At 36.2% G+C, this 283,075-nt stretch overlaps 18 protein-coding genes, 5 non-coding genes and 1 pseudogene across 35 annotated transcripts; 17 read left to right on the top strand and 7 right to left on the bottom strand.

Annotated features, from left to right (window-relative positions):
• The first annotated feature begins 6,633 nt into the window (after positions 1–6,633).
• LOC115958677 lies at positions 6,634–6,713 on the top strand. Its single transcript, XR_004084603.1, has one exon. It is a non-coding gene; the product is annotated as a small nucleolar RNA Z199 (small nucleolar RNA).
• A 358-nt stretch (positions 6,714–7,071) lies between these two features.
• On the top strand, positions 7,072–7,163 carry LOC115958685. The gene has a single exon (XR_004084610.1). It is a non-coding gene; the product is annotated as a small nucleolar RNA R64/Z200 family (small nucleolar RNA).
• A 37,016-nt stretch (positions 7,164–44,179) lies between these two features.
• Positions 44,180–44,948, bottom strand: LOC115958584 (ethylene-responsive transcription factor ERF027-like). Its single transcript, XM_031077015.1, has one exon. The coding sequence runs from the start codon at positions 44,907–44,909 to the stop codon at positions 44,229–44,231; it is 681 nt and encodes a 226-aa protein (XP_030932875.1). The 5' UTR covers positions 44,910–44,948; the 3' UTR covers positions 44,180–44,228.
• Positions 44,949–64,032: 19,084 nt separating this feature from the next.
• On the top strand, positions 64,033–64,112 carry LOC115958676. Its single transcript, XR_004084602.1, has one exon. It is a non-coding gene; the product is annotated as a small nucleolar RNA Z199 (small nucleolar RNA).
• Positions 64,113–64,438: 326 nt separating this feature from the next.
• Positions 64,439–64,530, top strand: LOC115958684. Its single transcript, XR_004084609.1, has one exon. It is a non-coding gene; the product is annotated as a small nucleolar RNA R64/Z200 family (small nucleolar RNA).
• A 944-nt stretch (positions 64,531–65,474) lies between these two features.
• On the bottom strand, positions 65,475–72,861 carry LOC115954735. Its single transcript, XM_031072663.1, has 7 exons — positions 72,595–72,861; positions 71,078–71,414; positions 70,898–70,991; positions 70,415–70,536; positions 70,103–70,252; positions 66,621–66,719; positions 65,475–65,841 (listed from the first exon to the last, which is right to left on the bottom strand). The coding sequence occupies exons 2-7, from the start codon at positions 71,396–71,398 to the stop codon at positions 65,800–65,802; spliced, it is 828 nt and encodes a 275-aa protein (XP_030928523.1). The 5' UTR covers positions 71,399–71,414; positions 72,595–72,861; the 3' UTR covers positions 65,475–65,799.
• Positions 72,862–88,164: 15,303 nt separating this feature from the next.
• Positions 88,165–98,117, top strand: LOC115956109 (digalactosyldiacylglycerol synthase 2, chloroplastic). Of its 4 annotated transcripts, none has more exons than XM_031074584.1 (5): positions 88,165–88,427; positions 89,592–90,000; positions 90,483–90,746; positions 95,586–95,935; positions 97,154–98,117. In XM_031074584.1, the coding sequence occupies exons 2-5, from the start codon at positions 89,719–89,721 to the stop codon at positions 97,662–97,664; spliced, it is 1,407 nt and encodes a 468-aa protein (XP_030930444.1). In that variant the 5' UTR covers positions 88,165–88,427; positions 89,592–89,718; the 3' UTR covers positions 97,665–98,117. The 4 variants fall into 4 exon arrangements, with proteins under 4 accessions (XP_030930444.1, XP_030930442.1, XP_030930443.1 ...); XM_031074582.1 differs by having other exon boundaries at positions 89,597–90,000; XM_031074583.1 differs by lacking the exon at positions 88,165–88,427 and adding an exon at positions 88,434–88,602.
• A 2,675-nt stretch (positions 98,118–100,792) lies between these two features.
• LOC115954510 lies at positions 100,793–110,682 on the top strand. Its single transcript, XM_031072377.1, has 4 exons — positions 100,793–101,270; positions 109,915–110,061; positions 110,178–110,282; positions 110,415–110,682. The coding sequence occupies exons 1-4, from the start codon at positions 101,193–101,195 to the stop codon at positions 110,565–110,567; spliced, it is 483 nt and encodes a 160-aa protein (XP_030928237.1). The 5' UTR covers positions 100,793–101,192; the 3' UTR covers positions 110,568–110,682.
• A 10,125-nt stretch (positions 110,683–120,807) lies between these two features.
• LOC115954582 lies at positions 120,808–129,089 on the top strand. 2 transcript variants are annotated; one of them, XR_004083925.1, is made up of 3 exons: positions 120,808–120,990; positions 128,149–128,332; positions 128,683–129,089. XR_004083925.1 is itself a non-coding variant. In XM_031072477.1 (3 exons), the coding sequence occupies exons 1-3, from the start codon at positions 123,489–123,491 to the stop codon at positions 128,835–128,837; spliced, it is 423 nt and encodes a 140-aa protein (XP_030928337.1). In that variant the 5' UTR covers positions 123,367–123,488; the 3' UTR covers positions 128,838–129,089. The 2 variants fall into 2 exon arrangements, 1 of the variants encoding a protein (XP_030928337.1); XM_031072477.1 differs by lacking the exon at positions 120,808–120,990 and adding an exon at positions 123,367–123,572.
• A 1,869-nt stretch (positions 129,090–130,958) lies between these two features.
• LOC115954628 (elicitor-responsive protein 3-like) lies at positions 130,959–135,993 on the bottom strand. The gene is made up of 5 exons (XM_031072539.1): positions 135,876–135,993; positions 132,682–132,747; positions 132,254–132,380; positions 131,754–131,868; positions 130,959–131,287 (listed from the first exon to the last, which is right to left on the bottom strand). The coding sequence occupies exons 1-5, from the start codon at positions 135,940–135,942 to the stop codon at positions 131,054–131,056; spliced, it is 609 nt and encodes a 202-aa protein (XP_030928399.1). The 5' UTR covers positions 135,943–135,993; the 3' UTR covers positions 130,959–131,053.
• Positions 135,994–155,925: 19,932 nt separating this feature from the next.
• LOC115954684 (myb protein) lies at positions 155,926–160,222 on the top strand. The gene is made up of 7 exons (XM_031072603.1): positions 155,926–156,081; positions 156,806–156,860; positions 157,239–157,296; positions 157,513–157,607; positions 157,705–157,808; positions 158,052–158,180; positions 159,016–160,222. The coding sequence occupies exons 1-7, from the start codon at positions 155,981–155,983 to the stop codon at positions 160,103–160,105; spliced, it is 1,632 nt and encodes a 543-aa protein (XP_030928463.1). The 5' UTR covers positions 155,926–155,980; the 3' UTR covers positions 160,106–160,222.
• Positions 160,223–162,371: 2,149 nt separating this feature from the next.
• On the top strand, positions 162,372–163,965 carry LOC115957510. 2 transcript variants are annotated; one of them, XR_004084369.1, is made up of 4 exons: positions 162,372–162,667; positions 163,244–163,390; positions 163,534–163,786; positions 163,879–163,965. XR_004084369.1 is itself a non-coding variant. In XM_031075767.1 (3 exons), the coding sequence occupies exons 1-3, from the start codon at positions 162,449–162,451 to the stop codon at positions 163,675–163,677; spliced, it is 510 nt and encodes a 169-aa protein (XP_030931627.1). In that variant the 5' UTR covers positions 162,372–162,448; the 3' UTR covers positions 163,678–163,965. The 2 variants fall into 2 exon arrangements, 1 of the variants encoding a protein (XP_030931627.1); XM_031075767.1 differs by having other exon boundaries at positions 163,534–163,965.
• Positions 163,966–167,188: 3,223 nt separating this feature from the next.
• Positions 167,189–171,819, top strand: LOC115957014. The gene is made up of 3 exons (XM_031075261.1): positions 167,189–167,455; positions 167,550–167,696; positions 171,676–171,819. The coding sequence occupies exons 1-3, from the start codon at positions 167,189–167,191 to the stop codon at positions 171,817–171,819; spliced, it is 558 nt and encodes a 185-aa protein (XP_030931121.1).
• Positions 171,820–191,724: 19,905 nt separating this feature from the next.
• On the top strand, positions 191,725–193,822 carry LOC115957900 (acyl-coenzyme A thioesterase 13-like). Of its 2 annotated transcripts, XM_031076241.1 has the most exons (4): positions 191,725–192,081; positions 192,184–192,330; positions 193,313–193,484; positions 193,615–193,822. In XM_031076241.1, the coding sequence occupies exons 1-3, from the start codon at positions 191,815–191,817 to the stop codon at positions 193,454–193,456; spliced, it is 558 nt and encodes a 185-aa protein (XP_030932101.1). In that variant the 5' UTR covers positions 191,725–191,814; the 3' UTR covers positions 193,457–193,484; positions 193,615–193,822. The 2 variants fall into 2 exon arrangements, with proteins under 2 accessions (XP_030932101.1, XP_030932100.1); XM_031076240.1 differs by having other exon boundaries at positions 193,313–193,822.
• Positions 193,823–196,285: 2,463 nt separating this feature from the next.
• Positions 196,286–197,696, top strand: LOC115957015 (putative uncharacterized protein DDB_G0290521). Its single transcript, XM_031075262.1, has 2 exons — positions 196,286–196,684; positions 197,466–197,696. The coding sequence occupies exons 1-2, from the start codon at positions 196,286–196,288 to the stop codon at positions 197,694–197,696; spliced, it is 630 nt and encodes a 209-aa protein (XP_030931122.1).
• Positions 197,697–207,071: 9,375 nt separating this feature from the next.
• Positions 207,072–208,493, bottom strand: LOC115957017. The gene is made up of 2 exons (XM_031075263.1): positions 208,173–208,493; positions 207,072–208,073 (listed from the first exon to the last, which is right to left on the bottom strand). Exons 1-2 carry the CDS (start codon positions 208,491–208,493, stop codon positions 207,072–207,074), a joined length of 1,323 nt encoding a protein of 440 aa, XP_030931123.1.
• A 3,240-nt stretch (positions 208,494–211,733) lies between these two features.
• On the top strand, positions 211,734–213,874 carry LOC115957641 (putative esterase F42H10.6). The gene is made up of 3 exons (XM_031075937.1): positions 211,734–212,051; positions 212,144–212,290; positions 213,375–213,874. The coding sequence occupies exons 1-3, from the start codon at positions 211,785–211,787 to the stop codon at positions 213,516–213,518; spliced, it is 558 nt and encodes a 185-aa protein (XP_030931797.1). The 5' UTR covers positions 211,734–211,784; the 3' UTR covers positions 213,519–213,874.
• A 1,757-nt stretch (positions 213,875–215,631) lies between these two features.
• Positions 215,632–218,700, top strand: LOC115957642 (annotated as a pseudogene). The gene is made up of 3 exons (XR_004084386.1): positions 215,632–216,019; positions 216,829–216,975; positions 218,406–218,700. The product of XR_004084386.1 is annotated as an acyl-coenzyme A thioesterase 13-like (transcript).
• A 783-nt stretch (positions 218,701–219,483) lies between these two features.
• On the bottom strand, positions 219,484–224,907 carry LOC115957512 (cell division protein FtsY homolog, chloroplastic). 2 transcript variants are annotated; one of them, XM_031075770.1, is made up of 12 exons: positions 224,501–224,907; positions 224,293–224,397; positions 223,981–224,054; positions 223,812–223,870; positions 223,305–223,342; positions 221,899–222,019; positions 221,702–221,770; positions 221,524–221,606; positions 220,850–220,918; positions 220,592–220,654; positions 220,313–220,454; positions 219,484–219,896 (listed from the first exon to the last, which is right to left on the bottom strand). In XM_031075770.1, exons 1-11 carry the CDS (start codon positions 224,813–224,815, stop codon positions 220,341–220,343), a joined length of 1,110 nt encoding a protein of 369 aa, XP_030931630.1. In that variant the 5' UTR covers positions 224,816–224,907; the 3' UTR covers positions 219,484–219,896; positions 220,313–220,340. The 2 variants fall into 2 exon arrangements, with proteins under 2 accessions (XP_030931630.1, XP_030931631.1); XM_031075771.1 differs by having other exon boundaries at positions 219,525–219,896; positions 220,319–220,454; positions 224,501–224,887.
• An 11,615-nt stretch (positions 224,908–236,522) lies between these two features.
• LOC115957729 (BON1-associated protein 2) lies at positions 236,523–237,325 on the top strand. Its single transcript, XM_031076043.1, has one exon. It carries the CDS (start codon positions 236,703–236,705, stop codon positions 237,228–237,230), a length of 528 nt encoding a protein of 175 aa, XP_030931903.1. The 5' UTR covers positions 236,523–236,702; the 3' UTR covers positions 237,231–237,325.
• A 1,990-nt stretch (positions 237,326–239,315) lies between these two features.
• TRNAG-GCC lies at positions 239,316–239,386 on the top strand. The gene has a single exon. It is a non-coding gene; the product is annotated as a tRNA-Gly (tRNA).
• A 4,056-nt stretch (positions 239,387–243,442) lies between these two features.
• LOC115957431 (E3 ubiquitin-protein ligase At1g63170) lies at positions 243,443–247,398 on the bottom strand. The gene is made up of 5 exons (XM_031075669.1): positions 246,400–247,398; positions 245,452–245,571; positions 245,209–245,341; positions 244,211–244,375; positions 243,443–243,889 (listed from the first exon to the last, which is right to left on the bottom strand). The coding sequence occupies exons 1-5, from the start codon at positions 246,984–246,986 to the stop codon at positions 243,713–243,715; spliced, it is 1,182 nt and encodes a 393-aa protein (XP_030931529.1). The 5' UTR covers positions 246,987–247,398; the 3' UTR covers positions 243,443–243,712.
• Positions 247,399–258,273: 10,875 nt separating this feature from the next.
• Positions 258,274–264,093, top strand: LOC115955417 (pentatricopeptide repeat-containing protein At2g03880, mitochondrial). Of its 5 annotated transcripts, none has more exons than XM_031073537.1 (5): positions 258,274–261,124; positions 261,200–261,282; positions 261,876–262,002; positions 262,091–262,187; positions 263,210–264,093. In XM_031073537.1, the coding sequence occupies exon 1, from the start codon at positions 258,299–258,301 to the stop codon at positions 261,011–261,013; it is 2,715 nt and encodes a 904-aa protein (XP_030929397.1). In that variant the 5' UTR covers positions 258,274–258,298; the 3' UTR covers positions 261,014–261,124; positions 261,200–261,282; positions 261,876–262,002; positions 262,091–262,187; positions 263,210–264,093. The 5 variants fall into 5 exon arrangements, with proteins under 5 accessions (XP_030929397.1, XP_030929395.1, XP_030929396.1 ...); XM_031073535.1 differs by having other exon boundaries at positions 261,219–261,282; XM_031073536.1 differs by having other exon boundaries at positions 261,223–261,282.
• A 1,878-nt stretch (positions 264,094–265,971) lies between these two features.
• On the bottom strand, positions 265,972–272,748 carry LOC115955418 (shaggy-related protein kinase theta-like). The gene is made up of 13 exons (XM_031073541.1): positions 272,405–272,748; positions 270,564–270,818; positions 270,219–270,311; positions 269,645–269,704; positions 269,237–269,509; positions 269,046–269,120; positions 268,449–268,505; positions 268,211–268,351; positions 267,587–267,637; positions 267,389–267,484; positions 267,220–267,303; positions 266,694–266,796; positions 265,972–266,617 (listed from the first exon to the last, which is right to left on the bottom strand). The coding sequence occupies exons 1-13, from the start codon at positions 272,465–272,467 to the stop codon at positions 266,556–266,558; spliced, it is 1,413 nt and encodes a 470-aa protein (XP_030929401.1). The 5' UTR covers positions 272,468–272,748; the 3' UTR covers positions 265,972–266,555.
• Positions 272,749–283,075: the final 10,327 nt, after the last annotated feature.

A 283,075-nucleotide genomic window follows, 5' to 3' on the forward strand; every position in this document is an offset into this window, starting at 1 on the left:
TAAGGCTTGGTGGGTTGGGTTGGGTTACAAAAAAAAAATTTATGGCGGGTTGGGTTGGGTTTGGGTCATAAAATTACCAACCCGCCAAACCCAACCCGACCCACCCATATTTAATATATATTTAAAATATATTTTTATATTTAATAATTTTTTTTAAATCAATTGTAGGACACTTTTATATATATATATATATATATATATATTTAAATATATATTATATATTTAATAATTAAAAAAAAACAGTTGTAGAGCAGCATTTCCTTAGTTTCTCCTACTAATACTAATTTAATATATATATATATATATATATATATATAAAATATATTATATAATTAATAAATTTTTTTAAATAGCCAGTTCTTCCTATCCTATATAAAAGCTAATTAGTTCACACAAATCTTAATAAATTACTATTGTTGTTTAGTCATTAATGTTATTTGCCTTTAAGGAGTTACATTGATACTAATCTTTAGGTTTTTTTAATATTTTAATTTTTTTTTTCTACTCAATTTAATAATAATAAAAAAAAATTTCAAACCCATGGGTTCAACCCGACCCATGTGGGTTGGGTTGGGTTGGGTTAGACTTATATGATGGGTTGGGTTGGGTTGGGTTTTTTTTGACCCACTATGGTGGGTTGGGTCAAAAAATCCCCTCAATCTGACCCAACCCGACCCATGGGTCGGGTTGGGTTGGGTTAGACTTATATGATGGGTTGGGTTGGGTTGGGTTTTTTTTGACTCACTATGGTGGGTTGGGTCAAAACATCCCCTCAATCCGACCCAACCCGACCCATGCATACCCCTAACTAGATGTTACTGCCCAGTGCCCATAGATAGAAATAAAGACAAACATCAGAAGAAAAAGACAAAGCTTAACGTGACTAACAAACAAATGAAGAAAAAGACAAAAAGATTGACGGAAGCAAGAGGAACATTGTAACGTGACTGTAGTTAAAGAATGTGGTTAATTTTGTAAAAGCAATTGGCTGGAGCAATAACCAAGTTTTTTACTGTGTTTTCCTCTCATTTTGTAGAGATTTGCTTTTGGTGGTTAGTTAGAGGAGAAAATGCTTGAGTGTCACCAAAAAATCATCCTATTTTTCTCTCCACTAAACAACTTAAAACTTATTTTCTCTCATTTCTTTTTTATTCTTCTTATTTCACCTCCAACCAAACTTAGAAAACCCTAAGTGGGTTTTAATAAATCAAAAGTGACAATTGTCATAGAAAAAACATATTAAGATCTATCAAGAATTTACAAACCTAATTAGGCCAACCATTTGGTCATCTTGACATGGGTGGAGTGGATCTCAGTCTCTCTTGTCTAAAGAGATCACAGGTGTAATTCCAAAGAGTCATCTTCTACTTTTAGAGTCCTAATTTTCCAAAACTTTGATTTCTCACATATTTCTCAATTCTCATCCAACATATATATATATATATATATATATAAATCATTTGTTGTTTGAATGTTTATGAGATGTAGATTCTAATTTTGTAGCTTCCTTTTTTTATATATGTAGTAAAAAACAAAAAAAAAACTAATTTACTTTACAAAAACGAGTCACAAATTTTCTAGTTATCAAATTCGGGATTCCGCTACAAAAATTTTAAAACAAGATGTTAACATTGTTATCTAAAACATACATAAATTTCCTAACCTAACTAAATCAAATGGGGTGCAATTACTTATTTTTGCAGACAAAATTTTAGAGGTGTTGCCGTGTTGTTGATAACAACATACACTGAAATCTCTCTCTAAAATCAATTTCTATTAATGCATTTAGATTGTAGATATTGTGTGCTTTGTGTTTGTAACAATTATCACCTGGTAAGCTATATCAATATTTTATTTGTGAAAAGGAGTTCAAGACAGTGCAGAACATTTCCAAAGTGACTTCAGCAGGGTAAAATATATGTAAAGAAAAACTATAGTTTTTATGCACTTATTTTGATTTTCAACCCTTCATATCTTTTAAGTATTCATTATTTATAGATATGAAAATAATACTAATAAAAGTTGGGTTTTACTAACGTATACCCTTAAAGTATACATTAATAAATCATTTTAAGAAACTTTTTATAAAAAAATAAAAAATAACTAAAATAAATTATTAATATATACTCTAATGGTATACATTAACCGAATCCATCAAAATTTAAAACATAAAAATCCATATATACAAATAGTAAGAATACATAACAATTAATAGTAATTACGTGGGTTCCAGTCAGCTCAACTGGTAAAATCTTTGATAGTTGTATAAGAGATTTAGGGTTCAATCCCTACTTATTCCAAAAACTGATTGGTCTCTTGGTCTGATAAAAGATCTATTATCAGAAGCGGACGTTATAAGTTGAAATTCTTTAAAAAAAAAAAAAGTAATTACATTATCTACTTTTATTTCCTACAGTAATCACATTTATGTTAGGTGTTAGCAGACAAATCTTTTTACCATTTCAGATTTTCTGAATTCTGCCTAGACCACCAATGGCTAAGATGCGGACCTCCGTATGTGATAACTAAAAGTCGTATTATTTTCAATTCTGAACTTGACAATGTGAAGAAGGAAGATAGCAATTCAGTTATACTACTTTCCTTATTTCCAATAAATTTCTTGTTGCCAAAAAAGAAAAGCGGCATGAATCAATAGAATCCATAAAAAAGACTAAAAGATTCCCAGGTTCAGGCACCTTGAGTTGTTTGTTTCTAGTGCACTTTTAAACGCATAATGTAGCATGCAAAAAATGCCCATAATCTATTACTGTTTTTCTTTTAAACAAATAGATCTCATAGACCACATTATGAACAAAAACACCCACAATCCAAAATAATAAATTTCTCTAGTTTGCAATCCAGCAATCAAAAGTGAACTAACAATAGCGAACATAGTTCTTGTTTCGGGTGAAAACGGAACAGACCTGGCCAAATGAGTGTGATTTGGCATCAAATCCTTCCCCAGTTTTCAAATCAACATGTAAAGGAAGCAAATGAGGAATGGCATCAAGCAGAGGTTGAGGAAGAGGTTAGAGGGGTAGGTGACTGCAAGATCATATAAATATGGGGGGTTGGAATTATATCATAGTATAAACAAGTTTAATACAACAAATATTATCTCAAGTATATTTTATCTAGAAGCAAATTAACAAGAACAAATACATATATATATATATATAGAGAGAGAGAGAGAGAGAGAGAGAGAGGAACAATCTTATAGTGCTATAAAATCATACTGTTAAAGTGTTGTCATTAAAGGTTGATTCGTGCTACCAAAAGTAAAACTTGGTCTGACTGATTCTTTTGGCCAAACAACCTTTTAGAATTAGGCTATAGAGTCAACCTTCGTGATGAACGCACTTCCACTCATGAAGGTTCAAGAATAACCATTTATTTCCTTTTCTTAGACTAAATATAAATTGTAGAAAAATATGTGGGAGAAAAAGATATTAGAAATAAAATATTTTGAAATAGGGTAAAACTTAGGTACAATATTTAAGTATAGTTCCTTAAGTTTCTCATTTTAAGATTCAGCCATGTGATTGTACTTAACTAAAAATACACTTATATCCCATGAAAAAAAAAGCCAAGTGACTGAGTATTAAGAGGAGAACCTATGAAACATCACCTAAGTATTGTACTTAAATTTTATCATTTGAAATATAGAGTAATAAAATAGTCTCATAGGAAATGTGTGATAATGAATATTATATAGGCTATTCATGACAATAATAAGTCTATAATTATTAGTTAGTAATGATTCATAAAAGACCAATGACTATATTATCCATTATTGGCTAACGACTATTTTTTTCATAATTATCCAACGACTATTATACTCATAAATTCTCAACAATTAATAAATAAATAATAATAAAAGTGTTTGAAATACACACTCACGCCAACATGGGTTGTCCCAAATTGCCAGTGCCTCCCAAGGCCAAAACTCTCTTCCTGCTACTCATATCTCTAATAACTCTCACCATGGAAATGTTGGGGCTGTTTTTTAAGCTTTTTTTTTTATGCAATTGGAAGATTATGATTGGTTCTTTGATAATTGGAATGGGACGGGCTTCTTTCTTTTTGCAAATTTTTCTATTTTGGTGTTGTCAGTGTCAGTTAGAGGCCTGTCACTGCCAAAGTTTCTCACATTGCCTGAAAGTAAGGAAATGGCACAATGGGTTTGGGAAAATAGGGAACAGAATTATGGGCGGCAAACTGGCAATTGGCTAAGGAGATACTAAGAGGTTGGGTTAGTTGGGTATCAACTACCAAAGTGGATAAGTGTCAATTCCGATTTTGGATTTGGGTTTTTCTTAATTTTGTGGTTGAAAAAAAAAAAAAAAAGATCAAAAGAAGATACATATATTTAAAGCCCATTTAAAGTTTGGATTTGGGTTGTTCTTAATTTTGTTTTAGAAAAAACATCATATCTATTCGTTTTTTTTTAGCCCAAATATGTTATTTTTTATTTTTTATTTTTTTAAGCCCATATATATTCGGTTTATTATTATTATTATAGAATCTAGCCTATAAAGGGTAAAGTAAATTACTATTTTGGTTCTTAATGTCTACATCATGTATCAATTTGATTTTTAATAGTCCCTAACTTTTCGATATTATATTAAAACAGTCCCTACAATTAATTAGTGGATGAAAAATATGAGCATGACTAACAGTGAATTGCCACATTGCCTTTATTCATATTAAAAAAATTTAAGCCTTTTGTTATTGTATAAAAGATCTAAATTCAATTCCCACCCACACAAAGCACTAATTAGTGTCTCTTGACCTAATAATAAAGTATAATTAATATGGAACAGATGCCATAAGTTTAAAATACTATCGTATCTATTAAAAAAAGTAACAAACAAAAAAATCTTAGTCCATCTAAATCGAAGATACTGAATTTGGATCTCAAATCTCTAAATCATGACACAAACACAAAATAAAGGGGGAGAGATTGTTTAATTATTATCGTAAACATGTTATTAGTTGAATCTAAATTCAATAATACAAATTACTCTTCATTTAACCAGCCACAATAGGAGGCCATGAACAAGCAACAAAAAATCTAAAATAAATAAATAAATTGAACCAAAATTTTAAAGTGTAAGCTACAAGAAATATGTAATACAAATTAACAAAACCACGTGTTTCACAAGTGATCAGGTAATGAAAACTTATAAATATTCTAGTAATAATGGGTAGTAGGGGTGTGCATGGCTTGGGATGGGTGGATGGAAGGCAATATTTATAACCAACCTACCAATGACAGGTTGGAAAAATTCCAATCCATTGCCGACCCACCAATCTATAATCTAGTGGGTTGGTTGAAAATCCTATCAGTTTCAACTTGGTTGGTTGAGCCAGTTGGTAGATTCAATTAACTTGAATTTTTTTTTTTAGAGAGATTAAATGAAATTATTTCAATTAAATTGGATAATAGTTTGCTCCCTTTAATAAAAAAATGAAAGAAAAATTTGTCATTTTTATTAAAAATAATTACAAATAATACATTATTTTTTTTATTAGAATGATTGAAATTTTATTATACAGAAAAGAAAAACTTCTCAAAATTTGAAATTAGACATGTACAAAGAGAAAAAATAATAACAAAATATTAGAGAATGCGGCTAGAGTTTATTAGGGAAGAGAAATGTGAAAATGAAAAAAGAAAAAGAAAAAGAAAGAGATGAGGGAAATAAAGTGGGAGTGTATATGAGGTAGATTTTTGCAACATGACAAAGTGTGTATGTGTGTGTATATGCGGGTGGCTCAGGTTATGGCAGATTAGAAATATCTCATCCCCGTTATTCAACTCGACTTACTAAATTATCTATCTAACTCACCCAAGCCGACTTGCATGAGTTAGGCTGGGTTGGGTCAATGCGGGTTGGTAGGTTAGGAGCCTTTTTTGCATAGCCTTAATGGGTAATGGATTTCTCAACCAAAAACAACATTGGAAGAAAATTTATACTCATCAATGTTGGAGTCATCTCATTAAGATTAGTAAAATACATTCAAACCCACCCAGGACCCAACCTCTCTTCTTTCATCCCGAAGAGAAAGGACAGGGAGGGAAATAAGGACCCATGATCTAACCCCACTCCAATGTCATCTCTACTTAAAAATAAACTTTTATCCCATGAAAAAAAAAAAAAAAAAAAACCAAATGATTGAATTTTAAAAAGAAAATTTAAGAAACAACATCTACAGTATTGTATCTAAGTTTTGTCTTTTGTCTTTTTTTAAAAAAAATAACATAGAGGGCTTTCACCCTATAAAAAGAACTAGATTTAGAGGCTTTTTATGGGCCAGGTCGACCCAAATGGGATGGTCTGAAGTCAAGACGAATGTTGGAAGCCCAAACCTGCACTAATGCAAACTATTAAAGCCCAGTTTAATCCAACGGTGTAAATTTGACTATGACTATAACACTATACCTCGATCTAGGGCAACCCCCTCGCGCTCAGCAGCGCCTATATAAATTAACTCTAAACCTCACCAGTCACCAGTCATCCCCAACATCTCTCTATCTCTCTCTCTCCTCTAGGGATTTGGTAGATATACTGATAATTGTGAATAATTGTGTTATGCTGATTACATTTATTGGGTCATGGGAACGAAGTGAAATCAGATGAGGATAGAAATAACTGCAACAAAATGATCGATCAGTTTCGTGATTACTTGTATTTAAGTCTCTGATGATTTCTTTTCGTTCCACTCTCTTTCTTTTTTTTCTTTTTAATATATATATATATATTTTTTTTTTTGGGTTCAGAATTGGTGGTTCAATGACGAGATATGATGAGAAAAATATTGGTCCGTGTTTCTGATTAACCGTGACCGACAAACCCATTTAGCACACTCTCTGATCTCTCTACAAGAACCTTCTTATTTCTGATATATATTTTTTCGTTTTAGATTTTTAGTGCTTCTATTATTGTTTTAAACCCTAAACTTTGTGAAAAACACATGGTTTTTAAGGAATCAAATTTGGATCTTTATGAAATACTCCAAGACAGATAATTTGGTGTGTTTGATTTTGGTTTGGTTTGGTTTGGTTTTGAGTTGCTGTGATGAATCATGAAACTATCACATGTCAGACTTCAGAGATCTTAAAAGGTCTATGAGATAATATTCATGTTTCTGAGCAGATTTTATATAACTGCTGCCACTGTTGTCCTGTCTATGTGAAGCTGACTACCATAGTTGCAAGTTATTGACTTTTTGTGTTGTTTGATTCAGTTGACAATGGCTTTCTTTCTCTCTTATAACAAGCAACATAAGAACCCAGAAGTCCATGGCCATAATGGCTCGGAACCAATCCTGTTACTTCTGAATTAACGTATATAGAGCATTCAAAAATAAAATAAAATAAAATAGGGAACCTATATTGTTCGCTACCCAGAAGTCCTCATATCCCATGGCCATAATGGCTTGGAACCAATCTTGTCACTTCTGAATTAAGGAATATAGAGCATTCAAAAATAAAATAAAACAGGGAATTAAGGTATCTAAGAAGCACATTTGAGTAAAAGAGTTTCAATCTATATTGTTCACTCTTTAATCAATTTTTAGTGAGCAGAAACTTCAAATCTCTTATAAAATTACCGGTTAAGTTAACTGAAACACAGTTTGATTTAGTTATTTGAAACTTATTGAAAGTTTTGGTCTTGTACCTACTGGAAGAGGCTGAATTAGGAATTACAGTTGCTACCTTTAGTTACGTAGTTGCTTATACCCGTCTTAAAGGGTAATCTCCTCAATAATCAAATCAAGCTTCAATCGTAACACCAACAACATCCCATTCCATATGCCCAAGTAATCAGCCATACGAAGATTTTGTTTACAATCAATCAGTCTGGCATAAAAATTAGTAAATTACCTCATAACCAAAGTTTTTAGAATTTTTTTTTGTTCTAAAAAAATTGTCATATTCTTTCCATTTTGTGTTTGGATTTAGACTTGTAAGTTGTAAGGACTTCAACCTAGAGAAGTCTTAATTTCCTGTCTGGATTTTTCAGACCAGATCCATCATTCCAGCGGCTAGAAAATTGATTGATGCACTTGGAAGTTAAATGGAAAGTTAGATATCAGATGAGAATCATATGAATTATCTCTGCAATATTAAACCCAAATAACAAAACAAAACAATAACCAAAAAAATTGTTCAGGAAAGTAAAAGCTCAATGGCTGAGGTTCAAAACAAAAATCTTGCTTAGAATTCCTATTGTAAATCTATACACATATGGTAAGAATTCATATTTAACAAAACCATGTGTTTCACAAGTGATCAGGTGGTGAGTAATGAAAACTTATAAATATTCTAGTTCTAGGTAGTGGAATTAATTTTCAACCATAAACAACATTGGAAGAAAACTTTGATTTCTAGGTAGTGGAAACAATATTTACAATGTTCACACTTGTTTATCCTTCTTTTTTTTAGTACTCCTGCGGTCTTCATTTCCTTTGTTATTTTATCTTTACGTCATCAATAGGGTTAGTAAAATATCTCCAAATCTGTCCTTCACCCAACCTTCTTACTCTTATTCCGTTATCCCGAAGAAATGACGAGATGGGACGGGGACTAAGAACCCATGATCCAACACTATTCTGTTGTCATCCCTACTTAAAATCGTTGCTCTCACATGTCTTACATCTTTACATAGAGGGTATAAGAGAACAACACAAGTTTAAGGATTAAGATTTTCTAAAATTCTTAGGATATTCTACCAGATAGAATTCGTTTAATTCCCATCTTCTTTTTAAAATAAAAGGCTAAGATTATGTCACCTCATCAGTCACTAAAAAAATAAATATTTTCTTTAAAAAAAAAAAAAAAAAAAAAAAAACTCAAACTAACTCACCGTTAAACCCAAAACTGCCCCACTCTCCCCTCTTGCTACCAATCTACAGTGTCCTACCACACTCCAATCAAACTCCACCACTAACCCATATTCGGGTTATCTTACATTGCAGTCAATAGTCACAAAATCAAAAGATCATCCATATTGCCAATTGAAATAAAAAAGAAAGGTTTGAAACCGGCCTTGTTAGGCATAGCAGGGTCTTTCACACTCAAAGACAATGGCCTTGGTCAGTTGTAAAAAATGTAATTGATTAATACACTTAATGGCAAATGCAACACCTGCAAAATGTTTGTTTATGGTTGTAATGGGTGATCACATTATAATATATTGCACTATTACACGTACAATCAGTGAATAGTATTGCTTCAAATACGCAATATTTGTTTTTGTAAAGAATAATCAGTATTTGGGTAAGGCTGTATCTCTGGGGGGTTGATGTATCTGTTCATACATGTGTGTAATCAGTATTTGGGTAAGGCTGTATCTCTGGGGGTTGATGTATCTGTTCATACATTTATCTATTCCCAAGAGGTGCAACTTTTCTTATAAATACCAACCCTCATTTGCATTCATATACAATTCATTATCAATAGACACGAGGTTGTAGTATGTGATCACTACTCATTATCGTGCACATTTAGGACCAACACAAAATGAGGAGATGCCTACTTACTGTACCTCAGAGGTTGAGACCAACTTGCGGAGTTGATGAAAAGTACTTTGATACAACTTCGGACATAAAACAGTAGAGAAGGGAGATACATTTTTTGTTATACTTTGAGGGATAACTGTGACCTTCTTGATGAGCAAAAGCTTGATTTTTACTCAAATATTTTGATCATGTTCTATTATTGTAGGGATAAGGACCCAAAATCATATATTGGACCTTGGGCTTTGTCCAAGGACGTTGAATGGTCTGAGGAGAGACACATATTTAGTAGATGTTCCAATTTAAAATCTCATGAGTAAGAAACGGGTGGAAGGTGGTTCGAGGAGAAACTTCTCCTCGAATATGATGAATGTAGCTCAAGTATGTATTCCAGCAATTAGAGTGACCCTTCAAGAAGCTCCAATGATAGGAACGTACCTCATGAACATACGAGAAAGAAGGAAACCCAAAAATATCTAAGGGAAAGCTATTACCACCGCATTAAATGCACTGCAACTACTTTTCTAGCCGCATTTATGTGGAGAAGACCTCTAAACAGTGCTGCCTTGACTACCACAACTCACAGAAAACTAGAGAGCGTGTCTGATGGGACGGGTACTCAAGTAGAAACTCAGATGATCAACAAATGTAGGATCAAGATGGCCCAAATGGAACTATATAATGTAAGAGATCCTCCATGAGAAAGGGATTGGAAAAATAGAGAGAGAACACTGTAGCAATCTAAATTGTTCTTGTATTCAATTGTGATCAATTTATATAAGTGTGTCCTTCTCGGACAGTGAAGTGATTCAGTTTTATTTTCTTTGTTCTTGCTCGATCATCTTCCAAATCCATACTAGCTGTTGTCAAATTCATTAGGACCTAGTTCTTTGACCCACTCTCTATAAATTTATTGTACTGGGCTCATTGGGCCAAGGTCACATATATCTTGGGCTTGGGCTGCAAACAGAATCCTTACAATTGGTGCTGTCTGTAGGAAGAACTTGTGTGATAGTGAAAACAACGGTCAATTATAGTAGGTTCAGGTCCACACCAAGCAGAATCCATAGCATCCTAACGTGAAAATCCTTTCGCCAACCTTGAGCGTAGGAGAGATCAAGAGGGCAGCGTGCACACTACGCATACAAGCAAAAGCCACTCTTGAGTTGAGAGTCACGTCTCTCAAGAGCAACATAATAAAGTCATGCAAAGGGAGATCGACCATCTAAAGAGGAAGTTACGCCATGCACAACGAAGATGAACTCCTTCCCCATCTGATTCCTCTTCCGACGATGAGAAGGATAGCAGTTATCGACGTAGATCAAGGACTCCTCCTAGTGAATCCTTCTCATATGAAGATGAGCACCACCATAAACGCAAATGTAATAGCCCAACTCACAGAGGGCTAGAAAATGATGCTATGAGCAAAGCTTTGAACCAGATTTCCAAATCGCCCTTCACGCATAGGATTGAAGGGGAAACTCTTCCTCGGTGTTTCCATTAGCCAATATTCACCATCTACAATGGGCGAACGGACCCGGTGGAGCATGTGAGCCATTTCAGTCAGAGAATGGCTGTCCATTCTAAGGACGAAACCTTGATGTGCAAGGTGTTCCCATCTAGTCTGGGACCCGTAGCAATGAGATGGTTCGATGGCCTAAGGGAAAATTCCATAGGTTCCTTCAAGGAGTTCACTCGGGTATTTGGCTCTTATTTTATTACATGTACCAAGGTCCCTCGGCCCTTAGACTCCCTACTGTCTTTGTCCATGCGAGAAGGGGAAACCCTGAAAGTATACTCGAATAGGTACTAAGAGATGTATAATGAGATAGATGGTGACTTTGATGATGTCGCCATCAGTATTTTTAAGAGTGGCCTCCTAATTAAGCATGGTTTAAGGAAGTCCCTAACAGGAAAGCCTGTCACCAGCTTGCGTCAACTCATGGACCAGATTGACAAGTATAAAATGGTTGAGGAAGACTAGCAACTAGGTAAAGGAAAAGCTAAGGTTATCCCTTAGGAGAGGAGGGATTTCAAGTCAAACCCATTCAATAACAACTGACCTCGGAGAGATTTTGCTGGTTAATCAGGGTTTACCAACACCTAAACGGTTAATGCAATATTCCGAGAATCGATGCATCAAGTTCCAGAGAAGATTAAGAATGAGCCGTTCTTTAAATGGCCGAACAAGATGGTTGGAAACCCCATAAGACGCAACCAGAGCCTTCATTGCCAATACCATCAGGACCAGGGGCACACTACAGAAGATTGCAGGAATTTGTGGGACTATCTAGACCAGTTGGTCCGAGAAGGGAAGTTGAAGCAACTACTGCACCATTCTAGTGGCCAAGCAGGACAAACAAGTTCGGATCCCCTGAGAGATGCTTCTTCAAGACCTCCTCTGGGAACGATCAATGTCATCTTTGCTGCCCCTGGTAGGATCGATTCTTGCCCCTCTAGAGTGATGTCTGTGGCTAGGCTAGCCACCGAGTACAACAATTCAGAGCCAAAAAGAGCTAGAATAGAGATCCCACTGGTTCTGGGCTTCTCTGCTGAGGATAAGATTAAAACTATTCAACCCCATGATGATACTTTGGTGGTCACACTCAGGATAGGGGGTATGATGTGAAAAGAGTGTTGGTAGACTAGGGAAGTGCTGTTGAGATAATGTACTCTGACCTGTATAAGGGGCTAAATTTGAAACCCGAGGACCTAACGGCGTATGATTCCCCTCTAGTAAGTTTTGAGGGGAAGACTGTTACTCCAAGGGTTAGATTGGACTGCCCATATAGACCGGTTCGGACATGGTGGAAGTGGATTTCATTGTGGTGGATCCTTACTCACCTTACACAGTTATTGTGGCTAGACCTTGGCTTCATGCCTTAGAAGCTGTCTCTTCTATCTTGCACTAGAAGGTGAAATATCCGTCAGATGGCCAGATTAAAGAGATTATGGGGAATCAGTCCGTGGCTAGGCAGTGCATGGTGGCTGCCATCTTACATCGGCCCAATGCTGAGTCCTCGGCCTCTGTTGAAAGGGGCTTATAGTAATCAAAAACTCCGGTATTGCCTGATAAGAAGCGAAATACAAAGATCTAGAAAAGATTATTGTTGGCAATGATCCGGAGAAGTTCTTTCAGGTCGGCTCCCAGCTACCTCCCCAAGAGAGGGAAGAGCTGATTGAGTTCCTTAGAAAAAATGTGGATGTATTTGCGTGGAGTGCCTATGAAGCTTCGGGGGTGGACCCAAACTTCATTTGCCACCATCTAAATCTCAATCCATCCGTTACCCCCAAAAAGTAACCTCCTCGACGCTCATCTAGAGATCATTTTGATTCTGTTAATGATAAGGTGACAAAGCTTAAGCAGGCAAGGGCTATTAAGGAAGTTTTCTACCCTGAGTAGCTAGCCAATACTGTGGTAGTGAAAAAGAAGAATGGGAAATTGCGAGTATGTGTAGATTTCACGGACTTAAACAAAACTTGCCCAAAAGATCCCTTCCCTATGCCTTGAATAGACCAGCTAGTAGATGCTACTGTAGGCCATCCTCGGATGAGCTTTTTAGATGCCTTTCAAGGATACCATCAAATACCACTAGCTCTGGACGATCAAAAGAAGACAGTTTTGGTCACTCCCACTAGAAATCACCTTACAAGATGATGCCCTTTGGCTTGAAAAATGCAGGATCCACGTATCAAAGGATGATGACTAAAATGTTTGAACCCCAGTTGGACAAGAATATTGAGGTCTACATAGATGACATAGTAGTGAAGAGTAAGGTGGTGCTTGAGCATGTGGGAGATCTCAGAAACATTTTTGAAATTCTAAGAAAGCACAAGTTACGCCTTAATGCTTCCAAGTGCTCTTTTGGTGTGGGATCAGTCAAATTTTTGGGCTATATGGTGACTCACTGGGGAATCGAGGTCAATCTCGATCAAATTAAAGCGGCAAACAGTTTACAACCACCTCAGAATCCCAAAAAAGTTCAAAAGCTAACTGGAATGATTGCTACTTTGAACCGGTTTATCTCTTGGTCCGCAGATAGATGCTGACCCTTCTTCTTATTGATGAATAAATGGAAGAGATTTGAGTGGACCAAGGAGTGTGCTTTGGCATTTTAGCAACTTAAAGAATACCTATCTCAGCCACCTATCATGTCCAGTCCTAAGGCAGATGAGGTCCTGTTTGCTTATATCACGGTGGCCCCTCATGCTGTAAGTTTGGTGTTGATACGGGTTGATAGTGGCATACAACGACCAGTTTATTATGTGAGCAAATCACTGCATGAGGCCGAGGTTCGTTATTTACCACTAGAGAATGCCATCTTAGCGGTAGTGCATGGCACACGAAAGCTCCCCCATTACTTTCAAGCATATACAGTTGTCATCCTGACTCAGCTTCCACTTAGAACTATACTTCGAAATGCTAATTACATGGGCAGGATCGCTAAATGGGGCACAGTCCTATGGGCTTTTGACATCAAATACATGCCTCGTACCTCTATCAAGGGCCAGGTCCTCGTCGACCTAGTAGCCGAGTTCGTTGAACCCTCATTAGAAGAAGTAACAGAAGCACGACACATGGATGAAAAATCAGTTAGCACAATCTCCCTACAAGAACCTCCATTCTGGAAGGTATATGTTAATGGAGCAGTAAACCAAAGGGGATCTGGAGTAGGGCTAATTCTGGTCTCACCTGAAAAGCTCACCATCGAGAAATCATTAAGATCGGGCTTTTCGGTCACAAATAATGAGGCTGAATATGAAGTTTTGCTGGAGGGAATGTCCATGGTTCAAAGAATAAGAGGAAAATCAGTAAAGATGTTCTCGGACTCAAGACTAGTTGTTGGCCAGGTGAAGGGCGAACTAGAGGCAAGAAATGAGAGGATACAAAGGTAATTAAGTCAAGTTAGGCATTTGCAATCAGGATTTGAATCCTTCAGCCTACTACACGTCCCTAGAAGTGGAAACACACATGTCGATTCCTTAGCCACGCTTTCAACCTCCTCAGTGCAGAGCCTACCTCGGGTTATCCTTATAGAAGACTTGTGCAAACCCACAAAGGTAAAGGGAAAGATGGTCCATGTTCACCGAGTCAAGCAGGGCCTAGTTGGATGGATCACATAGTACTATTTCTAAAAGAGGACATCTTATCCGAGGATAAAAAAGAAGCTGAAAAAATACGGAGAAAGGCACCTCATTTCTAGCTACTTGAGGACCAAAACTATACAAGTGCTCTTTTTCTGGGCTGTATCTACTCTGCGTTCACCCTGAGATATCAGAGTCGCTCCTTGAGGAATTACATGAAGGGATTTGTGGAAGCCACACAAGAAGCAGATCTTTATCTCATAGAGCCATCACCCAGGGCTATTGGTGACCGAATATGCAGAAAGAAGCGCAAGAATATGTGAGGAAGTGTGATCAATGCCAAAAATTTGCACCAAATATGCATAAACCAGGAGGAAGCCTTAACCCCCTATCCAGCCCCTGACCTTTTGCTCAATAGGTCTTAGATATCGTCGGTCCATTCCCCAAGGTCACAGGGAACAAGAGGTATTTGCTAGTCGGCACAGATTACTTTACTACATGGGTTGAAGTTGAGCCTTTGGCGAATATCAAAGACCTGGACGCCAAGAAATTTGTCTGGAAAAACATTGTTACTCAATTCAAGATCCCTCGCACCCTCATCTTAAACAATGGCCTTTAGTTTGATAGCAAATCTTTCAGAAGATACTGCTATGATTTGGGAATTACAAAAAGATATCCCCAATAGGAATGGACAAGCCGAAACTGTTAACAAAGTCATAGTGAATGGACTCAAGAAGAGGTTGGATGATGCGAAGGGAAAATGGGTGGAAGAACTGCCACATGTCTTGTGGATATATCGAACCACACCTTGGAGGTCAACAGGGGAGACTCCTTTTTCAATGACTTATGGAGTAGAGGCTGTCATTCCTTTAGAAACTGGTTTTCCAATGCTAAAGACCAACTCATTCAGTTCGACCAATAACAATGAGTTGCTAGAAAATAGCTTAAACTTTATTAAAGGAAGAAGAGAAAGTGCAATGGTTCAGTTGGCATACTACCAACATAAACTCAAGCAAGGTTATGAAGCCAACATAAAGCTGAGGCCATTAGTGCCTGGTGACTTGGTATTGAGAAAAGTTCTGGGTACCGCAAAGAACCCAGTATGGGGAAAGCTAGGGCCCAACTGAGAAGAACCATATCGCATCACCTCGGTGGCTGGTATAGAAGCATATTTTCTAGAAGACTTAGATGAACATGTAATACCGCGCCCTTGGAATGTAAACAACTTGAGAAAGTATTATTATTAATGAAAGTTTCCTTTATCAATATGTCCATTTGTTAGAACAGATCATAAATTATGTTAGGTCTCTCGAACCACATACTTGAGTGAAATTAACACTCAAAGGCATCTTTATAAGTGATTAAACAGAACCTTAGTCATGCCTGAGTCCTCGGACCAGATGCTTTGGGGAAATTAACACTCAACGGCATCTTTATAAGTGATTAAACAAAACCTTAGTCATGCCTGAGTCCTTGGACCAGATGTTTTGGGAAAATTAACACTCAACGATATCTTTATAAGTGATTAAACAGAACCTTAGTCATACCTGAGTCCTCGGACCAGATGTTTTGGGGAAATTAACACTTAACGGCATCTTTATAAGTGATTAAACAAAACCTTAGTCATGCCTGAGTCTTTGGACTAGATATTTTGGGGAAATTAACACTCAACGGTATCTTTATAAGTGATTAAACAAAACCTTAGTCATGCTTGAGTCCTTGGATCAGATGTTTCGGGCAAATTAACACTCAACGGTATCTTTATAAGTGATTAAACAGAACCTTAGTCATGCCTGAGTCCTCGGACCAGATGCTTTAGGGAAATTAACACTCTATGACATTTTTTATAAGTGATTAAACAGAACCTTAGTCATGCTCGAATCAGATGCTTTGGGAAATTAACACTCTATGGCATCTTTATAAGTGATTAAATAGAACCTGAGTTCTCAGACCAGATACTTTAGGGAAATTAACACTCTATGACATCTTTATAAGTTATTTAACAGAACCTTAGTCATGCCTGAGTTCTCGGACCAAATGCTTTAGGGAAATTAACACTCTATGGCATCTTTATAAGTGTTAAACAGATCCTAAAACATGTCTCTTGGACCACATACACGGGTGAAATTAACATTCAATATCTTATTTGTCCTTCACTAATTGATGAAACAAGTCCAGGATTACGCCCAAACTCCTCGGATTGTTGGTTTTGAATGGGCTAAGAATCCTCAGTTGTTTGTTTTAAGTGTGGGGCAGAGTGTAGGATGTTTGCCCCTTCTATTTATTTTTATTTTTTTTACGAAGAAAGATACTTACCTATATTAGATTCGATCTTCATTACAAGAGGATCAATTCATAGTGCAGGTATGTGGCAAATCTTTTTATTGCTGATATTTAGTCAAATTATTTAAGTTAATGATAAGTTGCTGTTATTAGATTCTATTAGAGAAATTGTTATAATAGTTTGAGTTTGCTAGCAATGGTCATAATCTTAAAGGCATAAAAAAATAAAAACACATGGAATAAAAAGAGAAGTCTTTCCATTGATTAAAAGGAAGACATATGTTACAAATAATGGCAACGAAAACAAAAACAAATCCTACATCTAGGCCTTGGAAGGGTGAGAATCCCCTTTGGAGCCAGCTGCTTGGAGGTTAGCTTCTTCATCATCCTTGGCTTTAGAGACCACATCCTTGATTGTGAGCTGATCTTCTGATTGGTTGGCTTGAGCTGGTGATGGCACCTCCTTGCCCTTCTCGGTCTCAATTGCAACCTTAGCATCAAAAGAAGAGTCTTGAATGACGAGAGGCTGCTTAGGAGAAGGCAAAGGAAGGGCACTGGGTGGAGGAAGTTCTGTTGGAATCTCTCGGATATCCCCCGAGAAAAAGATGCTCTCGGACCTCCTCAGCTCAGAGTCTACAGGGACTCTCGCCCGGTCCATTGCTACTCCCCAGGACTCGGTACAGTAGTCCCTACACACTATAGCCACCTCCTCTGCTAGCTGAGCCTCAGTATCCATCACCCTATGTTCATAGGACGTTTTCTTCACAACCTTGGTGGCTTCTTTGGCCGCACAAACGGCCCTTTCAACTGCATCTTTGGCCTTTTCCAGTTCGGACTTGAGATCCGTAACAAATTACTTTTGGGTGGCCAATTTGAGCTCTGTTGTGTAAAGCTTTTTAGCTAGTCCTCGGCTTAGGCTTCAACAGTTTTTAAACCTGCCTCAGCACTCAAGCGTGCGCTCTCAACTTCCTTCAGCTTCTTGATCAATTTAGCGTGCTCCTCTTTAAGTGCTCCAAGGGCCCTCTCAACATTAGCTCGGGAGTGGGCCTCAGCAATAACCTCATCTCGAGCATTCCTTACCCACTCCTCGGCCATGAAAACTTGTTGAATGACCTACATAATAATAGCAAAGTGATCAGGTACATATGTATATGAATAAACATACGTTCTAGTGTTGAAATCAGAAGGGTGTTGACTGACTTACCATGGCGAAATCTCTCTTCAAAGACATAAACATGTTTTGTTGCCTGGTGTGCCTACGCCCCTCCATGTCTCTAGGAAGAAGGAGGGGCTGCTCTAGGGCCTCGGCGAGTTGGGTGGTGTGTCCCCTTTGAGACTCCCAAATGGTGGGGTCCTAGGGAATTAGAGCACCCCCCACTTCTAACTTAGGAGCCCATGCGCGCACCCCTCGGCGTGTATCAACGCCGATCTCCTCCCTACTCTCTACGGAGGAAGCCCATTTATCCTTGGCGTTCTTGGGCTGTTTTGCGCCCTTCAGAGGAACCATCTCCCCCTTCTTCACTTCCGGCACCTTTCTCTTCTTTTTTAAATCAGGATTGGGGAGCAACCCGATTATGGTGACAAGTGGAGGAGGAGGTGGAAGAAGATTTGCAAGGACTTGAGTTTTGGGGACGTCCTTTGAAGAAGACCCCTTACTCCTATTGGCTATCAAACCCTTTAAGCCCGGCCTTTGCCTCAAATCCATTCCTTCTCCTTCCTCGGAACTAGTGTCTGGCCAAGCGACTATTAACCTCGGATGATGAATTGCAAAAAATATGTCAGACTTAGCCTCGGAGTCTGAAAGCTCTACAAGCCCTTCCGAAGCCCTTTCCTCTTCTTCGAAGTGGAACTGGTCGATCTCAGCGTCTAAGGAATGTCGAGACGAGGCTGACTCCTCTCTCGGAGCAGCTACTAGTTAAGGAACATGTTGGGGTGGCAACACAACAGGGGGAAGGTCTCTCCGAGCCAAGAACCCTTGCTTAGAGACGTCTATATGCGCCAATCTAGAGTTACCAGCTCTTATTGCTTGGCCAACGTTCTAGAATATGCGAGATAGGGGTTCGTAGTCCAAAATTAGGTAAGCAGCCCATAACTATCCATCTTCGTTGATGAATATCTCGAACCTCAGTAATTTGTTAAGACCCGGTACATTAACATGGCTAAGCCTTGGAGCAACATGGTTTTTATCTGCAAAAATGTCCGAGGAGGAAATAGTGGTTAGAAAAATAAAAACTATTATCCAAGAAGGCGAAATATTAAGACAGTTATAAAAACTATATAGTATTTAAGAGGACTAAAATCCTTTCTAAGGGACCTAATCCTAGGGTACCCCAGCTGGCTCTCTCGCCCGAGTTGGGCAGTGAAGACCATCACTCCACTTCCCGGAAATAATAAGAAAGTCGTCCTTCCTGCCCTTGTTTGACTTAGGAAGGCATGATATCATTCTGATGACGTCGGACCAGGACTTGAGATAATATCCCGTGCTGGCGAGCTTGTGGCACTCGTATATGTGAACCACATCATTCTATGTGAGCCCCAAACCCATCTGCTCGTTGAAAGCATCTACACAACCCAAGACCCTAAATAGGTTGGGGGCGTACTGATGGGGAGTTAGTTTGTGGTTAATCAGGTAATCCCTGGTTATCCTACCCATGAGAAGCGTCATTCCTTCCTCTATGAAAGTAATCATGGGAATGACGACTTGACTCACGTTTCTGTCAATAAGTATTCGGTTCGGGGGACAATACTCTAAAACCACCCCCTGTGGGATATGATATTTGGCCCTAAAACCCTCCATACCGGCCGGTGAGTCTACTAAGTGCTTGAATCTACCCATCTAAATAAACAGAAATGACGCGGAGAAAGGCTTCTAAAAAAGAAAGGCCGAGGAGGAAGGCTGAGAAGAAAAAGAAGAATATAAAGAAATAAAGACTTACGAGAATAAGTATGTTGATCTTTGGAACTTTTAGGAAGATTTTCAAAGATTTCTTACAAGAAAGAGTTATGGAGGCTCAGGAGTTTAGAGTATTTTGTGAGATGGGGCGCTGGAATTCTTTAGAGCACTTGAAGATTTGTGAAGTAAAGAAGAAAACGAGTCCCCTTAGGGCTTTATATAGAGGGAGAAAATAAGTGGGAATAATCCCGCTCAAAATTCTAGAAGAAATGTTAACCGTTGGATCTATGTGCCACCGTTGGATGCGGGGGACAGGACGTCGCTTGGAACAATTAATAATGTTTTGCGGGTTTTGAAACATCAGTAACAATTATGAGGCGCGTAAAACGGCACTCCCCCACGTGTGAATCAAGAAATCAATTGGCCTTATCTTTTAAAAATCAAAACCCCACTTTTTCTCCTCAGATGAGAGGGAAAAACTAGAGTTTTGAGAGGTTATTGTAAGGATAAGAGCCCAAAATCATATATTGGGCCTTAGGCTTTGTCCGAGGACGTTGAATGGTCTAAGGAGAGACACATATTTAGTAGATGTTCCAATTTAAAATCTCATGAGTAAAAAACGGGTGGAAGGTGATCCGAGGAGAAACTCCTCATTGGATATGATGAATGGAACTCAAGTATGTATTCCAGCAATTAGAGTGACCCTTCAAGAAACTCCAATGATAAGAATGTGCCTCATGAACATACGAGAAAGATGGAAACTCAAAAATATCTAAGGGAAAGCTGCTACCACTGCATTAAATGCACTGCAGCTACTTTTCTGACCGCATTTATGTGGAGAAGACCTCTGAACAATGCTGCATTGGCTACCACAACTTACAAAAAACCAAAGAGGGTATCTGATGGGACGAGTACTCAAGTAAGGGATCAGATGATCAACAAGTGTAAGATCAAGATGACCCAAAAGGAGCTATATAATGTAAGAGATCCTCCATGAGAAAGGGATCGGAAAAATAGAGAGAGTACACTATAGCAATCTAAATTGTTCTTGTATTCAATTGTAATCAATTTATATAAGTGTGTCCTTCTCGGACAGTGAAGTAATTTAGTTTTATTTTCTTTGTTCTTACTCGATCATCCTCCAAATCCATACTAGCTGTTGTCAAATTCATTAGGACCTAATTTTTCGACCCATTCTCTACAAATTTATTGTTCTGGGCTCATTGGGTCAAGGTCACATGTATCATGGGCTTGTGCTGCAAACAAGGTCCTTACAATTACTATTCGTGGGTCTCATATAGGACCTTTGCACGATAGAAATTCCAACGTAACAATGAGAAAGAGATGGGCTTCAGCTATCCTAAAACAATGGGATAAAATAACACCTATCCTAGACCAATGCTCTATTTGAAAATACAAAACAGAGACAATTCTAATCTTATGCAACTGTTGCCACTTTGGATTGTCCCATCCCATGCAATGCCATGTCAGCCCGTAACATTCTCCAATGGCAAAGTCAGGATAGAACTCTTGAGTAGATAATTGAGCAGAGTAAGCTTAGGAGCATTGAAAATACATGCTTCCAAAAATATATTAGTAAATCACATTAATAGAAATCTATTTATTTTTTAAAAACAAACTATTTTTCATTTTGGGTACGGAGAATTAGGAATAGGGATATAAGAATCCATAGATGGCTCTTTCCCATTAGAAGAAAAGATACAAAAAGAAAAGAAAAAAAAATTGAAAGCAAAAAGAAAAATTATTGAGTGTGTGTTTTATTTTGTTTATTAAAAATTATTGATATATTTAACGTTGATCTTGAAAAAAAATTATAATATTTTATAGCTCCACTATTGCTTCTTAGGATGATTGATTTAGGTCGGATGGGTGACACGTTATTTATCATTCATCGGCCCAAGCTAATGGGCTTGGAGGCGCAGGAGATCTCATTCTTTAATGTACAACCATATTTTAGAACATATTAAGCAAAAAAAAATTAAAAAATCTGTTCACAAACGAACATTTTTAAAGTCTTTATCTTGCACTCTTTTTTTTTAGAATACTCTATCTTGCACTCGAAACAAAGTAGAAGAGACAAAAAAATGATGGACCCTCCACCAAAAGAGAGAGAGTTATATAATACAATAATTACAGCAAGAATTTTTACCCAAAAAAAAAAAAAAATTACAGCAAGAATCGAATACGGAACAGATACACCTCACCGGCCGAAAAGCATGACCTTGATAATAATAAGTCTTTGGAATAAAAGAATCTGAGTCCAAATATCCAAAGGAACAAAAACCCACAAGAATAGAAATGAATCCTCAACACACATGATTTGAATCTCAATTGTTGAGATTTGAGAATATATATATATATATATATATATATGAGTTGGATTCAAGTTATACCTAGTATAACTCAAAGTAATATTACACCACACAATAATTTGTTATAGAATTCATATTTTCGAAATTCCACCGTTGAATTACATATTTTAGGGTGTGTTTGGATTGAACTTATTGTTGCTGAAACTGAAAACTGAAAACTGAAAACTGAAAATTGAAAACACTGTAGCAAAATCATTTTTAAATGTATAAATAGTATCGTGGAACCCATTTTTAATATTTTTTAATGAATAAAGTGGTTGTGGGTCCCATAAACAGTACTGCTATAGTACCACTACAGTACCGCTACAATGTTGTTTGTCCCCCTTTTCTGCAAAACGCGTGAAATGTAAAAAAAAAAAAAAAAAAAAAAAAGAGTGAAACGCAGACGCAGCAAAGTTCAATGCTATCCAAACGAGCACTTATATGTTTTTAACATTCTTACTAATTTTCATTTCAATTGGATGTAAGTTTACTATTCGATCTATAAACTCATATTTTATACATTATTTTAAACTATAGAAATTTGAATTTAAATAATTAATTGATGATATGACTATTAATCTTTGATCACCATGAAAATTTGCAAGTATTGAGAATATACGAAGATAATGTAATCTAACGGTGAATTTGTCAAAATTCGCATCTAATTAAAAAAATATTGAGTGGTAAAATATTGTTTAGAATTACATCATGTGTAACTTGAACTCAACCCAATATATATACCCTATGTGAAATGAATTTGCAAGTAATAAATGAAATAATAAATCTGGGACCTCTAGTTCTCTTGTCAAAATCTTCAACAAAATCCTTGGTCAGTGGATAGCTATCCATCAACAGTCTCTAGATTAAATCGTATATTTCTCCTCTCTTATGTAAACTAATTAATATATATGTTTATGAATTCACTGTTACACGGATGATGCATGATTGATATGAGGACTATACTTTACCTATAATAAAACTAAGTAAAAGCAGTAAAAGGCACTTCGTTCGGTGGGGCTGTGTGGAATGAGGAGACAACCTTTACTTTACTTTTGTCCTTTTCTGATTAGGTGCTCTATTTTTTATAAACATTTTAATAGGATATTCGCTATATAATTATTAATTTTGTTATCTAACTAAAACACCAATCAATTTTTAGTGTAGGCTTAAATTAACTAGAATTTACAAAGATTAGACAATTTTGTAGTTGTACTCTAGTTATATAATATATTATAAACCTAAATAAAATACTACTATTACTATTTTCGTATGTGTTTTAATAAGTGTGGGGCCCAATGATCCGTGGGCCAGGTCCATTTACTTGTTAGGGTCCAAAGGCCCAAGCCGAGGAAGGTGATGACCCAGGCTCGGTAATACAAATACGAAGTAGCCTTGGGACACAGCCGATGACGATTCAGTCCTCGGCATAACCGAGATCTCACAAAAGGAAAGGGCAAAAATGGTATAGAAATAATTTTGGAAAAAAAAATCTAAAATATCTATGACATTTAGAAAAGGGTACGCTGGGGAATATAACGACCAGGGAAAGCTACCCTTACTGCCATTCAATACTCTGCGCCTGATAGAGCCGTACACTCCAGCTTTTTCAACCACCCCCAACCACTCCGGGTATGGACAGATGGGACAAGTATCAGTCTTGGAATGTCGATCCTATACGTGGACGAAGGATAAAAAAACACGGGCTAGTATAAAAAGAAAAGTAAGTAATACATAGGAGCGGCTGGAAAAAATGGCCAAAAACCAGAGCCTCCCAGCCCGCCTCCAGGAGAAAGACTCCTAAGGCGAAGACGACTTAACCATTTATGCATATCACGTAAAACCCACCGTTTAGCGACCAAGACCTTGCCTTTCAAACCCACGCTCTACAAATGATATTGTTTGGACCTTTTTACGTGCGAACCCAACACTGTTACGGTCCGTCACGAATCGTGTCCCTACAATTGGCGCCGTCTGTGGGAAAGGCTTGTGTGTTGGCATAGGCGGTAGGTCGAGAGAGTTCTCTTATCATTTCTAACAGTTGGTTATAGAGTTCTAGTGTAAAGTTCCGCTAGGGGCTATGGGTCTTGATTAGGGGCTACGCTTAGTAGCGTCAATCGCATGGATGGTTCTAGGGGCTTGGCCGAGGAGATAATTCCCCTAAGGCCAAGATCCCACTCCAAAAAACTGAGTTTTGGACAGAACCAAAGTATTGTATGGTCCTCGGACTCAAACCTATGGGGAAACCAACTACTTGGATGAGAAAACTGAGTTTTGGACAGAACCAAGGTATTGCATGGTCCTCGGACTCAAACCTATGGGGAAACCAACTACTTGGATGAGAAAACTGAGTTTTGGATAGAACTAAGGTATTGGATGGTCTTCGGACTCAAACCTATGGGGAAACCAACTACTTGGATGAGAAAACTGAGTTTTGGACAGAACCAGGGTATTGGATGGTCCTCGGACTCAAACCTATAGGGAAACCAACTACTTGGATAAGAAAACTGAGTTTTGGACAGAACCAAGGTATTGTATGGTCCTCGGACTCAAACCTATAGGGAAACCAACTACTTGGATGAGAAAACTGAGTTTTGGACAGAACCAAGGTATTATATGGTCCTCGGACTCAAACCTATGGGAAAACCAACTACTTGGATGAGAAAACTGAGTTTTGGACAGAACCAAGGTATTGTGACTCAAACTTATGGGGAAACCAACTACTTGGATGAGAAAACTGGGTTTTGGACAGAACTAAGGTATTGTATGGTCCTCGGACTCAAACCAATGGGGAAACCAACTACTTGGATGAGAAAACTGAGTTTTGGACAAAACCAAGGTATTGCATGGTCCTCGGACTCAAACCTACTTGGATGAGAAAACTGAATTTTGGACAGAACCAAGGTATTGCATGGTCCTCGGACTCAAACTTATGGGGAAACCAACTACTTGGATGAGAAAACTGAGTTTTGGACAGAACCAAGGCATTGCATGGTCCTCGGACTCAAACTTATGGGGAAACCAACTACTTGGATGAGAAAACTGAGTTTTGAACAGAACCAAGGTATTGCATGGTCCTCGGACTCAAACCTATGGGGAAACCAACTACTTGGATGAGAAAACTGAGTTTTGGACAGAACCAAGGTATTGCATGGTCCTCGGACTCAAACCTATGGGGAAACCAACTACTTAGTAAAAATTCTAAGTTACTCAGTCCTCGGCTCAAATACTATAAAAGGTTAAAACTATTAAAAGTGTTAAGAAGATGGTAAAACGCCCCACTATTCAGCAACCTACAGGGGCTGTTCATTTTGCAGGTGGTATGTCTTCGGATGGTTACTTCCTACACCCTATCGAGCATTCAGTTGTCGTCTCGGCTATTTTTGGGGTAAGTGTTGTTTTCGCAGGTTGGCGTTGTTGTGCCAAACAATTCTATTGAAATTATGATAATATCTTTTTCTTAGCAAATATTTTGACTCTAGGTGTCATTAATTCAATGTTATATTATTGTGCCGAACAGCACTTACAAGTTCATAATAGCGCATTTCTCTTTGATAAGGGATTACGGCCCCAAGTATTGTACTCTAAGGTCGGCGGTATTGTGCCGGGTTGACTCAGTAAGCTCATCATAATGTCCTTTCTTTTTCTGCCTAATAGGAGTTTCAGCTCTAAGTATCACTTGTTCGATTCAGTATTATTAAGCCGGATTGTTTCTATAAACACAGAATAAGATCTTTTTATTAATTAGGACTTTGACCCTTGACGTCGGTCAAAGTTTAAAGATAAAAAGAATTCACAAGATTGTACGTCTATTCATCACGTTATCATTTCGGAAATATAGAGATAGAACATGCGAAGTAGAGCAGTAACAATTTTTATTAATATAAAGATGTATTACAACGTACAAAGAGGGGTTTAAACAAGCCTATACAAAAGGTGGATCACCAAAACAATAAAAAAAAAAACCAACAAAAACAAACGACAACAATGCAGACAAATAAACAGTCAGATGCCTTTTTAAACTCGTCTCCGAAGTCCTTCCAAACTCTGCCTCGGTAGCGTCCATATTGAGAGGAGGACCTTCTTCAGAAGAAGATGGAGGAGATGAATGAGAAGATGGAGGAGATGAATGAAAAGAAGGAGGAGAAAAAGAGGGAGGAGATGAAAAGAAAGAAAGAGGAGTAAAAGAGGGAGAAGGAAAAGCACCAGGATGGATCTGGTGGTGGAAAGAATAAGAAAGAGAGGTAAAATGAGACACCAGTTAACGAAGAGATGAAGAAGTAGGGGCACTTAGTCCCTGCCTCAGTCCTGACTCCTAACACACTGGTGCCATGTTAGTTATGCTCATGAGAGAGCGGCTGGTACTGATAATGGGTGACCCCAGCTCAGTCACGCCGAATGTTTGACGTGACGAGCCCCTGTTTCGGATTTTGGCTGAGAGGAGGGTAAAAAGGATTTTGAGTCTCCGCCATCCTTGCCCTGACCGAGCCATTTTAAGCTTTGTGAGAATGTGGAGTTTCTGGGAGGGACATGGTTCTTTCATTATTTGCTCTTATCTCGAGTGCATCACGAGTTAGGATACAACTAGTGAATAAAGTGAACTCTGGAGGAAGCTAAAGGTTTCAGACTTTAGAAGGGTTAAAAGGGACTCTGTACGAAAGAAATAAACTCTTGCCTTCTTTCTTATATGAAGGGTGGAGCGGAAGGTATTTAATTCGTCCAGATTTCCAAAAAAGCTGTAAACGAGAATATACCCGTTCCGCTACCCCACATCGTCAGCAAAACCGTCGAATTTAAGTAGTCTCGTAACGGTAAGTCATTAAAAGCACATTTTTTGGATAACCAAACGGCAGGAACGCCTGGTGAATGAGTGCAGAAGAATGTCTCATAGACCGGTACATTTCCCAGGCAGATAAAGAAACGCCAGCATTAAATGAAAAGCTGAGTTAGACGAGCCGTAATAAAGGCTTGGTATTACCAAAACCCTCCTCTCCAACCAAGAGGTCGGACAGCAGAGTTTTGAGGGGCTATTGTGGGGCCCAATGATCTGTGGGCCAGGTCCATTTATTTGTTGGGGTCCAAAGGCCCAAGCCGAGGAAGGTGATGGCCCAGGCTCGGCAATACAAATACGAAGTAGTCTTGGGATACAGCCGAGGACGATTCAGTCTTCAGCATAACCGAGATCTCACAAGAGGAAAGGGCAAAAATGGTATAGAAATAACTTTGGAAAAAAAATCTAAAATATCTATGACATTTAGAAAAGGGTACGCTGGGGAATATAACGACCAGGGAAAGCTGCCCTTATTGCCATTCAATACTCTACGCCTGATAGAGCCGTACACTCCAGCTTTTTCAACCACCCCCAACCACTCCGGGTATGGGCAGATGGGACAAGTATCAGTCTTGGAATGTCGATCCTACACGTGGACGAAGGATAAAAAAACACGGGCTAGTATAAAAGGAAAAGTAAGTAATACATAGGAGGGGCTGGGAAAAATGGCCAAAAACCAGAGCCTCCCAGCCCGCCTCCAGGAGAAAGACTCTTAAGGCGAAGACGACTTAACCATGTATGCATATCACGTAAAACCCACCGTTTAGCAACCAAGGCCTAGCCTTTCAAACCCACGCTCTACAAATGATATTGTTTGGGTCTTTTTACGTGCGAACCCAACACTGTTACGGTCCGTCATGAATCGCGTCCCTACAATAAGTATTACTGTTTACTTAAAAAAAAAAAAGAATTCACAATGAATTAAATCTTTTCATGTTTGCAATGATACAATTAAAAAAAAGTATATAATTTATTAGTGTAACATATTAAACCATATGGTTTCAAAATTGACAAATAAAACTCCAGAGTTTTTTCATTTTTATTTTTATAAGTCCAAACACAATTCCATTATACTTAAAATAAATTGCAATTTAATTTATTAATCTTTGAAATCTTAAGATTTAAATTGTTTCTTTAAAAGTACATGTTTCTAAATTATAAGTTTAAAATATAATTTTTTTTCCATATATATATATATATAATTTCATTATGAGAATTTATCTAATTAAAACCTTCAACCCCACCATGGTTGAAATTGGAAAGCGCCAATGGTTCCCAGACTCCCAACAATTCAATTCACTTACAAAACTCAATGGATGGTGATGATTGTGATTGAGATAATCTACTCTCACGGTTTAGCTATGGTGAGATGGAAGAGTGTAGAAAATTGATGGTGTTTGGCTCTCTTAATAATGGATACAATTATCTCACCTATCAAGTGGGTGCTTAGGGTTTAATTCGTGGGAAATGATAGGTATTTATAGTGGGAAGGGGTTGGTAGTAAATGATCTAAATATCTTCTTCTTTTTTTTCTTTTCTTTTCTCTGATGATCGAAAAATTTTGCAAGTGCGAACGGGTAATTGTCTTACAAATCTAAAATTAGAACGAATTTTTAAAAGTGTCATGTTTCTATTTTGCAAGTTTCAATGTCTTGCAATTCTAACAACACTACATTAGATACTCAAACCCAGCCGGATTATAAAAGTAGCCCATAAATACAAAGAATTAAGTATGAAATTATAATTAAATTGACACGGAATAAATCTAACAAATATACAAAATTAAAATTAAAATTAAAAAAAAATAACATAACACATTCTTAAAAGTTGATCGTAGGAATCTTAAAGTAACACATTCTTAATGTGTAAAATCCACATTGAAAAGAAAAGGTTGGTATGCTTTCTCTTTCAGTTATCCATTGTCAAGTGCTATCATCAACACGACAGTTGACGTGGCAGTATTTTTAAAACATTTTTGACTTTTGCTAATCATCCCACCCATACTTTAAAAGAATTATCTATAATATAATGATGATCTCGTCTACATATGGATATATTTAAATATATTTTTTAGAATAGCTCTTTTTTGTCTTTCTAAAAATAGATTACAACTAATTTTTTTCGTTATCTTTCTTTAACATTTCGTCATCTTTCGCACCTAGAACAGTTAATTTTCTATATATTTTCAATTTTGTCCTAAAATATCTTCAGCAGTTGTCCTGTTTGGTGAGAAGACAGTCAATTGTCCTGCTAAAGATTCATCATTACTTCCATCAGTCTTCTTTTACTATTCTCATAATGTGTTTTGTGCATGAAGAGCTAAGCAAAGCACAACATTCATTGCTTGCTTCACACGCATAAAAGTTAAAACATCATAAACACTGGCTTGCGTTGGGTAGCTTATATGGGTAGTTTTTTTTTTTTTTGTTTTTTTGTTTTTTTATAAATGTTATTGTATTTTTTTAGTATTATTCATGAGCCCCATTGTACTATTTTAGTTTTATCTATAGTATTTTTAGTAAAAAGTTCTTAGTTTCAATTAAATAAGTTGTTCTTAAACGGACCTTTAGTTTGCGTTTGAAATTAAAGTTTAAAGTCAACTCATTTTACTATTTAGTTTATTTTTGTTACTATTCAATTTATTTTTGCTATTATTTATAAGTTTTATTATACTTTTTAATACTATTTATAGGTTTCAATATATTATATCAGCTAGATTTTACTCTTATTTATAATACTTTTAACAAAAAAATTTCAATATTGACTAAATAAGTTGTTATCAAAGTACTCTTTTTTTTTTTTTTTTTTTTTTTTTTTGAGAAAGTGTTATCAAAGTACTCTTAATTACCAAAATGTCTTTATAATTTATTTTTGTGTCATCATCGTCAAATATCCTACGTACTGCAGCGTGTAGTACCTTTCATTTTGTGGCCAGTGGATATGCACAACGACCATAAGTTCGAATTTTTCAGCCAAAAAATAATAATAACAATAATATTTTCATTATTAATTAACAAGTCTAAACTTCATCCAAAAAAAAAAACAAGTCTAAACAATTCGAACAGTTAACTTTGTCCGACTTTGTTGTTCCACTCAGGTTATTGGCCGAGAGGATTTTGGATCGATGAACCTGAAGTTCAGTTTACATAATACCAATTCAATCTACTCAATAGGACTCTAAAGATTGAAAGTCAAGTTGAGGTTTTTATTTATTTCTTTAATAATTCAGAAGTTACTACAATGGAAAGGAGATTTCAACCATGATTTTTCTGGTAAAGAAGAACAAACAATGCTTATGAGATACAAACCTCCTGTTAATTAAGTCGAGTTTTTTGAAAGTTCAATATTAATTCATTTTATTTTATTTAGAATATTAGTTGAGTTCGAGTTTATCGTTAAGCTAGATTAAGTGTAAGCGTATACATGAGTTGGGTTGGAGAGTTTTTTCAATCTAATCTTCCTAATCCAATCCACATGTGTCGAGTCGGGTTGTTAAGTTGTACTTACATGTTTCATGCCAATAAAAAGTTGGGTTTTAATAAGTTATTCAAAGACTCAATTTCACTAAATAATTACAGTTCACATGCTTCTCAAAAAAAAAAAAAAAAAAATTACAGTTCACATATAATGTTTAAATTGTATTTAAATTTTGTATATTGCCAAACTATTTCTCACGAGTTTGTTCACTAACATGTTATTATGTTTTAGCTTAACTTTTTAATAATCAAACATAAAAGATCAAACATATACATATTTTAAATTAAAAAATATATAAGGTTCAGCCTAGCTCTCTCGGCGCATGATAGAAGGTGCCTACTATTGTACGCTCGAGTGATTTACTGTCGCATTCGTGAGTTGTGCTTTGAAGTGTGGCCTTATTTGCCTCTTTGGTGGGCCGGACTACTCCTTTGAGTGGGTCACGCGTCGCCCGTGTGCTCTGCCCAGTAATGGGTCTCCCTTCGCCATTATGGGCTTGCTCTGCCCTGTCAGTGGGCCTTTTCTTGGCCGGTGTGGGTCATTTTTCTACCCCGAGTGGGTCTAGTAGCTGCATTGTTTGTGGTGCTATCATCATCATCTTTGAAGTCATAGTTGTTGGGTGTTCTATTTCAGTCCGGTAGCCAAAGATACTTACAAGATAAATCGCTGTCTACTAGCCTCCGTGCTATTTTGTTGTGATTATTTTGGTTTTCAGTTGTTTGGCTGTGTTTTGGGTTACTGTAAAAGAAGTGTTGGGTTGTTTGCTTTCAATATGAGAGCTTTAGGATGGAATTGTAGAGGCATTTGCAATGCCTAGACGGTGAGAGCCCTCAAAGCTCAAAAAAAGACCATAAGCCAGATATAATTTTTTTGTGTGAAACGAAAGCAAATGAAGAATGTATGGAATATGTAAAGAGAAGGGTTGGTTTTAATGAAAAGGTGGTAATTGAGGCAAAGGGTAGAGCAGGGGGATTATGTTTAATGTGGAAGAACAACGTGCAAATTGAAGTGGTGGAGTTTAATAAGTATATGATTGCAGTTAAAATTATGGAGCCTAGTGGAGACTGGTATTTGGTTGGCTTTTATGGACCACCCTGTGAGCCAAGAAGAGAAAGGCTTGGGAGAACCTTTGTGCTATATTTGAGTCATTTCAAGAGCCTTGGATTTACTTTGGAGATTTCAACATTGTCTTGGACTGTGAAGAAAAGGATGGGGGAAGAGCTGAGAGCTCAATGTCCCCAAATTTTTTGAAGGACATTCTTTTCGAATTGGGAGCTATTGATTTGGGGTACTCTAGAAGTAGATTCACCTGGAGGAAAAAAAGATGGGGAAAGAATGTCATAAGGGAGAGGCTGTACAGGGGTATATCTAGCATGTCCTGGAGATTAGCTTTTCCAAAGGCAACCATTCACCATTTGGGTGCCATAAATTTTGATCATTGTCCTATCCTCTTGGACACATAGCCAGCTGATCATTACTTTCCTAGACTATTTAGATTTGAGGCTACTTGGACAAGGGATACAAAGTGCCACGGAGTTATTGATGAAGCTTGGAAAGAAGAGGTGGAGGGCTCAGAATTCTTAAAACTATGAATGAAACAACAAAACACCCAAATGGCTTTAAAGAAATGGAACAAAGAAGTGTTTGGTCACTGCCAAAGGAGAATAGACGTGCTGCTAACCAAAATCCAAGATATACAAAAAGCGGATTGCACGAAGGAGAACTGTAGAAAGAAAGCTCATCTCCAAGCTGAACTTAATGAGTGGCTCCTGAAAAATGAAATACTTTGGAAAAAAAATCCAAAGAATTTTGGCTCAAGGAGGGGGACAAGAACTCAAAATTTTACCATCTATCTACCATCATAAGGAGAAGAAGAAACTCAATAGATGCTGTAAAGAATGATTCTGGGAAATGGATCACAGACAGAAGGGAGATAGTGGTGGTGCCACGTTCAGTCCAGGGTATTCCCAGGAACACCCTGACATGAAAAAATATATATATATATATATATATATATATTGTGGGGCCCAATAATCTGTGGGCCAGGCCCATTTACTTGTTGGGGTCCAAAGGCCCAAGCCGAGGAGGGTGATGACCCAAGCTCGGCAATACAAATACGACGTAGCCTTGGGACACAGCCGAGGACGACTCAGTCCTCGGCATAAACGAGATCTCACAAGAGGAAAGGGCAAAAATGGTATAGAAATAACTTTGGAAAAAATCTAAAATATCTATGACATTTAGAAAAGGGTACGCTGGGAAATATAACGACCTAGGAAAGCTGCTCTTACTGCCATTCAATACTTTGCACCTGATAGAGCCGTACGCTCCAGCTTTTTCAACCACCCCCAACCACTCCGGGTATGGGCTGATGGGACAAGTATCAGTCTTGGAATGTCGATCCTACACGTGGACGAAGGATAAAAAACACAGGCGAGTATAAAAGGAAAGTTAAGTAATTCATAGAGGGGGCTGGGAAAAATGGCCAAAAATCAGAGCCTCCCAGCCCGCCTCCAGGAGAAAGACTCCTAAGGCGAAGACGACTTAACCATGTATGCATATCACGCAAACCCACCGTTTGGCGACCAAGGCCTAGCCTTTCAAACCCACGCTCTACAAATGATATTGTTTGGGCCTTTTTACGTGCGAACCCAACACCGTTACGGTCCGCCACGAATCGTGTCCTTACAATTGGCGCCGTCTGTGGGAAGGCTTGTGTCTTGGCACTGGTGGTGAGTTGATACCATCCTTCACATCATTTTCAGTAGTTGGATATAGTGTTTTAAAGTAAAGTCCCACTAGGGGCTACGTTTCTTCACTAGGGGCTGCATTTTGTAGCGTCAATAGCACGGATGGTTCCAGGGGCTTGGCCGAGGGGTTGGCCCCTTTAAACCAAGATCCTATGCCATAGCCGAGGGGATAACTCCCCCAACTACTTATCAAAACTGAGTTTTGGACAGAACCAAGGTATTGTATGGTCCTCGGACTCAAACCTATGGGGAAACCAACTACTTGGATGAGAAAACTAAGTTTTGGACAGAACCAAGGTATTGGATGGTCCTCGGACTCAAACCTATGGGGAAACCAACTACTTGGATGAGAAAACTGAGTTTTGGACAGAACTAAGGTATTGTATGGTCCTCAGACTCAAACCTATGGGGAAACCAACTACTTGGATGAGAAAACTAAGTTTTGGACAGAACCAAGGTATTGGATGGTCCTCGGACTCAAACCTATAGGGAAACCAACTACTTGGATGAGAAAACTGAGTTTTGGACAGAACCAAGGTATTGGGTGGTCTTCGAACTCAAACCTATGGGGAAACCAACTACTTGGATGAGAAAACTGAGTTTTGGACAGAACCAGGGTATTGGATGGTCCTCGGACTCAAACCTATAGGGAAACCAACTACTTGGATGAGAAAACTATGTTTTGGACAGAATTAAGGTATTGGATGTTCCTCGAACTCAAACCTATGGGGAAACCAAATACTTGGATGAGAAAACTGAGTTTTGGACAGAACCAAGGTATTGGATGGTCCTCGGACTCAAACCTATGGGGAAATCAACTACTTGGATGAGAAAACTGAGTTTTGGACAGAACCAAGGTATTGGATGGTCCTCGGACTCAAACCTATGGGGAAACCAACTACTTGGATGAGAAAACTGAGTTTTGGATAGAACTAAGGTATTAGATGGTCCTCGGACTCAAGCCTATGGGGAAACCAACTAGGTATTGGATGGTCCTCGGACTCAAACCTATAGGGAAACCAACTACTTGGATGAGAAAACTGAGTTTTGGACAGAACCAAGGTATTGGATGGTCCTCGGACTCAAGCCTATGGGGAAACCAACTACTTGGATGAGAAAACTGAGTTTTAGACAGAACCAAGGTATTGTATGGTCCTCGGACTCAAACCTATGGGGAAACCAACTACTCGGATGAGAAAAAGATTGAGTTTCGTAAGGTCGGCTACTTAATAAAAATTCTAATTTACTCAATCCTCAGCTCAAATACTGTAAAAGGTTAAAGCCAATAAGAGTGTTAAGAAGATGGTGAAACGCCCCACTATTCAGCAACCTAAGGGGGCTGTTCATTTTGCGGGAGATATGTCTTCGGATGGTTACTTCCTACACCACATCGAGCATTCAGTTATCATCTCGGCTAGTTTTGGGGTAAGTATCGTTTTTCACAGGTCGGCATTGTTGTGCCAAACAACTCTATTAAAGTTATGGTGATATCTTTTTCTTAGCAAGTATTTTTGACCCTAGGTGTCATTGACTCAAATGCTATATTATTGTGCCGAACAGCACTCGCAAATTCATAATAGCGCCTTTCTCTTTGATAAGGGATTATGGCCCCAAGTATTGTACTCTAAGGTCGGCGGTATTGTGCCAGGCCGACTCAGTAAGCTCATCATAATGTCTTTTCTTTTCTTGCCTAATGGGAGTTTCAGCCCTAAGTATCACTTATTCGATTCAGTATTATTAAGCCGGATTTTTTTTATAAACACAGAGCAAGATCTTTTTATTAACTGGGACTTTGGTCCTAGACGTCGGTCACGGTTTAAAAATAAAAGAGAAATTCGCAAGATTGTATGTTCATTCATTGCGTTATCATTTCGGAAATATAGAGATAGAACATGTGAAGTAAAGTGATAACAATTTTTATTAATATAAAGATGTATTACAACGTACAAAGAGGGGCTTAAACAAGCCTATACAAAAGGTGGATTGCCGAAACAATAAAAAAAAAAAAAAAACAATACAGATAAGTAAACAGTCAGATGTCTTTTTAAACTCGTTTTCGAAGTCCTTCTAAACTCTGCCTCAGTAGCGCCCATATTGAGAGAAGGACCTTCTTCAGAAGAAGATGGAGGAGATGAATGAAGAAGATGGTGGAGATGAATGAAAAGAAGGAGGAGAAGAAGAGGGAAGAGATGAAAAGAAAGAAAAAGGAGTAAAAGAGGGAGAAGGAAAAGCACCAGGATGGATCTGGTGGTGGAAAGAAGAAGAAAGAGAGGTAAAAGGAGGCACCAGTGAACGAAGAGAGGAAGAAGTAAGGGCACTTAGTCCCTACCTCAATCCTGACTCCTAACACACTGGTGCCATGTTAGCTATGCTCATCAGAGAGTGGCTGGTACTGATAATGGGTGTCCTCGGCTCGGTCACGCCGAAGGTTTGACGTGACGAGCCCCTGCTTCGGATTTTGGCTGAAAGGAAGGTGAGACAGATTTTGAGTCTTCGCCATCCCTGCCCTGACCGAGCCATTACGAGCTTTATTGGAACATGGTGTTTACGGGGAGGGTATGGTTCCTTCATTACTCGTTGTTGTGGTGAGCGTATCACGATTTAGTGTATAACTAGTGGGTAAAGTAAACTCTAGGGGAGGCTAAGGATTTTAGATCTCAGAAGGATAAAAAAGGGTCTCTGTATGAGAGTGATAGCCTCCTAACTTGTCTTCTTATAGGAAGGGCAAAACAGAAGGTATTAAATTTGTCCAGATTTCCAAGAGAATCTTTAAACAAAGATGTACCCGTTTCACTTCCCCACCTCATCAAACAAACCGTCGAATTTAAATAGTCTCGTAAATAGAAGTCATTAAAAGCACGTTTTGGATAGTCAAACGGCATGAGCGCGTCGTGAATAAACTCAAGAGGAATGTCTCGTAGACCGGTACATTTCCTGGGAGACGAAGAAACGTCAACATTGATGAAGGACTGAGTTGAACGAGCTATAATAAAGGCTTGGTATTATCAAAACCCTCATCTCCAACCAATTGGTTGGGCAGCAGGGTTTTGAGGGGCTATTGTGGGGCCCAATAATCCGTGGGCCAGGCCCATTTACTTGTTGGGGTCCAAAGGCCCAAGTCGAGGAGGGTGATGGCCCAAGCTCGGCAATACAAATACGAAATAGCTTTGGGACACAGCTGAGGACGACTCAGTCCTCGGCATAATCGAGATCTCACAAGAGGAAAGGGCAAAAATGGTATAGAAATAACTTTGGAAAAAATCTAAAATATCTATGATATTTAGAAAAGGGTACGCTGGGAAATATAACGACCTGGGAAAGCTGCTCTTACAGCCATTCAATACTCTGCACCTGACAGAGCCATACTCTTCAGATTTTACAACCACCCCCAACCACTTTGGGTATGGGCTGATGGGACAAGTATCAGTCTGGGAAAAGTCGATCCTACACGTGGACGAAGGATAAAAAACACAGGCGAGTATAAAAGGAAAGTTAAGTAATTCATAGAGGGGGCTGGGAAAAATGGCCAAAAACCAGAGCCTCCCAGCCCGTCTTCAGGAGAAAGACTCCTAAGGCGAAGACGACTTAACCATGTATGCATACCACGCAAACCCACCGTTTGGCGACCAAGGCCTAGCCTTTCAAACCCACGCTCTACAAATGATATTGTTTGGGCTTTTTTACGTGCGAACCCAATACCGTTACGGTCCGCCATGAATCGTGTCCTTACATATATATATTTATATAATAATAATAATAATAATAATAATAATAATAATAATAATTAAAATTTTTTATTTGTTTACCCTTTAAAAAAATTAGGAACACCCTCAAACAAAAATAAAAAAAAAAAAAATTATTTGTTCTACTTTCATGCAAAAAAAAAAAAAAAAGCCAAAAAAAAATTTTGAAGTAAAAATATGAAAAAAAAAAAAAAAAAAAAAGAAACCAAACAAACCAAAACCCAATATACTGAAATCAGAAACCAACAGACGACGCAAGTACCAAACACTAATAGATGTTGAAGGAAAGAAAGAAACCTAACCTAAAGAAAAAAACCTAACCCAATGGACGGAGAAAGAGATCGCCACCACTGAATGGATGAAAAAAACCAACAGATGGACAAGGAGATCTTCAGATCAGGCCTCAAACTCAAGCTCCAGTATGGCAGAACACATCAGATCGGAGATCAGTCTTCCTCGCCTTGACGTGCTGCCCGACGGTGCCGCCCCTCAACCTTAGGCCTCCCTGCTCCCTCAACCTCAAGCCCAAGGTATTTCATCTCTGTCTCAATCTGTCTCTCTTTATCTGAAGAATCAAGTATGAAAGTGAAATGAAATTAGGAAATGAGACTCTCTCACTCTCTCTTTCTTTAAGACTTTATCTGTGATTGTCTGTTGCTTTTGCTTAGCTTTAGTTTATAAATTTATTAATATTTGCCCTTTTTTTTCTCTATTCGTTGGTGTTGGTGATGGTGTTGGTGAGATACAATTAATTGTCTTTTAGTGTTAGTGTTGGTGTCTTTTGGTGAGATACAATTAATTGGCTTTATCTTATTAGCTCTAGTCTTGTGATTGGGGGCCATGGGGCATTAGGGGAGAATGGGGCTGGGCTAAATGCACATGGGGTGTGTGGTTGTGTGCTAATGCAGCAATGCAACTAATAATTAATAAACAATCATTTAATTAACCAATAATTAATTGGGGGAAGCAACTAATAAAAAATAATTAATAATTTAATTAACTAATACATTAAAAAAGATAAAAAAAAAAATTAAATTATGTTACTATGTTAGGCTAAACAATAATTAATAATTTTATAATTAATGAAACAACAATATAACAAATTATAGTTTATAAAAGACAAACAAATTAATGAAACAACTAAATAATAATAATTAATAATTTTATTAATATTTCAAATGAACTTATAGTTTATTGTTTATTCTTTTGCTAGAATTATTCTTTTGCGTGTTATCTTATTGTTGTTGTTGTCAATATATGAATTTATCTTTGTATTAGATTGCGTAATTTATGCTTTTTAAGGAACACACTGGGAAAAATATCTGGAGCTGCCACTGAAGGGAGATCCAAAAGCACTTTGTGGAAAAATTCAAGACCTTATTTAATGAAAAGGAAGTAGACTTTCCAAAAAATTTGGATAATCTAATCACTCTATGCATCACTGAAGAAGAAAATATTAAATTATGCGGAGTACCAACTCAATCCGAGATCAAGAAGAAGCTATTCCAGATGCAAGCTCTAAAAGCCCCAAGACCAAATGGCTTTCTTGTACTATTCTACAAAAAATATTGGGCAATTGTGGGAGAGTTTGCTATAAGAGCTGTCACATCATTTTTTCAAGCAAGAAGAATGCCAGCTAAGGTAAATAACTCTTTTATTGTTCTTATTCCAAAATCACAAAGCCCTACATCATTTAATCATTATAGGCCTATAAGTTTATGTAATGTTATGTATAAAATAATTACTAAACTATTAATGTCTAGATTGAGGAAAATTTTGCATAAGCTTATCTCACCCACACAAGCTGCATTTATTCCGGGAAGGTGGATTGCCGAAAACCAAATTATTGTTCAAGAAATGCTGCATAGTTTTAAGAGAAGAAAAGTTAAATTTGGGTTAATGGTTGTCAAAATTGATCTTGAAAAGGCTTATGATAGAGTGAATTGGAATTTCCTCCAAGTAGTACTCAAGAACTTTGGGTTTGATGAAAAATTTGTGAAATGGATCCTTGAATGTGTATCAACAGTGTCCTTTGAGTTACTAATAAATGGAGGAAAGACAGGGAAATTTAGACCTAAAATAGGGTTAAGGCAAGGGGACCCGCTATCCCCTTACCTATTCATATTATGCCAAGAAGTTCTTTCATGAATTTTAGAGAATGAATTTATGGAGAAGAATATTAGTGGGTGTAAGGCTAGTATTGGCAACACTCCCATCATACATGTAATGTACGCGGATGATATTGTTCTATTCTCAAAAGCATGTAGGAGGGAAGCTAATGCCATTAATGACTACTTGGAAAAATATTGTAGGTGGTCTGAACAACTGCTTAACAGAGCAAAATTAGGGGTTATATTCTCTAAACTCACCCACCAGCAGACTTGCTGAGGCATAAGGCATATTCTACAAACGAAAAGTCTTAAAACAGACTCAATTTACTTGAGGGCTCCTTTATTCCTTACCAGGGCTCCAGCAAAGGACTTTAAGTTCTTACAAGAGAGGTTGGAAGCCAAAGTGAAAGGGTGGAGAAGTAAGACTTTATCATGCGCAAGAATAACCACTCTAATTAAAATGGTGGCTCAAGCTTAACCTACATACACAATGTCTACTTTTGACATCCCTACTAAGGCATGTGATAAGTTAGATGCTATGACTAGAAAATTTTGGTGGAATCCAAAAAACCTAAATGGAAGATATTTGGCTTGGGAAAAACTATGTCTACCTAAAGGAATTGGAGGGATGGGATTCTAAAAGAGCAAGGATTTTAATAAAGCTCTCTTAGCTAAACTTGCTCAAATGATTGCCTCAAAAAGGGATAGCTTGTGTATGAACTTACTAAGAAGCAAATACAAGGTCAGAGAGAATTGGCTTCAAAGTGAACCTTCCAAAAATGCTTCTCCAATTTGGAAAGCAATTGAGAAAACCAAACCCCTTATTGCTAAGGGAGCTTGTTACCTTGTTGGAAATGGTGCTTCCATTAATGTGTGGGTGGACCCTTGGATTCCTTGGCTAGTTGGGTTTAAACCAACTCTAAAGGATGACTCAATTCAATGAAATCCTTTGACGGTGTCTAACTTGATATCGACCGAGGATCATTGCTGGAATCTACCTATGCTAAATGAGCTACTTAATTCTGAGTCAGTTGAAGCCATCCAAAAAAATACATATTCCTTTAAGAGGCAGAGTTGATAAGCTAATCTAGGTTCCAAACAACAAAGGGGCATTTTTTGTAAAATCTGCATATAAAGCTAACCAAGATCCTCCTTGTGGAAGTTCCATAATGTAATGGCAAAAAATATGGAAGATCAAAGCTCAGGACAGAATCAAAATGTTACTATGGAGAATTAGGCCCAATGTGTTACCAACCAAAAACAACTTGGCGAAAAGAATAGGGACTTCTAATCCAAATTGTGTGTTTTATGATAGAGAACCTGAAATAGCAACTCATCTATTTTTTCATTGCCAAGTAGCAAGGGCCATCTAGTTTGGTTGTAGTTAGGGCATAAGAATTGACAAAATGAATATTGCATCAAACGAGGACATCCTCAAAGTGGTCTTGAACTTGGATGAGTTGAGTACTCTTCAAATGGCAGTCACTTTGGAGGTGATCTGGCATCTCAAGAATCAAGTATGGCATTATGGTAGTGAGGTGAACATCATTTCTACCAGATGCATTGTAGAAAACAGAGTAAAGGAATATCTTAATACTTTGGACCATAAGCAAGACAAAGATAGGAGAGAGGAATTGACTTCATGGATTTCCCCTCCTAAAAACTATATAAAACTAAATGTGGATGCTGCTGTCTCATAGGCTTTCACCTCCTTAGTCGTGGTAGCAAGAAATGAGTTTGGAAAGGTGTTAAAGATATGGGTTAAAATTCATGATTTATGCACTCCTACTCAAGCTGAAGCAGTTGTAATTCTGTGGGTACTAAACTTGGCTATCGCTGAAAATTGGTGCAACATCATTGTGGAGGGGGATTCAAAAATATGTTTTAATGCCCTGTCCAAAGCAGAAGAACCAACTGATTAATCCATCTCCTCCATCATTCGTGATGCTGCTGACATGAGTGTATCTTTTGATAATTGTGAGTTTTGCTAGGTCAAGAGATCTCTATCTCAGCAGCTTATTTTGCTGCTAAATATGCTATTGCTCTTAAAGTGAGTTTCTTGTGAAATAATTGTGTTTGCCTCCCCTTATCTTGAAAGCTTGTAGGCAAGATTTTTGCACCTCCTGTTGTTCTGCTTAATCTAATGAAATGGCAGATTATCAATATATATATATATATATGTGTGTGTGTGTGTGTTTAATCTTTGTAATTTGATCAATGTCTTATTTTAATCTTTAATCTTTAAAGAGGAAAGAAGAATAGAGACAAAGATGGTGAGAATATAGGCAAGAGCACTACAACTGTTGACATATTAATAAATTAAAAAAAAAATCAAATCAAATCAACCATTCCATTATTGTCCCATTAATTTGCTTGAACTATGTGGTCACAAAAAGCTAAAGCGGACATATTTTATTTAATTTGATTTTATAATTTTACATGGCTCTAAACTTAGAGAGGCTGGCAGCTTTTTAACATTACAAAGAAAAAGAAAAAAGTTGCAAATAATCCCAACCAAGTAAAACCCAAACCCAGATCCACTCACAAAGTACTCCCCAATTAATAACCACCCTGACACTCCACTGGCCACCACACCAACCCACCTCCCTCGTCGGTACCACCGCAAAATTGAGTCATTATCCACGGCGGACCGACTTCCTCCACCTCAATATTCCTATCTCCATTAAAATACTATATATAGATGATAAGGATAATTCTATGGTCTTGATGAAGTCATCCATATTAGGTTGGGGCGACGGTCCTAATGAACTCGTCAGCCTCGCTTGCACATTCACGGCCAAACCATGATAGAGTGAAGGTCGACGATTCCACCTCAAAGCTGACGACTGCCCCCTGAAGACAACAACCATTTGGATGAGATGACTATAGTATATTGACGGGATATGAAGTTGACGGGGGGAAGTTGAAGAGGATAAGCTGACGGGGCTGACATGACTTGACCTCCACGCATAAGCATATATATGGAAATATCTTGTGCCTCACGTTTAACTCTAATCAAGAGAGTCCTATAAGGAATAGAACTCGTAAGATACACAAATTAAAGAAGATCTCTCTCACAAGAAAAGATCTTCTAAACCAAGAAATGAATATCAACCCCATGCTACTATAAAAACTCCAAGACCCTCACAAACCAAGATACACATAATTCCTCTAATTCTAGCATTCTAGAGTTGTGAAAATTTTCTAATTTAACCTTCAGAGGGTCTTTGACCGATATTACACCAGTACTCTCCTAGGGCTTTCTTTGTTTTTGTTTTGCAGGCATGGTCTCGAGTACATAAACACTGTATTACTTATTGTCAATTTTCGGTTTCATAAAAAACATGTGACCAAATTAAAAATAATATATAAAAAATAGTACTTTTTTACTAATTTCTATAGAGATTACCGCTGTGTAACATAAAAAATAATCTTACTTTAATCCAAAAAACACTTAAAATAATCTGCACTTACAAAATATCTTTAATAGATAGTCATATTTAAATCCCCAGGCATAAAGTAACTTGGAAAAATCATTCTTGTTCTAAAAGAAGAAGAAGAAGAAGAAGAAGAAGAAGAAGATAAGTCAACTCAGATTTGGCACAATTTTTGCTCAAAATGATGGAAGTTGATATTTGGCACAATTTTTGCCTTGTGTCTGGGAATTTTGATCATTGAAGGCCGAAAAGTTCAGGTATTTAACTATTCACAGATAAGAAGTTAAGATTTTTTTTTTTTTTTGGATAAGAAGTTAAGAACTTTTTAAGGGAAAAAAAAAATGTGTTTTTGTTTTTGTATTTTTTTTTTAACTACTCCCCCAACCTCCTTCTTTTATGTGGGGTAGATGTGAACACTGGATTTTTTTTTTTTGGACCCATATGCTTGAATAACTACAAGAAAGTCCGCTGGTTTTTTATTTTTTGGGCCCGGGGTGGTGTGAAGTGTATGATAGGATATACGCATGAGTAATCCTAGTTACATATATGTTTCATACTTAGCAATTAGTACTTTTCATAAAACGAGCTCACTTATTTCTTCTACAATGGAGTTCTTTATATTTTGCAGTTTTACACTATTACTCTGTTGGTTTAGCTTAAAGAAGCAAACTTTTCCTGTTTAGCACAGTTCTAACTTCTAATAGATCTATAAGGTCCAATGAAATAATTAATTTGGCAAGGCTATATAGGAGGTGTCTACAATGGAGAGATGTTAATGAATCAGACCTTGGTGCTAAAAAATAAATTAAGAAAAAAAAAAAAAAAAAAACCCTCTTATTGCATGAAATTTTCAATTAATGCATCTATGCACTACTTTTTCTTCTGACGTAAGATAGGCCCCACGTCTCTTGGAACATTCTTACGTAAGAAAAAGGTGTAATAAACAGAATAATTTCTCCCGCATTTTTTCTGATTCAAATTTTATCTTATAAAAATAAGTTTTGCATGTTTCTTTCCTTTTCCCATTTTTTTTCCTCTTCTCTCCCACAATCTACAACAAAAACACTCTTGATCATAATAACCCAAAGATTCAGACGCTCAAGTGTTTCAGTTAACTAGGCCCTTTTGAGTATCTTTATGTTCTTGCTAAAATATTTAGGCCTTTTGAGTGCAAGGCTTGGCTTACTGCCAATATATGATCAGAAGAAGACAAAGAAAACGCCGACGTACAGATCTCAAGACAAGTCTTTGAGAATCCATGGCCTCAAAAAAGACAATCATGAAAACTACTAATAAATTATGTTTCATAACGAAAATTCTTTGTAGTGCTATACCCTCCTATAAAGAAAATATACCTCTTGAAGAAAAGAAAAAAAAAGGTCAAAATAAACCAAAGTCTCTTTGGACTTCACCAAAACATAGAATCAAAGAAGTGCCTTAACATATAATACAAGGTATATAGTATATACACAAACAGAACCAGCCACCAAAAAAGATCCTAATTAGCAGCACAAGCAATCTAATTAATTCTTCAAGCTACAGCTAAAACGACGAACAATGTTGTACTGGTTCATATTTACATACCCAGCACATAGAGGAAGTTCGTCCGATAGCTAGTTTAAAAAAACAAAAAACAAGAACAAGAACAAGAACAAACAAATCAAAACACACATATACATTAATACTCAGTAAAGCGATTTTTCACACACTATAAGGTTTAGTTAATAGGAGTAACTCCATAACCCATCTCCATCTCCATCACCTTCAGATTCATCAGAAGACGACTTTGACTGAATTCTAGGCGGAGTTAAGAGCATCCCTTCTGCCATATTCACCAGCAAACTCGGCATATTCAACAACTCTTCTTCGTCAATGAAGTACTCTTCCTCAGTGCTTCTAAGATGTGTCGCTTCGTGACTGCTCTCCGAGGATCTTTCCATTATCGCCTCAGCAGCACTCGCCGCAGCGGCGCGTATGTCAACAGGTGACGTCGAAAGCGGTATTGGGTACCAAAGAATCAGGTCCGGGAAGTTTAACACCGTATCGGGCCCCTTCAGAGCCAAAGCCGCCACGTCGTACGCCGTCGCCGCCATGTCCCGCGTCGGGTACGTGCCGAGCCAAATGCGGGTGGCTTTACGGGGCTGGCGTATCTCGGATACCCATTTGCCACTCCGACACCGAGCGCCCCGAAACTTCTTTTGCTTAGCAGTAGTACTACTGGACGACGACCCGGGTTGACCCGAAAACCCTTCCGATACAGATATCGGTGACGTGGCGGTGGTGATTGTAGAACTTGAAGTAGAAATTGTGGCTGTGGTATTACCGTTCAGGGTTGTCTCCTCCCGGCGCACATTAGAGGTTCTAAATGGGTTATTTCGGCGCACGTTAGGATTCTTGGCCATTTTTCCTTGTACTGTTGACCACCCCCTTTGTTTTTTGGTTTTTTTTGTTTTTGTTTTTTTGGGTTCAATTGGGATACATATAATTTTTTGGGTTTAGTACGGATTTAAGAATAATTACCCAAAAAAAAAAAAGAATAATTACCAAAAAAAAAAAAGGTTAATAATGTCTTTTTAAAGTTTTATTCTAGAGAAAAGTGAGTAAAATGTGTGAAAGGTTATACCGCAAAATTTTCTTATATAGAGTTCATTAACTACTGTGCAATCAACGTTGATAAATAATTCAAATATTTACCTATTAAGTTAAACTAGCGTGCAATCAACGGCAAAAAAATAGTTCAAATATCTACTTAGAGTTTACCAAATCAAAATATCTACAAATAATAATAATAATAATAATTTCACCGATTACAATTAATAACACCTTAATTTGTAAATTTTATATAATAAAATTTGTATGTTGATCATGATAATCTAATACTTAATAGAGTGATTTTATACCATAAATGTCTCAGTATAAAATACCAAAACATATCAACCGATTAAGTTATATAAAAATCTTGACATATATGTAATTTTTTAAATATTCTTCACCTATCGATTTCATTATTATGCATTTTATATTAATTTATTGGGGTTTTATAAATTATAAGAGTATAAAGTTTTTTTTTTTTTTTTTTTTTTTGGGTTAAAGAGAGTATCAAGTTTTTGTGAGAGTAGAGGTTTCCGGGCTCAAATCTTCGAGGGAGAAGTTTCACAAAAGATATCCACTTATATTGAGTCAGTGTAGGATTTGGATAAGGTAAATATATATATATATATATATATATATATTAAAAAAAATAGAGGAAGTGAAACGGTGGGACAGAAGGGTAGGAAACTTTTGGCTGAAGCTATTGGTCCGACATCAATTTTGGCTGAAAGTGGGTACACGTATTAGACTCAATGACGGGGATTAGCTGTGATTGTGATCTGCATCATATCAATTCCTGAATTCCTCTCTAGTGCACTAGTGCTCTACTTTCTTTTCTTTTTCTTTTTTTCTTTTTGTTTTTTTGAATGGAAAAGGACGAGCTCTACTTTTTAATTTTGATTGATACTGGTACGAGGCAGACCGATCCTGTTTCTGTGTTAGGAACAGCGATTGCAAAATGCTGGAATTATAAAAATTTTCACAATTTTTTTGTTATAATTGTAATGTGACCGTATATGATTGGTAAAAAAAAAATAGTAAGTTCATGTATAAATATAGAGAGCTAATAAGGAAGCTGTCCTAGTAAAATAGAGTTTGTGTCGGCATAGAGTCCTTTTTGAAAACAAGTGTGACAACTCTAAATAATCTTTAGAAGATGTTTTACATTCTATTTGGTCTTGCCCAGACCTCACACCTATTTGGAACATACATATCAAAACCGTACCGGCCGGAGGTTGACTTGGCTAAATAATTGGTTCCATGGTTCAACCAATAGTTCATTGGTTGAATGGTAAGTTTATTAATTAATCAAATAATATATTTTATAATTATGAAAATGAGCAAAAATTAAATAAAAATATTTCATTTGGGTAAATTAATAAATTATAACAATAAAAAAATTACATCATATAACAAAGTTAGAGAATATAAAAAAAATAAACACACCATTGACATAAATCATCCAATAATCAAGTTGTATAATTCAAAAGTCTTGAAACAACATACCCCATTATCTCATAGAAATTCAAAATAAATATTTAGCTTAATCATTAAACTCTACAGAATAACAAAATTATTTAAATCTCCAAATACAACCGATAACTTCAAACTTTAGTGACATTAGTAGTTTAGTTCAATCTTTTTGAGTTTTTTCACATATATACAAGGTTTTTTTTATTATTGCAAGTTAAAAATAGTAACCCTTGCAATCCATCGGTTTACACGGTTTGATAATGGGTGAATGTGTATCTGGTATTTTATACTAAACCATTCCAAATAGTGCTTTGGTTCATGAGTTTTATGGTTTAACTAGTGGTTTGGATTTAGTAACTATGATTTGAAATTCTTCTCCGACATGGTTGTTTCGGCAAAATAAAACTTTCACTAGCATCTTGGTTTGCTGTGCTAGTTTGGTCTATCCAATACTGTAGAAACCAACTTAGAACAAGCTCAAAGGATTAACCCATATCTCAAATTATTCCCTCTGCAACCCAGATTCTGTAAATTTTATTAGCGTTACTCCCACATGCTTCTGCCCAATCTCCTAATCAAACTCGGTACGTTCCTCCTCCTTCATGATGTTCTTGTAGTCGTTTATGACTAATTTTTCTTTCAATAACGTTTTGAGGTCATTCTTCTAGAAAAAAAAAATCATTTTTCATTTCTTTCTTGACTGTAAAGATAGAAAGTATACTGATACGAGGAAAAAAGTATATAAAGAAAAGGACTGGGTCTAAACACAGTGGCCAACTCAGTGGCTGCCAAACAACATAAACCAAAAGAAAAGAAAGAGTACAAAACAAAAACAACTATAAATTCAATCTTATGTCAGAAACGAGAAGAAAGAAACAAAAGAGCACACTTAGACATAGTTGTTATAATCATACAATACGTATATCGTAATGTGTACAAAAAAATTATGTTTGTAAGGTGTATCGTAAGTGCCTACGAATCATTCAATATATTTAAGTGCATATCATATGAATTATATCGTGTTGTTGAATCCTACCTATAGTATGATATATAGACATGCAAGTTTAAAATAATTTTAAAAAAAAAATTATTAAAATTTGTGTTTTTATTTGATTTAAAAAGTTGTTGGACTCTTTTTTAACGCAAATTATTAGGATACTTAATTGAGTCCAATAAAATAACATGTACATGAGATTTTTCCCCCTATTCTCTTTCTCCTACAAAATTTGGACTACACACTTGATGATTCACTTTCAAATTTGCAAATTTATTTTCTATGTTATGAATAATGTATTAAATGAAAGTATAAATTTTTTTTTTTAATATTTTGTTATAAGTCTAAGAAGCTTTAGTGCCAATAAAAAATTATTGGAATAAAAGAACAAGAAAAGAGATAGTAAATGTTGATGATGATGAAAAAATGTCAATGAATAAATAATTTTGCAAGATTATGATCAGCATGATGATAAAATTGATTAGGCAAAACAATGAAAAGAATTTATTATTTTGGCTTATATAGCATGTATTATTATTTCCGAGTTTAATCAATTTCAATTTGTATGTTATAAACATATGTTAACTTGATTTGTTTAGTTAGTTTTGTTAAATATTTTGAAATAAGTAATGATTAAATTGATCATTAGTTAAATATATTCCAAATTTATATTGAATATACTTTTTATATATGTATATTTATAACTTTTTTTTAATAGGTATTTGTATATATTATAATACACGATACCCAAAAAAATCATAAATCGATCCACGATCTAATTCAAGAAGTTTTGACAACTCTGCACTGCGGTGCTTAGCAACGAGGTAAGCTTCAAGCTAGCCTTTAGTAGTCCTCCCATAATGTCGTAGCATCTCAGTGGGGGTGAGTTTGAGTTGCTTCAAAGTGAAACCAGTTTCTAGCATTCCAAATAGACCATGCCCACCGTTGCCCGTAACTTCAGATCAAGTATTTCCACCATTTTCGAGGTAAGAGATAGAAACTTTGTACAACCGCCCCACACTTTTGCAGCTTTCCATGTACGACTGCCCAAACATTACGTGCCAATGGACATTCCCACATAATATGTCCAACCGTTTCACTGTCCTATCCACATACTATGCATTTCGGATCAAGCGGGACCTTTTGACGAAAAAGGTTGGCTCAGGTAGGCAGAATATCTGAGCACGCCCGCCACACAAAATTACGGACTTTCGGAGGAATGTGCAGCTTCTATATATAGTTTATTCCATGAACTCTTGTCCTCCCTAGCTGTGGAGTGCGCCACCGTTTGAGGCTGGTACATCCGAAGAGCCACATGATACACTATTTTGACTGAGAGAGTCTAGGACTTACTTTCATTCTAGAAAAGTGTATCTCTTGACCACATGTCGGCCAATTTGGATGTGGAGGATTGATATCATCCCTCGTTGACTGCGTAAACATGGCTTGTGTTGTAGCATATAAACCAGGCACCGGCGTACAATATTTCAAATCCTAAGAGTGCGAAGTTGTTGATAGGGGTGAAAAAGTAATTTCAGTTTTCTGTCTAATCTGAACCAGTACCGACACGCTTCCAGGTATGATTCATTGTGAAATTATGGCGGAGGAAGCATTATTTTGTTTGTGAATCAATCTTCAAATATAGAGAAATTTTCTATATTTAAAATATAAAATTTAAATGATAATTCTAAGCGGGTTCTTAGTGATAAATTTAAATAAATTTTAAATAGCAGATATAAAAAAGTTATTTATTTGATTGAGAACAAAAATAAAATTAGTACTATAAATTAACTCATTTGTTTTTATTAAAAAAATTTGTATTGGATTAAAAAATAAACAAATAATCAATAAAAAATCTCATCAAGTTTAATAAAACAAAAATCATGCCAAATTAAAAATTAAAAAATAAAGACAAACATCCGAAGAAAAAGACAAAGCTTATCGTGACTAACAAACAAATGAAGAAAAAGACAAAAAGATTGACGGAAGCAAGAGGAAGATTGTAACGTGACTATTTTGTAAAAGCAATTGGCTGGAGCAATAACCGAGTTTTTTTTATCGTGTTTTCCTTTCATTTTGCAGAGATTTGCTTTTGGTGGTGAGTTAGAGAAGAAAATGCTTGGGTGTCACAAAAAAATCATCCTATTTTTCTTTTCTTACTAAACAACTTAAAAACTTATTTTCTCTCATTTCTTTTTTATTCTTCCTATTTCACCTCCAACTAAACTTAGAAAACTCTAAGTGGGTTTTAATAAACCAAAAGTGACAATTATCGTGAAAAAAACTTATTAAAATCTATCAAAAATTTACAAACCTAATTAGGTCAACCATTTGGTCATTTTGACATGGTGGAGTGGATCCCAGTCTCTCTTGTCCAAGAAATCACGGGTGTAATTTTAAAGGGTCGTCTTCTACTTTTAGAGTCCTAATTTTCCAAAACTTTGATTTTTCACATCTCTCACAATTCTCATCCAACATATAGCAATAAATTAATCATTTGTTATTCGAAAGTTCATGAGATGTAGATTCTAATTTTATAGCTTCCTTTTTTTTCTTTTTTCTTTTTTCTTTTTTTATATTAAAAAAAAATTACTTTACAAAAACGAGTCACAAATTTTCTAGTTACCAAATTAGGGCTTCCGCTACAAAAATTTTAAACATGATGTTAACATTGTTATCTAAAACATACATAAATTTCCCAACCTAACTAAATCAAATGGGGTGCAATTACTCATTTTTGCAGACAAAGTTTTAGAGGTGTACGTTGCCGTGTTGTTGATGACAACATACACTGAAATCTCTCTGTCCAATCAATTTCTATTAATGCATTTAGATTGTAGATATTGTGTGTTTTGTGTTTGTAACAATTATCATCACCTTGTAAGCTATATCAATATTTTATTTTTGAAAAGTAGTTCAAGACAGTGCAGAACATTTCCAAAGTGACTTCAGCAGGGTAAAATGTATGTAAAGAAAAACTCACGTACTTATTTTGATTTTCATCACTTCATATATTTTAAGTGTAGGGCGTAAATGATTTATGGGTCAAGCCGAGGAGGATTATGGCCCAAGTTCAACAAAATAGACTTTGGGTACCGCCGAGGGTAGTTCAGTCCTCGGCAGACCCAAAGTTCCCCCTCGTAAAGAAGGGTAAAAATGGTATAAAACTAAAACTCAGAAAAAAGATCTAAAATATCCGGGGAAAGCTGCTGTTATTATCATTTAATGTTCTGAACCCGACAGGGCCGCATTCTTTGGCTTTTACAACCACCCCCAATGACTTTGGGGGATAGACTGATGGGACAAGTATCAGCCTTGGAAAGATTGACCCTACACGTGGATGAAGGATAAATGGATACAGGCGAGTATAAAAGGAAAACTAAGTAATCTTGGGAAGGGGCTGGGAAAAAATGGCCAAGAAACGAGAGCCTCCCAGCCCACCTCCATGAGAAGTACTCTAGGGGTGACGATCATTTAACCTTGTATGAACCCCCTGAAAAACCCACCGCCTATCGATCAAGGCCTAGCCTTTCAAACCCACGCTCTACAAATGATATTGTTAGGGCCGTTTTACGTGCGAACCCGACACTGTTATGGTCCGCCACGAATCGTGACCCTACAATTGGCGCCGTCTGTGGGAAAGGCTTGCGTGTTGGCGCAGGTGGTAGGTTGAAACACTTCCTCTGTTATTTCTAACCGTTGGTTATAGAGTTCAAGTATAAAATCTCACTAGGGGCTACGTTTCTTGACGAGGGGCTTAGCTGAAGAGCTAACTCCCCTAAAAGCTAAAGCTCCTCGTACAGAACAAACTAGGCGCTTGGTAACGTTAACCGTATAGATAAACTCAAGGGGCTTGGCTGAAGAGCTAGCTCCCCTAGAGCTAAAGGCAAGCCAAGGCCCCATACAAAGAGAAAACTAGGTTTTGGACAGAACCAAGGCATTGCATAGTCCTCGGACTCAAGCCTGTGGGAAAACCAACTACCTGGATGTGGAAAACTAGGTTTTGGACAGAACCAAGGCATTGCATAGTCCTCGGACTCAAGCCTGTGGGAAAACCAACTACCTGGATGTGGAAAACTAGGTTTTGGACAGAACCAAGGCATTGCATAGTCCTCGGACTCAAGCCTGTGGGAAAACCAACTACCTGGATGTGGAAAACTAGGTTTTGGACAGAACCAAGGCATTGCATAGTCCTCGGACTCAAGCCTGTGGGAAAACCAACTACCTGGATGTGGAAAACTAGGTTTTGGACAGAACCAAGGCATTGCATAGTCCTCGGACTCAAGCCTGTGGGGAAACCAACTACCTGGATGTGGAAAACTAGGTTTTGGACAGAACCAAGGCATTGCATAGTCCTCGGACTCAAGCCTGTGGGGAAACCAACTACCTGGATGTGGAAAACTAGGTTTTGGACAGAACAAGGCATTGCTCTCGGACTCAAAAACCAACTACCTGGATGTGGAAAACTAGGTTTTGGACAGAACCAAGGCATTGCATGGTCCTCGGACTCAAGCCTGTGGGAAAACCAACTACCTGGATGTGGAAAACTAGGTTTTGGACAGAACCAAGGCATTGCATAGTCCTCGGACTCAAGCCTGTGGGAAAACCAACTACCTGGATGTGGAAAACTAGGTTTTGGACAGAACCAAGGCATTGCATAGTCCTCGGACTCAAGCCTGTGGGAAAACCAACTACCTGGATGTGGAAAACTAGGTTTTGGACAGAACCAAGGCATTGCATAGTCCTCGGACTCAAGCCTGTGGGAAAACCAACTACCTGGATGTGGAAAACTAGGTTTTGGACAGAACCAAGGCATTGCATAGTCCTCGGACTCAAGCCTGTGGGAAAACCAACTACCGGATGTGGAAAACTAGGTTTTGGACAGAACCAAGGCATTGCATAGTCCTCGGACTCAAGCCTGTGGGAAAACCAACTACCTGGATGTGGAAAACTAGGTTTTGGACAGAACCAAGGCATTGCATAGTCCTCGGACTCAAGCCTGTGGGAAAACCAACTACCTGGATGTGGAAAACTAGGTTTTGGACAGAACCAAGGCATTGCATAGTCCTCGGACTCAAGCCTATGGGAAAACCAACTACCTGGATGTGGAACCAACTATGGCACGTAAACCTCAAAATCCATCCGAGGAGGACTCCTAGTTCACAAATGGGTTAATACCTTGAATGCATAGATTCCACAATCTGCCCTCGGGTCCCTAGTGTCAAAGGGGTTGATCCGGTACGACGCAATTCATTACCCAAAAACACAATCAAAGTCCCTCGCTACTTAGCTACCCTTTCAGACGAATTATTTAGAGATTATCGTTCTCGGACATTGGTCTAGCATGCATCGCGTAGTACCCAGCGCTTATCCCGGTTAGTTCCAAGAATTTAATTTATTGAAAGTTATCATTGTTATACTTGATAATATTTGTGAGTTTGAATTAGTAGGAACCTGTATGAAAGCATTTTTTCTGCTCGGAATGTCCTTAAGAGCAAGCTTGCATTTAATATTCATGCATAAAGTAGTTGTTACGGAGAAGAAAGATATGTATAGAGAAATGGACTCATGTTCTATTAAGACAAAGGAACAGTACAGTGTACAATGAAAAGCTGAAACAAGCTTACACTAAAGCTGACTACATAAGTAAAGGGAAATACAAGCGAGTGGAGAGAAAGTCGTGGGGACAGCTCAGAGGAGAGGTTGGCTACTGCGCCAAGTTGTTGTCTAAGGAAACTATTCCTCGACACTTCTGCATGCCCATAACTCAGGCAGCCAAAGAACCTGACCTCAGGCTAACACCATCTACAGAAAAGGCGCAGGGAGCCGGAAGTTGGGAAGCCCCCGCAAGAATTTGCCGGTTACAAGGTAGACAGTGTTGATGGTGGAAATTCCTTCTTCGGACATACCAAAAATCTGGCATGACCAGAACCTGTTTCGGATTTTGACTGAAAGGGGGGGAGACACCCTCCCCCCTCCGTAGAAGTGTAAATTTCTCTTAAGTTTATGCTTTCTTGGCCCGTGCATCACTCCTTCGAGTCTCGGGAGGACACAGCGCCTCCGCGGTGGAGAAAGTTCTTTTTCCCTAACCCTCGCCTCAAACATGATTTCCTAAAGGAGGAAGCTGAAGGATTTGTGCGTAGGAAAAGTAACTTTCTCTCCTATTTTATATCAAAAGATAAAATAGTAGCATTTAATTCACGCAGCGTCCCAAGGAACGCTACAGACAAAATGTCTCTGGCTCGATTTCCAACGTCGTCTGCAACCCTGAAGTTAGAGGAGTCTCGAGAAGGCGCACCTCGAATACTGGGACGCCCAAAAAGTATCGCGTGGCCTGAGAATACGGAAATACCCCCTAATTTTGGGCCCAGTCAACTCACGGCCCAGGCCCGATTCAGCACAAGGGCCCGGGGACAGAACCTAGGTCTTGAATGGTCCTCGGACTCAAGCCTATGGGAAACCAAGTACAAAAGATGAAAATTACAAGTGTTGGACAGAACCTAGGTCTTGCATGGTCCTCGGACTCAAGCCTATGGGGAAACCAAATACTTGGGTAAGTAAAGGTTTGAATTTCGTAAGATGGGCTACTTGATAAAAACGTCAAGTCACTTCGTCTACGGCTTAAACACCATAGAAGGTTAAAGCCAATAAGGGGGTAAGGAAGGTGGTGGGACGCCCCAGCATTTAGTCGTATAAGAGGGCTATTCATTTGGCAGGGGATATGTCCTCGGACGGTTATTTCTCACACGGCATCAAGCCTTCGGTTCTCTCCTCAGCTAGTTCCGGGTAAGTACTATTTTCTACGGGTCGACCTTATTGTGCCAAGCACTTCTATTAAAGCTATGGCGACATCATTTTATTACCAAATATTTTGGTCTTAGTCGTCATTGATTTAGATGCTATATTATTGTGCCGAGCAGCGCTTGCAAATTTATGAAAACATAGAGACATAACATGCGAAATAAGGTAGACAACAATTTTTATTAATATAAAAAATCATTACAACATACAAAAAGGGGCTCAAACGAGCCTATACAAAATGTAAACTGCCTAAGCAACCATTACATCTGTAGTACAGAAAAGTAAACTGTCAAGCGTCTTTTAAACTCGTCTTCAAAGTTTCTCCAATCTCTGCCTCATTGCTGCTCATACTAAGAGAGGGACTCACTTTAAAAAAGAAAATGAATGAAGAAGAAGGAAATAGTAAGGAAGAAATCAATGATGAAGATGAAGGGGATGAATAAAGAAAATGGAGGACATGAGTAAAGAAGGAGGAGAAGAGGAGAGAGAGATGAAGAGACAAAGAGAGGAACAAAAGATAGAAAAGAAACAGCACCAGGGCGGAACTGGTGCTGGGAAGACAATAAGAAGAGGGAGGGGGAGGGCACCAAGGAGCAAAAGAGGGAGAAGCAGAAGCACTTAGCCCCTGCCTCAGCCCTGACTCCTAACACGCCGGTGCCATATTAGGTACGCTCGTGAGGAGCCGGATGGTAACGATCTTGGGTGTTCTCGACTCAGTCACGTCGAAAGTTTGACGTGACGAGTCCCTGCTTCGAATTTTGACTGAAAGAAGGATGAGGTTGATTTTGAGTCTTCGCCATCCTTGTCCCGATCGAGCCATGATAAGCTTTATCGGAACGTGGCGTTTTTGGGAGGGGTGGGGCTTTTGCATCCCTTGTTGTTATGGTAAAGTATTTTACGATTAAGTGTATAAACCAGCGAGTAAACCGAATCCTAAGGGAGGCTAAGTATTCCAGAGTCGCAGGGGGATGAAAAGGGATTTTTGGTAAAAACAATAACCTCCTCCTGTCCTACTTATACAGAGGGCGGAGCGGGGGGCATTTAATAGGTTCAGATCTCCAAAGAAATCAGCAAACCCAAACACGCCGGTTCCACTTCTCCACCCCATCAAAATAAACCGTCGAATTAAAGTAGTCTCGTAAATAGTGATTATTCAAAGCGCGTTTTGGATACCCCAAGCGATAAGAACGCCTCAAGCGCGAAATTAAAAACTATCTCGTAGACCGGTGAATCTCTTGGGCATATGAGGAATCGCCAGCATGTTTAATAGGCCGAATGGATTGGGCCACAGGAAGAAGTTTGGCGTCACCAAAACCCCCCTGTCCAGCCCAGAGGTTGGACAGCCGGGTTTTGAGGGGCTAATGTAGGGCGTAAATGATTTATGGGCCAAGCCGAGGAGGATTATGGCCCAAGTTCAACAAAATAGACTTTGGGTACCGCCGAGGGTAGTTCAGTCCTCGGCAGACCCAAAGTTCCCCCTCGTAAAGAAGGGTAAAAATGGTATAAAACTGAAACTCGGAAAAAAGATCTAAAATATCCGGGGAAAGCTGCTGTTATTATCATTTAATGTTCTGAACCCGACAGGGCCGCATTCTTTGGCTTTTACAACCACCCCCAATGACTTTGGGGGATAGACTGATGGGACAAGTATCAGCCTTGGAAAGATTGACCCTACACGTGGATGAAGGATAAATGGATACAGGCGAGTATAAAAGGAAAACTAAGTAATCTTGGGAAGGGGCTGGGAAAAAATGGCCAAGAAACGAGAGCCTCCCAGCCCACCTCCATGAGAAGTACTCTAGGGGTGACGATCATTTAACCTTGTATGAACCCCCTGAAAAACCCACCGCCTATCGATCAAGGCCTAGCCTTTCAAACCCACGCTCTACAAATGATATTGTTAGGGCCGTTTTACGTGCGAACCCGACACTATTACGGTCCGCCACGAATCGTGACCCTACATTAAGTATTCATTATTTATAGATATGAAAATAATATTAATAAAAGTTAGGTTTTACTAACGTATGCCCTTAGAGTATACATTAATAAACCATTTTAAGAAACTTTTTTATGGAAAAATAAAAAATAACTAAAATTGATTATTAATATATACTCTAATGGTATAAATTAACCGAATCCATCAAAATTTAAAACATAAAAATCCATATATACAAACAATAAGAATACATAACAATTAATAGTAATTACATTATCTACTTTTATTTCCTACAATAATTTCGGTAGTACTTACCTTGATGAGTTGACAAGTGAATCGAGCTTGTCAATAAGTCATACTTGTCAGCACTTGAAACACAGATAGAAGTTCGTCTGTATTTAAAATTTAAAAATCTATTCTTCTTCTTCTTCTTCTTCTTCTTTTTAACCAGAAACAGTAAATTAGATTCATATCACATTTATGTTAAGTATCAGTAGACAAAACTTTTTACTATTTCAGATTTTCTGAATTCTGCCTAGACCACTAATGGCAATGACAATGTGAAAAAGGAAGATAGCAATTCAGTTATACTACTTTCCTTATTTCCAATAAATTTCTTGGTACCAAAAAAGAAAAGCGGCATGAATCAATAGAATCCATAAAAAAGACTAAAAGATTCCCAGGTACAGGCACCTTGAGTTGTTTGTTTCTAGTGCACTTTTAAACGCATAATGCAGCATGCAGAAAATGCCCATAATCTATTACTATTTTTCTTTTAAACAAATAGATCTCCTAGATCACATTATGAACAAAACACCCAGCAATCAAAAGTGAACTAACAATAGCGAACATAATTGTTGTTTTGGGTGAAAACGGAACAGACCTGGCCAAATGAGTGTGATTTGGCATCAAATCCTTGCCCAGTTTTCAAATCAACATGGAAAGCAAGCAAATGAGGAATGGCATCAACCAGAGGTTGAGGAAGAGGTTAGAGTGGTAGGTGAATGCAAGATCATACACATATAGGGGTTGGAATTATATCATAGAACAAACAAGTTTAATACAACAAATATTATCTCAAGTATATTTTATCTAGAATGCAAATTAACAAGAACACATATATATATATATATATATATAAAGAAACAATCTTACAGTGCTATAAAATCACGCTATGAAAGTGTTATTCTTAAATATTGATTCGTGTCACCAACAGTAAAACTCGGTCTGATTGGTTCTCCTGACCAAACAATCCTTTAGAATTAGGCTATAGAGTCAACCTTCGTGATGGATGCACTTCCACTAACGAAGGTTCAAGAATAACTCTTTATTTCCTTTTCTTAGGACAAATATAAATTATAGAAAAATATGTAAGAGAAAAAGATATTAGAAATAATATATTTTGATAGGGCAAAACTTAAGTATAATACTTAAGTGTTATTCCTTAAATTTCTCATTTTAAGATTCAGCCATATGGTTGTACTTAACTAAAAATACACTTCTATCCCATGAGAAAAAAGCTACATGACTGAGTATAAAGAGGAGAACCTAAGAAATATCACCTAAGTATTGTACTTAAATTTTATCATTTGAAATATAGAGTAATAAAATAGTCTTATAGGAAATGATGTGATAATGAATATTATATAGGCTATTCATGACAATAATAAGTCTATAATTATTAGTTAATAATGATCCATAAAAGACTAACAACTATATTATCCATTATTGGCCAACGGCTATTTTTTTATAATTGTCCAACGACTATTATACTCATAAATTCTCAACAACTAATAAATAAATAAATAATAAAAAAAATGTTTGGAACACACACTCACGCCAACATGGGTTGCCTTAGTTCTCTGAAAAGCATTGCAATGGGTGTTGTCCCAAATTACCAGTGCCTCCCATGGCCAAAACTCTCTTCCTACTACTCATATCTCTATTAACTCTCTCCAGGGAAATGTTCGGGCTGTTTTTTAAGCTTTTTTTTTTTTTTATGCAATTGGAAGATTATGATTGGTTCTTTGATAATTGGAATGGGACGGGCTTCTTTCTTTTTGCAAATTTTTCTATTTTGGTTTGGGAAACTTCTGTTGCCAGTGTCAGTTAGAGGCCTGTCACTGCCAGAATTTCTCACATTGACTGAAAGTAAGGAAATGGCAAAGTGGGTTTGGGAAAATAGGGAACAGAATTATAGGCGGCAAACTGGCAATTGGCTAAGGAGAAACTGAGAGGCCGGGTTAGTTGGGTATCAACTACCAAAGTGGATAACTGTCAATTCCAATTTTGGATTTGGGTTTTTCTTAATTTTGTGGTTGAAAAAAAAAAAAAGATTAAAAGAAGATACATATATTTAAAGCCCATTTCAAGTTTGGATTTGGGCTTTTTTGAATTTTGTTTTAGAAAAAACAACAACATATCTATTCGGTTTTTTTTTTTTTTTAAGCCCAAATATGTTTATTTTTATTTTATTTTTTTAAGCCCATATATATTCGGTTTATTATTATTATTATTTTAGAATCTAGCCCATAAAGGGTAAAGTAAATTACTATTTTGGTTCTTAATGTCTACATCATGTATCAAATTTTTTATTTTTTTTAGTAAAGAGTATTACTTATTAGAACACACATGAAAATAATAATAGTGTTTTAAGCCGAGTTTATAATATATTACATAATCAAAGTACAACTACAACTACATCATGTATCAATTTGATATTTAATAGTCCATAACCTTTTGATATTATATTAAAACAGTCCTTACAGTTAATTAGTAGATGAAAAATATGAGCATGACTAATAGTGAATTACCACATTGCCTTTATTTTTATTAAAAAAAAGTTAAGTCTTTTGTTATTGTATAAAAGATCTAAATTCAATTCCCACCCACACAAAACACTAATTGGTGCCTCTTAACCTAATAATAAAAAGTAATTGATATGGAACAGATGCCATAAATTTAAAATACACCACTTAAAGTTTATTTAAAAAACTTTCTCCCCTCTTCCTGTGTGTGTGTTAATACTTAGTATTCTCAAAAAAAAAAAAAAAAAAAATCTAAGATACTAAATTTGGATCTCAAATCCCTAAATCATGACACACACAAAATAAAGGGGGAGAGATTGTTTAATTATTATCGTAAACATGTTATCAGTTGAATCTAAATTCAATAATACAAATTACTCTTCATTTAACCTGCCACAATAGGAGACAATGAACAAGCAACAAAAAATTTAAAATAAATAAATAAATTGAACCAAAATTTTAAAGTGTAAGCTACAAGAAATATGTAATACAAATTAACAAAACCACGTGTTTCACAAGTGATCAAGAAATGAAAACTTATAAATATTCTAGTATGGGTAGTAGGGGTGTGCATGGGTTGGGATGGGTGGGTGGAGGGCAATATTTATTGATGGTGTCACAAAAAACATCAACTCCTGAACTCGTCCATATGGCTCGTCCAATGAAAGACCAGCTAGGGCGAACCAGACAAGCGAAGTGATCGTCCCAAGCGTCCTTGCTAACATCGTCAGTCTTTGGATGAACGAGATCCCATGGGAATCTTATCCATCCTTAATCATTTGGACAAGGACAAGTCGTCCTAGATAGTCTCCGTCCTTAATGAAAGATGGACGAGTTCACTGGATTAAACTACTAAATACCAAATTCTCCATTAACCACTATGGAACGAGCCGTCCAACTGAGGTAACTTCCGTAGCGGTTATGGAAGTTACCCACAATTCTCTGGACTCCTCGACATTAGGAACGGTTATTAAACAGATAACCGTTCCACACGTACTATATAAGGATTCTTCGATGAGAAAGGTAATTCATTCAGACATTTCTATTCAAGAAATTACTCCCTTCTTATAGAGAATTCCAAGTTCACTAACTTCACCATTGGAGGACTTTTGGCCGGTCCCCACCAGTCTCCTCTGATTCAGTGTTCTTGTTTACAGGATACAGCCCAAAGATCATCAGCGCTCGAGACTTATCAACCTACTGATATCCAAGGAACTATCATTTATAACCAACCTACCAATGACAAGTTGGAAAAATTCCAATCCATCACCAACCCACCAATCTATAAATCTAGTGGGTCGTTTGAAATAATTTCAACTTGGCTGGTTGAGCCGGTTGGCAAATTCAATTGACTTGAATTTTTTTTAGAGAGACTAAATGAAATTATTTCAATTAAACTGGATAATAGTTTGCTCCCTCTAATAAAAAAAGGAAAGAAAAATTTGTCATTTTTATTAAAAATAATTACAAATACTACATTATTTTTTTATTAGAATGATTGAAATTTTATTATACAGAAAAGAAAAACTTCTCAAAATTTGAAATTAGACATGTACAAAGAGAAAAAATAATAACAAAATATTAGAGAATGCGGCTAGAGTTTATTAGGGAAGAGAAATGTGAAAATGAAAAAATAAAAAGAAAGAGAAAGAGATGAGAGAAATAAAGTGGGAGCATATATGAGGTAGATTTTTGCAACATGACAAAGTGTGTGTGTGCGCAGGGGTTGGGTTATGGCAGATTAGAAATATCTCATCCTGTTATTCAACTCAACTTGCTAAATTAGCTATCTAACTCACCCAAGCCAACCCGCATAAGTTGGGTTGGGTTGGGTTAGGTTAGTGCGGGTTGGTAGGTTAGGCGCCTTTTTTACATAGCCCTAATGGGTAATGGATTTCTCAACCAAAAACAATATTGGAAGAAAATTTATACTCATCAATGTTGGAGCCATCTCATTAAGATTAGTAAAATACATTCAAACCCACCCAGGACCCAACCTCTCTTCTTTCATCCCGAAGAGAGAGGACGAGGAGGGAAATAAGGACCTATGATCCAACTCCACTCCATTGTCATATTTACTTTAAAATAAACTTTTATTCCATGAGAAAAAAATCACATAACTGAATTTCAAGAGGAAAATTTAAGAGACAGTGTCTAAGGTACTGTACTTAAGTTCTGTCATTTTTTTTTTAATTTTTTTTTTTATAACATAGAGGGCTTTCACCCTATAAGAGAACTAGATTTAGAGGCTTTTTATGGGCCAGGTTGACCCAAATGGGATGGTCTGAACACAAAACGAAAAGTTGGAAGTCCAAACCTGCACTAAGTGCTCGTTTGTTTCCACGTTTTGAGCCCAAAAAGGGCTTTTTGAAAAAAGCCAGGCCTAAAATTGTATTTGGTTAAGCCCAAAAACGCGGACTAAACGCGGAAAATTTATGGACCTCTGAGGGTCCATATATGAAAACGCGCACTACATGTTTGATGGGTTACCGTTGCTGATGATGGAATTACGAAAATACTCATGAAATTAATCAGTTCTCTCAATGCCTAACCTCATGCCTCCCATCTCTTCTCTCTGCTCTGCCCTCTCCGTGAGAAATCAACCCAAAGAATAGAGAAATCATAACCAACCCATACCCATGAGAAATCAACCCAAAGAACACACAGAAAAATCATTACCCAAAACACAAACCACAATCCAAAACTACAGAAATCAAATAGCACAAACCCATGGCCAAACCCACGGCCAAACAACCATAAACACGCAAAAAGACAGAAAGAAAGAAGAAGAAGAGGAAGACGAAGAAAGACAGAGCAGAGAGACTTACCATGAGTTTTCTCAAGCTCACCGGCTCTCTCAATTCCACCAGTTTTCTCATGGGTATGGGTTGTTTTGATTTCTCTGTTCTTTAGTTTATTCAAGTAATTGAGAGAGCTGGAGAGCTTTTGGAATCAAGTGGAAAAAAAAAAAAAAAAATTTGAGAGAGCCAAGAACTTCTGGAATCATCAAGTGGAAGTAAAGGAAAAATAAAAGAGGAAAGAATGAAAGAATGAGGAGCTTCTGGAAAGTGGAGCTGTGGAAGTAAAGAAAAAGAAAAAGGAGAGGATGTGGACAAAATAATGTATACGGGTGTGGTGGACAAAATACAAGGGGAAAAAAAAAAAAAAAAGGAAAAGGAAATGTATGGAGGAAAAAAGGCAAAGAATTAGAAATCACAATTTAAAAATATTATCACAATATTTTCACAATAAATTTTAAGTAATTAGCTAATATTGATGAGTAAAAATATAATTTCAGTAATGGGTTCAAATTAGAACTAGTAACAACTTTTCATATAAGATTTTGTTATGATGCACTTTTTGAAAATTCCACTTTTTCATTACGCACTTTTACAAAAAGCTGAACCAAACTCACCCTAATGCCAACTATTAAAGTCCAGTTTAATCCAACGGTGTAAATTTAACTATGACTATAATACTATAGGGTAAATTTCATTAACTACCCCTGAGGTTTGGGGTAATGCCAAGTAGATCCACAACTTCTCAAAACTAACCAATTTGATCCAAAGTACAACTTAATCTCTAAAGAGACTTAACAGACGTTATTTTTTAACTCTCCTTTCTCTCTCTTGTCCTCTCTGACCCAAACTTCTCCTCTCTCTTCTCCTCTTTGCCTCAAAGCTCTTCTCTCTCAAATCACCACTATAACCACCGAGACATAATCGGCGAGACCTACAGCAGAAGGTTGCGGAATGGGCTTTTTCTTCTTGATTTTTTTTTCCGGTATGCCGCTCCGTGAGCAAGGAGTGCCACGCATGAGCTGCCTTTGACTCGCCGATCCGATCAGTGATGTCACTTTTTGCCAGGGATGTGGGCACAGGCAGGTGATCTGACTTTCTTTTGCAACTTCATCGGAGTTCGAATCTCAGCAGTGAATCTTGGTTGCAAGGTTTGATTTGGTATTTTCTGTGTGGGTTGGATTTTTTTTGAATTGGTGGTGGTGGTTTTTTGTTTGTGGGTCTCATTGATTATGGGTTTGGGTTTGAGAAGAGGTGGGTTTTGTTGAATTTTCTGGTGTTTCGAGGGTGGGTTTTGTGAACCTTGAGTTTGGGTTTGTGGGTATTTTCTGTGGTTTGTGGGTATTTTTTGTGTATGTGAACCTTGAGTTGTTTAGGCAAGCATTCTTCAAGGGACAAGGACACCGATCTTGTGGTGGGGCCATCTCATGGTGTCGATAATGACAAATTTGGTTTCAACGGTGGTGGTGCGTGGGTTTAGTGGTTTGGGTGGCTGAAATTGGTTTGGTTTGGCCGTGGGTTTTTGAATTGGTTTGATTTGGGTGGCTGTGACTATAAATCTGTGGTGGTTGGGCTCCTATATATGGTTTTGGTTTGTAGTGGTGGGCTTTGTGACGATGGTGGCGAGGCGATGGTTTTGGTCTCAACGAGTGGTGGTTAGGTCTATACACCAATCGATTTTTGGTGGTTGGGTGTCTTACCGTCTGAGTTTTGGTGGTGCTCACGGTGGTGGTTTGAGATAGAGTGAGAAGAGAGAGGAGAAGTTTGGGTCAGAGTCAGAGAGGAGAAGAGAGAGAAGGGAGAGTTAAAAAATAACGTCTGTTAAGTCTGTTTAGAAATTAAGTTGTACTTTGGATCAAATTGGTTAGTTTTGAGAAGTTATGGACCTGCTTGGCATAACTCCAAACCTCAGGAGTAGTTAGTGAAATTTACCCAATACTATATCTCGATCTAGGGCAACCCCCTCGCTCTCAGCAGCGCCTATATATAAATTAGCTCTAAACCTCAACAGTCCTCTCCAACATCTCTCTCGCTCTCTCACATTTAGGGTTTTGGTAGATATACTGATAATTGTGAATAATAGTGTTATACTGATTACGTTTATTGGGTCATGGGAATGAAGTGAAATCAGATGAGGATAGAAATAACTGCAACAAAATGATCGATTAATTTCGTGATTACTTGTATTTAAGTCTCTGATGATTTCTTTTCGTTCCACTCTCTTTCTCTTTTCTTTTTAATATTTTTTTTTTTTTTTTTGGGTTCAATATTCGTGGATCAATTACGAGATATGATGAGAAAAATATTGGTCCGTGTTTTTGATTAACCGTGACCGACAAACCCATTTAGCACACTCTGATCTCTCTACAAGAACCTTCTTATTTTTTATATTTGTTTTTATGTTTTAGATTTTTAGTGCTTCTATTATTGTTTTATTGTGATAAGCACATGGTTTTTAAGGAATCAAATTGGGACCTTTATGAAATACTTCAAGACAGATAATTTGGTGTGTTTGGTTTGTTTTGGTTTTGAGTTGCTGTGATGAATCATGAAACTATCACATGTCAGACTTCAGAGATCTTAAAAGATCTATGAGATTATATTTATGTTTCTGAGCAGATTATATATAACTGCTGGCACTGTTGTCCTGGCTGTCTATAAGTGAAGCTGACTACCATAGTTGCAACTTATTGACTTTTTGTATTGTCTGATTCAGTTGACAATGGCTTTCTTTCTCTCTTATAACAAGCAACATAAGAACCCAGAAGTCCATGGCCATAATGGCTCGGAACCAATCCCCTTCTGAATTAAGGTATATAGAGCATTCAAAAATAAAATAAAATAGGGAACCTATATTGTTCGCTACCCAGAAGTCCTCATATCCCATGGCCATAATGGCTTGGAACCAATCTTGTCACTTCTGAATTAAGGAATATTGAGCATTCAAAAATAAAATAAAATAGGGAATTAAGGTATCTAAGAAGCACATTTGAGTAAAAGAGTTTCAATTTATATTGTTCACTCTTTAATCAATTTTTAGTGGGCGGAAATTAAACTTCAAATCTCTTATATAATTACCGGTTATGCTAACTGTAACTGAAACCTACCGTTAGAGTTAGATTTAGTTATTCGAAACTTATTGAAAGTTTTGGTCTTGTACCTACTGGAAGAGGCTGAATTAGGAATTACGTAGTTTCTTATACCACTCTCAAAGGGTAATCTCCTCAATGATCAAATCAAGCTTCAATCCTAACACCAACATCCCATTCCATATGCCCAAGTAATCAGCCATACGAAGATTTTGTTTACAATCAATCAGTCTGGCATGAAAATAAGTAAATTACCTCATAAGCAAGTTTTAGATTTTTTTTTTTTTTTTTGGTTCTAAAAGAATTGTCATATTCTTTCCATTTTGTGTTTGGATTTAGACTTGTAAGTTGTAAGGACTTCAACCTAGCGCAGTCTTAACTTAATTTCCTGTTGGGATTTTTCAGACCAGATCCATCATTCCAGCGGCTAGAGAATTGATTGATGCACTTGGAAGTTGGAAGGGAAAGTTAGATATCAGATGAGAATCATATGAATTATCTCTGCAATATTAAACCCAAATAACAAAACAAAACAATAACCCAAAAAATTGTTCAGGAAAGTAAAAGCTCAATGGCTGAGGTTCAAAACAAAAATCTTGCTTAGAATTCCCATTGTAAATCTATACACATATGGTAAGAAATGACACAACTGGATTGGTGATTATCTGATTATAATATACCATATCCCTAAGCTTGTAGTTACAGATGGAGTAACAGCTAACGAGATTCACTTCCTTCTCCAGTTTGCTGATTGCCAAAATTTGGGATTTGCAAAGTAACGATACTTGACAATTCAACGGCCTTAAGGGGAGGCATGAGACTTCTCAATAAGCAACTCGATTTTCTGGTCATGGAGTTAAGAAAGATGATGTAAGTATCTGCTTGGAATTATGTAAACCAACAAAGAATTATTCAAAGTGGAAAAGAAAAAAAAGTGTGTGTATATATATATATATATATATAGAGAGAGAGAGAGAGAGAGAGTGACTTTTAAGACCCCCAGTGTATATATATATATATATATATATCTAAACAGTTACTGAACTTGGACAAATTAGAGAGATTGCTTGTGCACAATGTTCCAAAAGATGGAAGTTTATGTCTGAAAACAAGATGAAATGGTGACATTTTTCTTCTGTATGGGATTTAAAATGGGGATAACATATAGTTGAGCACCGTGCATTCAAGATTAATAATTTATTATGAGGTAGCATCCCATCATAGATTATCCCTTTGGAATGCATCTTAATGTAAGTTCACATTTGATTTAAGGCGTTTTTCTGAGTTCCAAAAACTGGTCCCCATTATGCAGAAAGAAATAGCAAAGTGCCTTGAACGGAGAAAGGGGGGTTGGACGATTTTTTGTCATAAATAAAAAGGTTCCAGTCGGGTGCCCTTAGGGCATTTGGTAATGGACCATTTTAAGCAAGTTTTAATACTATTTTCATGGGAAATATAAAAAGTTGTCACAAAATTTAGTTACTTTTTTCTATTCTCATAAAAAATTTCTAAAAATTTCCTAAACCAATGCCGTTAGAACATCTGTTAACTTTTACCATAAAAAAATCCATTTGTTTTTATAAACTCCATACACCATGAAGAAAACAGGGAAAGATATTTTACCTTTACTGATTTATTGACTTCTTCAAGTTTATTTAGCAGCAGTTCCCCAGTAAGTATGCCTCTGCGTTCCATTGAGGCATGGCGTGGTGAAGCTGTCATCTGAAAAAGTGTATTTTTTTTTGGTTAGTGGCATAAAGTGTAGTTTTCTAGAATGCATGAATCTGCATAAAAACAAAAAACTCAGTGGATAGAAAATAGTATCTTCAATATAGCATTCTTGACAGAAAAATTACAAGAAATAAAAGAATGAAAACACCCACAAACAAGCAACAGTATGGCGAAGTGATATTAGTGTGCTTCTATTTTAATTGATGACTGATAGAGAAGAAAGATAAAAAACAAGGTAATTTAACCTTTATCTTGCAGATTCAGCTGAATAGTGGCAGAACCATTTTGATGCTTAGGGTTAGGCCAACAAATCTAAGAGTTGGCTCCTCAAAAATTTGAGCTAGTCCATCCCTCTCCTCCCACTCAAAAGAAAGAGTTTTTAGATTTTATAGATTTATAGCTATAATGGACTTTCAGGCTGTCCTAGTGGCCCCCAAAAAATAAAAGAGTTTTCAGATTTTATATATTTATTATAGCTGCAATTGACTTTCAATTGCAAGAATTGACTTTTATGTGCATGTGTGTGTGTTCCAACTCCTTCAAGTAAAAAATATCTAGCTTCAACCCGTAGATTATTATTATTATTTTTTTGATAACTAATAATATGCTTTTATAAAAAAAGACCACTCCATGAACAAGATGAACATGGAGAAGCCAAAAGAATTACAAAGAATCAAAAATTATGTACACAAGCTTAGAGACTCTTTGAATTCAGCTATGGCACGGGACCAATCCAGCAAAGATCCACTAAACAAATCTAGCACTTGGGTACCAGTATGCTTCACATCCTCAAAAATATACCAATCACATTCTCTCCATAATATCCACATCAAATATAAGGGGACGATATTCCAGATATTTGAAGACTGCTTACAGACCTAATTCCTCTAGCCAGATAGAAGATCAATGACCTTTCCTAGTAATACCCAATCAATTCCAAAAGAATTGAAAACAAAACTCAACAACTCCCACGCAACAGAACAATGAAAAAAGAAAGAAAGATAAACTCTCTCCACTACAACGGCACAGACAACACCAGCATACCAACGAATAACCTCTCTTGTTTTGTTTTATCATTTTTTTTTCTTTAGACAAAACCTGTTTGAAAAATCACTCAAGCTACCAAGAAGTCACAAATTTGACAAGTTACTGAGAAACTAGAATAAGGTACTGATATGATTCTTGTTTTACATTTTCTGTTATTTGGTCTCCAAGCAATTTAATAATATATATTAAATGCCAACCAAATATATGAGCATAGCTACACTCAATATATTCATTTCTCAGGAACCAAAGATAGGGGAAAATTTTCTACTTTCAAAACTGCCAGTCTTATCTTTTCTTTGATTCAGCGACTACAAACTAAGTCCACATCTATAGACCAAATGAAACACAAACTCAGCCCAGAAACAAACATTCCAAAAGCTTGCATGAAATTTTCTTTTAAACCCATTCTTACCACACCCCTTTTCTCATGCGCAGCATTTCTGATTTGAAACTAACCTTCCCTAGTTCAGAAGGTTAGTTCTAATCTCCTGGACTCAAACCGATCACTCCCTATTCATTACTATTGAGACTTCAGACATGTCTCAGAAGTCAGATATGGAACAGGATGTTTATGGGACACCCCAACCAGCATGCATACTACGATTCAAAGAATCCAAGAGGGAATAAGCCAAGAACTCTCACCCATCACCACTGAAATTTCTATGAAGTTGATAAAAGAGTGAAACACCTCAATATGATCATATAATGTAGAATAAACAGATCCTGTGCTACTAAATCTTTAGAACATAATAGCTGACTAGAAACAAAATTTTGAAATGTCCACCATATGAGCAAGGAAATTGCATGAAAACCCTCATATAGGATTAAAGACTGTTTCCTCAGATCCTCAAGCACTAAATACCAGACTCTTTTACCATAAACATCGGTTCTGCTTCTGCACCAATCTTGATGTAACCATGGAAAATTAATTTGTGACTACTTTGCAAATTAGTTTATTCAAGATTTATTTTATTGGACCCACATGTGAAGTCCAATTGTAGTAAAAGTCATGGGCTTTAAAAAGTTCAGATGTATCCTAGGGTTAAAACCTTTTTTTAATTTGGGTTTTTATTTAACAGTTATGGCCAATTTTGTATTTAGGGGTAAAACTTTAATTTCAACAATTTTGTAGACTAAAGAATATTTTGGTAATTTTGTTGAGCCTAGAATAACTTATTAGATCCTAAGTATCTTAGGTTTTCTTACTTTGGGTCTAGATTAGTCTTTTATTAGTTGTTATTATTATCTTATTATGTTTTTCGTTTACTACTATTTGGAGTTCTCCTGGATTACCTAATACACGTTTCTGGTGAGTGGAATTGTATATCCTTGGTTTGCTCCCCACGATGGATCCAAAGGACCCTACCTTGGTGAGGTTACATGTCATAATTTTTTTTTTTTTTTTTTTTTTAGTTTACTAGTCAAACTAAGAGTCCTAATATTTTACTAATACATGAAAGACTATTTATATTTGTGTTCAATGTACTTAAAAGAATAAAAGGAGTTGATTTTGTTTTGATTTTTTTTTTTTTTTTGATAAGTTGGTATTTGTCTTGAGTATTGAAACATGTTGGCCTTATTATCCGTCCCTCTCTCTCTCTCTCTTGCGCATGGTTTGCACTACTGTTCATGCACACAATTCACAGTTTGTGGGCAGATTTGGTTTCTGTTTCCTCTTACCTCTTTTCAACCCCATAACAAATCTTTCTCTTCTCCACAAACACTATTTATTCTTGAACCCTAATCCTAACCCTTGTAAAAAATTTTAAACCTAGATCCATAAATCCTCCTAAACCTTAACCCACCACAAGCATTGTAGACAAATTCTCCAATTTGTCATACATCATATATAATCCCAACTACCAAAGCACACATTCAGGGATCAACCATGATAGCTCCATTCTCCAACCAGCATGGGAGAAGGAAAAGAACTAATAATGAAAATGAGCTTCTCTGAGAGACCTTATAAAGCTTCGTGCCCCCCATCTTGCAAGGTGATTTCAACCAATTTAAATCAGCTCAGGCTGACGTTGATTATGAACCAACCAAAACCTGAGTATCATGCTAGTCCAATAAAATTTTAAAGACGCTGTGCTGTTACAAGCATTATTCGTAGCATTCAAGAGTGTTAAGAGTTTTGGTAGCACTGCAGTCATCAGACCAAGAATTATTGAGTTGAAATGCCTTAAGTTTCTTTTCTTTTGCCTTCTCTGAAGAGAGGAGGGGGGGGGGGGGGGATTGGATGTTGATTTTACCTCTAAGCGATTTTAAAAAGTGAGGAAAAATGAAAATGATGAATCTATGATCTGCAAGAGTTTAATAATTACCTTCCAATTTTTGGATGGAGATCTCAAAACAGCTGGTCCCTCAGACAAAGAACCCATACGACCCATGCTTTCCCCTTCAACGGTTAGAACCATAGGCTTCCAACCTCTACCAACATCTTGTATAACCTTTGAAGCTTCTGTTACAATGACCTGCAAGACATGCAATTCATTTAAGTTTTTTATCTATTAACTGTGCCCTTTTTAATAATGTGATACTAAACATCTGCAACCCATGAAACAGTGAATGTGAAGAATAGACTAGCAGTGGTCCAATGGATAACAAACTAAAAGAAAAAAAAAATCTTAAACTACCTTTCTTAGATGTCCAGGATTAGAAACCCCTTGAACCTGTAGTTCATCCACAGGTGCAGCTTTTCCCTGGGCTATACTTTCAACTCTAAAGGTATGGATTCCATATACTGATTGCAAGCAACCTATTGAGAATAGAATGTTAAAACACCATAACCCTCTTTCCAAATGAAGCATTTGTTATAGAAAATACATATTGCGCACCCAACAGACAAAAGAACCAAATCCATATGAGCTCATATGATCAAGATATTTATGCAAATGCCAATGATGAAAATGCAATTTTTTTAAAGGAAGAAAATTAGAGAATGGGTTAGTAAATAGTAAATCTCTCTCTCTCTCTCTCCTTAAGTACCTATCCTATCAGAAACTCTGCATGGGTACAGAATCAATAATAACAGAGAAGAACAGTATATGAATGTGATCTGAAATCGTTATTTTAGCGATCATATTACAGAAAGCATCTGAAAAGGCTTGCACTGGTACCTTGTTCAATAATGATATCAATTACCATGGAAAGTGGAACATGCTTCTCGATTGTCACAGTGCCCCGAAAAGGAATATAAGAAGGCCTCGAGACCTTCATAGAGAGAAATGAAAAAATTACATCTACACTAATTTTTTCTTTAAAAAATAACGAGAGAACAATCCAAACAATTTGCATACCTTGTAGACTATCTCACTAGGTGTAACATACAGTTTGCGTGAGGAAATATCCTTCTGAAGCACGTATCTCCTAATGGGCAGATATAGCAGCATAATGATGCCCACTCCCCAAGCTAAGACCAGCATCAGCGATATAGAAAGCCATATAACAGTGTCATACTTAACACTATTTCTTGCAAGTTCTTCAAAGGAAGCAAAGTACAGTATCTGTTCAGAACAATCTGCAGCTTCATCTACATATAACTCGGATTCAGGATCACTAAGTAGATGATCCTTTGATGACCTCCGTTCTGATAGACCATCCGTATGACCCATCAACATTTCTTCCAGCTCAAAACTAGATATTAAGAGACACAAAAATTCATTACTAAAACCAACAATAGTAATAATACCATAACCAATGCAACATTATTTTCCTTTTTAGGTGCAACATTTTAACCAACAAAGCAAATGATCAGTCCAATCAGTTGCTTATTCAAAATATTTTGCTGAGAAATCAAGCTGTCACATCACTAAATGCTAGCATATCAAGATTTGGAACGAGGTTTAAAGGCCATACAATAATCAAATGCACCCACAAGTGACATATAAAACTGGATTCACAAGTTCTTTTGTTCACTCTTGGACCATAACTGCTCTTAGACAATATTATTAGTGAGAGTGAAAGAGATTGTATTTTAAGACATTTTGGTAGTACACTGCATACCATATCACCATTTAAAATCCAGAAAGAATCAGGCCATATTTGAGTGATTCGAGCCCTCATATTCTGTTCATACCACCCACATTCGCTCTTGAACCGTGAAATTAAGAATGAATATTAAAACAGAAAACAAAAACCTGAATGTTAATATTTTGGATTTTGGCTAAGCTAAAGTGATTTAAGTTCATAAGCATAGCAGACATAACATGAAATGCCTTATTCTTGCCAATTTTTTTTTTTTCTAAACCAGGCAAAACTCCTTCCTAATGCTTATCAAACAGTACATTACAAATTTGAGCAATCTCCCACCAGGTCTACAAAAACGTCAAAAACTTCCCTCTTGTTTCCATAAATTACACTATGCCCCCTGATAGAGCTGAGACTGATTTTTATTTTTCCCCCCTAATTTTCGTTGTCATGAATAATTTGGATGAGATTTAAAAAAAATATATATATATTAATTGTCACAGTTAGTAATGGCACATAGGTGATCTTAAGTCTTAACCCTGTTAATATTACACTTGAGTGATTTCGCACCTTAGCGCTCCGTTTGGTTCTTGAGAAAAATGAAAGAAAGGTAAAACAAGATCTATATTGATAGCTTCGAGTACCAACAGGCAGCTCAACTATCTTTCACACTTTACTTTTTCTTCGGTTTTTCTCAGGAACCAAACAGAATGTGAACTTTCAATCGACTTTTTCAACAACCAAAAAAAAAGAGTCTATGTTACAAAAATTCGAAACAGATCAACAGGCAACTTATACTGAACAAGTAGAATTTAAAATAGAGAGAGAGAAATGCTTAGAATTTTACCTGGAATAATGGCTACGAATATCAGAAATATGATTCTTTCGGTACTTTGATGAGGAAAATTGGAAGCTGGATAAAGTGATTTAAATTAAACTACCAGTCCAATGGCTTTGGCTTTGGGGGGATTATTTTTCTAGTCTCATTAAAATAATGATTTTAGATTTTAAAGTAAACTACCAGCTCAGGCTCGGGGGATCGCTATTCACTAGTAGTACTCACTGCCGCTTCCTTTTACGTTATAAACGGCTATTGGGCACGCGAGCAAAATGTCAAACACACAAACAAAAAAAACAAAAACAAAAATGGTACAAATCCTGCAGGGTGTGAAATAATGTGAATAGTTTGGACAGTGCCAAGCCTGTCATAGTACACGTGGCTTGCAAATCAATTGTGTAAATAAAATCTCACCGTATTTCTACAACAAATTTGAACCATGGTGAGCACAGTTTGTACAGATCTGAGCTTGTTGTAACTTGTTACTTCTGGTGGACTAGCATTTTAGCCTGTCCTGAAAACAAGTTTTAATACATGGCGATCTTTTCTGATTTCTGATAATAACATTTTATTATCGGTCAAAGATGTTAATTTGTTTTTGATGGAAGCGGGCAATAAATCTTAGATTTTTTATTCGATAATAAAAGGATTTAACAACTAAACTTACTAAAACCCACAATGAAACTTAAAAGATAAAGGTGACAATTAACCATAATTAAATTATAGTCATTTTTGCTAAGGACCTTAATAGCTCAATTGGCACATGTTGATGTTTCTAAGGAAAATCTCCAAAATTCAAATTCTTTCACACTCAACTATAGAATTATACAAAAAAAAAAAAAAAAAAAATTAATTATTCCTAATATATGGTATCCATATGATTAATACCCTTTTATTAATCTCTATCCTTTCTTTGTGAATATAAACAAAATCTATTGCTAATTCATGTAATGTTTGAGAAATATATATATATATATATATATACCAAAATCAAAATTTCACCTTTTAAGTTTAGGTAAATTGTTGTTTTTATACCTAAAATTTACTTTTTTAAAAAAAAAATTAATCCTTAGACTTTAATATAGTCAAGTTAATCCTTTCTTCCACTACAGTCTATACAGTTCTTGTCAGGTACCGTAAACCAATTTTGTATCACATATGTGAATAGCGACAAATTTTATGAACAAAGGTAACCGTGAGGACCTTTGGAAATTGAGGCCCAAGCTATGGAGGTTAGGGTTTGATTTGCTTGGGATGTTGGTATAAGGGAAGTGATCCTTGAATGTGACTCCAAGATCGTGTCTGATGCTCTCTCAATTTATGCACATAACCTATAATTATCTCAAATATCTTAGCTGGGTATATGATCAACTCCAGGATTTTAGAGTAGCCCAAGTATTCCATGTGAGGTGTCAAGGTAATAAGCTAGCACATATTTTGGCTAAATATGCCAAAGATATAGTCAATAGTGATAATTTTGTAACTTAGATAGAAGAAAATCTATCATTTATTGAGTTGGCTATTACTCATGATGATAAAGTTAAAAGTTTCCTATATATATATATATATAATAATAATAATAAATTAATTATAAAAAAAAATGATAGCTGTGAGGACCAAAACAAGAGTTACGTTCTACAAGTTGTGGTTTTCTCAAGTATGTTATTCCATGTAGAAATTTATTTTCATTTTATATGTACACACCTTTTTTTTTTTCCTTTTTTTCTTTTTTATATATACAAAATCGAAATCCTACTTCAGTTTAATCTAAATATATATATGTGTAAAACTCTCTCTTGAAGACTTGAACCCCGATCCTTACCCCCCACACTTCAAAGCACTTATACTTGTGGAATGACCATCACACCAAGGGTGCGCAAGTCAGGGGCGGACTTAGGATTTCAAGCTAAGGGGGCCGAAGTATAAGAAAAAAAATCCAAATAGATATCCATATAGTACTAACAAACTATATATCAACCAATATCAATACACAGAATCATTGTTTCTTAATACATTAGATGCAATCATTTGCCAACAAAGACAAAAAACACAAAATAATATTGTTTCTTAAGAGCATCAACTATTGCAAAATATATATATATATATATATATATTTTTTTTTCACAAACCAAAACCTACTTTTGCTACATAGCATTTGAAATGTCTCATACAATAGTGTTTTTGGTATTTGGTGTTTTTAATACTAAATATTTACCATTTAGAACACCTAATGCTAGTACTCTAATATTGGGCTGATTGAGATTTTTTATTTTAAAATTTTGTTTTTGTTAAGTTTTTTTAGTTGAGCATTTGCTAGTTGGGCGAAACTAATTAAAAGGGAGAGAGTCTGAGTTTTTGAAAGAGTAAGGCATAACTCTAGAAATATATATATATATATATATATATATATAAAACTATTAAAAAGAATTTTTTTTCTTTCTTTCTTTGGATTAGGGGGGCCCAAATTTTTGTTTGCTTTTTTTTCTAGGGCCGGGGGCCCGGGCCCCCCTTAGGGCTGTCCCTGGCGTGAGTGCGCAGTGGTTATACACACTTATGGTCTATTTGGATATCGTTTATTATTGAAAACACTGTAAAAAATCATTTTTAAATGTGTAAATAGTGCCGTGAGACCCAATTTTAACTTAACATTTGGTTTTTCTATATTTGTGGGTCCCGTGAATAGTGCACAGAACTCACAAAAAAAAGGCCTAAAGCTCCAACTTTCATTTTTCATGCAATCCAAACTTAGCCTTAAATTCCTATCATGTGATTCTTCATAAGTATAATAAAATTATCTTTTTAAAACTTCGTATAAGGTAAAACTATATCGCTAAAGTTTCAAGGTTTAAAATACTAGTCCAACCAAAATTTTGTTGTTGAAAGTTAAAAAAAAATACCTAATTGACTTTGTTATTTTAATTTTCTATCATAATTTTTTATTAGGTTACATCATGTTTGGATAACATTCTTGCATTCACGACTAGAGTGTTACACATCATACCACATAATTTCTCCATGCGACTAGGGAATTACATATATATAAATATATATATATATATATATTTTTTTTTTCAACTTTTATATTAATTTTTTATTTAGTTTTCAATATTATATTGTAATGTTAAATAGTAAATATAATATTGTGTAATACTTTTTTTTCGTTTTTTTTTTTTTTGAGATATTATTGTATTTTTTAAAGTGAACTATTTTTAGAAACATTTTATTGGGAGAATGATAAAATAATAAATGTTGTTAATAACTTTTTATATTTCTTATGAAAATAGTGTCAAAACTTTCCTATTATGGTTTATTAACAACTGCTTTAAGGGTATCCGTTAACATGATTTTTTTTTAAACCCTTGGACCAAATAAACACTATCACCCACAATCGATGTGTAATCTTGCCATAATAATGCATTTTTAGATAACTAGATAAGCGTGCACAACAATTCCACTCAATTCTCCCAAATTGTTTGACTCACCCTGACATTGCATGGATATGAAATTGATTTTCAAAAAAATTGAGCAGGTTTAACTATTAAAGCAGTGGTTGAGTTCTTTTAAAATAAAGACCCAATCCAACCTATTATATATATATATATATATATAGTGACATGAAATGGTGTACTCATAATTTTAAGGGATAATTACAATAAACCCACCTGTGGTATAGCCCGTTTTCACTTTGCCTACCCGTGATTCAAAACTTTACACTTTGCCTACCTGAACTTCAATTTGTTACCCATTCGTTACCCACCTCACTTTCAGATGTTAGAAAAACATATTTTTAGGGAAAAACAAACATAACAAAAATCAAAAAGTTAGATTTTTTGATTGCTTAAGAACTTTTATGAGAACATATGCCTAGAAAAATCAAACCTAACCAGAGGTAAAGTGTTAAGTTTAAACAAATTTTTAGTTAACGACAAAGGGAGTGAATGATACAAGTCAAGTGTTAACTAATATGCCCAGAAAAATCAAACCTAACTACAGGTTAAGTGTTAACTAATATTTACCAGTGGTTCAAAACAAACATATGCCCAGAATTTCCATATTAGTTTCTCTCTCTCTCTCTCTCTCTCTCTCTCTCTCTCTCTCTCTCTCTCTCTCTCTCTCTCTCTCTCTCTCTCTCTCTCCGATGGTGAAGCTCAGGAGGACATCGGCCACCACAGCGATGGGTTTCATTTTTTTGTGGTTTTGGTTGTGGGTTCATCTGATTTTTGTGGTTTTGGTTGTGGGTTCATTTGATTTCCTTTGTTCTCGCATCTGTCTCGGTCTCAACCTCTGTCTCGGCGATTTGGAGCAGATCCAGGAAGAGGGCTGGTGATGATTTAGAGAGAATGGAGCTTGATCTTGGCCTCTGTCCTAGTCTCGACCTCCGTCTCGGCCAAAATGGAGCTCGATCTCGGATTGACCACTATCTTTGCTTCATGGGTTTTCTTTTTTTGCTTTTGGGTTGTGGGTTTGATAATGATCTGATTATGGTGGGGTTATGGCTTGTGGCTTGTGGTGGTTGTGGATTGTGGGCGAGGTGGTGGTGGTGTTGAGTTGTGGGTTCTGATAGTAGTGGTGGTGGAGTGGGTGGCAACGCTTCGTGGGTTTCAATTTTTTTTTTTTTGGTTGTGGGTTTTATTTGATTTTGGCTTGCTAGTGGTTTGAAAAATGAGAGGGATTTTTGGTCTAGATTTAGAGTATTTAATTGGTTTTGGATGTGTAATTGAAAATTTTGAACTATATTTACAAATGTTGTGTTCTTGTGTTCTCGAGGAAAAGATTCAATGGTTCTTGTTTTTGATCCGTGTTATGTCTGATTTTTAATAAAAGGGTGTTTTTTTAATGTCTGAGGGTGAGATGGGTAACAAATGGAAGTTCAGGTGGGTAAAGTGTAAAGTTTTGAACCACAGGTAGGCAAAGTGAAAACGGGTCATACCACAGGTGGGTTTATTGTAATTATCCCTAATTTAAAAAAAAAAAAATATATATATATATATATGTTAGAAAGTACACATAACTTAAAACATGCGTCCTTTAATCTATGGGAAAGTGGGTCACTTCCTATGATTTTATTTCGGTGAATTATACAATTTAGAGTAAATACAACTTCTTAAATTTACTTGTAAATTGTAAAATAAATTTGAAAGTTTAGTATAAAACACATAACTAAAACTAACCCATTCAATCCATCAAGTTGAAACTGCCAAAATTTTCAATTATTTAAACATTTTTAGGGGTTGGTAGAGGCGAAGGTTTTGTTGTGCAGATAGCACCTCAGGACTCAAATTAATAACAGTAAATAAGCAAAAATTAAATAATAAGCATACACAAAGAACACAAGAATTTACGTGATTCCGCAAACTGCCTACCTCCACGGCGACGATGGAGAAGTTTCACTATAAAAATAGATACAATAGTGCACAAAAATACTCTCAAGAAACCTAAATCATTGACACCCTAACTCTCTCTCACCCACAAGACAAGAAAACACTATTCTTCTTCTTATGCGACCGTTGCTAGGTTTTTAGGAATTGTCCATTATAATTGCCGCACACTAGCACTTATATATTGCTATGCTTAAGTCAGCAATATAGGATTTCTTGTATCAATTGTATTCAGTCAACTATGACCGACTTAGACTTATGGTTTCCTATTACAAGTTGTATTTGGTTTACTTGTAATTGACTTGGATTTGTGGCAATTCAAGCCACACACATGGGCCCACTTCAACAAATCTCCACCTTGGCTTGAATTGATCAAGTTACACGAGCAAACTCCTCTGTTGCCTCCACCTTAGCCCTTAAGAGCTCACAAGCTGCAAACACCAATCATTGAGCTTGTTTGTTGGAATTGGCCTTGTTAACATATCAAAGGCATTCTCACTAGTGAGAATCTTCAACAAAGAAATATCACTAGACGAAACCCATTCTTTGATCTTGTGATACCGCACAACAATATGCTTTATTCTTGCACCATATACCTGATTCTTCACCAAATGAATTGCACTCTGACTATCACAATGTAGCACCATGCTATCCTGCTTGAAACCAAGCTCTTTAACCAGTCCACTAAGCCAAGCAACTTCTTTTCCTGCCTCTATCATTGCCATATATTCTACTTCTATAGTGGATAAGACAACTACATCTTCTAGTGTAGACTTCTAGCAAATTGGGCCACCAACAAACATAAACACATAGCTTGTCATGGACTTTCTAGAATCAAGGTCCCTTGCATAGTCGGAATCCACATAACCCACAGCTTTTGTACTAGCTCTCTAATCAAATAGGATACCGAAATCACAAGTGCCTGTAAGATATCTAAAGTTTCACTTTATTGCATTCCAATGCTCTTTGCCTAGATCTACCATATATCTACTGACCACACTGACTGCATGAGAAATATCAGGCCTACTGCACACCATTAAATACATGAGACACCCAACTGCATTCGCATATGACACTTTAGACATATACTTTGACTCCTTATCTGAATTTGAACACAACTATGAGGATAATTTGAAACGGGCAGAAAGGAGTGTACTGACAGGTTTTGCATCAAGCATACTAAACCTCCTTAACACCTTCTTAAGATATCCCTTCTGAGATAACCATAATTTACCAGCCCCTCTATCTCGGTGAATTACTATCCCAAGAATCTTCTTGGCAGCTCCAAAATCCTTCATGTCAAATTCACTACTCAACAAAGACTGCTTACTCTTTGTAGCTACTAACATATTGTCAACATAAAGAGTAAGAAATATATATGAGCCATCAGCAAGTACCCTAAAATAAACATAATAGTCATACTCACAGCGCAAGTACCCATGTGTGACCATGAATGAATCAAACTGTTTGTACCATTGTCTGGGAGACTACTTCAAGCCATATAATGATCTCTTCAACAGACAAACATAATCTTCCTTGCTAGGTTCTTTGAAGCCTTCAGGTTGTTGCATGTAAATCTCTTCTTCTAAATCTCCATGGAGGAAAGCGGTCTTCACATCTAGCTACTCTAACTCTATGTCATGCATTGTCACAAATCCTAGGATTACTCGAATTAAGGTGTGCTTCACAATTGGTGAAAAAATCTCATTATAATCAATTCCTTCTCTCTGTGAGTAACTCTTAGCCACTAACCATGCCTTGAATTTTTCACCTTCCTTTTCTAACAATGCTTCTTTCTTGCAGAATATCCACTTGCAACCAATAGCCTTCTTTCCCCTGGGCAATTTCACTAATTCCCAAGTCTTATTCTTCTGTAGTAACTCCATTTCTTCTAACATTGCTACAAGCCATTTATCATTGTCTTTCCTATTTGTAGCCTCCTTGAAAGAGAATGGATCTCCACCGCTGGTTACAAGAGCAAAACTAACCATGTCTTCAAAGCCATATCTCTGTGGTGCTTTGTGAACCCGCTTCTCTCTACCTTTAGCAATTGAATAAGACTCTTCTTGTTGCTGCTATGGATCAATCTCAGCATCACCCTTATCATTGGGTGAACTATTCTCATTAAATTCCACCTCAACAATTAATTTCTCCTGTGGACTATCATCACATGTCTTTGTTTCATTCTCTTTCAACATAAAGGTTTCATCAAATATGACATCTCTGCTGATCACAGTTTTCTTTGAGATTGGATCCCAAAGCCTGTAGCCTTTAACACCTTTTTCAAAACCAAGAAATGCACATTTTCTTGACTTCGAATCTAATTTAGAATGCGCTCCACTATGCACATGCACGTAAGCTAGACAACCAAAGATTTTTAGACTCGAATAATCAACTGGTCTACCTGACCAAACCTCCACTTCCCATATACACAATACTTGCAAAAGTCTAGCTTGCATGTCTTCACCCCCTTCAATAAATTTCTTCTGTGCAACTCTAACATATCACGTTCACCAATATGGCCAAGTCGCATATGCTATAATTTTGTGTCGTTAATGCTGGACTCCACCGGAGTGATGACTGCAACTTGATGACTTGCATAATTGAGTGTAATTTATCACTTCTCAACTTTAAACTTTAGTTTAATTTTATTTATTTTGTTGATTTTAGACTTGATTTTTGTTATTTAAATTTTATTCAAGATTTGAAGAAAATAAATATTTATTCAAATAAAAGAAATGTGAAGCATCTAAAGAGAATATTTTTGGCCTTGGAAGTTGGCAAGAAAAAGAGAATGAGGCGCTGAAAAAGAAAGAAGAAAAGGAGGCGCTGAACAAAAAGAAAAGACGTGCTGAAAACAGAACCAACAAAAAGAAAAAAAGGCTAAAACAAAACAAAAAGAGGCTAAAACAGTGGTGTGGGCTGAACTGAAAAAGGTTTTGGGCTGAAAAAAATGTTTTTGGACTGAAGAGAGAATTGTTTTGGGCTGAAAAAAAGGGCACACATGAACTGAAAAGAAAAGAAAGGCAGGAAGAAAAAAAAAAGGGAGGCTGAAAAGACACAAAGGGGGGCGCTGAAAACAGAAGCAGAAAGAAAAGAAAAGACGCTGAAACAAGAAGAAAAGAAGAAGGGGTGTTGAACTGAACAGAGGGTGAACGAGATCTATTGAGCATTCTTTTTCTTTCCAATCTTCTCAGAAAAAAATTATGGTGAACTCGTTTGTGTTGGATTTAATTTTTAGCATGAACTAAACTTTCTTTATTCTAGGAAAACGATGTAATCTAGTTCCGAACTATGCTTGCTTTTCTATGTTAATTTGAACAAATTCTCTTCATGTTTGTCTGATTTATTCTAAGCTTATTGCTTCTAATTAACTGGACATTAATTAGATGATTTTAATCTTGTGATTTGCAGTCGAAAAAGGGAATTAAAGGATAGATCTTGAAAAGACTTGTATGAACCTATGTAGTATTAAAATCGTTGGTCTTAATGCTTTCTTGTTTTATTAAATTACATACTCTTGTGTAAAATGATGAACAAGAATGTTTCCAATTGACTATTGAAAGAGGCTTTTGGATGAGTTTGGAGATTGCTAACAAACAGAGAATTAAATTCAATTAGCTAGATGAGTAAAGCATAGTAAGGAATTAGGTGAAATCGATTTCCTAGAAGTTTTCTTCCCATCAAATTGAATTTTGAGCAACATCTCCTTTTTCCTTTGCGTATTTTCTTTAATTTGATTTTATTTTAAATTCCAATTACAAAACCTTAGTGACTTCTCTAAATAGAATCAAGATTAGCATAATTTTGGTATTTGTCAAAAGTAAGCTACCAATCCCTGAGGACGATACTCTTCTCATCACTTTACTATAAAATTATGATACTTTGCACTTGCAGTTTTGCACCGATCACAATTCTTCCTATAACTGTGTTCTCAATCAATCTGTAAAGTGTGCTTACTTTCTATCCCTTCATCCATTAAAGCACCTTTGGCAATCTTCATGATTCCACCCTTTGATGAGTATGAATAGCCCAAATCATCCAATACTCCTAAAAAAATTAAATTCTAAGGTCTGGAATATGTCTGACATTACTAAGAACTCTCACAACTTCATCAAACATCTTGATCTTTACGGTACCAATCCCAATAACCGGGTATGTAGCATTATTACCCATTTGGACCATACTACCATTGTAAGACTTATATGTGTCAAACCAATCTTTCTTTGGAGTTATATGATATGAGCATGTTGAATCTAAAACCCAAGATTCCAATAGAACATTATTACCTTATGAAACTGAAAGTAAATCTGCAATAACTTCTGTCATCTGATGTTTCTTCAGCAATACTAGCTGATTCTAGGGGCTTCTTACCATTCTTCTTCTCCTCTAAATGCTCTTTCAACTCTGTGAGGGTGCTTTTTTCTTAGCATACAGGCCCATGTAGAAACAAGGATCTTGAGCCCTTTACTTGTTGTTTTGGTGGACTGGACTTGGTTCATCGCAGCTAAATAGGGCTAATTACAAACCAAGTTGTGCGCAAGTCACATAAAGCTCCTCAAGACGAAAATACGATTCCTCCTAAGTAATAAAAATACCATTATAAGTGTTTTAGTTTCATAAAATGACCATTTACTTTTACAAAATAAGTCAAATAAGTATTCATAATATTCACAATGAGAAAGAGATTGAAATAGAATATTTAAGGCATATCTTTTATTGTATGAATATTTAAAAGAGTTCCTTCACTTGGTACCTTGGGCGTATTGTCGTGGGATCCCAGGCGTACTGTCGTGGGATCCTAGGCGTACTAGGCCTATAAGAACCCAGAATGTTAATTCTCTGAACTATATGATCTTTCTCTATGCTTATTATGCAATAGAGTCTTGTCCTTTCTCTTTACCTTTATAGGTCCTGCATAAAAAACACACTATACAATACACATATCTTCAAAAAATTGTTAGTTTCTTAGATTATGATATACATTTTAATACATACATATACATATATATATATATATATATAAATGAATTTCATAAGAATAATTTTGCCACGAGGATCCTGACTCCAATTCTCACAGACTTAGTGCCTTTGCACAAGACTTGTGGGATTTAGAACTCAAGTTCAAGTGTCTTTGCTTAGGCATTGCTTTCCAAGATAGTTAGGTGAAAATGATTTTTATGGGAGAGAGTGATATCTGATGTGTGCATGTTTTGGCATATGTATCTTTGGAGGCTAAGTGTGTCTAAGGCCCAAGTTGAAGTGAGGACCCCAGTAAAAAGACTTAATTTTTGGCTGAGTAAAAGGAAAAAACTAACAAATAAGAATATGTATTGAGCAGCAAGAAACAGTAAAGGAAGACAATGTAATAAAGAAATACGCGACATAATTGTTACATATCCTCAAATCAATATGAGATATTTCATTATTTTTCCTAATTATGGATTACAATGTGCTCACTAAGAAGTGTTATACGGTCCAAATAAGCTCAAAAATTACAGACTTAGATGGTTATCTAAGCCTTTAAGACTTGCAAAGTTTAAATCATTTTGAATCTAAGTATGTTCTATAGTGGCTATTTCTAGGATACCGGACACTGTTTTCTACTTTCTTTGAGTTTTTGATAGAGTTTTCTTAACAATTCTTGTTCTAATTCCCTATTGCTGAATCTCCCTTTCAATGTTGGCTGCCTTCCCCTTTTATAATTGTGAGAGACCGTGCCCCCGGCCCGTTTTCGTAGGATGTTAGGCCAAACTTACGTGAATGGGTGGAGTCGTGTTATTACCTCTCAAAATGAAGGTTCAACTAGTTATATTTCCCACTTTAGATTAAGGGTTTTACAATGGAGTCGCCACTTATTTAATTATTGGAATAAATAAGAAAACCAAAAATTGAAAAATTCCTCATTTTATTAATCTGTAATTCAATTTACATTGATCAAAGGAAAATTACATGGCTTTGGTCTTAGATACAATCTAAGATAAAGTACATGGTTTTGTTTCCTAGTTACAATCTAAAAATCGAAAATTACATGAATAAGCATTTGATCTACTAACCCTTGATCTAAGCTCGGAGGCTATGTTACAAGATGGGAAGGTGTTAGGCACTCACCTTACTCGGTGAAATCGGTCTTCTAGACTATGGTGGCCAACATTCATATCATATCATCCAATATGTCAATCAATTTACATGTTGAATTTAATGTGTGTGCATGTGATAAACCCTAATTCAATTTATTAAGTATTGCATTTGGATTGAAAAATAAATTCTAGTGAATGTGTGTGAATGGTGATAACCTAGATTCAAGGATTTGAAAGAATTATTAAATAAACATGTTTTTCATATTTTTTATGTGGATTTAAGATTAAATCTAGTGATATGCATGAACATGTGATGAACAACCAAGGACATGTGATGTGAAGAACACATAAGAATAATTAAAAACATTCAAACATATTCAAGAGAATTATCATGCTTTAAACTTAAATTCTCATCATAGCAACATAAACAAACAATTAGTGAAGGAGATTATACCTTCATGCAAGATCCATATGGTGAATGAAGGGACTCTTGATGGAGGTCCTAAGGGTGGAGAAAAAGAAGAGTTAGGAGAGGGAGAGTGAGTCTCATTCAATACCTTGAGTCTCAAGAAGACCAAGATATAATAAGACTACTCAACTTCACTAGAACTCAAGAGAAGAGAAAAGATGAGGGTTTTTTGTGTGTTTTAGAATGAAGGAGATGAGGGTGGAGGAAATATGAATGGAATGCCATTTAATGAGAGTTGACAAAAAAATCATGAACCTAGACCTCATTTTAGCCTTGGGGGAAATTTGGTGCATTAAATGGAAAGATTGGTGGGAGTGAGGAGCAAGCCAAAATTCGGTTTTCCCGTAGCTACTGTAACAGCCTGTAGAGCCAATTTCAAATAATTATATCTGACACAATTCTGATCTGAATTGTCTCGATCTTGCGCTCAAATTGAAGCCCCGGATGTCTAGTTTCTGGGAAAATTAACCTCATTCACAGATTCAATATATTCTAAGAGATATAGATGAAATGGTGAGCAGAGGTAATTTGTTAGAAAATGGTTTCAGCACAATTAACATTAATAGGTTCCAAATTAGCTCTCAATTAATATTAAATGACTCCAATTACTCCAATTTTAGACTTAATTGGTTCCAAATTTATCTTAATTAAAAGATAATTGCACAAATTACTCATTAAATAATTAATGTTTTACTATCTAGTTAATTAGGTGTGTGTAACCCTACCATAAAATATAGTCCTAACCAATCAAATTATGACACATCATCGATTTCAAATTAATCATACTTATAACCAATTAAAATCAATTGTTCATAATCACATATAGTCGGACTCAATTTATGATAGTGCATCTCAGCCATTAAAACTTGATTTGTTGATAACTTTCAATCTAATGGTCCGATTGGGGCTCATGACCAATTAATTTGATCGTTACAACATCAAGATAATTTTGGTGAAATGAGATTAAGGATCTAATGACCAGAATCAAGATGCATATTTTCAATGTGAAATTACCCTTTTACCCTCCATGTGAGGTTAAATACGAGTTGCAAAATACGGTGTCAACAATAGTGTCATTTTAGGGTTCGGATACCACTGATTCTCCCCCCTTGGCTCCCTGGGTACCAAAGCCACTATTATGTCAGCCACTTTAATGGCTGGTTCTTTCCCTATTTCTAATAGTTTTCATCTTTTAGTGCTGTTTCTCTAAAAGTCACTTGCTGACTTTTCATTCCAAGGCAACCTTGGGCAGCTAACCTTTAATCTCTTTTCTTTCAAGAATTCTTACTTTTCAGACGCAGTTTTTGGTTATCTTTCCTTACTGTCATTTTTCCTAAGTGAGAGAAATCCATTTCTGCTGGGTTAAAGGTTTTCCCAGTCACTTCCCCTTATAGTTCTTCCATCTGGGTTCCCCGAAGTACCAGCCTTTTGTTCATGAATTGTCACTCTCCAAGCTTTCTGGTTTTTTGTTGCATCATTGGGTGCTTGAGAAGGACATATATGTTCTTCGTTTCTTATATTTCGTGGTACCTTTCTTGAGCTGTCTTAATCCCACGCTGTGCTGCACGTCCCAAGGATCCCGAGGCTCTGGGTATCCCGGCCCAGTTTTTTTACTGGATTTTTAATGGCCTTTTTGCTGGAAATCTGAACATACATAGGGCCTTGATGTTGATTCTTCTTGCTGCATATCCTCTGGCCTGGCCGAGATCCTTGCTGCATGTCCTCTGGTCTTGCCCAAGATCCTTGCTGCATGTCCTCTGACTGAGATCCTCTTCTTTTTTCTTTATTATTTCTTTCTTTTACCTTCTTTTTGGGACTTTGGGCCTTCATGGTCCTTCTTAACTTCATGAATTGGGTCTTTTTTTGTTAAGGCCCATGGTCTTTCCATACTTTTCATGGAATGAGTTTTCTTGTAAAATTTTGGCCCTTAACAAACTCTTTACACTGATTCTTATAGTGCCTTTTCTTGTGACAATAAAAGCACTCTACATCTTTCTTTGCACGTGATTTAGACTGTGATTTGTTCCTGCTGGAGTTCCGTCCTCTTGATCTACTTCTACCCCTATTACTTGACTCAGATTTTACAATTAGTCCATCTCCTTGAGAACCATCACCATCTTGCTTCATCTTCATGTGTGACAAAAGAGCATTAGTCACCTCCTCGAGTACTATAGTCTCTTTCCCATACATCAACGTAGTCACTAAATAATCAAAAGTAGTAGGAAGCAATGCTAATAAGAGTAACGTTTTATCTTTGTCCTCATAATTCACCTCAAAACTTGACAGTTGGGTGTTCAACATGTTAAATGTGTTGAGATGCTTCAAGATAGAACCCTTCTTCATATGCAAACTATACAATTGTTTCTTCACGTACAACTTATTCGTCAGATTCTTTCTCATATAAAGACCTTCTAATTTTTCCTAAACCTCCTTTGTGGTCTTTGCTTCTAGGATGTTGTGAATGACCTCATCACCTAGGTTGAGACGAATAGCGCTAGCTGCTTTCTCATCCATCTCTACGTATTCTACATCCTTCATTGTTTCCGGTATCTTCTCCTTCCCAAGCAAGGCCTTATGAACTCCTTGTTGAATTAGGAGATCCTTCATTCACCTTTGCCAAAGTGAAAATTTTCCCTTACCACAAAATTTCTCTACATCATACTTTGTGCTTGACATTTTTACTATATTCAAAGAATTGAATCCTAACTTGGCTCTAATACCACTTGTTGTGCAAATAACACCTTAGGACTCAAATCAATAACAGTAAATAAGCAGAAATTAAATAATAAAGAACACAAGATTTTACATGGTTCGACAAACTGCCTAACTCCACGGCGACGACGGAGAAATTTCACTATAAAAATAGGGAGATACAATAGTGCACAAAAACATTCTCAAGAAACTCAAATCCCAATACACCCTAACTCTCTCTCACCCACAAGACAGGAAAACACTATTATTCTTCTTATGCGGCTGTTGCTAGGTTTTTAGGAATTGTCCATTATAATTGCTGCACACTAGCACTTATATATTGTTATGCTTAAGTCGGCAATATAGGATTCCTTGTATTAATTGTATTCGGTCAACTGTGACCAACTTAGACTTATGGTTTCCTATTACAAGTTGTATTTGGTTTACTTGTAATTGACTTGTGCTTGTGGCAATTCAAGCCAAACACATGGGCGCACTTCAATAGGTTTGTTTTCATATATGTGGAAAAAAAAAATTATACTAAGTAGACTTGACTTGTCAAAAATTCAATAAAAGTCCATTGTTTTGCAATCCATTTTAGTTCGATCCCCTCTGAATCCAAATTTGGTTTGATCCACTCTGAGTGGATCGAATATGAATACACTCGACATAACTCGTTTGTCAGGTTAATATTGTGTGAAGAAACTATAAAATAAATTGAAAAACAAAAAAAAAAAAAAACCCAGCAAATTTATGGTCATCCTAGTAAAGTATAAAACAAAAAAAATAAAGCATAATTCTGACTAATTTTCCTTCATTTATTTTATCATTATTATATTTAAAAAACCTTCATATTCTTGTAAGCAAGTCATGCTCTTTCTTTAGGTTGGAACAATTCCTTGCTACAGCGCATATTGACCATATTGTTTGGCTTTTCAACCAAGAAAATGGATAAAATAGGGAGAGAGCATAAAAAAGTGTGGCAATTGTTTAGGGATCCTTCGTCTTTCACAACACAAAAACAGCCCGTTAACCAATAATCATACCACGGCCCACCTCCAACTGTTTCGTCCAATAGACAGCACCGCCAATTAACGGAATACACGTAATACTATGACGACGCCGTCTTAGACATTTCCTCAAACGCTGTCTTCAACGGCACGGTTCAGTTACACATAAAAGTACCTTAAAGCCCACGACCCCAAAGTAGTTTCCTCTCTCCCGGTGAGTTTTTCTCTCACGTTTCCTGTTTCCGTAACACTTCTTAGTTTTTCTTTCGTACACTTCTTCTTCTCTCTCTCTATAACATATTTTTCCACAAAATTTCTCTTAAGTCTCTTCTCTTTGCTCCACATTTCTCTCTCGCTTAAGTTTGCTTTTTCCAACAATTAATTTTAAGGTACAATTTTTATTTTTCTTTCTTTTTTTAATTCCAGTTTTTGCCTAATAACGCGAATCTCTAGTAACTAGTTCATCTGTTATAGCCATTAATTTAAGGTACAAATTTTGTTTTACTTTGTTTGATCCTAATTGCTTTACTTTGTGTTTCTTGTACGGCCAACAATATTTGAGCTTTTTTTTTGTTGTTGTAAGTTCTGTTACATGATTTTGCTATTATGTTATTTTATTATTTTTGAATGTTTGGTAATTTTTGGGTGCTAGAGTTTGAGATAGGATGAAATATGAGAAGAATTTTGGTATGAGCTATGTCTCAAATGAAACTATAAGAATAGACTGAGAGAGTGAGATTTTGGGTTCAAAATATGCTGAGTGCACGTGTAGCTTACCAGTCAAAAGAGGGAAAGTTTAAGTTTTTAGAGAATCAGAATAGTGGGCCAATCTATTAGGGAATATACTTAGTTTAAGCTAAATTGTTTACTTTTTTAGATTGAAAATTATTGTTCAATGGAAATTGAGATATTGTATTGCAAGTTGAGGGTGAAGCTTTATAGAAGAATATATAGTAATTATAGTTAAAGAGAGGAAAACCAGGGCCTTTTTTTGGTTCTCTGGAGTTCCAAGTTGGTTGGAATCTGATTCTTTGGATATTGATTTTAATATTGTAATGATGTAACTGAAGATTTATATTTATATAAATCTTTCCCCTTAACTCGGGAAAATGCTAAGTGTGTACCTAGAAGGCTAGAACTCCCCCTTTCTTAAGAATTCCTTATCTTAAAATATTATTTCTCAATACTTATTTGATTGGAATACGTATGTGTGTATGTTTTTACTTAGCACAAGTTATGTTCAATTCTATACTCACAAAAAGAAGAAGAAGAAGAAGTTATGTTCAATTCTTTATCATGGCTGTTTTCTTTCATAATATGTTTTAGAATTTGTATGGCTGTTAGATATTTCGAATGATTGTTTGCTTTTATCCCTTAGTGCAGTTGAGGTCGTCAATTTTTGATCCTTGAAAGTTGTGCTTCCTTAATTTGTGTAAGTAGTTTGGTTCAAGTTGTAAGAGAGCATATGGAGTTGATAAGTATTTGCAATTGAACCTGATAACTGAATGGATAAAAAGCAGCATATAGCCATTTTTACTACCGCCAGCCTTCCATGGATGACTGGAACTGCTGTCAACCCTCTGTTTCGTGCAGCTTATCTTTCAAAAGACGGGGAGAGAAAGGTCACCTTGGTGATTCCATGGTTATCTTTGAAAGAGCAAGTACTAGTATATCCCAGCAACATCACATTCAGATCACCTTCAGAGCAGGAAAAATATGTTCGTCAGTGGCTTGAGGAGAGGTCTGGATTTGCATCTTGTTTCAGCATACGTTTTTATCCTGGAAGGGTAATCATTTCTGTAATTTTATACAATCCTTAATGCACTCACCTGCACCTGAATTAATCATTTTTTGAAGTGGGTTTGACATGTTCCATATGAGAGAGTTGAATGTCTAGTTGTTTGCCTGAGTAGGGATACTTTTGTCTTTTATGTGTAACCTAGCAATCAAAAGATTTTCCTTATCCCTTTGAAGACTTCATGAACTTTGAAGTGCTTATGCCAATATATCCCCCTTAACCCACTTGTCTAATTCAAGCATAATACTAAGCTCAAATGTAACTATAACCTTTACTGTTACCCTAATGACCGTGGACATGGTCCCATGGAGGTCAAATCATTTGCCATTCATTGGCTTTGTCCCAAATTCTCTGGTCTTGGGTTAGGACCAACATTAGGCACAATATTAAAAACCTGGTCTTTTGGCCATTTCAATTCTTATTTTCAGTTGTGGAGAATGATACTAATCAATTACATCACTTGTGGTGCAGTTTTCTACAGATAAAAGGAGCATTCTTGCTGTTGGAGATATTTCAGAAATCATCCCTGATGAAGAGGCAGATATTGCTGTTCTTGAGGAGCCTGAGCATCTTACATGGTTTCATCATGGGAAGAGATGGAAGGTCAAATTCCGCCTGGTTGTAGGAATTATTCATACCAATTATATGGAATATGTGAAGAGAGAGAAGAGTGGGATGCAAGCATCTCTTCTTAAATACGCAAATACCTGGGTTGTTAATATCTATTGCCACATGGTATGTTTCTTGATAACGGTTAGTTTTCATGATATATATATATATATATATATTGAGTTTCTTTTGAATCTGGATTTTTTTTTTTTTTTTTTGGGGTGTTGAATACCATTATGTTAGTTATGTCTTAGTGATAGACAACCCTTTTGAAGGTGTTTTTGTCTAAATGACTTTAAAGATTTTAAAGCAGGGTGATGGCTATGACTAACTTTGGGGTTACTGATGTTCCCTCTAAGCTAGTTTAGGCAATGAATCGAGCCTTTCTTAATTATTTAAGTAAAGTATAACATTTGGTTATTGCTATGTTTAGTTAGTTTTCCATATACTGAATTATTTTTGAGTCTGGAATATTTTATTTTGGGGTGTTGAGTACCACCATTTTAGTTATGTCTTTGTGATAGACATCCCTTTTGAAGGTGTTCTTGTCTAAATGACTTTAAAGATTTTAAAGCAGGGTGATGGCTGTGACTAACTTTGGGTGATTGATGTTCCCTCTGAGCTAGTTTAGGCAATGAATCAAGCCTCTCTTAATTATTTAAGTAAATTCTAACTTTTGGTTATTGCTATGTTTAGTTAGTTTTCCATAACTTCACATGCAGTGATATTTCTTTAGTATATGGAAACACAGAATTTTGTTTTATTAGTGGCATAAGTAAGTGTCAAATTAGTAGGTGAAGGTGTTGGATGGATATTCAAATTGAAGTTTTATATCAATAAGAAAAAGTCCCTATCTTGGTGCTTGGTTTTTGTATATGCCCTCTTAAGTTGAATCATTTATCTTTCAAGAGTGTGGCTGCAGTATACACCTTTGTAAAATTCTGATTTAGACCCCAAATGACTAAGCATCAGATTAATTGATCATTAGATCAAGTTATTTATTGATCCAAATGGATAGTCGTTCCACAATTATAAATCACCAAATCTCAAAAACAATAATAATAAAAGCAAGAAAATCAACACAAAGATTTTGGTGATGATGTGGAAAATCAATTGAAGAGTTCACTATAGAATTAGCATTTACAATTGTTAGAACATATATAACCTTTGTATCCTATACTCTCTATGGAACCTCAGTGAATGACCCATCTGCCTTTCCACCATTGTGGCCCCATGCCCATGGAATCCTTTTATAGAACTTCCTCCACGAACAAACTTGTTTGCAATGACTCAGAACTCTGGTGCTCCAAAGAACTCTCTAAAAGTTTTCAACCAATGAACTTACTGGAAAGGGTGTAGGTTTTCTATGGTTTGAAGGAACAACACCCACAGATGTTTAAATCTCACGTTTAAGGCTCAAGCAGGGAGTTCTTAAAGAGAAACTCTGAAAATGTCTCACAAGGAGAAGCACCTAGGAGGAGGATTTAGAACTCTTTTAGGTTCAAGGAGCTTTGACTCTTAGATCTAATTCTGTATAGCAGCCTTTCTCCCTCTCTCTGGAGTAAGGTTTGGTTTGTATAGAGGGAATTAGGTTAAACAGCTGGCACTGCTAAGTCAGTTTGCTGTTCACGCAATCTAGATCAAGTGAAGGTCTCACAAACTTCCAATTCAAGTTTTGATTGAGCGATGGTCTTGTGAACTTTCTATCTGAAGTTCCCTCTAGCGAGTCTTCTGAAGCTTGATTTTGGAACTTCTTTATGATTCTTGATTTGACTAAATACAAACCAAACTTGATTTAAATGCAATCCTTTAACACAGGAATTTAGCCAACAATTTAAAACCTAACAACCTTGTTTTGCGGTCCAAGTTTGTTTCATTCTTACATAATGAAGGGTTTGTTATTGATAATATTGGATTTTTCTACCTTCAATAGAGCCTTCTCTACCAGTCTTTGATTCAGTTTAGATATTATTTATTTTTAATAAGTTCATTTCATGAGCGAAAAGAACTGATAAGTAAGAATGAATTTTATTAAAAAGCTATAGATAGGAGCAAACCAAAGTACAAGGGAATTATGCAAGGAATACACCAATAAAAAAGAGTTATTTATTGGGTAAACTACATATTTAGTCCCTATTCTTTACAACATATTTCAATTGGGTCCTTAATCTTTTTATTGTATCAATTTGGTCCCTAACCTTTCAATATCGTGTCAATTTAGTCCTATGAAGCACGGGTGCGTTTCGGGACTCGGGTGCGGGTGCGGGTGCGGGTGCGGGACTCGGCAATTTTTGAAAAAGGTGGGTGCGGGCTGCGGCAGGACTCGGCGATTAAAAAATTATTAAAAATATTTTTACAATATATGTTTAATATATTGCTAAGCATACTTTTTCACATTATATAAACAAATACCAAATTTAAGAGTAATAGTAGATAATAATTAATAACTAAAACATGATGTTCATAAATTAAACATAATCCACAAGATTGAAGCAGCACACAGCACTCACAGAAAGCTCAGAACACAGAGAAGAGAGATGAGGGACGGAGCACACAGAGAAGGGAGATGAGGGACGGAGTGAGAGAGGCAGTTTGGGAGTTTTGGACGAAGTGTGAGGGTCTGGGTATTTAGGTTAAGTCAAACGATGCGTTTTGCACTTTTTTTTTTTTTTTTTTGAATTTCGGCCTGACTCGGCGGTTTCGGCCGATACAGGCCGATACGGACCGAGTCGGCCCGATTTGGGCCGCGTCGGCACCGATTTCAGCCTCGTCGGCCCGATTCGGGAGCTGCCACGTGGCGGGACGCGGCACGACGCGGCACGGACGCGCGGTCTGCGGCGTCCCTCCCGCGTCGCCGCGTCGGACGCGGGTGCGCTGGGCTGGATGCCGCGTCCGTGCATCCCAGATTTAGTCCCTGTTGTTATATCTTAATGAAAATTGATGACATGTCAAATGGCCAAAATAAAATTTTATTGTATTGTCACATCAATGAAAGCTAATTTTTTATTTTGGCCATTAGACGTGTCATCAATTTTCATCCAAAAATTAACAGTAAGGACTAAATTGATACGGTACTAAAATGTTAAGAACCAAATTGACACAATTAAAAGGTTAGGAATCAAATTGAAATATGATGTATAAGATAGGGACCAAATATGCAGTTTACCTGTTATTTATTTTTACTAATAAAAAAAGGGTAAATCGCATTAATCTTCTTTGTGTTTTAAGTAAACAATATTAATGATGAACCCTTGAACTTTTTGCTAAAAAAGATACTCCCCTCCCCCCCCCCCCTTCTCCTAAGGCAAGCAGTGTGTGAAAAACATAACGGATAAATCCCTACCCTCTGATGTTACTAACTAATAGATTTTTTTTTTTTTTTTTTAATAATAAAATTCCTACATTTATTAACTCTTGTCTTAACTATGGTTAAGTCTTTTTGGATATGAACTTATCAGATCCAATCATGGCCATCCATTTTTTATCAACACCATCCAATTTTACACCTCAATTCCTCCTCCATTTCCCTAAATGTCTCTCTTGCAGCCTTGCTAAAATGCACCTTGTTCCTCTGTGGGTCTCTCTCTCTCTCTCTCTCTCTCTATTTGTGCTATGATCTTAAAGATAAACATTCAGTTAATAATTGATGGGTTTTAGCTTCATGAATCACGGTGGAGGCTTTGGTGTTTGTGGAAGATCTTGTCTCAGTACTGGACATGGTTGTTTTCTCAGTATGTCAATGAAAATTCAACAAAATTAATCCTTAAAGTTTCCCAACAGATGGGTCGGCTTAGATGAGAAAGAAGGGAAAAAAAGAGAGAAGGGGACAAAGAGAGAGAACAACGATGAGAGGAGAGAGAAAGAAAAAATTAAAAAAGAAGAGGATTTGAGAAAATGATATGGAAAGCGCAATATGAGGATTTTGCTAGCCCCCCCTTTGGCAATACTGGGGGGCTTTGGTTTCCTTTTAGGGTTTTATTTATTTATTTATTTATTTTTTTTTTTGTGGGGGGGGGGGGGACTTAGGGGCAAAATGGTGCTTTCATCATTAGTCAAGGGTAAGATAGGAAAATTTCATTTAACCAAGGGCCGGGTAGTCCATTGAAAATTCAAATGTGGTATTAAAGGCATTGAGTCAATTTTGTTTTTTGGGGGGTGGGGTGGGGGGGGGTTGACTGTCATACTCATTTCTATAGAAGTTTTGGGACAGTGTAGTTTTCGTAAATCTCAAGGGAAGTTGGTTTAATTGCCTGAAAAGGAAAAGGAAAAAGAAAATTATATGCATGATACTTATTAATGAATATGAATACGGAAATACATGACCCCATAGGCATATTTGAAATCCCTATCCTTGGTTGATCACAAATATCCCAAACCACCCTAATGAGAGCTGGGTGAGTTTAATTACCCAAATAAACAATCCTATTGGCACCAATTATAGTTATGCATTGCACGAGAAGTTATACATTTTCAGTGTGTTGATATGGTACACTTGAGAAACTATTTATTCTAGGGGCATCATTGTTGATTGTGTTAGAATGTTAGGGGAAGATTAGACATTCGGAATCTGTCTTTTGTATAGCTGAAGGCCATTTGTTTTATTTATTTCGAGTTAAATATAGTTGCTTTTGTAAAGCTTTGAGTGCATATTTTGGGGGATTGTGGCTTGTGAGACATTTAGGAACTTTTTTTTGTGCTGCAAAGTGTATCTAGGTGTAGCATGACAGTGTGATTGGGCTCCAAGCGTCAATGTGACATAAGATTTACAGATAGTATTGAATCTATTGATAATTATGGAGAAGAGACTTTTAGGATTACTATTTTCTTTGCTTTTTTCTACATGCTAAATATATTATTAGTAAGTGGACAATTTTGAGGAAATTTGACTTTGCTTATTCTCAAATCTGTTATCATTATCTTGGAAAAATATCTTTCTCACAGATTTTTCTTGTACTTTGATTGCAGGTAATCAGATTATCTGCTGCCACGCAGGATTATCCCAAATCAATAATTTGCAATGTTCATGGAGTCAATCCCAAGTTCCTTGAGATAGGCAAGAAAAAGATAGCGCAACAACAAAATGGGAAGCAAACCTTCACCAAAGGTGCCTACTACATTGGGAAGATGGTATGGAGCAAAGGCTACAAGGAGCTACTAAAACTTCTTCGTGATCACCAGAAGGAACTAGCTGGGCTTGAGGTTGATTTATATGGAAGTGGTGAGGACTCAGATCAGGTCCAGGAAGCTGCTAAGAAGTTGGAACTAGCTGTCAGTGTTCAACCTGGGCGTGATCATTCTGATCCTCTATTCCATGAGTAAGCCTTCTTCCTGTATGTCCAACTGTCTTATGTTACAAAAATTACTGGTGGTCTTATAGAACACTTTCGATTGACTTCACAATTTGGGGAACAAATAATGAAGCTTTAGAAAGTACCTGTGGCAACTTGTGGTCTATCATGAATATCACATTTTTTGCGGTGGATGCTATGTGTTCTACCATACCAATGATTCAACTTAAATAGTCCTGAGAAGAAATGCTTGTGCCAATAAGTCAATGACTCAAGTCACTCAAACCACACCCCCTTCCCCAGGTGGCCCCTCCAAAAAGAGAGAAGGGGCAATAATTGAACAAAGTTCATTCTGTTGTTTGCAATTTCAGAGAAGATTGAATTCTGTCCAAATACTTTAATGATTTGTGATGACCAACTTGGTATATATCTCCTCTAGAAGCACTCTTGTGTTCCCCTATAACCACGTCTTAATCTGCTCTTCTTATGCCAAATATGTGCTACTCATCCCTCTTATGTCTTAGATAATGATCCTCCAATTTTTTTTTGGGACAAGGGGGGTTATATATATATATATATATATATGTAGTTGGTTTAAACCTAGTGTAACTCTAAGTTATGTTAAGTCACCCAATGTTTTTTTTATTGAATGCATATTTTAACAAATCCACTGTTGGATTAGATTTTCTTCTTATACTCTACATGTTTGCAAAATTTCAAGATGATTTCAAATCAAGAACCATGACATCAATCAAATGTTTAATTTTTCAAGTTTTTGATTTTAAATTGTGCATATTTTATGGGTTTTTTGATTGAGCGAATAGTAAGCAACATTTGATTGGCATGAAACTTGATATGTATTCTAAGAATATAGTAAAAATGTAATCCAACAGTCAGATTTTTTAATATTAGTCCAATAAAAAGTTATTAGTTGGTGTAACATAACATAAAGTTATGCCAGGTGTAATTTGAACCCAATCCTCTCTCTCTCTCTCTCTCTCTATATATATATATATATATATTATTTAAGTTATTTTCTTGAAAGGATGAAACTGGTCTTGTGGTTATAAGCAAATAACAAATGGAACTCTAGTTGCATACAGCTTTTCAAAAACACTCAAAAGTAATGATCTTCCTTTTCTTTTCTTCTTCTTTAACTTCTAACCACCACATATGTGGTTTGCTTCTAGATTGTCAACATGGTTGGTGGTGTTATTAAATTCCTTTTTCTTGTTTCTCTTTCAGTTATAAAGTCTTTCTGAATCCAAGCACCACAGATGTAGTCTGTACCACCACAGCTGAAGCACTGGCAATGGGAAAAATTGTTGTATGTGCCAATCATCCTTCAAATGAATTCTTCAAGCAGTTCCCCAATTGCTGGACCTATGATAGCAGCAATGGCTTTGTTGAAGCCACACGAAGGGCATTAGCTGAAGAGCCTGAACAGCTGACAGATGCTCATAGGCATGAATTATCATGGGAGTCAGCTACAGAACGGTTTCTGAAGGTTGCTGATCTGGACCAGGTACCTACAAGGAAACTGTCAACAAGTCCTTCAAAGAACTTTATGTCCACATCTTTCAATATGAAGAGGAACATGGAGGATGCATCAGCATATATGCATCATGTGATTTCTGGGTTTGAAGCATCTCGAAGAATGTTTGGTGCAATTCCAGGGAGCTTGCAACCAAATGAAGAACAATGCAAAGAGCTAGGGTTGGCTGTTCGTGCAGGAAAGCATGGCTCAAGAAAATGATATGCTTTGGCTTCTTCTATGATAAAGGCTAGGGGTTGTTTATCATAATTCTCAGTCTGTGCATAAATTGGATATGGGTTTAAAGCATCTTGTTCTTCTATGTTTTCTTTTTGCCTAAAATTGAGGATCACATACGAAGCATCTTCCCACTGTGTTGCGCATGAATCGAATAAGATTGCTGCTAAAGTTCGTCTTTCTGTGCCAAAACAAAGGGCGAGAGGAGGAGGGAGGGGGGGAGGTTGTTACTTTTCTTTTTTTAATTTTTAATTTTAATTTCTGTATAATATGCATCGTCATCTAGGACTTTGTTATTTGTGATAAGTTATCTTTTTCTCAAATGTTTGTACTGACTGTAACATAAAACTCGGAAGACAAAGGACATTGCTAATGGTATAAATTAATAATGATCTAAGAATGGTAGAAAATAATACATGTGGTCTACCCTAATTGTTTTGTTGAGAATCCATAACTGACCCAAAAAATTTGGGATTGAGCCTTTGTTGTCGTTACTGAGAAACCACTATTAGCAAGTTTGAACTCTTCTTAACTCCATTCAAGTATGATCATGACTAGTTATAGCCTAATCAGGTCAAATCATTATAAGAAAATGATTGATTTTATTTTGATTGAGCGTTGAAGAAAATGTTTAAGAATGTTATAAAAGGAGTGTGGTTATGATGGTTGATATGCGCCACATCTAATCAAGCGGAGCATTGGATGGAGGAGGTAGACGTGGAGTTTGAACCATAGACATTAGACATCATAAAGGATGCCATTACCAATGAGCTATCACTTGAAGTTGAAGACCTCTCATTATATTTTGAAATTGACATGTTAGAATTAGATGCTATATAGAAAATACAGGAAACTGATGTAGGATTAAATGCTATGGATATAGAAAGTACAAGTGAACTAATGCATGAGCGGGGCTTTTCTTTAGATACAGATCAATGGCTCATAACAAACCATGAAAGTATGGTTTATCTAGAAAAAAAAAAGGCTTTAAAATTTTGTACATAAGCAATTAACAAATCAGTAAAAATCTAATCAAAACACATGGTAAACAAATTGACTAATTCACCAAGACACTTTCTCAATTGTTAACTTTCGAACTACTAATATTGGATAGTTGCTTTGGGGACGAGGACCCCTAATCCTATTTAGCTGGACTGTTAGGGCACGTTTGGTAGACTGTAATAGATACTGTAATGTAATAGTTATTCCTGTAGCATAACTATTCGGTTGTTTGGTTATGTTTTTATTACAATGAATAGTTATTTCTTATGAATTGTTATTCTTCAAAATGAGGAATAACTATTCTTTATCAAAAGTAATGAATATCTATTCCTTCACCTTATGTAATAACTTTTTAAAAAAATTTCCTAAAAAACCATTAGTTTCCACATCTTCAAAAGGAAAGAAAATAAATTTTCCTTGTTGTTAATTATTAGCTCCATTTTGAATACCCTAAAATAAGTGTATTTTAGGAAATTTGACTTAAAAATAATTTAATTACACATTCTTTTTATACTCTACTAAATTGTGGATGCATATTCAGAATTCTATTCCTAAATGGTCACCAAACTAATGAATAGTAATACTTATTACATTCCAACTTAATGTATTCCTTATAATATTTATTTCTCTTCCCATGTAATAATCATTATAGTGTACTAAACGTGCCCTTAAGATTATTTCCGAGGACACACCTCGGACCGCGGGTACAAGTATTAGTTGACCTTGGGGATGAGCATTAGTTATGTGAGGTGCATGAAGTCAAAATATCACAAAGGAAAGAAAGCAGACTCAGCACAGGTTACGAGAATGATGAAGGGAGAAAGGTGTAGAAGCCATTCTCTCTGCATTAAATACAAGACAACTACTCCTCTGGTCGCATTAATGAGGAAATGACCATAAATAGTGGTAGCACAGGTCAGATTGCAGGATAAAAGCTTACTAATATGTTCTGGATGAGATAGAAGTCCTAGGAATGCAATCTCACCCCTCCAAGTATAGGATTAAGATGATTTGTATCTAAATACAAAAGGAAAATGAAGATTCATATGTGGGGGATCGGAAAAAAGGGAAAAGAGAGAGAAGACTTTGTAACCAAGAATTGAAATATTTGTATAAGTAAGAAAGGAACCCACATATATAAAATAGACATTTCTCGGGCTTGACCGAGGAGCCTCTTTTCTTCATAATTTGTTGTTTTAATCATTTCATTGGCTTCTTGTCTCATCGTGATTAACTTCAACTTACTATGTGATCAATATCCAACCCATTCTCTAACAAATCTATTGTAGTGGACTTATTGGGTCATTGTCTGAGTCATTTTGGGCTGTGGACAAAATTGTGCCCTTACAGTTGCTTAATGCATCTTGTTATTTGACGAGTTTTAAAATGTTAGAATATGTGTTACATGAATTATGATATTAGAAGGAATTTGTCAAAATAGATGGATTTAATTGATGGTTTATTATAGTTATTTATATTTAGCTAGGGGGGAAAATGCAATGTGTAATTTAAACTAGTAATTAACAATCTAATTAAAAAATTTAACTTGTAATGTTCAATAATATCCAAATTAATCTCATGTTACAGTGTTGAATGCTTATTTATTTATTTACTTATAGAGCACATTTCAAATGTCCTAATATTTTATGAGGGTAATTATTCACTAATTTGCTAATTTAAAAATTAATCAAGATAGTGGAATATAAATGGGTATTGTAAGTTGAACTTGAATTGCCAAGAGTCTTGTGACTCGTAAGTTATCCTAGTAGTGTTTTCATGGGAAGAACCTAGGGTTTAAGATTATGAAGAAAAAAAAAAAAAAAAAACCTAGGATTTAAAACTTCGAATCCTCTAAATTTCGTTTAATGATTTAGTTTATTGATTTATGTATAGTTTTTTAAAGTCTCTTTTTATGGGCAAGATAATACTGCCATAGTTTTTCATTTTCAAATATGGTTACAAATCTCCCAAACAAGAAATACAAACCCACCCAGCCTTGAATTGACAATACAAGTTGTGAAATAAAAAGGTGCCAAATCCTCAAAAGGCATTTTACCTTCTTTAACAAGCCAAAACGATGTCGTATCTGTTTCTACCTACCATATTTGAAATCCAGTAACGGCTGGTTTTCTCAGTTCTCTCACTGTGTCTTCTTTTCGCCACCTTGCACGTACCCCAAGAACCCAAAAACCGCCTCACCCAGCAAACCTCACACACCCTTTACTCCCTTTTGTCCATTTCTTCATGCTGATTCAAGGTGCTAACTCTTAAAAAGAATCAAAACTTTTTTCTCTTCAAAATTTGCAGTTACGATTTCTGGGTTCCACTCCAAATGGCGACACGTGGTCTCAGACCCATAATTTCCTTTTCAGCTCGAACCCCATTTAATTTCTTGTTCATATCTGAGTTACAAACCCATAAACTCTTTTGCCCAGAAAAAGCCTGCCTTTTGATTTCAAAGCAAATACATTTCAGAGGTACTTTGTGTGTTTGGTCTGTTTTTTGAGGAAAATGGCTGCTGGGAATTCAAAGAATTTGATGCCCACTGAGGTTAAGGAGGAAGAGATGGAGTCTGATACTGAATCCGTGGTAACCTTACTACTTTACCTTAAATTTTTTATAATGGGAATTTGATATGTACTTTAGGTTTGTGAATTTTGTGTAGCGGAATTCAGTTATGGATGCTACTGGTTATTCAATATACTGTGGGCGTGTTCTTTCACAAAATTGTGATTAAGTGTACTGGTTGAGTTGTAGACTCTGCTGATTTTTACATGTCTGTTTTGGTTATTGAATTTATTGAATTTTATGTTTATTAAGTAGAATAGTTTAAAATTTGAAATGGGTACTCTCTCTCTTCTTGCTATCTTACAAATTTGTGATCATTGTGAATTTGACTGCATAAGTTCAGTTATTGACCCTTTTGATTATTTTCGTGCATGTTTTTGGTATTTGATTCTTTTGGTTGCTTATTGACTGAAATAGTCAAAATGTCTTTGGGCTTCTTATCTGTTTTGGTTCGTTTAGATATGCATTAAGTATTGAGATATTGACCATTTTGGTTCCCCTCACATGAGTAATGAATTCACAGATTTAAGATTAGGAAAAAAAAGAACTTCATGGAAATTCTGTTGGCGGCAATTTTACGACTCATGAAATGGAGGTCACTAGTTCTAATCTCCTCTTTCCCTCCTTGGGATGAAATCTTGCGTATATATGTATGAGAACATTGAAAGTGAAAAATAACAAATGCCACGTTGCTTTCCTACATGCGAAGTGTATTGCTAAAACTGGAAGAAATTTGGATATAACTTGCAACTAATTGAAAATCAGAAATCTTTTTTAGAAAGAGACTTGGTTGATCCAACTGTCTATTTATTGAAATATTAACTCATGTTCATTAAACTTGATCATTATGTGTTGGTTGTTCAAGATGTGAAGTGGGCTTCATCTATGTATTGGTTTCTTGAGATATGCATTAGGTATTGAGGTCATTAAAAATTATTACCTCATTCATATTTGACCCTTTATGTTCATCAGTAAGGTATGAATCAGTGATCTTTGGAGCTTTGAATCCTTTTAAATTCATACTTTTGTGATGGTTGTCATTTTGTTGATATTATGTGCGATGACCTTCTTTAATGGCCATAAAAATAAATGAAACATGAATGAATTCAATTTATTTGTGCAAAGTAGGTATCCTTGGTGCTTTTTGTTATCTTGTACATTATTGAGTGCATTTGGAAGGAAATTTTACAATAGAGAATCTTAAAGTGATATAATATTTCTAGAAGCATTGTGTCAATCACTCAAGGTTCAGTTTTCCCTTCCTGTAATATTACATTTTCCATATGCCAAGTTTTGTTTTGTTTTCTTTACTGCTTTTGGATCTCCATTTTCTTGCACTTAGATATTAAATTAGGAAAACTGTTTTAATTATTGTTGATAGAGTAGTTAACGTCCTTCCATTCTGTTTTTTAAGGATTTTTTTTAAAAAAAAAAAATAATTTTTATGATTAATAATAACTCCACATATGTCTATGCTTGGTGTCATATATTTTGTTCACAGCTGGTCCCAAACCCGGAAAAAGGAGGAGGTTTGCGGTAGGTTGACTGCTAGCGCGTAAAATTTGGTCACTCTATTATGAATGATTCCACTATAGATACATGTTAGGAGTTTCACCTAGATTACATGTGGCCAACCTTGATTAATCTGTTAAGGATCCATTGCTGACCCCAAAATGTGGGGCTCAAGCTTGGTTGTTGTTGTTGTATGATCATAATCTTTGAATTAGTAAAGGCATGCTGCACTCGCTTCGCATTACAGATATTTCATAATTTAAGCTTGCTTTATTTTATGAAGCTTTGTTCTAGGGTGGTAGAGAAAATTTGACTTCGTGTTCCATGGTGTTTGGAAAGTGGAAGGACTATTATGACATTCAATGTTAGGGCCAAGAATGGTCCGACATTAATGGACATAGTAGAATGTAAATATCCAATTGATTCAACACGTGAAAAGTGTTCACTTCATAAGAAAATCTAATCAAGATTCTTGGAATTAAAAATGGAAAACTGGATGCTTTCCATTTTATCTAAATTGCAATACTAATTACCACCTAACAAGCTTTCTCACATAAGCTAATGAAATCTTATGTGTTCCAAGTTCCAACAAACTAGGACTGCAAGCTTTATTAGTTAAAAACATGCTCATATTAAATTTTCCTAGCATTCATCGCCCCAAGAGAGAGCAATGTGCTATTTTTAATATGAAAATCATCATTAAATAATAAATGTGTTAAGCAACAAATTAAAGAAACCCTAATAATAAGACTTTTTATTTTTTATATAAGTAAATAATTTATTAATAAAATAAGTCACGGCAGGCTCATGACTTTGAGCACACCATAATCTAAAAGAATTACTTAAATTATTCCAAAAATTAAGTGATTCTTTGAAATCCAGTAGAGTGAGTGATACTACCTGTGAGACCCCATGCATGGGTCTAATTAAACAGAGTTCAAATTAGCAAGACTTCAAGCTAGTTTTTTGAACTGATTGTATCCTTAAAAATACGATCATTGTGCTCCTTCCACAATTGCCACATAAAAAATAATGGTGCAATTTTTAAATCGCCTAATTGTGCTTTCCAAACCAAAATCTCCATCCAGTTGATCACACTCCTTCGTAACACCCAATGGCTCCCAAACAACCTAAAAACTAGGCTCCATAAATCAAAGGCAACTTCAGAATGGAGCAACGAATGGTCTACCGTCTCTTCACTACACCAGCACATATCACTAAAGGGTCATTCCCTATGTGGTTGTCCAAACAAAGAAAAAGACCCTCTTAGGTGCCTTAGCACACCAGATTCTCTTCTAAGGGAAAAAGTTTGTCAGTGCACCTCAAATAAACTCATTATAAGGGCACACAGAAAAGACGCCACTCCCTTTTCAATTTCCATTCCCATCACCCCTTCCCTCCTAGGAATATTGTAGTACCGAAGATCTAAGAAAGAACTGGCTGCTTCCAATCATGAAAACCTTTATGAAATCTCATGTTCCAGGTCTGCCCTGCTGCTCCTACATGACAATCCAAAATTGAATGGAATGAGGCATTTTGATTAAGGGAGCAAGCATAAGGTTTGGAAACAACTCTTTAAGAGAATGACTCCCACACCACACATCTTGCCAAAACCTTTAACATCCCCTACCTCAAAAGACACAAATTGCTGCAAAGTGTCCCAGCCTGCCCTAATACTCTGCCATAAGCTACAGCCATGAGGTACCCTAACTAATCCCAAAGTCCAACCACCCCATCCCTCCCCATATTTCTTAGTAATAAACTGTTGCCATAAATGAGTTACCTTAGTTCCAAACCACCATAACCACTTAACGTAAAGGGTTGGATTAAAACTCCCTAAACTTCATATCTTTAACCCACCAGTGGCAATAGGAGAACATACGGTGCCACCAAAGAGAACTTAAAACTCTTCATCTGAGGTGCCCCACAAAAAGTTTCTCTGTAATCTCTCCAGCTGTTTAGTCATGCTAGAAGGAATAGTAAACAAGGTGAGGTACACTATAACATCATACTTAAATATTGTTAGTATCATATTACTCATACGCAAGTAAATGTAAATCCATAGGCAATCAGAAAATGCCACTAAACTCTAGAAATGGACGAAGGGCTGAAATTGAAATCCAAATGATTAAAGAAATGCTTTTAATAATAATATCATCAACTTAAGATAGTTTACTATATGATTTCCTTTCCATAAAATGCATTCAACAATTAAATGAATGTTTATAAGAACAAATGATACCACTTTACGCAAACAAATAGGAAACATTTAACCTTTCACCTTTTTATCTAGTGACCAAAAAGAATATCATAGTTTGAAACATTTGTAAAAGGACAATTAGAACATAAAGATGGATCTAAAAGGATTCCAATTTACAAATGTCGCTAATTTCTAGTAGTGTAATGTGAGGTATTAAAATTTTTCACAACTTGCTACGGTGGCAAGTTATGATTAAAGTAACATCATTTTCACATGGATCCACCATCGACACCACTTTAGTATTTGAAGTATATGATATGAATATGTGTTGACATTACTAAAATGCTTTTTAGTTTCCTTTTAAGCTATTTCCTAATTTGTTTTAATTCTAGCAACGCGTGTTGCCATGCTAGAAAGCATGGTGGCATGCGTTATTTTTTTTACTTTAACTTCTTAAAGAATCGCTATGGAAAGTAACGATTCTTATTTCAACTTCTTAATGAACCTCTATGGAAAGTAATGACTCTATTTAAGAAGTATAAGTCTACCTGTCTCTTACACTATACATTGAAAAGAAAAGAGAGGAAAGGGAGAGAATATAAAAATTTTAAGAAAAGGAAAAAATAATGAATCAAAAGAAAGCATATCATACTACCAAGTACAACAACAACAAAGCCTTAGTCCCAAAATTTTTGGAGTTAGCTGTGGATCTTTAATAGATTAGTCAGGATCGGCCACATATTTACCACCAAGTAGGAGAGCAAGAAATTTAAATGAGAGTATTTTGTTATAATATCTATTGTGTGTATAAGAATCAAGGCTCTATCTCAAACATATTATGCCTTTTCGTTTCAAACTATGTTCTTATTCATTTCAACTTTAGCAATGCGTGTTGCCACGTTGAAAAGCATTGAGACATGCGTTATTATTATTTTTTTAATTCATTTTCCTAAAGAACCACCATCATTAATAGTGGGTCTCAATTTAGTAAAAACACTAAGACCACTACCAATAGGAGCATGGGCATGGTTGTTGTTTTCTTTTCTTTTTACCTTTTTATAAATATTTTAAATTCATTTAGATCAAGTTTCAAAATTCGAGTGTATAATTTTCTAGAAACTTTAGAATTGTAGAACTTCTATTAATGGTCATAATTTTGGCTACCGGCCAGGGTATAATAGTTACGAAGTGTGAAAGATGGAACTCTTGAGGATGTAAGTTAAGGAAAAAAAAAAAATCAATCCTGAATCCCAAGCATATTGTTTTGAACTGTATGCAGTCGAGGTATTCATCATAATAACAAGTTCAATGAAATTGTGCCTATATGCCTAAATGGACCTTTTCACACCAAAATTAGATCCAATCTAAAGCAAATTTTCTTTTATACTTTTTTTTTTTTTTTTTTCAAATGATGTCCCAGTTCTTTTAACATTTGCAACACTTTTCACCACGCTGCGAAGCATGGTGGCATGTGCTATTGTATTATTTTAGTTTCATTAATATTATCATCAAAAGTAAGTGGTGTAATATAGTTAAAACATATTACTACTACAAGTGGAAGCATGTTGTAATGCACGTTTCTTAGCTTTAATTAATTGAGAACTGCTATTAAAGGTGAATGAGTCTAAGTTACTAGTAAAACTAGAAGAGTAAAATTTGCTATTACAGTTTTTGCCTTTTGATTCTACATATGGCCCTGCTACTAGGTGAGAAAGATGAATCAACTATTCAAACATTATTTGGTAAGTAACCATTTTATATAGAGTCAAGATATTCAACATAATTATCACGTTAAATGTAAATGTGCTGATTTATGTACAATAGTTTGTTTATAGAAGGTATGTTTTTTTAATTTTATTTTTATTGAATGGTAAGTTACACAAGCACCTGATGGGCCTTGAACCCATGACTTTACCCTTCACCTATAACTTATAAGGGAAGGAGGTGTCAGTTGAGCTAGAGCTCATTGGTATTTAAATAAGGCCAGTCTCCTTTTTATATGAATTTTTTCTCTGCTTCCATTCAAGCTTCACTCCAGTTTCTTTCAATTGTTGCAATATGTGTCATCATGCTGTAAAGCTTGGTGGTCAGAGTGCTAGGTCTTTTATAATTGGAAGTGTGTAGGTGGATGTATAGTTAATCAACATTGTCATCAAAAGTCATGAGTCTGATTTACTAGAAACACTGGACCATTGAACCACTAGTAGAGGTTGCAATGTAGTGCTATGATGGTTAAACCTATCATCTCTAGCAGATGAGTAAGATGGAACTCTACTGTTTGAAAACAAACTGAAGTCAGTTGAAATATAATGAATGTGTTGGTTGAAAATTCTTTTATTGTGTGGCTTTTTGTTACTCCTTCAATTCCATTTTTATTGTCCGCTGTTTCTTTTTGGGATGTCGAGATGTCCACTTTGAAAAGTTAACGAGCATAATTTGAATAAATTTACTAATGTTGCCTTTTATTTTATTGAAAATGTTAGTGCCTCTTCTCCTTTCTCTTTCTTTGAATTAAAATTAAAGAGGGTCATGTTGGACGCCTATACCTCTTTATTTGATAGAAATGCATTAAATGATTTCCTTTTAAAAAGTTGGATTTTTTAAGGTGGAGAAACAAAAGAGATGGAGGAAGTATTTAAAATGCTGAAAGGTTTTCACCTACAATCCTTAATTGCCAGAGTTGACAAGGGCAGTCTTGAAATTAGCTGAGAAAAGGGTCCTCCTTATTTAAAAATTAAATCAAAGATTGTGATGGTCATCCTTCATAAGACTTAAAAGTGCTTAGCAGCTGAATATTTGTGGCAGCTAAACTTAGGGATTACAATACAAGGAGTTTACTATTATAAATGGAGCCTCAGGACTTACTGACTCAAATTAATGTAGAGTAACTTTATGGATTGAATAAAGTAACTTGGAAAAGAAATGACAGAATTAAGGGTTGTTGTGGAGCCCATAATTTCAGATAAATCAAATAAAGAAGGTATTTTCCTGGGTTATATGCCTTACTCAGTGAAAGATCTCCTAGCCTGTTGGAGAGGCAGCTTCAAAGGCAATCAAAGATATCACATGTGGAATGCTATCCCGCTATGCCTAATCTGGTCTTTTTGGAAGGAAAGCAATGCTAGATCATTTGATGGGATTCAAGCATCTTTGCTTCATTTGAAACTCTGCTTTCTTAGATCTTTGTTTAATCGGTTGAGGAGTATGGGAGATTGTTGTTGTTCTTCTTTTTTAGGGTTCTTGAATCTTTGTGATTTTAGGTCTTAATTTGTCGCGTTGCCCTTGTATACTCCTTATGTACTCGGGTTTCTCCCTTCAATTCAATAAAATTTCATTATGTAAAAATTTAACAAGGCTATTTCAATTTTACACCATTATTACATAGGTCTTGTTTCAAAGTACCCAATCAGGTTGTCTTCTTAAAGTACCTAACCACTACATTATGGTCGTTTTTCAAAATAGTTGCTATGTAGTGTTAGAGGGACTCATGGCTGTGGCATGTGGAAGAATATTAGAGCAGGTGCGGAGATTTTTTTTATTTTTTTATATTCCTCTAAAGGACCTTTATCCCAATCTGTTTGCATGTTGTGTGTCTAAAGAAGCTTGAATTTCTGACTTGGTTTTTTATGCTTCAGAGGGGGAAGTCGGAGCTGGAATTTACAATTCCACTGTGCTTTTCATGACTGGGAGTTAGAGGGTGTGTATACTTTCTTTGAGCTTCTTTATACCAAATTGCCAAGGGGTGAGGTTGATGATCATTTGACTTGGAAATTGACTCGGTCAGGAGTTTATGATGTGTGCTTCTATTATAATTTTTTGTTTGATCCTCCTAATGCTTCTTTCCCTTGGAAGAGTATTTGGCGAATAAAGGCACCTAAAAGAGTGTCTTTCTCTTTATGGACAACGGCCTGGGATAGGATTCTTACCATTGATAATCTTGTTAAGAGGGGATTGCCCCTAGTTAATTGGCATTGCTTGTGTTGATGTGATGAGGAAACCGTGGACATCATTGTTTGCTCATGCTTTGTGGAGTGAAGTTTTTTTATGTTTGGGATTTAGTGAGTGATGATGCCAAAGGAGGTTGTTTCTTTACTTTTTGCATGGAGGAATTTGTTGGGGAAACAGTTTTCAAGTATTTGGAATATGGTACTAGCTTGTTTAATGTGGTTGATTTGGCAGGAGTACGATACCCGTACTTGAAGATATGGAGAGGCCTTTAGATTATTTGAAGTCTTTGTTAGTTGGGACTTTGTTTGAGTGGTCTTGTGTTTGGGGCTATACACGTTGTACTTCCATTTCTGATTTCCTAGAATCTGCTAATTTTTCTATTTGATTTGTTGTAATTGTTTCAAGTACAGAGTGTTCATCATCGTGAACACGATGTTACTTTTTTCTCAATAAAATCTCTATTACCTATAAAAAAAAAGTTGATATGTAGTGACTGAAAAATTCATTTAGGTAGATGAGAGCCATGAGGCGCTTGAATGAAAGAAACGTAGAGAGTAGTCTTCTTTTGCTCAAAGCTTGTTTGTATAAAATTACTATGAGGGCTATTCTTATGAAAATGTAAAATAATCATAGGGAGTTTTAAATTTAAGCTATACATTTGGATAATACCTGCACATAAATTTAATTTATTTAGCTAGTGCTGTGCATAACTAACATGAAGTCTATATTGTGTGTACTTGGTTTTCAATTAGTATGATTACTGCAACAGATTGCTTTTTTGAAAAACTAGTGTGGGGAGCCAATTTTTACCTGCCGTAGGCAGTTTGATGAATTATGTGTATTGTCACATAGAATTGAGATACATACATGCTAGATGTGGAAGCTTACAAGAATGATTTTTCCTTGCCATTTGTCCACTAATTTCATACAAATTTTTAACCTTTTTATATTCTTTTCCTATTCTCTACCATTTCGCACTCTACTTATCCTTTTTAAAATTATCAGGGATCCACCGATTCTCAACTACCTCCATTGCGTCTGTATAGTATAAATGTGGGCCAATGGGATGATCCAAAAGTGGCTAATCGACAATGTGGCCAATGTGGTAAAGTTGGGAATTTGACTTGTTTCTCAGCTAGTTTCCGCAAATGGGTATGTTTGACTATCAATTTCTCTGCTTACTTTCCTCAATATTTCCTTCAATTCATACAGTATCTTTTGTATTAACTTTATTTCTTACCTTATGTACTAATTCTTGGAATATTCAGGCACTTAGGAGAGCTACAAAAGAAGAGCTCAAGCAACACTGCAGCCGCTGTGATGAATTTGGACATAACTGTTTGAGTTGTTCCATGCCCATGACTGATGAATGGGTACTTTTACTCAACATTTATCCACCCATTATCTTGATATTCGTTACAAAATTTTGACAATGTTTTTTCTCATTTAAATCTTTCACCCTTTTTTTTCTTTTTTCTTTTTTCTTCTTTACATGGAATTTTCAGGAACGGTTTCCTAAACCTCGACCAACTAAAGCTGCTCCAGCTGGCCCCATCAAATCTCCAAGGAAAACAAGGAAACCACCACACTGCAGTGAATGTGGTGCAGCAGGACATAATCGACGGAGTTGTATAGTCCGTCGCATAATCATGAAATGAGTTGTTTATGTTTTTCCTTATGCTGAACTTGTAAACATCTGTACCTTGCTTATGTTTGTTCTGGTTTTCAGTTCAACTTGATTTTGACCATTCGAGACATTTCAATGGCTTTTGGTGCTTGGAACTAAAAGTTAAATCTATTCAGATAAGAGTCTTGAATATATAGACTTCTAATGCCCCTCCCCCCACTCCTTTTTATTGTTCTAGTCATCTTTGATAATGTTAGAAGTAAAATTGATATTATTTCAGGATCTGAAAACTGTGAAGTTATAATGTAAAATGGAAAATTTAATAAGGTTAGAACATTTTGAGGTGTGTTATAACTATGCATATTGTCACCTATGACCAATTCGTTGAGACTTCTTGTCAGTGCCAAGTTCTCAAGCATGTTTATTGTTTAGGACTAAACCTCAATAGATGGCCATAAAGTTAAATCCTCAATCTGTTTCCTTAATGTGCAGATTGGCAAAAATGATGGTCTAAAAAAGGAAATCCACTCTGCACTCATGATTAATAAATGGCAGATGCCTGGCATTCATGAGCTGGTATTGCTGTAGTGAACTAGTGGTTTTCTTTGGGGCTGTCTAATTTGATGGTTAAAAACATTTTTTAACTGAAGGAATTGAAGTCATGAGCTGGTTGCATTATTGCTGCCAAGTCATGGGCCATGGGCTAGTTAGCGTATGGCTCAAAGCTCACGTAACCAATTTATGAATTAAAATTTTCATTTTTTTTTTTTAACTTGAATCACGTACATGTATAACTTTGAAGGAAATGTTGGTCAATTGGAGTGATATAAGGGTCATCAAATAGCCCATGGCTCATGGCCCAACCTAGAAACCCGGCAGCCCATCAGGCTAATGGACGGCCCGACCTATTATTATTGAGGCTTATGGGTAGCCTAGCTTGTTGCCCCAACCCGTTATCCAGTCTAATAACTTAGAATTTATAACAAAAATATATAGAATGTGTATGAAGGATTGATCTTGAGATATTGTAGAGATATTTCTTAAAAGAACTCTCCCAACCACTAAGTTACTTAAAGTAATTGTGCTAAACTTAGTTTATTAAATATATATTTTTCTAATAGTCTAGCAAATTTGAATTAACTATTTGATATTTTTTTATTAAAGATAAAAATAAAAAACTATTTGAAGCCTTAATTAAAAAAAAAAAAAAAGTTTCCATCAACAAAACAAAAAATTAAATTGATTTGATTGTAAAAAAAAAAAAAAATTGTAATTAAGTATTAAATTCTTTGATTCTTTCCTTTAAAAAAAATAGATTGATTATTCCCTTATAAAAAATGATTGGCAAAAATGCAAAACTGACCCTTTAACTTTCACATTTTTTCATTTCAGTCATCTAACTTTCAGTTTTGTCAATTCAGTCCTTTAACTTTCAATTTTTGTCAATTCAAGGCTTCGTTAGTGCTTCTGTTACTATTGCCGTTAAACCCACTGAACGATGCCGTTTTTTTTTTTTTTTTTTAAATTTTTTTTAATAATTCGAAATTAAAAGAAAAATCTGAAAAAAAAAAAAAAGAAAAAAAAAAGAAAGAAGAAAAGAAGAAGAAGAAGAAGAAGAAGAAGAAGAAGAAAGTTCACTAGTTCATGGCCATCGTCTAGAAGCTCGTGGAGTAGCTCGAATGCCATCAATAAATACCTCTCCTCCAACAGAAAGTTCACCACGCAATTGCACAGCGAAGACCTCTCCACGTCCATCTCTCACTCACTCTCGGTCCGGAGTGATAGATCCAAAACCCTAATGTAAGGACTCAATTTGTAGCGACCCCAAATTGGCTTATTGGGTTCGAACGTTAAAAGGCCTAAACAATACATTTGTAGAGAGTGGGCTAAAAGGCTAGGCCTTGGTCATCGGATAGTGGTTAATCAGGGTAATCATGGCGGTCGCACAGAGGTGAACTAAGTTTGTCCAAGAAGACTTTCTCTTTGGCATGGTCTGAGCGGCTCCAGTCATTAGACCTCGTTCGATGTGCTTCATGTTCTTCTTATTCCCTTTACCTTTGGTTCCCATCATTTTTCCAGAGTCTCCCTGGTTTTTCCAGAGTCTCCTCGGTTTTTCCAGAGTCTCCCTGGTTTTTCCAGAGTCTCTATGGTTTTTCCCAGAGTCTCTCTGGTTTTTCCAGACTCTCTCTGGTTTTTTTTTCAGAGTCCCCCCCTTGGCGCATGAATTCTTACATTATATAGCCCCTCTCAGTTGATCCTGACCTTCCATGTATTGATTAGGCAGGTGACTACTCGAGTTCTTGTCCCATCAGCCGCCTTCCCCCACTTTCTGTTAGTTGCAATAACCGAAACCACACTGTTTAGGGGTCTTTTCCTATCAATGTGACCAGAGCATTTGTTGGCGTATTCAATGCAGAGATAACGTCTTTTCCTTGAACCGTTCCCTCACGGTACCCCCGTGCGAGTCCTATTCTACTCGCCTTTCCTTCTGGGAGCGCTTTGGGGGCTACCTTTGATGACATGTCGTTCTTCTTTCCTAGGCCTTGGGATGCCGAGGATAGGGTCATCCTCGGCTGCATCTCTAGGCCATCTGAACGTCCTCGGCAATAACTCTCCTCGGCGCGGGCCTTGAGCCCTAATGGAAAGTGGGCCGGGATCACAAATTCTCTGGCCCCACAATAGCCCCTCAAAATCCTGTTGTCCGGCTTCTCGGGTGGAGAGGAGGGTTTTGATGACATCAAGTCTCTGTCATAGCTTGTCAATCCTTGTCATCTATCAGTACCAGAGACTCTTCGTCTGCCCGAGACACGTTCTTGGAGCCTTGGTAGGTGGAACGTGTTTTCATTAAATGCGGGCGGCTTTGTGCTTCCCACGTTCAACGGTGCGATGGTAATCTAACGATGGAGATTTCCTTACCTTTATGGACGGGAAAATTCGTGCAGTTACTTTTGATGGAAGGTATAAATAATTTTTGGAACTGATTTGTCTCCTCATTTTTGCACTTAAGAGTTCTAGCGCACATATCCTGGGTTCAGTCAAACTTTCGTCCAAATTCAACTCTATCTCTAGCATAAAAAGCCTGTTCGAGGAACCTTTCCTCATTTTTGTAAGTTTCTTGTTCTTACTAACTCGTGCTTTTTCTCTTCTGGATTTATTTTTATCTTGTTCCTCTCCTTCTCCCGTCATCCTTTGAGTCTGTTTAGTAGTTCCTAGAGATGGTTAAATTGAAAAAGTTGGTTGAGACCGAAGAGGCGATAGAAAAGTTCATTGCCGACTATAGGATACCCCTAACGTAAGTTTGAGGTACTGTAAGGAGGGGAAGTGGCATCTTAAGAGAAGGACGGGCGAGGTGGTAATTCCCCTTCTCGCCTTCATTGAGGGGGGTATGAGAATCCCTATGGGGCCGGTAATAAGGAGTTACCTTAGGCATTTCCGACTAGCCCCCACCCAGTGCGTCGCTAATGTGTTTAGAATTCTGGATTGTGTGGATGCTTTAAACGAGAAAATGGGGCTAAGACTAACCCATCACGACGTAAATTGGTGCTACAACCTCCAACATTTGAGGGGCAAATCCTGCTACATGAAGACGAGAGATGATAGGGTTCGGCTAACCCAGTGTCTCCCCGAGTCCAACAAAGGATTGAACAAGGACTTTCTTATTGTATTTGGGGAGTGGCACGATGGCCTTCCTTGCCCAATTGTGGAGGGAGAACCAGGTGGGATGTAGAGAGTAGGAGGGGGCCAGTCTTTTGCGCTATCTTAATTTTGTGTAGTTCGGTTTCTAACTATGAACATGCCTTTTTTTTTTTTTTTGCAGATCCACACGCCTTTCACCGACACTTTCATCTGGTCAACCGGGTGGATTTAGAGACTGTTTTCCAGGCGACGGTTTTTGTAAACGACGAGGATGGTCAAGTCAAAGTCGCTCACAAAATCATAGGGTGCGATCCTATCCAGAAGTCATTTGCCGCCCCGAAGCACGTGATTAGAGCCAACGATCCTCGGCTTCAGAAAATCACCGTAGTCGAGAACGGGTTTTTGATCTTTGGAGGATCTCCTGTCCCGGAGGGCATTCCGTTGGCGGGCTCTTCCCCGTCTCACCAAGTAGCGGAGGATGAGGGTGATTTAGGTATGTCTGAAGAAGGGTTCGGGGTATTTGACCAAGCTGACCCATCCGAGGATCTTTCCGGTGACATAGGTGACCCTGACTTGTTCGAAGCGGAACTGTTGTCAGTGGGAACATCCTCTCGGGCGGAAATGGGTGTTAAGAGAAATCCTCTGACCAGCTTGTTCGACCTGCTTAAGGGCCAGCCGGGGAGGGGTGCATAGGGAAGGTCGCAATCCAATGTTCCAACTCCCCTTCCACAACCCTAGCCTGTTCAGACCAGGTCTTCCCCTTTCCGGTCGCAGTCACAATCTCCCCGACCCAAACTTCCCGCCCCTCCCCAATCCATTCTGCCTCCTCGGCCTGAGCCCTCTAACCCAAAGAGGAAGAGGAGTTCCAAGGGTAAGGAGCCAATGGACGGGGGGAAGTCCCACTCTCCTCGAGAGGAGGATGAAGCCCCGAAAGCTCCGAAACAGTTAAAGATTGGACATCAAGGCCAGGAGAAAGAGGTCGATGTCCAGTCCGCACCCAATGCTTGGCTTCCCGCCCCAATGCTCCACGGGGAGCCTCTGATGGAAGATGCATCCATGAGGAGCTTTCGAGATGGCGAAGGTGCCTATGTGGCCGACGCACTGGAGAGGACCCTACTGCTCCCCACTGACATGGCCGAGTTGAAGAATATGAGGATGCAGGAGGTTTTCCTCAGCATGAAGAGGTACCTGGGCATGGTAAGGCTCCTAATACTTATGACTCTGTCAACCTTTGCTTATAGATTTTCATTCATAATGTGTTTGTTTCCATTGGCAGGCTGTTCAGGCCACCTATAGGCTGGAGAGCGAGGCTAAAGGGTAGAGTAAATCTGCAGAACTTGAGCGTAACAAGCGTCTAGAGGCCATGCAAACCTTTAAAAATTCAGAGGCCGACCTCGCAAAGGCTAGGGAGGACTTAAAGGAGATGACCAAGGCCAGGGATAGTGTTGTGGTAGGCCTGGACGGTGCCCAAAAACAGGCCGAGGACCAGACGAGACGCTTACTTACTGCCGATGAGCAATTAGTGATCGCTAAGGAGCAGATCACTAATTTAAAGAAGAAACTGATTGAGGCAGAGAATGCTAAGGGTGTGGTGGAATTTGACAGGGACGAAACCGTGAGGGTCAAGACAGAGGCTAAGTTTGTCAAGACTAAGGTCGAGACTTCCAGGGACAAGGCCGAGGAAGAGGCTTACGATGCAGGGGTGGCTGAAACCCAGGCCACCCTTAAAGCTCAAATCCCTGGGGTATGCAGGCTATACTGCTCCTAGGTCTGGGATGAAGCCCTCAAACGAGCTGGGGTAGAGGCTTCGTCCGACCTGTGGAAGGCGAAGAATGTGTACTATCCTCCAGCCATCCGTGAGACCGCATCCACCAGCTCCGAGACTGTGAGCGCTCCAAAGGAGACTGAGGCTGCTCAGCCAGAAACTGTTCAGCTTATTCTCACTCCTGACGAGTCGACTAAGGGAGGAGAGCTTCATGAGGCGACAGAAACAGTTGGAGGTTTGAATCCTGAGATGCTACAGGAGGCTGCCAAGTCTATAGTCAGTGCTCAAATCTCTGATGCCGAGAAGCCGGCCCTTTTGGTTCAGCCCCTTCAGGCCATTCCCCTTGTTAATGTCTCTGAGGGCCTTAAGGCTAATCCTGTTCGGCCTCCCCAGGAAGGGGATGTTTTTTCGGGTCCCAAGGCTAATCCTGCTCAGCCCCTTCAAGAAGTGGCCAAAACAAAATTGAAGAAGTAGAGGCCCTAGCTAGTTTTTATATTAGTTTCTAGTTTAGCTGTTAATTAGTTTCCTTTTTGTTTTGAGGACCTTGGAATTTACTTGTAATTCAACTCTTTGACCATATGTATGAAATTCCTTTCTTCCTTTTTCCTCTAAATTATATATTCGTTGCCCTTACTGATATTTATTATTGCTGCGAATCTCATGGTTTTTGAACTAGTTATCTTAACATGTACGAATGGTTGTACATATGATATATTTGGGATCACATCCCAGAATTCTAATTTACTCACGCCCATGGGGCGTTGAATTTGTGTCTAGACATACTTCAAGGGAGCTAAAGGCATCATCCGAGGTGCCGAGCGATCTCTTAGGCCATGTCTAGTACCTATATTTTCTTGAAGTAGTTGGTTTCCCCATAGGTTTGAGTCCGAGGACTATGCAAGATCCTGGTTCTGTCAAAAACTTAGATTTTCTTAAAGTAGTTGGTTTCCCCATAGGTTTGAGTCCGACGACCATGCAAGACACTGGTTCTGTCCAAAACTTGTATTTTTCTTAAAGTAGTTGGTTTCCCCATAGATTTGAGTCCAAGGACCATGCAAGACCCTGATTCTGTCCAAAACTTGTATTTTTTCTTAAAGTAGTTGGTTTTCCCATAGGTTTGAGTCCGAGGACCATGCAAGACCTTGTTTCTGTCCAAAACTTATAATTTTTTTAAAGTAGTTGATTTCCCTATAGGTTTGAGTCCGAGGACTATGCAAGACCTTGATTCTGTCCGAAACTTATATTTTTTTTTAAAGTAGTTGGTTTCCCTATAGGTTTGAGTTCGAGGACCATGCAAGACCTTGGTTCTATCCAAAACTTATAGTTTCTTGAAGTAGTTGGTTTCCCCATAGATTTGAGTCCGAGGACCATGCAAGACCTTGGTTCTGTCCAAAACTTATAGTTTCTTGAAGTAGTTGGTTTCCCCATAGGTTTAAGTCCGAGGACCATGCAAGACCTTGGTTCTGTCCAAAACTTATATTTTTTCTTAAAGTAGTTGGTTTCCTCATAGGTTTGAGTCCGAGAACCATGCAAGACCTTAGTTCTGTCCAAAACTTATATTTTTTCTTAAAGTAGTTAGTTTCTCCATAGGTTTGAGTTCGAAAACCATGCAAGACCTTGATTCTGTCCAAAACTTATATTTTTTCTTAAAGTAGTTGGTTTCCCCATAGGTTTGAGTCTGAGAATCATGCAAGATCTTGGTTCTGTCCAAAACTTTCTTTTTGATGATCCCTTGGGGATTAGCCCCTTGACAAAGGTGTGGGGCATTGACTTGATGTTGGAAGCCCCTAGAACTACTCGTGCCACTAGCACTTCGAAGTGTAGCCCCGAGTGGGAGCTGCGTTAAGGCAACCACCGCGCACTACTGGAAACAATAGAGGGGCTTTCACATAGCTTGCACTTCTGCCAAAGTTATTTCTCTCGAGGGATCCTCGTTGACAGGGGCTACACTTCCATGACTAACCGCCGCCTGTGCCAACGCACAAGCCTTCCCCACAAACAGCGCCAATTGTAAGGACTCAATTTGTAGCGACCCCAAATTGGCTTATTGGGTTCGAACGTTAAAATGCCCAAACAATACATTTGTAGAGAGTGGGCTAAAAGGCTAGGCCTTGGTCACCGAACAGTGGTTAGTCAGGGTAGTCATGGCAGTCGCACAGAGGTGAACTGAGTTTGTCCAAGAAGACTTTCTCTTTGGCATGGTCTGAGCGGCTCCGGTCATTAGACCTCGTCCGATGTGCTTCATGTTCTTCTTATTCCCTTTACCTTTGGTTCCCATCATTTTTCCAGAGTCTCCCTTATTTTTCCAGAGTCTTCTCAGTTTTTCCAAACTCTCTCTGGTTTTTTTTTTCAGAGTCCCCCCCTTGGCGCATGAATTCTTACATTATATAGCCCCTCTCAGTTGATCCTGACCTTCCATGTGTTGATAAGGCAGGTGACTAGTCGAGTGCTTGTCCCATCAGCTGCCTTCCCCCACTTTCTGTTAGTTGCAATAACCGAAACCACACTGTTTAGGGGTCTTTTCCTATCAATGTGACCAGAACGTTTTTTGGCGCATTCAATGCGGAGATGACGTCTTTTCCTTGAACCGCTCCCTCACGGTACCCCCCGCGTGAGTCCTATTCCACTCGCCTTTCCTTCTGGGAGCGCTTTGGGGGTTACCTTTAATGACGTGTTGTTCTTCCCTCCTAGGCCTTGGAATGCCGAGGATAGGGTCATCCTCGGCTGCATCTCTAGGCCATCTGGACTTTCGTTGCATGTCCTCGGCAATAATTCTCCTCGCGCGGGCCTTGGGCCCTAATGGAAAGTAGGCCGAGATCACAAATTCTCTAGCCCCACACCTAATATTATCTATCTCTCTCTATTGCCATTGAAGAAGGAAGAAGAAGCTTGTGTGCTAGTGCTAGATGAGATCTCCGTGGGCTTTGTAGTTTGTGCGTGAACGTGAACGAAAGCTCAGGTCGTTGGAGAAGAGAAGGTAGAGAAGAAAACCCTTAATATTTTTTTTTCCACCAAATTTTTCTTTTAATTCCGAATTAAAAAAAAATGGCGTCATTAAGTGGGTTTAATGGCAATAGCAACAGAAGCATTAATGGAGCTTTGAATTGACAAAAATTGAAAGTTAGAGGACTGAAATGAAAAAAAGTGAAAGTTAGAGGGTCAGTTTTGCATTTTTGCCAAAATAATTCTTTCTTTATAAAAATAATAAAATAATATGCTAACACAATCCCATTGGTAGCCCATTAGGCCCAACCTAGTAGCCTAGCCCATTTTAGACAAAATGGGCATTGCCCATGGGCAGGGTCGTGGGCTGGGGTTTTCTCTTTCGGCCCAGCCCGACCTGGCTCGTTAACTAGTTAATAGCCCATTTTGCCTAGCCCATTGTGCCCCTGGGCCAAGTAAAAATGGGCCGGGCCAGCTCATTAACGACCTTTAGAGTCATATAACTCACTGGATATGAGGTCAAAACTCTTCAAAATAAAATCATAGTATTCTAAAACACCACTATTGTTTTCAAGATTTTAGAATGGAATTAGGTAGTTTTGTTTCACTAAGGTTTGTAGTCGTCAAGTTAGAAAGAGATAGTCGTTTCAAAGTTAGAAAAGGTATGCTATTGTTTCGAAGTGATAGTTTAATCGTGGAGGTTAGACTTGGCAAACAGGTTGGGTCGATTGGATTTGACTTTGGTCTGGTTTGATTTGAGCCAAATCAAGTTCGGGTTAGAAATAAGTTCTCCTAAATGAGTAGTAAAATCCATAATATCTACCTAGTCTTTTTAGGATTTGATCAACCCGATATCTCTCTCTCTCTCATATAAAATTTCACAAAAAAAGAACCTAATGATATTGTTTTTTTTCCTCTATTTAATACAAATAAAAGAACAAATAAACAAAAACATTATTCATATAACGTTGAGCATGTGTGTATTTGCCTGAATACACATAAGATTGTAGAGGGAATGATTTGTCATCAACTGGCCATGAACAGATTATCAATTGAGTTGGGAATGAGTTTAGTAGTTTTGTAGAATTTAGGGATGGTAATGATGGAAGGTGGCAGTGATGGCCAAATCTCTATATCAAGTATCGAAAACAAAAATTCACTTTGATAAAAGGTCAACCTATGTGACTTGGGAGTCAACTCGACTTTACATTTCAATAGATCAGGTTTGAGTTGACCCTTTTTTTATGGGTCAAAAAATCCTCACCAATACCCATATTTTCTCTTTGGATTCAAGAAGGTTATCTGGTCCGAGTCCAATTTAGCCAGGTTTAAGGAAATCTAATGTACATACCCATGTTTTGCCCTAATCAAATATATTTGACATGGAATTCCTAAAATTTAACAAGATAAGAGGGTCTTCAATGTATAATATTTAACGAGTTGAGAAAAGTTTAGTTGCACAACATCTAAGTTGTGGTGACTATGTATAATCTATTTTATTTCATTTCTTTTTGACGACTGACATATTAGCTTCCTGTGACAAATAAATGTTATGACTTATGAGATTTTGTTATGGTCATAGAAGAAATCTAAGGAATATGGATCGGAGACTCGGAGTCTTTGGACAAGGTTTTTATAATGGGCAGTTGTTGTTTTCAATAAATAAAAACGACTGTCGTTTGATGATATAGTTAAAACATTTATTTTCTTGGTCCGCAAGGTAAGGACCCAAGCAAAAACTCCGCCGCCGTTTCAAAGAAATTTAAACGGAGAAAAATATGTGAGCGATCCTCCAAACGACGGCGTTTTAGCTTTTTGAAGAATTGGAATCGACGTCGTATCGAAGGTTTCTATTTCTCCACAATATTGATTATTGACGGTGTTCACATTTTCCCGTTAAACAAACAAAATTTTGTTTTGTCGAAAATTGAAATCCTATAGCTATATATTCCAATCTCTTTGCAATTTTCTCTGCTATGCTAGGGCCTTTCATTTCTGCAACAACGGAATGGCACGTGCCATTTGGATATCCTTCTGGAAAGTTCCAATGTGCTGCTTCCAGCGTCGGAGGAAGATTCTGAATCCACATTTTTAACGCTTCAATGGCAGAGTTAGTAATATGCATCAATATTTAGTTTAATTCATTGTCGAAAAAACAGTTGGGATAGAAAAGAAAATTGAATTGCTGTTTGTTTGCCTTTGACTTCTTAATTTGCAATATATATATATATATATATATATTTAATGAACCATTTATTGAAGTTACTGTTTTTGGTCTATGCATAGTGAAAATTATAGAATCTTTGTTATTTTAAGGTGAATGTATTTGTATAAAGAGTAATTCCTTGTATCAATCAATGGCTTACTCTGTAGCTTTTTGTTTGGTATTTGCACTTTTAGAAACAAATGTGGAAAGAGGAGAGCAATTAATGTAGCGGCAAGAAAGAGTGAGTTGATTCAAGTTGAGAGAACGAACAAAGGTAGAGGAAGACCAAAAATAACATTAGTAGTAGTTAAAAAGGATGTCAATTAAGGAAGTAACAGAGAGTATGACTTTAGATAGAATTGAATGGATGAATTGACTAATCTGTTAAAGATCCGTAGTATTTTTTTTTTGGGGACTAATTTGTTGTTGTGGATCTTGGAAAGAATGCAGAAAAGGAAAGGAAAGTGCTTAACAATGGATGAATTTCTTGCATTCTTCTAGAGATCCTAATTGAGGCTTAAGAAGTTGTGATTTAATTGACGCGAGCTTGAAATCGGAAGGCATGTATGTGTTTCTATATGATATCCAAAAGGATGAGTTGTGATAACCCACCTAGCCTCTTTGTTAAGATTAAATCTCCAAGCCTCCATTGCTTCGACAGTGTTAATGATAACAAATAATATCCTCCACTATTAATGTTTCTCTGCCCCAGGTCATAGGTTTTGATGTACTTATCTTCAGCTCCTTTTTCTGCTTAGTCACTGCCTATGGTTGAAGATGTGAGATTGGGATCAAATCAATACACCCAAGTTAGTCCTTGAGAATGGATGTATGCTGGTTCAATGTCATCTCCTGAAGAACAGTTTGTTATGGTTTAATTTTTCATTTGATCAGACTTCAATCCAGAGTGCCATGGCTCTCTTATAGTGTGGATTGGCAAAACCTTTGAAAGAATCAGAGAGAGGATGAATCGGTTTAAATAAGGCTTCTGAATGTTTTAAATGTTTGAACCAACAGTTGAGAGTAGAGCTGTGAAGGCAACTGTCACTACCTTAATTGATGATCTTCTGAAAATGTAGAGTTATATTGATCTTGGAGATCAAGTATCTTATATTTTCAATGTGGCCATCAAAAAAGTCATTTCTTTCATGCTACTACTGTTTGATGGCTTACAGTGTCTTGGATGATGATAAGAAAGGCATGAGTTTTTGTTTTTGTTTGTAGGGATATGTTTATAAGGTGCATGTTTCTGTTCTGGCTTGAATCTTTGAACGTGTGATTCAGGCTTTAACTTTTTTCTCCCATGAATAAAGAAGGCATTCTTTTGGGCTGGAAAAGTTAGAAGGGCTGCTACTCAGTTGGGGGTTTTCAAGGCTGCTGCCCTGACTACTCTGCATTCCATCCTTTTTTATACCAAAATCACTATAATGTTCTGCAACGGTAGAGGAAATTAATCATCCCTGTTTCCCTCCTTGGAGATCATGATCTTAAAGAGATTAACCAAACATTTCTCTAGGCTAGTCTATTGTATGGGGGCAAAACTAGGTTTCTGGATTAATTCAAGATTAAGATATTACAACATTCTTTATCAACCTCGTAGGTAGGTATCATTTGAATAGTTGTATCAGGCTGTTTGAGATGTAGCATGATGTGCTTCAGTTTACCATATCAATGTGCAAGAAGTTCAAGATAGTTATGTTTAGCATATGACAAGTCCAGAAAAGAGAGGAGGAGGGTCAGATTAGTAGTTTGTTTGTAGCCCAAGTTCGGGGCATGGGGTTTAAGGTTCCTATCGAACTTCATGATTATTAATTCTTATCTTTTAGTGATTTATTGATCCTATTTTAAAGGTTCCTTCACTTCCCCTTGGGATATCTGCCTGGCTGCTATGAATGCTTCCTATCTTATCTATGATTATAAAGAGGATTGCCTTCTTTTCGAGCCATTCTTGTGGGTAAGCTAATCAAGCTGATTATTGGTTTGCTGAGTTGACTTATTTTATTTTATTTTTATTTCAGTGATTTGCTTTGAGTTAGATTACATTCTTCCTTTTGAGACCTTGATTTTGTATAATTTTTTTTTTTTTTTTTTTTTTTTTCATCTGTATTTGCTATTTAAAAATGAAAAAAAGAAAAAAAAATGAAGAGGAAGAAGATAAAACCTTGTAACGGAAAGAAATAAGGAACTAGCAAGAGTCAATTCTCTTCATTTCCATGCACATTTTGTGACTACATTAATGAACACGTGGAGAGAATGTCAACACGTGGTGTTAAAGGCATCTTTCTTTCTCAAGCGTTGCCTTTTAATGCCTCATTTTCATCATAGACTTAGGGTTGAAGTGCTTCTCAAACAGAGAGGAAGTGAAAGGAAGAACATTTTCAGTGCCATTGAAATTATCCTATATGGCAGATCAGAAATCATCGGTTGTAATTCCTACCGGCTACATTTTGAAGAATGAAGTCCAAAAAGACAGATCTAAACTCTCGGTAATTGAACACCCATGCATCATCATCTGTCTATTTTGATCTTTTAATTTCTGGGTGGGGATTTCATCCCTATGAGTCCAATATAATCATTATTTTTACCTGCATTTTATGATAAAATTTTAATTTTTAGTGGTAGATTGATTAAGCCGATATAATTTTGTGGAGATTTTGTTGCCTAATAAGTTATGCTTGCATTGATTTGTTGAATTTAGGGGTACTGAAGTTGGTTGTTTTTCAATGAATTTGAACCGAATCTTTTTGGATTGATGGAAGCAGACTAGGATTTGATAATTAGACCAGAGAATTCATAATCCTCCTTAGGTATATCTTTGTCAATGGAAATTGGAAATAAATATTGTGAGGATATCCTTATTGACCAGTCTTCCCTTATAGATCTTGGTAGGAAAGGTGATCATTTTACCAGCCTAGATGGTCTCCATTCTGATACTGACAGCAATGTTCTAGAGTGGCCCCTTGTCTCAAGTGGAATACCATTTGTCAACAAGTCCCTGGAAATACTGTAATTTGAGTCTCTGAACTGTGAAGTAAGTGGCTGGTAGCATCAGATGAGGATCTACAGTGCTTTGTCTTAGCATTTTGATTTTGGTAATAATGGGATGAAGATATACTGAATTGTAGGCCTTATGATGGAAATGCTTGCCCCTTCAGCCAACCTAAATGGTAGAAGATTTTCCTGTCTCCATTGGTATTTATTACCTGATCTGACCAGTTCAAATTGCAGACACTAACAGTCTCCTTTTAAAAAATAAAAAATAAAAATAATGAAAAGGTGGAAGGAAGTAAGAAATGGGGAGGATGGAAAAAAAGGCAAGAAGTTGATTTTCTATCGTAAGTGTTTGGTAAGAGGGAAGGAAAAGTGGATGGATCGAAAGTAAATCTTAACTTCCCTTGTTTGGTAGATGAGTAGATGAAAGGAAAGAATTTTCTATATTATTACTAATATTCCTTTTTTAAATAAAGTGGTAATCTTATCAGTTAGGAGGATGGCAAGCAAATTATGAACATATAAAATATCCGAAACACCACTTGCTGCTTATTGCTACACTTTGGGTCAGTGTATTTATGAACATTAATATACTTCATTTGGATTCTTCCAGGTGGTCACATTTTCCTGTTGTTGAATTCTGCATTTAATAAAATGCATTGTAATTTATGTAGTTTTGTGTTTGTAATCTCGTAAATGAGATGGAATATTGTTTCCTTGAAGACATATGATTGAAATTGCTTACTTGCATCGGATTTTCTAGAAGTAACTGAATTGGACACTTCCAGAGCAGTGTATGACATATTTCTATTAAGCCTGGTGAAATGTCCATGTGTGACCTAACATGGGCTCACTGGAGTAATGTATATTTGAAGATATACTGAAGAAAAAAAAGTGATGGAACCTTTTTGTTATGAATTTGTCGTAACTCTAACGGAGAAATTCTTTTTATAAAAATTGAATGGAATATCTATTAGGAGGGTCATTTCTATGTTTTCATACTATTTAGGTCTTTTTATCTGTGTTTATTGGTGATGTGCTTCCTTGTGCATGGGTGTTTATGACATCTATGATGGCATTTTTATGATTATGTGCATTATGGGAGCATGCTTATTAATCATATAATGAATGCATAACGATTTTTTTTTTTTTGGGTGAGATGTTCAAGGCCACAAAATTATTATCTATGATGTGTCCTGCTTCTGTTTGTTTTTTCCACTATCAGTTGTTAGCTTGATGTAGTAGCCTTGCTACAAAAGAAATAAAGAAATAATGTAAGAAGGATCTTGACATTGTGGTTAGCAATATTTCTACAAATTGTATCACATGCTTTTCTATGGAAATCTACATTTTTTCAAATGCATTGCTTTAACTTCTAGAGCCCAAATTGTATACATATGGAAAAAAATTAGGCTAAGGTTTGATCAATAAACAGCCTACAATCGAACATTTTAGGCTAAGTTTTTTTAGTTAGCTGGTTCTAGGTCATTCTCTAACCGAAGTGGAGCAAGATGTAATACAAAACTTGACCTAGTTAGACTTGTGGGAACTGAGGTAGGCTATGCATCTATTATATTTTTAAATGAATAGCTGCTAGTGCTTGATATAAACATTCTTCTGTCTTTGCTTTCTCTACCCTTCTACTAGGATAGGAAATCTTCTTTGTACTTTTTGTAAGGTAACTATGAAGGTATAACCCCAAGTATTATAATTGTGCCACTAAGGATAAATGCACCTATAACCCTTAAAGTAAGTACTCAAGTTAGTTGTTTAACACCCTGTATGACCCAATCTTGTTACAAAGTGCATAAGAGAAAACCCAGTTTTGACCATTTGATGATAAAGGCAATAAAGTCATTATTAATTTAATTCTTTTTGTTGGAGAAGGTACTTGCTAGATGTTGAGAACTACTGATTGATGTTCTCATTACAACATCTTGCTTAGCCTAATCCGCCTTTTGAGAATTTCCACATGTTGGTCATGAATATATATGCTATTGGATATTTACCTTTTTCTTGGCTTAAAGGCATAAAACATAATGTATATGTGAGAAACATTGTTTTTTCTCAAACAAAGTGACTCTCAAAGAATACTGGTCTTAACTAGTAGTAAAGATATTTGTAGTAGCTGTACTAAGTGTACATGGGATTTAGCAGCAAGCAACCATCAACGACATCAAGACCTGTAAATAAAAGCTTCAGGGTCTATGGTTTTGTCAAGTTTTCAGAATTATTTTGAAGGATGTGTGCCATCTCACATTGCAGGCAACAAAGTCTTTCATGAGGATAGGATGAAACTATTAGTGGTCTCTTTTGTTTTGTTCTTGTCTATGGGATTGTTCTGTTGCTTGTTCTTCTTGTTCTGATTTTGTAACTTTTAAAAAAGGGAAACTAGCCCTAGTTCATTGCATCATTATGGTTCAAGTGTTGGAATAGATTCCCACTTTGGTCTATGCATTAAAAACTGGATGTTTCATGCGTGGAACAAATTTTGGTCAACTAAATTATCTTTGCAAAATACTGAATCATTCTTAGACACTTAGTGTAACTTTAAGTATTTTTTTTTCTTTTAGTGCAAATGAGGAATATATGTAGTTGACCCTGACTAATCTGTTGAGGATCTGTAGCTAACCCCTAAAAATTTGGGACCCTGGCATTGTTGTTGTTGTCATGGTTCAAATGAGGGATACTAAGAGAGAGAGGTGGTATATGATGAAAGAATCCACAAGTAGCTTTCCTTTTTCTCAGATTGATGTTTATAACACCTCCTATGCCTTAGAGTGTGTTTGGATGGAGGCGGAGGAGGGGTGTAGAGAGAGAACAATGAGAATGGTTTAATGAACCATGTTAGGATTTTTTTAGAGGGGGAGGGGCAAGGGTTTGAGGGGTATCTTACCCCTTCAAACCCTTTATTTTTAATTCCCTCAATTTGGGGGAAGTTGGAGGGAGAGGAGAGGGGAGGGGTTCCACTTATATAAAAAATGTTTAAATTGTCAATTTTGCCCTTATGATGTAAATTTATATCTATTTCTTTAAAATTAGAAAATGAGGATAATAATGGTCAAATTATATGATCATTCCCCTCCCCTCTACTCCCCCAACTAAATTTTTTAAAATGTCCAAACAAAGGGGAAGGATATCTATTCCCCTTCCACTTAATTTTTAAAACATTCAAATAAGGAGTAAGTTTAATCATAATTCTCCCCTCTCCTCCACTCTCCTCAATTTCTCCTCCTTATCCTCTATTCTCCTCTCCCTCCAAACTTCCAATAGACTTTTCATACAACATGAATACTGAATGTAGTGATCAATATACTCTTTTGAATATTTGAACTTAGCAGGCCTGATTATTAACATTTTATCTCTTCTTTTTTCATTCATTGCTTAGTGTCTTGAGAAATTTTGCTTTTTCACGTATTTTTGTTCCCCCCACCCCCACCCCGGCCCAAAAAAAAAAAAAAAAAAAAAATTGTGCCTAGGACAGGTATGCTGCTCTCCCAATTACTAGGTAATCAAGACTGAGATCCACTTTCCCTTTTTCCAGCATTTTCTTTCGTAATGGGTATCAAGTTTTCCAGAATGATAAGGCCATCTGCCATCTTGGGGTGTTCTCATGCCCCTAACATATTTCATATTGGAGGCAATTTGAAGGAAGGCAAAGCCATTAACTTAGTCATTCTTTTAGGGTTTTTTAGGTTCAGTTGATCTCTTGAATTTCCAGGTAAGTGTTATGGCTCTTCTTGTAGAAAGAGCGGATGTTTCTCACTAGCCAATTATTGGTTTTTACCAATGTCTGAACTTGATTGTTCTGGAGGCTTTAACTTCCAGAACTTTCACCATGTATTCCCATTCATAATATTTCTGAAAAGTAATTTTACTTGATTGGCATGTTCCTCCTATTGGTTTCCTCAACTAGATGGTGTGCTGCTTAAAGTAAAACTAGTTCCTCCTGTCATTTTGCCGTTTATATATTAAGGTCCTCCTCTATGCATTTTTCTATGCGTTTTATGCTAGATGTTGAGACTTTAATAATATCCCTTTTTTTCTTTTTTCATGTCTGTGACCCTGTAGAAATTGAAAGCCAAGAAAATTGTCAAAAATGCTAGGAGGACACATTTGCTTATCAAAAAAGCTAGGGGGAAACGTTTGTCAGGCCAAAGCTCAAGGTCGTTGGCTATCAAAAGGAGTGAAGTCCTCTCAGCTTGGAGGAAGCGTTTGCCAGGTCAGAGCTCAAAGTTGCCAGTTGTTGATCAGGGTAAAGTTCTGAACCTCATAATAACTGAAAACTGTACTTTTTGTTCTCTCTCTCTCTCTCTCTCTCTCAGGGATAATCTATAGGGAAGAATATTTAGATTTATATTTCAATTCATTCAACTACTATGAATTTTTAAAGATCATCACAAAAGTTTCATTCTTGTCATCAAAATTACCTTTCAAACAACATCGAAGATGCTAATGAGATGAGGATCATGTGATACATATTAACGAGTTAATGATTTGTATAAAACATGACTTTGTAAAGTCGGTATTCATTGCTTCGAAGAGACATGCTCTCATTTATAACTATATGTTCTCTTCTCTTATGAACTTCTATATCTCCTCTAGGTAAGGAAATCATTGACTTGGGGCAGAGCACTGGTCCTAAGGGCAGCATTGATTTGGGAGAGAGCACCAAAGCTGATTCCCTGCCTCATCAAGCTATGCTAGAAGTGGAGCAGGTAGCCAATTTAGAGAGCAGTGACCTGGTTTCTGCTAACTAATTAAAGCCAGCACCTGACTCCTAAAACAGTTTTAAGCTGTACTAATAAGTCAAAAAGTGAAACCTATTAACTTTCTTTGTCTGCATAAAGATGGAACTCATTTTTAAACTCCACCTTTTTTGAATTTACCTTTGTTGTAGATGTTTAAACCTTTATATCCTTTGCTTTGGGGTTTTTAATCAACTTAAATTGATAATTTTGGTTTATGTAGTTAGTATTAGCTAGTTTGCACCCTAATTTCCATTTGTGATATACGCACAAAATGAATTTTAGTTACCAGGTTTTTATTGTTTCTTTTGGAGAAGTTGTTAGTTATTTAGTGGAAGAAAAATTTTCTTCCTAAAGCCCATCACTAGTGATGATTGTCCAGTGGGTGCCACTTTTGCTGGGGAAGTTGATGAGTAATGCTAGGACCATAACTCTTATTACAACTTGTTCACATGGCAAGTTGTGGGTGATGGACCTACCACTTTTACTCCACCATTCATAACTTGTCACATAAGCAAGTTGTAAAAGTCCTAGCATTTTCTTAAATTGATACTGTAAAAGTGCTTTTGAAGTTTGAAATCCAAAAGTCTGGATCCTCCCTTTTCTTATTTTATGGGATTATGGTTAGGGTATAGTATAAATGGTTGAACATTTTAGTATAGTTTCATGAATAAAGAAAGAAAGAAAAAAAAAAAAAAAAAAATGGAGAATAAGGTTAGAGTTGATAACAACCCATAAATGCATGTAATTGCTTATCACTGAAGCGTGGATTTTATATTCTCTTATCCAAAAAATGTAGGTTCTACTTGGTTGAAGGCTCTAAATGTTATCACTAACTAGTTGTATACCTATGCGATGCTCAGAAAAATTGGAAGATTTGCTTTTTTGTTAAGTGAAAAATGAAAATAGTAAATGAGACTTATAAGTGTTAGTTTTAAACCTTTCTTAAAATGATTTGATTATTTTCTAACAATATAATACATACAATATATTAAAATTTCTGAATTAAGTTATCTAGCCTTTTTATTTAATGAAGAATAAACTTCCTTCCCTGCCAAGAAAATTCAAGTAAAATTAGAATTGGAATTTGAGTCAAACTGAAACAAATATCCTTATGGACTCAAATTCCATCAAGCAATTTCCTTTTTTTTTTTTTTTTAAGGAACTCCACTTTAAGCCAAGCAAACTTTTCTTGAACAAGTTATCATCGTTTTCACATCTAAAGCCAAACTTAACTTGTGCACACATCATCGCTTCTATCTTGAACCAATTTCAAACTAGTGCAAAAAAATACATTCTCAAACCACAATAAGATCAACATTGAGCTCTGATACCAATTTATTAGAATTTGGGATTAGTGGAAGTGCATTTACATAAATAATAAAATAGAACATTCATACAGGACGATAATATTTAATATGATTCGGCTAACTCTAAGCTTACATTCGAGGACAACACCAACCAAAATCCACTATCAACAATACTGATTACAACTATTCTCAATCAAAACTCACAAATAGAGCACAAATTCTCACAAAGAACGTTCACAAACCTCATAACCATAATATACCGTTAGAACTCTCTTTACACTCAAACAATAGACAAACACTCAAATTACACCCATATTTTCCTATGAGTCCTCTCCGCTTCCTGTGAGGACTCTGGGACCAAAATAAAGTCCTAATAGTAAAGCCTGTATACTGGAGAAGGTCCTTGAACTAAAAACCACCAAACTCTTTAATAGTAAACCCTATATATAGGGCTCCAACTTCTATTTGCATTAGACAATATGACTCTTCACTTCTTTTTTGACAAAGAATAAACTTCCTCCCATTCCCGGAAAATCAAAACTAAATTAAGATAGGAATTTTAGTAGCACTATCTACCACACAACAGAATGGAATTTCTCAGGGCTTATTTTTGTTCATTTAAACATCAGGTAACTAGTGAGCAATAGATTCAAAAAGCAAATTAATCATGGACCAACAAAGCTCAAAGTGACTCCTAGTAAGATGACTCTTTCCATACAAACACTTGGTTTGAATGAACAACTTGAAGCAAAACCAGATATGGCACAACGACACAGTACAACATAAAGGAATTATTGATAATTTAAAACTGGGCATTCTTTGTTCATTCCATCATCAGCCGGTTCAATTTAAACAAACCTCACACAGTCACACTGCAAAACATAAGGTATTATAAAAACTAGCAAAATGGTAGGAAGGTCAATCCTGGAAAGTGGATTCTTTCCATCCCCCATAACTCTCCTCTTCCCTTGATGATTCTTTCCATCCACCATAGCTTTTCTCTTCTCTTGATGATTCTTTCCATCCACCGTATTTCACCTCCATTGAGGATTCTCTCCATTCACCATAGGTCTCCTCTTCCCTTGATGGTTCCTTCCATCCACCATAGTTCACCTCCTCTTCACAGTACCGCTGTCCTTGACAACTCTCGCTCTGCAACAAGTAATGGAGGTATGAGTCTTGGGCATTAACAATGCACACATGAGATTTCAGTTATGTGTTGTTCAAAGTGACAACAATGAATAAATGTAGATTACATTGCTCTCTCTCTCTCTCTCTCTCTCTCTCTCTCTCAATACATAAGTTTAAATAAGCTCCTATTGCCTTATCTTAAATTTTCGTTATCTAGTGCAATTATACCTTGGGTAGTCTAATAGTAACATCAATAAGTCTAGGACATAATATTGTCATAAGTTCAGGACACTAGGTGATATTGCTCCAAAGCTTACCATTAATTCTATCAACGATTCAACTAGTAAAAAAAATTACGAAAAAAATTGTGGACATATTAATCTTGTAGCATGGTCCCTTCTAAAATATCTAAATTCAATTAAGCAAGAGCTAGAGTTAAACAGGTGACTGATAATAAAGTTATAAAGAAATACAAAATAAGAGAAACCTCGGGGGTGAAAGTCAGGCCAACTCTGATTTCTCCACAATATTCTCCGTCCTTGACAACACTGTATGCAGTTGGCCGGAGACTTCCTTCCATGAACACTGGCTCTAAAGGAATGCTGCAGGGTGATGAAGCAAAATTATTTATTTATTTATTTTTATAAGTAATAAAGCTATATTATATATAAGTATCTAATGTATGTTTGACATAAGTACTCTACGAAGGTCAAGCTTATCTTCCTATTAATGTAAACTACATGAAATCTAACTGTTATTTAGACTGCAGTTTGGAAGTTGGAGTGGAAAAGATTATTGATTCTTTTAGGCATATATTTGTAATGATCTCAATCTTACTTATCCAAAAAAAAAAAAAAAATGAAGAATTATATCAAGAATTGTTTTTTCCTAATACTGTACAAAACATAAAAACAATATATATACTTAAATATACACGGTATTCTATTAAAAAAAAAAAAGGTACACGTTGAAAGAATGATAACTCACGTAGCTTCTCCTACAAAATCATCCTTAGTGAAAGTATCTTTGTCCATTATCTTCAGATTGAGTTCTGAGGCACCGTCACTGATTGTGAAAACGAAGTTCTCGTTCCATTGTGGTTCAGATCCTTGACCTGTATGTACCATTTATTAGGTTCATAAATTATAAAAGACAACATGATATTTGCTTGACGACACTACGGTGTCTAATTATATATCCTACTTGAACATAATCAAGTAAAAAAGTGTACCTTTCTTCTCAAAAAAAAAAAAAAAAAAAAAGGTTAAAAAGTGTACCAGTGAATTTATTGACAAACTGCTCTACTTTGAACAAGATTGCTTAGTTTACAGTATATCTATATTCTAAAAGCGAGTTTCATGCCCAAAAATAAAGGTAAACAACTAATCCAGTATAAAAGATGGCTAGAAAAGTACCTGATGATACAGTGCTTCTCTGTTCCTGAGTCCGGCAAGTTAGAATGACAAAGGGATCCATCTTGGCTGCTCATCAACACTTAATCCATCACATAATTTACATCAATTCTTTGATTTCCATTCAAATTCACAAGGAATAAAATCATGTTTAATTATCACAAACATTGTCTTTGTCAACACATCAAGGTCCAACCTTAAAAAAAAAAAAATACTAATAGAGATCCAAACATTTAAAATCAATTGATTAGAATGGCTTGTATGAAATTCTACCCTACTTATTACAGTTGCATAGCTGTTGCCAAGTGAAATATAATGTGGCTTCTCTCTCTCCATGTGTTTGTGTCAAGTAGGACTATAAATTATCAAAGTTAGTTGTTTATGAATAATTTAGACCCATATAAGAAAAAAAATTTGTTTATGTTTATTTATCTAATAAACAAGTCTCAGCTATATTTTAGACTCAACCATTTTTTTAATAAGCAGTAGAAGTTTTATTAATTAGAAAAGTACAATGCATTTATTATAGTAAACCCACTACACTTGAAGCAAATACAAACAAAATAATAAAGAGATGAGCTAACAGAAATTATGAAATCAAATATGGAAATATAATGCGTAAAACTCCAAGTACGAGACCACCCAAACAAAGTCAAAGACTTCTCTACAGGTCTCTTAATATTTTCAAATGTATGGGAATTTGGGAATTGCATTCTCGCTAGATTAACCACATAAGACAAGCCAGGAACATATTCTTAATATTTGAAGAAAATTTTCCCAACTAATTCCTCCATGCAAAAAGAAGAGAAGCAACTGTATTTGGCATTACTTATTGAACCCCAAACATGTTAGACTCAACCATTAAATAAGACAAGTTCAAATGTAATAATATATTCATAAATAAACTTGTGAGTATGATGTTAATTTGAGAATGTATTATATATATATATATATATAAATATTATTTTTATAATAGGTAAATGAAACTTTATTGAAAAATACAAAATAAAGGTACATCAAAAATAGTTACCTGGAGTGTACAAAGGAAAACAAAATGCCATACAAAACTGCAAAATCTAGAAAATTCATCAAAGAAGAAAAAAGAAGACCACTTAAAGCAGTAATCCACTCAAATAAAGATGAAATGAAACCGTACTTCAGCTCAATGATATAACATATATTTGAAAAGGAATTATATAAATTTGTAAATAATTAAATAACATATTTAATTATATTTTATAATTTATTGATAACATAAATAGTCTATATATTAGTATTAATTATATATAATTTTTAAAAATACAAGGTTTGTGAATTTAATTTTTATAAGTTCTTAAACAAAAATCATCATATATAATTAAGTTATATAATATAATCTCAACTATAATTTATTAATTATTTCTTATTAGCATAGATGATTTAAGGCGTAAATTTTTTTATTATGATATTTATTACATTTTAGGAAAAAATAAATTAATCAAGTAACTCATGAGTAAACTCGAGCTTATTTAACAAAAAAAATGACTCAAATAAAATGTGACCCGTGTTCAAATAAAATTAACAAATCACTCCTAAACCTTTAATATACACCTCAACACTCATCTAACCTTGTAAATGTGCTAGCGTATATATAAAATTGATGGATAGTATATATGTGTAAATTATTTGAGAAATTACACATTTTTGGTAAACGATTAATAACACATTGGGAAATCATAATTAAGAGTTAATATAACATATAAAAATACCACTTGACTCAATAGCTTAAACCTAAGATTTGAACCCAATTATGTTATATTAACAATTAATTTGTCATTTGTCTCTAATGTGACAATTCCATACTTAATCAATCATGTGCTTAACACGTGAACGTTACAACAAATCTCTCCCTTCATGTGTGAGCATTCTAACAAATGACTTGTGGCATTTCAGTTAGTCTCTCTCTTAAATGAAAGCATTTTTTTCTTAACAATCCAAGCGCCACACATTACTTAATTAATCACACTAACTTCACTTGTGAACACTACAACATAAATATTAATCCCATCAAGTGGCAATTGATTATCACCTCATATTAAAATAATAATCTTATGTGTCTATTTATATAATTTTATTAAAGTGTAAGCTGGACAAAAGGACTAAGCAAATTCATTAAGAGTACTAATTTTAGGGTGGCTTTGGGGTTTACACCTATAAGACATCCACCTACTCCTTCATTCTCATTCTCATTAATTACATGGTAAAAAATAATAAAAATAAAAGCTAATCCATTCTAATTTTTGGTCGAGTGTCTTAAATTATATTTCAAATTCATTCAAAGTTTGTATCTCTATCGGTACAATTTAAAACTAATTTACACTTATTTAAAGCTATTTCAATCCATAGAATTACTCTAACCCATTTGAAACTAACTCAAATTCTTTTTAAAAAGTTATCACTAAATAATTAACTCAAATATAAATTCATTCTAAATTTAATTTTGTTAGCATCCCTACATACTAATGACATAATATGAATTATAATGAAATGAAATATGTAATCCTAAAATGGTGCACATTATTATTTTTGAAAGAGAACATAAGAAATAAAATTAATTTTAAAAATAGAGTTTTGATATGCACATAAGTATATTCGAATTATAAAAGAGTTTTTTTTTTTTTTTTGGAGAAATAAACACACACACAAGAAGAAGAAAGGAGGTTCTAATACCAATATAAAAGAGATTAAAAAGAAAAGGAAAAAGAAAAAGAAACTAAGGAGGACCGATTATAATGAAAGATTTTACATTTACCAATCAAATGATAATATTAGCGAGGGATTCCAAATGCTCATCCCCCTTCCTCCAAACATAGAGCTCTAAGGGAAAATCTGATTTAGCCATAATAATAATCATTTTTGATCTATATAATAATAATAATAAAAAAATCCTCAGTCAGTGTAGAAGTTTCTCCAAATAAGATAAGAATAGAGTAAAAGATCTAGATTAAGATCAACAACCGCTATATTATGATTGTCTAGACTTTGATTCACTATCAGAAACAATCGGATAAAAAAATAAAGATAACAAGAAAGAATATATGCAATATATATGTATATATCAGAAGCAGAATTCAGATCGATATCCACAGCTATATATAATGAAACAACAGAAAGCAAACAGCAATGATATATGTAGAGAGAGAGAGGAAGAGGATTACAGAAAAAATCGGTGTTGTTGAGGTCTTTGGCAGTAACGAGAAGAACTTCAAGCGTTCCTTGTGGCATGTTTGGAGAGATCACTCACCTGGGAAATTGAAAAGCAATAGTCAGAAGATTACTCTCTCTCTCTCTGTGTCTGTGGGAGTGTTTGTGTTCGTAACTGATAGTAGTACTTGTCTTCTACACGTTGACAGTACTGACTATCCCAGGAATCTAAACGCACGGGCATGCTGGCTAGTAAATTTTCAAGCCGGTTCACATTCTCTCCAATTTTCAAGGGTATAAAAGTAATTTACATATTGTAATTTTTAAAAAGGAATTTATGTATTAATTAAGTGCTAGGATATCTGATTCTCAAAAAAGGAAAAAAAAGAAAAGAAAAAGTGATAGGATGTCTATCCAAAAAAAAAAAAAAAGTGATAGGATAGGATACTAGGATCTAAAGAAATCATTTCTCTTTGCATATGATTTACAATGTGCCATGTTCATGATTTTTTCCATTTTTTAAGGGAAAAAAAATAACAAGTTGTAATTGATGGAATATATTTTAATGACATATTAAGAACAATACAAATGTCATCTCTAGAGAGAAAGAAAGAAGATAGAAATTGAGTATTATTACCTTATTGATCACTTTTTTTTTAAAGAAATACCTTATTGATCACTAATCAACTTACACACATTCTTTCCATTTAATGCAACGTCATGCATATGTGCCCATATCTTTCCTTTTTAGCCCCAAATCGTGCTATCATATATATATATATATATATATATATATATATATATATATATATATATATATATATATATTTATTAAATTAAAGTTGAAATACAATTAGAATTCAAATTAATTTCAAATTATTATTTAATTTCGCGTCATATCACATATGTGCAATTTACTTTTCCTAATTTTGGTACCAAATAACTCATTTATACTCAGCTTTGGACTTCACTAGTGAGATGGGTGTGGGGCGGGCTATCCTTGAGGGGGACTCCCTCACTGTTATAAAAGCTTTGAGAGAGGTTGAACAACCATTATCTCCAACAGGTCTGCTACTAGAGGATGTGAAGTTATTTTCCCAAAGATTTGAAAAATTGCCTTACTCTCATACTAAAAGAGAAGACAAATTTGTAGCGCATAGTCTAACTAGATATGCTATTAGCATACCAGATTTTTTAATATGGATGGAGGATGTTCCACCACGCATTCAGTCCTTTGTACAAGCTGATTTGACTTGCTTGCATTAATAATATTTACACTTTTCACTCTAAAAAAAAAAGAAAAAAAAGTAAGATAATTTTATCTTCACTACAATTGAATTAATGTTTCCGTGCTTAAACACAAATTATAACCTATTGAATTCACTACTGTTCTTGTTTTTATATTGTTGTTTGAGGGACGCTGTAAATGGGTTTATATAGACTTATAGGATTTATTTAAGATTAACGGGAATTATAACACATTTATTCACATAAATAATATATCTATTATGTCAAGGTGAGAGTTTCTAAAATAAATATTGGGAGTTACAATGCAAAACACTAACTCTCTTCCCCCCCCCCCCCCCCAAAAAAAAAAAACTCTCCATTAAAATTTGAAACTTCTACATCTTCTTATTTACCAATTAACTTTAACACAAACATAATAAGAAATATTGCATTTTATTGATCAATTTATATATATATATATATATATATTAAACATGATACCATAGTACTATTAAAAAACTGTATTAGGATCAACATAATTGATTTACCCAGTCAAAGAGAAAAAGTTATGTTTAAAACTTCTCAGTCCAAGACTCTTGAAATTGTTGAAAAAATGCTTTCTGATTTAAAAGTTAAAACTGAGGGTACTTCTACAAGTACTCCAGCTGCTCAAACCACTACGAGTACTCCAGCTGCTCGAACTATTTCTAAAAAAGAAATTGTTTCTGAAGATAATACAGATTCTGATACTGTTTCTTCTGTTTCTACAAAAAGATTCTTTGATGATGATTTACCAGAAATTAAAAGATTTGTTGGAAGCTTGCTATCTAGCAAAAATATGTTTTGAAGCAATATTTTCAACATCTTTTTCAATAACATATTTATCATTTTTGCAATCAATACGTAACAAAAGCTTTTGGTTTAACAAGTCACTTTGAAATTTTGAAATACATAGTACTATAGATAAAATTTCTTTTTTAATAGTACTATAATTTAACTGTGCATTATTCCAAATCCCTGAATAGAAACGAACAATTTGTTCAGATGACCCAGGAGAAACTCTTTGTTTCAGAATACCACCATAACCAATGTCAGAGGCATCGGTTTCAACAATTTTGAAAGCACCAACAATATGAATACCAAGACAAGGCAATGTCTTAACATGAGATTTGATTTGTTTAACAAGGGAAGTATGAACATTAGACCAAGGAGGGGGATTAGTTTTTAGCCGGTCAAACAAAGGTTTGCATTGTTTCCTCATATCCTTGTAGAAATCAGCAACATAATTTAATGACCCAAGAAATCTTTGGAGTTGTGTTTTATCAGTGATAACATCAGGAAATTTATCAGCAAATTGAATGGCTCTATCAATAGGACGAATTTGTCCTTCAGAGATGTCATACCTAAGGAAGCAAGCTTTTGTTTGAAACAACTTGATTTTCTTAGCAGAGACAACAAGACCATTTCTTTTTATAGTATCTAGAAACGAATGCAAATGTTTCCAGTATTTAGCAATGGAGCTAGAGTAAACAAGAACATCATCAATATAAACAATGGTGAAATGACTGAAGGAGTTAAAAATGTCATTCATGATGTTTTGAAACTCACTTGGGGCATTCTTAAGACAAAATGGCATAACATTCCACTCATAATGTCCAAAAGGAGTGGTAAAAGCTGTTTTGTATCTATCATGCTCACTAATCTGAATTTGCCAGAATCTAGATTTCATGTCAAACTTGGAAAACACTACAGCTTCACTCAACCTATGAACAAGGTCATTTTATTAGGAATAGGATACCTAATCCATTCCAAGACCTTATTTAAGGGTTTGTAGTTAATTACCAACCGAGGGGTTCCTCTTTTAATCTCAGCATTTTTCTGGACATAAAAAGCAGAACAAGACCAAGGAGACTTACTATTCCTAATCAATTTTTTCTCTAACAAATCATGGATTTCTTTTTTACAAAATTCAATAGTTTTAGCATTCATCTGAATAGGACGAGCTTTAGTGGGGATGTTTTTGTTATCAAAATCTTTAACATAAGGCAAGTCAACAATATGCTTCTTCCTATGCCAAAAAGCATTAGGAACATCAAAGAAAACATCATCAATCAACATTTTCTGAAAATTATCAATTTTGGATTGCAAGAGTTTATCAGAAATTTGGTATCAACATGTTGAAAATTTGAGATGTCCTACTATGTCTGATTACATATGGTATCAAGATGTTTTCCTTTCCAGAGTAATGCATCGGAAAGACTGTTTCAAGCCTTATTGCAAAGAAGAGTTTATTGACGGCTTCCTCCTATCTTTGCTCATAAGGTAAAACAAGAGTTAATTGGTAAAAATGATTCTATTAATTATGATAATTTGACTTATGGTGATATTTTAAGCACTATTAAAAAACTTGGCATTAATATGTGCAATGATGAAAAACTATTAAAACACCAATTAAAAAATAAAAGAAAAGCTAAATATGAAATGGGTAATTTCTGTGAACAATATGGTTTGCCCCTTATTGCTCCTTCCAGGCAAAAAGGGAAAAAACATGATAAAAGTCACAAAAATTACAGCCATAAAAAACATAAAAGATACAGAACCAACTTTGTTAAACCTAATGATTTTTATGCTAAAAAGAAACATGTTAAACAAAGATCAAGTAAAGGTAAATGTTTTAACTGTGGTAAACCTGGACACTTTAGTAAAGACTGTAAAGAAAAACCTGGTAAGCTGAAAAACCTTTGGTACTATGGTATCATGTTTAAAAAACTTGGTATCAACATGTGTAATGATGAAAAATTGTTAAAACACCAATTAAAGAATAAAAGAAAAGCTAAATATGAAATGAGAAATTTCTGTGAACAATATGGTTTGCCTCCTATTGTTCCTTCCAGGCAAAAAAGTAAAAAACATGATAAAAGCCATAAAAAAATATAAAAAATACAGAAATAACTTTGTTAAACCTAATGATTTCTATGCTAAGAAGAAAAATGTTTCTAAAAGATATAATAAACAAAGATCTAGTAAAGGTAAATGCTTTAAATGCGGTAAACCTGGACACTTCAGTAAAGACTGTAAGGAAAAACCTAGTAAGTTAAAAAACAAATTCAACATGTTAAATATTGATGATAAAGAGCAAGAAGAATTATTCAGAATCCTTGAATCAAACAACTCGTTTGATTCTTTGGAAGATGATTTTTCTTCTTCATCTGATTCTTGCTATCAATCTGCTGATTATTCTTCTAATTCTCCTAATATTAAAATTTATTGTAGAGATTCCTGTTGCAATGTTGTTAAAACTGTTAATGCTTTCACCAATAGTGAAGAAGATGAAAAATTAATAATTCAACTGATAAATCAAATCAAAATCCTGAATTACAAAAAGAATATTTGGATAAGTTTAAGAAAAATTGGTAAAAGATGAAACTGGTAAAAAACTAAAATCAACTGTAAGCTTTGAAGAAACATTGGAAAGATTTAATAAAAAGAAATCCAAAGAATTAATTGTTAATGATCTCCAACATGAAATTAATATTGTTAAACAAGAGATAAATGAATTAAAACATGAATTTAAAAGCATAAAAAGTGATAACAATAATCTCAAACAAGAATTGATAATGTTAAAAATTGATAAAAATAAACAAGATAAGCACAACGATGGAGCTAAATCCAATCAACAAGCTCTTCTTTCTGATAAAAGTATTGTTGATGATCCTCAACTTGCTCTTGTTAATAAAATACTTCCTCCAAAATGGTTTACAAAAGTTAAAATTGTTGTTTCTCTTGATTATCATTTTACTGTTGTTGCTATGATTGATTCTGGTGCGGATATGAATTGTATCCAAGAAGGATTGATTCCTTCAAAATATTTTGAAAAATCCACTGAAAAATTGGTTTCTGCTAATGGTTCCCAAATGAAGATCAAATATGAATTGAATAATGCTCATGTTTGCCATGATGATGTCTGTTTCAAGATTCCTTCTGTTCTTGTTAAAAAAAATATATATAAATATATATATATATATATTAAATTTGATAATTACAATGAAAGTAAGTAAATTTGAATCCTGAATGTTTTCATTAGAAATATCAGGAAGTGCCAATATTTGAGCCTTAATGCATCAACATCAACAATATTATTGAAATATCATTGTGGCATAAATGTAATGCTATTACTATAATACTTACGAAGTTAGCATGTACTTCTTTAGTGTGGGCACACAAATTTAATTACCTATAAGTATAGTAACACAAAAAATCTCGTTACTTTTTTTTTTTGTGTTACTACTATATTTATGATTGGTGTTACTTTTTTTTTGAGATAATATATTATGATTGGTGTACAATAAAAATAGTATTAGCAGTAAACTCATTTAAAAGTGATACTCATCAATCACGGCTTATTACATCAACAAATTGTTTAAAAAAAAATGTTGTGAAATTGTATCTCTACCATTACTTTTTTACACCATCAACAAAGGAATGGAGAGAGAATAACCTCAATTCTAGGGCCATCCACCACTAAAATCTAGTCCTCTCCTTACACTTAATTTATTATTATTTTTAATAGATGCCATAGAATTTCAACTTATGTCGCTCGTAAATAATAATTGCTCTTTATCATTAGGCCTAAGACATTAATTGGTTTTTGGTATATGTGAAATTTGAATCTCATATTTCTTATATGAACAAGAGACTTCACTAGTTCAACTAATCGAAATCGACCTTATTTTATTTGTTTTGGGATAACTAATTTTGATGTATTGTAAGTTGTTGTTGCTTGGTCTTGTCAAGTATATTAATATTGTGTCACTGAAAATGTCGTCATCGACACAGTCCAAAGAGATCAATTATGGTATATAATTCTTGAAGTTGATTATAAGTACAGTTCTTATTGCTACAATATTTCTTTCCCAATTTTCTGATCCTCCTCTCACAGGGCTTCCCTTCTATTTTTTACTATCCTTTCCCTTTCATCTCTGCCCTCCACGTATAGATTAAATTGTTGGTGTTGATCCCTGTTACATCAGCACCTTTCTGAAGTCTCTGGGGAGTAGTTGTAAGGCTGAAAACTATTGTTCATGTATCACTTCCTCATTAATACGATCAGAGAGTTAGCTGCAGAGCATTCAATGCGGTGGTAGCAACTTTTCCTTAGATATTTCCCAACTCCCATTTGTCTTGTATGTTCACAATGCATATCCTTATCAATAGAACTTCCTGGAACATCACTCTGGATGATAGAACACACTTTCTGACCTCTACTTCGTTAGCTGAGGAGATACTCCTCCTCGGCATACCTCCCCCAGCCTTCACAGTCATAGCTTGCTCGTGAAGTTCAAAGTCTTACATCTTCCTTACTGTTGATCTGTCCTCGCCCTACTAAGCCTCCTCGGACAAGCCCAAGGCCCCACATATATATTTTTGGGCCCCTTATCCCTATGTATATAATTTAAATACTATTGATATATAGTCATTCTTATATTTTGTTAACTCTTTAAAAAATCTTGTAAAAAATTTATTAGGTAGAAAATGTAAATTGTCCATATATTTTTTTTAATTTTTTTAATTAATCCTTAATTTTTGATATTGTGAAGCACTTTTTTTTTCCTTTTTTTTTTACCGTTAATTAATTCTAAACTCTTTGGTTTTTATACTTAGTAACTCACTTGGATGAATATTTACAATGTGGTCTCACATTTGGCTCCAAAATTAAGAAATAAAACTCTCTATAAATAAATAATTTAGGACACATGGAGCAAAATTGGACTTCAATTGTAGAACCTAATTAATTTTTCTCTAAGCTTATATATATATATATATATATATATATATATATATTGTCCACATGGAAATGCAATGACAGCAACCAACAAATGAACCATGGATTACATTAAATCCCTCCCTCATAGCACATAGATCCACATATTTATGGGTTTCATATGTGCAGGGGTGGAGTTAGGAATTTTGATTTGAGGGGGCCGAGATTAAACTATCTCGTAGTGAGTCACAATTCAAGAAAAACTCAAAATACTACATATATGTTTTTGTGCATTAGTTTAATCAATGCAATTCTTATTAGCACTTAACAAAACTAAATGACCAATTAAGTATCTTAAGTTCACTTTCCCTTCTAAGTTTCTCTAGTCCTTTTAACAAACCATAAGTTCAAACCATTCAAGAAATTAAATATAAATATAACAACTACATATATAAGAAGATATAATATTTTTAGAAAATAAAAACAACAAAATCCTTATAAACCAATATGAAATTATATATAAAAATACAAGATGACTTTCACATTTGGCTGTTTGAGTAGAATAGAAGCCAAAAATGAAATTTTGAATAAAGCTTATTGATTGGTTTATTAAAAAAAAAAAAAAAAGGAGAAGAATACTCTAGTACTTCTCAAGATCTTAAAGTCATTTTCCAAATAAGCTCAACACTCTTTTTTGAGACAAAATTATAAATTTTATGCAAAGAAAAGAAAGAATACAAAGCCAAAAGAATGGCCACAGCAAAATAGAGCAGAAAAAATAGAGAAGGAAAAATAGCAATAGGTATACTCAATAATAGAGAGCAACATTTACTAGCAAGTAGCAACAAATGCGGAAAACAATATCAACTTACAGCATAGAGCAATACAATGTACAATAAAGAGCAATATCAGCTCAAACTAGATCAAGAAAAATATATTGAAGCTTGGGAATTGAAAAAGTAAAATTTCTAATCAAGCCAATGGTCTAACATGTGAAGGAGTTTCAATAGTAAAGACTAATAATAAATGAGGGAAAATATTAAAAGATGAAAAGCAAGTTTGGACAGTTTCATAAAGGAGTATTCTAGAAAATCCGATTTACAACTACCCATAACAAAGGGAAGTTTGTGATGCGGATAAATAAGGGTCATGGTCTGTTTTCCTTTCTTGGTTTGGTTGTTTATGTTTTTCCAATGTTTATCTTGTGAATAACTATAACTTGCAGTGTATTAAACTTTGAATTATGATGATGCATTTGACTTAGAAGCTAACTATGAGATTTTCTTTCAGCAGAATAATTTCATGGATGAGTCAAACTAACAACATTGTTGAGTGGCTACCTTAATGTTTACAGTTTACTATTGATGCATTGATAGATGAATAATCTAAATGTTATGAATGTAGTTGAACAGTGCCTCAAATATGTACTTATTCACATCCATTGATCTCAAAAGCAAAGGAAGGAATGTCCCATGATTAAATACCCATGTTTCACATCTAAATGTTAAAGTATGCCTTTTAAATTATTTACTTATAAAAGGAAATAAAAGTATAAAACTTATATATCGTTCATCCAACATATATGCAATTTTAAATATTTGTATTGTGACACATACTTTTAAAATATATTCGGCTGTTATGACATATCAAAATTTTAATTTTTTTTTAAAGAGAAAACTGTTGTTACAGCCAGGGACGGCTTGATGCATTTGGGAGCCTAAGGCGAAAATTTATCATCTTGTTTTAGATACAAAATTACTACTAATTAACATGAACTACGTAGAATTTTTTCTTTTTTTAGAAATTTTATAGACAGAAAAAATTTGACAAAATTTTTCATACTTGTTGATGTGGTAGATTGATAGTGGTAAGTAAAACAGTGGTATTAGTAGTAGACTTAGATGAAAACTAGTAAAAGTTTGCTAACTAAACACTTATTATTATTATTTTTTTTTAGAAGTGCAACATTCACAATATTTTTTACAACAAATCCTAGATTTTAAACTGCTTTTTGTTTTCTATTTGAAAATATCACTATAATTATTTTTTTGCCATCAACAATAGATTGTAACAACTTGCTACTTAGCATTAATTGTAAAGGTGTTGTGAAAAATATTGTGGACGTTGCATTTTTCTCTATTTTTTTATTTGATTTTCATCTAGTAAAAAAAAATATTTTATTTATTGATTATAAATAACTCTATTAGTTAAAATTTGGGGGCCTTTTTTTTACTTGGGGCCTTAGGTGACAACATTTCTTCCTCCACCATTCAGCCGGCCCTGGTTACAGCTCTGTCTTTGCAACAAAAAAAAAAAAAAAATGATAATGTTAAAGAAAAGGTTAAGAAAAACATTGAAATTTTAGTCAATCAAAATCTTGCCTTAAGTGGTAAGTTCATACAATTTTAATGACTTAGTTCATGCAATTTTAGTTAATGAAAATCTTGCAACTTTAATGACTAAGTTAGTTAATGAAAATCTTGAACTATTGAAATTAGGTTACGAAAATCATTAATGACTAAGTTCATGCAATTTTATAGTCACCTAGCAATTTTATATTACTGTGCCAAGTAACTCATCTCAGCGTCAAGATTTTTGTAACTTAACTGACACTTCCTAGTATTTCTAACGAAGACATGGTAAGTTCAAATAAATCATCTCAATATCAAGACTTCAAGAGCCTTATAATTCAACTAGCACTTACTAACATTTCCAACGAAAACGTCTAGGATTCAAATCCTCTCTCTCCCATTATAACTATCAAACTATCCCCTAACAAAAAAATAAAAATAATCTCGACTAGCTATACAGTTCAAAATTAATTCAATGAAGCACTTTAATTACTAGACCAGTTAGAGTGGCTAATTTTGGAGGAGGTATCGCATCGAACAGTTCTATGAGACCCTAATGTCATAGTACTACCATATGACACCCATAAATATGTAGATTCCACTTGATAGAGTGAGTGGTTTTAATCATCTTAGCCAATTAATTCAATGAAGCACTTGAGTAGACCAGTTAGAGGGGCTAATCTTGGAGGAGGTATCTCATCCTACAGATCTATAAGACCCTAATATCATAAAATGTGTGTTGAGGAACAAATTTTTGGGTCTTAATTTTACTAGCCCACTTACAAAAATACCCACATGGGCCCACACATTATTTTAAACCCACATAAATACTCTCCATATATATTATCCAAATATTCTCCATGTTATTGAGCCTTCACAAATACTCCATACCCAAGCCCATAAATTTTCTTGGGCCCTCTCACAGATACTACCCATACTATCCAACTTAGATTTTCCACAAATAATACTTATCACATTACTATCAAAATCGGGCCACAAAATTACATTATCTCCACAAAAAGCCCAAAATCATTTTACTTGTGGGCGAAGCCAAAAAGGGCCCAACAATACCATTTGCTAAGCCCGTTGCTACAAGGCACCATTTATTAAGCCCGATATGATCCAGCACCTCTAAAACCCAGTACGATTCGGCATCTCTAAAGCCCAGTACGATCCGACAACTCTAAAGCCTGGTACGATCCGACATTTCTAAAGCCCGTTACGACACGACACTTCTACTAAGCCTGTTGCTACACGGCAATGTTTTTGCAAAATCTTACAAAACCCAAATGCTAATTTGGCACTATTTTTCACAAAGCCCAAATGATAATTTGGCACTATTTTCATAAAGCCCAAATACTAATTTGACACTATTTTCATAAAGCCCAAATGCTAATTTGGCATCTATTTTACAAAGCCCAAATCTATTTTGGCAATTATTTTACAAAGCCTAAAATAATATTTTGGCAAAAACAATTACTTTACACTCAAAACCCAAATGCTATTTTGGCACATATTTACAAAATGCAAGTATTATTTTGACACTTGTTTCTACATATACCAAATCTCACACTCATGGGAAATATAAATATGCATCTCTCAAAAAATATTTCTTTCACAAAATTTTATGGGAAGAATGCCTATTTTTCCATAATCAACTAACTACAAAAGCCCATGTATGTTACATGGCAAAACCATTTATTTTTGTAGGGATGACCAAGCCCAAAGGAAGCTTGACTACAAAGCCCAGCTAGACCAGCCTAGCCCACATACAAAATCCAGCAACTGAAAGCTTACATAAAGTAACCAGCCAAATCTCAGTACAAACAGCTGGAGCCTTTCCTATCAAGTCCCAACTTGTCTAAATCAAATCAGAAGAGGACACGTGTCTCTCAAGGGTTGAATCATTCCTTCACAAGCTGAAATCCCATCATTCCTCCACAAGCTGAAATCCCATCATTCCTCATGTGACATAAAGCTGAGATGGATGTGACAAAAAGTTGAAAAGCTTTAGCCAGCTATCCCTTCTTTCCTCTCTAACCTAGCCGGTCAAAAATCAAGAGCAGCCATTATCAGGCCATTAAAGCTCCTGAAACAACATGGAATCAGCTCATTTTCATACTAAAAATATGTATTCTTTGGTTCATGGACCAAGCACATGAACCCCAAATGGAGAAACTTAGGGAAATGTGGTTTGGGGGTCACCAAGGGGATCCCAGCAGAGTTCCCAGCAAGGGCTCTAAGGTTGACACCTGGCTTGGGGTGGTCCAATCTACTCTAGGGAACTCTGATTCTAGTAGCAGCATAACCAAGATCATTAGCCTAAAAGCATGCTCTAATCCCATCAGCCAAGGCTAATCAACATTCAATATTAAGCCAGAATCTCAGCTGTTATTGCCCAAAATAGCAAGAACCTTCTGAAAGTTGAGCTTACTACTCTTAGCTAAAATCCTAAGAACGATTCTCTAAGGTTTTTCTACAGATTGAGAAAGATTTAGCAAAGATTATTTGCTAATCACCCCCTAAAAACCCCGATATAAATGGAACTCTCCATTAATGCTTCAAGGGGACACTAAGACATACACCAGAAAAGATTCTTCCTTAACCTCTCTGCTTAAGCTTTCTCTAAACTCTGAAAAAGTCTTTGAGTTCTTAGTTTCAAGCCTAGAAACTAAGTTTCCCAGCTCCTAGCTCACATATACTTCTCATAGCTCTACTCATAAACACTTACCTACTCCCAACAGAAAGCTCCAGTAGCCTTACTATACACTCTCACTCATTACTCATACTACTCACAAATGACTCTCTCTACCCACTACATACACTATATTCACGAGCATGCTATAGCACCCTAATGATCTTGCTGCGCTAGCTGGGATCTCTCTCTCTCCCTTCATCTCACACTAAGTTTTCTCCATTATTTGTTACTATGGAACCCATGATATTTACTTATTCATTTACTATTAATGGTTATGATGTAACTGTTACCATAGAATTTTTCCCTCATATTGTTGTATTAGAAGACTCCTCTCTAGAGCTAACGGATGATGAGTCCGAAAGTGTAGATATTTTCCTTAATCTGTGAAGTAGCTAACAGCTGGAGATTTACCCTGTTTTGTCTTACTTTATCATTGGGCTATTTTCTGCAGAAACACCTTACCGCTGGGTTGTTTTCTGCAGAAACACTTTATTGCTGGGCTATTTCTTACAGTATGTTTTTTAACCATGCTGACGTGTCAGCTGTAGGGATTGTTCATGGGCTACTCTTGTTAGTTCCAATCTAAGCCCAAGGCATAAAATATAGTGAATTTCTTGGATCTTCAACGATAGCCATTGGGTCATGCATCAAGTCCATCGTCGAGTTTCGATTTAGACCTCCAACCCAATATAAATCTTATTTGTTGGAAGGAAAACTTTTTTGCCCCTGACAATGTGATACCCATTATTATGTGAATCCGACTTGGTAGAGTGAATGATTTTATTATGTTAATTGGTCCATAAGATAATTTTCCCTCATTTTGAATATCGTCTCATATATGAGATACCCCATTAGTTTTTTTTATTAATAAAAATCCAATCATCTCCATCGTGTGAGAGAGAACATTTTTCATATATTGGATGTATGTACTCCTCTCTATAAAAATGTGGGTTCCATACAACTATAAGATCGTCGCAAAGCCCTGTTCTCATCTTATATAGACCTAATCCCGGCAAAATCACAAGTCGTTTGAGGGATTATCTTAGTCCATGATAATATTTTCGGGGTATCAATGTGCCCCAAACCGTTTTTGTTTAAAACTAAAAGAACAAAGAATGTTCCGTACTAAGAGTCGTGCTCTCTCTAGCGAGGAGGAGGCAGAGCTTGAACGCAGCAATAAAAATGTTAAAGATGTACGTCACGCTGGCTTCTCGGCCAGCCAAGATGGTAACCTCCAGCCACAGGGTCGCCTTAATAGCCCTAGTCACGGTGAGAAATCGTCTTTCAGAGACAAGCTCTTGGGGGAAATACCAGGGGCATATAACCAAGCTTTTGCCTTTGAGGAACATATGGAAGCAGATATAGAGTCAGATGAGGAGTTAGAAGAGCTAAGGGAAGGGTTTGCAGCTGTCAAGCTTTCCAAGGACGTGAAGCATCGCATCAGAGCGGTCTGGGCTAGCTCACTCATCGTCAAAGTCTATGGGAGGTCCGTAGGTTTCAGTTATATCTAGAACAAGCTCAAAGCTCTTTGGAAGCCCAATGGCAGATTGGATGTTATTGACTTAGGTAAGGATTTCTTCTTAACTCGGTTCAGCTGCAAGGAAGATCATGATAAGGTTCTCAGGAATGGCCCGTGGTTCATAGGGGAGCATTTCCTCTCGATTCGTCCTTGGGAACCAAATTTTAAACCTTCCACTACGAATGTGTCATCCATCGCAGTATGGATTAGACTAAATGAGCTGCCCATTGAGTATTACGAAGTGGAGGTTTTAAAACAGATTGGTAACTCGGTAGGCAAGGTTCTCCGGATTGACACTCACACAGCTGCTGAGGCAAGAGGTCGCTTCGCCCGGTTATGCATTCAGGTGGACCTAAACAAGCCATTGGTGACGAACATCCTTATTGGAGGCATCTATCAACCGGTTAACTATGAAGGGATTCATAGGCTTTGCTTTTCATGTGGCCGGATTAGTCACCGGAAGGAGGCTTGTCCTTACACGATCCGGAGCACGCCCATGCCAGATACTGTTAATGGAGATAGTGTGGATGGCCAGGTCAGCAGCTCACACGTTGGGTGTGATTTGGGGGACCCCACAATAGGCGAGGCGCCTCGGTCTCCTGAGCAAGAGGACTCCTATGGTCCGTGGGTAGTGGTTACCAGAAAACGACAAGGAAACAGAGGGGTAAGGAACACGCCAGAGGGTAGTGGAGTTAGTTACCTCAGGGTGAGTGGTGGGACAGCCTATTTGAGGGTGGGGTCCAAGAGCAGTAATACGGAATTTAACAAGAGGAAGGCTGGTGAGGCTATTCCAGAAGGTCGGGTTCAAGAGCCCAAGGCCACGGCGTTTAAGGAGAATGAAGGGAATGATATGGGCCACTCCAATGGACTTACTGGGCTGACGGATGCTGGAAATTTGGGCCATTTTAATAATGGTCCAGCCACTACACAGGCCCAGCGTGCTTCAGTTAAAGGGAAAAAGGATTTTGCCCGTAACAGGGCTCATATTCAGTCAGTTAGAGCTGCCACAAGCTCCACAAACATTCCAGAATTTTTATCTTTCACCTCTATCCCAAACCCCAGCTACGGTACCAGCTCACGAGATGATTCCAGTTTTTTGTTCACAGCCACGGCAAGTGTTGATACTCAATCCTTGGGAGCTGCTTCGTCCTCTCAAGAAGATGCAACGGCCAAAGAGCGCTCCACCTTGGGAAATGGCTCGAATCCCATTGTGGGAAACTCCGTTCAAGGGGCTGCTGCCGGAGGAGTTATGCCGAGCTATTTGGAGGATTTGGGTGGAAAGGTTATTGGAGAGGAAGTGGTTGGGGTTCCAAATGAGAATCATACGCAGAAGGTTCCACGGACCGGTGATTCAAGTCATGGTGAAGTAACTCAGTCGCTACCAAATCAGCAAGTTGGAGATGAGGATATTCAGGTATTGCCCGTCTCCTTTTATGGGGAAAGGTCAATTGATGGAACGGTGGAAGTGGATGGGATGGAGCTGGAAGGAGGAGGCAATTCCTTACCTTCCTGCTGATTTTGTTCTCTCTTATTCTCTTATCCGTGTGATGAAGATAATTATCTGGAATAGTAGGGGCGCCCTGAAGCCTAATTTTCAGAAGCATGTAAGGGAGTTGGTGCGTGTTCATGATCCAGCTGTGTTTGTGGTGATGGAAACTCGTCTGGGAGGGGACAGAGCTAAGAATATTACGGATCGTTTGCCGTTTGATGGTGCGATTCATGCGGATACAGTTGGATATTCTGGGGGTTTATGGTTGATGTGGAATGCTGATCAGGTGGAGGTTGCTACATTGGCCAAAACTGAGCAAGAAATCCATGTCACTGTAAAGGTACGAGATTCTAACCTCTCCTGGCTATTTTCAGCTATTTATGCTAGTCCTAGACTTGCTGAGAGAACAATTTTATGGAATAATTTGATGTACACTGCGGAGTTGCATAGTATGCCTTGGGTTATAGCAGGGGACTTTAATGAGCCTCTCAATAGTGTGGATAAGTTGGGGGGAAGAGAGGTCAGTATCAGTAGGTCTCTCCTTATGAAAGATTGCCTAGATAAATGTAATATGGTGGACTTGGGGTTTTCGGGTTCTAGGTTCACATGGACTAATAAGAGAGATGCTCATGTTCTAGTCCAAGAACGCATTGATAGGTTCTTTGTCAACACAGATTGGTGTTCCATGTATCCTGATGCCAGAGTGACACACCTGACTAGATGCCACTCCGATCACTGTCCAGTTTTACTTGATACAACTCCCAGTAGCTGGACAAGGCAGAACAGGCTCTTCAGGTTTCAAAGCTACTGGTTATTGGATCCTTCTTTTCCCCAAGTTGTCCAGAAAGCCTGGGCAGGAGCCCCTAGTCTTCAGGGAGCCATCAATAAGTTCATTCATGTTGCTTCAGATTGGAATAAGGAGCATTTTGGCAATATTTTCGATAAGAAGAAAAGAATTATGGCAAGATTAGGAGGTATCCAGAGAGATTTAGCCAATTGTCCTTCGGTTTCTCTGGTGGAGTTGGAGAGGAAGCTCCAGGAAGATTTATGTAGAGTTTTGGATCAAGAGGAAGAATTATGGGCGCTTAAATCCAGAGTGAATTGGATGTTGCTGGGAGATAGGAATACATCCTTCTACCATATTTCTACACTGGTTAGAAGAAAGAGGAATTCTATTACGGCGATTATGTCCAATACTGGGGAGTGGGTGCATGATGAAGTGGCAGTTAAGGAGGTTATTCGAAAGGGGTTTTCTGATCTTTATACCACTTCCCATAGGCTCTCTGCTCTTATGGTTCCGGCTGGCTCTGCCTGGCAAGCTCAGTTATCCAATGAAGAGCGGGATAGTATTGATAGAGGTGCTTCGGATGATGAGATTAAAGCGGGTTTGTGGTCTCTGAAGGCTTTTAAAGCCCCTGGCCCTGATGGCCTCCATGCAGGCTTCTTTCAGCGCTTCTGGCTTCTAGTGGGCAGCTTAGTGACAGAAGAAGTTAAGAGGATTTTTGTTACCAAGGTAGTCCCTGAGGAGTTAAATAGGACTTCCATCACTCTTATTCCTAAAGTTCCTGGCCCGGAAACGCTTAGTAATTACCGCCCTATTAGTCTGTGTAACACAGTATACAAGATTGTTTCCAAAATCTTGGTTTCCCGCCTTAGGCCTCTTCTTGGTAAACTTATATCTCCTTACCAATCTGCCTTCGTGCCTGGTAGAAGAGGAACGGACAACGCCATTATTGTTCAAGAACTTGTTCACACTATTAGTAGGAAGAAGGGAAGGAGCGGTTTCATGGCTATTAAAATTGATTTGGAAAAAGCTTACGATAAGCTTGAGTGGAGTTTTATTAGAGAAATGCTCATCAGAGTTAATCTTCCTCAGAATATTATTCAGTTAATGATGAGCTGTGTGTCGACGGTTTCTACCTCCATTGTGGTGAATGGGGGAGCTCTAGATCAAATTACGCCTTCAAGGGGCCTTAGACAAGGGGATCCCCTTTCCCCTTACATTTTCATCCTTTGTATGGACTTTCTTAGCCAAATCATTGAAGAAAAGTGTAGTACCAAGAGCTGGTTGCCGGTGAAGGCATCGAAAAGTGGCATGGCTTTCTCTCATCTCTTCTTTGCGGACGATTTGGTTCTTTTTGCTAAAGCTGATCAGAGGAATTGTGCTGTTATAAGGGAGGTGCTAGATTTGTTCTGTAGTAGATCTGGCCATTCGGTTAGCGGGGCCAAATCTAGGGTCTATTTCTCCCCGAATGTTGGTAGGGATAAGAGGGAAGAGCTTTGTGATATTTTGGGCTTCCAATCCACGCCCAATCTAGGAAAGTACCTAGGCATTCCCATCAAGCATCCGGGGCCCTCTTCTCAGGACTTCAATTTTGTTCTTGAGCGAGTTAAACAGAAGCTGGCTGGTTGGAAGGCGAATCTCTTGTCTCTTGCGGGTAGATCTGTCCTGGTTAAGCATGTGTCGTCCACCATGCCGAACTATGTTATGCAGTGTTCTCATCTTCCTAGCAAGATCATTGAAGGCATTGATCGAGTTAATAGAAATTTCTTATGGGGTTCAACTGACTCGGTGAAGAAAATGCATTGGGTGGGTTGGAGTAAAGTCACTAGACCGAAGGAAGAGGGGGGATTGGGCATCCAATCTGCCAAGGGAAGGAATCTAGCCCTTCTAGCGAAGTTAAATTGGAGATTCCAAACAGAAGGGGAGTCTCTATGGGTGAAAGTGCTGAAAGGAAAGTATTGTAGTACTCGGAGAGTGATGTTGAGGAATAGAGATAAACTCCCGTGCTCTAGAGTTTGGACTGCGATGAAAAAGGGGAAAGAAATCTTCCAGAAGGGGGTTAGGTGGACTTGTGGCAGAGAGAGTAATCTTAACTTTTGGTTTGACAATTGGTCAAAGTTTGGTGCTGTGAGGCAGATCATTCACGGCCCCATCCATTGTGACCTAATGGATCTGAAAGTTAAAGATGTTGTTTCCGCTAATGGGTGGGATTGGCCTGCTACTTCCTTTGAGTTCCCTGATCCAATTAGGCAAGTGTTTCAAGCCATTCCGTTTGCTATGGCATCCCGTGGGGAGGACAGGTTGACTTGGAAAGATTCGGATAATGGCTTGTTTAATCTCGGGTCAGCTTACAGAATAGCTACTGACCAAGTTAATGCTGATTCTTTTAGGGGAATGTGGATTTGGAAGGCTAAGGTGCTTCCGAGAATTCAATATTTTGTGTGGCTGTGCTACCAGGACAGTATCGGAGTGAAGGAATGTCTTAATCATAGGGGTATGCTTCTTGACACCCACTGCCCTCTCTGTCATTCAGCTAGCGAATCTATTCTCCATGCTCTTCGTGATTGTTATGTGGTCAAGCATATTTGGAACCAGCTGGGTGGAATCCGGGTTAATAGGGCCTTCTTTAGCAGCAACCTTCAAGAGTGGTTGGAGGAGAATGGAACCAAGCATCAGGTCATTGGTAGTCATGCTATTCCTTGGAGTATTATGTTTCTCTTTGCTATTTGGCTTATTTGGAAGCATAGAAACCAGGTAGTGTTCAAGGAGCAAAGGCCGAACCATAATTTAGCTAAGGAAATTTCTAGACAGGCTGTGGAGTTTTATTTTCTTGCTAGCTCTCATAAGGAAGCTGCTACCCGTATATATAAACCAATCTGTTGGTGTAAGCCAGCTAATGGGTGGGTTAAATTGAACACAGATGGATCTTCTATTGGTAACCCGGGTCGAGCAGGGGGAGGAGGTTTAATCCGTGATGAAGAAGGGAACTGGATTGTGGGCTTTGCGCGAAAGATTGGTTCAACTACCAGTTTTCTTGCGGAGCTTTGGGCCCTTCGGGATGGGCTTAATCTGTGTCTCAGTTACAAGTTTGCTGCTGTAGAAGTAGAATTAGATGCTAAAGCTATTGTGGAGGCCATTTCCAACCCGAATTACTCTAATGTTTTCGTCTCTCCCCTCATGGATGACTGTAGACTCTTGCTGTCTCGGATCCCCCAGATTCATCTTAGGCATTGTTATCGCGAAGCTAATAGGTGCGCTGATGATCTTGCTCGCTTAGGTGGTCTTCAAGCCACAGATTTTGTTATGTTTATGTGCCCGCCTGTGGGTGTTGTTAAGCTTTTAGATTCTGACTCTAAAGGGTTGTACCTAAACAGGCTTTGTCCTGAGTTGTTTTGTTCTTCTTAGTTGTTTATTCATTCCGTCTTTTACCAAAAAAAAATTCTTATATAGACCTATAAATATGTGGATCCCACATATGGATGGAGTGATTTCATATAATTATTTAGGACAAAATTTAAGTACAGTATCTTAAGTACTGTTCCTTAGGTTCTCTTTTTAAGATTTAGTCATTTAACTACTTAATTAAAAAATATATTTTCATTCTATGAAAAAAATTCATATAACAGAATTTTAAAAGGAAAATTTCAAAAATAGCACTAAGTCTTGCCTAATTATCTATAGGAGTAAAAAAATATACTATGTAGATAATGAAGTGTGAGTTAGGGAAATTGGGAGTCTTCTTGATACGCACGCAATTTAAGAAGAGTGGAAATTACAAAACCAACGGGAAGCTTGTGGTGCGTTGTCGTTTGGAGTTCGGAGTCCCTCTGCCGAGTCCTATATATAACACTTTCCCGCTAACTCTTAACTCTCTCGGTAAACCTTTATCTCTTTCGACAATCATGCTCCTATAGACTCTCTCTCCCTCTCTCTCTCTCTCTTAATTCTTAAACCCGTACGGCCGTACCCACTTTCTGTTTCTATTTTTCACTTAAGTTTTTAGCCGTTATTGTGTTTCCCAAAAAAAAAAAATTGAGAAAGCAAGAAACTCTTTGTTTTCATTCAAAACCATAACGTCTTCTTTGATCTTGCTTTCATCTTTGTTTCGTTTACTCTGTCATGTGTTTGACTGTTAAATAATTAATATTGAGGATCTCTTAATTGGTTGTGTTTAATAGTAAGGGTGTGGCTTAGAGATCGAGTTTGATTTTTTTTTTTTTTTTTAAGGCTTTATTAAATTAAAAGTCTTTCTTTGTGGGGTCTTGGTTATATGTGTTAACCTTAAAGATAATGGAGGAAACTAGAGAATGTGATGATAAGAGGAAGGAGGGCATAGTTTCTACAAGTAGCAGATGTGGTAATGCCATTCTCAAGACAGTCTGTTTTCAAGGGTTAGTGTTTCTCTTTGTGTTCTATTTTATATTCTATTTTTAAATTGGATGTGTTGTAATATATATAAATATATATATATATATATATATTTTTTTTAAAATTTTGGATTGATTTGAAGATAAAAGTTTGGTTTAGCTTATTATTCTCTCTTAAAATTGGTAATGTTGAAATTTCATAGTTTAATAATCTTTTTTACTTGCACAAGCCTCCAGTTTTGTGGGATCTGAAAGAAGTGATTGATAGGCAACTTTGCCTTAATTTATTTTTTATTTTTATTTTTGGAGACTGATTCCGAAACTTGAACCGCCACTTGTTGTTTGGAAAGCACTTAACATCTCAAAAACCCTTTACTAAGGAAAAAGAAAGTTTTGCACTTTGGCTATTATGTGTTTTTATTATCCAAATAGTGAATAATTATACTTAACCAAATGTATTGGACTCAATGAAGTGGTGGAAGCAACCTAAGGTCTATTAGAAATTGTTTAGCATTTTGTATTTTGTAATTAGTTAGAATTAGTTAGTTTGTTAATGATATTTTCTTGGTTTTCTTGATTATTACTGATACTTTCTTAGGCTACCTCTGCTTTGTGAGGTAATTTATACACATCAGTCCAGCAAGAAATTTAATTATTATCATACTTTCTCCATTTTTGACTTCTTCTTGTGGAGTATTGTGTTACCTATTTTGGCACAAGGTAATGTTGGTTTTGAATGTACTTTTAGGCGGATGACAGGTCCAACAAGACGATCAGCAAAAGGAGGATGGACAGAGGAGGAGGTCTGTAGCTATATTTTATTCTATGCTTTACAGCTTCTTATTGCATTATGGGATGAGTTAATTGAGATTAGATGTGTGGCTCTTTCTTCTAAATGATATTTGGCTGAACCATTCAGTTCTATGTGAATTGCATAGGTTAAATCTTGTTTTTGTTAGCTGTATGCATGCATTATGATGTATAGATGTGTGAGTGCATGTGCCTATATACCTTTAACTTCTATTTTGGATAAAAATTAGTATTCTAATATAAAATGTTTTCACAGGCACTAGCTTATTATGCAGAGGTTCTTATTTATTTATTTTATTTTTAGTAATGAATTATCATTTGCTGAAGCATAAAGTTTATATGGAGAATGCCCCTTGTTTTCTTGTTAACAGGATAAAATATTAGCTTTTGCTGTCCAAAAGTTCAGTGGCAAAAACTGGAAAAAGATTGGTGAGTATCATCCCTTTCTGATAGTTGTTCTGAATTTCCTCTGGATAATGGTGATGAGAATAGAACTATAATATCTTTTGGCTTGAATTAATACTAAACCAAGACCTCTGGAACAGAAAAACATAGCCTTCCCATGCTTTGTCATTATTATTATTATTTTTGTAAATATAAAAAAAGAATTAATCACTCAGAACTGTTATTCAATATTCTTTGCAGCCGAATGTGTCCCTGGTAGAAGTGACGTTCAGTGCCTGCATCGTTGGCAGAAAGTTCTCAATCCTGATCTCGTTAAAGGACCTTGGAGCAAGGAGGTGTGAATAAGATTCATATTAGTTCTCTTTCTTTCAAAAGGACCTGTATTTAAGTTTGTTTTCTTTGATTCTGATAACTTTTATTTGGGATTTCCAGGAAGATGATCTTATTTGTGAGCTGGTAGCAAAGCAGGGGAAAAAGAAATGGTGTGAGATATCAAAATCCTTGCCAGGCCGGATAGGCAAGCAATGTAGAGAAAGGTAAGTGCAATCTGGTCAAGTACCAATTATCCTTTTTTTTCTCTTTGATTGCTTTTATCTATTCATTTACTATTAGGATTTAATAGCAAACCCCATGTGTTTATTTGCAGTAACAGCTTAGGCATCACCTATGGTTATTTTATATTTTTCTATTGAAAGGAAACCCCTTTATATTTCCCTTTACTATGGAAAGAGTATATAAATAAATCTAAGTGAACTACTATTTTTTCTTTCTTTGTTCAGGTGGCACAACCATTTAAATCCGAATATAAAAAAGACTGCATGGACCAAAGAAGAGGAGTTGATTCTCATTAACGCCCACCAAATGTATGGAAACAAGTGGGCTGAAATAGCAAAGTTGCTACCTGGAAGGTATCACTGCAGAACTTTTACTGTTTTACATGAAAACCAAAGACTTGAATTATTATATAAGGAGATGGAAATTACAAACATCTGTCTCTCTCTATAAACATGAGATTTGGTGTGTATGTAATTGAAATGACCAGGTGTTGGTTATTCTCTTGCCATGCAGATAGTTTCTGGATAATTCAAATTATTATTAGTATTTTTTATAAAGTTAATTGCTTGGTTAGGCACCTAGGCTAAACCTACATGAATTTTTTCTTAGAATCTGTATCCATTGATTTGAAATGTAGTAATTGCTTATCTGATTTATTGTCTACTCCTTTCCTTCCATTTTTTTTTTTTGGGGAGGGAGGTGTTTGACAATCAGTAATTGTCATCTCTAATCAATATTTGAGTTAATCAGAAATTAATTATGTTAATAGTAAGTTGCTGTTTTGGGGCTTATGAGGTTATATCATTCTGTGTTTTTCACATGCGTGTTGGGAGATGCATCATGCATGTTCTTGTTTTATATGTAAAACTAAATTTTACCATCTATATTTTCCTTACATCTATGAGGATTAGTTTATTATTGGCTTGATATGATTCTTACAGAGAGCATGCTGTATCAATTTGAGCTTAGCTTGATCAAGGCAATTATATGCAGGGCTAGTATTTAATCAGTTTTTAGCCTTTTTACCTGCACTAATGTTTTAGTCTACCCTGTCAATTTAATGGACCATAAAATTGTAGTTACAATATACTTTGGGATATTATAGCATGCATATTGTTAGAGAGTCTTTTTTTTAAGTTGTAAATGAGGAACTTCTTGTGATTTAATATGTTATTTTTAAATGAACAGGACTGAAAATTCAATAAAAAATCATTGGAACTGTTCAGTTGCGAAGAAAGTAACAGTTTTATCTTCTGATTTGTACACTCGTGAAGCAAAGGCAGAAAGTAGAAAGCCTAAGGAGGTTAAACAAATTGATGATCAGAAAGTTAACTGGGAGGGAAGTGCAGATAATTGTTCACTAGATTTGGTTCTTGGAATTGCTCAGGGAAAGGATAGCGATTCAAAACTTCCTAGAAAAAATGATAAAACAAAACTACCTAGAACAATTTTTTATGATGGCAGTGCAGCTTCCCCCATTCATCAAGGAAATTTTCAAAAAATAATTCATGAGACTTCCGAAGCACTTTCTGGAACCTTGCAACTCTCTTTAAGTACACCATCAGATGTTCCTAGTTGTAATAAAACAACTAGTAATTTCCATCAAGGGCCAGCTTTTCCTGATTCTGGTAAGAGATTGTCTGAATCTTTTTCTGAACCACAATACAATGTATTTTCTGGAGATTACTTTGAAAATGGGAATTCCAAATTGAGTGGCCAATTTAAAAATTCCCTTTCATATGGGATGACGCCTGATTTTCATAAGGAAAATAAAGTTGTTGGAGCTGCTGAGGATACAATTCCTGGTCGCTTGTGCTATAGGCCACTCCAATGGAAGGATTTAAATTTTCTTTTGAAAACTGACAGTTTTCCGGATACAGATAGTTATATCCAAACAACATCAAGTCCAACTTTGTTCCACACACCACCAACCCAGAATAAAGGAGTAAATGTTGATTGTAGCAGTCTAGATTCTATATTGAGGAGTGCTGCAAGGACTTTTAATACTCCATCTATCATAAGAAAACGAAGACTTCAAATTTCTGAGAAAATTGACAATGTCAATCACAATGACTATAACTCCAAAAATGGTGGAAGTCTCTCAAATGATAAGCAACTTGTACTGCCTCCTCTGAAGTCTCAGAAGCTTGAAACATCTGTGGTAAAATCTATAGAAAAAAGCCTTGAACATGCATTTGATGCTGAGTGGGATTCTGCCAATATTGTTTCTAGAACTACAGTTGCAGATGATTCATTTGGCGCCAATTGTGGTAAATAGGATTCATTGGATTGTTGCTGTCAGGAATTTAAGCTGCAATTTTGGTGGGTGACTTTTCCCAGGTTTGTATAGTATTCAAAAAAAAGTAATTAGATACATATCGATCTTCTGTTAAATGCAAACAATTTGTGTAAAAAAAAGAATTCTTGATTTCCTAATTTAAAGTTTTGTGATTGTTAACAAAGTTTAGATTTTTAAATCTGTAGCAGATTGAACGAGGAGATTATAACATTTAGATATGAAGCAGGCCTGCTGATCAGACAAAAGAAATTAAATGTTACTTGAGTTGGTTGTCAAAAGAAAAATGGTTGGTTAAGTGGTTTCTTTCTTAACACCTGTTATAATAATTTATTTTATGCTGTCTTATCTGCACTCTAATCCTAAATGATGTGCTTTGAGAACAAGAAGAGCGATATTTTGGCGGAAGATGAAATCATGGCTCATTTGAATGCATATGAATACTTGAAATCATACGAATACTAATAAGATGTTGATATTATTCAAGTATTTGCATATTTTGAAGAATGTGGTATTCAGAGAGGATAAACAAAATCACACTCACTACTAGTAATTTTAGACTGGTAATTCCTGATGTTTTTAGCATGAGATGGATTTTTCCTTAATCCCCTCTCTCCCTTTTTTGCTTTTCTTTTTTGGGAGGTGGGGTGGCAAACTGACATGCGTCAAATTTTTTCTGTATTGAAAATAATAAATTCACCAATATAAGTTTCCTTAAAGTATATGAATTATAACACAATCATACACTGAACTAGAGGGATCCATATCCATATTATCACCAAGAAAAAAGGAAAACCATGAATTTGCGACCAAACAAAGGCAAGAAGAAAAAGTAACTTCATATCCATAGATAGTGAGTATTTATAAACTTATTATTTAAAAAAAAAAAAATTGCACAGAAGAGTAATTGCTTTGCTCCCAACACAGAAAAGCATATAAAACTTCTAAATCTTTGTGGTAACTCCAATCCCCCTTCAATATGATAAAACCATCAGTATAAATCAATATTATATATATATATATATATATATGTGTGTATTAAGTTGTAACCACAAGTTATTACGGTTTAAATATAAAATATGTGTCCTAATTTTATGAAATTTAAATTCGATGCTAAGTTTCACAATTACCTTTAGATCATTAATTTGTCTATTGTTAATTTGTCTTAATCTGGCCCAAACAAAAGTTTTCTGAAATCTATTGATGCATTCATAAGCTAAAGATCTTTTTTTTTTTTTTTTTTTTTTTTTTTTTTGAGAAAGAGCTAATAATCAAATTCAAATAGAAAGCCTAAAACTAAGGCTGTTTCCAATTTTTGTGTTTACTATAAGTTATAAAAAGGAACTTTGATCAAATGTTAGGGTTTTCAATTTGCTCTGTTTGTTATGCATTTTGAGATACGATTTAGAAAGGATTTTTTAGAAAGATGTTATTTAACCTAGTACATTTTTTATATTAAAGATTCAAACTCATTTTAAATAAGTTATTAATAATTTTAAACAGGTTTGAAGTAGTGTCAAATAGATTAAAAAATAGCAAGTTTGGCTTGGCCCAAGGGCCCTTCCTTTCGAGGAGAAGGAAAATATAGCGTGAAATCAAGAGAGAAAAAATAAGAGATTTTTGCTTGGGAGGTAATGCAAGGAGAGAGACAAAAATATTTAGATTTTGTCAACAACATTATTTTTTGTAAAGTGCACAAATCAAGGAGAATTTGTGAAGTTTTGTTTGATGTTATAAAATGTCAAAGAAAAAGGTACCACATAGAGAGAGGTAGCTAAGGAGAGTTACGTGAAAAAGAGAAAGAAGATGAGAAAAAATAACTAGTCTAGGAAAAAAAAAAAAATTCATGAAGACTATTGTGGAATTTTGTATGAGTTTTGAAAGGAGCTATCCATCATTCAAATTCCCCACCTTCATTTAAAATGTATATAAAAAAAAAGGGGCTCAAAAGTAGTAATTATCTTTAATTTCTTATTGACTTCTCATGATTTTTTTTTTTTTTTTTTTTTTTTTTGAGGGGAGACTTCTCATGATAAGACAATAATATGGAGATCTATGTATATATTGGTATTATGGTGGTCCAAAATTTTATTAATAATTATTGAACCATGCAACAAAAACACATTAATTATATATATATATATATATATATTGCGCCACTTTTAGAAAAAATTATGATATATAAAGATTAAAATTACTTCAAACTTTTGTTAGTAGAATTCTGTTAGAGAGAGAGAGAGAGAGAGAGAGAGAGAGAGAGAGAGAGAGAGAGAAACAAAGGCGATTCCTTCAATAACCACTTATATAAATCATATCCAAGAATCGATGTCTGGTTCAATAACAGTCTCCAACTCCAAGGAAAAACATCCTCAATATGTGTCTGCGGTCAAGCTTATGTTTGAGGACGAAGAAATTTCCGGTTCTGTCCCAGAATTTTGTAATACAAAGGACTTTTACTCTGATCTGATTCGCGCTCATCTCAAGCCCCAAACAATCCTACGTGGCCGAGTCTCCTGCCTGCTCTCCATCACACCCGCTATCAATGTAACAATTTCTACTTTTCTTTCTCTCTTTTGTTTTTTCGTCATTAATTTTAATTTTTTGGTTCGTTGTATTCTGGGAACTGTTTGGTTACCAAGAAAATTTATAGGAAAAGAAATTGAAGGAAAAATCTCTACCTGTAAAAGATAAAACTGAAGTTTATTTATTAATTTATTAAGATTTGGCTTTGCACTTTCTGGGTATGAGTAAGAGGGAAATCGTTTAGGCTTTGTTTGACTGCTGAGAAAATGAAACCACAAAAGTAGATTGGGTTTTTTCTTTCTTTTTCCATTAATTAGAGGTAGACAGTCTACAGAAGGGAAATTCTAGGATCAGGATGTCTGAAAACAAAAGAAGTCAAATCACGATTCTTTTTTTTTTTTAGAAAAATTTTTAGTTTAAGCAATGTAAAATTAGATGTGTAAAATTTGCAAACAGCGTACAATATTGTACATTTTTTGCAAATGTGTACAATGTGCATTCTTTTAGTCTAAAAATTTGCATTGATAGAACAATGTAAACCTATAATTACTTTTTCTATTTGTATATTATCATTGATTCATTATCATGGCTATGTAGAATGTTTATCGTTCAGTACATGGAGGGGCAGTGGCATCTATTGCAGAGATAGTGTCAATTGCTTGTGCTAGAACTGTGGTGGCTGAGGGTAAGGAACTCTTTCTTGGGGAACTGTCCATATCATATCTCTCCGGTGCTCAAACTAATGTAAGTTTTTCTTCCTCGAAATAATGTCAATTCTTACTCCTAATAAAGTGTACTCTCTCTTGTTATGTTGTGTAATAGACTATTATCAATATGCCAAGAAGCCCCACAAGTGAAATTGCATTTTTTTTTTTCTCTATACACAGGCAGAGGTGTTAGTGGATGGGTCTGTAGTGAGGAGTGGAAGAAATTTGACTGTAGTGGCAGTGGAGTTCAAACTCAACAAGACTGAGCAGTTGATCTATACTGCTCGTGCTACTTTCTATCATATGCCCGTCGCCAAGTTGTGAAGTCTTTGCGGTTTGACATATTTGAATGTTGGAATTTTAATTTGAATCCCTCCCCAATTAACATGTCTAAACTTGCTAAAATTTGCAGTGATTCAGCATAGTATATGACATACATGATATTTAGCTGATAATGGTCTTTCACATCTGATATGCGAAAAAAAATTGGTGTAAAATTTGCAGCGATTCAGCATAGTAAATGACATACATGATATTTAGCTGATAATGGTCTTTCACATCTGATATGTGAAAAATTTGGTGGGATGTTGTTGTAAAATAAAATAATTTAGTGTTTTGCCAAATGTTTGAAGTTAATTGCGGAATAGTGTTGAAGTCATGCTGAATTCTGTACTTTTAAGTGCCAAATTTAACTGCTGAGTGGTTCGAATTTAAGTGATTTTGGTACTTTTAGTGCCAAACTCATTGCTGCCAAACTTGGTGCTGCCAAATTTAAGGTCCGCTAGCTGATTTTTTAGCTATGAGCCTTCGAGTATGGTCCCTTTTCATTTGCCCCTCTCTCTCTCTCTCTCTCTCTCTCTCTCTCTCTCTCTCTCTCTCTGTATGTAATTGACATTGTTACAGGCAGGACTATCCAATCACCTGCAAAACTCGACTTGCCCGATACGACATGTTACAGTCAGTTCCAATGCCTGTGGTGGCTAGTGAAACTCTTTGAAACCCAATTCTTTCAGGTTTAGTTTTGAGTTTCCACACTTGTGGAGTCAATTCTTAAAGCGGTATATATTATATAGGTTTGGATTAGGTTTTTTAATAGTAACTAATTTGCTTATTTACAGATTTTTAACTAAGCGCCTCAACGAATTTTTGTTATTTTTATTTTATTTTTTAAGTATAACTATAATCTTGCCAACTTTTAGCAGAAAAGTTAATTTTAAAAAAATTAAATTTATAGGTGATTTAACTTTATTTCGTGTTTTATGTATAACATGCATGTATATTCTTTTCTTCTTTTGTGGAATTATTAAATTAGTAGAGTATTAGAATTAATTGTAGGAAAATAAACTTAAAGATTTATGTATTATTCAACTGTTATCTTTGAGGTTTTTTTTTTTTTTTTTTTTTGGTATTGAAAGAAATACGAAATCTAAGAGTCTTCTAACTCAATTAGCATATTTTAGTATTTTCTACGGAGGTATGTAGGACTCAAATGTCCCCACAATCCATTGTAACTATTGAATTATAAAATAATAAAAAATAAAAAAAAATCCAGAAGTATGGGTTTTTATTTTATTTTATTTTTTTTGGTATGAAAAAAATAGAGGTCACTTTGGAATGTCCGTTTGTGAATGGTTTATTTAGCTAAAATTGAAAACTTTTTACTGAAAGTACTGTAGATAAAGTTAAAGACTAGCTAAAATAGTACAGTAGAATTCATGAATAATTCCAAAAGTGAAATGGGATCCATGAATAGTAGTAAAAATAAGTTAAATAGTAAAAAAAAAAAGCTACATTTTTTAGTCAATGCCAAACGCAATTTAAGCTTTAGCTTAAATCAACTTTTAGTCTTTTTTGTACTATCCATGGATCCCATTGCATTGTATGTGAGCCTATATTGTTGGAAAAAATCAGCTTATTTTTTGTATGTGCATCGGCTGTTGTGTTCTTAATTCAAATCCAATTTTTTGTATGTTATGGTATTTTTTTTTTTTTTTTGTCAAACTCTAGTTGACTGTTGTTATAATTACCATTAATATTATGGTATTTTTTGGTAACTCTAGTTGATGGTTTTGATGAAATATGTATCTTAATTGGAGCATAACAAACTTGATAGTAAATTATAGCTAAGCCAAAAAACGATTTTTATATTATTGTTGTTGTTATTAAATATATTTTTTTTCATGTTTGAAAGTTATTTTGCATATTCAAGTATTAAAATAGAGCCATTCATAAAAAAAGCATTAAAATGGAGCTAAAATTTCCAACACTGTTAGCTTTTTCATATGGTTAGTAAAAAAAAGGGTAATTATCTAACTTTTAGCTTTTTTATACAATACTAACTAAATAAGTTGTTTCCAAATAGATCATAAATATAACGCCTCTAATTCGCGCGGGAGAAGGGGATGAAAGTCATGGAAGTTAATTTGCCAAAATGCAAACTTAAGTTTATATATACAATGAATTTCAAAATTTCATGAGATTTTTTTGGTTATGATTGGTATATAATAAAAATAATGTCAATGGAAATTGTGGGAGGTCCAAGGACCGAAGAGGATTAAAACATGAAAACATCTCGTACATTTACAATCCCACCCGTAGAAAGGTATCCGCCCCGAAGACTTCACCGACCCTGAGGATGTGAGGGGATACAGAATAGTGTTTCATGAGAGCTTGTGGAGAAGAGGAAGGACCATGAGGGGGGCAAAGATGGTGGGAGGAAGTTTCCTGGAAAGGCATACCTTCCCCCTCCGCATTGAATGCCCTGCAATAACCTTAACAGCTACATTAATGAGGAAATGACACTTGAACTGTTTTTCACAACTAGCAGTCCCTTCTACCACGTTTAGTAGAACTTTATTGGGACAAGCATCTTGAGAAAAGCCCCGATGCATACAGATGAAGGGTTAGGATGCAAGAAGGAAGGATATATAAGGGAGGGGAACCTCCTAGTTAAAGGGTTGAACATTTTTTCTTGAAGAAAGAGAGAAAATGAAATAGTGTGAGACATTGTGTAAAACCAGGAATATTCATGTATAAGAAACCAATCCTCAGACAAACCTGAGGAGAGAATTATTCGTGACAATTACTTGAATTACACCCTTATAATACTTTGAATTCTTCGGCCATAAACTTAAGCTTAGTTTTGAGCTGCACTTGAATTGTTTTTCTCACTCTCTACAAAAATTCTATTATTTGGACTTGCTTTGAAGGACAAGACATCACTATTCTAAGTGGGCTTGGGCCATCAATTTCTGAGTACTTACATAAATGTACATGAAAATAGTTTTGCATTAATTATAATTTTTCATTTCACATATTGTAGAAAAATAAAAAGAATGAATTTGGCCTTTTAGTAAAGAATAAAATCTGGTATGTATCTAATAAAAAGAAAATCCATTATTTATGCAACATTTAGAAAAGTAAAATGCATTTTAGTTTTAAAGAAAAGGAAATGTAGTGCGTTTGCGAGCAGATGAGCCTGCGTTTTGCATTTTTTTAATGGGTCCTATGAATATTGTTCACGAACTACCAAAAATTGAAAAACGCAGCCATGGGTTTTGCTATAGTGTTTTGTTTTTAAAAAATTATTTTGTTACAGTGTTTTCAACGATAAACTTTTAATTTTCAACAAAATAAATGATATTTAAACATACTCTTATTTGTTCATATTAAGAATTTTGCTGCGTCATACCTAAGTAGTTATTTAGCATTTTGAGAGCACGACACGAGGACGTTGTATTATATGAAAAGAGGTTGTATCATGATTCATGTCTCTGTAGCCGATGGACCGACAAGGAAAAAAGAAAGAGGAAGAGAGAGAAGGAAAAAAAAAAAAATGGAAAAACCGACAGCGACTCCTTGGCCAAAGGCAGAAGCAACGTCGTCGAATTCCTCAAAAACAATAGCCAACGACGTTTCTGCTGAATATGTTTCTGTTATCACTGGTTTCTTTAAAAAATTAGGAGTTTCACACTCCAATTCTATCCCAGATTTTTGCAATACCAAGTACTTCTACTCCCATCTCATTCGCGACGCAATCAAACCCGACCAAGTCCTACGTGGCCGAATCACCTGTCTCTTAACTGTCACACCCGTTCTCGCTGTAACCAACTCTCCTCTGTTTTACTATAAATCTAGTTTTTTTTTTTTTTTTTTTTTTCATCAAAAGTCGACTTTTTTTTTCATGGGGTTTGCAGAATATCTATGGTTCGTTGCATGCAGGGGCTATTGCGGCAATTGCTGAGATGGTGTCAATCGCTTGTGCTAGAAGCGTGGTGGCTGAGGATAAGGATATTTTTCTTGGAGATATGAGCATTTCATATCTCTCCGCTGCTCCAATCCATGTGAGTTTTTTGGGTTCACTTTTTGGTTACTCAGTTTGTGCTTCTTTCAATTCAACTGTTGTGTTATCTACTTCTACAAATTAGATATGTTTTTTCTAGGGTCCGGCTCTTCTCCAGACCCATGACAAAAACTCACTGTAGAAATGGCAAGAGAGAAGTCAGTATCAAACTAAAAAAAAGACGAACAAACCAACCAGTGCAGATCCAAACCGGTGAAACACACACAACCACAACTAGCAATTAGCATTTAGCTCACACACACACAGGAAACCTTTGTTGTTGTTCCGCAATTTCTCAGCCCATTCTTTCTCCCTCTCTTGCAGCTCTGTTTGTGATGGTTTCTCAGATTCGGTGCAGTGGTGTTTGGTGTGTGAGTCGTGGGTTGCTGCGGAAGAGTGGGGGTAAAAGAGAAATAAATGATAATGTGATGTGGCCTTGTTTTTACCGTTAGATTTTATAGTCGCCACGTGTCATTCATCTGTTTTAGAGGAGCCGGACCCCTTTTTTTTTTATACTATTCTTAACTTTTTTTTTTTTTTTTTTTCTTTGAGAAACTACTATCTTAACCTGATTATATGTGGAGGATGTAGGATTTTTTTTTGGTGGGACTCAAATTGCATTCCATCTAGCAATTGATGTCTCAAAAGGGTTTTTAGATATTTAAGAATTATAAATTTATATTGTGGATTGGGGTGTGCCTGCCATTTGATTCTGGCTTCATAAAATTCGTGTGCCATAATTAGGGCTGTCCATCTCACCCGCCGACCCGCCCAACCCGTCCAACCTGCCCGTACCCGACTCGTTACAACCCGATCCGACAGCTCCGATGGTCGGATGCGGGTCCCGAGCTTCAAAACTCGACGCTGGCGGTTCGGTTTCGGTTCCCTTCCTTCAAAACCTGTGCAACCCGACCCGCCCGAAGAGAGAATGACGAGCTGCGATTTCAAGCTTTCCGGCGAGTTTTCCAGCACGATTTGGCAGATTTTGGCAACTAAAACACCAGATCCGACGATTCTCAGCACGATTTGGGGGAAAAAACATCAGATTTGGTGAGATCTCTGCCAAATCCGGCTAGATCGCATCGGATCTTGGACGGATCGGGAGAGATCTCATCGATTTTCTACGTTTTTTGTCCTCTCTGGCGGGTTTTGGCCTCACCCTAAACTGCCGCTCACCCGACGGGAAACCGACCCGTAAAACCTGACCCTAATATGGGTCGGTTGCGGGTCCGGCACTTCCCTACCCGATCTCCGACGGGTCGGTTGCGGGTTGGGCAAAAACCCGACCCGCCCAACCCATGAACAGCCCTAGCCATAATTATCGAGTGCTTAGAGCATGGTATTGATGGTGCCGAAAATTTAGATATTTGACACCATAAGAAGCTACTTTATCTATTTTTACCATCTCACTTTATAAAAAATTCAACATCAATAGTTTTATTTAGCATTCAACATAATAACATAATATAAATAATACAATAAAATAATATATTTACTACAATAAATAACTACCACCACCAACACAATAAAATAATACATTTGTAGCTCAGCATCAAAATAATATGGGTTTGGCTCTATTGATGCTGCTCACTTTTACTATATTTTGATGGTAAATTTAGCATTTTAGCAAAATGCTTCCACCAATACTAATGCTTAGAGAGGCACTATGATGATTTTTAGCTTTTCTAGAGCCATAAATTTAGCAATTTGGCACTACCAAAAACTATTTTATCTATTTTGCCTTCTCATTTTATAACACATTCAACATTAATGGTTCGATTTTTTTTAGCTACTTCATTTAATTATAAATTTTTATTTTATTTTGGTTAAATTATAAATTTCTATCATAACTCGTGTTTTATTTATTCATAAACATTTTTTTTATAATAAATTGTGTTAGGGGAACTTAAATACAAACATTTAATTAGTAATTTTTCATCTCATAAAGGGAGAAAAATAGATTTCAAATTTGAAAAAATTATATAAAAAATTAAATAAATATGATTTAATTTATATCTTAATATAAAAAAAAAATAAAAATAAAAAGCCCGACCTAAAGTTTTCTCTTTAGTCCCCAAAATTCATCCGGTCGACCCTGTTCAAATTGCATTCTGCCTAGCATTTGAAGTAGAATAAGTTTTAGAATTTTAAGATTTACAAACAAGATGGTTTTACAGCTTTCTGTCGTGAATTGGGATGTCCTGCCATTTGATGCTATCATCATACATCTGATGCCACCATTTTTTAGCTAGAAAGGCACTGTTAAGAGTTTTAGCTTTTCTTTAGTGTTGGAGTGTTTCTGTGAAATGCCAAACTCAAGTTGCCTTGGAATATAATGTGATGGCGAAGGGGGTGCAAAGCTGAGCATATGTAAGCCAAAGGCTAGGGTTATTGGAAAGATATAACTGCAATCTCATTCTTCTTGGGAGAATTAGATTAAGAGTGATTAATTTATTTAATATATAGTTGGTTGAATTACACCAAACTCATTTAAGGTTCCATGAAATGATACTCCCATCAAACAATAAACAAAATGACACTCCTTATTGAAGTTTTTATAATGCAATAGATGAATACATTCTCTCTCACGTGTGACTTTTCCATGAGATAATATTAATTTAAAAAAAAAAAAAAAAGGATTTCTACTTATTTATCTAAGCTTCACGGGTAGTGTCATTTCATCCATAATTTAGGTATGGATCTTTTTTTTTTTTTTAAATGGAGTATTCCATTAAGGAAGCAACAATAATGTGAGATAATATGAACATATCTTTGTTGCATTTATATAAACCTTAAAATAAAGGTTGGTATAATTTACTCTGCATAATTTCTGTCAATTAATGGTTTGTTTGGGATCTATTTATTTTGTTGAAACTGAAAACTTTTTGCTGAAAATACTGTAGATAATGGTAAAAGTTAGTTAAAGTAGTACAATAGGACCCATGAATAGTACCAAAAAGTGCAGTGAGACCCATAAATAATACCAAAAATAAGTTGAATAGTAAAATAAGTTGGCAAAAATAATCTTGCCAAACAGACACTAAATATGCTTTAAGACCCTACATCTCAAATATGAGGCCAAAAGGATGATAATAGTGTATTGAGTCATGTGTTGTATTTGTCATGAAATATTTTTGCTAGGCCATTAATTGGGTCAGTCTCACAGAAGAAGACAATGCTTGGCTAAAGCCAACTTATGCTAACTTGTTGCCATTATATCTTTGCTTTTGTATGGTTAGCATCTAGAAAGCACCAACGCGGCTCCAAGGTCGCCGCATCGGAGTCCGATGCGGCTTGACATGGAATCCGGCGTCCGACTCTCCCTTTTTTTTTTTTGATTCATGCCGATTTAGGCCAAAACAGGCCGATTCCGGTGGAAACGGCCACCGAAACAAGCCGAAATGGGCAGCGGCTGCCATTCTTCCGCTTCATGTGGCTTTGTGAGAGGAAAAAAAAAAAAAAAGAGAAGGAAGAAGAAGATGAGAAGACACACACACACACACACAAAAAAAGGGATGGAAGAAGAATAAAGGTATGTAATAAAAGAATATAAAATAAGTAGGTGGGAAAGTCAATTATTTAATGTGGGTGGGCTTGGGAATTGGAAAATGAGTAAAGGAACCTACTTGAAATGTGGTTTTTTGTTTACAATTACCAAAAGTATTGATTTTATTAGAAACAAATCATAAATAATTGTTTTTTAATAATAAATTCTACCATTTATTTGAATTTTTTTATATAAAAATATTAAATTTACTATATAAAAATATTTTTAATAATTTTTTAATCGCCGAGTCCCACACCTGCACCCGTGTCCCGAAACACACCCGTGCTTCATTGGTTGGCATTAGGATATTCATACAAAATTACAAATGCTGGATGATTAATGTGATTTATTTTATTGCTTTCAAACTTCTATTCTTTTTCTCTTTTTCTTTTTTCCAAATCTCCTGTGAGATGGAATTGTTATCTACACACAGGCAGAGCTGATAGTCGATGTCTCTGTGCTAAGGAGTGGAACAAATTTGACTATTGTTGCAGTGGAGTTCAAGCTCAAGAAAACCGGGAAGTTAGCCTATACTGCTCGCGCTACATTCGATAACATGCCCAGTGCCAAGTTATGAAGATGCGGTTCAACAAATTTGAAGTTGGATATCTCAGTTTGAATCTCTACCCTTTGGGAATAATAAAGTTTACTAGTGTCGTGTGTTGTATTGTATTTATGCTTTTTAAACACTGCTCTTATACACGTCTATATTGTTTGTATGATTTCTTTTTCTTTGGTCTTCAGGCTGTTTCTGTCGAAAACCTGCAATGAAAAAAGTTGGATCCCTAGACAAGTTCTATGGTGCTACCTATTGGAGATATGAAGGGCTCGTTTGGTACATGTGTTTAAAAACTGAAAATTGTTGTTTGAAAACATTTATAAAAATACGTGTGGGTGAAAAAGTGTATGAAAATACATGTAATGTTGTTTAAAAACTAAAAATTATTGTTTGAACACAAACCAAACACACCCGAATTCTCTCTAATGGAGAAATCCTCTAAATTTCGTTGAGACTTTTTGTGTCAAGAGTCTTCTTCTAGTTTTTTTATCGATAAATGGATAAAGTTTGACTACAAAATTATAAATTTTAATAATGGTTTTCTTGCGTGTTTTATATATTTTGAACACACTGTTTGTTGGGCTTTGTAGAGTCTAGTTTTGTTTGATCTGGTTCGATGACCTGACTCGACCTGAATAATATTTCGTGGTTTATAATGGGAGATTTACTGAGGCTTAGTCCATGGAGCGGAGGCTTGGGCCGATAGGCCCAAGTCGGAGCGTTATGGACAAGCTTCTTGGGGGTCTGGGGGCAATGGCCCGAGAAATTTTTTTTTGGCCCATTTTGTATAATAGAAACCGACTTTGATTAGGGTTTTTATTGTGGGTTTGGTTGCCATGTTTTTATTGTGAAGAATAATTGTAGCCGCATCTTGTATTTTCTTCTTTTCTGATAATAGTGAAATCTTTGCAACTCCGTGGACGTAGGCAAATTGCCAAACCACGTAAACACTGTCTTGTGCGTGTAATTGTTTTTCTTTGGCGTGTGTTTTCTCTATTTTTGTTTTTTTTTGTTTCTCACAGGTTGGGAATTCGGTTAAATTCCCTACAACATTGTCAAATTTCATATCGATTGGATGTTATTTATTATTTAATTCATAAGAGTATTCACAATAGTGGTACTAAAAAATTTAGTTTTTTAACTACTCAAAAAACTAATTTATTTATTTTAACACTTCACTTTACCAAACACCTAATATCAAAGGTTCTATTTTTTTACCACTTTCATTTAAATATTTTTTCATTTTTTTTTTAATTCTCTATGCTTCCTTTTGTGTCTCTTTCTCTCTCACGACCACCCCTAGCCACCACCATCCACATCCACTGCCAGAACCCACCCCACCCTAGCCCAATCTCAACCCAAAAACGACTTGCCATCAACATTAAGAACCCTGAACGCCAATCTCAATAACCCATCAGCAACAAAACCCACGAACCCAAAACAATGATCTCAACGAACCCAAAGGCAAGAGTGAAGAGAAGATGGGCTTTGGGAGGGTTTGGTTTCAGTTGAGAGTGAGAAGAGGGAGGGAGCTGCTAGAGAAAGAAAAAAAGACTAGAGAGAGAGAGAAAAAAAAAAGAGAAAAAACATTTTTTTTTTAATGAGAGAAGAGAGAGACACAAATAAAAAAAATGTTTTTTTTAATAACTTTTTGCTACAGTAGACTGCCAAAGATGGTAGTTTACTATAGCTAGTTTGTAAAAAAAAATTAACTATAGCACCATTGATAAAACTTGATTTTGAGGTTCTGAGAGCTAAAATAATTTTTTTTGCCATAATACAATCACCACTGTGAATGCTCTATAGTTATTTTTTTATGCATAATTTTAAGGCGTAAATGCACTTTTAGTCCCTACATTTTGCACTTTTTCCATTTTGGTCCCTACATTTTATTTTTCCACTTTTAGTCCCTAAACTAATTAACGCGTTCCATTTTGGTCCTTTCCGTCAGTCAATCGACGGAAATAGTTGAGATAGCTACCGAATGAATTAAAATATTATAAAAATGCCACATCACCCTGACACATCAGCATATAAATTAAAAAAATTAATTTATTAATTTTGACTAAAAAAATAAAAATAAAAACAGAATTAAAAACTAAAATTCACATGAATTAAGATTGTTCTTCATGTTCTTTAGATTGTTCTTCATTTTACAACTTGTTCTTCATATTCTTCCCAAATCAAACCCAACAACCAAGAACTCAAATCCATCACAAGAACACAAACCCAACAACCCAAGAACTCAAACCCAGATCACTAGGACATAAATGAAAGCAAGAAGAAAAAACCTAACTTCAACACCTCAGAGATCATCAAACCCAGCACACTATTCTCTCATCTCAACCAACCCAAACAAAAATTTATCATTAGATCAATTTAGTTTTAAGTGTATTTACTTTTCTTTAAGTGAGTTACTCAAAGCATCAAACGATTTTTTTTTTTTTTTATTATCAAACCTTTTTAAACCATATTCTGATTTTAGAGAGAGCTCTAACAAAAAAAAAAAGAGTTCAAAGAGAGAGAGGGAGAGAATGAGATTAGGCCGGCGATTTGGAGCAGATCTAGAGGAAGGGGGCCGGCGGTGGTTTAGAGAGAATAGAACTCCGACAATGGCAATCACAGCCACAACCCTCCAAGACCCACCTCAAATCCATAGATTCCCACAAACCAAATACATCGACGCCATCCGTTGGCTCCCTCAGCTCTCCGCCTTCGACCGCTTCGCCGTCCTCTCTCTCTTCGACTCCGACTCCAACACCCCCTCTCTCGAAATCCACTCCCTCAATCCCTAATCCCAAACCCTAACCCTAACCCCTCAATCCACATTTTCTCCACCTTCCCGAATCTCCTCCCTCAAGACCTCCCAAACCCCAACGCACAAACCCCCCATCATCACCTCCACCTTCTCCGGCTCCCTCCACCTCCTCTTCACCAATGCCGTTGACGCCTCGCTCGAGTCCAAGTGCTCGGTCCTCGCGAAGGAGTTGCACGTTGGGGCTATGTCTTGTGTTGATGTGAAGGATGGTGGGGTTGAGTGCGTGACAGTGGAAGGGCTGAGGTCGGCGGTGGTTTACCTCCAATCTCTCATAGATCAGTGGGTCTCTATTAGATCGATGGGTTTAAAATTTCTAGGTTTGTTTATGGGTTTCTCGAATTTGGGTTTGAAATTTATGGGTTTGTTTCTGGGTTTGATGTTTGTATGGAGGGTTTGATTTTTCATGTGATGTTCTGGGTTTGCTAGAGCTTGAGGGTTGGGTTTGGGTTTGTGTTCTTTGTGTTTTGAATCTTTAAAGGTCTTTGTATTTTGTAGATCTGTGCCCTTTGATTTTACGTGTTCCATGTTGGCATGTTCTTGATTTTTTTTAATTTCCTTAGCAACCAAACATATTATTTGAGGAAGAACATGTTCTTCATGATGGCTGGGAAGAAAATAATGTAAAAAAAAATTTTTAATTTAATTTCTCTTTTAAATGATTCGTTTTTAATTTTTTTTATTTAGTTAAAATTAATAAATTAATTTTTTAAATTTATATGCTGATGTGTCAAGGGTGATGTGGCATTTTTATAATATTTTAATTCCTCCGGCAGCCACATCAACTATTTCCATAGGTTGACTGATGGAAAGGACCAAAATGGAACGCGTTAATTGGTTTAGGGATTAAAAGAAGAAAAAATAAAATATATGGACCAAAATGGAAAAAGTGCAAAATGTAGTGACTAAAAGTGCATTTACGCCTAATTTTAAACTACATAAACTTAAAATTTAATCATTTAATTGATGAAGTAGTTATTAATCTTTAATCTTTTGGAAATTTTGCAAGCATGAGGAATATAAAAATAAAATTTAATCCACTGGTGGATTTGTAAAAATTCGCATTTAATAAAAAAATATTGAGTGGAGCTGTAGCCAAACTTTGTCTTGATAATTTTATGGCATAATCGGTAATTTATCTTGATATCAAAGCATAAGATTCTAGTTGAATACAAATCCTCTATTTTACCTTTTGTTTTCCATTTTATGTTACACCAACTATGACTTACCATGTATTTGTTTGACTTTTCTTATAAATAACCGAAGTTAAAAATGGAAAAGAAAATTCATACACATGGCAAGTTACTATTGGTGAAACACATAGTTACGAGAAAGTTCTATCATTGTTTCCATTCTACCTCTTATTTAAAATTTTGAAAATCATACCCATTGGGCCTCATTTATTAAGTTGACATGAGTAAGAGTGTTAGAGCTATGGTTAAGTAATTAAATTTATTATTTTGTTACAATTTAAATTTTTAGGACAATTGATAAATTATTAATGTCAATTTACTATTGAAGGCTTTTCCCAATCAATGTTGAGCATATTTACCATGAGGCAAGCCAATGTGTTGATGCACTAGCAAAACTTGGGACAAGTGCTACCACTTCTTTTGTGTATCTTTTGTTACCATCGTTTGTGGTGGAGAATTTGTTAGCCTATGATAAGGCTAAGCGAATTTGTATTAGACTTGTTAATTTTATGCCATCCTTTTAATCAAAATTATAAAAAATAATAATAATAGTTGGAATAACTCTAACATTAGTCTCATACATAGAGCGTCTCTAGGGAACCTGGGGAAGGCAGGCGCGGGTGATCTGAATCGTGATTCCCACAACAAGTGGGTCAAGGGCTATATGAGGCATATTGGTTTCTAATTTGTGATTCCCATGGCAAGTAGGTCAAGGGCTATATGAGGCATATTGGTTTTGCTACTAGTATCATCGCTAAATTTTGTGCCCTAAGGGATGGGCTCGTTCTAGCATCCCAGTTAGGCATCACCCATTTAGCAGTGGAACTGGATCATAAAGTTATTATTGACATTGTTCTTTCTAAGATTTCCTCTAATAAATCATATTCTTCACCCCTGAACGATTGCAAGTATCTCCTAGGCCAATTCCAACAGGTCAAGATCAACCATATGTATCAGGAGGCGAACAGAGGCGGCAAGAATCTTGCTAAAGGAGACTGCTCCCTATTAGCTGATTTTATTGTGTTAGATGTACCTCGCATTGTTGAATTATGTGTAATTTTAAACTCTAATGCTTATGGTTTGTACTCCTTAAGGCTTTTAGCCACTACTTTGCCTTTTGTGGCTAGTTAGTTTCAATGTGCCTTATCCTTTTAAACACCCCCCCCCCCCCTTAAAAAGAAAAGTCTCATACATAGTAATAAAATCCTTGGGAGGGAGTGGGTAAAAGCTAGTTCTAAACTTGGTAGTTAAAGTGTAGAATTCACAAGATTCGGTCTATTTGAATTATTTTTTTCTTTCTCCTTTTCTTTTGGAAAAACTAGAAAAATATGGTTTTTTGCTTTTGGGTTTTCGTCTATGCTTTTTTTTAAAAATGAAATAACATTTTTAATTGGCAAAAATAAATTTTAGTCCTTACATTTTTGAGTCATTGTCAATTTAGTCCTTACATTGATTTAGATAGTAGTAATATGATCTTTACACTTAACTCACTCGCGAAAATTAAGTTGAGTATAAGTGAAAAAGAACATAAACCAAATCAATAATGACTTCAAAATATAATGACTAAAATGATATTTTCTCCATTTAATTTTTTTTTTTGTCACACATTTAAGATTTAACATAAAAACTAGTACTAAAAATTACTACCTCGTATTTACCCCCTTTTTAGCAAATAAGGTATGAGAAAGGCATTCTCAAAAAAAAAAAAAAAAAAAAAAAAGGTATGAGAAAGGCCATACCCCTTTACTTCCTCTAAAACCAAAGGCTGACATGTTGGTTCCTAAAGAGGAATGGGTTTGGATTGGATTTTAGAGAGAGAAATCATGTCTTGCTTTTAGTGGCTCTAGTTGACTATGGTTATAATTACCATTAACAATTTTACATTATGGTATGTTTTTGGTAATTCTAGTTGATGGCATTGAGGAAATATGTATCTTAATTGTGGCATAACAAACTTGATTGTAAATTATAGCTAAACCAAATAACAATTTTATATTATTGTTGTTGTTATTAAATATTTGTTTTTCATGTTTGAAGGTTATTTTGCATATTCAAGCATTAAAATAGAGTTAAAATTACACAATTTTTTTTTCTACAGTACTTTTAGCACTTTAGCTTTTTTCTATGGAACTTTTAGTAAAAAAAAAAAATCATTAAGCTAGTTTTTAGCTTTTTTCTACAGTATTTTCAACAAAAAAAACTAAATAACTTGTTCCCAAATAGATCATCAATGTAACACCTTTAGTTTGGGGGGGGGGGAGGGGGATGAAAGTCATGGAAGGTAATTTGCCAAAAAGCAACCTTAAGTTTAAATACGCAACGAATTTCAAAATTTTATAAGATTTTCTATATATAAAAAAAAAATGTCAATGGTAATGTCATGTGAAAATAGTGTTGCATTAATCATAATTTTACATTCCACATATAGTTGAAAAAATAAAAAAGAATAAATTTGGATTTTTTTGTAAAGAATAAAATTTGTTATGTATCTAATAATTAAAAAAAATTGTTATGTATGCGACATTTAGAAAAGTAAAATGTATTTTAGTTTTAAAGAAAAGGAAATGTATTGTCCAAATTAGGAATTTTGTTGTGTCATACTTAATTAGTTATTTAGCATTTTGGGAGTGTGAGGATGTTGTATTATTTCCTCTTTTAATAAGAAATAATTGCTAACCCGTGCAATGCATGAGATAGTTTAACAAAATTAAATTGTGGCGCATCAATAGAGCAAAATGGTAGAAGAATTAAGAATATTTGTTGAAATCTTCCTCTAATATACAAATGCTAATAAGCAAATATATTAGAAAAGAGTACATGGTACTCGTATTCTGTACAAGGGAGTCAATTTCGTATCGAAGGCTGTATCGGTTTGACAAGTGGAACGATATATTTTGGTTCCGATCAATACTGATGTACCGTTTCGGATTTACTGCAATTTATATATATATATGAATTTATATAAATAATTAGAGCTTATTAATCTTAAAACATAACTTAATATATTTAATTAGAACTTAAATTCCTATTTATTTTGTTTATGCTACTAACCCATGTCCAAGCTATTTTAAACCTCTATCCATGGAGAGAGATTGGCTTAAGTGCTCTGACAAAGAGGAAGACACATTGGCTCGTAGTACCAAGAAATTCAAAGATAGCCACTCATCTGTAGGGGAGAAAGAGAATGATTTGGGTAAGAAAATGGAGAGTTATAAAGATAGGTTGGTGGGTGCAATCCCTGGAGTTTTTAAGCAAGCATTTGGCTTTGATTGCTCTATGCAGGAAGACCTTGAATCTGACAATGAAGAGGAATATAGCCATGAAGGTAGCACCAGGGTTTGCTTTTCCAAAGAAGATAAAATTCGTATGAGATTTCCTTGGCAAAGAGCTCTAATTATTAAAACTTTTGGGAGAAGAATGGGTTTCTCCTTTCTCGTTGAAAAGGTTCGAAGCATGTGGAATCCATCTGGGGGTATGGATTGTATTGATTTGGGATTTGATTATTTCTTAGTTAAATTTGAGTTAGTGGAAGATGTGGATCATATCCTTAAAGGTGGCCCGTGGTTCATTGGGCAACACTTTTTGGCTATTAGGCAATGGGAACCTGAGTTTAAAGCTTCATCTACAACGCTATCCTCGGTGGCGGTGTGGATGAGGCTACCAGAGTTGCCCATAGAGTTTTATGAGACTAATGCGCTCCTCAATATTGGGACAGCCATTGGTCCAGTCCTTCGAATAGACTCACACACGGCCAATGGAGAAAGAAGCCAATTTGCGAGATTATATTCAAGTAAATTTAGATAAACCATTGATAAGGACTGTGTACCTTGGTAAGCTATCCCAGAGTGTGCAGTATGAAGGGATCAATGCCTTATGCTTCTCTTGTGGCAGAATTGGACACAAGATTGAGGCATGCCCCTACATCTTTAGAGAGGCTTCAAAGGAGGCAGTGAAGGACAGGGGTACCTGCATTCAAGAGTATGGCAATGATCAAGAGGTTGGGAAAAAAGGAATGGAGCTAAACAAGATGAAAGATTATAGGGAGTGGATGGTGGTTAGCCAACCGAAGCCTAATGGCAAGATGAGAACCAAGCAACAAGCATTGGAGCAAAGCCAAACGGGTGAGGCTAGCTCAAAACATAGCTCCCTAGCTATGCCTAGAGTGGCAAATCAGAGCAAATAGGAAGGAAAAAGAAAAGCAACCCACACGCAACCTACTGTGTCAATCAGTGAGACCAGCAAGACTTACACGTCAAATCTTAACAAATCAAACCTGGGTAAAGGGGCAAAAGGAATGAGTTCCCATGCCAAGGTCAACGAAAAAGCTAAAGATATAGTTGGAAGCCAACCAAACGTGGTGGGCCTTAGTTTTAAAACGGGCTCAGTCTCTGTTGGATTGGGTAAAGGCTTTATGAGTGTGGATGGGGCCTGCCAAGGCCCATTCATTTTCTCTAGCCCAGCTAGTGCTTATATTTATGCTGAAGCTAAAAATAAAGAAGTAGACACTAATTCTAAAGGAAGCCACAATGGAGGGGAGAGACAAATTGGGGATTTTTTACAAAGGGAAGATCATAGCTGTGGGGGATGACACCATTTGGTGGATAAGACAAGATTCAACCGAGATTTGGGGGTGGTTCGAGTTGGAACCAATGGTGGCTTGGAAGAACATGTTCCCACTGACAGAGATGAGCAGAAGGTTGGGATACCTACCGTTGAAGGACGAAGCGTGGGTAACAACTTTAAACCCTTGGTGGAGGTTTCTAACGGACAAACTGCCGGTACCTGTGCCACTGTCGATAATCTTAGGGTCATTAGCAACAGGATCAAGCACGCTGATTTTGGAAAAATTATTGTTAGAGGCAAAGGTGGAATGGACACAACCAGTGATAACCGTGAGGAAGATCTTGGAGGACAAACCAATGAAATGCTTGATGATGGACAATCTACATTGAGTAAAAATGATCCAATTTACAGAGCCAATGATCAATGGAACAATCCTGATCAGGGCAACACAAGACACATTGGGGATCATCAAACACTCCATAACTATACTTCGGGGGAGATTGGAGTTGAGGATGGAACTAATGGATGCATGGAGATCGAGGGGCACTGAAGATGTCTCTTCTCTGTCTCATTTTGATTCTGCTTCAAACCCAAATAGAATCATGAATATTTTGATATGGAGTTGTAGGGGAGCTATGAAACCCCTCTTTAGGAAGACTGTTATGTACTTGGTGGCTTGGCATTCCTCAATTATCATGGTGATTATGGAAACAAGATTAAGCGGTGCGAGGGCTAAGGAGATAATTGAAACTTTTCCTTTTGACGGGGCAGAAGTGACAAACACTATTGGGTTTGCAGGAGGAATTTGGTTGCTTTGGAGCTCTAATCTGGTGCATCTGGATATTCTGGCAACAACAGAGCAGGAGATTCATGCCATTATCCGGGTAAGATCTTAATCCCTTAATTGGTTAATTAGTGCTATTTATGCTAGCCCTAGATTCGCAAAAAGGTGTATTCTTTAGGATAATTTAAAAATGTTAGTGAACCTTCATGGTCTACCTTAGGCCCTTATAGGTGATTTTAATGAAGTGCTCTCGGAGGAGAAAAAATCTAATGGGAACCCAATTTGTTTAAGGAGGGTAAGAGCAATAAAAGAATGTATGGATGCTTGCCATGTGATGGATTTAGGTTTCTCGAGGCAAAAGTTTACTTGGTCCAATAAGAGGGAGACTGGAGACCTAATTCAATGCAGGCTGAATAGGTGTTGGGCTAACCCAGAGTGGAAGGAATTCTTCTTAGAGGCCAATGTCACACACTTGGCCAGAGTCAATTCTGACCATTGCCTCCTGATTTTAAATTTGAATCCTAATATGGGAAATGACTTTGATAGACCCTTTAGATTTCAATCCATATGGCTAAACCATAAGGACTTCCCAACTGTGGTAAGGGAAGCTTGGACAGGACAGGATGTTAGATTGAAGGGTGCTATCTCAGACTTTATTGTGAAAGCTCAGAGATGGAATAGGATGTATTAGGAAATGTATTTGCTAGGAAGAAGCAAATTATGGCCAGGCTGCTGAGTACTCAGAAAGCTCTAACCTCTCGGCAAAACCCCTTCCTTCTCAATCTCCAAAACCAATTGTTTGAGGGGTATAATCTTATTCTTCAAATGGAAGAGGAGATATGGGCAATGAAAGTAAGAACTGACTAGATCATTATGGGGGAGAGAAACACTTCCTACTTTCATATATCAACACTTGCACAAAGAAGCAAGAACAGAATCACAAGCCTACAGAATGGTGATGGGGAATGGGTGCACAATGTTGAAGAAACCAAAGGTATATTCACTTCAAGCTTCATAAAGCTTTACTAGACTGAGCAATATTATTGTCACATTACCCCTCAATGGAATTTTGACTGGTGTGCTAAACTTAGTCTTAAGGAAGCAAAAGGGTTGTCTCACATCCCTTCTAATAAGGAAATTTGGACTACCTTGAAGTCAATGAAACCCTATATAGCCCCGGGTATTGATGGACTCCATGCAGGCTTTTTCTAGAGATTCTGGCTTATAGTTGGAGATTTGGTGAAGAAGGAAGTAATTGAAGCTTTCACAAGTCAAAAAGTCCCAGACTACCTCAATCAGACACTTATTGCACTCATCCCAAAACAACTTGGACTTGAAACTGTCAACCAATATAGACCTATAGGCCTATGTAACATGGTTTATAAGGTCATCTCAAAAATCATTGTCCAAAGGCTTAGACCCCTCCTTCCATCTCTAATTTCCCCCATGCAAACTACCTTCTTAGAAGGGAGAAGGACCTTGGACAATGTTGTTATTGCCCAAGAATTAATTTATTCTCTAAAAAGAAGGAAGGGCAAGGAAGGGTACATGGTGGTTAAAATTGATCTTGAAAAGGCTTATGATCGCCTTGAGTGGAGTTTTATTAAAATGGTCCTTGAACATTTTGGCCTTCTCCAAAATATTATCAATCTCATTATGAGTTGTATTTCCACAACAACCACAACCTTACTTTTCAATGGAAGCAAACTAGAAGCTTTCCAACCTTCGAGAGGGATTAGACAAGGTGATCCTATATCGCCTTATCTATTTCTGTTATGCATGGAGTTTCTTGGAAGCCAAATTACTAGCATATGTGAAGCTAGGAGGTGGGATAAGATCAAAGCTTCTAGGAATGGACCAATCTTCTCCCATGTATTCTTTGCTGATGATTTGATGTTGTTTGCCAAGGCTGATCATAAGAATTGTGAGGCTATCATTGAAATATTAGACAACTTCTGCAATCTTGCAAGGCAGAAAGTTAGCACAGGGAAGTCCAAAATCCTCTTTTCCACAAATGTTACAAGAAGAAGAAAGAGATTCATATGTGGGAAAATGAGAATTCATGCAACCACTAATCTTGGAAGATATCTTGGTTTTCCAATCCTTCAACAGAGTAGAGCCGAGGCTACATTCAATTTTATGGTGGAAAAAAATTCAAAACAAACTTGCTAGCTGGAAGACCAATTTGCTATCGAGAGCAGGGAAGCTTGTTCTTGCCAAAATAGAAACTGCACCAGTAGCTGAATACTACATGCAATGCCAAGCACTCCCTACCAAAGTGTGTAATGCAGTTGACAAGATTATCAAAGACTTCCTTTGGGGTTCGACTGAGGAGAAGAGAAAAATGCACATAGTTAGGTGGAGTACAGTGACGCTACCTAAAGATTTAGGTGGATTGGGTCTCCACTCTATGAAGGATAGAAACTTAGCCATTCTTTCTAAATTGTGTTGGAGGTTGGCCAATGAACAAGGGCACCTTGGGCTCAAATGTTGGCTGCCAAGTACAACTCCCCGAAGATTGGAGGAAGGAAGATCAGCTCCTTGCTCAAGTGTGTGGGCTGCCTGCAAGAAGTGAGGCCCAATATATGTTAAGGGCTTAAAATGGGCTGTGAGGAATGGCGAGTCAATTAATTTATGGCTGCATTTTTGGCTTTTAGTAGGCAGACTTTGAAATCTCATTGAAGGACCTCTGAATCGAGATGAAGATCAAGTTACTGTCAATCAATGCTTTGACAATGAACGTGAATGGAGAAGCCAAAGCATATCCTTTGTGATACCAGAACAAATTCTTAATGTTATTAAAGCAACCCCACTATCTTTGAACCGAAATGCAAAAGATTCTCTTCATTGGGCCTTCTCCAAATCTTCTCTCTGAGATCAGCCTACTTGCTGGCAAGGAATTTAAATCCTTTAAACCTGGAAACAAATCCAATAGCTTGGGTCTAGAAGGTTGAAACTCTCCCAAAGGTTCAATTTTTTCTTTGGCTATGTCTTCATAATGGTGTTCCCATTGGAGAAGTGCTAGGTTCAAGGGGTTTAAACATCGACCCCACATGTGGCTTATGTTAGAAAGATAATGAATCAGTTGAGCATTTGTTAAGGGGCTATGAGGTTGCCGAATTGTTTTGGCAGGACTTGAATTTCCCTCACTGCCTGAGGGAGTCATTCAACTTACCCCTTGGAAAATGGCTAGAGATCAATTGCCAGAAGGATATTAGATCCAATATAATGGGTTTGCCTTGGAAGATTTTGTTTCCCATGGGGGTATGGCACCTGTGGTTACACAGAAATGATTATACATTCAAATCGGGAAGGGTGGACCGCTTGAGCTTCAAAAGGTGCATCAAAGATAGTGCTGAATTCTACTCTATTGGCATCAATGCTAAGCTATAAAAGCCCAAAACTGTCATACCCGTAGGTTGGATCAAACCGCCTGAAGGGTGGACAAAACTTAATTCTGATGGATTAGTGATGTGAAGTACTAGTAAGCCAGGGGAAGGAGTGATCCGAAATCATGATGGGGAATGGTTGAAAAGTTATGCAAGGCCACTCGGATACACCAATAGCTACAGGGCAGAACTTTGGGCTTTAAGAGATGGCTTGGTACTAGCAAAGGAAATGGGGTTAAATAGCCTCATTGTTGAGCTTGATGCTCTAAGTGTAGTGCTGCTCATGACTAACAACAATGTCATCTTGCTAGTGGAACCTTTATTGACTGATTGCAGAAACCTGTTGAAGGAAATCCCCAATAAACAGATTGTTCATGCCTATTGAGATGCTAACCAATACGCTAATGCATTGGCAAAATTGGGAGCTACTTCTATCTTCTTTTGCTGTCTTTTTAAGCCCACCGCCTGTGGTGGGTAGTATATTAGCCTATGATAAAGCGAATATGTTTTGTAACAGACTAGTTAATTCCTAAGTCTAATGCATTTTCTATGGTTTACCCAAAAAAAAAAAAAAAACCTCTGTCCAAGCCCAATATTTTGTTTGACTACCCAATAAAATTTTGAGAGCACAAGCCTACAATATTGATATTGAATGATAAACAATTTCCCATGAAACAAGAGTGGCAGACAGCTATTGGAGTAATAATTGACTATTTGTACACTTTTTTATAGTTCCAAGAAAGCTTTTTAACCATTCACTTCAATTCAAAAAAAAATTACCCATCACATAAGGGGTCAGTAGAATCAAACTCACGCCAGTCACACACTCACACAGCAAGCAGCACATAAATTAAAACCCGTATAAAACAAAAATAAAGAAGAAAATAAACTAGAGGAGCAGACCAAATGAATAAGAAAAAGATGACGACGAAGAAGGGAGATAGATCTACAAGGTAAGGGTGACAAAGAAGCATGTTTACTGCGTAGGTGACATGATCGACGCTAATCCAGTAAGTTATTGAGAGGAGGGAGAGCGACTTTTAGATTTGATAGTTAACTCTTTTTTATTTTGGTCCGGTATGCATTTGTCAGCTGGAATCCGATATTTGCTTCGGTATGACCGGATCAAACTGGTAAGATCGGTATTTAATCCGACATGAAACATAGACATTTCTGTATCAGAGTAGGTGCTGGTATGGAAATTACCAGTCATACTGGCCGATACGGTACGAGATTCACTACCTTGATTCTGTATGAGGAAAATAAAATTAAAAAATAAAAGCTGAAGGGAAAAATATGAAGAGAATACAATTTGACTGAAGAGTGAGAGAAGTGACTCGTACTAAATATTAATTATCAAACAATTCTTGTATGTAAATATCTTACATATTATAACAATAACAACAGTTTAAATGAACCACATATAAGTGGAAAGTCTTGTGCCACTAAATTCGAAGCTCATAAATATGAACAACCTCCATATCATCAAGTTTTATATGGATTGGGGCGGCTTTGGCAATATCAATGCAACATTGTGAAGAACTCCCCACACTTGAAATGTGCTCCATATAAGCCTATAAAAAATTAACTCTCGACTCTGCTGGTTGTATTGCAACAGTTTAGGGATTTCAAGTTTCAACCTTGAGCAAAATAAGAAAGAATAACATCTATCTGAATATAAAACTGAGTTAAAACAAATATAAAATAAGCCATAAAGTCAGGAAAAATAAAATTTTAGAACAATTTTTTCAAGCTCAAAACTAAATGTGATTGTCCCTTTTGTCTAACTTAATTTTGTCATAAAATATCTCTCTTCAAGACAATATTTAATGTTGTCCACTATTCAAATTTGTGTAGTTTGACTAATTTAAATATCCTAGTGCTATATCCAACCAAGAACCATAAAGAAACCAAGAACTATAAAGAAAGGTAGAGGGAGGAAGGCTGATTTAAACGAAGAAAAATGAAGGCTTTTAGAATAATTCAAACTCATATCAATAGCAAGCATCACCTTCAACTTAAACAGTAGAGCCCTTATGTTTGGAATCTAGGCAATTTATAGGATTGAAACAATCAAATATTAATTAGTGTGGTACTCTCAATTACAATGATTAAATTATCATGCATGAATGTGTTTATGGAGTGGCCTCACACCCTTGGCCCAAATGATATGCATTTGGCTGTAGTTTTTATTGAGGTCTTTGGGGTTTACTTGGGTACACAGTCATGAGGCCTCTCCTAAATTTTCAATAAAACCCAAAAACCAACGCAATTTCGTGGGCTTTCAAGTGTGAAATCATAATTTCAGCTATAATACTTAAGCTTGTAACTTATATATACACAGAATCATTACCTTTTCTTTTTTTTTTTGGTAGTTGCAGAATCATTACTTATCTTTTGCATAATTGGATGCCAAAATTCAAGCATCACAATTTGATTTGATTTAGGTCTTTTATTTATTATGTTTGGTAAAACATGTATTTTAGTGCTCAATGTTTGTTTCATAATTAGAAACTTTTCTCAAAATAGTTTGTGAATTCAATTATATCTTATGTTTCCTAGAATGTAAATGGAACACATAAATAACATTAAATCTCATGCTCAAACATTATGTCCCTGCTTAATCGTAGTTACCTGCAAAACTATTGAATCTTTGACTTGTATAATGGCCAATTTTGGGTATCACATCTTCTACCTAAAAAACAACAAACCCCAAATAAGAAATTTGGGCAATAGCAAACCAATGTCTCCAATACATTTATTCAAGAAAAGATTGATGTGAACATTGTAATGGAAGGGGGAAATAGAATAATGTAAAAAAAATATTAAAAAAAAAAAAAAACACATACACACACACACACACATCTAAGCAACCCAAATTTAAGATTTTAGCATTTGGTTCATTTTCAAATATTCTAAAAAGATTAAACATACTAAAAAAAATACTGACCAAATAGGATCGTACTCTTAACTCTTTCAATTAGCAAGTAACAGTTTGTCAGTACCACCCTCCTCTTGAAATCAACATAGGGAAATAAGCATATCCATAAATAGAAGAATTTGTGCAAAAAGTATGGATGGCTAATATGAAAACAATTGTAACTAATCAAAGAATTCACCAAATTTAGACCCTAAGCCTCACATTTGGTAACATAAAAAATCATGACAGCAATAAATGTAGGTCCATAGCAGAATTTTGTGTGTTGTGCTGTGAAAGCTCACTTAGTGTGTAAAACACTAGTGAATATTCAGACTCCCAACTATAAAATAACCAACACAAGCTTATACTCATACAATATATGTGTGGAATGATAAATATAAGCTATACCCAAACATGCAAACTACTCTAAGCCATAATTTAATCACAACATAGCAGTAATTAAAAGCAAAGAGTAAGGGATAGAGAGAAGCAAACGCAAGATAACACTGGCACATGTTATCGAAGAGGAAACCGAAGAGCTCAGTGACAAAACCTCTCCGTTGCCCTCCAAGCGGAAAAATGATCCACTAGAAAATTAGTTAAGATATATGAATAGCAATAGACCCTCCAAGCCTAATCTACCCGATGCACCTAAGCCCTCCAAACTTCTTGCTCCAATAGGGTTACACCTAACCTTGTCTTCTCTAACTTATTAGATCTCGCAATGAGCCCATTGCATCAACCAAAATGAATTGGTTCTCTCTTGAATTGCTTCCCAAATACCAATAACCTTCTCACTACTCTGAATATGGTGAGGTAAGGATTTGGCTTAAAATCCTCTCAAGGGTATGACAATGGAAAGGGTGAGAGTAAAAGAATTTGGAGAATCAAATGTATAAGATTGTGAATGAATCAATCTTGTTGTTCTCTAGGGTTTTTCTTTCAAAATTCTCTTTGGAAGCTCTCTACATTTCATGGGTATAAGGGTATGGTATGAGAAGGAATGTGAAAAGTCATTTTTCTGCAAAACAGTGTGCACTGACGAGTCACTCGCGACTGGGACAAGTCGCAAGTTCTAGTCGCCAGTTAACAGTATGGCCACAATTCTGAAGTTTAAACACTATATTCTAACTTTGTATAGCTTATACATACCTTCAGGTGCTTTAATCAGTCCAAAATTCTTTCATAAAGCTCTTTGGTCCTTTCAAACTCATCTTCTAATATTTCAAAATCAACGTATACCTATTATTAAACAAATAAGGAAAAAAAATTAAGGGTAACATAATTCTTTTACAATACAACATAACCAAGGGCAAGTATATAAAACAATACTAAAGAGAATTGTTTTTTGAATTAATAGCTTTCTCTTTTTGTTTTCCTAAACTCTGTGTTTTTACAGATTGAATAAACTCAATTGCTTATATAAATAAAATTTTAAAAAAAAAATTTCACACATACCCTTATTTTGCACCACATGTATGGTACAAAAAGGGGAAAACAACATCAAACAAAAGAATAGAACACAAAATAAACTAGATTTAGAGATACCTGAATTGAATCATCAAGCTGCTGTCAATATTTATATACTGTGAGGTGAGGAAGTTAGGAAGGAAGGAAGACGAAGAGGCTATCGTTAGAAGGGGTGAAACCGTAGAATAAAAAATGTGGGGAAGGGAAAGTAATCTGAAACCGTGCAACAAAAGGAAATTTGAAACCGTGCAATAAAAGGAAAACGTAGAGTTTGAAACTATGAACATTGGGGAAGGGGAAGGATTCTGAAACATGCAACAAAAGGAAAACTGAAATTTTGAGTAAACCGTGTTTCTCAAAAGGTCTAAGTTGAAAAGGCCTTGCACTTGGGCTTTATGGTGGAATTAAATTTATAAGAAGTGAGATTTATGTTGGAGATAAGATTAGGAAATATTTTATATATGTGAGTAATTTAAAATTGATAAAAACTATTTTCAAATTGTAAAAAAAAAAATACAAAAAAGAAGATGAAAATGATATGACTGTTAATGTAACTCAACGTGAGCGTATCATTAATGGCACGTTTGGTAGACTGTAATAGAAACTGTAATGTAATAAATTTTCTTATGGTATAACTATTCGGTTGTTTGGTTATATTTTTATTACAATGAATAATTATTCCTTATGAATAGCTATTCTTCAAAATGAGAAATAATTATTCCTTATCAAAAGTAGTGAATATTTATTCCTTCACCTTATGTAATAATTCCCTAAAAAACCGTTAGTTGCCATATCTTCAAAAGGAAAGAAAATAAATTGTCCTTATTGTTAATTATTAGCTCTATTTTGAACACTCTAAAATAAGTGTATTTTAAGAAATTTGACTTAAAAATTATTTAATTACACATTTTTTTATACTCTATTAAATTGTGAATACATATTCAGAATTCTATTTCTAAATGGTCATCAAACTAATGAATAGTAATATTTATTACATTCCAACTTAATGTATTTTTTATAATACTTATTCTTATTCTCATATAATAATCATTACAGTATACCAAACGTGCCCTAAATACTAAGCTTAATACTGTATAGATTATAATTTTGACTAATTAAATTTACGGTAGTATATATCAATTATTTAAAAAGAGTTTTTTTTTTTTTTTTGGGGGGGGGGGGGGGGGGGGGGGGGGGGGGGGGGGGGGGGGGGGGGGGGGGGGGGGGGGGGGGGGGGGGGGGGGGGGGGGGGGGGGGGGGGGGGGGGGGGGGGGGGGGGGGGGGGGGGGGGGGGGGGGGGGGGGGGGGGGGGGGGGTGGGGGGGGGGGGGGGGGGGGGGGGGGGGGGGGGGGGGGGGGGGGGGGGGGGGGGGGGGGGGGGGGGGGGGGGGGGGGGGGGGGGGGGGGGGGGGGGGGGGGGGGGGGGGGGGGGGGGGGGGGGGGGGGGGGGGGGGGGGGGCGGGGGGGGGGGGGGGGGGGGGGGGGGGGGGGGGGGGGGGGGGGGGGGGGGGGGGGGGGGGGGGGGGGGCGGGGGGGGGGGCGGGGGGGGGGGGGGGGGGGGGGGGGGGGGGGGGGGGGGGGGGGGGGGGGGGGGGGGGGGGGGGGGGGGGGGGGGGGGGGGGGGGGGGGGGGGGGGGGGGGGGGGGGGGAGGGGGGGGGGGGGGGGGGGGGGGGGGGGGGGTGGGGGGGGGGGGGGGGGGGGGGGGGGGGGGGGGGGGGGGGGGGGGGGGGGGGGGGGGGGGGGGGGGGGGGGGGGGGGGGGGGGGGGGGGGGGGGGGGGGGGGGGGGGGGGGGGGGGGGGGGGGGGGGGGGGGGGGGGGGGGGGGGGGGGGGGGGGGGGGGGGGGGGTGGGGGGGGGGGGGGGGGGGGGGTGGGGGGGGGGGGGGGGGGGGGGGGGGGGGGGGGGGGGGGGGGGGGGGGAGGGGGGGGGGGGGAGGGGGGGGGGGGGGGGGGGGGGGGGGGGGGGGGGGGGGGGGGGGGGGGGGGGGGGGGGGGGGGGGGGGGGGGGGGGGGGGGGGGGGGGGGGGGGGGGGGGGGGGGGGGGGGGGGGGGGGGGGGGGGGGGGGGGGGGGGGGGGGGGGGGGGGGGGGGGGGGGGGGGGCGGGGGGGGGGGGGGGGGGGGGGGGGGGGGGGGGGGGGGGGGGGGGTGGGGGGGGGGGGGGGGGGGGGGGGGGGGGGGTGGGGGGGGGGGGGGGGGGGGGGGGGGGGGGGGGGGGGGGGGGGGGGGGGGGGGGGGTGGGGGGGGGGGGGGGGGGGGGGGGTGGGGGGGGGGGGGGGGGGGGGGGGGGGGGCGGGGGGGGGGGGGGGGGGGGGGGGGGGGGGGGGGGGGGGGGGGGGGGGGGGGGGGGGGGGGGGGGGGGGGGGGGGGGGGGGGGGGGGGGGGGGGGGGGGGGGGGGGGGGGGGTGGGGGGGGGGGGGGGGGGGGGGGGGGGGGGGGGGGGGGGGGGGGGGGGGGGGGGGGGGGGGGGGGGGGGGGGGGGGGGGGGGGGGGGGGGGGGGGGGGGGGGGGGGGGGGGGGGGGGGGGGGGGGGGGGGGGGGGGGGGGGGGGGGGGGGGGCGGGGGGGGGGGGGGGGGGGGGGGGGGGGGGGGGGGGGGGGGGGGGGGGGGGGGGGGGGGGGGGGGGGGGGGGGGGGGGGGGGGGGGGGGGGGGGGGGGGGGGGGGGGGGGGGGGGGGGGGGGGGGGGGGGGGGGGCGGGGGGGGGGGGGGGGGGGGGGGGGGGGGGGGGGGGGGGGGGATTTAAAAAGAGGTTGTTTCATTATTCATGTCACTGTAGCTGATAAACCGACAAGGAAAAAGCAACTTTAGCAGAAAGAAGAAGGAAGAGAGAGAGAGAGAGAGAGAGAGAGAGAGAGAGAAAGAAAGGAGGAAGAAAAAAAAAATGGAAAAACCCACAGCGACTCCTCGGCCAAAGACAGAAGCAACGTCGTCGAATTCTTCAAAAACAATAGTCAACGACGTTTCTGCTGAATATGTTTCTGCCATCTCTGCTTTCTTTCAAAAAGTGGGAGTTTCACACTCCAATTCTATCCCAGATTTTTGCAATACCAAGTACTTCTACTCCCATCTCATGCGCGACGCAATCAAGCCCGACCAAGTCCTACGTGGCCGAATCACCTGTCACCTAACCGTCACACCCATTGTCGCTGTGACTAACTCTCCTCTGTTTTTCTCTAATTCTAGTTTTTTTTTCTTTTTTTTCTGCCATTAAAAGTCGAATTTTCTTTTTGTTTTTTCATGGGATTTGCAGAATTTCTATGCTTCGTTACATGGAGGGGCTATTGCGGCAATTGCTGAGATGGTGTCAATCGCTTGTGCTAGAACCGTGGTGGCTGAGGATAAGGATATTTTTCTTGGAGATATGAGCATTTCATATCTCTCCGGTGCTCCAATTCATGTGAGTTTTTTGGGTTCACTTTTTGGTTGCTCAGTTTGTGCTTCTCTCAATTCATTTCTCGTGTTATCTATTTCTACAAATTAAGTTTTTTTTTTTTTTTTTTTTTGGATTTTTTGTTTTTTTGGTGGACTAATATTGCATTCTACCTAGCATTTGAAGTTTAGATATTTAAGAATTACAAATTTATATTGTGAATTGGGATGTGCCCGTCATTTGATTCTGGCTTCATACATCTGTGTGCCATAATTATTGAGTTAGAGAGGCACTGTGAGGATTTTTAGCTTTTCTTAGAATGCCGGAATGTTTCCTTGAGATGCCAAATTCAGGTTGCCTTGGAACAGAATGTGGTGATCTTAATGGCAAATGTAGTATTATAGTGCAAAGCTAGGAGTTACAGTGAATCAGACTAATATATAATTGATACTCCAATCTCTTGTTTAATATATAATTTCTATCAATTAAATTTGCTTGAAGACATTGCCACCCAAACATGAGCCCAAAAGGATGATAACAGTGTACAAACTAAGTCATTAGTTGTGCCAATGAGCTCTAGCACATCTAGCGCCTCCTCCCCTTATAAGTTGAGGGTGAGGTTGTGGGTTCAAGACCCACTGGGTGCGTGTCCAACTTACCAATAATAATAATAATAATAATAATAAACAAATAAGCCTTTGGTTTTACTTGTCATCAACTATTGGTTGGGCTTTTAACATGCATTTTCATGTTTCAAGTATATAATAATGTGATCTTATCTCACTGGCATTAAGCCATTGACTGGGCACAGTCTCACAAATAAAGACAATTCTAAGCTAAACTCAAGTTATGCTAACTTGTTACCAATGATATCTTGCTTTTGAATGGCTTGTATTAGCATATGCATACACATGATTAGTGTGCTTTATTTTACTACTTTAACATTACTATGATTTATTTTTTTCCTTTAACAAATCTCCTGTGAGATGGAACTGTTTTTTACATACAGGCAGAGGTGATGGTTGATTGCTCTGTAGTGAGGAGTGGAAGAAATTTGACTGTAGTTGCAATGGAGTTCAAGGTCAAGAAAACTGGGCAGTTAGCCTACACTGCTCACGCTACATTCTATAACAAGCCCATTGCCAAGTTATGAAGTTATGGTTCAACAAATTTGAATTTGGGTATCTCAGTTTGAATCTCTACCATCTGATGAGTTTCTTAAAAAACCCAATAAAATTTTACATTGGTTCAGCATATTGAAAATTAGGTACTTATGCTATATCCTTAAATATGCTCATTGCTGAAATACAGTTGACAGATGCATGGGTGAAGTGTTACCGTTGGTTCCAATGCAAGTGGTGGCTAGTGAAACTCTTTGAAACCCAATTCTTGCAGGTTGAGCTTTGAGTTTCCCACACTCGTGGAGTTGGATTATTATTATTTAATAACTAATTTACTTTATGTACAGATTTTTAACTAAGCAACTCAACAATTTTATTTATTTATTTAAAAAATCTAACTATAAGCTTGCCAACTTTTAGCAGAAAAGTTCATTTAAAGACAAATTAAGTTTATAGGTAATTTAACTTTATTTCATATTTTATATATAACATGTATGTATTTTATTTTCTTCTTTTGTGGAATGATTAAACTAATAGACTATTAGAATTAATTATAGGACAATAAACTTAAAGATTTATGTATTGTAAGGACACGATTTTAGTGACGAACCTAAACAGTATTGGGTTCGTACGTAAAAGGCCCAGACAATATGATTTGTAGAGCGTGGGCGTAAAGAACTAGGTTAACTGTGGTATCTACCTCCAAGATTTACCCTCAAGCCTGTTTAAGGTTTTAGAGTTGGTATAACGAACGTCTTTCTTTAGTGACTAGTAAAACTCTCTCCCTTTCCCTTCTTACTTTCTTCTCTCTCGTTCTCCCCGTTTCTTTTTCTTCTCCTTTCTCTTTTTCCCGATCCCCCTTTTTTCATGTTCTTCTTTTAGTTTATATATCTCCATTGGCGCTCCATCCTCACCGCACACGTGTAGGTTGGGTTCGGAGGATTTCTTTCTGTCTCATCTGGCACCTCCTGGAACTTCCTCTAGGCAGCTGTAAGGCTGCTTCCTCACTGTTCAGGTATCACCTCCACATTAATGCGGCCAGAGAGTTGGTTGAGAGGTCATTAATGCGGAGGTAGCTGTAGCCTCAGATATTTGTTTGCCTTATCTCTTTCATCTTTAGTCGGCTACTCTATCCTTTGAGATGACTGAATTCTGAGATTTGATCGCAACGAGACCACGTCCTGATCGTCCTCGGACGCGTTCTGCCGAGGACGATGGTGTCCTCGGACGGGTATATGGCCTCCGATGGGCCACTGGCCCAACAATCCTGAACTCATTCCGAATCCTAGGGGCCTATTAATCGAATGATCCCTACAATAGCCCCTCAAAATCCTACTTTTCGACTCTTCAGGAGAAGAGGTGGATTTTGACGTCATAAGCCTGCACCTGTGCGCGTTTTGGGGCATGCCCCTGACGCTTCAGCACCCCGGTTTTGGTAGCATTAAATTCTGACAACTCCCTTGTCTCCCACATTCGACGGTGAGATCCAAATCTAACGGTAAGGGGCTTCTCTTGTTTTGTGAGCGGGAATTTTACCGCTCACAACCTTCACATGACTATAAAGGCGCTCCCAAATCTAACCTGCACCTTGTCCTTAATGGTTACGTGGTTCCAGAGTTTATACATTGAACCTGCCTTCTTCCAGTCTTCACTGTTCTCCTGGCGACTACAAATAATCATACGTTGTCCGAGGTCCTTCCTTTGAACCTGTAAGTTCCCTTGAAGCTTTTGCCATTGTTTTTTCTACACCAAAAAGTTTTTTCTTTACTTAATCTCTTTAGAAAAATGGGGAAACAGAGGAATCCCTTTCGGTGTCTCGTCGACTCCGAGGAGGGTATTAGAAACTTCCGCTTGAAGTACAATATCCCACCAACGGTAGGGATGAGGTATGCAGCCCAAGGGGAGTGGGTTGACGCCAGGCAAACTGGGGAAGTGGTTATCCCCATGATCGCCTTTATTGAAGGAGGGATGACCATCCCCATGGGTAGTATCACTAGGGGTTACCTTAATTTCTTTAGGCTATCCCCCACCCAATGTGCTCCCAATATGTTTAGGGTTCTGGGAAGTATAGACGCTCTGAATCAGAGAATGGGTTTAAATTTATCCCATCACGACGTGAATTGGGTGTACAGCCTCCACCGCCTAGCTGACCAGGACTACTATCTCAAGTCGAGATTTCCTGAAGTAAGGTTAATTCAGTGCCTCCCTACTTCAAATAAGCACCTAAAAGAAGATTTCCTCATTTTATCTGGGGAATGGCATGATGGTCTATCTTGCCCGACAGTGGAGGGAACACCAGGTGGGTGCGGAGTTATAGACCTATGCTACTTAGCTCATGATCACATTTTAATTACCTTTATCACTTTCGCATCTTACAACTTTTAACTTTAAAAATCAACGGTTTTGCAGACAGACGCTACACGAAGCCCAATCTCAGATTGGTCAATAAAGCGAGCCTGGACAGATTATTAAGAGCTGAAATATACGTGAACGAGGCTGATGGTCAGCTACGAGCAGCGCATTTAATTCTTGGATATACCCCCCTTTCTTTTGGCTTTCAGGCGCCGAAGTGCGTGATTAGGGCACGCAATCCTCGGCTTCGCCGTATCAGTGTTGTCTACGAAGGGTTCATCGTTCCAGAGGGTGTTCCACTTCCCAAACACACAACTCTCACAGAGCCCCTTTTTGTGGCCAGCGTCTCAGCGGGGCCTTCTACACCCTCACCTTCCCTCAAGAAAAAGGAGACCAATAGGAGAAGGAAAAGGGGAAAAAGCAAGGAAACCGTTGTATCAGTATCTGCATCCACGGATGATTTTGAGATTTTCGATCAGCCCTTAAGCCTCGAGGAAAGCTCTGACGAAATGGGGGTACAAAGGAAACCCCAGAAAAGTTTGATGGAGCTGATAGGAGGTCAACAGGGAAAGTCTGCACCTGCCCAAACAGTATCATCCCAGGTTTTACCTCTTCCAGCCAGGTCTCCTCCTCCAGTCCCTCGCCACCCTCCTCGATCCTCTCCGCAACCAGCACCGCCCAGTACTGCCGAGCAAGAGAAGCGTAGAGAACAGAAGGGTAAGGGGGTAGCAGCTGCGAGCAAATCCCGTCCCACTCAAGAGGAGGATGTCCAGCGAGCTGCAAAGCAGCAGAAAACCAGGCACCCCTCTACGCGGGGCCAAGAGAAATCTGATTCCCCACATCCCGATTCGCAAGCGTGGTTGCCAGTTCCTATGTTCGGTGGGGAGCCCCTGCGAGACGATGCCTCTGTAAGGGACTATAACGGTGGCATTGGGTGTCATGTGGCCTCGGCCATAGAGGAGGCCCTATTGCTCCCAAAGGATATGGCTGAGCTAAAGAATGTGAGGAAGAATCAACTCATCCTTGACAATAAACGATATTTGGGCATGGTGAGAAGCTGTCTTTTCTACTGTTTTATTCTGTGACTGTTACTTACTAATGCGCACTTTTCATCAACTATAACACTAACTCACCCCCCCCTCCCCTTTTATTTTTTTACAGATCATCCAAAATACCTTCAAGCTAGATGAGATGCTCAATGCTTGTTTCAACCAGCTAGATGGTGAAAGGAAAAGAAGGGTAACGGCTGTACAAACCTTGTCCAAATCTGAACAGGATCTAACCGTCGCAAGGAAAAAGCTACAGGCCGAGGAAGAAGCTCGCAAGAGTGCCGAATCGACCTCAGAAGGCTACCAGAAGCAGGCTGAGGAACAAGCCAAGCTTCTGCGCGAGGCGAATGCCGAGCTAAAGAAGACTCAGGAGCAAGTTCTTGTTCTTAAAAAGCATCTAGAAGAGACTCAGAAATTAAGGGAGAAAGCCGAAAAGCTTAAAGAACAAGCCGAGAATGAAAAAATCGAGTCTGAGAAGGCAATGGACGAAGCCGAGCAGAGGGGCTACGAGATTGGGATAGCTGAAACTGAGAAGGCGTTAAGAGCCGAAGTTCCGGAGGTTTGCCGCATCTTTTGTGCGAGAACCTGGAGCGAGGCTCTTAACCGTGCTGGGGTTGAAGCCTCATCTGAACTACGTAAGCCAGAGAACGTGTATTACCCCGAGGCGATACGCTCCTCAGCTCCTCAACCATACCAGGCTGATACTCCAGCCCCGGCTATTAACCCTAGCGAGGAAGTTTTACCTCGCAATTCCCCTCCAGGAGCTTCTCCAAACAAATTCATCACTGCTTCGAAGCCAAATACGGTCTCCCAGGGTTTTCAACAAGAATTGGACTCCACAGTTCAATCAACTGGGGGCATTATCAATTAAAAATAAAAAGATAGAAACTATTTTATAATTTTAACTTAGACATTTAATAGAGGACTTTCTCGCTTACTTTCTTATCATTCTGGTGGTTCTAAGTTATCTTTACACTCACTTACTTTGTCGTCGTAATTTTGGATGAGTTCATTTGAGACGCCTCTTTCATTGTATGCCAATCTTGCATTCGAAACTCTTTCTTTCTGACTCCTTGACGAATGTTCATAGGGCATTACTTTCACCAAGTTTATGATTTAGAAAACTCATCACCACTCTTTTTGTCGTTTAATAATTCAATACCCAACTTAGCAGGTAAGATTCTACCGAATTAATGGTCTAAAGATTTGATATAACATAGTTTCTGTTTAACACCTCCGTATGAATGATAGGATGTTAATTTTCACTAAGTTTGCGATCCGAGGACCTGGCATAACTTAGTTTCTGTTTAACAACTCAGTATGAATGATAGGATGTTAATTTTCACTAAGTTTGCGATCCGAGGACCTGGCATAACTTAGTTTCTGTTTAACACCTCCGTATGAATGATAGGATGTTAATTTTCACTAAGTTTGCGATCCGAGGACCTGGCATAACTTAGTTTCTGTTTAACAACTCAGTATGATAGGATGTTAATTTCTACTAAGTTTGCGATCCGAGGACCTGGCATAACTTAGTTTCTGTTTAACAACTCAGTGTGAATGATAGGATGTTAATTTTCACTAAGTTTGCGATCCGAGGACCTGGCATAACTTAGTTTCTGTTTAACAATTCAGTATGAATGATAGGATGTTAATTTCCACTGAGTTTGCGATCCGAGGACCCGGCATAACCCAGTTTCTGTTTAACAATTCATTATGATAGGATGTTAATTTCCACTAAGTTTGCGATTCGAGGACCCGGCATAACCCAGTTTCTGTTTAACACTTCAGTATGATAGGATGTTAATTTCCACTAAGTTTGCGATCCGAGGACCCGGCATAACCCAGTTTCTGTTTAACAATTCAGTATGATAGGATGTTAATTTTCACTAAGTTTGCGATCCGAGGACCTGGCATAACCCAGTTTCTGTTTAACAATTCAGTATGATATGACAGGATGCGAGATTCATAGGATGCATATTTGACGTAAGTTAAAAGAGAATATTTGAATTAAAGCTTCTTTACTAATAATAATACCTTTTGAGATTGTTTACATTCCAAGGATGGAGTACAGGTTTTTCATCTAAGTCCTCTAGATAGTAAGCCCCTATTCCAGCTACAGAAGTAATTCGATACGGTCCCTCCCAATTGGGTCCCAGTTTTCCCCAACTTGGATTCTTAGTGGCCCCCAGGACCTTTCTCAGCACCAGATCGCCTATGGCTAACGGCCTCGTCCTCACATTGCTATCGTAGCATTGCTTGAGTTTGTGCTGGTAGTAAGCTAGCCGAACCATCGCGCTCTCCCTTCGTTCTTCAATCAGGTCCAAACTTTTTTCCAACATCGCATCGTTATTACTCGAAGAGAATGCACTGGTCTTTAACGTCGGGAATCCAGTTTCCAGCGGAATAACGGCCTCGGCCCCATAGGTCATAGAGAAAGGAGTTTCTCCCGTCGAACGCCGGGGTGTTGTCCGATACGTCCAAAGCACATGTGGTAGTTCCTCCACCCATCTTCCTTTCACGTCGTCTAGTCTCTTTTTAATCCCATAGACAATGACTTTGTTAACAGCTTCAGCCTGCCCATTGCCTTGCGGATAAGCTGGAGTGGAATATCTGTTTCTTATTCCCAGTTCTGAACAGTATTTCCTAAAGACATTGCTATCGAACTGGAGTCCGTTGTCCGAAACAAGAGCTCGTGGGATTCCAAATCGCGTCACAATGTTCTTCCAGACAAACCTCTTCACATCTACGTCCCGGATGTTCGTCAAGGGCTCAGCTTCAACCCATTTAGTAAAGTAGTTTGTGCCGACCAGCAGGTATTTCTTGTTTCCTATAGCTTTAGGAAAAGGGCCGACAATGTCCAGCCCCCATTGTGCAAAAGGCCAAGGGCTTGAGAGAGGGTTAAGGACTCCTCCGGGTTGGTGGATATTCGGAGCATATCTTTGACATTGATCGCATTTCCTAACGTACTCCTGTGCTTCTTTCTGCATATTCGGCCACCAATAACCTTGCGTTAGTGCTCGGCATGACAGGGATCTCCCTCCTGTGTGGCTTCCACAAATACCCTCATGCAACTCTTCCAGGATTAATTCCGCTGTCTCAGGAGGCACGCAGAGCAAGTATGGCCCAGAGAAGGACCGTCTATATAGCTTTTTATCCTCGAATAACCAGTACCGAGGTGCTCTCCTTCGTATTTTCTCAGCTTCCACCTTATCTTCGGGCAATACGTCACTGTCGAGAAATTTTAATATAGGGTCAATCCAGCATGGCGTCAAACTAGCTTGGCGAACTTGGCAAACCTCCTTTTCTGGTGAAGTGGGAGTACACAAGTCTTCCACGATTATTACCCGAGGGAAATTTCGTACTGAGGAGGTGGCAAGGGTCGCTAAGGAGTCTACGTGGGTATTTTCACCTCGTGGAATATGCAATACGTCAAAAGATTCGAATTCTGTTCGCATATGCCTAACCCGGCTTAAATACCCTTGCATCCTTGGGTCTCTGGCCTCTAACTCTCCGGTCACCTGGCCAACGACCAGCTTCGAGTCCGAGAACAGTTTCACCGCCTTTCCACCCATTTTATGGACCATGCTCATTCCCATTATCAGAGCTTCGTACTCTGATTCATTGTTAGTAGCTGAGAACCCTAGTCTGAGCGACTTCTCGATGATGACTTCTTCGGGGGATATCAGAACCAATCCCAGTCCAGCTCCCCGTTGGTTTGCGGCCCCATCCACGTATACCTTCCATACCGGCCCTCCTGGCGCGGATATTACGCCAACCGATCTTTCATCCGTGTGATCTTGATTCCTACTAACTTCCTCAGGGCACTCAGCAAATTCAGCTACCAGATCGGCGAGAACTTGACCCTTCACAGAGGTACGGGGCATATATTTGATGTCAAAAGCACCAAGAATTGTTCCCCATTTGGCGATTCTGCCGGTATAGTCAGCACTTCTAAGTATGGATTTGAGAGGCAATTGGGTCAAGACAACTACCGTATGAGCTTGAAAATAGTGCGGAAGTTTGCGTGTTGCATGGACGACTGCCAGTATGGCCTTCTCTAACGACAGATATCTCACCTCGGCTTCATGGAGGGATTTACTTACATAGTAAACTGGCCTCTGGACGCCACTGTCTTCCCGCATCAAGACGAAACTGACTGCGTGAAGAGCTACCGCCAGATAGGCATACAACACCTCATCCACTTCAGGGCTAGACATAATCGGCGGTTTGGATAAATAGTCTTTTAACTGCTGGAACGCCTCAGCACACTCCTCGATCCATTCGAATCCCTGCCACTTATGTAACAGGCGGAAAAAAGGACGACACCTTTCAGCCGACCTGGAGATGAACCGGTTCAACGCAGTAGTCATCCCCGTTAACCTCTGGACTTCCTTTGGATTTCGAGGCGCTTGCAAATCGTTAATGGCCCTAATTTGATCTGGATTCACCTCAATTCCCCTATGGGTCACCATGTACCCCAAGAATTTCCCGGAACCTACACCAAAGGAACACTTCGAAGCATTCAGGCGCAACTTATGCTCTCTTAATATCCCGAAGACGCTAGTGAGGTCCTCCACATGTTCAGTCACTACCTTACTTTTCACCACCATGTCATCAATATAAATTTCAATACTTCTGCCCAGCTGTGGCTCAAACATTTTCGTCATCATGCGTTGGTAGGTAGACCCAGCGTTTTTGAGACCGAAGGGCATCACCTTGTAATGGTAGTTCCCAATCGGGGTCATGAAAGCGGTTTTTTCCTGATCATCAACGGCCAGCGGTATTTGGTGATATCCTTGAAAGGCATCCAAGAAACTCATCCTAGGGTGGCCCACGGTTGCATCCACCAACTGGTCAATCTTGGGCATAGGAAATGGGTCTTTGGGACAGGCCTTATTAAGATCGGTGAAGTCAACGCACACTCGCCACTTCCCTGTTTTCTTCTTTACTACCACCGTATTGGCCAGCCATTGGGGATAAAAGACTTCTTTAATAGCCCCAGCCTGTTTCAGCTTGGCGACTTCACTTCTAACTGCCTCGGCATGCTCTTTTGATGGTCGTCGAGGGATTTGTCTCCTAGGGGGAATGGCAGGGTTCACGTTGAGCCGATGGCAAATGAAACTTGGGTCTACTCCTGGGGCTTCGTACGGGTCCCATGCAAAGACGTCCACATTGGCCCGGAGGAACTCCAGCAAACTCGCTTTCTCTGGCAAAGGCAGCTTTGCCCCCACCCGGAAGAATTTTTCTGGATCATCAGCGACAATCACCTTTTCCAGATCTTCACACTCTACCCCATTGGTTGGTACGTCTAAACCTGATGCTGGGATCTTTAATTGCTATGATTCATTATCGGCTGTAGCCGAGGTTTCTGCCTCAGGCCGATGCCGTATAGCCGCTACTTGGCATTGCCGAGCGGCCGCTTGGTTCCCTACTATCTCCAGCACTTGGTCTCCGGACGGGTACTTCACCTTCTGATGCAGGGTGGATGAAACCGCTTTAAGTGTGTGAAGCCAGGGTCTGCCTAGAATAGCCGTATACGGAGAAAAAACATCTACGACAATAAAATCCACCTCCACCACCTCCGTGCCTGACTGCACGGGCAGCCTGATTAGCCCCATGGGAATGACTAACCTTCCCTCAAAACTGACCAGAGGGGAGTTATAGGTTGTCAAGTCCTGCTGCTTCAAACCTAGCCCCTTGTACAAACCCGGATACATCACATCGGCTGCGCTTCCCTAATCAACCATCACCCTTCAGACATCGTACCCACTAATCCTCAGTGTTACCACCAAGGCATCCTCATAGGGTTGTATGGTTCCCTCCAAATCTTCGTCTGAAAAACCCAAAACCAAGGGCACACGCTTCTTGGCTCTCTTCCATGCTTGAGAACGATCCTCGGCCGGGGATCGGGACACCGACAACACTCTGGTGGGGCAAGATCCAATCCTCCCTGGGGCCGCAAAGATGACGTTGATTGTACCCCGAGGGAGCCTTGATGAAGCATCCCCACGCACCTCGGAACCTGCTTGGCTCGGCCTTCCGCTGGAGTGATGCAAGAGCTGCCTTAATTTTCCTTCCCGAACCAACTGCTCCAAATGGTCCCATAAATTCCTGCAGTTGTCTGTCGTGTGTCCATGGTCCTGATGGTAATGGCAATACAAACTCGGATTGCGTTTTGTAGGCTCTCCTGCCATCCTGTTAGGCCATTTGAAAAATGGCTCGTCCTTTATCTTCTCCAAAACCTGCTGAACAGGCTCCCGAAATACCGCATTAACGACCTGGGCGTCTGCCGAGGCCGACTGGCCAGCAAAGTCCCTCCTTGGTCGGTTGTTATTATAACGATCCGACCTGAAATCCCTCCTCTCCTGAGGGATCATCTTGGCCTTTCCTTTCCCCTGAAGCTGATCCTCCTCTATCCTTTTGTACTTCTCTATTCTGTCCATTAGTTGGCGCACACTGGTAACAGGTTTACCCGTCAAGGATTTCCTCAAGTCGTGATCAGCCGGGAGGCCGGCTTTGAAAGTAGTTATGGCCACAGCGTCATTCTTCCCTCCTATTTCGTTAAACATCTCCCAGTACCTATCCGAATAGCTCTTGAGAGTCTCGCCCTCTCGAATAGACAAGGTCAGCAATGACCCCAGCGGCAAAGGAGTCCTGTTGCATGTAATAAAACGAGCACCAAAAGCCTGGGTCAGTGCTTTGAAAGATCCAACAGAGTTGGCCCTTAAGCCATTGAACCACCTCATCGCTGTTGGACCCAAACTCGACGGAAAAATCTTGCACATCAGCGCATCATCCCTGGAATGAATAGCCATCTTCTGGCTGTAATAGCTTACATGTTCCACCGGATCCGAATGGCCATCATACAGAGAGAACGTAGGTTGATTGAACCGCCGAGGATGGGTAGCATCATCTATGCCTCTCGTGAAGGGTGACCTGGAAATTTGACTCAAGGCTTTGTTCATGGCATCGTTTCCCAAGCCCCTGCTAGTTGGACTTTTACGCCTACGCCTATGGCAACGCTCCTCCTCATAGGAGAAAGTCTCGCTCTGTGGAGTTCTCGACCTCCGCCTGTAGCTAGTTCCATCCGACTCCCCGGATGATAGTTCAGAGCGAGGTGAGGAACGTTCCCGTCTTGCATGGCGCAACTCTCTCTTCAAATCCGCAATCTCACGTTGCAGATCCCCACCATGCTTCGCGTGGGAAACGTGACACTTCCCGCGTGTATGGCTCCTCGTGGTATGAGTGGTATGTATGCTCCCCTCCCGGATTAACCTCCGTTCGGGACTCCTTCGAGGACCACCATGCTGAGAGCCCCTTGATTCCGCCTAGTGCAAGTTAACATCATCCTGTTGCAGCCCCGATGCGGGAGGAGGTAGTTCCACTCCTTCCATCGGAAATGTTATATCAGAGGTTGTACAAGCTAACACAAGCTCTCCCCACAGACGGCGCCAATTGTAAGGACACGATTTTAGTGACGAACCTAAACAGTATTGGGTTCGTACGTAAAAGGCCCAGACAATATGATTTGTAGAGCGTGGGCGTAAAGAACTAGGTTAACTGTGGTATCTACCTCCAAGATTTACCCTCAAGCCCGTTTAAGGTTTTAGAGTTGGTATAACGAACGTCTTTCTTTAGTGACTAGTAAAACTCTCTCCCTTTCCCTTCTTACTTTCTTCTCTCTCGTTCTCCCCGTTTCTTTTTCTTCTCCTTTCTCTTTTTCCCGATCCGCCCATTTTTTCATGTTCTTCTTTTAGTTTATATATCTCCCTTGGCGCTCCATCCTCGCCGCACACGTGTAGGTTGGGTTCGGAGGATTTCTTTCTGTCCCATCTGGCACCTCCTGGAACTTCCTCTAGGCAGCTGTAAGGCTGCTTCCCCACTGTTCAGGTATCACTTCCACATTAATGCGGCCAGAGAGTTGGTTGAGAGGTCATTAATGCGGAGGTAGCTGTAGCCTCAGATATTTGTTTGCCTTATCTCTTTCATCTTTAGTCGGCTACTCTATCCTTTGAGATGACTGAATTCTGAGATTTGATCGCAACGAGACCACGTCCTGATCGTCCTCGGACGCGATCGTCCTCGAACGCGTTCTGCCGAGGACGATGGTGTCCTCGGACGGGTATATGGCCTCCGATGGGCCACTGGCCCAACAATCCTGAACTCATTCCGAATCCTAGGGCCTATTAATCGAATGATCCCCACATGTATTATTCAAATTTATCTTGAATTTTTTTTTTTTTTTGTTCTTTTATTTGTATTGAAAGAAATTCAAAAATTAAGAGCCTTATAACTTAATTAGTATATTTTAGTGTTTTCCAATGAAAATGTCTAGAGTCGAAATCTCTCCTCATCCATTATAAGTATTGAATTAAAAAAAAATGATAATAAATAAAGAAATATGAAGAAAAAAAAAAAAAAAGATGTTCGAAAGTATGATTTTTTTTTTTTTTTTTGTGTTTGAACAAATAAAATACAGGTCATTATGACTTTTGTAATAAGTTTATATACAAAACAAATTTTACAATTTTATGAAATGTGTCCAATTATGATTGGTTTATAATAAAAGTGAAGTCAATGATAGTGCCATGTGAAAATAGTGTTGCATTAATCGTAATCTACCATTTTAGATATCGTGGGAAAAAAAAAAAGAATAAATTTATTTTTTTAACAAAGGATAAAATTTGTCATCTATTCAAAGTTGTTTGAAAAGTATTGTGCACTTTATTTCAAAGAAAAGGAAAGGTTTTGTCCAAATTAGGGATTTTGTTGTTTCAAACTTAAGTAATTATTATCTTCTCTTATATGAATTATAGTTTTCATTAATTAAATTTACACTTGAATATATCATTTATTATATGAAAAGAAGCTTTTCTTTTTTCTTTTGTGAATATGAACTAAAATTTCATTTATAAATATGAACTAAATCAAAGTACAAATATTCCAAAGCTCGAGGAGGGAGTCCTCATTTAGTATAACATCATTTGAGAATTCAGAATAAAAAGAGGTTGTATCATGTCTATGTTTTTTTTTTTTTATATTATAATTATAATTATTTGGTAAAATCACGTTTCTGTGTTATTTTAAGGATGGGCAAATAACACTCCCCTCCCTTGAGGTTTGGAGAAATGACACTCACCCCCAAACTTAAAAAGAAAAAACACTTCCCTCCCTGATTTTTGAAAAAAATAACACTCCCCCCCTTCTGTTAATATTAGTAACGGAATATTCTAATTTTTTTAAAGATTCTCTTTACCAAAGTTTAACCATAGTTAGTGAAAAGAGCATTCATATAAAATAAAATAAAATAAAAAATGAAAAGAGCATATTATAAAACATGTTGCCTGTGGATTTTTTAGTCTCTTCTAGTACCTTTCCAATTGATTTTTTAAAGTTTGATGATCCTCTTAGATTTTTTAATCGCACCTCTCCGACACTTTGGATCAAAATTTATGAAATAAAACAATTTGCCGAAACTTTCAAGCTTTTATTGTTTAAAAATGAGTTTGAAATTTTCAAAGTCACTTATCAATATAAAAAACTTTCAGAGTCAATTTGATTGATTGGTGAACAAACTCACAAAAGCTTATTCTTTACCATCTAACGTTAAATTAGAAAAGCAGCTAAAAAGAAAAATGTAGTGATTTTGGACAAGTATATCCTTTAGCCAATAAATTTGAGAAAAATGGTGACAGCAAATTGACTTGAATCAGAGTTATCAACATTACACTAAAAAGAAGTTCCAAAACAAGTTTGCACTCCACTTGCAAACACAAAAAGCTGTCAAAATGTCTAACAATCACTAGCAATTCTTGCACTCCTACAAGGTCGGTTTTCAAAACTTGTCTTCCCTTTCTTCATTGGTCACCTATCTCGCTGCACCATGTGTAATTCTTTTTTCCTTGCTAGAAATGTCAGATGTTAAAGATGCTTGTATGTTTATTTGACTGGATTGTGTGCCACGTTGATCACCCCTGCTTGTTTTCTTGGCACATGACATGGAAAAATTGTATTAAAAATGTAAGCATAAAAGTCAAACATGTGATAATTCAACTAATTATAAGATATAATAGTAAATTGGATGATGGTTTGTTTGACCACAAGCAATCTAAACAACTTACCAGCCTATGTTCAACCACTCTTGACCCTCCCTCTTGATGTTCTTGCACATTATTTTTGCTCTAAATTAAAACACAATGTATATTCACAAAACACTCTTCCATCAAAATAGAAATTCTAACAACTAATTTCTTAAACCAAACATATACCAACTTACATTTTGCCCTTTCTTCCCTTTGCTTCTTCCTGCGCTACCAACTGCAGCTCCTTGGCATGTCCTCTTGTTGTGACCAAACTCTTTGCAAGAAGTACACCTCACAGTGCATGACCTCCTTGCTTCTTGTTGCCCTGGTGCACGTTCACCTTGCTCCCTTTTTCTCTTCTTCTTTGGTCTACCAATCAACTTTTTCCGTTTTGGAGGAAGCACGGTGTCTTGGCCTGTTTCCAACTCACCCTTAGGTAACATATCAATATCAGGCATTGGGTGAAGGATTTGGCTATAGGCACGAATGTACATACTCGTGGAGTAGAATGGATCACAATAATCTTGAATGTCTGCCCTTTTGTATGTGATACATTTTGCTGCATGCTTGCAAGGCAAGCCACTAATTTCCCAAACACCACAAGGACATTTTTTGGTCCGTAAGTTTATAGCAAAACTTGTATAACCATCTATTACTTGAAACTCATCATCGCCTGCTGGTATAAGCTTACAGAATAATGAATCTTTTTTAGCCAACTCAATCTTTTCCCATGCTTCTAGTGTGACCTTTGTTTCCCAATTGCATCCATTAGTGTATCGCTCATGTAGCTTTTCCATTAGTTTAAGCCTCACTTGCTCCACCAATGTCAATATTGTCTTCCCACGCAAATCGTCAACCCAACTATTAAAAGACTCTGTCATGTTGTTTGTGATGTGTGGACTAACAGATCTTGGGTCAAATGCATGTCTAGCCCATTGTGACTTAGGTTTTTCATCCAACCAATCAAATGCTTCCTTGGATAATTTTTGGAGACCTTGCATAGCTTTCTCAAAAAGGAATTGATTATACGCTTTTACTGCACGCCAAAAATTATCCCTCAATGCTAGCCCAGAATATTTTCCTCTAAAGTTGTTATACAAATGTCTTGTACAATGCCTAACTTGACACTCAGGCATAACATCAGGAATAGCTTCAATCAAGCCCTATCAATAACAAAAAATTCTTAAGAAGACACAATTACAGGAACTTTAATATCTTTATAATAGTTATTAAAAAAAATAGCACAACTTTAATATCCATACCTTTTGTTTATCTGACATAATAACATATGGAACTCCTGATGAACGTTGACCAATAATGGTTTCCAAGCATGTAAGAAACCATCCCCAGCTGTCTTTACACTCACATTCCACCACCCCATAAGCAACTGGAAATAGGCCATTGTTTCCATCGAGTGAAACTGCTGCCAATAGCACCCCACCAAAATTTCCTTTCAAGTGGCAACCATCTAGTCCTATAAAAGGCCTACAACCTTCAACAAAACCCTTCCTCATAGCTTCAAAGCACACAAAGAACCTCTTGAATGTAGGATTTTGTGTAATATCAAGCCTATCTAATTGCATCTTCACATAGCTTCCAGGATTGGTTTGCCTTACAAGCTAAGCATACTTGGCAAGCTTCTTATAACTATTAGAATGGCTACCTACATCCTCTCCCTTTCCTCTCTTTCTTGCTCTATACAATCTGCTTCTATCAACCTCAACCCCATAATTTTCCATCAAAGCTTCTCCCATGCTTTCATAAGACATATTAGGATCAGCCTTCAACGATTTAGCTAGTTTTTGAGCTATCCATGTTGATGTGGCATTGGTATTTTTTGAACTTCTAACACAGATGTGGTCACTGTTGTACACTTTAATCTGAAATGTAATACCATCAGCAGTAGGGGAAGCAAAAACATACCAGTTGCAACTAAGGTCAGCACAAATTGCACGAACCCTAGACTTCTCATTTTTCAATCTCACAATCTCAACACCTTCACCTATCACATAGTCCCTCAATGCTGCTCTAAACTCATACACATCCCTGAATAGCATTCCTTTTTCAAGACTTACCTTTTCGTTTTCATTTGGGACATATTGTTTACCGTACAACCCTTTCTCAACATGATTATTTTCAACATCAGAGTCATTCAATTCTCTATCACAATCTTCACTATCATAGTTGGACCAGTTACCATCAGAACCATTACCAGCCTCATCATTATCTTCATCACTACAAACTCCACTACCAAGTTTATCACTATCATCACTCAAGGCACTATCATCACTTGAGTCTTGAACGTAGTCAGTATCATCATCTTCCTCACGATACACTACATCATCATCAATTCTTACCATAGACCCAGATGCCTCACACACAACATTAGGCGTCAAATTTTTACAATTTGTGCTCACAAACTTAACATATAAATGTATTAGCACAACACCAGCATGCAAATTAAACATGGTTACCATGTCAACGTCATTGGTGATCTCTAACCTTTCATTTGTCCCCGGGATGTCATACCAAACTAATATCATGTACCCCTCGTGTTCATCACCAATTACACGCTTACATATGTCATTTAACATGTCCATATGACAATACCTATCAGGGTCCACCTCTGCAATGACAGAGAATGTATCCTTCAAGTGCACAATCAAATCATGCTTAAACTCCCCCATTGTGCCCTATAAACACTGAAATGTTGGTCAGACATGGGTAAATTGGAAAGAATTTACATGGGTGCATGTATATATGTTTATCAAAGTGTTGTTGTGTTGCTACTTTTATTTCATTGTAATCTATTTTGTTAGGCCACATTTTTCAAATACTTGGTTTAGGCTTTTTTCAAATACTTGAACTACTTCTCAAAAAACTAATTTTTTTAGTTATATTAATTTCAAAATTTTGGTTTAGGACATTCAACGAATATAAAATCTTCAAAAAAAAAAATGTAGAAGAAATAAGATAATAGAGCATGAGTAAATATCCAAAGCATTGTGTAACAAACAAATCAAGCATTTTCAAACAAAACCCATCAACGGAAATGTCTTTGAACTTTGAAGTAAACCCATTAACAACAAAAATCCAGCTTTTTCAAAAAAAAAAAAAAATTAAAAGCTTTACAAATTGTTTTGTGAATATTATACCATTGTGCACAGTACAATCTATCTACACATAAATTCCAAAAATCCATGGCTCAGTTATGCTAAAATACAAGAAATTTTGAGGGCTATGTCGGCATTTACCTGGTTATTTAGCTTTTGTCGTATTCACTATGGAATCATTGTTGGGCCATGGGATGGGAGGTTGTAGGGGACCAGCTGAGGTGTATTTGTTACTGTGAATTTGTAAGTAAAAGTCCTCAACATCAATCTAGGTTTTCAAAGAAGCGGGAAAGGATGGGCACATTGGGCGGTAAGGGATGACTACTGAAATTTCAGGTTTTGTAAAACTTTTAAGAACAAGTTGAGGGCAAATTTGGGAATATATTCTTAACCAAAGGGTAGGTTAGTACACAATGTTTTTAACATCAATTTAACAGAGTTGAGTTAAATGAAGGTCAAAGGGGAAAAATGTTTTTTTACTTTAAGTTTGGGGGTGAGTGTCATTTTCCCAAACCTCAAGGGAGGGGAGTGTTATTTGCCCTTTAAGGATTGTAGTAAGTATTTTAGGATTAAGATCCAGTGCAAGTGTTATGCAATTCACCCCAACCCTCTCACAACATTTTTTTACTTTTATTCATTTTTTATATTTAATGGTTGAGATTTAAAATTGCTTTTTGCAACTTTAAATCCCAACCATTCATACAAATTGCATAAGATGCAATACCTGTTACTTATCCGAGTATTTGACCAAGGTTTTGAAGCCCGGACTGGACCATACGGTCCGATCGGAAAACCGCAAATCTCTCAGTTTTGCGGTTTTTTTAATTTCAAGAAACGCTCTATGTGAAGAAAGCAAAAATCCGTGCGAACTGTGGTTGGACCGTACAGTTCTGAGAACCATGGTCTGACCGGTTTTTGAGGTTCGGATGATTTTTTTTTTTTTTCAGCTTTTCCGGTGAATTTTGGCCAAGACAGGTTACTGATGGAAGAGAGATAATACTGATGGGAAGAGAGCTGAAATTTTAAAAAGTTTTGAAGTGAGAAGTTAACTCAGGTTACCGTGTGTGGTGCAAAAAAACCGACAAAAACGACTTGGAACATGTGAAAATTTTAGAAAGACACGCTTCTATTTAATTTTGACCCCTTTGGTTTTATCAACAATTACTTTTTCAACTTTTTAAATATTTTTCTACCAAACACTGAACAGTAAACACATTTACTTTTTCAACTTTTTAAATATTTTTCTATCAAACACTAAACAGTAAACACATACCCCAATGTAGCGCAATGCAGTTTCTCAAAAAAAACACATACCCCAATGTATTATCATTTAAGACTTATATGTATTATTTATATATATATATATATATATTTTTTTTTTTTCCTCTATAATTTATGAACTTAACAATTAAATTAGTTTTAAGTTTTTTTATCAAATATAATTATTTATATTTTAAATAATTATTAAATTAATTATAATGTCATCCTGATTCAACTTTAATTCAACTTCGATTTAATCTCAAAAATTTTAAATCTTTCTATTTTATGATTCGATTAACTGTCCGAATTTTAAAACCTTGTATTTGACCTCATACGTTTAGACGAAAATTGTGGGAATTAATTTTTTTTTTTTTTTAAAAAGCAAAAAAACAAAACAAAAACAACAACAGAGGAAATATGGTCCTGTCGTACGTAGAAGACAGACCACAAATTTTAAAAAAAAAAAAAACGACCTTTTTTAGGAAAAGAAAGAGAGAAAAAATGGAAAAACCCACAGCGACCACTCGGCCAAAGGCCGAAGCAACGTCGTCGGATTCGTCAAAAACAGTAGCCAACAACGTTTCTGCTGAAGATGTTTCTACGATCACTGGTTTCTTTCAAAACGTGGGAGTCTCAGACACCAATTCTCTCCCAGATTATTGCAATAACAAGTACTTCTATTCCAATATCATTCGCCACGCACTCAAGCCTGACCAAGTCCTACGTGGCCGACTCACCTGTATCCTAACCGTCACACCCGCTCTCGGTGTAACTAACTCTCCTCTCTTTTTCTCTAATTCTAGCTTCTTCTTTTTTTTTTTAAGAAATGAATGGTAATTGTATTTTCATGGGGTTTGCAGAATTTCTATGGTTCGTTACATGGAGGGTCTCTTGCAGCTATTTGTGAGGTGGTGTCAATTGCTTGTGCTAGAACTGTGGTTGCTGAGGATAAGGATGTTTTTCTTGGAGATATGAGCATTTCATATCTCTCTGCTGCTCCAATTAATGTGAGTTTTTTTTTTTTTTTTTTTTTTGGGGGTTTGACTCTTGGTTACTCACTTTGTTCTTCTTTCAATTCATTTCTTGTGTTATCTACTTCTTCAAATTAGAGATGTTTTTTCTTCTATTCTGAACCTAATTATATGTGGGAAATGTAGGATTTTTTTAGTTTTTAGCTTCTTCTTTTTGGTGGGACTCAAATTGCATTCTACCTAGTATTTGAAGTGTCAAAAGGGTTTTTTTGGATTGGGATGTGCCTGTGATTTGATGTTGGCTTCATACTTCTGTGTGCCATAATTATTGACTTAGAGGGGCTCTGTGAGGATTTTTAGCTTTTCTCAGAATGCCTGAATGTTTCCTTCAGATGCCAAATTCAGGTTGCCTTGGAACAGAATGTGATAATCTTAATCTTAATGGCAAATGTAGTATTGTAGTGCAAAACTGGGAGGTACAGACCAGAGGCTGGAGTTATTCAAAAAGATATATCTACAACCTCATTCTTCTTGGGTGAATCAGACTAATATATGATTGATACTCAAATCTCTTGTTTAATATATAATTTCTATCAATTAAATTTTCCTGGAGACCTTGCCACCCAAACATGAGTCCAAAAGGATGATAATAGTGTACAAACTAAGTCATTAGTTGTGCCAAAGAGCTCTAGCACATCTAGCACCTCCTCCCCTTTTAGGTTGAGGGTGAGGTTGGGGTTTAAGACCCATTAGTGCGTGCCTTACTTACCAATAATAATAATAATGATAGTAAACAAATAAGTCTTTGCTTTTTACTTGTCATGAACTATTGGTTGGGCTTTTAACATGCATTTTCATGTTTCAAGTATATAATAATGTGATCTTATCCGACTGGCATTAAGCCATTGTCTGGGTCAGTCTCACAAAAAAAGACAATTCTAAGCTAAAACCAAGTTATGCTAACTTGTTACCAATGATATCTTGCTTTTGAATGGTTTGTATTAGCATATGCATACACATGCTTGATTGGTGTGGTTTATTTTACTGCTTTCACATTACTATGATTTTTTTTTTCTCTATAACAAATCTCCTGTGCAATGGAACTGTTTTCTACATGCAGGCAGATGTGATAATTGATTGCTCTGTAGTGAGGGGTGGAAGAAATTTGACTGTAGTTGCAACGGAGTTCAAGGTCAAGAAAACTGGGCAGTTAGCCTATACTGCTCGCGCTATATTCTACAACATGCCCATTGCCAAGATATGAAGTTGTGGTTCAACAAATTTGAATTTGGGTATTTCAGTTTGAATCTCTACCTTCTGATGAGTTTTGTAAAAAAACCCAATAAAATTTTACATTAGTTCAGAATATTGAAAATTTGGTACTTATGCAATGTGGTTAAATTCGCTCATTGATGAAATAGCATTGACAGCTTCATAGGGGATATTGGTAGTTAACCAATCTGCTGAGATATGGAGGAAATGACCGTGTGGCTACTTTAATTCATATTTAAGGAGACTAAGAAATTGCTGTACTCTACCAAATCTTGGGGTGAATTTATGAGTTTTTATTAGAAGAGGAGGAATAAAGTGATTATGAGGTTATCTTGATACTTGATATTAGAGATTGGATATTAGAGATTGTATTTATATATTGTCTTTCTTTAAGGTGATGATACTGAATCAGTGATCACTCCCTGGATTCATATTCTTAATGAGTAAAGATTTTACATAGTCAATATAAAACCCACATCCCTCGTGAGAAACACAAAAAAACTAACTAAAGCATTTTGCACTTTTAAATGATCATGTTTAATTTTAAAAAACACACAAATGCATCATACTGAATCAGTGATCATGCTTAATTTCACACATTATAGGTTTGCTTGCCTCAAACCCAATGGATTTATAAATGGTCAAATCTAACTATTGCACCATTAACACTTTCATTTATTTATTTTTGGGCTCAAAATGCACCATAACACTAAGAACAGGAAATCATGGGGCGTTCAACACCACAAATGCTGGATCCATCATCTATCATGAGCTTCATTCCAAGATAATCAACTACAAGATCATTATGATAGATTTATCATTATTTTATTGAATAAATCCTAATTTCGTTATGTTTTATGCCATTTATAAGATACTTCGATTTTTTTTTTTTTTTTGGAAGAAATATTTTAAGAGACATGGTTTGTTGCTTGCTTCTAATTAGAGTCTGCAGTTCAGCCCGCAATGCAACTTTGAAGTTTCGAGTCTCTTTCACCTTTAATTCTAAGGTAAGGCCCAAGAGACTTATAATTTAGTTTCATTGCATGCTTCTTTATGTGGAAAATTAAGATATAAATCCTCCCACCACATTATGAGTAGATGCAATAAATTGAAACTCTCTAAAAATAATAATAATAATAAATAAACATAAAAACTAGTACTAAAAATTACTACCTCGTATTTACCCCTTTGTTAGCAAATAAGCTATGGGAAGGGCACACCAAACTGACCTGTTTTACTTCTTCCAAAACCGAAGGCCAAAATGTTGCATCCTAAAGGTTTTTTTTTTTTTTTTTCAAAATAACACTGTTTTTTAAACAAATTCATTAATTAGCATGTTTTCAAAACAATATAAGAAACTAACAACTCGAGTGTAATATACTCGATTTTGGAATGCCAAACTTGAGTCCATCAGACTTATTTTCCATCAAATTGAAATTGAGCCATCCAAACTTGATTTCGGTACTTACAACAAAAACAAAAACAACGATAGAGAAACACTACCAAAGAGAAAAGAGAAACAATCAAACAATCTTCTTCTCAAACAATCAAACACAACCCATTTCCAAAAACTCTTCTTCTCCAACAATTAAACACAACAACCAAAGAGAAACAACGACATCAACAAACCCATGACCTACTTGGGGTTTTGCTCGGATAGGATCGCATAGGTTTTGCTAGAGTTGCTGGGATCGGATCGGATCAGAGTTGCTGGAGTTGATTGGATCAGATCGGTGGTTCTCTCTCACTTTGTCTTGTTCCATATCTCTTGTTCCCCGCCAAAGCTCACCTGGGTTTTGCTCGGATCAGATTGGACCTAGGTTTTGTTGTAGTTGAGTTTTGCTTGAGTTTGTTGAAGAACTAAGCAACAAAATCGTGTCCAATAGGCTCGAGTTCTAGGTTGAAATTGACTCCATCGTGCAACACCGAAATCGAGTCCTTTGGTCTCAAGTTGTTAGATACCAAATTTGTTTCAAAACTGTGCTAACTAACTAACAAAATAGATTAGCTTTTAGTGTTATTTATATATATAAAATAAAAAAAAATTAAAAAAATAAATAAAAAAACCCTTCCTAAAAAGGAACTGGTTTTGATTGGATTTTAGAGAGAGAAATTATGTCTTGCTTCCTAAAAATCCTGCTTTTACCGGCTGTAGGCTCTCTCTGTAGTCGTTCGTCAACGATAGAACAGCGAAGTAGATGTATAATTAAAGATAGTAAGGAAAATGGGAAAAGCCACATCGAATCCTCGTCCAGAAGCAGAAGCAAAGTCGAAATCCTCAGTGACAGTAGTGAAGGACGTTTGTGCTGAACATGTTTCTATGCTCATTGCCTTCCTTCAAAGGATGGGAATCAACTCAGATCCTGTCCCAGATATTTGCAAAACCAAAGACTTCTACTCTCATCTTATTCACCGAATCACCACATAATCAAGCCCGACCAAGTCCTACGTGGCCGAATCATCTGTCTCGTAACTGTCAACCCCGCTCTCACTGTAACTAACTCTTCTCTCTTTTTCCTTTTCTTTTTTTGTTGCTTCTTTTACCAGTACATTTCTGCTTTTTGGTTGCTCAAAAAATTTACCTTTTTAGGAAGAAATTTTAGAATCTGGGTCTTATAAATGTTTTAGCATCTGGGTCTTATAAAGTACTGAAGCTGTACGCCTGTTTCACAGTTTGGTGTTGGAGAAACTGTGGGGGAAGAAGAAAGATGAATTATAATTTTCTTTATGAAAATTTATTTTGAATATTTAGATGGTCTTCTAGTTGTTATGATCCTATACATAAGGTAGCAATTTAAAGATGAAGATATTACATGAGTTTATTTTTACTGATATAAGGCTCAAGATTGTCTCTTAACAGAAATATAAAGAGCTATTAGTTTGATGAAAACAGTTGTGTAACATATGAGTTAAAGAAGGTTACATGATTTTGTGGTAGTGTCAGCTGATTTGATTTGAGTGTGAGTGGTTTTGCAGAATTAATTTCTGGATTCAACCCAAAAAAAAATCGATCTCTTATATCTATCAATTCTTTTATCCAAATTAAGTGAACTATATGTGAGTGAAAAATAGAATGTCCATGTTAAAGGGGAAAACTTATTAAATTCTCTCACCCACATTGTGTACTCAATGAAACTGAAGGTTGCTCCATTCAAGTGACTCTGTTAGTTGATATAGTTATCAAGCATTTCATTCCTTTTTGCCAAACTAAAACTACAGAGATCAAGACATTTGCGAATGAATTTCTTTTGTTTTCCTCAAATGAATGGTAAATGCTTTTTCATGGGGTTTGCGCTTTGCAGGATATCTATGGTAACTTTCATGGAGGGGCTATTGCAGCTGTTGCAGAGAAGGTGTCGTATGCTTGTGCTAGAACCGTGGTGGCCAAGGATAAGGATATTTTTCTTGGGGAACTGAGTATTTCATATCTCTCTAGTGCTCCAGTAAATGTGAGTTTTTTCTGCTCACTTTTGGTTCTTTAGGTTGTGCTTTCATGTGTTGCGTTATTGGCTTTGACAAATTACATGTATGCTATACTATTCTGGACCTATGATCTGTGGGAATGTAGTGTGTTGAAATCCTTTTCTTTTTGTGGGATTCAAATTGCTTTTCTGCCTAGCATTTTAAGTCGCAAAAGTTCTAAATTTTTAAGATTTATAAACAAGATGCTTCCTCAAATTTATATCGTGGATTGGGATGTGCCAGTCATTTGATGCTGGCTTCATATTTCCATGTGCCATCATTATTCATCTAGAGAGGTGTTGTGCAAAAGGGCCTCCAAAAGCACTCCCAAACAAAATGGATAGTGAAACTATTATGTACTTGAGAAAGATCTCCAAAAGAAATAAGAGAAACGAAAAAAAATTAAAAGAACAATAGACAATCACACACAAGAGAGGACACCAAGAATTTATGTGATTTGGCCTTTGGCCTACATCCATGGGTGGTGATGAGGAGAAAAATTCACTAACAATTTATGGAAGATACAAAATTAGTATAGAGGCATTCTCACAAAACCCAAACTCCAATACACCAAAGAGCTCTCTCTCACAAATAACAAAGAATACATAAATTCCTATTCTTTATTCAAGCTTGTGGCACCTTCTTAGAAAACAAATAACACATCAAATATATATAATTGAAAGTTGGTAAAGTGGTTTTCTACTACCACCTATATGGCAAATATAATTTCGCCATGCACAAAAAGAAATCAAGTCTTTAATAGGCATTCAAGCTACAGGCTAACAAGAAGCACTGTTAGGATTTTTAGCTTCTCTTAGAATGCTGGAATGTTTCCTTGAGAAGCCAAATTCAGGTTGCCTTGGAATAGTATTTGATAACCATAATAGCAAATGGAGTGCAAAGCTAAGCATATAGACCGAAGGTTGGAGTTATTGGAAAGATATAACTGCAACCTCATTCTTCTTGGGTGAATAAGAGTAAGAGTGATGTTGATACTCAAATCTCTTGTTTAATATATAATTTATTCTAATTAGGTTTGCTTGAAGGCCCTGCATCTCAAACATGAAGCCAAGAGGATGATAATTACACATTGAGTCTTGAGTTGTACTTGTCATCAACTATTTGTTGGGCTTTCAACATACATTTTAATGTTTTAAATATATAATAATGTGATCTCATCTTACTGGCATTAAGCCATTAACCAGGTCACAGTTTCACAGAAGACAATTCTAGGCTAAAGTCAAGTTATGCTAACTTGTTACCAATGATATATATTGCTTTTGAATGGTTTGTAGCATATGCATACACATGCCTTATGATGGTGATCTATCTTTTTACTGCTTTCAAATTGCTACAATTTTTCTCTTTTTCCTTTTTTACTAATCTCCTGTGAGATGGAACTGTTTTCTACATGCAGACAGAGGTGATAGTTGATTGCTCTGTAGTGAGGACTGGAAGAAATTTGACTGTAGTAGCAATGGAGTTCAAGGTCAAGAAAACTGGGAAGTTAGCCTATACTGCTCGCTCTACATTCTTTAACATGCCTGTTGCCAAGTTATGAAGTTGTGGTTCAACAAATTTGAATTTGGGTATCTCAGTTTGAATCTTTACCCTCTGATGAGTTTGTAAAAACCCAATAAAATTTTACATTGGTTCAACATATTGAAAAATAGATACTTTTACTATCTAATTAAATATGCTCATTGCTGAAATAGCGTTGACAGATGCATAGGTGATATTGGAAGTTATGCAATGTGTGCTGAGTGAGACATGGTGGAAATAACTGTATAGCTGTATTAATTTCATATTTTAAGGAGACTAAGAAATAATATTATTCTACCAAAGCTTAGGGTGAATTTATAAGGTTTGGTAAAAGAGGAGGAATAAAGTGATCATGATGTTATCTTGATATATACCGATTGTATTTACGTCTTGTTGGAACTTAGAATTAGAGAAGAAAAAAGAAAAAGAAAGCGGGAATGTGGGGTTTGTTAAGTATGGGGGCAAATGGGCAATACATTTACAAGTGTCATTCGTTGAATTGTATGTATGCTTTTTAAACACAGCTCTTATTCACGTCTGTATTGTTTTTGTGGTTTGTTTTTTCTTTGGTCTTTGGGTTGTTTGTTGTGAAAACCTGCTATGAGTTCTTTCTCATTCGTTGGCACTAGTTTTAACTGAAAAGCTTGGACACCTGTACAAGTTGTGTGTGAGGACTACCTAGGGGAAACATGATTTTCTTTGGGGTGCAGTTAAGGTAATGATACTTGGTGTCATAGCTTCTAACTTTTTGTCTCGACTTTTACCAAATAAGCAACAAAAATTTAACCTTTTTGAAGATAAGCTTTCAGCTTTAGTAAAAAGCCATAACCCTTTTGTGAAAGGCCGAGTTCTATGGGCATGGTTTGCTTGCTTCAAACCTAATGGATTCCCAATTGGTCAAAGCTAACTAATAATGCACCAAAAAATACCCAAGAACATAAAAACATGGGTCGTTTAACACCATAATAATGCTGGATCCGTCATGGGCTAGAAATTAGAAACAATGATGCATGAATTTCACATTATCAGTAGTACTATTTTTACTCTTTTTTACATGGGAAAAAATAAGTTAAACCAGTGATCAACTAGAGATTCTCTGTTCTCTCACACAGACCAAATTGTCACCACTGTCAGCCACAAAAAGCAGAAAAGAATTGTGTGCAGAGTCTCAACAACAGCTATTTTAGTCCGCAGCCCCAGGTCACTTCTTCACACTCTAGTATAATAATGCATCTTTAAAAGAGCGGCCTCAAGGTTAACCTCTTTACTTCGGGCTCTCTTTTATCTTTTATTGCTTTGCTTGCTTTCATTATAGTGTCTTGCTATTATGCTGAGCGCTGCTGCTGAATTGTAAAGAGAAAAAACCCTACAAAAGAGGAGGCAGACAACACAAAGACACCAATTTAGCGTGTCATGAAGAAAATTCAATTGATTTGTAATTGGTCTTAGGAGAGATTTGCAGTATACTATTTATTAGGTTTCACCATTTCTAAACCAATACACTGGCATCAGATAGGCACTAGTGATTCAAGATAAAGTTCCAAAGGGTGAATTATGACACCAGTCAGGGTGGCATCCTGTGTGTGGGATGGTGGTGGCGTCTAATTCAGAGCTGAGTTAGGTTCTACCATAACATATGATATGAAAAAGATATATATATATATATATATATTTAGTGGAAGCTAGTTCCATGGCCGCCTACTTTTCATCTCAACAAATACCAGTCAAACAAAAGAATTAAAGGATCTAAAATTTCACTATCATCTGAATCAGAAAACTAACAGTTACTTTGCTGGCCACTTTTTACGCTTTATGAAAATATGGCATTAACAAAGGCCTCCGCATCAAAGGGTTGAAGGTCTTCAACACCTTCTCCAACACCCACAAACTTTACAGGGATGCCAAGCTCATCAACCACACTGACCTGCGAAAAGAGATTACAGTTACATGACCACCTTGGATATTAATATATAAAAGAAATAGGGACAAAAATGGGGAAGCCAGAAAGTACAAGGTATGAGACCATACAAAATTATGGTTCAGATGAACATTAAAACATACCACACAGCCACCTCTGGCAGAACCATCAAGTTTTGTCAAAATCAATCCCGTAATTCCAACCACCTGTATCAAAAGTTCCAAGTCAAAAATTTCCAGGGAAACTTGAAGGGAGCCTTTTTTTTTCTCAGCTTTAGTTGTATTGCATGATAAAAACCAGTCCAGCAACAATTATATCAAAATCTTTTTGTTTGATTGACAATAATAATAATAATTAGTACCCAAATATGTTAATGCGGAAGGCAAAGAAGGAAATATTACTTCATTGAACTCTCTTGCTTGTGGTAGCATGTTCAAACCAGTTGTCCCATCCAAAACTAGCAGGATCTCCTGCACATATAATGGGATAATCTTAGACAAGTCTTAAAGACCAACAACTATTGTTTAACGAGTCTCCAGTCATATGATCCAGTATGAAGGCTAAAATTTATGTAAGCCATTCTCCATAACACCAAGAGCCATCAGAGAGACCAGGAGAGATGGCTACTGGAGATGGAATAACTGCAGTCATAATATTATTAGGCATCCACCTTACATGTTATAGTTTTCACTTAAGAAATCTTTACATACATGACCACAAAAGCTGGATGGAACCAGCATACAGGAGCACATAAGAAATAACTTTTTCTTTCTTTTTTTGGATAAGTAACAAATTTGTTTTCAAAAAAAGGATACCAAAACGGTACACAACCGCAGCAAATAATATTAGCTTTCACAGAAAGAAAGAAAGGAAGGAAAATAATTTTTAATTTATGTTACCACTTGTTTATTGGCAACTAGGGACAAAGCAACAGACAGACATGAAGTCATACTTTAGCATCACATCATAGATCCCCACCCCCAATTTCTCAGGCATGCTACAAGGTTCTTACACAATTAAACATATAATGCTTCAATTGTAAAAATAAGGATAAGGTGCCACACTTTCAGCTTACATTTGGTGCACCTGGAACAATTTTCCCCACAGCTTTTTTACAGGCAATCAACTCTTCCATCAGGCTGAAATTAGTGTGGAGACCTGACAACATAAAATTACAATGTACTGAAATTTAATCCACAAAGAGGCACATTAAAGTATACTAAAAGCTGAGCATGAAAGTCCAGGGTACTCACGTCCAGATGTGTCACATAAAACTACATCAAAACCTTGTTCTTTCCCTCGTTTCACAGCTTGTGAAAGAACTATTAAGAAAGCACTTTAATATCATGAATTAGTAAATATAACATAACAAATAAAACTTTTACAGACAAAAACAATGGAAACAATATGCAAAATGAATTCATTGTACTATTATAATTTAGTTGTCTACCTGATGATGCTTTAGCCTTATCTTTTTCAGCCACAACAATCTCACACCCAGTCCTCTCAGCCCATATCTCCAGCTGATCACTAGCAGCTGCTCTAAAAGTATCACCTGCTGCCATCAGTATCTGAAATATTTTTAAAATGGAATGAAGACCAACTTGTGAATAAGGCATGCCCCACTCAGCAAATATTAGAAATGCAAAGGAGAATAAGCAAAAATAAGTCAAATTATTTAAATATTGAGAACATTAGCTTCATCTAGAATAAGATCAATAATATTGGCGTATAATTTTGTATTTGTACAGAAAATTGTCCATCCCTAATGAGATTGCTCAAGTATCAGACATTTATAGTATTTCTGAAAGATCCTGACCCCTACACGGGTGCAGCTGGGTTTAGGTGTGGGTCTGGCCATTGCTGCTAGTTAGGTGATGGGAGAATCATCACGGTGTGTAATGGAGCTGGGTATTTTTGGGTTATAGGGATGGTTTGCCTTGATTGGGTATTTTGGGGATTTTTTGGTGAAGAAGCATAACAGTTGGTAGTGGAAGGTGTTGTGGCTTGAGGGTATATTGCTACCAAAGCATGGTAGAGACAATTTTTTTTTATTTTTGGGTTTGGGAGTTCTAGCCTTCTAGGTGGTAATGGCAGTCATGGTGGGATTTAAAAATAAATAAATTTTGATTAATTTATAATTTTTATATTTATTTTACTTTTAACCTTTTCTTTCTATTTATGTCGAAAACAAAATTGTTTTGATACATTCGAGTTTAATGGCTCAAATTTAGTGATTCTTGACAGAAGGGTCACATCGGCATCAATGTAAATTGCAGGTTTTGAAAGTCGAGGGAGCAAAATGATAGCAACCTCAATACCTCATAGTAATGGAGGTAATTTGTATTTTTACCTATTTGTTAGAGAAACCTAAATCACCTACCAATAAAAGGTTATTTAAACCAAGATCGAACTTGTGGACACCAGTGAAAGCAACCTGAGGAATGACACCCTTTATTTTGAACATACACCATATACTTTGTATTCAATTTTCAATATCTTAACATGAACAACTCCAGATATTAAGTTGTTTAACAAGAACCCAAACCCCAAAATAGCCTATGACCAGAAAACATTAAAATTAACAAACAACAATATTATTATGTGACGTAATATGCTCTGAAGGATTAACAACATAAAATTAAAACAAAAAATATTATTCATATTTTTTCCTTTTAAAATCAACTACTTGTCTTCATAATCATATCACATGCCAAAACAACTAAGGTATCTTACTAAGTCCAGTTCAGATTCTCAAATGAATACAAAAATCCAGGCGTCTCTTCTATTCTTTGTAATGCACTCAACTCATTATATTTCATTGCAGGAAAAGCAATACTCAAGTAATAATCTTACCTTGGCCCCTTCATTTTTCAGTCTATAGGCCAGTTTTCCTGCAAAAGCAGTTTATCAGAATATCATTTATTGCTTGCTATACTCTAGAATTTCATTTAAAATTTGAAGAATTCCTTTTAATAATAAAATGATCTATATGTCAACTTTACTCTAGTCTATTAACTTGATGAAATTTTTCCGAACTGTAATTGATAAAAGATCAATCAACTATAATAGACCCCCACAAATGTAGTTCAGCAGAAAAATAATCTGGAATCTTTTCAAGGAAACAAAAAACCTATTAGGTAGCATAGATTTTTACTAAATACATTATAGTGAAGCCTCAGCAGAATTCATATAAACTAGGAAAATAATATAAAATTCTATATAAACTGATTCTCTCTACCACCTTCAATGAGCTGATCTATTTTATTAAAACCTTCTTGAGAAATAAATTTCATCAAAACAAATGGGGTTTAATCTTGAAGCTCAGCAAAGAACTTGTAACCACATAATTTCATGTCTTACCAAGTGATGTTGTCTTGCCACCTCCATTGACACCAACAATTATAACCACGGCCGGTTTCCTGATGCCATAACAAAAGTTAAACTAACATAAAAACTCCAACTTGATGACAATACCAAATCCAGTAAAGCAAAACAATTGGCAAAAATCAGTGCTTCAAAACACGCAAACCTGAATCCAAGTTGAAGCTCGGTTTTACTACCCCTCGTAGTTATCAATTCCAACACACTCTTCTTCAATGCATCCTAGAAACATCACAATTTACACATCATCAATGATCCAAAAAGTCCCAAGTACTAAAAATAAACTGAACCCAGCTCAATTTAATACTATAAACTACAGCTAGTTAGCTTATTTATAAAATTAAGCTACAATTCAGCCCAAGTAAACAAAACCAACCACCCAACATTAAAACATAAAAATCCAAACAGAGAACAATGAATGTCATACTAAATATACAAAACAAAAGCTGAGTATCAACACCTTAATCTCACTCCCTGACTTAAGCTTTCCCGACAATATATCTTCCCGCAAGCTCTCCACAATCTTGACGGTGATCCTTGGCCCAAAATCAGACACTAGTAAAGCCTGAATTCCATGCATAGTTTAGTACCCAATTCATCAAATAAAGGAAAAATGACAAAATAAACTTAAAGTATAAAGAGCATTCTAGTACTAAACTAAACAAAACCTCTTCGAGTTCGTCGAGGACTTTGTCTGTATCAGCGAGGTTCCAGTAGAGTAGGAGCTCGTCGATGACGGCGAGATTCTCGCGGGTTTTTGAGAAGCCCGAGAATACCTTCTCCACGTCACTCTTGGCCTTCTCTTTAATCAAACGCCCCAGCCGGGTGAAGAACCCGGTCTGCCCGGCCGAGCATTTGAACCGGGAAGTTCTGGGTCGGGGATTGGCAGAGAGGGTCTTAGGGAGGTTAAAGAGAAGGTGTGGTGGTGACGAAGCTGTTGATGGTTTGGAGAGGAGCGAGAGGTTAGCAGAGGAAGCTGCCATTTTTGCCTTCTCTCTCAAACCTGTGAGAGTGTGAGATAGCCTTTTTCATTGGGCACTGCCATTTCAGATAAAACTATCTAAGACGACGCCGTTTCGTACTTTTATATTCAATGGACCATCTCATTTTAATTAAATGTGACTATAGTAGCACCTAGGAAGCATGGACATAGATATAGATGCGGGTGCAAACACTAGCATAACACGGCGACACAAGCAATTTTTTTAAAATTATAATAAAAAACGGCTAGTACGATATCGATATGACGCAAATACGATATGGATACAACACGGATACAGCACCCTAAATGAAGTGTCTATGCTTCCTAGAGTAGCATTCTAATTGCTCTTAAACTAAAATCTCATATCACAGTCATTAATGAGCTAGGTGAACATCTTATAAGTATGGTATAAAGAGTCACACGGACATTGATATGAATATAGATGTGAGTGCAAACACTAGCATAACACGGCGACACAAGTAATTTTTGAAAAATTATAATAAATAACGGCTAGTACGATATCAGTATGACGCAGATACGATACTGATACAACACGGATACAACACCCTAAATGAAGTGTCTGTGCTTCCTAGAGTAGCACTCTAATTACTCTTAAACTAAAATCTCATATCACAGTCATTAATGAGCTAAGTGAACAGCTTATAAGTATAGTATAAAGAGCTACACATCTAGTGGGAGAACTCAAACCCATGTTTTGAGACATGTAGGCCCAAGCCATTACCACCAGGCCACCAACATGTTGGCTATTCTCGTTTTAAGCCTAGTTTTGAAGATTGTTTTGTAAAGAAGTTGAGTTTAAGCAAGTTATGTTATTTGTGAAGAAGTTCATAAGTAGAGTTAAAGTCTTACAGCCTTAGAGGATAAACAAGTCACACATTAACTTGACTTAACTTTGTTTTTTTTTTTTTTTTTTTGATACCGAAAAAGGGAGATTACAAAAGAGCTGGGTTCAACCAGCAGTGTTTAATAGGCACCTGTACTGCCTTTATAGCTACATTACATAAAGATTTAAGCAGCAAATGAGGAACTAGGATCATGTGGCAGAGGAGACCATTTTGTACAAGAAAATTTAAATCAGCAAGCCTATAGTGAGTTTGCCAATCAGAAGCCTTCCTGGTATTGAAGAGCTTGACCAAATCCTCTGCTATCACTTAGGAACAAAATTCTATGAAACCCATGATATTTTGCTGTAAGGCAGGCATCCACCACAGCTTCAAGCAAAAAACCCTCTGCTGCACCAACTAGGCTACTATTCACAGCAAGGAACACACTATCTCCCTGTATGTTGACAGCTTCAAAACCAAAAGCCTTCTATTCCTCTTCTTGTCTTTGAACCCAGTGACTTTGATAATTAATTGCCAGGATCCAGCTGCGGATTGGACTGGAGTTGTTGATTTTCTTGGGGACAGGTTTGAGGTGAGCTGTTCTGAGAATGTGATATTATGAACTTAATATGGGCTCACAAGTAGAGTTATTATTTGTAAATTGTATGCTCTTTATATGCAAATTATTATGATTTTTTTTTTTTTTTACATGAACAAAGTTTGTTGCGGAACTGAGTGGTCTTGATTCGAGTTTTTGTTAAGCTTTGATACCTTAACTCATGAAGCAAGCCAAGTCAAATTGAGCTTAAACTACTTGAATTTTTAATAAGCTCAAGCTCCAACCTTACAATTAGTGTACTCAACATAAGCCCAAGCCGAATACAATCTAGATATTTTGTAAACATTCACCAATTTTTTTTTTTTTTTATAACTATACCAAGAACCTCGTTGAGCTCTAATTTGTTGTAACAATGGCACCTCCTACATCAACTTCTTGTAATTTGGGGGTTAGAAAAGGTATTAACTTAAATAAGAAACCAAAACATCCAAGCAAGATACAAAATTTAAATTATAGGTAATATATACTAACCAAAATCCATTGTTGTATACTAAAAAGCTCTCACAAAAATACTCTCAAACGTCATAAACACAACTAACTTTAATCTTACTACACACAAAAAAATAATAATAATCTACAAACTCAAAATTTTGACGCTTTCACAATCTCAAAATCCCTATACACTACTCTCAAATTAACACAGTACACAAACTCTCAACTTAGATATGTAGCAATTTTCCATTAATCTTTCAGCGCTAAAAGAACTATTACACTACCCTTTACAATAGGAGATTACCTTGGGTCAAGACTAACAAATTTTTAATAGTAATTTTCCATCTCCAACCCTTAAATCTTAATGGACGAATAATATAAAATTATTCTTAATAAAAAAATTTTCCAAACCCAAACCATGTAAATATTTTACATATCAAATCCTTACCAGAACATATTAAATTCTAGGAATTTCCAATTTTCCTTCCCAAATTCATCTCATGAATATCTTTTAAAAACTCAAAACACATATGTTTACCATGAGGATTGGATCAAGATTAGCCTAAAATTGAAAATCTAAAATACTATTTAATAATATTTAAAAATTACTAAACTCATTTGCACTAAATTAAATTGTATTTTAAATTTTTTTTTTTAAAGGAGAGACACAATTACTTTTATTATGGAAATTAAACCTAGTTTTCACGTCAAGAAAATTTTAGTAATTTAAATACACAATCGGGTAGGATCTAGGTACTTAAGATATAAAAATCAAACACTAGTAAATTTAAAATGTGAACTCAAACCCACTCCAAATCCATTTAAAAACTTACAAACCTTATGGTCGAGCTAGTATATAGAAAAACCCCCTAAAACCTAATCCATTGTCATGCCTAGACGTAACCATTTTAATATCATGGACTTGATATGAGAAGGAACTTACAAAATACCTAAGCATGTGTCTCACCTCATCTTATTTACAATCTTGTATTAATGTGGAAGCTATATTGCTTTTACATTTTACACTCTTTATATACAATTTGTTATAAAACTTGATTGCTTTTGCATGAGCAAAAAATTGTTTATATAATTGAATTCTCTTTATTTAAGCTTGTGTTGGCTTAATGGCTTAAATCATATGAAACAAGTTAAGCTAAGCCAAGCTCAGGCCAATTAATTTTTTTACAAACTTGATGTCTAATATTATAATTAGTGAGCTCGAGATAAAATTGAAATGTGGTATATATTTTTTTAATGTATTTGGGAGTTTATAAAACAAGAAAATGAAATTTTATATATATTATTTTACTAATATAACCTTCACATTAAAAAAATTAAAAAACAAACAAACAGGGGTAAACGCAATATATCACCTACATTTTATTATATTTTTTTTTATAGAAAACATTAATGCTCAAGATTGATCATTCCATTTATTAAATTCCCAAATATGAAAATTTTAAAAAAAAAAAAAAAAAAAGACAAAATTTAGCCATAAAATTGGTTATAGCCTAAGGCTACAACCTTACTTAATATCTTTTAAATATCAATAGCTATATCATTAATAAATTGTTTAAATTGCAAGTTTTTGTAGTTTTTTTTTTTTTTTTGAGAAATTTTTTTTGTAATTTAAAATTATACATAAAATATAAATTTATATATATATAATTCATATAGTAAATAATATCCAATTGACACAAAATTTGACATATGTATTAATAGTATAAAAAACATACAATTCAACAGTTAAATTTTCAAAATATATAGTAATGTTTATTTTAACGAACAAGGTTATAACTTAAATCTACAGCCAATTTTATAACTAAATTTTGTCAAAAAAAAAAATTACACCCTTAAACATTATTTTTATTTCATTCCCTTCGCACTTTCCAAAATATTAACATTGCAAATTATTTGGCAGTTGACCCCGTTTCAATTTGATGGACAAATATTCATTTCATGGAAAAGAAAAGATTACCACAGACAAAAATTCATGGAAAAATGTTTCACATGCAAGGAGCTGACGTAACTACGATGACGACAATAAGATGATGCAACCAACCAAAACCAATAAAATTTTCTTTTAAAGTCTGGCTGTCGTTTTTTTATTGTAAGTACATCGCTGCTGTCATTTGCCTTAGCTTTAAGGACTAGTAAGTGGTTTTGGTAAGAGTCTTAGAGATCGACAGAAAATTTTAATTTATATATATATATATATATATATAGAGAGAGAGAGAGAGAGAGAGAGAGAGAGAGAGAGAGAGATACGTAAATAGAGAAAGAGAGAAGAGATGTGGTTCGAATTACATACATGTAGTACCACACAAGAAGGGAGTCAGGACTTCGAGTTAAGGGAGACGACTTTGACCTCTAGCTTGGCCGCTTCTTAGCCTCTGAATTTTTTTTATTTGAGTTTTTGATATGTGCGTTTACTGGATAGAGACAAAATTATTCTGTTTAAAACTTTATAAAAGGCCTGTTGTTTGTTTTAGTAAAATCGGTTAATTGCACTTAATTTTTTTTAGTTTTACTATGTTGCATAAATGTTTTTGGGCTAGTATATGTTGTTTTAGAATTTAGATCTATAAATTTTTTAATGACCTTTAAAATGAGAAAAATGATATAGGTATGATATAGTGAATGATTATTGGTAAGTAAAAAAGTGTTGTAAGTGATAAGCCCAAATGCGAACCAATAAAAATTTGAACATCAACAATTTGTAAAAATATTGTAGATAAATTTGTAACTATAATATTACTCTAAAAAGAATCAATGATATTGTTAAGGAAGGCAAAATGTAATTTTATAGAACAAACTTACTAAAATTAATGCATATATATACTAATATCTTCTTCTTTTTTTTAATTTAGGGGGGGATGCATGCCTCCATCCTTGGTACCACAAATAATGCTATTACTACTATGCTATTATCACTTGAACATAGTCCTCTCTTTCATTAAATCACCTTAAAATGTGCTTTCTCTCACTATTATATTCATTACTTCTCTAAGGGTACATTTGGTTGAAGGGGTAGAAAAGTGGAAGAATGAAAAAGTTAGAGGATAGAAAAAATTTTAATTTTTCTCATTTTTGTTTGGTTAGGAGTGGAAAAGTGGAAGGATAGAAATAGTGAGTTTGTATAAATTTACTCATATATCATTGTTAAAAATGATGGCCAATTAAAACAAAAAAGTGACAAACAACCAAAAAAAAAGCAATCACCCAATTTATTAAAAAATAAAAATCATGTACCAAAAAAAAAAAATCATGTCTAGTTAAACCCAAAAAAAAAAAAAAAAAAAAAAAAAACCTACTATCACACCCATAGCCCAGGAAATCAACCAAAAAAAAAAAAAAACAGAAAAAGAAAAAAGGCAATGTCTAGGGGGAAAAAAAAAAGAAAAAAGAAGAGGCAACATGCACAGGAAAGCACCCAAAAAAAAAAAAGGGGACGAATTGACCATATGCAAGTGCACATGGGTATTTTTATCTATTAAGCAGCTCATTTTCTTCATTTAGTTTTCTCCTCATTTTTAGGAGAAAACTTTTTGATGGACAGAAAATACCCAGGCTCCACAATTTATTTCCCTTTCTCCCTACCCAACTAAACACATTCTAAAAAAGTTTTCCTTTCTATTTTCTCTCCAAAGTTTTCCACCCACCCTACTTCACCTCCAAACAAACATACCCTAACTTTCCCATTCTTGCATTAGGTTCAATGACAATCAAATGAATCGGAACTTATGGTTGACTTGAGAGCCAAGCGCATATATTTGAAAGATACTATCTCCATACTTAACTATCTTCGCTATACTCTCTCTCTCTCTCTCTCTCTCTCTCTCTTGCGGGTTATTATGTTTATGCGTTGAAAGTCGAAACTTTATAGTTTTTGTTGAAAAAATGGTTTTTACAAGTGTTTAAATAGCCAACATTAAAGTAGGATTCACATGTTATTTGAAGCAAGTCTACGTTGGTGTGCGTTCTCTTCTGTGAGGTAATTAACGTCATGTGGTCATTTGTCAAAAATTATTAAACATGAATGAGAAATTGAATTCTAATGTGATATTCCAAATTATGCGTTTATTAAATAAATCTTGAGTATATAAATGGTAATTTAGTATAACGCTATGGCAAAGCCATAGTATTCAAGATAACCAGAATTAGAAAGATTGACCGAGAGATAAGACTGGGATAACAAAAAACCTCTCCCGCTAAGAGATAAACCACATCACTCAAATATAGAACATTTGAAGATGGAAGAATTTTTCTTGGTTTTACCTGGTAAAGTGTTCTTTTTTTCTTTTTTCTTTTTTTTAAATTCCTCCTGTTGAAAGAGATATTTATTAACAGGAAAAAAAAAAAAAAAAAAAAAAAAAAAAAAAAAGAGGATAGAGTAGAACCTTATAATTAACATAACACGCTATGCTTATTGTTTTCTAATTAAGTAATCAGCCCATGCTCTTTCTCAAAAACAAAACCAAAAAAAAAAGTAATAAGTCCATGCACGTAGCTTATCAAATGGAAGAATTAAACTCCTAAGGGATTTTTTTTTTTTTTTTTTGGTAAATAAATGATACTTTTTTTTTAATGGAAAACGATAACAATTAGCAAATAAATGTTACTGATATAGCGAATTATGTTATACCATTGCACCTGTTACAAAGATTAGTCAACCGAGAGTTCAAATCTCCTTAAAGAGAGTGCGTCCAAATAGTATTATGTAATTTTTCTTCAAAGAAATAATATTTAAAAATATTATTTAATTTTTCTTTATATTATTTTTATTATTATTGTATTTGCACTAATAATATATGTTAGTATTTTTTCATTAATAAAAAAATTATACATTCTCAAAATATATATATATATATATATATATATATATGGACTTCATATTTAAAAAGGAGAGGAAGTTGCATAATTAGTGAGGCTGATGATAACTCGCAACTTCGCAAGCATGAGCAGGGAAATTGTCCAATTGGACCGCTGACCTTGTCAAATTTGTCCACCAACGAAACGTATACTCCACGTCGGCCGAGCTCACGTCACGTGAATTGTAATTCGTATCATTGTATCAATGTAATGGTCAAGGTCACTAATAAAAAGTAAAACTGTTGCGTGGATAAAGTCGACAAGATCGTGTCTCACATAAATTGCAACTTTCCAAGTGGAATGTGGAATTTTTTCCCCAATACATCATGCATATAATGTTTATTTTAAGTTTTGACTTGTATGAAAGAATTGGATCATACCACATTTCTTTATATACACACCGATGGACATTCTTTGTTTTGTCAACATCACTATGCAAAACATGATAACATAGGTAAGATTCTCTCCTCTTATTTTTAGTCGGATGTGACACTTGAAATTTATTTGATTTTTAAATGTCAAATATCTTACATGTGAATAAAATTAAAGAAATTAGAGGATTTAAATAGAAGTGAATTTTAACCTTGAAGATAGAATATATGTACACGATTTTTTTAATAGATTTGATTAGGATTGTCCAACCCACACTTGGACTTAGACTCGACGAAATTGCCTAATCAAATGACACTCAAGCGGAAGGCAATCCAATTCGAGCAATGGGCTGGTCAACAATGTGTTTTTGCCTTTGAAACTCGATATGGAACCAAGTGTCGGTTTCCCATTTAGAATATCAAGTTCAATCAACATGTTTGATAGCTTAAAGGGTCACTCCACCCCTTAGCCGCCCTTCACTATTCAAGCCTACAAGATTTGTCAAATCACGCAAAGATCTCATTAGATTCATTGATTAACAACTTACAACTTCTCTAATATTTTTTTTATTAAAAAAATCATGGATAAAGTTGTATACTAGACTTGTAATTTAGCTTCTTTATGTTAATAATGGATTAGTAGTTGATACTGAAAAAATCTAGTGACACACCCAAATTTATAACATTTGTGATTGGTGTACATAACTGCCTAATCAAATGACACTCAAGCAGAAGACAATCCAATCCAAGCAATGGATAGGTCAACAATGTGTTTCTGCCTTTGAAACTCAATATGGAACCAAGTGTCAGTTTCCCATTTAGAATATCAAGTTCAATCGACATGTTTGAAAGCTTAAAGGGTCACTCCACCCCTTAGCAACCCTTCACTATTCAAGCCTACAAGGTTTGTCAAATCACGCAAAGATCTCATTAGATTCATTGACTAACAACTCACTACTTCTCTAATTTTTTTTAATTAAAAAAAAATCATGGATAAAGTTGTATACTAGACTCGTTATTTAGCTTATTTATGTTGATAATGGATTAATAGGTGATATTGAAAAAATCTAGAGACACACCCAAATTTATAATATTTATGATTGGTGTACATAAATTTATTTTTTCAACAAGTACTCTTGGTAATTCTATAAAATATTATTTTAAGGCGAAGAAAAGAGAGAGAAATAAAATAAAATATTTACCATCAATACTGCATGTTTTCTAGTATTTTAGGTGCTAAAATAGATTTAGCACCACCAATATAAATACTCTAATACACTCAAATTTATTGTGAAATTGGATATATCCGTAGATTGACTAGTTGATACTTGGTGGTGATAGTCTATGAGAGGTGGGACTGTGGGAGACTTAAAATTTGCATGCGGGCCCTCCATTCCAAGAAGGGGCTAAAAGCCTAAAACCATTCGGACCAAATCAAGATACCCTCGTACCCCCACCAAGTGGCGCCGCCAAATAATGAAAAATAACAATACACTTTATACATTGAATATAAGAAGCGAGGGATGAATTCCCAATCTGCAAAAAGCCAAAAACTATAGACTAGTTACATATGATATCCTGCTATTTTGTAAATTCTCACGTTTGCATTGACTAGCCGCATAGTTATTTTCATATAAGAAATGTCATAAATAATTAAATTGTTTAATTATATGAGACTATTTATAAATAAACTAATGAGATATTATCATAGTCCTTAAGATGGATTGTATGTGATTTAGTCACAGAAAATATAAATCACAAGTTCTTTGTAAACTCAAAACGTAGTTCATAATCGGTGATGAAATTAGGCGTTTCATCTGCAAATACTATAACACACCAACTAAGATGGTTTGTCTTGATCATAGAAGTGGAGACTTTAGTTGATGTGTTGATGTGTTGATGTGTTTTAAGTGTTAAGACATATTGAACTGGACCGCTGTAAGATTAATTATTTAATTAACAACTGTCACCTGAATAATTAATCTCACGACTTCTAATTTCATAGACTCTCAATCCTGAGAGGATAGTGAACCCGATCATAAAATGTAGGTTACTTTAATATATCAGGAGTAGGATCTAATATTCACGGTCAAAACCTCAGTATGTTAGATAACTACAAGTAATGTTGAGGGAACACATATTCTCAAGATGGTATCCATAATCTCTTTTTATAGAGACACGAAATATCTCATTGAGATAAGTTTAATAGGATCTGGTTATTCAGGGCGCCCACTTTAGTAAGGAGTTATTAAAGTTTATATTTATTAAAATCGAATTTCAATAAATATGAATAACTAAAAGATTAAATTGGGTACTCAAGAATAAAATAGTAGTTTACAAAGTAACAGTTCATTATGACTTTGTTCACTATGAATATTCCTTAAAGGGGTCAAATGATATCATTAGAGTTTTTGGATATAATTTATTAATAAAATCTAGAGTGCAATTAAATTTATATAGTGGTATTAAATATAATTAATAGTAACTTTGGACTTGTCAAGAGTTGATAGATAAGCCCAAAACTCATTGGAACTAGAGTCTTATTTGTTCCCTTTGGTCTCATCTCAAGCCACAATATATCTTCTATATTAATGTATGTTTATTTAGCAATTCTTCAAAAACATACAATTATATAATGATAGGATCATTTTATGGACAAGGATATCATTATTTCATTAAGGAATGTTGAAAACGTGACGAAGAGTGGATCAAATCCAAATTGAAATTTTCCTACATAATAATATAGATGTTAAGATATGTTTTACGACCAAGTTTAGTTTTCCTTCAAATTAAATTGGGGGAGGCCGGGAGCCTGTTATGCAAACGGTTTAAATGACTATTTGTTCAGATAACTCTTAAATTATTGTTGGTTATTAAATACATTGTTGGTCTTTAATATTTAGTTCATGAACAATTTTAGTCCCTAAAGTTTTAATGAAAGTGATCATTATCGTCACTAATTATACTAAAGAGTATAGACCTAATAAAATTTTGTAATAGTTTTCAAAAAAAAAAAAATTGAGTAAAATTCATATATGAGAGTATCACTAACATTATTTTAGCATACACCAATCACAAACTACTCTCACCTTAGCAGTTTTGAAAAATATTGTAAAACTTGTTGTGTTTTTAGACTTAGGGTCCGTTTGGATACAGCTGAAAATTGAAAACTGAAAACTGAAAACTGAAAAACACTGTAGCAAAATAATTTTTAAATGTGTAAATAGTATCGTGGGTCCCATTTTTAATGAAAAAGTTGTTAAAAAGTGAAATTTGTGGGTCCGTGAACAGTACACAGGACCCACATGTGGCTGAAAATCAGTTGAAAAGTCAAGCTTTTCGGCTTGCAGAAACGCAAACGCGTCTGGGAAGCGCAAAACGCGCTTCCCAAACGCACTCTTACTGTTAAGTTTTGTGTGATCTACGATCAAGCTTTTAGTCTATATATGTAATGATGGCTTGTCAATTTTTAATTTGGCCACATTATTTAAGGAACTAAAAGCGACTACTTTAAAAGCTAAAATTCCTCACACCAAAAATATATTTAAATCCTTTAATATGTTGACTATGGGTCCGTTTGGATTGAGCTTATTTTTGCTGAAACTGAAAACTGAAACTGAAAACACTGTAGCGAAATATTTTTTAAATATGTGAATAGTACCGTGGGACCCATTTTTAATAAAAAAAATTGTGAAAAATGAAATTTGTGGGTCCGTGAACAGTGCACAAATGCACTGTTCACACTGAAAAAGTCCACATATACGGCTGCACAGTAACTTATTACTCTTGAAACGCGAGAAAACAAAAAAAAAAAAAAAAAAAAAAAAAAAAAAAGGAGGTGTTTGCTGTGTTACTGTAGCATGGGTCCCACGCAGAAAACGCAAACGCACATCAGCAAGAAAACGTCCAGCCCAAATGCCCTCTATGCCTATATATATATATATATATATATATGTATGTATGTAATTACTTAAATCTTTTAACATGTTGACTATAAGCAAATTCTAAATTAAGCCGTCACTTAATAAATTGAAGAAAAATTTCCTCTAAAGTGGTTGGAAGGAAAATTATAGTATCATTTATTGAAAATTCAAGTTTGGTTCTTTGAATTTGGATATTAAAGAACGAAGAAAAATATCTGTTTCATACATCTTCTTACATACATTTTTATACACACGCAAAAAATTATACTAAAATTTTAGTGCAAATTTTGATTATGTATAAAATTGTATGCAATAAAGCATGTGTAACAAACAAAACTCGAGAGTAAATAATGGTAACAACTAACAACTTACAAGGAAAAAGGAAGTAATTGACTAATATATACCAATATTTGGAATTGTATTTACACACGAAAACATGAGTCAAAAGGGATTGGAATTCTTCTCCCCACAGGACTAGAAAATTCCACATCTCACACGCCAAAATTGACTTTCGGTGCAGCTTCCACGCGCGCACCTACGATCATTCCGAAAAGTATTAGTAAAAGATTCTAGTACCCACAACCACAAGGCGCGGTCTATATATATATATATATATATAACGCTGTGAAACTCATCTTCCGTGTCAGTTCTTTGGTCAGTTTTGAAACCACCTCTACTTTTCTGTCTTCTTTCTCTCAACCTTCCCTTCTTTCCTCTATAAATAACACACCTTTCTCACCTTATCAATTTCATCAAAACCTTTCAATTCCCAAAACTCACGAATATTACACCCCTCAGGTGCATTATTATTCATTCACGCTTAATTATGGCAAGCCCGTTATTACGTACCCTTGAAATCACAGTGATATCTGGGGAAGACCTACGAAACGATCGAAGACCCATCAAGAAGAATGCTTTCGTTGTTGTACGAACCGATTCTTACAACTCTCGTAGGACAGATATGGATACTGACGGCGGGAGCTGTCCAAAGTGGAACCAAAAACTCGTGGTGGACATGTCAATGCATGCGCAGTTTATAACGTTGCAGGTTCAATGCAAGACTTCGTTGGGCGATAAAACTGTGGGGACGGCAAGAATTCCGGTCTCAGATTTTGTTGGGGGGTACGTGCCCGAGAGTTATTTGCATTTTTTGAGTTACAGGTTGAGAGATCATAATGGCGAGAGGAATGGGATTGTGAATATCTCTGTGAGAGTTAAGGTCCCAGAATACGCGTCGTGTTCGAGGACAGAGTTGGGAATTCCTTTGGGGATGGGAATGGCTTGGCGGCAGAGGAATTTTGGTGGTGGGATTGTGACTGGGGTTCCAGTTTCGTGTAACTATCCTGTAAAATAAGGATTTGGTTCCAAAAACAAGGAAAAACACCTAGAGTCCCATGTGTGATGTGTCTTCTATTGTTTGTCAAAATATTAATTGAATAATATATACAATTTGTTAAAGAAAAATTTGTTTAGAATTTACAACTTTAAGTTAAGTTATATCTTAATTAAAGGTTTTTTTTTTTTTTTTTTTCGAACGAATAAGACATATTCAACAAAAAGAGTACTAAAAAAACTTAAAATCATTCAAAAACAAGCTGCTAAAGCTAAGCTAAGGAAGAAAGTAGAACTATTGTAGACCTACCTACAATTCTATAAACAAAAGTTCAATACCATATACACTTAAATCTTGTAACAAGTGAAAATAAAAAAGTATATTATGTTTCGGATATAAGTATTTTCTCTCTTACATTACGTGAGTTTTCACTATGAAACCCACTTACGGTAAGAGAAAACTGTGAGACTCACCTGCTGTGAGAAAGAAAATATATATACCAGAAACATGATATAATTTTCTCGTGACAATAGTTGCAATAACAAGTACAATTAAGTTTCCAAAATGGAATCAGCTGTGATTCTCCCAAAGTTGCAAAACTCTATTTTGAATCCAATTAACAACTCTTCTACTTGTAGCCAATCAACTCCTTATATCAAACATCACTTCCTTGGGGAGAGTCCAATTGAGAGCTTAACTCTATGTCCATGGGAATCTCACGGTCCTCACGCTGCGTCATTCCTTCTTTTATTTGGCTAGCTATGGACTTGCTTTCTAAACCCCCTCTGCAACTAAGTTTGCTCACTGGCCAATTTGATTCATCAGCTACCAATTTCTCTTCCATAATGGCACTTTTGCAGCACTTCCTTCAAAGAGTCTTCTAGTGTAGGGACATTCAAAGAGTAAATGGTCTCTGTTTTTCTTTTTTTCTTTTTTTCTTTTTCTTTCTATAACTTACATATACACAAGACATGTCCATTGCAGCCCCTATTTCACAAGCCTCTCCCAATTGTTGTAAGTCTGCCTTTAAAAGTCAACTAAGTACTAACATATGAAAGCACGTTTAGGAATATGTTTCTTATACCAATCAGCTTCCATTAGCTGATAGCTGGAAATTTTATCTTATTCCTTCCCATGTATCAGTACAATTATACTTTCCATTAGCTGCAAGCAACCAAAACAGCTTCATCATTTCCCCCCTAATTGAACTTCACCCAATCTGCGCTAAATTAATATTTCAGTTGTTCAGATCATGCAGGAGCTCATCTAGCTGACATAGTACCATCAAAATTTATGCCCAAATGTTTGATACAAAGGCTATTTTGAATGCTACGTACCAATCATGACACATATGGATTAGCTCTCTTTTCCCAGCCCTAGATGTGCTAAGAGTAGCTTTAAACTATAGGATTATCTTACAAACCCAAAACTCCTTCCTCTAAATAGATACTACTAGATACACATTGATCAGCCAAGCAACTTAAATTAACCTACTCTAATGCGCGTCTCTGCAGCTGGCATGTTCCAATATCCATGTGGTTTTCAAATCCCAAACCACCTTCGACATAAATTGGTAAGTAACTATAAGTACATAAAACAAAATGTAAAAATGTCAAATTTAAAATTAATCTTTAACTAAAGACTTTAGACCCAAGGTGACTGCCAATACTGAAAGTAAGGATATGGACTCCATCTCTGTTGATGAACTTGTAGGCATAAATTTAAGAAACTTACATGATTGCAAGCTTATGATCTAGGAGATGTGGGAGTTATATGATATAACTTTTTAGGTAATAGCCTCTGACGAGAACTGAGAACATATATAACGAAAAAAAAAATATTTTAAAACTTTTTTTTTAATGGAAAAATTCTCAAATAACCAAATTTAAATTTGGTTTTTTGTTTAGGGGTCTGAATGATAGTTTTAAATTTAGAATCAATTCTCTAAATTAAAATTTTCACCAGATTAAAGATAATCAAAACTGATTGTATTGTTTCTAAACTACTTGATTCTATGACATGCCGAATATACCTTCTCATTTAAAATTCATATCCGGCATAGAATTAGAGAACTAGTATGAAAAAAAGCTAACAAAGATCAAACACGCACCAGTGGTCTAGTGGTAGAATAGTACCCTGCCACGGTACAGACCCGGGTTCGATTCCCGGCTGGTGCATTGCTTTCATTGCTCTTTTTGCGATGACAAATCCGGCGCCCATGTGATGTGTTAGGGTCACACTGTGTTTTTGCCACGGTACAGACCCGGGTTCGATTCCCGGCTGGTGCATTGCTTTCATTGCTTTTTGCGATGACAAATCCGGCGCCCATGTGATGTGTTAGGGTCACACTGTGTTTTTCTTTATAATTTTATTTTTACTCTGTTTTTCATTGTAATTTTAAGGTAATCATATATATAACTATATTTTAATCATTTTTCAGCAAATAAACTTTAGCAAAGGGACACAAAGCGTTGAAAATTTTACAACAAAACTGCCAATCATAATCATGTAGTTGTATAAATAATGTAATTCAAAATGGTACTGCATTTTAGGTGCTTCAACTAAAACAAGTTGTTGTTACACTCATTTGATGCGATTGATGTAAACATCAAAATCAAATCAGTTGGCAATAACCCGTCTTTACAATTGAGCTGCCACGTTTGATCGAATTCATTGCACAAAGGATATAAATTTCGAAAAATAGTACTAGTTTAGGTGCCAATTCAATGAGCCACCAATCCAACCATCCAAGCCAGTCCCAATTTAATAATATCGGTCTAATGTAAAGTCTAGACTCTTTTTTGATAAAAATTGCCGAGTTTGATGACATGATAAACTCCCCAACAATGAGATAGTTTGGTTCCTTAATTACTACACTATTAGATACTAGTTTTATCAATTTGGTCATAACAACAGTACGAGATACTTTTTATATATATATATATATATATGGCAGCCTAGTGTACACGCAGTTTAGGTCATGGCAACCCATGTTGACAGACATCTAAGGCTATGGCATGCACGCTGCCCAGGCCTTGACAACTCCACGTGGGCAGGTGGCCAAGGTCATGGCGTGCACGCTGCCTAGGCCATGGCATGCCATGAGGGCATGGCATGCCTTAGGGACCCCTCGAAAGCCATGGCAGCACCTGAGGGCACACTGAAAGAGAGAATAATGCTATTATACTAGTAACATAATATTTTTTACAATTTATTTCACTATTGTTGACATGATCTATTCTTATTAGTCTACATCATTTTTAACCCATATATGTGTGTGTACACGCACGCGCTAAAAGAGAATAATACTATTATACTAGTAACATAATATATATATATATATATATATATATTTACAATTTATTTCACTACCATTGACACGATCTATTCTAATTGTTCTACATCATTTTTACTCATGTTCGTTTATATTACAATATTACTACTAAGTTCATTAATATTACAACATTATTAGCCAACTTTTATTATGTATTCCATCACAAAAAGTCATATCAATTAAAAAACACTAAGCCCTATACTTAATTTATAAAAGTTTTTTTTAGAGATAATTACAGTATGCTGCTAATCCTACTACTTTAACATTTTCACCCCTAGACCCCCAAGTACTTTGTACTTGAGAATGTGCCAATTCAGCTACAAGCCCTTACCTTATTAAAAAAATTAAAAGCATGTCCACATACATAATTTCCTAATACGCAGCAAACCTTATCATATATTTACTGGTTTATCTCTATATATTAAGAGAATTCAAAAAATAAGTTGACTTCAAAAAATGTCAAAAATACCTCTAATCTAATTAGATAATCCTTATTCTTAAAAATAAAAAATAAATAAAAAATAAAAACTAGAGAAACTTTTTTCCTAAAAATTAGCACTCTCTATTTATAGAAAAATGCTATGCCCACAACTTTTTCACAACAAATCTTATGTGGCAGGTTGTTACGAATTGTTATTAATTGGATAGAAAAGTAATTTTAGTGGTAGATTCAAATTAAAACTAATAGCAACTAACTACCTATAATTTGTTGTAAAAAAGATGCAAAAATGTTTTGGACGTAGCTTCTCTCATTTAAATATATCTAACAAACATTTCATACATTTTTACCTAAAAACAACACACACTAAACCCAATAGTTACTCTATTTCAAATCTTAAATTTTAGTTTCTTAAAAATTTATTCCTTCAAATTGAAAAATTACATTAAACTCAAAATAATAATAAAAAGAACCTCATCGTACATGCGCGCGTGTGATGAGGCTAGAATTTCTTATTCCTTTCAACAAAAAATTTCATTTAAATGCCTCGTTTTCCTTTTATGAAATGTCCCAAAATACTTGTCATCTTCTTTAAAAATTTGGATAATTATAGAAAACTCCTAAAATACCATAAATATATACTCTTTCCTCTCACATAATTATGAGTTCCACTAATTAAGTTCATGGCAGGACCTACAATTCATATGAAAGGAAGAAGTAGGCATTTATGTACTCCCAGCGTATTCAATAATTTTCCTAAAAAATGTGAGTTTTTAAGTTTTCCATATATGCAAAACTTAAACACATTACCTTATCCTTATGTACTATTCTTTAGATTCCTTTGTTAAAATCCAACCACGCGTCTACTTAGCAAAAAGAACTACACTGTGTTATAACTTAAAACACACGCTTTCTCTCTTAAAATTTAAAACACACGCTCATCAGAAAACTCATTAAAAATTAGAATTTGCAATGCGTTGAACTCCCACAATTCATCAGCCCCCCCTTTATCTCTTTGCTGATTTTGATCTTTCGATTCTTAAATTGCAATAAGTTAAGATCTCTTCATCCAGAAAATATCCAAAAGAGTGACAGTTTATTTATTTATTAAATTTTTTTCCTGATGTCCCTAGTAGATAAAATCATAACTTTTCAAGCCTTATATGTTGCAGAGACCTATGAGGGGGTAACGATAGTGAACAGAGAAGGAAAGTGAAAGATCTGGTTTTGGTTTTGGCTGATCTCAACATTTTTTATACTTAGTTTTGTTTCATTTAACCTCGTGCTCTTCTCGTAAAATGAGATCATGCCTTTTTTTTGTCTTCCATGGTAGCCTCAAATCAATCAAAACAAAATTGATTTCTCTTAGATCTCAACACTTTTTATACTTAGTTTTGTTTCATTTAACCTCGTGCTCTTCTCGTAAAATGAGATCATGCCTTTTTTTTGTCTTCCATGGTAGCCTCAAATCAATCAAAACAAAATTGATTTTTCACTACCACTTCCGTCTTTGGAGAAGATAAACAAAGGTGTGGATGGTTAAAGATAGTGTAAAGAGTAAAAGAAACACTACAAACATCTATTACATTTCTAATCTCTGAGAAATGGGTATTAGTTGGAGTGGAGAAGAGCTTTTTGCACAAAAATACCTCGAGTCCCATATTCTTCTTCAATCTCTGACAATCAACAGAAAAGCCCAACTTGATTTCTATTCAAAGAGGGCATTGGTGTGTGATTACTAACAAAGAAAGAAGGGGCACACTACTCTTGAGAGAGAGAGAGAGAGAGACAGAGAGAGTTCAACTAAAGTCTTTGGGTTTTCATGGGAAAGTGGGTATTTTAACGCGTTTACTCATTTAGTTAAATAGACCCATGGCTCAATATTAAAAAAGGAACCTAAATAACAATACACAAGGTATTGTGCCTACCACTGCGCACCCTTGATGCGATGATCACTTCACAAGTATAAATGCTTATAGGGTGTTGTGGGGGGTGGGGGGGGAGAAAGGGTCTGGGTTCAAGTCTCCAAGAGGGAGCTTCATATATATATACACTTAGATTAGGCTAGAGTAGAAATTCTATCTTGTATCAAAAAAAAAAAAAAGTATTGTGCCTAAGTTTTCGCACACACATATCTATCTATCTATCTATCTATCTATCTGTGTGTTTGTGTGCCTTTTTTAAAATAATTATATCAAGACATAGATTGAGATGATGAAAGTTTCTTATTGGTCAATCTTAATTCCTTTTGACAAACAACTTTGATAAATGCCAACATATCCACGAACATAATTTCCTGACACGCAGCAAACCTCGATTCTCACCTGGTCCAAGTTCCTACTGGATGAAGCTCTAATGCTCAATCAGCAGCAGTATAGGAATTGAAACACATGCTACTGCAGGAAAGGTTCTGTAATAGTAAAAGGTTTTTCCTTTTCTTTTTCCTTTTTTCCCCCAGCATTTATAAGAAGTTCCAAAATATTTAGCATTACAACTCAAAAGAACTGTCATCTTTACAATTATCGTGGAAACATACTAGACTGTTTATACATAACATATATATAAAAACTCATATACACCAATACATAGAAGATACATTAGCAAGTAAGGTCACTTACAGCAAGTAAGGTCAAGGATGCGTAACAGCACGCCAAGTGTGCACGAGATACACGCACATGCTCATGCTATAAATGATGGATCTGATCAGCACTTGATTGAGAAGCTTGTTTTCTATACATCCTCACTACCACTTTGGTTGACAGGCTTCAAAATGTTGAATTTGCAAAGAGGGCAGGTGGCATTGATGTGTAACCATTTGTCAATGCAAATGCAGTGGAAATGGTGATTGCAAGGGAGTTCACGCAGTTCAGTTCCATCATCATAGGAAGAAAGGCAAATGCAACATTCCTAAGATGAACGAAAAGCAAAAAAAAAGAGTCAAAAGTGAAATTTCAAGATAGAATTCTCCTATTCACCAAGTCACTTTAGGTTCCATCAAGAGATGAGTTCCAGACCCTTTCAGAGATGAGATTTAAAAAAGATCATATCTCCAAATACTTTCAAAACAGTCCTAACTCCTAATTAACAAAATGATTTTTAAAATAGTATTATTCAGAAAAAATGGCCATAAGTCCAACCCTTTTTGACAGTTGTGAAGCTATTTTCAAGGATGTCATACAAGACATATTCAAAATATTAGACATATATAAACCACAAATTGTAACTTACAGCATCCTCTTGGGACAAAACACGTTCAATGGGAGTATCTGTGTCGCACTCAATCATCATTCCTCCAAAAGATTCTTGAATCTCACCATTAACTTTCTCAAAATCACTTATGCTTCGGAATTTGTACTTTGGGAATTGATCAATTTCCTCCTCTGTTGCTCCCTCCTGTTCACATATAAAAGATGAAATGAAGTCACATGTGAAATACCCAATGCCTGGTGTGGATGGAAGAATACATATTCATGCATAAATTTGTGAGTGCCCAAGCAAAATTAAAACATAGATCCCTTATGGTCAAACTTTGTAATTAGAACCTCATCACAATGAACCACAAGGAATGATATCCCCTACTTCAAACAACAATGTTCACTAACTATGTCCCATCCATCATGCCTTTCCAAGGCACCCTTCAAACTTTAATTCAGAATAATCCTTTCAATTTGACAGAATTCTTTGTTTAAAGATCCCAATGCATTGGAATGCAGCTAGTAGAGTGAATCTTGCAATAAAATCTAAATAAATATTCCAAAAACTGACTCCAAAAAGAAAAACATAAGGGAGAATTAAGTTCAGTTTGCAACTTATGAAACAAACACACATAACCACTAGGATTTTGAATTAGTTGAAATACTTTCTTCAGAATGATCAGACACAAACACACACACCAAAAAAAAGAAACCCACCTAATACATAGTACGCTTTCTACTGTGAATATTCCTCATACTCATAAAGGAAGTTAGGAGAAGCTCCACCTATATGAAACTTCTATCATGAAACAAGAACATGAGGAAAATTTTCTAACAATCATCAAATCATACAAGTATCTTAACAAGGGTTTGTGAACATGTGGATTCGCCATTCAATTCTATTAAAAGTTCTACCATTTCACAACCAGAATAGCAATTAGAATTTTACAAACACCAACTGAAGGTTACAAGTACGATTGAAAAATTAGACTAAATTGTGTGAATATAACAGAAGCATTCATCATTTTCTACCTGATCCGTCACAACATACAAGATTGTGATTATGCATGGTAGACAGCAGCAAACAGCAATTCCAACGAGACATGCAACGGCGACACATATCAAAACAAAGACAACATCGAATGCAAGAAATGTAATACAAAGCCTGCAAAATAGACCCATCCATAAGAAATAAAAAAAAAAATAGAAAAGGAAATCTAAGCAGATAAATGCTCAAAGAAGCTGCTGAATCCAAGAAAATTTATTTAAACACACCAGTAAAGCTGAGGCGAATCATGTGTCAAAGTTTGACCTCCAGCGGTTACCCAGTAGAACCCAACGATCCACCAGATAAATGAAAACATCGTATTTGCTGACTCGAGATGCTTAACAACACTGCCAAAGCATTCAGTTTTATCCACATACATTTCTATTAGATATAAGCAAACAATGTTTATTTCTATAGCTTAATAATGTGAAGCATAATGACATTTTCAACTATATGCTCAGAGAATGTATTCCACTTCAACTTTGCATTTGGGATGGCGGTGGAGGGGGGAAGATGTTTCAAATTTTAGAAATGGATAGTGCAGAAACCAAATCCTGATTACTGAAAGTCTAAATTAATTACTCAAAAGTATCACACAAAATTAAACGAGCAGACCGCACAGCTATAAAAGAAGCTTATAGATAAAGTGAACTGTACACTCTCATCCAGGTCTCACTTCCTTTTCTTATAGCCCTTGAAACTACCAAGTAGATAAGATACAGCATTGTTTAGTTCATAACAGCATTCAATTTTTCATACAACGTTTAATAAATGTGCTCTGCTCTGCTCAAACCTTTTGTACTTAACTGCCATCCTGTAAATAAGATCACCAAATCGGCCCAAATACCATTCCTTTATAGATTATTATTTAATATGGTAAAACTCACAATTTAATTCATTCCTGTGCATAGTAGCAACCATGAGCAACAGAAAATTGCAAAGAAATGGCATTTCTACCCACTTCATATAACACAGCACCCAAATCCTATTAACCATTTCCATCTACTACTTCCCCAAACAACATCAAAGGTTGTCAACAAATTTTCTCAATGCAAAATGAATTTTTCACCAAGCCCCACGTTAAACAAAAGATACATCGAAGCAAATAACAAAAAAAAAAAAAAAAAAAAAAAAAAAAAAAAAACAACAAGGACAAAGTTGTCAAAAAGTCTAACCTGGTTTCTTCCTCAGCCTGTCGATTCTCAATCCCATAATCTTCACCATCACTACCAGACCCAGAAGTGGAACTCGAATTCAAATTCAAATCCGCACCACTTTCCCAAACCCCACTTCCTTCCAATCCCATCAAACGCGCCTCGCATCGTTTCTTATACTCAACGATCACACACCCCATATGAAACAAACATTGCACCACGTATCCAACAACCCACACCCTCAACGGCACAGTCGGCCTCTCCTCCACGCTCAGCCCCAACAACACCAACCCGACCCCAATAAACGCAAAGTTCCAAAGCATATCCAAAACCAAAACCGGCTTCGAGTACGCCCAGTCGCTCTGCCTCTCCTCCAACTGCTCCGCCGCGTTCTCCCTCACCCGAACCGACGGCTCCCGGAGCATCATGCGCCGCCCGCTCGCGCGGCGGAGGAGCCGAGCGGCTCCTCGCAGAGGCGGCGGCGTGCGGCGGATGAACCGGCGGCTACGGATTAGGCTGTCGGTTAAGGAGTGGCCGAGGAGCGGCGACGAGTCCAGGGCAGCCTCGGACAAAGAAGAACGAGGCGGTTGCGTGTTCGAGTCTTGCATTTTGACGAGGTTTTGATTTTTTGTTTCGGACAAATTGAGGTTTGAAATTTGTCGGAATTTTGTTTGGGTTGTTTGGGGTTGAGATTTTGATGAGAGTGGAATTTGAAACGATGGAATTGATGGGTTTTTTTTTTTTTTTTTTTTTTTTGGGTTGTTGTTGTTTCTGTACTGAGAATTCTGTGTTGTTTTTGGAAGGGTTTGAAATGAAATTTTTTTGAAATTGAACACAAGTAATAAACTCGATAGTAACAAGAAAACAAGGTTTATAAAAAAAAACAAAAAAATTGATAATTTAAGCTCTAATTAACGTTCACGGTGGATTGGACAGAGTAGATACTCTGATCCGTGAGTGTAGGGAGAGATTGGTGCACAATACTGTGTGTTAGTGACCATTTGCTATTGGCCACAGTTTTGTCATAATTAAATTGTCCAATGACTTTTGCATTTATAACCTTTCCATTTTGTTTTTTTTATCTTGTCCGTTTGGTTGGGTGAAATTCCACTTGTGTTCATCCCAAAAGAGAAATACAACTTTTTTAAACCAAAAATATATATATATATATATATATTTTTTTTTTTACTTTTTTGAAGTAAAATAAACTAATGAAAATAACTTATAACATATAAACACATGTTCTTATCAAAAATATATATATATAAACACATGTTCGTCCCAATGAATTTATCTTATTTACAAAGTAAATACATAATTAATACTTGTGCAACAAATATATATATATATATATATGTGTGTGTAATTTTTATTTTACTAAAAAAAAATGAAATAAATGTATTAATTATTTTATATAAATGATCGTGTATTTATATGGAATTATTTATTTTATCATTTAAAAAATAAATATAACATTGCAAGATTTTAATGGAGTGTTTAAAATATAATAGAATTAGACAAGATTCTAATAGAGTCACATCAAAAAAAAAAAATCTAATGGAGGGTTTAATATAAAATACAAATTTAAATATTATATTTTATAATAATGACATGTAAAATTTTGAAACCTCAAAAGCTTATGAAGCAAAATATTAGAAGTTAATAAGAAGTTAAAACATCTTCAATTTTATATATTTATAGATTATAGAGGTAAATAAATTCATCCAAATGGTCAAGATATTGAACATATCTAAAAAGTAAATAAAAAATTTTAGAAACATCTAAAAGTAATTGTGTCATATGGTAGTGCTAATTGTTAGGTTCTAAAAATTTAAAACAATTGGCAAATCATGAGCACAAACTTATCTAGGTATAGATCATAAAGTCTAAAGAGCATATTAGACAATGCTCAAGGTGTTGCAAGTCAGAATACAAGAACAAGAAAGTTGTAGGTTCAGGAATTCGAAATATGTCAGTCTCGACCAATCGAGAAAACAATTCAGTTGGTTGAACTGCGTTTCTGCAGAATTTTACAGCATCGTGATTCATATTGTTTATATGTCTTTATTTCCAAACGTGCATTGATGTGCTTTTTTGAGTATTTCAGGAAAGACAGGTACATTCAATCAAGATCTTCTGCCTTTCCTTGCAACTTTTGAGTTAGAAGTTTTAGATTGAGATTTGTGATGTATTTGGGCATTTTATTGTAATAAAGTTGTTCTTGTATTTGAGCATTTAATTTTGTATGTAAGTTTTGTCATGGATTGCCAAAAGGGAAGATTGTTAGGGCTCGTTTGGTACGTGTATTTAAACAACAGTTTTCAGTTTTTTGGAAGTACTTGTGAGTGAAAAGTGTGTGGAAATACATATAATGTTGTTTAAAAATTAAAAACATGTGTTTAAACACATGTAACAAACGGGCCTTTAGGTTCTAAAAGTTTAGAAAAATTGACAAACCATGAGCACAAACTTGTCTAGGTATAGATCATAGAGTCTATAAAGTATATTAAACAATGCTCAAGGTGCTAAAAGTTAGAATACAAGAACAAGGAAGTTGCAAGTTCAGGAATTCGAAACATGCCAATCTTGACCGATCGAACTATGATTCTGCAAAATTTTAATTTCGGCCTAACAGCCCATTAAGCCCATTAAATGATTATGATTTCATATCTAATTTCCATAGTATTTAAAAGAAATCATAAAGCACATTTTAAAAAGAGAGAGTAGAGTGCTTCTTGTGTCTCCTATTATAGATCTAGGGCTTTTGTACCCGAAGCTCTCTAAAATCTTCTATTGGTGTTATTCTTTGAAGAAACTCAAGATTCAGTATTGTAAAAATTGTTGTCATCAATAGTCATCAAAGGTGCTAGAAATCTAAACTTTCAAGGGTGGTTTTGGAGTCATAGACTATAGGTCTATATTGGAGATCTAAAGTGTGAACTGTAGGTTCAAGTGAGAGCAAATCCACATCAAAAAAGTCTGAGGAGTTCAAAGCTCAGTTTGGTAATTGTAGTTAGATTTACTTCGAATTAGTATTCTTGACTGTAAATCTCAATTTGATATAGTGGATTGTTCTCTTGGAATCATTCCTCTTAGGTTTTTTTACCTTGAAACGAGTTATTTCATTGTTTTTTCTGGGTCATCACATCGTGTGTTATTTACTTTTCCTTTGTGTTTGATACATGTGATGAATGTTTAACCTAGATCTGAACAATTAACCCAAGTAAATTTGGCTAATAAATTAGGTTAAACATATTGTGTTTTCTAGGGGTCTAAATCCTTACACTAATCATATGTAAGGCAATACAAAAAACTTGTATCTTGTATGGTGTATTTATGCCATATGGCTCAATCTAAATCATCCCAAACCCTTGTCCAAATCCAGAATCGATGATCAACATTGTCATGACGAGAAACACCCTAATGATGGATGACCTCCCTTTGGGGAAGGCACGTATGTTGGAACATGTGGGTTAACACACTATGTAGGAAATAAGCCATGCTCAAACTAATGGAATGAAGGGGATGATGTACCTAGAAACACTTGTCATTATTACATAACATATGTGAGTTTTTTTTTTTGAGAAAGAGTTTCAACTTATGGTGTCTATTCTTAATGATAACTTTTTATTATCAGATCAATATACTAATGGGTTTTTGGTGTAGGCAATAATTAAATCTCAAATCTCTTATTTAATCATTATAGACTTTAGTAATTGAGCTAACTGGAACTCACGACATATTTGAGTGTTGATTTGGGCATTGAAGAAGTTTTAACAAGTACCACACCAATATTAACCACAAGCTTTCCCTTTTTTGGGTCTTGCAGATCTTCCAAAGTTCCACTTAAGACATATGGCTAGTCTATTCGAGTTTCATCTAGGAGTGTCAATGTTCAACCTAACCCGCAAACACAACACGGGTTTTTGCGGGTTAAGGTTGGGCCTTAGCGAGTTTGGGTCATAAACGGGTTGACTCAAAAGCAATACGATAAGAAATAGGTCATAAGAGGGTCAACTCGCATGACCCGTAATAAACACATTTGACACGCCAATTTAATTGTATCAACCTAAAATAACCCATTTAACACAACCCGTCTAACTTGTATAATAAACAAATATTCATTTTATTTTAGATTTGTCAAATACCTTTTATATCCAACTTATATTTTAAATTTAAATTGAAAAGTGAGTAATTATAAAAAAAATTTACAAGTATAATTGGACATTGAAACTTCACAAATTTTAATTACCCTAATATAATTGGAAATTGAACTATATTATTTTGAATGTGGGTTGAAGACCTGAAGTTTATGCACTACTTTTAGGATGTAAAAAATATTTATTTTAGATGGGTGTTATATTTAATATTAAGTAAGTTGAAATTGGTTGTGTCACATTCTTGTCAACCTAACACGACCTGTTTATTAAACATGTCAAGTGGATTGGGTTAGGTCAACCCGCCTCATTAATAGATCGGGTTAAAGTTGAAGGATCATAATATAATTATTAAATGAGTTGGGTTAGAGTTGAGCTGTTTAGTCGAATACCCCTATCTCGACATGACACGAACCCGACACGCTAACCCGAATTGACATCCTAGTTTCATCACAAACAATTTTCTTTTTTTAATCAATTACGTTATTTTTATTTCATTCCTTTTTTAGATTATTAAAATAAATAATTAAGCTTTAGATCTCAAGTTGAAGACAAAGTGCATTTCACGTTTCATTAATTATATGTGCCTTGCATAATAGTCAAAGTCATATTCTGCTTGAATTCGAGGAAAATTCTATTGGAATAAAGGCCTATCTTTACGCATCAATGTCTTGGTACTTGCCTACTTGGTACAACGGAACTATAGGTCTACATCGTCATAATTTATGTTGAGTTGCAGCAAAAATTGTTGTGTTGTTAATATTGCTGATGAGATAATGAATCTATGAACTGTCAAAGTGTGAATTATGTGACATAAATTAAGAGGGAAAAGATGCCAAAACGCTCTCGTTCTTGGAAGCAATAGCAAGAGGATAAAACGTACGAGTACGACAATAGAGAACCATAAAGAACTATACTGCTGGAACTTGTGTTTTATTATTGACATTGCCTTGCCATCTTTCTCATCTCATAATGTCTTTGCCGCCAACTTTGACACCAAAAAAAAGGTTCCCGCTAAAGTTGATTGAAAAATTATAATAAGTGGTCCTCTCTCAGACAGTAAATTGTGAAAAGGACCAGACTGGAATTCTGGATAAAGGGACCTACATGTTTTTGGCTCTTCGTCGTCTCTATCTGTTTCTTGGATGTGGGATGCATTTGTTGGAACTTGAAGTTGAAGAAGAAGTGACCTCATGGCTCTTATTATGATATTTGTGACCATTCCTGTTATTTTGGTATAGTTTTTTTCTGACTTGAGAACAAAAATGTATGAATTGTCATTGTAATTATATGTCCCTTTTTCTTTTCCATCTTTTTTGGCCATCCATCATGTCATTGTCTAATTATCACATAAATTGTATTTTAGTTATGAATATTGAGGGACCAGAAACCACTAGTTTTTTTTTTTTTTTTTTAGAATAGTATTTTTCTCCCCCACTAAACTAGTCAAATTATTTGTAAACAATCTAATCTCAATAAATAAACTTAATTATTGGCTTATCTAATATATAAATCAAACTCAAACATTATGGTGTATTTGTGAATGATGATACAGTTGGTTCTGCAATCGCCTTGGAAATGGATTCTTGCAATATGAGACAAGTTATATGATAAAGTTTAATAAAATATAATTTATTTTATTTTTCTTTTATTTTTATGTCTTAGGATATGTTTGGATACCGCTTATTTGGCTGAAACTGAAAAATTATTACTGAAAATACTTTATGGTAAAAGTTAGTTGAAATAGTACAGTGGGACCCATGAATAGTACCAAAAAATGCAGTAAGGCACATGAATAGTAACAAAAATAAGCTAAATAGTGAAATAATTTTAATTTTTCATCTCTACCCAAACGCACACTTAGAAGGCGTTTGGATTGCGTTTTTTTTCTTGCGTTTGCTTCTTCTTTTTTTTCTTTTTCTTTTTTAATCCAACACCTCTTGCACTGTCCATGAACAGTGCAATTAGGCAAAAGCACAGTGATTTTTTTTATTGTTTTCAGTTTTCAGCAAAATAAGTGGTATCCAAACACACCTTTAATATAAAGTTTAATAATTACAGTAGTTATTAGTAAGTATTTATTATGATTGTACTTGTATAAGAAGTTATTTTTTAAAAAATTATAATATAGCAAAATTATCTTCTTTTTTTGGTGAGAGAGAGAGAGAGAGAGAGAGAGGTTATATTCTTAAAATAGGTTGAAATGGATTGCATCGGTGTCAGCTCAATACAACATGTCTATTAAATGGGTCGAAATGGATCATACCACTCAATACAAATTGTATACAAATAAATACCAATGTAGGTTGTAAAATGTGTAAATAATTTTGCTAAGAAAATCAAAATAACGGAGAGAATTTTAAGAAATAAATTTTTTTTGTTTTTTTGTTTATGTGGGTTTAGTTTTGACGACACTATTTAAATACTGATAAGCAAACAAAAAGTGCAATTCAACTAAATTTCAATAGGACACAAACCTGCTTGAGTGGATTTGAGCAGAGACTAGTCTTTTTCTTTTTTTTTTGAGAATTGCAGAGACGAATCTAAATCTTTTGTTCCATTTTGCCTGCTCCACTATATACTCCAATAAAAGTTTGCCACATGTCTCACCTAATAAATTAAATTATAATTTTATGCATTTATTATTTGTTACCTAAAATAAATAACAATAAATAAATTAAAATAAAATAAACAAACCACCAACACCTCCCCACAACTGATCCTCCACCACCACCTTCACCAGCAGTAGGAGCAACAGATCGTCGACGTCGTTAGGAATTGCTAGCGACATCAACCCGACCAGTCACGACCATCCACCTCTGCTGGGTCTAGGGATGGCAATTTTGCCCCACCCCACTTAACCCGCTCTTCCCCGCTTTGTCCCGTGTGGGTTTTCCTCGCTCCGTAAAGGTGGTAGAGCAAAAATGGGGCAAGATTTTAGCCCCGCACCACGGGACGGGGATGGGTTTAGACTTTTTAGACCCATGTTGCTAAGAGGTTATAATTGTAAATTTTTCATACCCTAAAACCCTACTATTTAAATAAATATATCAATATTAGCTTATTTTATTCTGCCTAATGTGATTCTTGCCTTTATTTTGTTGTGTTATACTATGAGTTTTTTTTTTTTTTTTTTGTTAAACACTTGGATATATTATTCAATTTTTTTCTAAAAATTGATTTGATTTGATGGGATAAATTTAGTTGTAATTTCAAGTATATTTTTATTAATGAAATAGATTTTGATTAAAAAAAAATTGTACTGGTTGTAAGGAAAATTAACAAAAATAGGGTTTTACGGGGTGGGGCGGAGCTTCATGGGGCCCCAAGGAATGGGGATGGGGTGAGAAAGTTTTCCCCATCATGCGGGGATGGGGTAAGATAAAACCATGCGGGGCAGGAATGAAAACCCTATCCTTCAACCCCGCCCTGCCCCATTGTCATCCCTAGCTGGGTCCCCATCAACACCTCCTTGTTTTCAAATCCAAAATGATTACCCTTAAAAATCAAAGCAATCTAGAAAAAATACTCTCCCATGTTGCTTTCTTTCTCGCCAATCTGGTCTCAAACAAACAAAACAATGGCCTAAAATTTTTGTTCCAAGTTCAACTTTCATTGTCTGCGAGTGGAATGTCCACTATCCCATATGAACAATTTATGGACAATGTGTATAAGCCATGATTTTTTTTTTTTTTATGGAGTTTTGGCAAGCGATTTCATGGATCACAAATAATAAAACTCATTCATGGATTTGAAAACAAGGAGGACGTGTTGTGGACCTGGTGGAGGTGGATGGGCGTAATTGGTGGGGTTGATGTCGCTGGCGATCTCTTGTAGTGGCGCTGGAAAAAGTTGAGGTGTTGGACCAGTGGTGGTGGGAATGTGTTGGGTTTCTTCTTGTTTTATTTATTTATTTTATTTAGATAACTGAAATAAGTTTAAGGCATGAAATTAGGTTTTACTTAAATAATTAGACACTTGTCACATTTTTATTTGTGGAGCATAGAGTGGAACAGAAAAAGTGAGATAGATGATTTGGATTCAGCAAAGACTAGTCTCCTCAAACAAACTTGATAGGCACAATCAAGTGGAGGCAAATAGACATTTGCTTGAAGCACGCCTAATAGGTCACCCAAGTAATTGTCGACTAATCAAAGCTCACACGAGTAGAGTGAAAGACTCACTCACAGAAACTGCTTGCAATATTTTGAGAAATTCTTGTCTTAGTGTGAGAGACCGCACCCCCGGCCCACTTTTTATAGGATGTTGGGCCAAACTAACATGAATAGGTGGAGTCGTGTTATTGTCTCTCAAAATGGAAGTTCGACCAGTTATATTTTCCCCATTAAATTAAGGGTTTAACAATGGAGTCACCACTTATTTAATTATTGGAATAAATAAGAAAACCAAAATTGAAAAATTCCTCATTTTATTAATTTGAAATTGAATTTACATTGATCATAGGAAAATTACATGACTTTGGTCCTAGATACAATCTAAGATAAAGTACATGGTTTTGTTTCCTAATTATAATCTAAAAATCGAAAATTACATGGATAAGCATTTGATTTACTAACCCTTAATCTAAGCTTGGAGGCTATGTTACAAGGTGGGAAGGTGTTAAGCACCCACCTTGCCTAATGAAACCGGTCTTCTAGACTATGGTGACCAATATTTATATCACATCATTCAATATGTCAATCGATTTACATGTTGAATTTAATGTATGTGCATGTGATAAACCCTAACTTAATTTATTAAGCATTACATTTGGATTGAAAAATAAATTCTAGTGAATGTGTGTGGATGGTGATAACCTAGATTCAATAATTTGAAAGAATTATTAAACAAACATATTTTTCATATTTTTTATATGGATTTAAGATTAAATCTAGTGATATATATGAACATGTGATGAACAATCAAGAACATGTGAAGAACACATAAGAACAATTAAGAACATTTAAACATATTATAGGGAATTATCATGTTTTAATCTTATATTCTTATCATGACAACATAAACAAACAATTAGGGAAGGGGATTATACCTTCATGCAAGATCCATATGGTGGAGGAGGGAACTCTTGATGAAGGTCCTAAGGGTGTAGGAAAAGAAGAGTTAGAAGAGGGAGAGTGAGTATCATTCAATACCTTGAGTCTCAGGAAGACCAAGATATGACAAGGCTACTCAACTTTACTAGAACTCAAGAGAAGAAAAGAGAAGAGAGGGGGTTTTTTGTGTACTTTGAAATGAAAGAGATGAGGGGTTTATATAGTAGTGGTGAAGAAAATATGAATGGAAGGTCATTTAATGAGGGTTGACAAAGAATCATGAACCTAGACCTCATTTTAGCCTTTGAGGAAATTTTGTGCATTAAATGTGGAAATTAATGAAAGTGAGGAGCAAGCAAAATTCGATTTTCTCATAATTGCTGTAACAGCTTGTAGAGCCAATTTCAAAAAAATCATATTTGACTCAATTTTAATCAGAATTGTCTCATTCTTGTGCTCAAATTGAAGCCCCAGATGTCTAGTTTCTGGGAAAATTAACCTCATTCACAGATTCAAAATATTCTGAAAAATATTGATGAAATAATGAGCAGATGTCATTTGTTAGAAAATGGTTTCAGTACAATTAACATTAATAGGTCCCAAATTAGCTCCCAATTAACATTAAATGTCTCTAATCACTCCCATTTCAGACTTAATTGGTTCCAAATTTATCCTAATTAAAAGATAATTGCACAAATTACTCATTGAATAATTAATATTTAACTATCTAATTAATTAGATGTGTGCAACTCTACCATAAAATGTAGTCTTAACCAATCAAATTATGACACATCATTGTTCTCAAATTGATTATACTTATAACCAATTGAAATCAATTGTTTATATTCACACATAGTCGGACTCAATTTGTGATAATGCATATCGGCCATTAAAACTTGATTTAATGATAACTTTCAATTTGATGGTCTGATTAGGGCTTATGACCAGTCGATTTGATCGTTACAACATCAAGATCATTTTGGTGAAATGAGATTAAGAATCTAATGACCAGAATCAAGATATATATACCCAAGGTGAAATTACCCTTTTACCCTCCATGTAAGGTTAAATACGGGTTGCAAAATGGGTTGTCAACACTCAGATGGCTAGTAAGAGTCATGAAACAAATTTTAATACTTGAACCAATTGAGGTGTCTCTCCAAATATACCTATTGAAAGGCCATACGACATATACTCCATTGTGTATAAATAATATTTCTATATAAAGTGTTTTTTTAGGACATAATTTTTCCGTTATTATAGAAATTTACAAGAATTCTAAAAAAGCTATCACTCATAATTTTTTATTATTATTGTATTGTGGGGGCTATGGCCCAAAGTAACGAGTTGGGCCTTGGGCCCATCAGAGGACGCAGCCTATCTGAGGAGGCAACGTGGCTTAGGTGATCCACATTAAGCCTTATCACGGGAAACAAAGAAAAAAGGTTTAAGGAGGAATTCCTCCTCGGACACTGAGAATTTGGAGCAAATGCATGTTCAAACCGCTGAAGCACAGCCCCCAAACACGTGACAAAGCAGGAAACCCAAAATATCTAAGCAAAAACTGCCCCCACCACATTAAATAAACTTCTGGCCGCATTAATGTGGAGAAGATCCCTGAACAGTGTTATCCTAACTGCCGCAGCTCACAAAGGATTGAAAGGGGTGTCTGATGGGATGGTTGCTTAAGTGGAGACTCAGATGATCAACAAGTGTAAAACTCAGATGATGAGGAAGGGTCTATATAATATAAAGAAGCCCACCATGAAGGGGGACGGAAAAAAGAGGGTAGAATACTATAGCATGCAAAGGAACCCTAATGTACTGATCTGTATTCATAAATTAAATTTTTAGTCTCCTTAGACCAGAAGATATTTCAACATAATGACTTTTGTTCTTGTCTGTGTGTTCCTTAATCCTATGCAAGCCTTCGCTTAACTTATCTAAACCTAGTTCTTTGATCCATACTCTACAAAATTCATTGTGTTGGGCTTTTTTGGACCAAGACTTCATGAGGTAAGGGTTTGGGCTCCAAACTGTGTCCCCACATGTATAATTGGGGCAAATTTGCAGGAACCCTTTTTGCAACACTTGTGTATAGACAAATATTGTCTAAAGACAACATTCATTCACGGCTTTATGTCATTGCTCTTTGTTCATTTCATTGTTTATTAAATCTGTTACGTCATACGTGCGTGGGTCTTGTTATGTTAATTTGCTTAATAAACGAGTCATATTAAATTGAGGTATTTTAACATAATTACCAAATAGATCAAATTAGGTGTATATCTATACTTCAATACAACATGAATACGATGCACCAATGGAAAATGCAACCCCTCACCAGAAATGATTTTATTTCCATGAAGTAGAGACCTCGTCCAAAAACAAGTTTTGTTACTAGTTATCCTATTGAGAAGCAACCTTGGAATTAAGAACTTGTAGCGAAACTTGATCCACTTCCCTAACATTTTTGGACATAGTCTCTAGTTTAGAGAAATTTTGATTATGGGGGAGTGCATTAAAAATTTTGAAAATTTAACGGGTCTCAACTAGATAACTAGAACGACCACGTCAACTAGATCAAAACGTAACGTTAGGGAAGCGAATCAAAAATTTGAAACTTTATGGGAAAAAATCAACTTCCCTAGGATCATGATCCAACGGTCATGGATAAACTGGTTTTGACTTTTGAGAATTCAAATTACAATGACTTGGTTTTTGAGTCTTGGGCCTCTTGGGCCTTGGCATTCTTTTCTTACCGATTGCTATTCAGCTTTGAGCTTCTACAGTGAGGACATTTCAACTTTGAATACAAAAGTTTCCCGCCACCTCATCCATCCTCACCTTTTCTCCTTCTTTGCACTAATCCTAATTGGTCATTGCTATATAATAGCATCCTATTACTTTGCTCTTCAGGTATCAGATACAAATTACGATACGATCATTTCAATAAAGAACATAGCGATAACAAGCTGGGTTATGTTTAAATTACAATTACGGCTTTTGGGTCCCTCGTGTAAAGCTTTACATCAATTCAATCACACAGGATTAGCTCATTTTATTTATAATTATAGCGTTGTGAATTCTTCTAATTCTAATACGTTTGATTTGAATCGGCTAATAAATGAGTTTTCTAAATCGGGCCGAATTGATGAAGCCCGTAAGATGTTCGATAAAATGTCTGAAAGGGATGAATTTAGTTGGAGCACAATTATAGCTGCTTATGCTAATTTAGGGAGACTAGATGAGGCTAGAGAACTCTTTGATGAGGCTCCGAAGAAAAGTTCTTTCACTTGGTCTCCTCTTATATCTGGGTATTGTCGGCATGGTTGTGAAATTGAAGCTTTTGAATTGTTCTGTCAAATGCGGCTTGAGGGACAAAATCCCAGCCAGTATACATTAGGAAGTGTTCTTAGGGGGTGTTCAATATTGGGTTTGCGCCAGAGAGGTGAAAACCTTCATGGTTATGCCATAAAGGCTGGATTTGACTCTAATGTTTTTGTTGCCACTGGTCTTGTTGACATGTATGCAAAGTGCAAGTGCATTTTGGAAGCCGAATGTCTCTTTGAAACATTGACTGATAGGAAAAATAATGTGTCGTCGACTGCTATGATTACGGGGTATTCTCAGAGTGGTGATGGCTATAAGGCAATTGAGTGTTTCCGAGACATGAGGGCCGAAGGAGTTGAGTCCAATCAGTTCACATTTCCTAGCATATTGACAGCTTGTGCAACAGTTTCAGCAAGTGATTTTGGGGCTCAGGTGCATGGGTGCATAGTTAGGAGTGGTTTTGGTGCTAATGTGTTTGTTCAAAGTGCATTGGTTTGTATGTATGCAAAATGTGGAGACTTGAGAAGTGCAAGGAAGGGACTAGAGACAATGGAAACTGATGATGTAATCTCTTATAACTCCATGATAGTTGGGTGTGTAAGGCATGGGTTTGAAGAGGAAGTTCTGTCCTTATTTAAGAAAATGCATTCAAGAGATATGAAGATCGATGCCTTTACATTTCCATCAGTACTAAACTCTTTTGCTTCCATGATGGATACGAAAAATTCGAAATCCGTTCATTGTTTGATTATCAAGACTGGATTTGAGGCTTACAATCTAGTGAGCAATGCTCTTGTTGACATGTATGCTAAACAGGGAAGCTTAGCTTGCGCTTGTGAGGTTTTCAATCAGACGGTGGACAAGGATGTGATCTCGTGGACCTCCCTGGTCACAGGATATGCTCACAATGGCTCCCATGAAGAAGCTATTAAGTTGTTTCATGATATGATAACTACAGGAACCTGTCCAGATGAATACATGATTGCCAGCATTCTGAGTGCCTGTGCAGGATTGACAGTCTTAGAATTTGGGAAACAAGTTCATGCGAACTTTATTAAATCTGGACTTGAATCTTTGTCAATAGATAATTCCCTAGTCACAATGTATGCAAAATGTGGGTGTATAGAAGATGCCAGTAGAGTCTTCAGCTCAATGCGAGTAAGGAATGTGATTACTTGGACAGCTTTGATAGTTGGTTATGCACAGAATGGCAAAGGAAAGGACTCCCTACAATTTTATGATCAGATGATAGCAACTGGCACAAAGCCGGACTTCATTACTTTTATTGGCTTGCTATTTGCTTGCAGCCATGCTGGTCTTGTGGAAAATGGTCTCCGGTACTTTGAATCTATGGATAAGGTCTATGGAATAAAACCAGGTCCTGAACACTATGCCTGCATGATTGACCTCTGGGGGCGCTCAGGACACCTTAATGAGGCGAAGGAATTACTGAATAGAATGGATGTTAAACCAGATGCAACAGTATGGAAGGCACTACTTGGAGCATGTAGAGTACATGGGGATTTAGAGCTGGGAGAGAGTGCAGCAAACAAACTTTTTGAATTGGAGCCCTCAAATGCTGTGCCTTACATTCTGTTAGCTAACATGTATTCTGCAGCTGGTAGATCGGAAGATTTTGCAAGAATTCGACAAATGATGAAATCAATGGGAATCAGAAAGGAGCCTGGTTGCAGTTGGATTGAGATGAACAGTCATGTGCATGAATTTATGTCTGAAGATAGAGGCCATCCAAGGACATCTGAGATTTATTCTAAGCTTGATGAGATTATGATATTGATCAAGGAAGCGGGGTATGTGCCAGATAAGAAGTTTGCACTTCATGACATGGATGAGGAGAGTAAGGAGCTTGGTCTAGCTTATCACAGTGAGAAGTTGGCCATAGCTTTTGGGCTTCTCACTCTGCCACCGGTAGTACCAATTCGAATCTTCAAGAATCTTCGGGTTTGTGGGGATTGCCATAGCGCTATGAAATATATATCAAGAGTTTTTCTTCGGCATATTATTTTGAGGGATTCAAACTGTTTTCATCATTTTAGAGAAGGAAAGTGTTCCTGTGGGGATTACTGGTAGAATATTCACCTCAAACCTTGGTTCCTATTCTAGTGTCCTTTGAGAAGCATGCTATGAAATGACTAGTTGCTTTTGTCATCACACAATTTGTCCTTCAACTTCATTTTCAAGGTTGAAATAATAAACCTCATTCTTCTTTTGCTCTAATGCTAATAATTTATAATAGATTTTTTTTTAATGCCTAAGATGGATATTTTTGACACAGACAGAAATCTGAAAGTGCTCGAACCTAGAAAAGCATGTACCTGCCCTATACACTGATTTAGCAGGTAATATGAACCTCCTATCCTTAATACTCCTATGACATGAATTATGTTGAATCGTGTGATTTTATCCCCATGATGTTTTTTCCATTACATTTTTTTCTCAAGTTAAATGGAATATGCAGTTTGACATCCCGTATTTCATCAGCAAAAACACAATGGAAGAAACCTCAGGAGACTAAACTAAGACTTTCCATACCATAGAGTGGCAAAATGAAAACAGGCCATACATTAGGGGATGAACTATTATTTTCCCCTAAGAAATTTACCACATTGGATCTTCTAAAACATTTTATCAAAAAATAATGAGGATTGAAGGCATTAACTTTATTTCAACTTGACCTCTTAATGCAATCAGAATCCTACATCACCAAACTTTTGGTGGAAAAAAGATTCTGTGAATGAAGAATATATCATCAAAAGCTAAAGTAGAATGCTTTATTATTATTGTGGAAAAAATATATGAACCAGTTATTGTCAGGCAGAAGGCCAAGGCCCAACGCTCTCAGTTCAAGTTGAGAAGCTTTCCTTCCATGATGTCAAAGCATGTTTCAGTTTCTGCAAATACAATATGCCTTTGAAATATGATATCCTCTCAGGTGGAGCATCTTAGGCCTAGTGGGTTCATATTTAGTTGATGCCAACAAGCTTCTTGCTACTACCCGTGGAATGCTAGCTAAATATAATGAGGCAGAGAATCTTCTATAAGCAGCTGCATTTTATGAGGTTTATTTGGAAGTTCTCATCCATTGCCTTCCAGGTTACATCTCATTGCTTGAATAAATTAATTCTATATCAAATCATTGGCTTGCAGAATTGGAGTAATATCAAAATTCTTGTGAGTATGAAGACAGCATGCTATTCTCAGACCACATCTCTGTCAGGTTTAGCAATAATCACCATGCAATAAGGTAGGCTTCAAATTGGCTCTTTCTCTTTTGTATTCTCTTTTCCTTTCAAATTTTATAATTCTTCTCTAATGCTGGTTGTTGCTGATTACAATGTCAATAAAAAAACACTCAAGTACAAACCCTAAAGTAAGGTAGTGCAGACGAAATGAGCTTTTATAATAGTAATAATCTTTAAGAGATGATTGCAGTAGGTGTTAATACAACTCAATGAAAAGTGACATCTAATTATTACTAGAATGGTTATTTTGGTTCCTGGTCCAACTTCAAGGATGAAATAATCTAATTGTAGTTAGAATATTTTGCATGTTTTGGTTTACATGCCCCATGGTGACCCCTGGCCAGGATCTGCATCCTTAAGAACTTAGTATCCATAAAAACCAATCATATTTTCATCTTAAACCTTTGATTGATCATAATTCTGTCCATACCCAAGTTGATGCAGAATGAGCTTGCAAAAAAAAACTAGGCTTTCACCACCAAGCTAAAGAGAAACATCTCTCATCAGAAATTGTGTCAAAATGCACTCCTTCAAACTATTGTTGGAATCTCATTTTAATAGGCTTCAAGGATGACATCAATAAGGAGAGCTCTAACCAAGCCACAATTACATTTCATAAAATCCCCAATCACAATAAAGCCTAAATTCAAAATTCAAAAATGAAATCTGGTATCTCAAACCAGTTAAAATCTTTCAACATTAATTCTGGTTGCACTCCCTGCATCAATTGGGATTTAACTTTGCAGTTTTTAAATTGGTTGCTATTTGTGATTTTGCATCCATCAACACTAAATGTTAAATTACTCCAATTGAAATACAAATTTACTTTTGCCCATACACTATATTGCTTAGCATTACGGTTGTTGCATCTTGAGATACTTGTACAGAGCCCCAATTTCATGGTCTTTTAATGAATTATTTTTGCAGTAAATAATATAGTCCTTTGTGGTATGAAAATTAAGAATTTACTCATCTCCAAAAGAAATTATTTTAAACAGATTTTTAATTGGTGTCATGATCGCAGAATGAGATGAGTTTGGTTACAGCGAGCCTAGTGTATCTGATCTGTCAGGCTGTGACTATGGAGTCACACCTGAGTTCAAATGCTTGGGTATATAACCTCTAGGGGTCTAGAAATTCATCAGGTATCTATTCAACACAATAACACAGAAGACAACTTTGATAAGATGAGTTTGGATGACCAAGAAAGTGAGACCACTGATGATTAAATATAAGGCTGGTAAGAGATTGTTCGTGCATGATAAGCAAGCCGACTGAGTCTGGATTGGATCTTCTGTATAAAGTTTCTGTAAAATAATTGTCCATCCCCACCTCCCCCCAAACTATGAGAAATTGATCTTGATGAAAACTGATTTCATTAGTTGATTCAGTAACTATACAACTGTATATATATATACTAACTTAACTGCTATATGCACGTGTGAACACAGCGTAACAAACATAATAGACTCACACACGTGACTGACTAAAACTAACTAAACTGACTAACAAAAGCTACATGTCGTTTCTTACACACATCAAGTAAAACTACACTAAACTACATTGTCGTTTAGATGAGTAATTACAACTCTCCAATTTCTTCAACTCTGAAACACAATCTGGACTTCTACTTGAATCTTTAATCTGAGTTTCATTTGTTCTTGAACTTCTTGTCTGACTTGGTCCAGTGCTTGTCTGGGCATACGAGCTGCATTGGGTGGCATGCTGTGCTGCACTTAGTGTGGCAGCTGATACTGCATCACCTGATGCACAAGCTGCTGCACTGGGTAGCATGCTGTGCTGCACTAGTGTGGCAGCTGAGTCTGCATCACCTGGTGCACTAGCTGCTGCACTGAGTGGCATGTTGTGCTGCACTAGTGTGGTAGCTGGTGATGCATCCTCTGGCTTTTCATACAAACTGTCTGGAAATATTGGTTTATTATATGTTTTATACTGCTACTATCTTGTATAAATTTTGATCACATTACAGTTAGATACCTAATCTTCATCAATGTTATTCATGTTTTTGGGTTTGAATACCTTTCATGGATATTCCTAGATTAACGAACTGTCCTGGAAACTTTCAATGGTCTAAGATTAGAAGTGTAATTGCCACCCACTCTTATGTTGGACCTAGTTAATCACACAAGTCTTGTAAAAATTATCTCTAAATTCAGCCATCCGTAATCATCTCTCTCTCTCTCTCTCCCCACACAGGTAGTCATTTTTTTATCACTTCAAACAGTACAGACTATGTTTCGAGATTAAAATAATTTTCAACTAAAAGTCTTAAGTAATGAGAAGGCACAAACTTAAAACGAACATTACTTCTTATCAACTAAACAAGAAAAATTTGTGGGTTCTAGTTAGTTCAATTGGTAAAGTCTCTAATGGTTGAATAAAAGATTTGGGGTTCAATCCCCACCTATACCAAAAACTGATTGGTGTCTTGGTCTAATAATAAAAGATATTATTAGGAGTGGACGTTATAAGTTGAAACTCTCAAAAAAAAAAAAAAAAAAAAAAAAAATTCAATCCACACGCATTTATATTTTAGTTTGTTTTCTAAAAGCGTTCACGATGAAAGACAAAAATTAGCTTAGGTGTCATGGATCAGTACATTAGGTGTTTGTACAACCAAAAATAGTTTTGGCATATAGTTAAATGGAATTTGTCAATTTTTATTTTTTATTTTTTCAAATTGCTGTGGTTTAAATCTTTAGAATTTAGTGTGGAGTTGAAATATTAGAATCATTAAGAAAATTCTTCGGCCTTATGAAAGGAAAGGCCACCCGATTTTGAGGGGGTGTTGTCCTTGTCCAAACTAATTTAGATTACTTTGGGATTGAAATCTGGTATAATTAGTTGGATTGAGATTAAAAAGGTTAACAGTTAACAGCTTAACTTTTATCCTTATCAGAAAAAGTAAAAGATTAAAAAATTTAAAAACAAAAAACAAAAAGTTTTTTATCCAGGTGAGGATTGAGTGCCTAGACTACGTACATCCCAATTAGTTTGAGACTTTGAATAATAAGAACGACTGATTCATGTAGCTGAGCTTTATTTTTGCATTCTTTAATAGCTGCAGGCTATTACTTGGACTTTCTCACAAGCTTGTACTATACTCACTTCTTGACTATAGCATCCTATGGTTTGAAGGGAAGTGCCACAGACCATAAAAATGGTGTACCTTTGCCTACTTATCATACCATTTGCTTAAAATTTCTGGCCTTTTTTTTGGTTGTCTTTATTGGTACATTTTGAGATTGGTGTCTTTTAATTTTATACGAATCAAAAGAGCAAACAATCAAGTTTTTGCTAGAGGTATTCTACCAAGTCCCAAAGTTTTATAGATCATCTTGGATGTATTAAGCACCAAAAGAGTTCCAGGATATCAGACAACATAACCCTTTTTTTCCCCTGGTACTGAGAAAGTGCAGCAAGACCGGTCAATGAGTTGAATTTCCGTCCAAAGTTTTGAAATTTGAACAAAACGCAAGTACAATTTTTTAGGTGCCATAGATTAAGTTCCCCAATTAAATTATAAAACATGATTACATTGACTAATGAAATACAAGCAATATTTTTATCCTTTTCAAGCTGAGCCATGGAGGGTTCACTTCTTTTCTCCTGCATTTTCTTCACGTTCAGGAAAGAAGCAAGCAGATGAGTAGGGTATTTGCAAAATGGCTGATGGCAGCAAGCTCATCCACATTTAGATGGCAATTTTTTCCAACGTTGCTTGAAAAGGTTTGACGACACCATAAGATTAAACAGCTTATAATTAAAAAGCACGCAAATAGCTTTATTATGATTTGAGTTTGTGCTGTTCTGGTTTTCCACAGTTCAACTTTCAGCGACTCTTCCAATAAGCAACAATATATAACACAGGTTATTTCTCAAAGGGTGGTGAAAATAGAGAACTTGACACGAATTTCTTGGATATCTGAATTTCTTTTTGTAACACCAAAAATGAGTAAGAATGGTATACACTAAAAAAAAAAATCCTAATTCATCTAACAGATCCCATTCAGTTAGTCTCCAATCAAATGCCCATTAACTATATATGACAACACAATAACATTTGTAACAACTCATTCACCATCAACGCATTCGTCACATCCTAAAACTTGGAAAATTTCAACCTCATTCAAGCACTCCCACTTCCACCTGCACATCCACCACACCATTATGAACAGCCTGCCAGCCCCATGACACTCCTACCCCTTGTTTCTATCATGATAATTTGTGAAGACCAAAGGGCGGCTTCTGGGCTATTGGGGCAGGGCAGCACAGCTAATCGGACAACTAAGCACCCTAAAACCCATTTATATTTGCTACTGAGGTGACCACCATGTCTGATAAAAAATTCAATTCCTTGCGTGCTCAGGAATGAGTCGATGACGCAGTTCAATAGATGCACCAGCCAGTTCTGCAGGGAGTTTTGGCATCAGCAATATGGATACTCAATCAAATATATAAAGGGAAAGTACTCAACATCAACTTACCTTGAGCTGTGAAATTAAACAAAGCTGGAAGTGCTCGCTCATTAGGCAAGCATGCATTTGGGTTTCTCAGGTCATCAAAGAAGGGGTGCGCACATGCCTCCAACTGAAAGCCAGGATTAAATTACATCATCATCTAACAACAATCCATATTTCTCAAGAATTAATAATCTCGGACAATGACTAGACTTAGAAGGCTATATTTTGACAAATTAAATAATATAAATAAAACAAGCCAAAATACAGATTAAATGAAATCATGTTTTACTATAAAGGCATATTAATAATAGCAATTGGCTACCAAAGCAGCTTCTTGACCCTAGAATTGGATGGCAAATTCATCCTAAAAATGTACCTATCAAAGCTGTAGCCACATCAAGATTCAAGATTCACCCAAAAAAAAAAGCAGATCTTCCACATTATTATTGGAAGACAAAACTTCAACCATCCAGTATCTACTGAACCATCATTAAGTAAGAGTAGAAACATTTGACAACATTCATAGAAAACAAAATTTAAACTGTCTTACAGCAGTGCAACGTAGATTTGGTGAATATTGCAGCAGCCTTGAGACAAGATCCACTGCTTCAGGGGGCATTCGCTTGTGAAATATCTAGAAATCGTAACGTCATAAGATTCACCATCACAAAAAGTACATGTACAATGAGGAAAATATAGTGATAAAATTTCCAGCAAACCTTGTGCCATGGGTGAGCTTTGATCTGAGGGAACTTAAACTCATTGTAATTTGGATTCATGCACTTGATTTCTTCTCTGGTTGGTGTCCCCAGAATCTAATATAATACAGCCAAAAATGAGGAAGAAAATCACTAAGAAGATGCAAAACAGAAAAAGCAATAATAATCAAAGGAAACAAAAAGTTATTGATAGTACACCTTAATGATCTCAACCAGCTGATCAACACCACTTTCACCAGGAAACAGTGGCTGCATATGATGTGAAACCCAGTAAAAATCAGAACCAGACAAGTGTCTTATTTGAAAAGAAACTAAATCTCCAAAAACTTCATAACAAAAGAATATGTGCATAATTCATATAAGGATTGTTAAAAAAGGGAAGCCAAAAGCAGGAAGATAATAAACAAACAGAATTACACTTATATAGGAGATGCTTTTAAATAGGTCCTAGTGCTGTAAACCTCTAAGATTAAAAACTTCCTATCTCCAAAGAACGAAGGCATGTCCAAAAAGGAACACAACCAAATAGAGAGGTAAAACACACTGAACAACTGTACCAGGAAACTTTTGCTAGAGAACATGATAGGGGTAACTCTATCCACACTTTATTCACTAAAAGATTTGAAATTATACAACTGGAAACCACTTCTAGAAGTTAAAAAGAAAGATAAAAATTCTATTGTAAGTGTTGCAAAAAACATGCTCCATCTCTGATGAAATAAAGTAGAAATTTACATTAACTAATATCTCAAAGATATATTGACTATTAAACTTTGACATCAAAATTCAGAAAATAAAAGTGCCGGATATATATACACCCACCTGTCCTAGAAGCAGCTCAGCAAGGACACAACCAACTGACCACATATCAATAGCAGTTGTGTATTCTGTGGCCCCAAATATAAGTTCTGGAGCCCTGTAATATCGTGAGCAAATATACGATATGTTGGGTTCACCTGGCACCTAAAATTGTCAAAAAAAAAATTTTAAGTTGCTTAACATGTTCAGAGTATTTCTGAAATCCTTTTGGATAAGGAAGAAAATAGAAGGAAAAGCATACCAGCATCTTTGCGCTGCCAAAATCGCATATCTTTAACTGATGAGTATGGGGATTGACCTGCAGTAAGCATCATACACCTCAGTCCTAGGAAGCCTTGTCATTATGTAGTAACAAACATGAATTCAAACAAAATGACATCTTAATGCTGAACAGAGAACAACATAACTGCTGATTTTACCAATGTGCACTATATAGCATTATAATTGTATTTTCTGTAATCCTAGATTATGCATTATAACTATTATCATCTTCATACAAAGCGGATGATAAAATCATAAAAATTTGTCAAGGTGAAGCGCTAACAAGTAATTTCAACTACCTTTCTTATTGCATAAAAAAAATTCTCAGAGCTAGTCACTTATCTTTACTGTAAAAAACTTAGCATTTTTAGTTTCTGACAGAATCGATCTTCTTAGATCAATTGAATCAGAGTCAAAAGCCACAACAGCAACTTGCTAAAATTTCATGACTCATTTAGAGGGGTGGTAGGCTATTAAATGTATGGTTCAAATTGACACACAAATATGTACAAAAGCGAAGACTGATAAATTCTTTCATGCTGATGTTGAACCAATGAAACAAGAGAGAAAATCTTACCAGTAGATTCTGTGGTTTAATGTCCCGATGACACACTCCAACAACGTGATGCATGTAATTTAACGCACGACAAATCTACAAAGATAACATAACACAATTTAACGAGTAAAAAGACCCAAAGCAACCATGTAATTATGTGGTATATGCCTCGAATCTTACAGCACAGATAAATGCAAAGTTTCATCATTCACCTGGTATGTATAAAGTTGTACAAAGATGGTGGGCACATGTTGGTTCATCCTGATATAGTGCTTTGAAACTTTGTAGACAGTCTCAGATATATACTCCAGGACAAGGTTAAGATATAACTCATCTTTCTCAGTGGTTGAAAAAAAACAGTGCTTCAGTGGAACAACATTAGGATGGTCAAGTAAGCGCATAAGCTGAAGTTCTCTATTCTTGTATCTCTTATCCTGCAGCACCTTCTTTATTGCTACTGCTTCACCTGTTTCCAGGCACTTTGCCTACAACATATACATATCATGTGGAAATGGAAGAGACATCAAAATCTTTATTAACAAAAATATCAACACAGAGACACACAATAAACCAAAACATCAATATGGACATATGCACACAGGCAGATGAAGTCCAAGTACCTGAAAGACAACACCAAATGAACCTGTGCCAACCACACGCTCTGCCATGTATGAGATTGTCTGAAACCAGGTAAGAAATAATTATTAAAAGCTTTGTACATTGCTGATTCTAATAAAATTTATGTTCGAAATACAGAACAATGCAGGGCAGAGGTTCTAAAGCCAAATATCATGCAGAGAAACTTCAATCACTAGATGTCAAGTTTTCAGAGTTATGTATCAACTAAAATTTTACTTGCATGGAAAGTTAGTACACCCAAGTATGCATATTTTCATATACACATGAGCGTGCTATTGTTGTACATCATATTCAACAACCAAGCCATGAAGGGCATCCAAAAAAAACCATAAAAAATAAATAATAAAAACCTCCCCGACAGGCAACTGCATGAGGGGGGAAGGGGAGCCAGAAGAAAGAAAAACCATAAAAGCAGACTCCTCAGATCAATCACAAGGCCCAGAAGAAGGTGAGAATATACATTTTTTTTTAAAAGACTCCTACTTCAATCTCAATAGACAAGCATGAAAACAGCACAGCAGACAAAAAATGCAATGACAAAAGAAATCAAGTCACCTGTTTTGGTTGTCCATTTCGACCAGCTATTGTAGTTGCAATTATTTGACCTGCTTCTGTACCACTACCATTTACAAAAGTCGCTTCCATATCCTGCAAAATGCAAAATTTTAGACCAGCGATTTAACTGTTTCAGGTTTTGTGGTTTCAAAGATTTTGCAAGATCTGTGTGATTTAATAGAATTAAATCCTGTATAAGGACATTTCAAAAGATTGAATAGGTATAAAAAAAAAAATTAAATTAAATATTGCTCATAAACGTATATAGTAGGCATGATATAGACTTAAGAAATTAGAAAATTATTCATGGAGGAGGAAACAGACTAATTCAAACAAAAAATTAACCTTTTCATCGTGGTGGTTTACTTTCTCATCTCTAATTTTCATTTCATGCATTTCTTTAGGAAGCTGATCATAACCAGACTTCTCTTTTCTAGGCATTGTAGATGCATCAGATGTGCTTGCAGCAGTTTCCAGTGATGTAGAGGCCATATGCTGCTCCAGACCCGTGGCAGACCTCTCTAGTCTATTTGGTTTCTCATTGTCCTTGTGTTCAGTCTCTTGATCAACCTTTGCTCTCTTTGTGCTAGAATCCCCACCCTAAAGAAAATCAATTAATTGGCCATAAAAATGAATTAGAAAGTTGTAGCAATGTGATGCACCCAAATATCTTAAATTATTAAAAATAAATCTGACATAGCATCTGCACTCTGTCTGAATTAACTAACCTCACTGCAAATGAATTGTTTCTTTCACCATAATAACATTCCCAGGGAGGGGGTAAGAATAAAAGTAGCAAAATGAACTAAAAGGAGCCAGAAACACGAAATATACAGACTGACCAACTAGCCAATTGGGAAGTTATACAAGTTTCAAGAAAAGTGAAATTTAGCTGCCCTTTTGAGCTATGCTTGTCACTTTACCAAAGCCATATGCCTCATAGAGAACACCTTGAGGCATGACTAAAACAAGTTTTAAGATTCTAAATTTCTAATAATTCAAAAGGCATCAGAGGCCAAAAGTCAGAAAAATCTCCTTGAGGCAGACTGATTACTGTGAGCAGCAGAAACTGTCATGTCATACAATTCAAACCACAGCCCCAATGCTTCAAACATTAGGTTTTACTTTATTGCTTTGATAGGGACTTTCTTCTGAATTCCTTGCTCAAATTTCCACAATTTTTCCCCCCAAAATGCAAGTAGTGGTGATTTAGATTTTAGACCCATTGCCAACCAAATAGAGATGTTTATTGCAGAAGCCAGCTGCTAAACTAAAGCTTACTATTAACCTAGGCGGACACAGTCCGACACAGTGACACTAGCAATTTCTGAAAAATTTAACATAAAACGGTCGGTACAACGCCGGTATGACACTGGTACAACACAGATAAAACACCGGTGCAGCACCCTAAATTAAACGTCCGTGCTTCCTAGCTATTAACTACCACCCTATAAACTAATTGCTTTATTAGCTGCATTTCATAAAACTAAATCCCATCCTCACGCAACAGCAGCACTCCACTCCACGATCCATCATCAAAATCTCATGCGAAAGCCCATTATTCGCAAAGTTATAGGGTCGTACCCAATACACAATGCTCACCCCAAATTTGTGGAGAGGCTGATTTTCGTACTCAAACTTGTAACACATATTTTGGGTGGAGGGCACTTTCCCCATCACACCTTGTATATATACAGACATTAAACAACAATGACCAGCTAAATTAAACTTATATTGCATAACAATGAAACCCCACATTAACTTCAACAGCATTTTTAGAAGGAAAAAAAAAAAGGAAAACTACAACACCACAAACAATCCCACGATTTGTAATGCAATAAAAATAAACAATTTATATAGCATCAAAAATTTATTATCTCTCTTTTTTTCCTTTTTAACAAATGCATTTAAGAATCTGATCATTCCCACAAGGAAACAGAATCAAAGAAACCATTTTTATTACAAACAAAAACAAAACCAATCAAATTAATTATTATATTAAAAAAATAAAAAATAAAAAGGAAGCCAAAGCTGATGCAAAGTTCTCATTTTTTAAATTAAAAAAAAATAATAATAACAATATAGCTTCAAAGCTTCAACATTGTATTTCCTTCTTTTTGAAAATTTTCTGAGCAACCAAACAAAGACTAGGCCAAGAAAAAAAAAAAAAAAAAAAAAACACTTACAGGATCGGATGAAATGGAAGTGCGACCAGATGCAATGCTCTTTAGCCTACGCATCACATTCATGATTGGAATTTGGAAACCCTAATTCCCCAAACAATTTTCACAATCTAAAATATTAAAAAAAAAAACAACAACAACATCATCAAGAAGAGAGAGAATTTCAAATCCCTCTCCTTCTCTCTCCTCCCACAAACAAAAGAAGTTAAGATAGGAAAAAAAATATTCCAAAACAAAAAAATCTCAACCTCTCTCTCTCTCTAGAATCCAGGTGGCCTTATGTTTTTCGAAATTTGTTGGTTTGTCTTTGCGGTCAAACTTGGATCAAACCCAATCATTCCGCCCTTCTTTCTTTTTTGTACTTTGGTCAAACTCCCATTTCTGACCCTTCATCTCTCATTATTGGTGGAATCCAACGGTGGATATTTTGTGACGATTTTTTTAATTTAAAAAAAAAAAATGGGGGAGAATAGTGATTTGGCGTTACGTAAATGACCTTCTACTTGTTGCGTTTTTGCGGAGAAAAAGATTTTAGGATAGAGAGACCGAATATTCTGGGAGGTTTGTCAGCTTGACTGGTCTTTGACAATTTTTTTTTTAAAAGATTTTTAGATAGATTAGGTTTTCTTTCTTTGATCGAGGGAGCGTATGAATCGGTCTTTTTTAAGACAACAAATTATTATTTGTGATTGTGCTCATCACGATAATCCCTTCAAGATTTCAGGAGAACACATAGGATTAGAGCATCTCTAATAGTGTAGCTAAATGTATAAAAATCTCTATAATAGGGAATAACACCATAAAAATAGTCTCCAATAGACACTTTATACTGGGAATTTTTTTTGGCTCATGAACAGTAGCTCATCAAGTCTGATGGACTACTATTCATTCTTCAAATATTTTTTTTTCTATTATAATAATCAGGTATTAAGTAAAAAAATGTTGGAAGATATGTAGTTAAAAAAAGAATAAATAATGAATGAATAAATAATATTTAAATGAAATAGATAATTTGTTGAAAAGTGTATTTAAAAAAATAAGTAACTAAAAGGTAAAAGTTATTGTTTATTCTCCAAACAGTACAAAAATTTGTCTAATCTGCTGGAGATACTCTTATATTTGCCGTTATATGACATGAAGTTGGCCAGTACACACTAAAGATTTTCTTTTTTATTTAGTAAAATAAAAAATAGAATCTTATATATATATAGCTAATTAGTTATTACAATATTATGATTTTTTTTTTTATACAAGATATAAATTCTACTCTAAAAGTATTTATACTTATAGAATGATCACCGCATTAAAGATGTCGGCAATAATAATATGGAGGATTATGTTGTGTTGAAACTTGAAACCATAAGGTTTATGAATTTTTTGAAACCATGAGTTTTTTTTTTTTTTTTTTGGAGAACCTTGAAACTATGAATTTTGTTGTGTTTTTTTTTTTCATGAGTTTGATATGTAGCATTATAAACAGAACAATATTCCCATGCCAAAACTATAACGTTGACATTCTTTGATGTGAAATGAGATGACAGCATTTGGATTACTAATTACGGGAAGGGAAAAATAGAAATAAAAGGATAGATTTTTAGCTATTAACACTTAAATCTCAATAGATACAATAAACGCTAGTGTCTTGTTCAAAAATAAATAAATAAATAAACGCTAGTGCCTGTTATCTAATAAATTATTTATCAAAATAAAAATCTGATAAATTAATTGATACTTTTCATTTTTCATGTGAATATTTCATATTCCCTCCGTCTCATTTTATTTGTCCTCTATTCTATTTTAGGATGTCCTAAAATATTGTCATATTTCTAAAAATAAAAGTCATTAATTTACTAATGTTCCTATTATACCCCTTATTTTATTAATAATTCAAATTTTTGATAAATTTATTTAAAGGTAGTTTTGGAAACTTATACATTTTTAAAAGGTAGACAAGACAATAAATGATATTTCCTTAAAAAATTTGACTTTTCAAACAGGACAAATAAAGTGGGACAGAGTGAGTATTTGATTAATGGATTAAGTTGTTTCTAAAAAAAAAGAAAAAAAAAAGGGTTTAATGGATTAAGTTTGCTCGTATTGTTAAGGAGTGAGTAAGAATGTATAGATTTAAGTGCCTACGTTATCTTATAGGTAATGATGCTCCTTTTAAGTTGGCATAAATTAATGCTTATAAAAAATCTCGTTCACTCGTCTTCCTCCTGCCTACTAAAAGGGTGGCTTGAATTAATATCTAGGTTAAAATTCAAAATTGACTCTTTAAGTTTCAATTTTTGTCATTTTAGTTATTTAAGTTTTAGTTTTGTCATTTCGGTCTTTTAAGTTTCAAATTTTGTCAATTAAGTATTTCGTTAAGCTTTTGTTAACTCTTTTCATTTACTCACCAAAATGACACTATTTTGGTTTTTTTTTTTAATTTCATAATTAAGAAAAATGAAAAATTGTTATTGAAACAAAAAAAAGAAAAAAAGAGAACCAAGAAAAAAAAGGCAGCTAAGAGAAACAACCTTACCCCTAAAAATAGAGCAAAAAATCACAATATGGATCGCTGTGTAAAATCCAAAGTTCAAAGTAGCACAGCACAAATTCAAATAATAACATAAATCTACAACCACAAGCAACTAATATAGTTCACAAAAAATAAAAATAGAAAAGCTTTTTAAATTTTAAAATAGCAAAAACAATTTACAACTAAAAAAAAAAAAAAAAAAGACTAGTAGATCAGAGAGGAAACATGCACAGTACAATAGATCAGTATGAGAACAAGTATTAGCCCTCTGTTTGGTAATTGAGAAATTGCAATCCTTCTCCTCTCTTGGTGTCGATATCTCTCTCTATCTCAGCCTCAATCTCATGATCCCTCGCCAACTCGCAATCTCTCTCTCTCTCTCCCCCTGTCGATTCGGCGATTCCTAACTCTTTCTCCTTCCCCCTCTTTCTTTCTCCCTCAATCTCCTCAGGTAGGGCTCAATCATATTGTGATTTTTTGTTTTGTTTTCAGGAGCAGGGAACGACGTCATTCCCCTTTTTTGTCCTTTTTCAAAATTTATTTGAAATAACAGTTTTTCTTTTTTCTTAATTACAAAAAAAAAAAAAACAAAAAAAACAAAAAAAAAAAAACAAAACAACATTGTTTTGGTTAGTAAATGGAAAGAGTTAACAAAAGTCTAATGGAAGACTTAATTAACAAAATTTGAAACTTAAATGACTGAAATAACAACACTGAAACTTAGAAAACTAAAATGACAAAAGTTGAAGCTTAAGGGTTAGTTTTGGATTTTAGTCTAATATCTATAAGTATAAGAGATTAAACTCTATAAAGATATGGTGTAAAACCTAAGTTTTACACCTCCAATCCCAACATACCACATCATCATATTACATATTAAAGAATAAGTACGACCACACTCAATTAATTCTAATACCTATTTTAAAAATCAACTTAACTGTAACTATGATATATTTAATTTTAAGTAAAAAATTGATGTGTCAATCTTTACACCATGAATTTTACACCCCATCCTTATTGAATTCTAACTCTATTTATAAACCTCATTCACTCATCATAAAAGAAACGAAGCAATTAGTTAACACAATTCAATGAGCTTTAGACATGTAAGATTTTTTTTTTTTTTTGAGAAGATCCTTTGTTGAATTAGATAAGTGGTTATAACTTAGAAGGCCTACCACCAAGCTCAATATGCCAAAAAGATTTTAGTCTAAAACAAAATTTCGTTTGCCTTCTTCTAAAAAAAAATTACTTAATAAAAGAAAAAAAATGTGATGATATATATATATATAATAATAATAAATAAATAAACCCACATTTTATTTTAAATTTGAATGTAATTATTTTTTTTCTGGTTTCTTAAGAGAAAAAAACTCATTGAATTTAATATAAGATTTGATCATTGATGGAAATAATAACCACTGTAGGGATGCATATCCAAATATATATCGGACCTTGGGCCTTGTCCAAGAAGGTACAGTGGTCTGAGAATAAATCAATAGGGAGGAAGAAGTAAGACTTTGAACTCCACAAGCAAGCTATGACTGTAAAGACTGGTAGCGGTAGGCCAAGGAGGAGTATCTCCTCAACTAAACGAATAAGTGGTCAGAAAGTGTATTATGTTGTCTAGAATGATGTTCCAAGAAGTTCTATTGATAAGGATATGCACTGCGAATGTACAAAACCAATGAGAGCCAAGAAATATTTAAGAAAAAAACTGATATTATCGTATTGAATACTCTGCAGCTAACTCTCTGGCCGCATTTATGTGGAGAAGACCCTTGCTCCCACCCACACAAATTGCTCAATCCCACATTAGGGAGTGACGCCTTCCACTCTTGCCTTATAAACACTTGGGCTAAGAAAGAGTGTATCATAGTGTGTATGATCACACACACTATGGTACACTCTTCCTTAGCCCAAGTGCTTATAAGGTAAGGGTGGGAGGCGTCTCTCCCTGATGTGGGATTAAGTAAATTCGTGTGGATGGGAGCAAGGGTTGACCTTGCCTATCCCAAAGCGAACGATACCTGATTGGGAAAAGATTTGTTCTTCCCACAACTACTTTCATAAATATGGTAGTTGAAACAAAATGTGATGTATATATGAACTTTAAACAATATTCATTGTTAAGGTTTTTTTTTTTTTTTTTTTTTTTTTTTTTTGAGAATAATCATTGTTAAGTTTTGAAAGTGAAAATTTGATCAAATGACAAGTTTTTTTTTTTTTTTTTGAGAAGAAATGACGGGTTGATTTATAACATTATAATGAAAACAAAGTTTTTAATTTGAGATGCGTTGAGTTTTGTGGTGATGAAAAATTGGACCTCGCATAAAGTGGTTTCTCTTCTTTTTTCATTGAAGCAAATGAATTTGGGTGCTATTACTAAGGCCCACTTGCTAATCCATGCTAAACTGGGCTGAAACCTATAAGGTTATCACTGCGAGACCACTTGTCTACATCAAACTTCAAGAGCAAGGTCCAATTTAAAGCCCGCCTCTTACATTAATGTCAAGCACACTTTTTACCAAACGATAAAGTGGACCTTAAGGCTAGGGGTTATCTGTCCAACCCCAAACCAAATTACATTAATGTAAGTGGAATGGTTTTTTGGGAAATTTATTACAACTTTCCAAAGGTAATAGAGTGTGATAATTTAATTAGTAGAATTTACTATAAATATAAAAGAAAACAACATTATATTACCACATTCTAGAAGTACTTAATAGTTACTCAGTTTTTTAATAAATATATATTAAGAAGAAAGATGTGGAGTTTGAACCCCAAATACAAAGCACTACAAATAGATATCATAATAATTAGAGTATCATTTCAACAAACACTAATGTAAATGACACATTTTAAATGGTTACTTATCCTAAAATTAAAGGCTGTGAATATCTACCATCTTCTTTCTTATTTCATCCAATAATATGCCATTGTGAATATAAAGCATAAATCATGAGGAGTAATTGAGAGCAGCTGCGTTTCTTTTTATGTTAGGAATCTACATGATGTCTCATCAATACCTACAAAAGAGGATCATTAAAAAAAAAAAAAAAAAAACAAAAACAAAAATAAATAGTAAGTGTGCGTTTGCCAATTTGCTAAAACTTTTTGTCTCGTTTTTTTTATTAATTTTTTTTAATAATTTAAATTTAATCTTTTTAGAAATAAATTAGATTTTACTTTTTTGTCAAACAATTAACATAAAAATTACAAAAAATTACTCTTTTAATAAATATTATGCAAATGAGTTTTCAAAAATAAGTAATTTCCAAACAAATAAACACACATGCTTACGTGGAAAGTGACTATGAATCTATGCTAGTACAAGCTATTCTCTCATTTTCTAATTCCATTAGAATTAGTTGTTCAACAATTGTACAAACATAACAAATTTCTCTCTCTCTCTCTCTCTCTCTCTCTCTCTATATATATATATATATATATTAAAGAATTTGTTAAGGTAACAAGTTGTAATCAGTGTAATATCATTTTTCACGAGAAACTAACACCGACATTACTTTTATTTTAATCAATTACAACCTATCACTTCAACAGTTGTAAAATTTATTACGGCATTAAATAATATTTGATATGTTGTAATAAATCTTGTAATGGAATGCTAATTTATGTGGTATAACTATTCAATTGTTTGGTTTGATTTTTATCACATGGAAAAATCATCCACTAGAAATAGCTATTCCTTGAACTGAGAAATAGTTATTCATTTCTAAAACAGATGTTATAGTTATTCCTTAATACATGCAATAACTTTAGAAGTTATTATATTTCCAAAAATACAAACCATCTCTATGTGCATAATAATTATAAGATTAGCATGTTTTCAAAAATACATATTTTATGGTTTTATTCCTATTTTAGAACCCAACATATTAATAGGAATAATTATTTTATCCTATAAAAAGGGGAATAGTCATTTAATTACTTCACATTTGATTCCCATTAGTGATGAGCCCATATTAGAACTAGTAAAAATTTGCCACATCAACAGTTTGTAAAAATATTGTAAAATAGTTTGTATCTATAGCATTACTCTTCCCATTAATACAGATTACTATTCTTGATGTAATTATCATTCATTGAACCAAACATAGCTTTATTGTCAGTTATTAAGGAACTAATCTAAATCTTGTATGTGTAGGGGATTGTTAGTTATTAAGGAGTAATTCTTAGATACTTTCGGAGTATAATGAATGATACTTCCCACTATAAATGTGAGAAAAAGAAACACCATTTCAGTATACTCCAAAAGTACCTAAGAATTTTCTGTCAGAACACATCTAAAATCCAACTTAAAATCGTAACTATTTAGTTAGTAGAGCATCTCGAGTATGCTCGATTTTCGCTTATAAATCCTCTCACTCGATTTCCATGGTCCGATCTGACATATTTTTTGACGTTGACATGGAAATCGAATCGATTTCTAACTTTGCCCAGCCAGAACTTCATCAGATCGAGATTGGAGCAGACCACCGCCGCGAGACCCAGGCTGCGCACCGTGAGCGAACCAGCGCCAGCTCGCGCGCGGCCTGGGTCGCGCCCCGTCGCGACCTGGGTTGCGCGCAGGCTGCGCATCGTGCACGAACCAGGTCGCGACGGCGCGAGACGCAGGCCTCGCACCGTGCGCGACCCAGGTCGCGACGGTGCGCGACCCAGGTCGCGACGGTGCGCGACCCAGCGCGCGACCCAGGTCGCGACGGGGCGCGACCCAGGCCGCGCGAGACCCAGGTCGCGCGCGGCCCAGGCCTGCTTCGGCTCCTATCTGATCTGATTCTTCTTTCTCCCTCTAATCTGAGTCTTCTTTCTCCCTCTGATCTTTCTCCCTCTGATCTCCTTCTGGATTTCTTAAATTTTTTTTTTGGGTATTTGGCTTGTACGAGAGACTGAGACTTAGAATTTTTTCAAAATTTTTTGGTTTATAAATCGAGTCTTAGAGACTCGATTTCCAGGCGGGCAAAAAATGCCAGATCAGAACGTGGAAATCGAGTCCTTGAGACTCGATTTATAAGCGAAAATCGAGCATCAAACACTCGAGATGCTAGTAAGTGATATAGTTTGTAAATGGAGTCTACTAACTAAATAGTTATGATTTTAGACTCAGTTGGCTATTTTGGCCTAAATCTTGTATGTGTAGAGGATATAAAACCTACATTTATTGATAGTTATTAATATTATTTGAATTATGATGTCCTTTCAATAATGATTGCTTTTTTAGGCATCACATGGTTTTCTACTAGTTAAATAAATGAAAACTTAAAAGAAAATAACAAACTATGATGGCCCTCTCAATAATCATATTACACATATTACTAACCAAAAAAAAAAAAAAAAACATATTCCACATATGGCTGCATTTGGTATCGCTCCACACATCAAATAAAAAAGAAAAAAAAAAAAAAAAAACTTTTTTGTTTTGTTTTGTTGATCTAACAAAAGGTAATACATTTTCCAAAGATAAAGATCTTTCTGAAGCAATAGCAAATGACTTGTGATAATGGCTTATTCTCACTAGTATCTAAGGCAGATGTCAATTTATCTTTGTCTAGGATAACACTTAAACTAGGACCTGTCCCTGTCTGAACCTATAATTTTTTCTCCCTCTTAAACCGAGATCCAGACGTCGACGAAATGTATTACAGTATTTAGTTTGGTGGGACTAGGAGACCCAAAGATGGTCACGAAATAGTGTTGTTACCATACCTAAACATCAATTCAATGGTAGACTTTAGCATAGTGTGTTCTCTCTTCCTTGATCTCTAACCATGGGATTGGCCGTATTGAGATTTTGACACAATTGAAAACGTGTTCTTTGTACCCAACAAAAGCTCTTGAACCATTGACTTAGAGTTGGCTTTTTACAGTTTTTATTGTCATTAACTTAGCAAACAAGTGATCAAAGAGAGCGATAAACAACTTCTTTTTCCTCTTGTTATATAATCTGCCAGCCTCCAATGTCTCGTACTGAGTTTTTGGGCAAATGTCTGTGTCAAAATCCTGTGTATATATTGGATATATATAGGGTGAGAGTTGAAATATAATAAATCAATCAGTCTCCGTGGACAGCATGCACGTGAATTCTAGTACATTTATCAAAGAAAAAGGTACCACACTTTCTGCACCCATCCAATGGATTTATGAAGAAATTTGAGCCCACAGTCACATGCTGTCTCGTATTACTTTTCAATGCAGGTTTTAAAGGAGATTGAACGGTCACGGTCCTCAAATTCGGCAGAGTAGTTGCACCAAGTCGGTGGATTAAGATTTGGTGACGGTGATTGAAAGTTGAAACCAATTGAGATTCCTGAATGAATAAAAAAAGAGTTTGTTTTTTCATGGGAACTTTTTCACACAGGAAGAAACAAAACATTTAGCAAAAATTTGCAATAATCTTGCCTTACTTGCTCAATAATTGAACCTGATACTGACAAGCTTAGATCAATTAAAAGAGCAGGACCAAAAATGAGTTTGAATAAACTTATATTTGGCATTATTTTTTGGACAAAGGATATTTCTATGTCCTCCAGGCTGTGAAATTATGATTATAATATCAATGTAGGGACATATTGGTTCTTGCCAAAACCTCACACAATATATATATATATATATAGGTTGCTTTCATCAGAGGAAAATTGAAAAAAAGGTTAAAGTGAGACCTTATCTCTCCCAATTTAGATGTTTCCAGTCCTCTTTCAGTGAAAGGAGTATGAAAAGTCGAGAACTATGGGACATTCAAGCTGTTACATCAAAAGCAGCTATTACAGGCTTACAGCCAAAAATTAATGAAAGCCAGCAATTTAGATTTTTCTTCTAGCAATTTAGGTTTTTTTTTTTTTTTTTTTTTTTTTTGGAACATTTTTTCTAGCAAGTATAATGTTTCCTTGGGTCAGATCTTTTGTACGAATAACAAATAATTTTACTATACTAGTTAAATTAAATAATACCCTCGGTTTCTTTGATAATTTGAGACTCAAAACACTTTCTTTTTTTTTTTTTTCTTTTTTTTTCATTTAAAGACTTGCCGGATATTGACATTGGGCCTTCTTGTATTACAGAGTAGAACTTAGATGTAATGGGTCTGGCCTATAAAAATAACAGTACTAGCATAAAATGATATTAACAAACAATAATTGTTGGGCTGGGCAAAAAGGCCAGTCCACACCACTAAAGTGAAAAAACCCAGAAAGTCATATCATAACCCACTGACAAAGACTCGGCAAAGCCTGCGGGTGAGTGATCAGTGTCATACATATTGTGGTACTCACAATACAATTAAAACTGATTTGAGTTTATCAGTGAGAAATACATCCAAAAATTCATTATACTTTAACGACTGAAGATTATAATGGAGTGAAAGGATTTATTGAATTGAATTGGGTCATTGCATTCAACTTTTAGGATGATCAATGACCAAATGCCAAATTGAGAGCTAAAAAACTCAATTTATTGATCAACACATATAAGCCTTGCCCTCTGTAACAAGCAATTTCGAAAGTGTAGCTCCCTTTTTTTTGAGTGAAACCGACAGTCTTGCTGGTTGAAGATTACTGGATTAGACCTCTTGGCTCATGAACCCAAATAGGAATGGAATCTAATTCAGCAACCAAAAAAAAGCCTAAAATGTCACTTCGACTTGCTCCCCCATGCAATTTGATGGATTCATGGTTCTTTTCAGGATTGTTCTGGGGACAATTGGACTCTTCAAAGCAAGAAAATTCATTGTACCATGTATTACTATCAAGGGCCACCAGGTACTAATTAAAACGTTGTATAAGAAAAGGGTAGCCTTGTGTTACCAAAATGCTTTGCTTGCTTGGCATTGTTGTTGGCAAAGGTCCTACTCATTTATTGTACAGCAAAGTGTTGTAATCTTTGAATCTTTTTGCCTTGTATAATATTAATGTCACTCACCCACCGACGTGCTGGGTCAGTCTCGCTTTCTCATTGAAAGCTCCAAAGGTTTATTATTATAATTAAATACTTCAACAAGAATCTCTTTCTCTATCTAAATTATTATTCTTATTATCTGTATCTTGATGCTAATGTGACAATGTTGATTTGTCTCTAATGACCCTTGTGTTTGTCATGAACTTATGTAGTCTCATCACCTTGCAAGTTGCAGA

Source organism: Quercus lobata, chromosome 8 (assembly GCF_001633185.2).
Source record: "Quercus lobata isolate SW786 chromosome 8, ValleyOak3.0 Primary Assembly, whole genome shotgun sequence".
In the NCBI taxonomy this organism is placed as follows: Eukaryota; Viridiplantae; Streptophyta; class Magnoliopsida; order Fagales; family Fagaceae; genus Quercus; species Quercus lobata.

What these genes read in the sequence shown, in the direction of transcription:
- LOC115958584 (XM_031077015.1), bottom strand. Translation starts at nt 44,909, where the DNA reads ATGGCCAAGAATCCTAACGTGCGCCGAAATAACCCATTTAGAACCTCT.
- LOC115954735 (XM_031072663.1), bottom strand. Translation starts at nt 71,398, where the DNA reads ATGTTGATGGGTCATACGGATGGTCTATCAGAACGGAGGTCATCAAAG. An exon ending in ATCCTGGACATCTAAGAAAG is followed by an intron (nt 70,253 to 70,414) that starts GTAGTTTAAGAT and finishes CATGTCTTGCAG; the next exon opens with GTCATTGTAACAGAAGCTTC. An exon ending in AAGTCAATAAATCAGTAAAG is followed by an intron (nt 65,842 to 66,620) that starts GTAAAATATCTT and finishes CTCCATGACCAG; the next exon opens with AAAATCGAGTTGCTTATTGA.
- LOC115956109 (XM_031074584.1), top strand. Translation starts at nt 89,719, where the DNA reads ATGGATAAAAAGCAGCATATAGCCATTTTTACTACCGCCAGCCTTCCA. An exon ending in TACGTTTTTATCCTGGAAGG is followed by an intron (nt 90,001 to 90,482) that starts GTAATCATTTCT and finishes CTTGTGGTGCAG; the next exon opens with TTTTCTACAGATAAAAGGAG. An exon ending in TTAATATCTATTGCCACATG is followed by an intron (nt 90,747 to 95,585) that starts GTATGTTTCTTG and finishes CTTTGATTGCAG; the next exon opens with GTAATCAGATTATCTGCTGC.
- LOC115954510 (XM_031072377.1), top strand. Translation starts at nt 101,193, where the DNA reads ATGGCTGCTGGGAATTCAAAGAATTTGATGCCCACTGAGGTTAAGGAG. An exon ending in AGTCTGATACTGAATCCGTG is followed by an intron (nt 101,271 to 109,914) that starts GTAACCTTACTA and finishes TAAAATTATCAG; the next exon opens with GGATCCACCGATTCTCAACT. An exon ending in CAGCTAGTTTCCGCAAATGG is followed by an intron (nt 110,062 to 110,177) that starts GTATGTTTGACT and finishes TGGAATATTCAG; the next exon opens with GCACTTAGGAGAGCTACAAA.
- LOC115954582 (XM_031072477.1), top strand. Translation starts at nt 123,489, where the DNA reads ATGGCAGATCAGAAATCATCGGTTGTAATTCCTACCGGCTACATTTTG. An exon ending in AAGACAGATCTAAACTCTCG is followed by an intron (nt 123,573 to 128,148) that starts GTAATTGAACAC and finishes GTGACCCTGTAG; the next exon opens with AAATTGAAAGCCAAGAAAAT. An exon ending in GTTGCCAGTTGTTGATCAGG is followed by an intron (nt 128,333 to 128,682) that starts GTAAAGTTCTGA and finishes TATCTCCTCTAG; the next exon opens with GTAAGGAAATCATTGACTTG.
- LOC115954628 (XM_031072539.1), bottom strand. Translation starts at nt 135,942, where the DNA reads ATGCCACAAGGAACGCTTGAAGTTCTTCTCGTTACTGCCAAAGACCTC. An exon ending in CAACAACACCGATTTTTTCT is followed by an intron (nt 132,748 to 135,875) that starts GTAATCCTCTTC and finishes GTTGATGAGCAG; the next exon opens with CCAAGATGGATCCCTTTGTC. An exon ending in GCCTGACTTTCACCCCCGAG is followed by an intron (nt 131,288 to 131,753) that starts GTTTCTCTTATT and finishes TACTTGTTGCAG; the next exon opens with AGCGAGAGTTGTCAAGGACA.
- LOC115954684 (XM_031072603.1), top strand. Translation starts at nt 155,981, where the DNA reads ATGGAGGAAACTAGAGAATGTGATGATAAGAGGAAGGAGGGCATAGTT. An exon ending in AAGACAGTCTGTTTTCAAGG is followed by an intron (nt 156,082 to 156,805) that starts GTTAGTGTTTCT and finishes ATGTACTTTTAG; the next exon opens with GCGGATGACAGGTCCAACAA. An exon ending in AAGGACCTTGGAGCAAGGAG is followed by an intron (nt 157,608 to 157,704) that starts GTGTGAATAAGA and finishes TGGGATTTCCAG; the next exon opens with GAAGATGATCTTATTTGTGA.
- LOC115957510 (XM_031075767.1), top strand. Translation starts at nt 162,449, where the DNA reads ATGTCTGGTTCAATAACAGTCTCCAACTCCAAGGAAAAACATCCTCAA. An exon ending in CCATCACACCCGCTATCAAT is followed by an intron (nt 162,668 to 163,243) that starts GTAACAATTTCT and finishes ATGGCTATGTAG; the next exon opens with AATGTTTATCGTTCAGTACA. An exon ending in TCTCCGGTGCTCAAACTAAT is followed by an intron (nt 163,391 to 163,533) that starts GTAAGTTTTTCT and finishes CTCTATACACAG; the next exon opens with GCAGAGGTGTTAGTGGATGG.
- LOC115957014 (XM_031075261.1), top strand. Translation starts at nt 167,189, where the DNA reads ATGGAAAAACCGACAGCGACTCCTTGGCCAAAGGCAGAAGCAACGTCG. An exon ending in CTGTCACACCCGTTCTCGCT is followed by an intron (nt 167,456 to 167,549) that starts GTAACCAACTCT and finishes TGGGGTTTGCAG; the next exon opens with AATATCTATGGTTCGTTGCA. An exon ending in TCTCCGCTGCTCCAATCCAT is followed by an intron (nt 167,697 to 171,675) that starts GTGAGTTTTTTG and finishes ATCTACACACAG; the next exon opens with GCAGAGCTGATAGTCGATGT.
- LOC115957900 (XM_031076240.1), top strand. Translation starts at nt 191,815, where the DNA reads ATGGAAAAACCCACAGCGACTCCTCGGCCAAAGACAGAAGCAACGTCG. An exon ending in CCGTCACACCCATTGTCGCT is followed by an intron (nt 192,082 to 192,183) that starts GTGACTAACTCT and finishes TGGGATTTGCAG; the next exon opens with AATTTCTATGCTTCGTTACA. An exon ending in TCTCCGGTGCTCCAATTCAT is followed by an intron (nt 192,331 to 193,312) that starts GTGAGTTTTTTG and finishes TTTTACATACAG; the next exon opens with GCAGAGGTGATGGTTGATTG.
- LOC115957015 (XM_031075262.1), top strand. Translation starts at nt 196,286, where the DNA reads ATGGGGGTACAAAGGAAACCCCAGAAAAGTTTGATGGAGCTGATAGGA. An exon ending in CCCTGCGAGACGATGCCTCT is followed by an intron (nt 196,685 to 197,465) that starts GTAAGGGACTAT and finishes GAACTACGTAAG; the next exon opens with CCAGAGAACGTGTATTACCC.
- LOC115957017 (XM_031075263.1), bottom strand. Translation starts at nt 208,493, where the DNA reads ATGCAATTAGATAGGCTTGATATTACACAAAATCCTACATTCAAGAGG. An exon ending in TTATGTCAGATAAACAAAAG is followed by an intron (nt 208,074 to 208,172) that starts GTATGGATATTA and finishes TGTTATTGATAG; the next exon opens with GGCTTGATTGAAGCTATTCC.
- LOC115957641 (XM_031075937.1), top strand. Translation starts at nt 211,785, where the DNA reads ATGGAAAAACCCACAGCGACCACTCGGCCAAAGGCCGAAGCAACGTCG. An exon ending in CCGTCACACCCGCTCTCGGT is followed by an intron (nt 212,052 to 212,143) that starts GTAACTAACTCT and finishes TGGGGTTTGCAG; the next exon opens with AATTTCTATGGTTCGTTACA. An exon ending in TCTCTGCTGCTCCAATTAAT is followed by an intron (nt 212,291 to 213,374) that starts GTGAGTTTTTTT and finishes TTCTACATGCAG; the next exon opens with GCAGATGTGATAATTGATTG.
- LOC115957512 (XM_031075770.1), bottom strand. Translation starts at nt 224,815, where the DNA reads ATGGCAGCTTCCTCTGCTAACCTCTCGCTCCTCTCCAAACCATCAACA. An exon ending in TCCTCGACGAACTCGAAGAG is followed by an intron (nt 224,398 to 224,500) that starts GTTTTGTTTAGT and finishes CATGGAATTCAG; the next exon opens with GCTTTACTAGTGTCTGATTT. An exon ending in TAAGGCTAAAGCATCATCAG is followed by an intron (nt 221,771 to 221,898) that starts GTAGACAACTAA and finishes CTTTCTTAATAG; the next exon opens with TTCTTTCACAAGCTGTGAAA.
- LOC115957729 (XM_031076043.1), top strand. Translation starts at nt 236,703, where the DNA reads ATGGCAAGCCCGTTATTACGTACCCTTGAAATCACAGTGATATCTGGG.
- LOC115957431 (XM_031075669.1), bottom strand. Translation starts at nt 246,986, where the DNA reads ATGCAAGACTCGAACACGCAACCGCCTCGTTCTTCTTTGTCCGAGGCT. An exon ending in CAGGCTGAGGAAGAAACCAG is followed by an intron (nt 245,572 to 246,399) that starts GTTAGACTTTTT and finishes ATGCTTTGGCAG; the next exon opens with TGTTGTTAAGCATCTCGAGT. An exon ending in TGTATGTTGTGACGGATCAG is followed by an intron (nt 244,376 to 245,208) that starts GTAGAAAATGAT and finishes ATATGTGAACAG; the next exon opens with GAGGGAGCAACAGAGGAGGA.
- LOC115955417 (XM_031073537.1), top strand. Translation starts at nt 258,299, where the DNA reads ATGACTTGGTTTTTGAGTCTTGGGCCTCTTGGGCCTTGGCATTCTTTT.
- LOC115955418 (XM_031073541.1), bottom strand. Translation starts at nt 272,467, where the DNA reads ATGAATGTGATGCGTAGGCTAAAGAGCATTGCATCTGGTCGCACTTCC. An exon ending in AGCTGGTTGAGATCATTAAG is followed by an intron (nt 267,485 to 267,586) that starts GTGTACTATCAA and finishes GTATTATATTAG; the next exon opens with ATTCTGGGGACACCAACCAG. An exon ending in CAAATCTACGTTGCACTGCT is followed by an intron (nt 266,797 to 267,219) that starts GTAAGACAGTTT and finishes CCTGGCTTTCAG; the next exon opens with TTGGAGGCATGTGCGCACCC.